Genomic DNA, 243,073 nt, shown 5'->3' on the forward strand with positions numbered 1-243,073 from the left:
ATCGGATCGCCCTACGAATGGGAAAATGACATATTAAGCCAGGCAGAAGCAGCTGGACCGTGAAATCCGCGTGAAAATCAGACATGCCGAAACCGGCCGAGTCAGCTACCGGAAGGAGCGGTCGCACGGCTCCTCATCGGGTACCGCTGGATAGAGCGCAATCACGCGATGGAAGCTGTCGAAAAATTTTCGCGATCCGACGCACCATTCAGCCGTAATGAATTTTTGAAAATTAATTCCGAACGCGGCTGCGCTTTTGACGTCGAATTCCTAGAATTGGCAGTTAGAGGCCCATCATCATTTTTCGAGCTTTAAAAATCGTTTGCGGCCGAACGGTGTATCATATCACGGCAAGACCTTCACCATCGGAACGAGCTCGACGAGCCGCATCCAATGATACCGGTTTCGTGATCATTCGTGACCGAAAAAATATTTTGATAGAAAAAATCCCATGGGGGTTGGACGCAATGGGACAGACGAGCCAGGCACTTGTGGGAGTCGGGGAATTGGTGTGAACGGGCAAAATAAATCATAACTCCCGAACGGTACCGTTGCTAGCGCTGACATTCATACTGCCAGAATCAGCGTGAGCCAACGCATCGAATGGTGCCCAACCCGTCATGATTAAAAAATATAAAAAATACAAGAAGGAAAGAAGGTCAGCTTGGGGTCAAGTAATTAACCAGCGCCTCACTGCTCCATTTTCCAAGAAAACGAAAGAAAAATTTACAAACATACACGCCAATCTCAGCAGCGGATCGTCGAACGCACCTGCAATAGCCACTGATGAACGCGGCTCGTTTTCACCATCATTTTGTTTCACAATTCTACATTTAATTTACACGAAGGTATAGTGCTATGCACGTCTTGTCCCTGAGTGTAAATATTGAAATACTTTAGTATTTTAATATTACCGAAGGTATTACAGGATTTATGCCGAAAAATGAGCATACATGAGGAAAAAAAAAGAGGAGGAAATATAAGGGGGTGGCAAGGGGGAGGGACAAGGGGGAGGGACGAGGAGGGAAAGGAGCTGCAGCCAGACCAAAACCGGGTTCCGGAGAAATTCGGCGGAAAAAAGGCGGCAAAATTCCTAAGAACCGTTTACAAAATTCCGGGAAACGGGCCTTTTTCCGCTGAAATTTTAGCGCACTGTCGCCATGTTTGACCGTGAATAACTTTTGTACGTGAACTCGGATCGCCCTACGAATGGGAAAATGACATATTAAGCCGGGCAGGAGCAGCTGGACCGTGAAATCCGCGTGAAAATCAGACATGCCGAAACAAGCCAAGTAAGCTACCGGAAGGAGCGGTCGCACGGCTCCTCATCGGGTACCGCTGGATAGAGCGCAGTCACGCGATCGCAGCTGTCGAAAAATTTTCGCGATCCGACGCACCGTTCAACCGCTATGAATTTTTGAAAATTAATTCCGAACGCGGCTGCGCTTTTGACGTCGAATTCCTAGAATTGGCAGGTAGAGGACCATCATCATTTTTCGAGCTTTAAAAATAGTTTGCGGCCGAACGGTGTATCCGATCACGGCGGGACCTTCACCATCGGAACGAGCTCGACGAGCCGCATCCAATGATAACGGTTTCGTGATCATTCGTGACCGAAAAAATATTTTAATACAAAAAATCCCATGGGGGTTGGACGCAAGGGGATAGACGAGCCTGGCACTTGTGGGAGTCGGGGAATTGGTGTGAACGGGCAAAATAAATCATAACTCCCGAACGGTACCGTTGCTAGCGCTGACATTCATACTGCCGGAATCAGCGTGAGCCAACGCATCGAACGGTGCCCAACCCGTCATGATTAAAAAATATAAAAAATACAAGAAGGAAAGAAGGTCAGCTGGGGGTCAAGTAATTAACCAGCGCTTCACTGCTCCGTTTTCCAAGAAAACGAAAGAAAAATTTACAAACATACACGCCAATCTCGGCAGCGGATCGTCACACGCACCTGCAATAGCCACCGATGAACGCGGCTCGTTTTCACCATCATTTTTTTTCACAATTCTAGATTTAATTTACACGAAGGTATAGTGCTATGCACTTCTTGTCCCTGAGTGTAAATATTGAAATACTTTAGTATTTTAATATTACCGAAGGTATTACCGGATTTATGCCCGATTAATTTACAATACGCTACAAAAAAAAAGAGGAGGAAATATAAGGGGGAGGAAAGGGGGAGGGACAAGGGGGAGGGAGGAGGAGAAAAAGGAGCTGCAGCCAGACCAAAACCGGGTTCCGGAGAAATTCGGTGGAAAAAAGGCGGCAAAATTCCTAAGAACCGTTTATAAAATTCCAGGAAACGGGCGTTTTTCCGCTGAAAAATCAGAGGCTCGTCTCCATGTTTGACCGTGAATAACTGTTGTACGTCAATTCGGATCGCCCTACGAATGGAAAAATGACATATTAAGCCGGGCAGGAGCAGCTGGACCGTGAAATCCGCGTGAAAATCGGACATGCCGAAACCGGCCGAGTAAGCTACCAGAAGGAGCGGTCGCACGGCTTCTCATCGGATACCGCTGGATAGAGCGCAATCACGCGATCGCAGCTGTCGAAAAATTTTCGCTATCCGACGCACCGTTCAGCTGCTATGAATTTTTGAAAATTAATTACGAACGCGGCTGCGCTTTTGACGTCGAATTCCTAGAATTTGCAGGTAGAGGCCCATCATCATTTTTCGAGCTTTAAAAATCGTTTGCGGCCGAACGGTGTATCCGTTCACGGCGGGACCTTCACCATCGGAACGAGCTCGACGAGCCGCATGCAATGATATCATTTTCGTGATCATTCGTTACCGAAAAAATATTTGGATAGAAAAAATCCCATGGGGGTTGGACGCAATGGGATAGACGAGCCAGGCACTTGTGGGATTCAGGGAATTGGTGTGAACGGACAAAAAAAATCATAACTCCCGAACGGTACCGTTGCTAGCGCTGAAATTCATACTGCCGGAATCAGCGTGAGCCAACGCATCGATCGGTGCCCAACCCGTCATGATTAAAAAACATTAAAAAATTCAAGAAGGAAAGAAGGTCAGCTGGGGGTCAAGTAATTAACCAGCGCCTCACTGCTCCATTTTCCAAGAAAACGAAAAAAAAGTTGACAAACATACACGCGAATTTCGGCAGCGGATCGTCGCACGCACCTGCAATAGCCAGCGATGAACGCGGCTCCTTTCACCATCATTTTGTTTCACAATTCCAGATTCAATTTACACGAAGGTATAGTGCTATGCACGTCTTGTCCCTGAGTGTAAATATTGAAATACTTTAGTATTTTAATATTACCGAAGGTATTACCGGATTTATGCCCGATTAATTTACAATACGCTACACAAAAAAAAGAGGAGGAAATATAAGGGGGAGGCAAGGGGGAGGGACAAGGGGGAGGGACGAGGAGGAAAAGGAGCTGCAGCCAGACCAAAACCGGGTTCCGGAGAAATTCGGCGGAAAAAAGGCGGCAAAATTCCTAAGAACCGTTTACAAAATTCCGGGAAACGGGCCTTTTTCCGCTGAAAATTCAACGGCTCGTCGGCATGTTTGACCGTGAATAACTTTTGTACGTCAACTCGGATCGCCCTACGAATGGGAAAATGACAAATTAAGCCGGGCAGGAGCAGCTGGACCGTGAAATCCGCGTGAAAATCGGACATGCCGAAACCGGCCGAGTCAGCTACCGGAAGGAGCGGTCGCACGGCTCCTCATCGGGTACCGCTGGATAGAGCGCAGTCACGCGATCGCAGCTGTCGAAAAATTTTTGCGATCCGACGCACCGTTCAGCCGCTATGAATTTTTGAAAATTAATTCCGAACGCGGCTGCGCTTTTGACGTCGAATTCCTAGAATTGGCAGGTAGAGGCCCATCATCATTTTTCGAGCTTTAAAAATAGTTTGCGGCCGAACGGTGTATCCGATCACGGCGGAACCTACACCATCGGAACGAGCTTGACGAGCCGCATCCAATGATACCAATTTCGTGATCATTCGTGACCGAAAAAATATTTTGATAGAAAAAATCCCATGGGGGTTGGACGCAAGGGGATAGACGAGCCAGGCACTTGTGGGAGTCGGGGAATTGGTATGAACGGACAAAAGAAATCATAATTCCCGAACGGTACCGTTGCTAGCGCTGACATTCATACTGCCCGAATCAGCGTGAGCCAACGCATCGAACGGTGCCCAACCCGTCATGATTAAAAAACATAAAAAAATACAAGAAGGAAAGAAGGTCAGCTGGGGGTCAAGTAATTAACCAGCGCCTCACTGCTCCATTTTCCAAGAAAAATAAAAAAATTAATAAACATACACGCCAATCTCGGCAGCGGATCGTCGCACGCAACTGCAATATCCACCGATGAACGCGGCTCGTTTTCACCATCATTTTTTTCACAATTCTAGATTTAATCCCTAAGTGTAAATATTAAAATACTTTAGTATTTTAATATTACCGAAGGTATTACCGGATTTATGCCCGATTAATTTACAATACGCTACAAAAAAAAAGCATACATGAGGAAAAAAAAAGAGGAGGAAATATAAGGGGGAGGCAAGGGCGAGGGACAAGGGGGAGGAACGAGGAGGGAAAGGAGCTGCAGCCAGACCAAAACCGGGTTCCGGAGAAATTCGGCGGAAAAAAGGCGGCAAAATTCATAAGAACCGTTTACAAAATTCCGGGAAACGGGCCTTTTTCCGCTGAAATTTTAGCGCACTGTCGCCATGTTTGACCGTGAATAACTTTTGTACGTGAACCCGGATCGCCCTACGAATGGGAAAATGACAAATTAAGCCGGGCAGGAGCAGCTGGACCGTGAAATCCGCGTGAAAATCGGACATGCCGAAACCGGCCGAGTCAGCTACCGGAAGGAGCGGTCGCACGGCTCCCAATCGGGTACCGCTGGATAGAGCGCAATCCCGCGATCGCAGCTGTCGAAAAACTTTCGCGATCCGACGCACCGTTTAGCCGCTATGAATTTTTGAAAATTAATTCCGAACGTGGCTGCGCTTTTGACGTCGAATTCCTAGAATTGGCAGGTAGAGGCCCATCATCATTTTTCGAGCTTTAAAAATAGTTTGCGGCCGAACGGTGTGTCCGATCACGGCGGGACCTTCACCATCGGAACGAGCTCGACGAGCCGCATCCAATGATACCGGTTTCGTGATCATTCGTGACCGAAAAAATATTTTTATACAAAAAATCCCATGGGGGTTGGACGCAAGGGGATAGACAAGCCAGGCACTTGTGGGAGTCGGGGAATTGGTGTGAACGGGCAAAATAAATCATAACTCCCGAACGGTACCGTTGCTAGCGCTGACATTCATACTGCCGGAATCAGCGTGAGCCAACGCATCGAACGGTGCCCAACCCGTCATGATTAAAAAATATAAAAAATACAAGAAGGAAAGAAGGTAAGCTTGGGGTCAAGTAATTAACCAGCGCTTCACTGCTCCGTTTTCCAAGAAAACGAAAGAAAAATTTACAAACATACACGCCAATCTCGGCAGCGGATCGTCACACGCACCTGCAATAGCCACCGATGAACGCGGCTCGTTTTCACCATCATTTTTTTTCACAATTCTAGATTTAATTTACACGAAGGTATAGTGCTATGCCCTTCTTGTCCCAGAGTATAAATATTTAAATACTTTAGTATTTTAATATTACCGAAGGTATTACCGGATTTATGCCGAAAAATAAGCATACATGAAGAAAAAAAAGAGGAGGAAAGATAAGGGGGAGGCAAGGGGGAGGGACAAGGGGGAGGGACGAGGAGGGAAAGGAGCTGCAGCCAGACCAAAACCGGGTTCCGGAGAAATTCGGCGGAAAAAAGGCGGCAAAATTCATAAGAACCGTTTAGAAAATTCGGGGAAACGGGCATTTTTCCGCTGAAAATTCAGCGGCTCGTCGGCATGTTTGACCGTGAATAACTTTTGTACGTGAAATCGGATCGCCCTACGAATGGGAAAATGACATATTAAGCCGGGCAGGAGCAGCTGGACCGTGAAATACGCGTGAAAATCGGACATGCCGAAACCGGCCGAGTCAGCTACCGGAAGGAGCGGTCGCACGGCTCTTCATCGGGTACCGCTGGATAGAACGCAGTCACGCGATCGCAGCTGTCGAAAAATTTTCGCGATCCGACGCAACGTTCAGCCGCTATGAATTTTTGAAAATTCATTCCGAACGCTGCTGCGCTTTTGACGTCGAATTCCTAGAATTGGCAGGTAGAGGCCCATCCTCATTTTTCGAGCTTTAAAAATAGTTTGCGGCCGAACGGTGTATCCGATCACGGCGGGACCTTCACCATCGGAACGAGCTCGACGAGCCGCATCCAATGATACCGGTTTCGTGATCATTCGTGACAGAAAAAATATTTTAATACAAAAAATCCCATGGGGGTTGGACGCAAGGGGATAGACGAGCCAGGCACTTGTGGGAGTCGGGGAATTGGTGTGAACGGGCAAAATAAATCATAACTCCCGAACGGTACCGTTGCTAACGCTGACATTCATACTGCCGGAATCAGCGTGAGCCAACGCATCGAACGGTGCCTAACCCGTCATGATTAAAAAATATAAAAAATACAAGAAGGAAAGAAGGTCAGCTGGGGGTCAAGTAATTAACCAGCGACTCACTGCTCCATTTTCCAAGAAAACGAAAGAAAAATTTACAAACATACACGCCAATCTCGGCAGCGGATCGTCGCACGCACCTGCAATAGCCACCGATGAACGCGGCTCATTTTCACCATCATTTTGTTTCACAATTCTAAATTTAATTTACACGAAGGTATAGTGCTATGTACTTCTTGTCCCTGAGTGTAAATATTGAAATACTTTAGTATTTTAATATTACCGAAGGTATTACCGGATTTATGCCCGATTAATTTACAATACGGGCACAAAAAAAAAGCATACATGAGGAAAAAAAAAGAGGAGGAAATATAAGGGGGAGGCAAGGGGGAGGGACGAGGAGGGAAAGGAGCTGCAGCCAGACCAAAACCGGGTTCCGGAGAAATTCGGCGGAAAAAAGGCGGCAAAATTCATAAGAACCGTTTACAAAATTCCGGGAAACGGGCCTTTTTCCGCTGAAATTTTTGCGCACTGTCGCCATGTTTGACCGTGAATAACTTTTGTACGTGAACTCGGATCCCCCTACGAATGGGAAAATGACAAATTAAGCCGGGCAGGAGCAGCTGGACCGTGAAATCCGCGTGAAAATCGGACATGCCGAAACCGGCCGAGTCAGCTACCGGAAGGAGCGGTCGCACGGCTCCTCATCGGGTACCGCTGGATAGAGCGCAGTCACGCGATCGCAGCTGTCGAAAAATTTTCGCGATCCGACGCACCGTTCAGCCGCTATGAATTTTTGAAAATTAATTCGGAACGCGGCTGCGCTTTTGACGTCGAATTCCTAGAATTGGCAGGTAGAGGCCCATCATTATTTTTCGAGCTTTAAAAATAGTTTGCGGCCGAACGGTGTATCCCATCACGGCGGGACCTTCACCATCGGAACGAGCTCGACGAGCCGCATCCAATGATACCGGTTTCGTGATCATTCGTGACCGAAAAAATATTTTTATACAAAAAATCCCATGGGGGTTGGACGCAAGGGGATAGACGAGCCAGGCACTTGTGGGAGTCGGGGAATTGGTGTGAACGCGCAAAAAAATCATAACTCCCGAATGGTACCGTTGCTAGCGCTGACATTCATACTGACGGAATCAGCGTGAGCCAACGCATCGAACGGTGCCAAACCCGTCATGATTAAAAAATATGAAAAATACAAGAAGGAAAGAAGGTCAGCTGGGGGTCAAGTAATTTACCAGCGCCTCACTGCTCCATTTTCCAAGAAAAGGAAAGAAAAATTTACAAACATACACGCCAATGTCGGCAGCGGATCGTCGCACGCACCTGCAATAGCAACCGATGAACGCGGCTCGTTTTCACCATCATTTTTTTTTACAATTCTAGATTTAATTTACACGAAGGTATAGTGCTATGCACTTCTTGTACGACAAACAAAGTCAACGCGATCACCAACGCAAGGTGAGCGTAATGAAAGGATGGAAAGGAAAATGACTTGTTTCCAGGAATGAGAGGGAGGATATTTTTCCAAGAAAGAGTGAGCTGATGCATTCCTTACACTATTGACATCTCCAACGGGGGAGCTTCATCGCCTGATCGAGAGCTCATCAACCCGGCTAATCGCTTGGAAGCTCTCAGGAGTTACCTCGAAAGCAGAGGACTTCCGAAACATGTCATTGAGCTCTTGCTTCCTGCTCCTGCTTGCAGCAGGACTCAATAAACAATCTGCATACCAATATGCATGGAACGCCTGAAACGCTTGGTGTTCTGAACGGGGGGTCCATTCCATGTCAGTTGGTATCGACGAGGTTTTAAGTTTTCTGGCGGACTACTTTGCAACAGGAAAAAGTTAAAGTACGGTAAATATTGCACGCTCAATGTTATCATCTACCCTCAGCCTTAGCCAAGACGGTATAGCAGATGTAGGTAGAAACCCACTGGTAGTCTAGTTGATGAAGGGAATCTACAACCAAAAACCCCCGGTGCCTAGATACACTACAACATGGGACCCTTCCCCGGGTAGGAATTTTATCTAGGGGCCGTTCACATACTACGTAGTGGGCTTAGGGGGGGGGGAGGGGGTCAGACAAATTACTTCAAAATACTACGGGGGGGGGGGGGGAGCCCGGGGATTTGATACGTAGTAGAAACAAATTTTAAAAAATTTTCCAAGTTAAAAAAAAAAATTTTTTTCCTAAGCTGGCAACGCTGTCGTTGTTTTTTTTTGGCGAAAGCTCCTCATGTTAGGCCTATATTTTTTAGGGGGAGTCGAGCGAACTACTACGTAATTTCAAGGGGGGGAGTCAGCCCGAACACTTCAATCTACTACAAGGGGGAGGGAGGGGGGTAAAAATCCGCCAAAATCCCACTACGTAGTATGTGAACGGCCCCCTAGGTCCAATGTTGTTGCCGATACAGAATCGGCCATTGGTTCAGGATCAGAATCGCACATCGGCCCGGGTCATTTCCAACTTGAGTCGCCAAACCTTGTCCATTTCTGCTATGCCAATATTACACATGTATTTTTGTAGAACACCGGCAAGCAGTGTTGATCCGGGATTAATTTATCAATATTGGCATAACAGAAATGGACAAGGTTTGGCGACTCAAGTTGGAAATTACCCGGGCCGATGTGCGATTTCGATATGCAGCCAATAATGGCGCAAAACAACATTGTATCAATGTTAAAAATTGAACACCTAACCAATGTTATAAATTTATTTTGGTAGAACATTGGCGAGCAGTGTTTATCCGGGATAATTTATCAGTAGTGGCATAACAGAAATGGACAAGATTTGGCGACTCAAGTTGGAAATGACCCGGGCCGATGTGCGATTTCGATATGCAGCCAATAATGGCGCAAAACAACATTGGACCAACATTCAACATTCCAACATCAAAAATTAAATAGTAGCCTAAAACAAAATAATAGTTTTATTCATCGTAACATAAAGTAAAGATAGACCTAGCCGGATTTGCCGGATTTGAACCCTAGACCACTGTACAACAACCTTATCTTTCAGACGCTTTATCCACTTAGCTATTTCTATACATATTAAGTAATATGTTTTCCGCAATAATTCCGGAATTTGGTTAAAAACCAAAGTTAGTTTAAATTTAGTACGTGGTTACAGTTTTATTATTTTTACTGATTATAGATACTAATTTACACAACAATCATTTGATTTTCATGTTTAATCGTTAATTTAGACCAAACATTTCAAAAATACAACAAAAAATGTAATTAAGAATAACAAATTTAAAAAGCACACCCGGGTAGGAAACAATACTGACCATTCTGTTTTCTTCATCCGATGTTGATTTTAGGTCGGTTCACATCGTAAATGCGTTATCAGTTACATGAGATTGGTCCATGGTTGGAAAAATATTGGAATGTGGTTTTCCAAAAACCAAATCAATTCCATCCTGGGCCATTCTTAGAAAGTTGAGTTTTAACGATGCATGTATCCCGCTACTAAACCAATGTCGATACAATTTCGAACCTTTGCTGTTGTTCGATATCGACTAGCCAATAATAATCCAATGTCCAAAACCCAAATTTCAACGATTTATATATCCCAATATTTATCCAATGTCAATACAATTTCGAATTTTTGATGCTGTTTGATATCGAAATGCCACTAGTACCCCAAAGTCAGAAATTCAAGTTTAAACGATATATATATCCATATACTAATCCAATGTTGGTACAATATCAAATTTTTGGTGCTGTTTGATATCGAAATGCCACTAGTACCCCAAAGTCAGAAACCGAAGCTTAAACGATACATATATCCATATACTAATCCAATGTTGGTACAATTTTGAAGTTTTGCTGCTGTTCGATATCAAAATGCCACTAGTACCCCATAGTTAGAAACTCAAGTTTAAACGATATATATATCCATATACTAATCCAATGCTGGTACAATTTCAAATTTTTGCTCTTGTTCGATATTGATTAGCCAACAGTAAACCAATGTCAGAAATCGATGTTTATCTCCCGATACTAATCTAATGTTGAAACAATTTCGAATTTTTGCTGTTGATCGATATCAATTTGACAATACTAAACCAAAATTAGTAAAAAAAGATTAAATGAATTTGCTCTTTAGATAATTCATTTGTGAGGGTTTCATCAGCAAAAAGAGTTCGAATGAAGTTTTCATTGCTACTTATTTTATCTTCAGTAATTTTTGATATAGCTCGAAAAGAAATATAGCCAGAAGTTTTTAATATGAAGACAACATGTGGGGCCAAATCAGCTCCATATGTTTCAAGGATGGAAAAGATGTTTTTGTTGGGAACCATTGACATTTTAAATAATGGATTTGATATCATTGATAGCTTTTTCCATTTATGAGCAGACGACATAGTGCGTGGATTCTGAAGGTTTTATGGGATTCTATAAGATTCTGGTGATTCTAAGGGATTCTACGAGATTCTGAAAATTCTAGGGATTCTGTGAGGTTTTGAAGATTCTGGCGAGATTCTGGCCAGGGTGTACGAGGATTCTGGGAGTTGCCAACCCCCCGGGTCACGACAAAAATTTATTTACATTTCTGCCTGATTTATATAAAACAGAATAAAAACATATTTGTGATGGTTAACTGCAGAGAACGTGAAAAAAGAGTGGGTTTGGTCGTTCAATTAATCCACCGTTTATAATTCATGTGGACACCTAATTTCCTCCATTTAGAGTTGATAGCCTTTGCTTTCCATGTAACCGGCCAGTGTGGTCATTATTCCAATCATTTTTCAATCTGTCCTGATTTTTGCGTCACTCTTTTCAGCCATTCCCAGACCTGCAATTAGCATTAGATAAACACTCATTAGTAACGCATATGGTATCACGCATAGTAACGGTGCTAGGCCTATAGCGAACCAACACCGTTACCAAATGTAATTCGTTTGATCAAGTCTTTTATACTGCACCAAAGAGACTTGCAAAACGCTGCGGCTCTTTATGGCACAAGTTGACGTTTCTTGTTAAATTTCGCAAACAGAATAAACTGAATTGACAATAATAAAAAATGAACTTTATTCGTTACTTCCTTTATTATCTATTGAATCGAATCTTGTTTATGCTAGAGAGATACTTACATATGAAAAACGCTACAATAGAAAAATCGTATGGTCTATTGTTAATCACGGATCGTGAATGGAACGTGTATCAGTCCCGCCGTAAGACCGGGAAAGTTATCTTCGGTTGGCACTAGGTGGCACGTGAGTAGCACGTTGAATTAAACCTTTTAATTCCTGCGGAATCTCACGTTGGCAATTTATTGAGAGTAAAAGTGATTAGCAGGTAGGTTGACGCATCAGCGAAACCCATACTGCCCTCTTCGCTTTATTGTTTTCGATGAGTGACAAAACAGAGAAAAAGTGCTGCGTGAATGGATTCTGTCACTGTCTATGGTATATGCTGTTGTATTCTCGTAATATAATTCAGGTGTTAATCGAACTGACCCCATGGGAATCTTTCAAGTTTCAACCCCTAATGGATTCTTAAAAGGTTCGTCGTTTGCTCGTAAGCCAGTTTGAATGGCAGGTGAAGGCCAGTGTCAAAAAAAAAAATAATCGACTAACTTTTCGTTTTTATGGCATAGCAGTCTTGGTCCTGGTCTTGGTCTTGGTTGGTTTTTTTATCAGATAACGGAAATCCTCAGATTAATTATTTATTACCTCCATTGGCTGCTGCCATCGAGGATGCGTTCGTCAGATTGGCTGGTGATGGTGATATCAGCGTATTTGTTATCCTTGTTGTAGCTGGGAGTAGAGTAAGCTGGTGCAGGTTAGCTAGTAGTAGGGTACTTTGGTGCAGGGAAGTTTGGGGTAGTAGTGATATATCAAATCTATAAATATCTATAAATATCTCAACCCCTGTATATGCTGTACATGCAAAGTAACATGTGCAAATTCGAGCGCGTGTCCGTCCTGGTGTCGAAGACGTTTCATCATTTTTATGTATAGCTCGAGACAAAGATCGGCATTAACTCACGATTTCTTCATGTTGATTTATTCATATCAGCTCCTCGCGTATTTCATTTTTTTTCATATTTGAATTGGTTAAACATAGCGGTAATCTCCTCCTATAAACCACTTTAAACGTTTAGCATTTATTGATGTTTTAAAGTTGATTTTTTTGGGCGTTATTGGCTAACATCGTTTTCTTTTGTTGTTGTGGCTCTCCCGCATCTATTCGGCCGATCCAAACTAATACACAACGCCAGTTTTATTTCGAAAGTGACGAGACCGATGTGCCTTGTGCCACATTTCACTCAACTTTTCTTTCTGGTTTTTCCAGCTGCGATAACTATATAATAGAGTCTGTGATTACTTAATGCGTCCGCGTTCTATATACCACAGCCGTTGGGCCGGTATTCGTCCAGCTCAACATTACAGCCAATTAATTACAGCCAACAGGTGTGCGCCATTATCGATTTTTCATTATACACTTCATTAACAGATTTATTTGTGTTTCTATACACGCTCCAAGTTGGGTTAACCTAAATAAAAAATGTCATCGTATTACCCTCTTTTATTGTGTGTTTCTTCTGCTCTCAGCAGACGTTTATTTATGCAATAGCTTTCAGGGTATTTTATATAACGCGACTTCAGAAAGACGTATGACATGTCCCCACTGTTGTATTCGTCTGGCTGTGCGTAACACATGCGTCATCCCCGCAATAGAATATTATACACTCCCAGCACAAACTGTTTATATCTAACACGTGTGTGTACGTATTACTTGTCAGCTTTAGCACAGGGCCGAATATTGTTGTGGACTATACTCTCTATAGACACCATTGACGTAGTGGTTCGCTGATACGGCCTCATGTGTTGGAATAAAACCGATCAATACTCGTTCGGCCATTCTGTACAGTGGCGTGGACAACACAATAAAATTCACGATGGTCGTTCGGTTCATTTGTCGTGTTTAAACAAAACGTTATATTTAAAAGAGAACGACCAATCATTTCTTTCTTTAACACGGTTTCACTCCAATGAACAGGCAGTTGGCGGTCACGCGGTTGCATCGTTATTTCAAATTATGCATGACCAACTATAAAAAGAATGATTTAATGTGAATGTATACAAAATGCATATTTGCAGCTCTCGTTGTCCAGTTTTTTAGTTGATTGAGAAAAGCCTTTTTTTGTTTGTGATCTCTTATGGCTAACGTTAGATTGGATGCTGTCTTATGATGTCGTAAAGCCAAGTACCCAAAATCCTGGTTATTCTTTTAAGGCCCCCCCTTTTTTTTGGGTGAAAACAAAAGACTTCCGAGTACGGTAGTTATTCATACCAGACGACCACTGCTGCGCCGTACTACACCACTGCTGCGCCGTACTACACCACTGCTGCGCCGTACTACACCACGACGTATGCGGCCCCACTTACTACACTACAAAGGCGCCCGAGTACTACCCCACAACATATGCGGCCCCCACTTACTACACCGAGGCTCCCATGTACTATGGGACAAAGGCTCCTGAATACTACACCACCACGTATGCAGCTCCCACTTACTATATGGAGGAACCAAAATACTACTCCGCACCGAGCTATTACACGGAAGCGCCAGTATATTATACCACTCCAAGCTACTACACCGAGGCTCCCACTTACTATACCACAAAGGCTCCTGAGTATTACACCACAACTTACGCTTCACCAGTTTACTACACCGAGGCCCCGAAATATTACTCTGCTCCAAGCTACACTACAACCGTGTCGTACTACACAACTACAGAGGCGCCTAAGTATTACGTAGCACCAACCTACTACACTGAAGCCGCCCCATCTTATTACTCCGAGCCGACCTACTACACTGAAGCCCCGAAGTACTACGCTGCCCCAAGTTACTACACCACGACTGCTCCTTCGTACTACGTCGAACCTACTTACTACACCACAACTTATGCTGCTCCGTCTTACTATACTGAGGCTGCTGAATACTACACAACTAAAGCCCCAGAGTACTACACAAAGAAAGCTGAATACTACACCACCACTTACGCCGCTCCAGCTTATTACACTGAGGCTCCCAAATATTCGGCTCCACAATACACTACAACATATGCGGCTCCAAGCTATTATACAGAAGCCCCGAAGTACTACACTACAACATATGCCACTCCGGTTTACTACACCGAAGCTCCTCAATACTATACCACAAAGGCAACTGAATACTACACAACTGCCGCCCCGGAGTATTACACGAAGAAAGCTGAGTACTACACCACAACATACGCTGCTCCAGCTTACTACACTGAGTCTCCCAAGTATTACCAGACAGAGGCACCGCAATATTATACTACAAAGGCCCCCGAATACACCACAACGTACGGTGCCCCAAGCTACTACGCTGAGGCGCCCAAGTACTACACCACCACCTACGCTGCTCCGGCTTACTACACTGAGGCTGCTGAATACTACACCACAAAGGCTGCTGAATACTACACAACCACTTAGGCCTACGCTGCTCCAGCTTACTACACTGAGGCCCCTAAATATTACCAGACTGAGGCTCCAAGATATTATACTACAAAGGCCCCCGAGTATACCACAGCATATGCTACTCCTAGCTACTACACCGAGGCACCGAAGTACTACACAACAACCTATGCAACCCCATCCTACTACACTGAGGCTCCCAAGTACTATTATTCGTGAAAATTGCGTTGTCCATCAAGCTCGATGATGGAATATTCAGATTTGGTTTTATCATTTACAGTCCTCGTTCCAAGTATTTCCATTAATGCATTCAGCAGTCGTTCCATACAAATGTTTCCAAATGAATTGTTGAATACAGATATAATGCCGTTAACAAATCCCCTCGTTGTTTTTATTCTGTATCAAATAAAGCTAATGAAAACTATTTGTTTCTCTACAACATTGAAATTTCTGAACGCATTTATGCACTAGAACATTAGTGAGAATTACATCATTGGTATTCATCAGTCTGGTATAATTTATATAGCTATTTAGTTGCGTAGCATAGAACATTGCTTTAATTCATAGCATTGGCTAATTAACATAGAATTGGGCAAGGTTGAAATCCACTTATCTTTACAGTGTTTAATTGCGTAGCGTACAATTTTTTAGTTTGCATTTCCACCACTAATGTTAATTTCCTAATTTCAACCTGAAATTCCCTTAAAAGGAAATGCTCAAATATTCGGACTAGATGTTAGAAGTTTTGGTTTGCCGGTTTGAATTATAGTTGTTGAAAAAAAAAAAAAAAGTGTTGCGCTAAGCTCTTGAATGACATGCTAGTATCCTTCAGACCTGTCACGATGGACCGAATCGTATAGTACAGCTTTTGATCCGATCTATCATGACATCAGCTGATAGCTCTTACCTCTCTATTCAGCCTTGCATTGGAATGGTATACATTCCCACCCATACCAACGCTTGACGTTTCGAGTTGAACTTACAGACTCTTGGTTACTAGCAATCCCAACATTGGGAGGGTACCATACCCAGTCATTTCATCAACCCGCGGGTTGATGTTCACATCCTCGTTGTGTTTGATTTAATTCCTTGTGTTCAGTTTCGCCAAGGAGGATATTCTCAAAAACCACTTGGGTAAAGGATAGTAGGGAATTCAACAGCTGTGCCGAGTGCAATTAAAAGTGTGTTTTACTTCATTATCTACTGAGTAATGTCGGAGAAAAAGAGTGAGATCGATGAAGCCGAGCCGATCGGTGGTCCTCTCATCCTTTTGTCGGCCAGGAGCTCCGTCTTCGCTGCCATGTTTCACGGCGGAATGCAAGAAACGAGCACGAGAAAAGTTTGCATCAAAGATATCAAACCGGATATTTTCAAACAATTGCTCCGTGACATTTACTCTGGTTGAACATCGACAAAGTTGTCAGAGGAAAACGCCCAGCCTTTGTATGTTGCGGCCGATATGTACGACGTTGACGAACTGAAAGACAAATGTGTTCAGTTCTTGTTAACTTGCTTAACATTGGAGAACGCTATTAATCTAATGGCGTGGGCGCACGTCCATGCAGTCGATTCCCTTAAAGAAGCAGCACTCGCTTTCGTGGCATCACATGGAAAAGAAATATGCAAACAAGATGATTGGGAGAGACTGATCAAGAATTATCCAGATCTTTGTTTGTTAGCCACTCGAAGCATGTGGAAATAACCCTCTCTGTCGGGCAGTTTATCTATATGTTGATAATTAAATCAATTTCTAAATTGGGATGTTATGTCATCAAGATGGAGAAAAAACTGAAATCTGTTTAATAAAAAATCTGATTTGGTGCTGCAACTTGTCGAGTTTCATTTGCCAGTTTGATCAATTACGTGAAGTTTTTCATGCTTGTTCCTTAATTTAAAGCAAATTGAATATTAAATGAGAAATTTTACCTGAGAAATCTGGGATGCATTACACTGCAAATGGATCGAACCAATTTTAGGAGCCCTTTAAAGCTCTTTCCAGGAAACAAAAACGTCAAAAAGGGTAAACATATTGGCTGTTACGTCATTACCTGTAAGGTGTACGTGTCGTCGTTTCAGTTTGCATTTTTAACAATTAAAATGTGGAATCAAATTGTCTTTAAGTAGAAAGATTGTCTTGCATGTTGGTTTTCAGATGATGTAGGAGCCTACTCTTATTTCCAGTTTGCTGATATCATACTTATTACAACAAATCTCAAAGGAAAGGTAAATAGACGACTTTAAACTAATGAAATTCCATTATCAATATCACCTATGTCTAATTGAAGCAGAAATTAAATGATTATTTGCAATTTACGTATCTTTAGGGTCGCAGCCGAGGTGTTGTCATAACTATTTCGCTGATAATTTGGAGTTAAGTTGTTATCGTACGTGTGAACTAGACTCAAGCGACCATGCAAAATATGTTTGTTGGAAGTTAAAGAGGGTTCAAGTTTTTTTCGCCCATTTCCTGGTTATCAAGTGAATTCTGTAATTGATGAACAATTGCGAATCTTGATTTCAAAAGCCTCTAATGATCTCTACTTTAAACAGAAGAATGAAAAATTGTTGAGTAAAGGACTTGCACCCATCCCTTACGAAGAATGTAAAAAATGGGCAAGTTTTGTAACAACTCTGATAGACAATGGAAAATTAGTAAGTGATGCAGAAGAAAAGATCTTTGCACATGGGGATATTCCAAAGAAATGGAAAAATGTTAGCAAAGCTAGTTTCAAGGTAATGATGCATTTAAGTCACCATAGCACAACTTTTATTGTAATGGATTTTTTTTTTTTTTTCAGAATTTTTGAAAAACAAACTTAGTTATGAAGTGAACTCTGAAATAGCCGATAATTTGTGGGATATTATTGCAAAACAGAAACTTGCCTTAAAAGAGAAAAGGACAAAAGCAACAGAAGAGAATAAGGTCATCCATAAAGAAAAACAAGAAAAGATGAATAGTGATATTGACAACGTGAAACCAATCGTAAGTGCCGGTAGTGCAAAAAGGTTAATAAAAAAAAAAAGGAAGGCTTATGCAATAAAAGATTTAATCGGGAAATAATATACTCTGAAATCGAATGTAGCGAGTTTTGTTATTGTTATCGTTTAGACTATGAAACCAATGCGACACAAACATATAAGGCAACAGGTTACAAACACTTTGGGCTTTCACGTGATTCGTACCCTTGGTCACGATATGAATGAGAGGGTGGGGAGTCTAATTTAATACACAGAGGAGGAAGAGTGGATAAATAGAATATGTGTTTATCGAGGACGTTGGTGCTGTCCAAGGTGGACATTGATTTGCCGTGGACTTTGTAACGCCTAATCTTCACCACTCAGTTTAAAGACATTCTGCTGTGAAAAGCCAGCTTGTCATTATTGACAGTCGCGGTTAAAAACAAACTTGCCGTTATAAAATGATGAGATTGCAGATGGTGATAACAAACGTGCAGCCGCTGATTACAACACATAACAGTCTGGTTGTATCGTATATACAGTTCCCATCTACGTATGCTTGTTAACGATCCGACTAGACGGCCAAGAAATGAAGAATTGCATCCTCCTTGTCTTCGGCTTGTTAGCCCTAGCAACGGCAGCTAAACTTAATTACACCGGGTAATATTCAACAATTATTTTGGTCGTGTAGTGGAAATCAAACAAGAAATTAGCAATGCTTGAATTTCCAGTAGTTACTAAAGTAACGTGTAGAACGTTGGCGGCCAAAGACACGAAAACAAAAATCGATTCTTTCGCAATCAATTTTGCCTTATTGTTTCCTCAAAAAGAGGAATCTCATTTTAGTCTAGTTTTTTTTGTGCTACATGCATCATTTCCATTTGGGACACTAAAAAAGAAGTTTTCTAAAGGCACAAGGTGATTCGTGTTATTCCCGAGACTAAGGAGCAGTTGGAGTTCTTGCGTGATTGGAAATCAAGCAGTGAAATCGATTTTTGGCTGCTACCGTCTAGCGCGGGACGCTTTGCAGACATTCGCGTTAGTCCCGAATCGTAAGTTTAATGCACCGTGCATCTCTTTTTTTTTCTTTTTTTTTTTTAACTATGGTTAAAAACAACTTTATTTTGCAACTTTATTTCCAGCTCCTGTCGTGTCCAAGGAGATGTGTCAAGAGATCGCTTTGCTGTTATCAGCTGGTGTCTCGACGGACCAATCGAAACTAGTGTCGAAAGAATTTCCGTTAGCTTTCGAAGAGGAGAATTTCACCCTTAAGCCACCGAAGTTAGACGGGTGGATGAGCCGTCGCGCGCGCGAGAAAAATACGCTCAAGACAGTAAACTCGTCGGAAGAAGCTCTGATTAAAACTCAGCTTAAAATCATGGACATCGGTCCACCGCTCATCGATCTGTATGCGAGGGTGGTAGCCGTAGCGGACGATACACCAGCAGGTGTTCGTTCCCGTCGTTCCTTACAAGCGGCTTTGCAGCAGTGGGGAAGAGCCTACGCTCACATTTCCAGAAAGCGCAGAGAGGCAATCGTCAACGCTACGGACCCCAGAGTAGATTACCTGCTGAGAACCCGATTCGTATGGCCGGATACGGAAATTCAAGTGGCAGTTCCGCCCCTCGTGTTTATGGGGACGATTTTGAACCGACGGCCCGCGGCAGAGGTAGAGGCAGAGGTGGCCACGGACGTGGCGTCTCCAGAGGAAGGTATGAAACGTCAATTTCTCTTGCTTCTGTTTCCCCTGCTGCCCCAATTTTTTGTAACGGAGAGATAGGTGCTAGACTCAGTCTTTTCTCTGAACGGTGGGGGTCGGTCACCAGAGACCCCTGGGTGCTAGATACAGTAACCAATGGCCTTAGAATTAGTTTCATTTCTCAACCAATTCAGCGTATGTTCCCGCGTGAGGTTGTCATATCGGAAGAAATGCAAGCTGTTTGTGATGCCGAAGTGGCAAGCCTTTTAGCCAAGAAGGCAATTACGGTAGTTGAGGACGATTCGGTAGGATTCGTTTGTTCTTTTTTCTGTATCCCAAAGAAGACGGGGGGATTTCGGCCCATCGTCAATCTAAAGCCCGTCAACCATTTTATTAGGTACGAACACTTTAAGATGGAGAGCTTAGAGACCGTCCGGTTTCTCGTCAGGGAAGGGGATTGGTTTGTTAAGCTTGATCTCAAGGACGCTTATCTGACCGTTCCCGTGCATAATTCTCACCAAAAGTACCTGCGTTTTGCTTGGCGGGGGCGTATTTATCAATTCTGTTGTATGGCCTTTGGACTTTCCCCGGCCCCCAGAATTTTTACTAAACTTTTGAAGGTCGTAACGGCTATCCTGAGGCAGCAAGGCCTCCGTTTAGTTATCTTCCTAGACGACATTCTCATTTTGAACAGTACAGAAGGAGGGGTTAGAAACGATCTTAAGACGACATTGGATCTATTGCAGAGTTTAGGTTTTCTGGTGAATTGGGAAAAATCCGTCGTTGCCCCCTCCCAAATAATGGAGTATTTAGGAATGATAGTCGACTCTATCAAAATGTCATTCTCGCTACCCGCAATTAAAGTTCAGGAAGTAAAGAGACTATGCGAGCAAGCACTGGAGGCTAAATGTGTATCACTGCGGTCTATTGCGTCTATCTTGGGAAATTTTACGTGGGCCATCCCGACTATTCCCTATGCTCAATCCCACTATAGAAGCATGCAGCGCTTTTATTTAAACGAGTCAAGAAGAGCAAGTGGTAACCTCAATACGAAACGAGCCCTCTCGCCTGAGGCGGAAGCAGACTTAAGGTGGTGGTTATCTAATTTGGAGGTAGCTAATGGGAAGGTGTTTTTCCCGAAAAGTCCCGATATCGAAATCTGTTCAGATGCGTCGCTTTCCGGATGGGGGGCGGTGTGTAATGGCGTAGCAACTCGGGGCCCATGGACGGTTGAGCAGTTAGGGCTGCATATTAATTGCTTAGAGCTTTTGGGCGCTCTCTTTGCACTAAAATCGTTCGTAGGGGCCTCACATCGATTATCAGTAAAAATGTATCTGGATAATTCAGCGGCGGTGTGCTACATTAATAAAGGGGGTGGGACCAGATCTGCTGAGCTTACTTCTATAGCTAAGCTAATCACAGATTTCTGTGAACAGCGGCAATTGTCCATAGAGGCAGTTCATCTGGCGGGCGCATTAAATATAGAGGCGGATGCAGAGTCTCGTTCTGGCCCCGACGCCAGTGATTGGGTTTTGAACAGAGACGTTTTCCGTAATCTGAGAGAAATTTGGCCGATGGACGTCGACCTTTTCGGATCATTCTGGAACGCCCAATTACCACGATATGTCTCTTGGCGACCGCAACCAGAGGCCATGGCCGTTAACGCCTTTTCAGTAAATTGGGGTGATTTCGTGGGGTACGTGTTTCCACCTTTCTCAATGATCCCGAAGTGTCTAGAGAAAATAAGAAGGGAAAAGGCTAACGTGATAATGATTTGTCCAGTTTGGCCGGCTCAGCCATGGTATCCGGTTATAATGGAAATGGTATGCGAGACTCCGCGGCTCCTACATCCGTCCATCGACCTACTGATGTCGCCTCAAGGCGAACCGCACCCCTTACTGGAATCCGGCACACTTCAATTGGCCGCTTGGAAATTGTCCGGCAAAATTTCAGAAGGAGAGGCTTTTCGAGGCCTTTGGTCGAACTTCTCGTGGCCGGGAGCCGGGCATCAACACTTTCAACTTACGAATCAGCATGGAGAACTTGGGCAACTTGGTGTTATCAACGGGGTGAAGATCCCTTGTCTACCACTCTAGCCTTTGTGCTAGAGTTTCTAGCCAACTTACATGGAGCAGGGAAATCATACAGCACAATCAATGTGCATCGGTCAATGCTGTCGAAAACACTTCCGCATTTTGAGGGCCATCCGGTTGGCGCACACCCACTTGTTAAGGAACTCCTTAGCGGATGTTTCAATATAAACCCACCTAAACCCAGATACAACTCGTCCTGGGACCCCAATGTTGTCGTATCATATATGGCATCTCTCGGCGAAAACAGCTCCTTGCCACTATCAAAACTGTCACATAAGACAGCAGTCTTGCTGGCCTTAGCGTCGCTTCTTCGCGTATCCCAACTTGCGTCAATCAATTTTCAATCCGTCACTTTTTCTTCTAGCGGGGTTAATTTCACGCTACTAAAACCAAGGAAAGCCCAGCATAGCGGGCCGCTGCAGTCAATTTTTATCCCTTCGTTACGGGAGCCCGGCTGTTGCCCAGTTGAAACGATCAAGGCGTACGTAGACGCTACGGCTCCGCATAGAAACCATTCAAATATTAATTCTCTTTTTGTTTCATGCAACAAGCCGCACCGTAACATTACATCGAATACCGTGAGCGGATGGATACGCTCTTCTCTCGCAGCGGCCGGAATAGACACGTCTGTCTTTTCGGCGCACTCAACAAGGGGAGCGTCAGCTTCGAAAGCCTTGGCTGCGGGTATTTCTATAGATGCGATCCTTAAGACGGGGAATTGGGCTAGGGAGTCGACGTTCAACAAATTCTACAAAAGAAACTCGATTCCGTCACTTGCTTCCGCTGTTTTGGATCCTACACCTCAAACATAAAGCGCACCCTGCTTTAAAATCACCCTTAGGGTCGAAGGGAAGTTACTTTCGTAAGTATAATTGAGAATTACCAGAGGGATCGCGAAGCGATCCCGAAAGGTAATTAGAATTATACGAGAAATAACGATAGAGACCCTAAAGGTCTCTGTTTCCTCCCGTCCCACCCAGAATCGTTACAAAAAGGGTGCGCCTTCAATATTTTTTCTATATAAATGTATTATTGTCTATAGGTCTCAGTCTCGCCCCGCGAAACGGGGACCCCGTTAACAACCGTGTTTCAGATGGGAAGCAGGAATGAAATCCTTCATTTAAGTCTATTTCAGTTTTTTCTGTTCTGTTGTTCCAGCCTTTTTTTTCTGGTACCACCAGTTTTTTGGCCTTTTCAGAAGTTGCGTGTTGTGCACTGTTTTCCTTGTTTTGAGTTACGTCCTGCCCATCCGCCAAGCCGGCGTCAAAGAAAACTCCTGTTTCAGTCCGATTAGGCTGCCTTTGTTGACCCCAGTATAATCGAATTATGATTGATTGTTGTTTATATTCGGTGTTATTGGTTTATTCTTTTTCTTCACCTACTGGTTCCTGCAACTTCATGTACTTGTGTATCTGTCATTCTTGGTTACCCAATTCATTCGCGCAAAAAAGCGTCTGATCAGAAAGGGCGTATGCAGGGGGCGAAAAAAGAAAATCTTTAAAGAGCTATACAATACATCGTCTACACCCTTAGGGTCTCTATCGTTATTTCTCGTATAATTCTAATTACCTTTCGGGATCGCTTCGCGATCCCTCTGGTAATTCTCAATTATATCAAATATTTGTGAATCTGTTTATGATATTATATCTTCTGATACCTAGTACAGAATATTGACTTCATTCATTACGTTAGCCCATTGGCATAGAGAATTTATTGGGCATCTTTAAATCTTACTTCTGCTGTTTACCCTATTTCATTGAATAGCATAGTGTAGCGAAATTCTTTTCCGTATGCATTTCCACCATTAAAGCTAATTTCCTAGTTTCATCCTGTAATTTCTATTTTAGGGAAATGCTTAAATAGTTGTTGAAAACAAAAAGAAAAAAAAAAGGGTTGCGCTAAGCACTTGATTGACTTGCTATTTTAGTAACCTCCAGACCTGCCCGGACGGAGATCATATTGCTGTACTATATGATCCACATCGTGACATCAGCTGAGGGCTCTTACCTCTCTATTCAGTCTTGCATTGCAATGGGGGCCAATCCCATTCCAACGCTTCACCTTTCGAGTTGTAATTGCTTACAGACTCTTGGTTACTATAGCAGTCCCAACAGTGGGAGAGCCCGTCACCCAGTCATTTCAAGTGCCGCTACACATAGAAATGCACTCAACTCTTATATACCGTGAATTTAGGCACCAAACTACGTTGATAACACAATCGGGCAATTTCCGGCACTCCTTTTTAATTGTGTCTTGAGTGTGGTCCTACATTGCACAACTTCTCCATTTTTAATAGTAAAAGTTCACAGTTTATTTTGCTTTGGATATCACCAGTTCTGTTTCTGATCAAAGGCAGGTCCTTCTCTGGTGTTAAGTTCAAGTGAATCTGTAGAAATAATCATTCAGGAATGGCATGCTGTCCCACAACCAAATTTTTACCTCAAATAACTCAAGACATGATTTTGGTTTTGTCTTCATAAGTTTCCCTGCATTATTTCAATAGCCACAGTTTCGAACAAAAAGTTATATTTTCCCCCTGAAATAGAAATTTGGCAATTTTTGGAAATGGAAACCAATACTTTCTGGAAATGAATTAAATTTTAGGTGCGCACACTTATCCTGTCAGAACTGCATTGCACAACTCTTACCGATGCCGAAGAAATGGTGTACAATACCTTTGAGCAGCATAGTATTTAATGGCTTGAGTGTAGTATGTTGGAGCGGAGTATATGGTCGTGTAGTATTTGGGCGTTCTGGTCGTGTATTAAGTAGTTGGAAGACTCGGTGTAGTAGCTGGCAGCTGCATATGTGGTATAATATTCGAGAGCCTTGGTGCTGTAAGAGGGAGCAGCATACGAGGTGGTGTAGTAGGGCGTAGGGGTTGTATAGTCTAGTGTCCAGATGAGGACAAACCCATCGGTACCCGCCGATGTAGCCATCAAAATGGCAAAAGCAAACAGCAGCATGACATCGTAGTCCCCTACAAATTCAAAAATTAAACAGTTTAGTAATCGATCCATACAATGAACTAGTGGGGGAAACATTGTAGTTAGTAGGGCTGCTGGAAAATGCAAAAATGAATAAACGACTTTGTCTTACGCATGATTGACAGCCGAATATGCAATATGTTGCCGATGCAATATGTTGCCGACGATGGAGTCAGTTTGAAGGCACCAACGTAACTGGTTTACTTCCACTTCACACGTTCATTTTTATAATACCTACCGTCACCCTGATTCATCGCTTTAGCCCAAAGGCATCTTGAAGTTGAACATTTTCGAATTTCCAGTTTCTTTCCCCGCCTCTATTGCACTGTGTGGTGTAGCGAAGATCCTCTCATGCAGCATTTCCATCGCTATCGTGGGTTTTCCTAGTTTTCCATTGAAAATGTCAAGTAGAAAGTCAATGCTCAAAATTGGGTACTAGCAGCTAGATTTCATTGTTTGCGCAATTTCACTTGATTGTGAAAAAAAAAAAAAAAGAAAAAAATGGTTGCGCTAAGCTCTTGAATGACATGCTAGTATCCTCCAGAACTGTCACGATGTTGGCCCGGATCATATTGCTGTACTATATGACCCACATCGTGACATCAGCTGATAGCTCTTACCTCTCTATTCAGCCTTGCATTGGAATGGTGGGCCAATCCCATACCAACGCTTGACGTTTCGAGTTGTATTTGCTTACAGACTCTTGGTTACTAGCAATCCCAACATTGGGAGGGTGCCATACCCAGTCATTTCAAGTGCCGCTACACATAGAAATGCACTCAACTCTTATATACCGTGAATTTAGGCACCAAACTACGTTGATAACACAATCGGGCAATTTCCGACATAAATTAACTCCCTTTTAAATTCTGAGAAACTATGACGTAATGTCTTAAATGAACATTATCGGGAAAACAGTGATGAATATCACTTGACTTGACTATAAAACAAATAACTTAATTAAATGTTTAAAATTTCGAATTATTATCTAGCACTCACGATTTAGGGTGTGGCATCACGCATCAACACCGTTAATGACATGCAAGAATCCTCCATATCACCTTGCGGCCGATGTCGACACTAATGGGTTTATGCATTGGCTAAGAGTTATACGAAACGAGAGCGCAAATATTAATCGCCGAGTTCAATTTACAATTAGATTTCAATATTTAGATTTGTATTTACCCGTATAAGCATTAAGCAATGTCCCTTGTCATTCTATCATCCAATCAGTTACCCGTTGAAAAAGCAACGACAATCTTATGTAGGATCCTTATTGTTTATTTATGACAATTATTGTCAATCCTACGATTCCAGTTAGAGTTTGACATTGCAATGGCATTAAAGGACACATCCTTCTTTTATTTTTACCATCATAACGTTTTGAATGAAAATTTAAGACAAGAAAATACGTGGCCTTAAATCGCAATTGCCAACCGCCAAAAAGAGAAGGAAATCGGGAAGAGGATGTCATAAGGTAGGCGAAAATAGCAATAAAGGAGGGGTAAGCATCACACAGCACTTGTAATTTTCAATGCCATAGGCTAGTGCGGAAAATATCAAATGCATAATATGCATAATATGGGATACGTACATGCAAATGTATCAACCCCCCCAAAACAACCCAAATAAAACCATAACCCCCCAAAGTGTTTTGGGGGTTATGGGCTTATTTTGAATACGGCCCTTAAGATTAGTTTACTTGATTGCCCTTTCGATCCCAGTTATTGCTTATCCCCCCCATGTGTTTGGATCAATCAACAGCTAAATTTAATACCCTAACGGACATTAAATTATAGATGAACTCGCGGCAGCTCATTCCGACTTCTTAAAGCTGCATCACCACAACTTCGAGCAGTCCGAGGGTCACGACAAAAATTTATTTACATTTCTGCCTGATTTATATAAAACAGAATAAAAACATATTTGTGATGGTTAACTGCAGAGAACGTGAAAAAAGAGTGGGTTTGGTCGTTCAATTAATCCACCGTTTATAATTCATGTGGACACCTAATTTCCTCCATTTAGAGTTGATAGCCTTTGCTTTCCATGTAACCGGCCAGTGTGGTCATTATTCCAATCATTTTTCAATCTGTCCTGATTTTTGCGTCACTCTTTTCAGCCATTCCCAGACCTGCAATTAGCATTAGATAAACACTCATTAGTAACGCACATGGTATCACGCATAGTAACGGTGCTAGGCCTATAGCGAACCAACACCGTTACCAAATGTAAAACGTTTGATCAAGTCTTTTATACTGCACCAAAGAGACTTGCAAAACGCTGCGGCTCTTTATGGCACAAGTTGACGTTTCTTGTTAAATTTCGCAAACAGAATAAACTGAATTGACAATAATAAAAAATGAACTTTATTCGTTACTTCCTTTATTATCTATTGAATAGAATCTTGTTTATGCTAGAGAGATACTTACATATGAAAAACGCTACAATAGAAAAATCGTATGGTCTATTGTTAATCACGGATCGTGAATGGAACGTGTATCAGTCCCGCCGTAAGACCGGGAAAGTTATCTTCGGTTGGCACTAGGTGGCACGTGAGTAGCACGTTGAATTAAACCTTTTAATTCCTGCGGAATCTCACGTTGGCAATTTATTGAGAGTAAAAGTGATTAGCAGGTAGGTTGACGCATCAGCGAAACCCATACTGCCCTCTTCGCTTTATTGTTTTCGATGAGTGACAAAACAGAGAAAAAGTGCTGCGTGAATGGATTCTGTCACTGTCTATGGTATATGCTGTTGTATTCTCGTAATATAATTCAGGTGTTAATCGAACTGACCCCATGGGAATCTTTCAAGTTTCAACCCCTAATGGATTCTTAAAAGGTTCGTCGTTTGCTCGTAAGCCAGTTTGAATGGCAGGTGAAGACCAGTGTCAAAAAAAAAAATAATCGACTAACTTTTCGTTTTTATGGCATAGCAGTCTTGGTCCTGGTCTTGGTCTTGGTTGGTTTTTTTTATCAGATAACGGAAATCCTCAGATTAATTATTTATTACCTCCATTGGCTGCTGCCATCGAGGATGCGTTCGTCAGATTGGCTGGTGATGGTGATATCAGCGTATTTGTTATCCTTGTTGTAGCTGGGAGTAGAGTAAGCTGGTGCAGGTTAGCTAGTAGTAGGGTACTTTGGTGCAGGGAAGTTTGGGGTAGTAGTGATATATCAAATCTATAAATATCTATAAATATCTCAACCCCTGTATATGCTGTACATGCAAAGTAACATGTGCAAATTCGAGCGCGTGTCCGTCCTGGTGTCGAAGACGTTTCATCATTTTTATGTATAGCTCGAGACAAAGATCGGCATTAACTCACGATTTCTTCATGTTGATTTATTCATATCAGCTCCTCGCGTATTTCATTTTTTTTCATATTTGAATTGGTTAAACATAGCGGTAATCTCCTCCTATAAACCACTTTAAACGTTTAGCATTTATTGATGTTTTAAAGTTGATTTTTTTGGGCGTTATTGGCTAACATCGTTTTCTTTTGTTGTTGTGGCTCTCCCGCATCTATTCGGCCGATCCAAACTAATACACAACGCCAGTTTTATTTCGAAAGTGACGAGACCGATGTGCCTTGTGCCACATTTCACTCAACTTTTCTTTCTGGTTTTTCCAGCTGCGATAACTATATAATAGAGTCTGTGATTACTTAATGCGTCCGCGTTCTATATACCACAGCCGTTGGGCCGGTATTCGTCCAGCTCAACATTACAGCCAAAATTACAGCCAACAGGTGTGCGCCATTATCGATTTTTCATTATACACTTCATTAACAGATTTATTTGTGTTTCTATACACGCTCCAAGTTGGGTTAACCTAAATAAAAAATGTCATCGTATTACCCTCTTTTATTGTGTGTTTCTTCTGCTCTCAGCAGACGTTTATTTATGCAATAGCTTTCAGGGTATTTTATATAACGCGACTTCAGAAAGACGTATGACATGTCCCCACTGTTGTATTCGTCTGGCTGTGCGTAACACATGCGTCATCCCCGCAATAGAATATTATACTTTTCATCGTTTTACTTATGAAAAGTACACTTTTCTCTTACGTTCACTTATGTACACTATAAGTTACTCTATCATATAATTAGGTTCCAAGCAAGCAAATGGGTAGCACCCCAACACTCAATTCCAGGTATCAGGTGATTAGCATCTGGAGCACCCTCGCGGATGATTTTCTCTCGGTCGGGTACAGCCTCGATGAATCCTGCCAGTTTTGCTCTGGCAGTGGCCAGTTCTTCTACCGTAAGAGATTCCCAGTCTTGTGGGAAAAAAGGTTTCGCCATAGTGAAAATTTCCTCGATCAGGAATAGTCCAAAAACACACTGTTTTCGAGAATTGGAACACAAAAATAATTGCAAAAAAGTACAAAAGTTCAAAGTGTGTCAAGTTTAACGTGTGTTCCCAGTCGTGAATTGCTTGTGAATGGTTGTCTGCTACAGTGTTGGGAACACTGTTGCCAGATAGTCTTATATAAGACTATATGGTTTTACAACCATTCACTCCATAGAAAAGTGGTCACTTTTCATCGTTTTACTTATGAAAAGTACACTTTTCTCTTACGTTCACTTATGTACACTATAAGTTACTCTATCATATAATTAGGTTCCAAGCAAGCAAATGGGTAGCACCCCAACAATCAATTCCAGGTATCAGGTGATTAGCATCTGGAGCACCCTGAAATAAAAGTGGCAAGCAGGAAGGGGAACCATATTTTGGCTGTCACTGTTTTTAGTGTCAATATGTTGAATAAAACTCATTAGTCAACATTGCTTTGAGATTGCCGTCGTCTGCTTTTAATTTCGAGTCTGCTATCAGATTTCAAAGTGTAAAACATGGAGAGCCAAAATTCAGTGACCGATTCTTTTGGAGACCGAAACTCCGAGTTGTCGATGGGGCTTGATGCCGCTCGATACTATCTTTCCAAGTCTGTGAAAAATTCAACAAAACAGCAGGTATGAAACATTTCCTACCATTTTGTGAAAGAAAAAAGATGGCCATGGAACTTATAGAAGCTTTATAACTCTTGAACTTATAGTACGACCGCGTGTATGATGTTTGGCGGAATTTTTGTCAAAGAAACGAATTGGAAGAGTTTGGAGCCAGCCATGAACAATTAGCCGCTTGTCTCTCCCTCGTGATGATGCGAGACAAATCATATTCGAAAGTCGTAATGCTGAGTGCCGCGGTTACTAATGAGTACCGTATTCGCATGCTGCCATCGCCTACGACTCACGAAACGATATCCACATTGTTTCGTGGATTCCGAAATGAACATCCTCAAACACGTACTGCTAAGTTACCTATTACTGAAGAAATTCTTGACAAGTTTTATAACCACCTCTACCAAACTAAACATGGGAGGGATGGATTGCGTGCGTCTGTCGTTTTGTGGCGCACAATTTGGAGAATTTCAATGGAGTATCATACTCTTGGAAGGTTTAGCGATATCGTCAAGTTGCGTAGGAGTGACGTCAAATACGTTACGGATCCTTCACCCCATTTGAGGATCCTATTCAAGGGCGGAAAAAATGACCTGTACACTGAAGGAGCCGAGCGAGTAGTTGCATCGAATCCAACTGTCAGGCGTTGTCCTGTTCAGCTCACTTTAAACTACTTCAAATATTTAGGAACATCCTATATCGGCTATCTTGTTCCTTCGTGTTTGGCAAAAAATTTTCCGAATCCAGACAAATCGGTACCTTATAGTGGAGCCCTGGCTGACATGAAGAAATTAATGGACTCCTTGGGGTATGATGGGAAACTTTATGGTGAGCATTCCGGAAAAAGAGGTGGAGCGACAACCGCCGCAGCCCATGGTGCAACTGACAAACAACTCAAACGTCTTGGAGGCTGGCGTTCCGACGCGATGCCTGCCAAATATGTAGATCTTTCGATTCCAAGTCGTTTATCAATGTCAGAGTTGTTGCAGAAAAATCAAAATGATACAAACACAGTCTGATGGGAATTTTCTTTTGTCGTGCAATGAAATTAAACAAAAAAGCTGCCATAAATTGTTTCCGCATTTTTTTTTTTTTTTTTTATTTGATCATCCAACAGATATCAACGTTGTAAACGTGAATTAAAATGTAGTAGAATAAAATCAAATTTTGTTCGTCCAGAGAATGGAGAGCGTGGGTTATGAGTTTCTTGAACGATGAAAGGCCTACATGTTTCTGCAGAACTAAACGGCCACAAAAGACTGTTTCTGTCGTCAAAAATTTCTGCCCAATAATCTGCCGTTTTCCATTTGGGTACGAATAATACCCCGTTCATTCTCGAGATCTTCAATTTCCTAACAATCCTGGTGATTTCTTGGATGGGTGGGCAGATCCAAGCTACTTCCTCGTCCCAAGAATGCGAAAAAGCGTCGATACCTGATGTATTAGTGCAATAGAAGTTGGAATAAAATTTTTTGCATTTTGAATTACGATCGGAAGCGAACAAATCGATTGTGAAGTTGTATTTATCCTTGTTTTTTTGAAAAGTTTCGTCGTCGATCTGCCAGTCGTCCGTGTCCACCGTTTTTGAGCCGTCGTCTGCTATCTTGATTCGGGGATCGTCTCGTAGCAAATGAATTGGAATTATTCTGATGTTGAGCCTTTTGCATTGAATCATGATTTTGAAAACCTCCTTCTGGATGTGACTTTTCCCTGATCCCTTTGTTAGAAAAGTCACCATATTTTGACTATCGGTGAGCCAATATATATTCGTAGCTTTGTTTTTAATCTTGCCTGTGTGTTCGTAATATGTCAACGTTTTAGCGACGGCCAATAGTTCTCGGTGTCCGGATGATAGCATTCTCTCGTCTTTACTTAACGTTCCACGAAAATAGAGGTGATCCCCTTTGATGGAATAGGCACATGTCGCGTATCCTGACGCGTCACTTGCCCAAATCTTCTCTTCGTTCGTGCGCACGTGATTTGCGACAAAACTAGACTTCATAAAAGAATTTGGCGGTCCTATGATAGATAGAACAGCGATTTCCGTGGCGGCTGATCGGATGGGTGAATTGTCAAATTTTGAACAGTTATCGGCAAAAAACTTTAGACTGTCCTGAGCCTCCTGGCTCATTACTACCGTTGTATTCCATCCTTTCCGTCTTGTGGCTTCTTCCAAAACTGCATAAGAAGCCCTTGCTACCATGATTACTATTGGCCCCAGTGCTGGCTCTGTAGCTACTATTTTCCCGAGGATTCCGGCCAATTGTTTGGCAAGAAATGGCTTTGATCCATATGATATCGTCTCCCAAACTTTTTGTAGTATGCGTTGTTTCTTGGCTTCTTGGAGACGAACTGTCATGCTGTTGGTGTCAATAATGAAGCCGAGGTATTCCTTGGCCTGGTTGGTGTCTCCCTCTTTATCAGATTTTTCCACTTCCAGAATCCATCCTGAATTTTTTAGAATTTTGTAGACAGACAAACGCTGTTCCTCCGCTCTACACTTCGTTTCTGCAATTATCCTACCATCGTCCAAATAAATGGAGTGTCGGATTCCCTTTCCATGGATATAGGCATTCAATGGTTTAAAAAGCTTCGTTAGGCAATGGACAGCAGAGGACAGGCCAAAGGGGAGATACAAGAAAACAAAATACTGCGTGCCACCGTCTGGTTTTGGTATAGATGCGCCCAAATATTTGGTCTGTGATGGATGGATTCGGACATGATGATAAGCCGCCTTGAGATCGTAAACCACTTGAAAATCCCCTTTTCTTGTGATCTCCAATGCTCTCTGTAAATGTGAGAGCACAACTTTTTGGACTCTGATAAATAAATTGACCCATCTGGATCCATCCCAACAAAGTCTATTCTTGATTTTACCATCTCTGCCGTATTTCTTGGACACTGTCAAGGGAGACACGCAAGTTGGCTTCTCGTCCCTAAACTCAATTACTCCCACTTTTTTTAGATCTGCGACCGCTTGGAGGACAAAGGGCATGTCATTAATAGCCGATTTGTTGTTGTTCTCTTCGTAAGCTGGAGGATTTTCGACAAAGGGAATGACATAACCCTCCTGTAAAACGTCCATGACCCATGCGCCAGCACATAGTTCCGTTCGCCAGAAATCTCTAACTTCTTCCGAATGTATCGAGCCAGGAAAAAATTCTTTTATAGTAGCATTTTCCTGTCGATCACCACTGTTGTCGTTTCTCAGTCTATCTAAATCAGCATCGCCTTGTCCAGTATCAGTGTTATCAAGATCTACTTGATCACTATAGTAGTTGATCACAAGAATTTCTGAAAACAAAATTGCGTATGAGTCTCATATACAAAACATTTTATTCTTTGTATAGTTTAGTTTGATATTGGCATCGTAATGATTACTTTTTTGTTGGACATTGTTTGAAAAAATGTCCTGGATCGCCGCAGAGATGACATTTTTGTTCTGGTCCCGGTCGTTTTCCACCTCGGAAACTTCCGCCTCGACCCCCATAACTTCCACCTCCGCCGTGTCCGCCATAACTTCCTCCGTGTCCGCCATAACTTCCTCCGTAGCCTCCTCCGCCGTACCCGTATCCAAAACCACCACGTCCACCGGTATGATAGGTTCCGTGATCTAATGTACTCGGTCTGGAATCGCCGCGGTATGACGAGTCACTCCTGTAGCGTTTTGATCGATTGCCGAATTTGTCCCTGTCTTTCTCTCTTTCGTGTTTCTCCCGATCCATTTTCTTCTCCCGTTCCTCCAAAACTTTTACCAGTTCTGGGTCCAAGTATTCTCCAGCCTTTCGCCGTGCAAGCTTGTCGGCCGTCTCCTGATCGTATTTGCGCCACACTTGCAGTAAGAAAAGACGATCTCTCATGGACTCCTCCGATTTCCGTAACTCGACTAAAATATTTTCGGCTTCTCTTTTCGTGGCACCCGCAGCGAGTGTGGAGATCAGAGTCGCAGATGCAATAATACCATTTTGGAGGGGCAATAGAGCCTTCTGTGTAGCTTCCAATTGCTAGAATAGACAGACGAAACAATTTGCTGTAATCTTTGTCTGGTTACATGCAGCTGTCTGATTACATACATTCGATACACAGCGTCTCCGCTTGTCGATTTACTACATTTTCATGACATGTATAATCGAGTCGTGGCTCATGACTGGTTACATGCAGCTCAGATTTTGGAATACGTTACACAATCAAAATTGATTGTTGATTTTCACAAATAACAGTATTCATAGCCTTATTAAACAACTAGATTAAGCTGAAAGTCCTGCTCATGTCTGGTTACATGCAGCTGTCTGAAACAATTTGGTGTAATCTTTCGTTTGAAAAAATTAAAAGACTAGATATGCCACAAATCATGCTCATGTCTGGTTACATGCAGCTGTCTGGTTACATATAATCAATACAAAGCATCTCCGATGGTCGATTCACTACATTTTCGTGACATGTAATCGAGTCGTGTCTCATGGCTGGTTACATGCAGCTCAGATTTTGGAATGTGTCCACAATCAAAATTGATTGTCAATTTCCACAAATAACAGAATTCGTAGTCTTATATAACGATTATTAGTAGTTTCAAATAATTATTACCTCGCGAAGGATTTTCTCTCGGTCGGGTACAGCCTCGATGAATCCTGCCAGTTTTGCTCTGGCAGTGGCCAGTTCTTCTACCGTAAGAGATTCCCAGTCTTGTGGGAAAAAAGGTTTCGCCATAGTGAAAATTTCCTCGATCAGGAATAGTCCAAAAACACACTGTTTTCGAGAATTGGAACACAAAAATAATTGCAAAAAAGTACAAAAGTTCAAAGTGTGTCAAGTTTAACGTGTGTTTCCAGTCGTGAATTGCTTGTGAATGGTTGTCTGCTACAGTGTTGGGAACACTGTTGCCAGATAGTCTTATATAAGACTATATGGTTTTACAACCATTCACTCCATAGAGAAAAGCCTTTTTTTGTTTGTGATCTCTTATGGCTAACGTTAGATTGGATGCTGTCTTATGATGTCGTAAAGCCAAGTACCCAAAATCCTGGTTATTCTTTTAAGGCCCCCCCTTTTTTTTGGGTGAAAACAAAAGACTTCCGAGTACGGTAGTTATTCATACCAGACGACCACTGCTGCGCCGTACTACACCACTGCTGCGCCGTACTACACCACTGCTGCGCCGTACTACACCACTGCTGCGCCGTACTACACCACGACGTATGCGGCCCCCACTTACTACACTACAAAGGCGCCCGAGTACTACCCCACAACATATGCGGCCCCCACTTACTACACCGAGGCTCCCATGTACTATGGGACAAAGGCTCCTGAATACTACACCACCACGTATGCAGCTCCCACTTACTATATGGAGGAACCAAAATACTACTCCGCACCGAGCTATTACACGGAAGCGCCAGTATATTATACCACTCCAAGCTACTACACCGAGGCTCCACTTACTATACCACAAAGGCTCCGGATCAGGAGTATTACACCACAACTTACGCTTCACCAGTTTACTACACCGAGGCCCCGAAATATTACTCTGCTCCAAGCTACACTACAACCGTGTCGTACTACACAACTACAGAGGCGCCTAAGTATTACGTAGCACCAACCTACTACACTGAAGCCGCCCCATCTTATTACTCCGAGCCGACCTACTACACTGAAGCCTCGAAGTACTACGTTGCCCCAAGTTACTACACCACGACTGCTCCTTCGTACTACGTCGAACCTACTTACTACACCACAACTTATGCTGCTCCGTCTTACTATACTGAGGCTGCTGAATACTACACAACTAAAGCCCCAGAGTACTACACAAAGAAAGCTGAATACTACACCACCACTTACGCCGCTCCAGCTTATTACACTGAGGCTCCCAAATATTCGGCTCCACAATACACTACAACATATGCGGCTCCAAGCTATTATACAGAAGCCCCGAAGTACTACACTACAACATATGCCACTCCGGTTTACTACACCGAAGCTCCTCAATACTATACCACAAAGGCAACTGAATACTACACAACTGCCGCCCCGGAGTATTACACGAAGAAAGCTGAGTACTACACCACAACATACGCTGCTCCAGCTTACTACACTGAGTCTCCCAAGTATTACCAGACAGAGGCACCGCAATATTATACTACAAAGGCCCCCGAATACACCACAACGTACGGTGCCCCAAGCTACTACGCTGAGGCGCCCAAGTACTACACCACCACCTACGCTGCTCCGGCTTACTACACTGAGGCTGCTGAATACTACACCACAAAGGCTGCTGAATACTACACAACCACTTAGGCCTACGCTGCTCCAGCTTACTACACTGAGGCCCCTAAATATTACCAGACTGAGGCTCCAAGATATTATACTACAAAGGCCCCCGAGTATACCACAGCATATGCTACTCCTAGCTACTACACCGAGGCACCGAAGTACTACACAACAACCTATGCAACCCCATCCTACTACACTGAGGCTCCCAAGTACTATTATTCGTGAAAATTGCGTTGTCCATCAAGCTCGATGATGGAATATTCAGATTTGGTTTTATCATTTACAGTCCTCGTTCCAAGTATTTCCATTAATGCATTCAGCAGTCGTTCCATACAAATGTTTCCAAATGAATTGTTGAATACAGATATAATGCCGTTAACAAATCCCCTCGTTGTTTTTATTCTGTATCAAATAAAGCTAATGAAAACTATTTGTTTCTCTACAACATTGAAATTTCTGAACGCATTTATGCACTAGAACATTAGTGAGAATTACATCATTGGTATTCATCAGTCTGGTATAATTTATATAGCTATTTAGTTGCGTAGCATAGAACATTGCTTTAATTCATAGCATTGGCTAATTAACATAGAATTGGGCAAGGTTGAAATCCACTTATCTTTACAGTGTTTAATTGCGTAGCGTACAATTTTTTAGTTTGCATTTCCACCACTAATGTTAATTTCCTAATTTCAACCTGAAATTCCCTTAAAAGGAAATGCTCAAATATTCGGACTAGATGTTAGAAGTTTTGGTTTGCCGGTTTGAATTATAGTTGTTGAAAAAAAAAAAAAAAAAGTGTTGCGCTAAGCTCTTGAATGACATGCTAGTATCCTTCAGACCTGTCACGATGGACCGAATCGTATAGTACAGCTTTTGATCCGATCTATCATGACATCAGCTGATAGCTCTTACCTCTCTATTCAGCCTTGCATTGGAATGGTATACATTCCCACCCATACCAACGCTTGACGTTTCGAGTTGAACTTACAGACTCTTGGTTACTAGCAATCCCAACATTGGGAGGGTACCATACCCAGTCATTTCAAGTGCCGCTACACATAGAAATGCACTCAACTCTTATATACCGTGAATTTAGGCACCAAACTACGTTGATAAAAAAATCGGGCAATTTCCGACATAAAACTAACTCCCATTTAAATTCTGAGAAAATATTACACAATGTCTTAAATGAACATTATTGGGAAAACAGTGATGAATATCATTTGACTTGACTATAAAACAAATAACTTAATTAAATGTTTAAAATTTCGTATTACTTTCAAGCACTCACGAATTAGGGTGTGGCATCACGCATCAAGACCGTTAACGACATGCAAGAATCCTCCATATCGCCTTGCGGCCGATGTTGGTACTAATTGGCTCACGCATTGTTTAAGTGTTATTCCAGTTGTCGGAAATAAAATTATTCCAGTTGTCGGAAATAAAACAATCTAGGATCGTCACTACCAAATTCTAGCATTTATAGTCAATGTTAATTCCAATCTTGACGTCACGTATCACGTTAATTCATTAACTCATTAAAGTACATATTCACTTTTTTCCTTCAAACTGGTGAAAATTCAAAGCAAAAAAGCGCATGTGCGATCAGTTGAGAATAGTCTGTTTTTCTCTGGTTACGTGCCTTTAAATCGCAATTGCCAAACGCCAAAAGGGAAGAGAATCACAAGGAAATGTGAAAACGTCACTTAAGGTGGGGTAAGAATAATATAGCCCTTGTAATTTTCAACGTCATAGGCTAGTGGCGTGCATTGGGGGACACAAATTCTTATAAAATGAAGACAAATCAAAATTGGAACCAGTCGAGTGGACTCATCGATCGGCAACGGTAGGAAGGAGAGTGTCACACTCACACAGCCGTTCACTATCCAGTCCACATATTCTTACAATCATGGGTAAATATCGTAGTTTCAAACTCAATAATTAAGCTCCCAGCTACAAAACTGAAGCCCCAAAGTACTATCGATAGCCCTTTGATTTTAATCAGCTTGCTAACAAAAACAATGTTCCACTTTTTAATGTAAAGTTCTACTGGTTGACGTTATTGATCATCACAATTTCGTTTCAGCTTTATTTATATTCTGAATTGTATCACTTCAGATTGGAATCTGGTACTAGTTCTATTACTATTACGGAACCCTGCAACCGGCATTCGGCCTGTCGTAATTGTTAAGTAAGTCGACGCCGGCACGGGTCGGCGTGATTGTATTTAACGTGAGACTCGATTCGCATACGTACGCGCGAGAGCACAAGGGAAAAGAGACTGCCCGTCGAGGCGAGAAGGCTCTCGCCTCGCACGTGGCAAGGGTGAGAGACCTCTGGTGGTCGACGTGGTAGGCCTAGAATGTCTAGTACACAACAACCCTCCTCGAGCTGTTATAGCGCACAAGCGCAGATAAACAGCTGAACACAAAAGACATGATGCTCCCCCCTTTCAAAAAACTACATGAATGGAAATTCAGCCAGTACATTATACATCAAATATTATGAATGGAAATTCAGCCAGTACATTACACATCAAATATTACTCTCTTCTTTCGTACACGTTCGCTCCGACGTACGGGCTGCCGTCCTGCGTCTGCTGATGTATCGCCCGAACTGCTGGCGGCCCCAAGGGGAAGAGACGCGCCCGAAAAGTTGTCCTGTTGTTCGCCGTCCGTCTGCCCGGCTGCCGCGTGCTGAACGTCAGTGCTGTCACCCGCGCCATCGCCATCGTGAACTGCTGGCGGCTCGTTTGTCTCCGGAACAGCTACCATCGGGCGGAGGAATCTTCGGTTACGCCACAACACACTCCCACTTGCGAATTTTATCCGGTAGGATCGATAGCGACCTATGCTGACTACGACGCCGACCTTGTCCCAGAGCTTTGTCTTTGGCTCCCGCACCCGAACGTGGGTGCCCAATGGTAGCGGGGCGAGTGGGCGAGCGTGCTCGTCGTAGCGGAACTTTACCTCCGCGTCGATCGCTGTTTGCCGGTCACGGCCTTCCATGGCCGACCGCCAATGGGTGGCATATGCCGTCCGGTGTGCTGGAAAAATGGACCGTAACGGATGTCCAAAAACCATTTCCGCCGGTGACTTGCCGTTTTCTCTCGGGGTGTTTCGGAATTCCAACATTCCGCGGGCGAACTCGTCCGATGTGATATCACCGTGGGGTGAAATTTTTGTCACTAGGTCCTTCATCGCTGCAACTGCTGCTTCCGCGTGGCCGTTGCTTTGGGGGTAGTGTGGCGTAGAGCTGCCCCACGCTACGCCCCATTGGCTTAATTTGGTCTGGAAACTGTGGGCTTCGAACTGTGGGCCGTTGTCGGACCGCAGCCGCACGGGGACGCCCAGGTCGACGAAATTTTCAATTACGGCCTGTGTAACTTCCCGCGCCGACGGGTCGTGGCGCCATTGGTGAACGATGGGCCATCCGGAAAGGCGGTCCGCGTAGACGAGGACGTGTAGCGAGCCCAGCTGAAAAAGGTCGGCCGAAACATCTTCAAATACCCGTGTTGGCAGGGGGTCGCGCATTAGGGGCTCCTTCTGTTGATGCGGGAGTCGCTCTTGACATGCCTGGCAGCTTTCCACCCATAAGGTTATGTCGTTCGACATACCCGGCCAAAAGACGGTTTGACGCGCCCGGCGCTTCATTCGTACGATGCCCTGATGGGCCGCGTGGAGCTTTTTGATTAACTCCCGGCGGGCCGGCCGTGGAATGACGATGCGGCGGCCGAAGAGGACGAGGCCGTCGTCTACCGATAGTTCTTCTCGGACAGACCAATATTGACGAACGCCCAGGGCTGTCTGATTGCGTGGTGTCCGGAATCCCGTTGATATCGCCGCCATGAGCTCGACGTAATCGGAGTCCGATGCAGCTACAGCTCTCAATTCGTCCAGCATGGGGTCGGACAGGTGAGACTCCACGTCGATGCCGTCCTCCTCCATCTCGTCGGTGGCCTGTTGTATACTGCTGACCTGACGGATCACCACACGTCTGGCAAAAGACTGGACGTCGTCGTTGGCCATCTCGTCGTCGGGGCTCGGGTCGTTCACAGGAGCCCTGGAAAGGGCGTCCGGAATGGAGTGGCTCCGTCCTTTCCGCCATATGGTCGAAAAAAACAAATGGGGACAACCGCTCCTTTAAACGCTGGAGTTTGGGATTTTCTACCGCGTCCAGGGTGTATTTGTCCAGGATAGTGACCAACGCCTGATGGTCCACAACCAGCTGAAACGATGGTAATCCCAGGAGATAGAGGCGGCACTTACGCATCGCCCATTCGACGGCTGCCAGTTCCAGCTCCACAATGGGGTAACGCGATTCTGTGTCGGTGCACCACCGAGAGTTGGCGTCGACGAGTTTCCAGATGTCTTCGTGACGCTGAAGCAGCGCATAGCCCATGCCGTTCTTCCGAGAAGCGTCGACCTGCAGCGACGTCTCCAGCTCCGGATTAAAAGGCGCTAGGATAGGTGGCGCCACGAGAGCAGCCTTGACCGCGTCGAAGGCGTGGTCGTGGTCGGCTGTCCATAAAAAGGGTGTCCTGGAGCTCAGAAGGGGGCGCAGCGGTGTTTTTGCGGCTGCCACCTCTGTAGAAAATCCGGCTAGTTGCTCGACGAGCCCCATGAAGGAGCGCAGCTCCGTGATGTTGGTTGGTTTCGGAAAATCCGAGATGGCCCGTATCTTTTCTGGATCAACGGATACGCCTCCCGGTTGGATTTGAAAACCAACCCACTGGACCTGCGTGCGAGCAAATTGAAATTTTTTCAGGCTGAATGTGATACTGGATTTCCTGGCCGCTGACAGTACCGCGCATACTCCCGCTACGTGTTCCGGGAAGGAATTATCAAAGCGGAGAAGGTCGTCCACTACCCGGACGGTGTTGCTGACGTTCTCGAAGGCTAGGTCGGCGCGCCGGTTGTATTCATCGCTGGAACTGCACAACCCCATCGGAGCTCACAAATATTTGTACCTGCCCCATGGTGTCATGAAAACGGTGAGATGCTGCGACGAGGGTGCTAGGGGGATCTGGTAATATCCGTTGGCCGCATCGAACGTCGAGAAGAATTTGGCGTCCCCCGTGATTTCCGCCACCGCGTCCCGCGGTGCTCGAGTGGGATGAGTTGGCCGTCGCACGAATCGGTTGAGACGCGTATGATCGACGCATATGCGTAATGAGCCGTCAGACTTGCGTGTTACGACAAGTGGAGCCGCCCAGTCCGATGGTTCGGTCACAGGGCATATGATTTTCTTTTCAACGTAGTCGTCCAACAATTTCTTCACAGCCGGGCGGTCGGCGAAGGGAAGGGGTCTGGATCCGTTGACGTAGAAAGGGGTGGCGTCGTCCGTCAGCTCGATAATCATCTCCGGTCCTTCCATGCAGTTGAGTGAGCCTGTTTGGTCAAAGACGTCGTTGAACTGTCTGGCAATATCGTTCCCAATACGTTGAATGTCGTCTGGTGACGGATCTAGAGGAACAATTCCGTCATAAACGTACGGTGCCTTGCGGCGGTTTGCTGTCTGAAGGGAATTAATCTGCATGCCGTGACGTGAATTCTTCCATGGCCTCGGGTATTCGTCGTGGAGAATTCCCAGGTTGATGCAGTCGTACCACGACAATAAAAGTCCCGAGATATCGGGGCTGAACGTGATAGTGATGCTTGCTGCCGTCCCTTCGTACGTGGCCGTAAACTCCTTTTCCCCTATTACTAGCAACGGTGTGGATCTGTCCGCCATAACGAGGTCGAAAGTGGATGACGACAAGTTTGCTTCAGAGAATCCTAGCGCGTGCAACACGTCCATTCCGCCAACAGTCGCCTCTGCCCCGCCGTCCGGAGTCACCTTCTCAATAGTGGTGGCTGCCTGTCCGGTCGAATGGCCCAGCTGTATGGAAATGGTGGGCGCCGGGCGTCGTCGCCTGCTGGCTTGCACATTGCCCACCACTATACGCTTCATATGCGCTCGTGAACGGCTTCCGTCGTGGTATCGACCGCCGCTGCTACCAGCGCCACCGCCAGCCGAACCGCCACCGCTACTGCTAGCACCACCGCTGTCCGCCGGCTCCGATTTCGGTTTTTTGGAATTGGGGCAGCATGGAGAGAAATGGTTGTTTGTGCCGCACAGATGGCACTGTTTGCCCATTGCTGGACATGTCTCACCCGCCCGGTGTGACAGGCGTCCGCACGACCCGCACCTGCTGGTGTCGGTCTGCCGTACTGACCCTTGGTGCCGAGTTTGCATGTGAGAGATGACCGGCGCGTTGCTCAATGACTTCTCGTTGGCCTTGGCTGCCTCCTCGCTGCGACATATGTTGACGGTGTGTTGCAGCGTCGGGAACGGGCTCAGCGCGAGCAGCTTCCTTCTGGTCTCGGAGTCGCGTATACCCGCCATGATGCGGGTCGTCAGCCGAGTGTCGGAACAGGTGACGCATAAGTCGGCTGCTTCTGCCAATCCACGCAAACGAATATAGAAATCGTCGAAAGTTTCTGAGGTGCTCTGACGACAGTCCTCGAAAGCGACGCGATCAAGTGCGATATTTCGCTTTGATCGGATGTACGTGTTGATTTGGTCCAGGACGTCTGTCGGTGATAATGGTGTCGCTGAAGGAATTCCGAGCGCCACCTCCACAATCTGCTGCATGGCTGGGTCGAGGACCATCCGGAAGGCGGCCATTTGTTCGTTGGAAGGGTACGTCGACAGCTGATTCAATTGGCAGAAATCGTTCCAACGATTCCTCCACGTACGTAGTTGAGAGAGCGACGCGTCGCCGTGTAGCTTGTCCAGGCATGATGGGTCGATTCTACGTCGTTGTTGCGCTCCTCCTCCAGCGCCACCACCGCCGCCAGCGCCGGGCAAACCTCCGCCACTGCCACCAGCGCCACCGCTAGCCGAACCTCCACCGATGCCACCAGCGCCACCGCCACCCTGTAGCAGCAGCTGTAATTGTTGAGTAATGGCGGTCAATTGTTGCGTCATCGCCTGCTGATTCTGTTCGACCGAGGCGATCCGACCGACTGCCGCCGACGCTGCTGCTGCGGCGGCTGCTGCCGCGTCTAATGCGTCGTCCACCGACGCCATTGTGCCGGCTGTGCTTGGCCGTGACGACCCGGGCAGGTCTGAAGTCGGCAGATGTACACGGGATGAAGACCTTAAATTATAGGTGTGTCCGGATGTGGACATAAACCTGCTTGCGGCCTGCGGATTGTCACTCTAGGTCAGTGTCGCTCGATCGACGTGGCACTCGGTTTAGATCGTATCACGTGATATAGACGCTCGCTGCGCCATAAAAACTTGGCCACACACACACGGGGACGGCAAGAGAGACGAAAATGGCCGCCGCGCCGCCTCAATAAACCGTGGAGTACGTAGAGGCGAAAGACACCGCCCCACGAAAAGTAAAATGTATATCGAAATGGCCCGATGCCATGCACACGTGATGAAATACAGGCCTCCCGTAGAGTATACACTGTAGGATAGATAGTTACCACAGCCCGTACGGGCAGAGCCGGTGGAGGTGCACAAACACGAGATGCCAAGATGGCCGCCGCGTGGGGCATGGACACCAACGCACTGCAACGCTTCTCCACCGCACACGAAAAGAATTATGTCAGGTGACGAGGATGAAACTCGGAACACACTGAACACACTGAGGGATCGTAGATTAGTCCATCTGCGCCATGTTAAGTAAGTCGACGCCGGCACGGGTCGGCGTGATTGTATTTAACGTGAGACTCGATTCGCATACGTACGCGCGAGAGCACAAGGGAAAAGAGACTGCCCGTCGAGGCGAGAAGGCTCTCGCCTCGCACGTGGCAAGGGTGAGAGACCTCTGGTGGTCGACGTGGTAGGCCTAGAATGTCTAGTACACAACAGTAATGGCTAGCATTCACGTAGTGAGACATTGCACGTCACATGCATATCGGAAATACAAACTCATGTAGATAAGTAGTGTAAGTGAAGTGAAGTGAATAAGTGTTTTTTTTCCTTTTTTTGATCAGATAACGATTATTTTTCATAATGAATCAGCATACAGTGTTAATTCGCGAATAATGCGTCCCTCCAACGCGTCTCACGACAACAAAAGCGCCAAGCCAAAAGGTGGGGGCGGGTACGAATATTGGCTGTTACGTCACTGCCTGCCAGGTGCGTGTCGTAACCACAGGGCTAATGAATCAAAACAAGGTGACTTTGGCGTCATATAAAATGAAAAGACACATGTGTTTCGATTCAGTGTATTAGTGAGTAACTTGGACAGGGCAACAGCAGAACAATATCTGTCATCAGTTGCATTTCACATCGTGTTTTCCAGCCTTTCAGTTATGGATAATTTGACGTTTTATTGAACTATTTAAAAAATCGAATCGTAAAAATTGAAGCTGGGATCAATCTTAATATCATCAATCAATTGTAATGCATTTGTGTGTACTTGCGTAGCATTCAGGTGAATTAAGAAATTTAAATGTGTGTATTATCTTGTTTCAGCTCACTACGGCGCGATGCTGCTGCTGGCTGTTGTTGCTCTTTCGCATTTTGTTCAATCTTTTTGCACTTGTTATGTAACTCCTCGAAATCTAATTCCTGGGAAGTTTTAGCAATTTACAAAAAATTGTGCACACATCAAATAAGGTAAATAATGCCAACACAGAAGCCACTTGAACTTCATTTCTGTGTTGATGCTTCCAGTTATTTTGACCATGTGAAAACGTAACTAAAAGTACCTCACAATTTATTGCAGAATCCCTATCGGATCTTTTTTAGATCTATTTCAAATTGAAATAGGATTACACCCAAACGCTCGCTTTACTGTAGGACTAATGAAAAACTGTGTATGTAGGGAGTAACACATGAAAAGTGTATTAAGCAAAACGAATTAGCCTAGACAACAAAGATGAAAATGAAATTTGGACACTCCCGAGTATCACATTTAAGGGCATGAACGATCGAATTTAAATAGATGCAAGCTATTCGTTTCGAATAGAATCATGAGGTGATCATATGTAAATATGTGACAGGAAAATCGTGAAAGCCTTCGGATGAAAGGATATTTGAAATTTATAGCCCAGACTTCCTGACAACATCATTTCAATTCCAAAGATGAAAATGAACTAGCTTTGAGACATTGAAAGTGTTAACGTCTCATTTGTATCCGAAAATGTCTTAATTGCTTCCGAGGATTTCGGCTGGTTATTAAGGAAGTAAATTGTAGCTTGCTTTCAACAAGGCTTGCTCAGATCAAAAGAGCTGACGTGAGTGGAAGCACTAAATAATCGTTTCATTTCACCAGGCAGTCAAATTAACAGTGCTAGCTTTGCAATCAATTTGAGCTTTGCTATCATCAGAATAGACGATAGGCAGCTCCTTTGAAAAGTCGTACCAAGCGTCCAGAGTCGGAAATCCAAGTTGCGTCGTCACCAACTCCACCGGAATATTTGGACGATAACTAACGGTATAAGTGTAAGAACTATTATTTCATTTCAGTACAAGAAAAAGTAATAGGACAAAACACGAGGATCAAAATCTTGGACTGATGCGATCGACTGGAAAATGCAAAAATTAAACTACAGAAACTTGTGAAGAGAAAAGAAATGCAGAAAAGACGTCTAGTTCTAATAATTTTTCTGGTAAACGAATGCATGTCCAAGAATTTTGACCACTCTTTCCAGAAATAACACGATATCGTACAAAACCCGTTCGTTGAAATCCTGTAAAATAACAAGTTACGTTTATCAACTTAAAACTTTTAATGGCAAGGATAAAAGTAGCTAAAAACAATTTTTTAAAGTAAGAAACAACAAAGAATGAAGAATAAGCAAATAAAACTTGTGCCTGAATCCCCTGTCAGATAAGGCACTTTGGAAATGTCTTACAAATTAATCAAATAAATAAATTAATAATAAAAAAAAAGCCGGAATACGTACGCCTTGATGAGTGTCTTTAATGCAAGTTTTCTCTCCCTGTCTGCAAACCAGCTTATTAAATGGGACGACATTCGTGGAGCGTGATTATACAGTCGGAAAAAACGTCGAAAATTTGCCAACGCCCAGGATGAACGTACCTCTAAGGCGTGTGCAACACATTCGTCGGATTTTTCTGTAGGAGTCAGGCTAGCCATAGTGGTATTTAAATCTGCATATAAACAACAAGTTTGTAAATACTAATTAGCCCCACGAATTAAAAGAAATAAAAACAAAACAAAACAAAACAAAACAAAACAAAAACACTTTTGTTTACGAGAAAAAGAACTACGAACCCATGGTACTCTTCGTGAAAATGTAATACAGGATCCTGTAGGCAATAAACTCTTGGAGGTTCTTCCCGCCTAGTTCATGATGGAGAGCCTTCAACTGCGTTTGACACTGATTGAATTCTTCGTGGTCTGCTGCCTCTAGAGCTAACCGAGCATGTGTTTCATAGACTTCAACCGTGAAAGAATCCCGGATACCCTGCACTGTCAAATCCTGTCTTATTGATTTCATTTGGTCACAGCAGGACCGATAATCGGGGTTAGCTATCCAAGATGTTTTAACCTGTACAAAACGAATACGTTAACAACATAAGTTGAATATGACCACAAATCAGCACTAACTTTATAAAGCGCTTTTTTCAGAATATGTACGGGTCTAACAGTCGACGGATCAGGAGCAGCAGTCAACCTAAAAAATGGCTTCTCAACTTCGCAACACGTACCAACAATAAGTAAATTTGACCAATCTTCTTCCCCAGTGACGTCTTCCCTGTACAGACTGCTATCCGCCAACGTCGAAAGCCTTATATTCTTGGGGACGTGAAAGCGAGCCTGACGCTTACGCAGTTTGTCTGGAGAACTCCAATTGGCTCCCAAGACGGTTCGGTTCCCAGACCCCAAAACTGCACCTACTTTCCCTGTAGCACCCACTAACTTTTTTTGGTTTTTTCTCTTCTGTTTCTTTTGTTGGGATTTTGTGAGCTTTTTGAATGGGGTTGGTGATGAGCGACTAAAGGGAGACGATCGTGAATGGGAGGGGGAACGGCTTCGAGACCGCGATGTGGAACGACTGCTCGAACGTCTTCTACTAGCCGGTGAACGAATTGGAGATCGAGATCGTGATCGAGAAGAAGATGATGACGATGACGACGATGAGGATTTTCTCAGGGCAGCACCGTAAAGTGCTTTCCGTTGTCCTTTCAGCTGAAATGAGATTTGATTTTGTTTATTGCCAGCTGATGCCTTCAACGCAGATATTCCTAGAATGGAAGCCCCTGTCTTATAGGAGCTATTGCTCAAATTGGTTGGTTTTCCATTTTTTAAAGATGGAGCAACACTTGTAACTGATTTGACGGCCGAAATTTCTACGCCACTGGGTGTAGCTTTAAAAGGAGAGACATTCTGTCCAGAATTTGGGATCATCCTGAATCCAGAAGCCCCTCCAGCTGGCGAGCCTCCAACAGTAACTCCAGCTTTTGTGGGAGTCACACTAAATCCCGATGTCCCTGCCTTCATGCCAGAGGCAACTCCGCTTGTTGGCACGTTTATTTCTACCTAAAAATGAAAAAGACGATTGGTTAAATCAATTTTTTTCCTGTGACAAACTAATTCAGCTTACCCTTGACAAATTTGGGAGGGGCTCGTTATCCCAATCTTTAGTAAAGACTATTCCGTCTCTTTGAGCTGAAGAGATTTTTCCCTTAAGAATCAATTCAACCAAATCTTGGTCAACACACGATTTACATTTGGTATAACAGCGTTCAATGTAATGACGGAGATTAGGAGGCCAGTCGTCCACCATTCGCGAAATTTTAGATTGCGCAAGGACTCGCTCCGGAGACTTGCTCGAAATTTTAGATTGCGCAAGGACTCGCTCCGGAGACTTACTACGATTATCCTGCTGACCACTAGCAGCCACTTGTGGGTTAGTAGGGTATTGTGGAACCTGTATGGTTCCTGCACTTCCTGGTGACTTATTTTCTTGCTTTGGCTTCTGCAATTTATTGCCCTTAGAGGGAATTGTGAATTTAATAGAACCTGGAGGGGGTGGCTCATATGAAGCTGTAACTGCAGGAGGGGGAGGAGGAGGGGGTAGAGGTGGTGGAAGGCTTGGCAAGGGTGGAGGAACAGAAGCATTTCCTGCAGTAGAAGTAACAGGAGGCATTTGGTAACCATTTCCATTCCAAGTGCCTTGTCCCATCCACTGGCCTTGCATGGGAGTTGCATACCCATACGCCTAAAAAACAGATTGCACTAAAGTATTGATGATAAATTATTTTTTTTAAATTAACTCACGTATGGATAGTATGTCATTTGTCCGTGTGGAACCTGGTAAGGGAACTGCCTGCAAGACACAATTTAATGAGCATCATGAATATTAAAGCTATCTTCATATTCTTTTGTTATTCAACTGTTTAAAGCCAATATTAATGGATTTATTATATTATTTACCTAAATGCATGTAGTATGTACATATTAAGCACATACTACATGCATTTAGGTATACACAAATCTAAGTCACATTACATCTGCAATCATGTAGAAATGAATCGTTTAGTTTAAAAAGCCATTCATTATAACACATTGGACTCCTAGTTATAAATCACACTTTTCTACAACACCCTCTATAAAATTAGGGTACAAAACATTAAAACAGGTATTTGTTTGAAAATTCCCTAAAATACTACTTACGGGTAGGATTGGCCAGGTATGGCTCCATAATTGTAATAGCCTGCATATGGCTGTTGCCATCCTGCTTGATTAGTTTGTTGTGGGTTGGCTTGTTGCTGTGGGGTATTTGGTTTCCCATCTCCCATTTTAAAATAATTTTTTTTTCAAGGAACAATTTAGTTCTACTCCTCCTTTCTAACACTAATGGAAACTCTTAATCGCCAAACGTTTAGCTATTTTCGTATTCGGCAAACCACAACTGTAGTTTATATCTTCCTATTGGAATTGAAGGTGTTTTTCGTACTTAATAAATCTATAACCAAAAATAACTAAAAAAACGCCTTAAGTATAGGTCAATCAGGTGGACGACGCACAATCACAGCGGAACGATCAGCCTGAAATAATGGAGTTTTCCCTTCACAGCACAAAAGAGAATGGTGTAGAAAGACATCTGGCGGACTGAAACTGAAATGTAAGTGCTTGTCTCTTGAATTGATACGGTATGCGGAAACGGTGAAAACGGTAAACAACCTCACAATCACCAAATCAAATCATGCAATTTAAATAGCAATTAAATCAAGCATGCAAACGTTGCGAATAAAAATTGTTTGAACCATTAAACTACCTTATAACATAGACTTGTGTCTTACGTACATACATTTTTGTTTGTATTGAAATTTACGCAACAGTTATTTTGTAACGGTCTGGTTTAACATTTATTGAACACAGTATCGGCATATCGACAAGATAACCAAAGAAGTTATTGCAAAATATTTTTACCAAACGTCCTCATCGTCGAACGAACCACCGTCTACATCTTCATCATCATAATCATCAAAAAAATCATCAATATCTTCATGGAATACGTCAATATCTTCCATCCAACCGCCATGGGCTTCCCTTTCGTCACCGAAGCCTAATCCGTTACTCGCTCCATTATCATGGCTCGATTCTTCTGAATCTCCGCTGCTCAATTCTTCGTCAGAGGTTTCGTAAGGAAAATTCTGTGCCTGATATGGGCAAAGGGTGGAGGACTGGCTGCGTTCAAACTTGAGACGTATCTTAAGAGAGCCTTTGTTGAAATAATCCATCAGATCATAAGAATTCTCTCTTTCTTCTTTCGAATTCAGCATTCCACTAGGGAGGCCCAGCTCTTTCAGTTTCGGCAGTTGAAGAGAGAGTATCTTGGTTCCAGCCATCGTTAGGCCAGTACATTGGCGAATGCGTAAGGTATGAATGCGTTGCCAGTACTTTGCCATATCGCACCAGTTCGCAATGCTAGACGCTTTGGTACCAATATGGCAGCATTCGAGGTCCATATGTAATAACGAACTTTTTTCTTCAAACAAGTGCGAATATCGCGCATCAAGGCAAATGTCGCTTTCCAGACGGTTGAGTTTAGGAAGGAAAGCTTCAGGAGGCGAATATCTTTCCTCTGGATTTTCGGTTGGCAATCCCAGCGATGAAGCCAAGAAAATTCGAAGGACCTCCAACTCTTTGCATGCAAGGAGATCTGTAATATCAATGCGGTCGCAAGAAACAAAGGTAAGCTGTTTCAACTGGGAGGCAATGGCTGTAAGAATCGCTTTGCGGTAATCCGTTGACACTTGGATGAAAGTTACAAGTTGGACCTGCAAAACAGACTGATTCTGGTTCCACCTAGAGGTTACAGATAGACTTTAACGTTACCTTAGGGAAATCCGTAACTAAAATTGAACGAAGCTGATCAGGTGTTACAGGACAAGTGTGCAACAGCTGAGAGAAAGTAACTTCCATTAAATTAGGGCACATGCGGCCAATAGCTTTCATCATCATTTGGTCACAAATATTGACAAAGTCAATGCTAGTCAAGGCAATGGGGCCTACAAAAATTATACATAAAAGGGCAATAGGTAATTTTCGTTTTTAAAATGTCAACACATAAAGAAGTTAAAGCAGAACCAAGTTACCAGAAAATGGCACATCAATTTCCCATGGGAGACGAGTACGAGAATTAGTTCCATCACCGTCATCGTATATAATCTGTCCGTGGTTACTTGCACTGACCTCATTTTCTGTTGGAATTTGGTAGAGAAGTTTCACAGCAGAGCTGACCGATGAACTGAAATAATCTATTCTTTGCAAATCCGGAAAGTTACGTAAGAGAAGGGCAACGGAAGATGGGGAAAGTCTGGAGAATTCACGGCTTTTTTGAAATTTTTTCTTTTCTTCAATATCTTCTAACTGTAAGTGTTGAAGGGTGGAGCAAAAAGGAGTAAGATAAGCAGGTGATATTTTTATGTTTACGTAATTTTCTTCTTCGAGGATGGTCCCTTTATCAGCAAAACTACATATTGTTTCTCCGAACATTAATGCAAGAATATCTTTTTTCAGAAAGCGAAAACCGGTAATGCAAAGATGACGGAGTCGTGGGCAGGACATTCCTATACAGTTTAATAATGTCCTGTGATGCTTGTTGAGATAATAAAGTGAAAGAGCTGTCAAATTGGACAAAGTGTTCAAGGATATCACAATAGGGTTCAATTTCTCTATTGATGTTGATTTTGCCACCATTTCGAAGTTTAATTTAAGTTTTTCAATATTTGGAGAATGACTACAAATAGTCTGAACAAACTTTTCATTTGGCTCGGTTTTTGGGAAAACTACATGAGTATCAAGTTCGATAAAGCTATTGTCCAGAACACAGTCTAAAAACACCCAAATGTCTGATTTCTGGTCAGTATCGTAAAAGTTTCTGTTGAATTCACAGACCAGTCTTTTCCTTATCTCATCATTCATTATTCCAACAAGATGATGATTAAGACGACTTCTGACAAAGCATCGAACGTTTGAGCTGGTCAAAAAAGGATTAAGGGAAATCAGGGATGAATACGAATTCATGCCACGGCTGTCTTCAGGCCGATGTTCGGAACAAAGTAGTAAATTACTGAGAATCTCACGATAACAAGCCGTGAAAGCTATCTCTTCAAGGCGAGTGACCACATATCTTTTCCTCATGCCGACGATATGAATGTCACGGATGTAGTTTCAATTAATTTACTCGGATAATCGAGGGAAAATTTTTCATCAACAACTTAGAAACTTATTTATCTTTTATTTTCGTCTGCTCTGTCCATATGTCGTCTGCTTTTTTAAAACTAAGGGCGCCAAAAAGTAGTTTTTCGAAACAATTCTGGGGATAATTGTTGGAATATTGTGATGATGAATACTGCCTGGTGTTGCAGTTAGAATAACGGAAAGGCAATGTGCAGCTTGGAAGGATTCAATCTTCTTTGACACTTTTCAATATGCAAGTAAATATGACGATGTTACAGCTTCCAGGTCATGGCTTTCTCAAGAGAGCCTTTGTTGAAATAATCCATCAGATCATAAGAATTCTCTCTTTCTTCTTTCGAATTCAGCATTCCACTAGGGAGGCCCAGCTCTTTCAGTTTCGGCAGTTGAAGAGAGAGTATCTTGGTTCCAGCCATCGTTAGGCCAGTACATTGGCGAATGCGTAAGGTATGAATGCGTTGCCAGTACTTTGCCATATCGCACCAGTTCGCAATGCTAGACGCTTTGGTACCAATATGGCAGCATTCGAGGTCCATATGTAATAACGAACTTTTTTCTTCAAACAAGTGCGAATATCGCGCATCAAGGCAAATGTCGCTTTCCAGACGGTTGAGTTTAGGAAGGAAAGCTTCAGGAGGCGAATATCTTTCCTCTGGATTTTCGGTTGGCAATCCCAGCGATGAAGCCAAGAAAATTCGAAGGACCTCCAACTCTTTGCATGCAAGGAGATCTGTAATATCAATGCGGTCGCAAGAAACAAAGGTAAGCTGTTTCAACTGGGAGGCAATGGCTGTAAGAATCGCTTTGCGGTAATCCGTTGACACTTGGATGAAAGTTACAAGTTGGACCTGCAAAACAGACTGATTCTGGTTCCACCTAGAGGTTACAGATAGACTTTAACGTTACCTTAGGGAAATCCGTAACTAAAATTGAACGAAGCTGATCAGGTGTTACAGGACAAGTGTGCAACAGCTGAGAGAAAGTAACTTCCATTAAATTAGGGCACATGCGGCCAATAGCTTTCATCATCATTTGGTCACAAATATTGACAAAGTCAATGCTAGTCAAGGCAATGGGGCCTACAAAAATTATACATAAAAGGGCAATAGGTAATTTTCGTTTTTAAAATGTCAACACATAAAGAAGTTAAAGCAGAACCAAGTTACCAGAAAATGGCACATCAATTTCCCATGGGAGACGAGTACGAGAATTAGTTCCATCACCGTCATCGTATATAATCTGTCCGTGGTTACTTGCACTGACCTCATTTTCTGTTGGAATTTGGTAGAGAAGTTTCACAGCAGAGCTGACCGATGAACTGAAATAATCTATTCTTTGCAAATCCGGAAAGTTACGTAAGAGAAGGGCAACGGAAGATGGGGAAAGTCTGGAGAATTCACGGCTTTTTTGAAATTTTTCTTTTCTTCAATATCTTCTAACTGTAAGTGTTGAAGGGTGGAGCAAAAAGGAGTAAGATAAGCAGGTGATATTTTTATGTTTACGTAATTTTCTTCTTCGAGGATGGTCCCTTTATCAGCAAAACTACATATTGTTTCTCCGAACATTAACGCAAGAATATCTTTTTCAGAAAGCGAAAACCGGTAATGCAAAGATGACGGAGTCGTGGGCAGGACATTCCTATACAGTTTAATAATGTCCTGTGATGCTTGTTGAGATAATAAAGTGAAAGAGCTGTCAAATTGGACAAAGTGTTCAAGGATATCACAATAGGGTTCAATTTCTCTATTGATGTTGATTTTGCCACCATTTCGAAGTTTAATTTAAGTTTTTCAATATTTGGAGAATGACTACAAATAGTCTGAACAAACTTTTCATTTGGCTCGGTTTTTGGGAAAACTACATGAGTATCAAGTTCGATAAAGCTATTGTCCAGAACACAGTCTAAAAACACCCAAATGTCTGATTTCTGGTCAGTATCGTAAAAGTTTCTGTTGAATTCACAGACCAGTCTTTTCCTTATCTCATCATTCATTATTCCAACAAGATGATGATTAAGACGACTTCTGACAAAGCATCGAACGTTTGAGCTGGTCAAAAAGGATTAAGGGAAATCAGGGATGAATACGAATTCATGCCACGGCTGTCTTCAGGCCGATGTTCGGAACAAAGTAGTAAATTACTGAGAATCTCACGATAACAAGCCGTGAAAGCTATCTCTTCAAGGCGAGTGACCACATATCTTTTCCTCATGCCGACGATATGAATGTCACGGATGTAGTTTCAATTAATTTACTCGGATAATCGAGGGAAAATTGTTCATCAACAACTTAGAAACTTATTTATCTTTTATTTTCGTCTGCTCTGTCCATATGTCGTCCGCTTTTTTAAAACTAAGGGCGCCAAAAAGTAGTTTTTCGAAACATTCTGGGGATAATTGTTGGAATATTGTGATGATGAATACTGCCTGGTGTTGCAGTTAGAATAACGGAAAGGCAATGTGCAGCTTGGAAGGATTCAATCTTCTTTGACACTTTTCAATATGCAAGTAAATATGACGATGTTACAGCTTCCAGGTCATGGCTTTCTGTGCAATCACGCTCAGCTGAATAAAACTCGTTAATTTTTCTGTTCTATATGGAAAAGACACAGTTTATTCCCCGAACACCAACATATTTATACGAGGAGAATTTTTTTTTTTTTATTTTCGTTGGCTTAAAAATTGAGTAATTCAACTACAGAAAGATTTTTGCCACTGTTTAATTTTATCGCCGTTCTTTTCCACGGTTTCGATTCACGATTAAACCGTCAACTATTGAATTATTCAACAACTTAAAGTGTATAGAACATGCTTTTACGTGAAGGAACGTGACGTTGCATGGAGTCGTAAATTTCACAAATCCGAACAGGTATTTGAATTAGAATGTTATTTTTAGCTTTAAGAACGTCTGAACCATAGAAAGCATGTCTTACTTCGTATTTAAATATAATTTTTTGCATTCTGAATTTGATTCACATTCACCTTCTACTCGATCCTCCTTAACCCTTAAACTTAAGTTAACGTTTCACTTTCCTGTTGCAAATCGCACGACGCACGTGGAATCGTGGATGGCGTTAAAGTGGAATGGGAGGAGTCAAATTTTGCGATGTATCGCCGTCTGCTTGTTAAGTGTCCTTTCACTCCTTCGCATACATTATACCGATTATACATTCGACAAAGGTGTACCCATTTTTTTTTCAGTTAAAGGCTATTGCTATTTCCTATTGAAAATTTCCGTAGTAATCTACAACCACAGTAGTTTTTAAGATGTGGAAACCTAACGAAGATTTTGTTAGTGTTCTCCTGTCAATGGGAATTTCCAGGAATGTTGCAGAAAGGGTAGCTATATTTCCCATTGTATACTATTGTATTCAGAGTAGGACTTATCATTTTTTAGGCATTACTCAACACAGGAAATAGCTCAGCTGAAATAGCAGCTGCATGGATTTTTGATAACCCAGATGGAACATTGCCTGAGCTTCCCCTCACTGCTGATGAAATTGCAAATCTTTCAGGTATTGGCTGCCTTCAGTGGCTTAATAGTGAATATTAGTAGTTCTCCATATCAAGTAAATTAAAATTCTCATAATAGACTTGCCATCCCAGGAAAACATGAATAGTGATGAGAATTGTGAAGAAGATGAGGAAGATGATGTGGTGCCTGAAGGCTATGATGGCCCGTACAAAATGGTCTTTGTTGTCAATATGAGTTTAGGGATGGGAGTAGGAAAAATAGCAGCACAAGTAATTCTTATACACAATTTTAAAGATTCCAAGCATTATTGTTATAGAGCATCTTTTCTGTTTGTTAAAGGTGGCACATGCTGCATTAGGGTTACACCGTGAGCTGATTGACAAGGAAATGGAAGAGAATAAGGAATGTGGGGCATTGACTTGCTGGGAAGATTATGATGGGTAACATCAATTTTTTAATTGTCAGATGTATCAGCATCTGCTCAAAAGATATGTGTTTCTATTATATATAGAGAAAGAAAAATTGCTCTGAAAGGTGAAAGCAAGGAGCATCTCCTTGATCTATTGAGGCAAGCAAAAGAAGTTGGTTTATGTCACTACTTGGTGAGTGATGCAGGTCACACACAAGTTGCACCAGGCTCAAATACTGTGTTGTCAATATTTGGGAAAGAATCTGATGTTAACCTAATTACTGGAAAATTAAAGCTGCTATAGCAAGCATTAAAACACCTATTCGATTCTAAATAATTTTCCAACCGGCTCTCTCGCTTTGATTTAGTCGTGAAATCAATGAAGTTTCGTTTCATAAGTCTTCCTCCTTTAATCCGTAAAAGCAGTACCATTTCTAATGTTTTTTCGGGTAATTGGGAAAGTTCATCAATTGACGTCATCTGATAAACTCAACAAGAGCCCATATAATTATTAAGATCTTATTTTTCAATACAAGAGTAACAAAATTCGTCAAATATACAACATTACTGGTTCTCTCATTTAAATTGAATGGAATCCAAATCCAGCATTATTTTAGGAAACCTGTGAAGTTTGTTCCCAAACGCAGATTAAAGATTGTGGTCAGTGAGTTGCCGCGACGAGAAAAAAAAAAAGGGCAACAAAGTAGAAAATTTTAATTGTATTTGCGTATCACTGTTGCCGAGAGCTATTTTAATTCTTTAGCCCGATCAGCAAAGAGATCACGATTGAAATGAAAACATTCGTCGCCTTCTAGATGTCTCGGTAGAGACCAAATCCAGACAAAAAAGAAAGAATTAAACGTAAATTATTTACATGCACATAACAAAAACGTTCCATCTCTAAATTGGATTTCAAAAGAAAATGTGGTGGCAGGGAACGAGGTAGACAGCTGAAACTGATTTGACCCACGGAATCTGATTTTTGTTCATGCAATTTGATGAATTTGAACCGAAGAGAATTTGTTGGTTAGACTCGGTTACTGAGTGAGGTAGAGAACGTGAGTTCGAATCACTACGGGTCTAATCACTACTCTAATAATGCGGAGAAACAGCGTTTCACATTGCAAAACGGAAAGTAGAAGGGGGTCACGTTTCTAGCGTGTGGACTGTAGGTATGCTTGAGCCATATCTTTCAGACGACGCATTCGTGTAGGGTACCTGAGAAGGATAAAGAAAATATAGCAATGAGTTTCCAGGTTGTAGGAATTAAATCATCTTTAGCACAAATCTTAATACTTAGTTAGTCTGGAGTAGGATTTGAAAATTCCACTTTTAATGGCTTTTTCTAGCGCTTGACCAAGTTGAAGCCTGTCGAGTGCGTGTGACTACAGATTTTATTCAGTTTTATGAAATGTGAGCAACAAACCTCATTGATTAATGTTATTTACCTCGCTACAATTTGACGTAATTGCTTTTGACACGACCTGGTCGCGTTGAATAGTACAATCCGTAGTTGAAGTACTAGAAGTTTGACAATCGTCAATCGTACGAACACCTTTGTTACCTATAATAGTTGCTTCAGAACCAACTCTTTCCCCCTTGGTAAGAATTTGTTTGGATTCTGTTTCAGTAAGAAATGTCTGTTTTTGATCATCTCCTTCTCGAATTCCATTACTATTGGGTTCAGGCAGATACTCGATTGCAACGGCGAGTTCTTCTTCATCTTTCAAAATGAAATTGCGATTAGTAGCCATGAAACAATAGTCAACCTTTCAGATACTCTTACCTTGACTGGAGACCTCATCATTGCTTTTGACAAGTTTTTTATTCGTTAACGAAAACGACGAGCTGGGTTTCATATTTGTCTTCTTGTTGGTATTTCTCGGAAAACCAAGCATATCAGAACTTGGTTTGACAATTTTTTTCTTCTTGTCCTTCGAGATGTCCATAACTTTCTTTTTCTCATTAGAATCTGCTTGTGTTACAGAAGATTTCGCTTTTTTTTGTTGCTGATTTTTAAGGACTACTTGTTTTTGAGGAATCTGCTTTGCCTTACGGGCTGACTTTCGTGTTGATTCACTTTTTGTAACGGCCTCCCTCGCTGTGCGATTTTCTGTAGATTTTTTGGGCTCTTGCGACTTGGCAGATTTAGAATTTGACACGTTATCATTCTTCTTTACCACGATTTTTGCCTTCTTACTTCTTTCTTCAGAAACATCGTTTTTCCTCTGCTCTACTGCCTTTTTTTGCGATTTATTTCCAACGGTTTTATAATCTTCTAGTGATTGATTGCGTTTCTCTTTTCTGTACATCTTCAACTCTGAACTGGACGAAATAGCATCGGTCTGTTTACCATCCTTGTTGATCATCGAAGACAGGTTAGCAGAAAGTTCATCCTCATCAATGGCATCGCAACCTTCTAATAAATGCCTTTTAAAGTTACTGCGATAAACATAATGCTTAGAGCAAAATGGACATCTCTGCTCGGTCACTCGAACTCTTTGTTCAGGTGACAATGCTTCTAAGAAACTGGCCTCTACTTGATCTTCCATAACCAACACCATCGACACCTTCCGACTTGAACGAACAGGCCTTCTTTCTACCGCCACTGGAGTCTCTTCGGTTTCTCTTTCTTCTTTCACAGATCCGTTCTTGGTCGTCTTCCGATGAGATTTGCTTGATCCGGAATCCTTTTTCAACAGCTTTGACTTGATTGGAGATTTAGCAGATAAAACTTGAGAAGGCATGGCAGGAGAAGGAAAGCTGGTTGATTTTTTCTTCTGTGCATTGGAAATTGTAGGGTGACTACCGTTAGTACGAGCATGTGAGGCAGATCTGGAATCGTTTACCGGAGAACTTGGCAGAACATCTGATTTTCGCTTATTACTGGAACTCCCCACGTTGCTTTTAACTTTGCCAGAATCCTGGATCAGTTTTTTTGTTTGGACTTTTGTTCTAACACTACTTTGTTTCTTTTCTGGTGCCGAAAGTTGAGTGCGGCCTTCCATGGATTCTATCAGCTTCTTGGGGCAATAATGCTTGTGCTTGAGGACAGATGTATGCGACTGAAACTTCTTCTGACATCCGTCACACTCGTGTAAATCAGTCGAGGATTTCGGAGTAGAATTTGCAACAATTAGTGTCGTCCTTTTTTTCACGTCATTGTGGGGTCTCACAGGGGTAACGGATCCATTCACTTGCTGCAGACTGACTCGTTGACGCAGAAGCCTTTTCGTGACAATGCCCTTTTTCTTCTTTGTCGGAGGAGGTTCACTAAATGAAAGAACACGCCGAGTACTTCTCCGCAATACTCCGGCAGGTGCATCTTTATCTACAGCATCTAGAGGAAACAATGTTCATCGAAACTATGAGCAACTCAAGATTTTTTTTTTTGTTTTTTTTGTATTTCAAACCTTCTTTAGGTGAGCGATTACGAAGAGATCGCGTAGCCGATGGATTTTTCGTTTGGCTAGAAATTGTTCTCTGCATCCCTCTACTTCGCCCATTTTTAGTTTCAGGCTGATTCCAATGACTTCGTCTGGAGCTGGGATTCACTTTTAAACGACGTTTTCGGGAGGGACTGGCCGACACATGGTTTGAACATAAGAGGATGTGACTGTGAAGTTCTGGAATTGACTCGACGACGAAATGGCACTTGGTACATTGATAAGTATTTGGGGGAAGATTCAGTCCACCAGTGCCGGAACGCGTAATTTGTCGAGTTAACTCTCCGGCCAAATCAACTTCGATTGACTGATCCAGTTGAATATGAGTGCACCAAATGCCGTTGTGACCCTTTTGCTGATGGTCTAATAGAGCTAGGAAATCGTGAAATATTTCCCCGCACGGTGAGCAAATGTAACGTTTTCTTCGAATCCACTCGCCACTGAATTCCGGCTGCCGAGTGGCTGTTTCCACTGTTACTGTTGGATTAGTTTTTGCAGGGAGTAAATTCAACGCCTTTGAAATGTCCAAGCCTTCCGGACCGGCTTGACTAGAGTTGCCGTCAGTTTTGACAATTTCTTGCAATTTCCACGACTGCAACCCATTAAAATATGCCATTTGAATTGGCACATCCAATTTATGCACTTCGCTGACACTGTGGTTAGTTTCTCCCCAAGACCAACGTTGAGGTGGTGGCGGATCACCGTCTGAAGCCTCGACATCAAATCTGTCATCCTTTTCAAATAATAACGAGTGTTATTAATAAAAAAAGTAGATCCAAACAAAAGCCTTGTGTTCATCAACTTACTGCAGGGGCGACAGAACGGATGTGGTTTGTTTTACCGTCGAGAAACCGGTTGAGGTTTTCATTGGCATTGGAAATAACGAGCAATAAATCTTGAGAATTTATCTGATTTCCAGACGATATCATAGGTGACAGAGTTGACTGATGTAATGTTGGTTTGCCAGACAGCTTGCGCGACAACAACCAACCAGGTGAGCAGATGCCATATCGCCCGTGAGCTCCTCGGCGATGACGACACATGTTGATGTATGAATTGAACATTTTGGAACACAGCGTGCAAGCGAATCGGAAAACAGGGGCTGGACATCCCAGCTTCAAAGATGCTTCCATGTCCATTTCTTCACTCTCCTCTGCTGGACTTATTGCCAAAAAATCGTCTCCAGCTTCACTTGTTTCTCCAGACTGGAGGCCCGTTTCGGATTCCGGTTTGGAAGGTGGACCAGGAAGCTCAGGTGGGGATTGATTTCCTCCTCGACATTGATTTTTCTTAACGTGTCTCAGAAGAGTTTTACGTAGCGAAAATGCCGTACTGCAGCGAGGACAGCGATTAGTGCCTCCCTGCTGCCTATCGCCATTGACGAGAGCCGCCGTTACGGCCTGCGATGGTCCCCCGTGCGATTCCAAATGTTTGAGCAAGTCATTCTTGGTCCTTAGTAGACGGCTAGTTTTTGTGATAGATTAGTCAGTTATTCGTTTTACAATTGAAAGTATTCTTACCCGCAATGGTGACATCGGAATAACAATGGAGACGGATTATTAAGACGGTTAATCAGTCTATCGTTAGGTCCCGATGCCGGAAATCCACTTCGTTGATGTTGGCCGGCTACGGCTATGGCGCAGTTGTTCACATCGCGAGGGCTCAGGAAGGCAAAATTAATGTGAAAGCGCAAATAATGGCGCTTCAGACTAAAGGAGCGTTTAAAAACGCCACCGGGGGCTGGACAGAGATCACAGACGAATATCTTCTGTCCGCGCTTACCGCGTTCCACATGATGTGGTTCCAGTTCAAACTGATAGTAGTTGTCATTAACGTTGACAGATGTCGGCGGCTCGGACGCTTCCAGCAGTAACGAAGGCGACGAAGCACCACGTCGATGTACTTTCATCGTTGTCGACGGTACTTCGGCGTCTACGTACTGTTATCCCGCATAAAAAATGTATTTATTGCCCACTTCCGGCGAAAATCTAAGAGACAAATATATATGTTTTATATACGTATTACAGTCGTCCAAAAACTTATTCCTGATAATTACGAAACTCTACTTAAAATTCCATTCATCTTTCCGTAGCAATTACAGCCAATGGCAATCTTATCTGTCCAATTAAATCGCTAGATATAAGCTAAGAAAAGTGCGATGAAAAAATTGGCGCAATTAAACGGAATTCGATAAAAGAAATAGAGATTCGAAATGACAATGACTGACTGTACGCTGATCACGTAGAGGTGAGTGCACGAGATACATTGGAAATGTCACCTATATATCATTTTATCTATTTTTTGTTTCTCCCCTATCCCTTTTTTTCTTTTTTCGTCGGAGAAAACCAAAAAATGGAAAAAAAAAACGAGAGGTTTCACGTCTGACATTCCCCCGGGCTTCTTCATCAGAAACCTCCATGCGAAGCAGTATCTTCTCACCCCCCCCCCCTTCCCACCCCTTCCATTTTCCTCTCCGGAACCCCAAATGTTCAATTTTGATTTAAAGAGCAAAAAGAGCAAAATTCTTACCCTGTCAAAAGCACCTAACACTCAGAACTTACTACCTAGAACTTACTACCTCGTTATCAGAACAAGATAGCCTTCGAAAGCCAAATAAAAGGAAAAGAAGAAAAATAACGATAGTATGCCGCTTCGGTCCATAGATACCCAGAAATTATAGGCCATTCCCAGACTACGCAAACACCGTAGAACACACGGAGCCATTTCCCTTCGTAGTAAACTTTCTAACAAGTTTCGCAAAAAAAAAAGACATGGAAGAAAACAATACGCCCGATTTCGAGACGAATAAGAGATATACGTTTTCAGGAATTTCACGTAGGCAGGACTAGGTTGTACACAAGTTACGTATACATGGAGTTTGATATGGGGGGGGGGGTGGTCTTTAGATCTGCCTAGTGAGGCCACAAAGAACAAAAAAGTCGCTATTTACCTGTAAATGTGATCAAACCCCTTCCAGAGCTTGATATTGGAACAGTTAATAACAGAAATCAGTGAGTATAAAGCGAATTAAGGCCCAAAAACAGTGACTCCGAAGGGAACCAAAAACGAGGATGGACGAAACCAAACACACACACACACAGATACACCAGTTCTACTGAGCGTGCTGAATACGGCTTGAATGTATGCCCTCTGTGGGCACGGGACTTCGTTGTGAGTTGAGACCCAACAACAGCCCCCCTCCCCTTTTCAGTTTTCCCCCCTCCCCTTCTCTCCCTTTTTTTTTTTTTCTCCTTTCTCCCATCCTTATTCATCGTTTCTATCGAGGCCGTCTGCTAGCAAAGGCCATCGAATTTAGTAACGCCATGTTAGTGTTATGCGAAGCGCATAGATGGTAGCTAGAGACACTAGTACACCAGCAAACAAACATTTTACAATAACAGCTAATTTTTAATGGACAGTTTACGTCAACAATGGTTGGCCTTGTCTGGAGAATCTTACTTTAAAGAAGTGAAAATAGTGACACGCGAATATTTTTAATGTTACATCTGTGATGTTTGAATTATTGTGATATAAAATTTAAAACTTCATTTGATTCGATCCTTGTTTTGTGAACATTTTGAATAAAGGAAAGTCCATTTTCAGCAAGTGCACAAAATGAGTGATGCAAACATGTTAGTTTTCTTAAGCGTTGGTACGTATCGTTCATTACATTATTCATTATACCTAATCCGCTAATAATTTGTCAGCTAAAAAAAAGTAACAACTCATTTTCTAACATATGATTTATCAATAGTCATGCTTGTGGGGAGCTTTTTAGCAGGTTCCGTGCCTTTAATGGTAAATCTGTCTGAGGTAGGTCTGAACTGGATCCATTCATTCTTATTCATAAATTTACTAACCCTGTTTGATTATCAAGGAACGCCTAAACCTCGTATCTATTCTGGGAGCAGGTCTTCTAGTAGGAACAGCCCTTGTAGTCATAATACCAGAAGGAACTCAGATGCTTTATTCTCAACAGCTTGAAGGTTTTGCTGTCATAAATATATAGCAAAATGTCCAAAGATTAAAATTTTGTTTTAGAAATAAAACAGAAGTATGAACATGTAAAGGGTACTTCCAAAATCCCACATGAAGATACCGATCACCAAGAAGAGGGACTCCACTCAGTGATTGGACTTGCACTTGTGCTAGGATTTGTGTTTATGCTTTTAATTGATCAAATTGGAACATCCAAGTCCAGAGGTAAGTCTGGTTTTCATACTCTTGGTAGTTATCTTCAATGTAATGATGATGATTTCTAACTGATATTAGTAGACATTGTCCAACTTGTTGCTGTGCAATAAAGCCAATTTTTATGTCATACTTAGACAGTTTGCTGTACCTGAAATAAGAATTGTTAAATTTAGTGAACTTACCTCTATGAAAATAATTTTCTTTCATAAATAGATCCTGAAAGCGGCACCGTAAGAAGCAGTAGATCATTCCAAGCTACATTAGGTTTGGTTGTTCACGCCGCTGGTAAGTGATATCCCAAAACTTTAATAGGATTTATTCTACTTAAACAATACAGTATGTGTGTGAAGTAGTGAATTATTTTTTTCGATTGGGTCGTTTATAGCCGATGGTATTGCGTTGGGCGCCGCAGCTACGACGTCTCACGCAGCTACAGAAATGATTGTTTTTCTTGCAATCATGTTGCATAAAGTAATCCTTTCTACCATTTTATTTATTTACATTAGTTTTATAGTACGACAGCCTCATTTTTTGTTTGTTGTTTTTTAAATTGTGTAGGCGCCAGCTTCTTTTGGATTAGTAACTTTTCTTTTACATGATGGCTTAGATCGAGCTCGTATCCGTCGATACCTTCTCGTCTTTTCACTAGCAGCGCCGCTCGCGGCATTAGCAACTTACTTTGGTCTGAGTCAAAAGAGCAAAGAAACCCTTTCCACTGTTAACGCAACTGGCTTTGCAATGTTATTCAGCGCTGGCACATTTTTGTATGTTTCCACCGTCCATGTCTTGCCAGAAATCGTTATGCGCTCAGGGGGGCATTCCCACCATTCGCCTTCTGATGGTGCCGACAAAATAGGATTCACGCGATGTGAATTGCTCGTACTTGTCTCTGGTGCTCTCCTCCCGCTAGCGTTGACGGCATTTCATCATCACTGAACGTCACGTGCATGTACAACAAACGGCCACTTCCTAGTCTTCATTCAGACTAGGTCATTTGCAGTGACTGTATGTTTTCACGTTACAAAGCTAGGAGATGCATGAAAGTGCAATCCCTTCTTCCCTTTTTCCCCCCTGATATACACAGTGTTCTGACGAGTGATTTCAATGTCACAATTTTATATTCGTCCATTTCCAACATGTGGTTTGTTAATAAACTTGAATATTTACTGGGAATTTGCCGCATTCGGTCTTATTGAGGACACTGTCGGATGTGCTAGCGCTCAATAAGTCCTATGGTCGTGATATTTTCTCGTTTCACGTGCCTTTAGAAAACCCAAGTTGGTTCGCCCATGTTAATCTTCACGATATTTGACTTGTGTACTGTATTGCGAAACATTGTCAACGCAAAACGGCCAAACAGACTTGGGCTTATTTTCTTTGATTTGTTTTGAAGGTGTTTCTCCCGACTCCGGCTGCATTTTTACACTGTTTGAAGGATGTTAACGTTTACAGAAATGTCGGTGTCCACAATTTTATCTTAAAGTTGGTTGTTCTAGTTATCTAGTAGTTGCCTAATTTCTCAGGGGAAGGAACAGTTGCCTAGCGATCCCCTCAGACCATTTATTGCCGTGCGGTTAACTTACGTTCGTATTGTTCCTCTACAGGAAAATAGCGCAGAGAAGTTAAGAGACAAACAAAATGAGCGACCAAAGTTTGCCTACATCTGCAGTAAAACGCCAATTCTATTAGTGGCAAGAGTAATTTGGGATTTAGTAGAAAGAAAACTACGTACCGTTTGCATAGAGGGGAAAACAATTTTGCTGGTCCCTACCGTCGATTTTACTTTCTTTTCTGTTGCGGTTGTTGTCCATCTTGTTTCATTTCCCATACGACATCCGACCTATGATGTGTAACAAGGGTCTTGTCAAGCTGGTCGTGAAATTGAGCTCTTGCAGCATGAAATGTAAAACCGAGAACATGAAATAAAATATGTAATGTGACCAAGTTACCGCCAGATCATCTTCGCAATATGTTTTATTTTATTTAATTTTTTTTAGTTATACCCTAGTCTTAAAAGCTGGACAATGAAAGATGCACCAATTGCTCAGTCCAATTATTCCAAAGTCCAAACCGGAATCTGCAAGTCTCCGAAAATTATGTGTTGCAACGGTAGACGGTATCATTTAGTTAAACCGTATGTTTACTATTGGTGTGGGGATAGCTTAAACCCTTTTGGACATTGCTGGTTTAGGCAACGGGAAGGGCCTGAAATAAACTGAAGACCTCTGGGTGTCACGCGACATTATCTTCGAATGCTCTACAGTATCGCCTGTGTTTCATATTGCGGAACAGACGGGATTACATTGTTCTTTCAGTCTTGTTTTCTCTCTCTCTCTCTCTCTCTTTCTGTCGATTCCATGTTGTTAACTCTGTTTCTTTTGTTCAGTCCGCTCAGGGAATCATTGGATGCGCTTTCTCTTGGCCTTTTATTTTCATGTGACCGGATGAACTGGCTACGGTGCGGATCGGCAGTCACGTCAATAAGTATTGTCTCGCGTGTCATTGGGATACTAGAGCAACCGTCTTGGTTGCGGCCGTCTTCGATGACACAGTTATGCAGAGCTCTAGCGGTCCCTCCCGAACGGCACATTTGAAACCGGGAGGCAATGCCTGACTTCCAAACAACGGCAGTTAACAACAGCTCATATGCTGTTGCAGACGTGCCGATGGGAGCATAGTATTGTCCGTCCTTGCAGTTCCTTCGCTATTCTGTGGAGGCTTGCATTTCTCACTCGGTTTTGATACGACTTTGAACGGCTTTCGTGTTTCTTTGGCCAGTGGAAATCCGTTTTCTTCGACCCTATTATTGGTAGTTGATTCTGAATTGTCCGTCTCTTGTGGTTGCCAATTACGGAACGGAAGAAAGATCAAGGCGAGAGCCAGGAAAATAACAAAGGAAAGAGTAGGAGGTCGTTGAAGGCACTGGAACTGGAGTGTAGGAAGTCTTGGAGAAGCGGAAATTGCATGACTCTAATGACGAGAACAAGATAGATCGAGACGGCGCCGGTTATTGGTTGTCCTTCCGTCTATTCTTTTTTGTGTGTTTGTCTTCATGTGTGCTGTGTGTGTTGGGCGTGAATAGTTTCTGTTAGTAGTTTATTTTCAACTTGGTCGACACTTAAATCCTTCACGACGGCTTTGCGAATAGGAAAAATCTGCCAGCTGCTAGGCGCGTAAGTATACATACATACATTTATATTATACATCTTTTTTTTTTTCCCTTTTTTTGTTGTGAAATTTGGACGTATACCATGCACGTGAACGTCTCCTACTATTTGTGTTTGCATTGGAGTGCGCATACATAGTGATTGACTGACAAAGTTAGTCTATCACGCCATCTCTAGCATCAGATTAAAATGCTGATGCCACTGTCAACCAGAAGACCATCACTCTCCCTGTCCGTGTCTCCATAATCATTTAGTTGGGTCTCAGTGGGTCTGCGCGTGTGGCCCGGCAAGCAAGATATAAGGATCTGGGAGGACGTCTAGTCAGACCTTGCAAAGAGCTGGCTGAGAGGAGTTGCTATTTATATGGATGCAGAACGCCACTGTGACTAACGCGACTCTTCTCCAGTCGCATAGTTAAATAAGGATTGTGCGGTTCAGCTTGACTATTGCCGAGTAGGCTATAATTGTGACCGACGGCCTCTGGTTTATTTGAGGCGCCGAGACGGTCAAAAAGGACTGGCTGGGAAAATTCGGCGACATGCTTCACACTCACTGACACTTGGCTGAAGAAATACAATGACAATACTATGAAAACATCATTTATTCCATAAGTGTATGTTAGTAGCAAAAGTCGCTAGTATAGATAAGTTGATATTTTTTAACTGAGCAAAATACGAAGAAAAACATTGTTACCACGTGAACCATCCATCCCGAGCGGTTGACGGCAGCCGCAGTCATGTCGTGCTATTATGATGAGACGGCTTTCGCATTTGACGCATTGCGCCACATGCGGTCGATTACCTCTATTCCCGCGCACTCTTAACTGTTGCTTCCGTAATGTCTGACTTGTGTTTTATTTTCCCCAGTAATTTTTGTTTAGCGAAGGATTGAATTTTTGGGCTTGGCCGATCGCCTTAAGCCTGGCATACACATAGCACAACAAAGGAGACTTAATCCAATGCATAAATGCCTTTTTCTAGCCGTTCAGTTTCCTCGCATAAACCCAAAGTTTTGTCGTCATTCTTCCTTATTTTTTTTGTACAGCCTTCAGCGACTGCGGCATATTTGTGATTTACGATCCCTCGCTAGTGGATGAGAAGTTAGCGAGGGAGTTGGTGAAACTGTCACAAAACACACAGGGCTTTTAGGCTGAATATACAATATGATATATACGTAACGTGCTTCACGTACGTACTATTTATCGCAGTCTATAGTCTACTGCTGATTCCCACCATACCATGAAAAACTAACTGAGAATGTGCGCTGAATTCCATTCTCGCCAGACAAATGATGGATTCATCGATCCAAATGTGGAGGCTTTTGAAATGATCTGAAGAAAACTTCAGCTATAGGCCCACTCAAAACATTGTGAATTGCCATCGCTCATATTCATTCACGTAGCCTTCTTTATGCATCGTCCGGTGATGTTATTAACAAAACAAAGATCCCTGAGCAGGCCGCATTCATCGGCTAAAAAGAAAGAAAGAAAGAAAGAAAGAAAGTAGAAACAATACAGCGACAAAGAAAAAAAAACATTCAACCACATAAAAGGAATTCTGTACAAAGTCAAACCTTTATCACGTTAGATAAATCTCTATTTGAACAACCGTGTCCCCTGCCGTCCTATTCACGCGGTGTAATCCGTTCAACGTATCAAAGTCCATACATAATGTAACAAATTGTGGAGAGTGGCCAAGATACACTTCAGATAGCTAGGCTAATCATAATCATCGCTAGAATTGCTTGAAACTGTAGCTTGATTGCTGTTTACCACACTATTGATCCAAACCATATGTTGTGGCCTCTATTTACCATTCGAAACACGAACGCCCTCTCCTCCACAGAGAGAAAAAAAAGGGATGCAAAGGAACGGAACTATGCTTTGTTTCACACTGCCTAGCTCTGAAGTTGAGAGCACAAGCGGGCTTTTCACTCCAGCCAGAATATCACGTCCTTTTCAAGTAGTGTTAATTTATTGATCGCAATGCTAAAGAAGATTGGATGAGATTCAGTAAATAATTCATTGCATACGGGAAGCAACTAGGGAGGGCAGCCTGCCATGTCACTGGAACAACGCCATTTCTCTGTCAGATTTAATTGTCCCAAAGGCAATTGCTGTGCCAAAAAAATACGAACCAAGATCATTTCTAGCATCTTGCGGCGACTAAAAGTTAAGCAAATGTAACAGACTGTCACGGACTCGATGGAGCGGAGCACTCACGAATAGAAAACAAAACTGGCGCAACGAGTGAAGAGCCACCTGGGATCTAGTCTCTTATTTTTTTTTTCACGCAATTCTCCCATCTATCGATTCTTTCGTGCTGGTCTTTACGCTCTGTGTGAGTTTGAAATCGATGCTTAATGTTTGCCAAGATATTTTTTCTGCTGTGATTAGTCTCACACATATACTTACAGTTGGCTCTGCGTCGCATAGAATCAACATTTCCCGGCGAAAGGGTGAGCTCCATTATACAGTAAAAGAGTTGATCGAACCGACGATTGCATGGAGTTTCCGGGAGTTTCTATTTCCAGCTATATTCACTCGAGCCGCCGTTTTTTTTTTTTTTTGCTGTGCATAAAGTGGTGACATAAACGGAACTATAGCATTTCCTTGCGAAAGAAAGAGACGGGGCCGCGCTAAAAAAGCGCATCACTGACCATCGCGTTTGCATTGCAGTCATCTCTCGCATCTCACAAGGCATAAAACGAGGGCGCAGGTTTTTATAGTTGCGTGAATCTCAATCGAATATAGCAGAGCAGCAGTCGGCTACCATAAACCCCCAACGCGCTTCGAAGTTGTGACATATTATACATTCACCCACGCCCTACATCTTGTCTGTTGTCCTTGGTGAGTTTCTGTATATCAGTCTGGGAATCTATAACTATTTATATCCACTTGAAATCTTTACATACCACAGCAAGAGGCTCTATAAATTCGAAATGAATATGTTATCGCGTTAGAATAGCTTATAGAAGAACATGGGCTGGAAAAAATGCGCTTATTACTTAAAGACTGATTACATGTCAACTACGTGCGACTGAAAAATGTAAAAATAAAAAAAAATAACGAATATAATCAAATATGCGCAATGTTTGAAATACTCGGAATTGTGTTTGTTTTAAAACAATGCGCAGACGTTTGATTGATGATCTCGTTTTGGCCTCATCCGGAAAGAAAAAAACCATTTGGCCGCTTGACCAGAGAGAGACAGAACGAGGAAGACTGAGAGGGATGTCACTCAGCATATTGGAGAACAGGATTGCGTGTGGAACTAATTTTCATGGAACGCGAATAAAATAGCATAAATGCTTAGAGTTTGAATCAAAACAAAAGAACCAAAAACAAACAAAAAATAAAGAGAGAAGAGAACAGTATACAGTATCGATAACTGGCATCGATTGAAATCTAGAAGAGATATCTGCAGAGTGTCTTGACAGTATGCTGCGGTAAAGACGCGCAGTCGCTGTCGTCCTGTAAAATCTCGTGGGACTGTTGAAGACTAACGTAAAACGGCCACTTGATCGTCGTCTCGTAGTTAGTCAACCACCGCCCGTACGACCCATAACTTGCTTCGCTGCGGAAACTCGACGGACACAATTGTGTGTGTTTGCGCGGCTGTATTATCCAGCTGCCTTCAAGTGGTCCAAAAACGGTGGCAAAAAAAAAAAATCTCATTCTTGATGATGTCCTTAAACCTTTTGAATCCGGGAGGCAGTGGCGCTTCCGGTTATGGAGTTAGCGGTAGGCGATGCAACGTCAGATTTCAACATCGGTGCGAACGAAAACAATACATGTTTAAGTGCTGATTCTGCTCTCCAACTGTCCTCACGAACGTTTTTTGTTTTACTCTTGGTTAACTGTCGTATAGGAATCGAACACCAGTGACTAGCGTGGAATCGATGGAGGAACAACAGTCATCTAGTCACTGCGTTTCGTCGCAACAACAGGAACACAGCATCTCCAATCAGCGAGCGTCCCTCCATCTCCCCGAAGCGGCGCTAAACGCGAATTCAACAGCGGCATCATCTCATCAACATCTCCAGTTTCCTCCGCGGGTTGGCGGAATTCAAGCTACACTTGCCGAAAAGGAAGATAGCCTATCGCCGGCCGTGCCCAGCCTTCTTCATCTGCCTCTATGCCGCCAGACAACCCCCGTGCCCGGACTCCGTTATCGTAATCTTGGGAAAAGTGGTCTTCGCGTATCTAACGTTGGACTAGGTGAAGACAATGGCAATTCTCCGTATCGAGTTAGACCGGCGTCTTGGTTTCTTGTTTCAGCAGTCTGATATTTAAAAAAAATATATCATTTCGCATTTCCTGAACTCTGATCTTCTTTCTTGAATTGAAATGCAAGATTGAGAGCTTTTTCCATATGCTACGATCATTAATCAGTAATGGTTCTCTGATTACGCTGTCATGGTGCAAATTGATTCAGGAAAGATATGCAACCTTACTAGTAATCATGGATGCGATAACGGTAACTAGCTACGTTTACCGGGATTACGAAGTTGGGGTCCACCTTTCGCCAAGGATTGTTGAATAATCTTGGCTGTTTCTGCATTGTAATTGTTCAACGATATTGAACAGCTTAAAGTGATTCAAATGTTAATTGTTTTTCCTTTAACGAGACATATCAGGACAGGGCCAACACAACATTTCCATCATCGTAGAGAACAACTAAATGAATTTTCATTGCAAAACTGAAGTGGCCTACCCAATTAACAGGGGGTTCCTAAGAGTTTTATTGAAAACAAGCTCAGTTTAAAAACTTTACAAGCGTATATACGACCGTTGATTGTACATAGAATAATTAACCACCTTTCAAATTTGTTTCCTTTTTGTTTTTGTTTTTTACCAAAGGTACTTGGGTGACATTCAGTGCACCCATAAGTGAAGAAGTAGCCGAAGACATTATCGTTATGGCCTTCGAGAGCGGTATCAATGTTTTTGACCTGTCCGATGGATACTGTGGACCGCGGGCAGAAGTATCACTTGGCCGTATTCTAAGACAGAGACGATGGAGGCGGTCCAGCTACATAGTCATCACGAAAATCTATTGGAGCTACCGGTACTTGCAGCCTATTGCTATGGGTCTACGTATTTCCTTTCGAGTAGCAGTTAACATTGAATGCATGTTAAAAAAGTTGAATTGACAAGGAGGCCTTGCCGACCCTTTGTTTTAAGTTTAGCCCTTAACGTTAATTAATCAAACGCTCGACCATCCTAATAAATGTCACTTTCAATATGTTGGATCAAGTTCCGAAGAGAGAGGTTTGTCAAAGAAACATATCGTCGAATCGATTCGCGCCTCACTTGATCGGCTACAGCTGGACTACATTGATGTTGTTCTCATTCACAGAGCTGATCCAATGTGCCCCATGGAAGGTTAGTTGTTTTTCAATTAAAAGTTTAATTGAATTTTTACTATACGTCTATATGCTGTACATACACAGAAGTGGTTCGGGCCATGAATCACGTCATAGATCATGGGTGGATTATGTATTGGGGCACATCACGTTGGTCGTCGGTAGAGATTTCGGAAGCTTACAATAACTGTCGCCAATTCAACTGCCCACTGCCGATTTGCGAGCAATCCGAATATCATTTTCTCTGCCGCGAAAAAATCGAAATATCCCTGCCCGAAGTCTACAATAAATTAGGTTTATCTATTGCATTTCAAATCTTTTTTAAAATTAAAATGTACGGAAGATAATAATGTCTTCACCACTGGAAAGTACTTAAATTCAAGATGTGACGGTTTGTGTCAGGTGTCGGACTGATGACGTGGTCTCCGCTAACTATGGGATTCAATGTTTCTAAAGGCGAGGAGACGTTTCCAAATTTTCATCGCATGTCCTTTAAGGTATAGCCAATGACAGACAACCTTCAGTTCTTATTTTAAACATGGAATTCAACAGAAAAAATTCTCTACCGTAACTTGGCCCGACGACGACGCAGCCGGTGCTACCAAAGAGGTGAGGTTATGCAACCTTTCAGTTTAGAAACACTAAAAATGCTGCCAAACATTCCTTTGACGATTCACTGTACGTATTTATTTGAAAAATAGAACGCCTATGTACCGAGGATGTCGGCTGAAGAAGTTCAGCGTCAAAACAGCAAATTGCGGGAAATTTCGCTGATGGCCGAGCGCTTCGGCTGTACTTCATCTCAACTCGCTATTGCGTGGACACTGAAAAATGAACATGTTCATTCAGTCCTGGTTGGAGCTATTTCCCCAGAACAACTATACGAACACCTCCAAGCTCTTCAGGTCATTTTCAGTTTCCGCTTTTTAAAGTTATGGAATCAGTTTTGTTGTAACCATTTCTGAAGAAACTCTTCAGACGTATCCCTCATCAGCATTCCTACCATTAAAAAAAGGAAATTAAAAATTACTTAGGTGTATTTAAATGTAAATACCATGCAAAAAAAGCCAGTTGTTTTGCTTCTAAAAAAACATCCGTTTTTCTACAATGTGCTTTACAGATAGTGCCTAAATTGTCGGCTGCCGTTATGATGGATCTTGAACGAGTCCTGGACAATAAACCTATCCGTCCTCCAATGATATCAACGCTGGCGATGAGATGACAAGACAAAACCGAAAATATACACCCGTCGATATAATAACGGTTACAATAGCAACCAAGGAAAGTGCGATTTCGGCCAGTTGCGGTCAAACGTTTTGGAGCCAAATTCTCATGTAACATGTTGGCCTTTTGTATTATTCTATGACCCTGTGAGATGGGCTTCATGCGAGGAATACTTGGATATAGTTGGAGATGATTCTGAGAAAACACGGTATCTCTTATCGTTTCCTTTTTTGGATACCAAGTTCTATATGTAGGTTCATCCGAATGTTAGTTTGGGAATTTGTAATTATTGGTAATCTATTGGTTTTCTTTTACCTGACGCGTAAAGTAAATAACTAAGAAGGAAAATTTATATTTCATTATTAAAAAGAAATCATTAAGAACTTAAGTGGTACTGTAGATTCTTACACCATTTAACTCTTGGATGGCTTGAAAAATGCTGGTGCTTCTCGCGTTCGATTACTGCTATTGCCAGCTACTCACTTATTTTGTATGTAAATTGGATGACGATAAAAAATGTCGCCTGTTGCTACATTATCCTGAACTATGCATATACAACAATACAAAATAAAAAACAAATTTACCTAAACTCTTACGGGGAGAGGAAAAACGCTTGTAAGCGTTGACGGCGTTTTCAAACTCATTTTTCATTCTTAAATTTTAAGGTGTCAGCACATCCGCGCAACATCTTGCTGCCCATATTTCAACACCAAGAAAATTATTTGATAAAAAAAAAAAAAAAGGAAGCACTTCAATGACATGCTAATTCCTCCAGAACTGTCATGATGGCATAGCCTTCATGACATCAGCTGATAGCGTACCCATACTGAGTCTATGCTAGAGGGCTGAATCAGCTCACCAGACATAGACCGTTCGTAGCTATAATTGCTATCAGACTCTTGGACTAGCGGATCCCTTACATAAACTATGATGTATAGGGAGGACTCACATCCCATCATTAGAAGTGCTTCCAATACTAAGAATTTCACACAAGCCTTATATACTGTGAATTTCATGGACCAATTCCGTTGCTGACGCCTTGACTCGTTTTTCTTGTAAAATCGGCTTTCATACAATTTCCGAAGACCGTCTGGCCAATTTAATAAATGAACACTATTTGGAATGCAACGGCGGATCTGATTCGATGTTATTGTAACAAAAAACTAAACGAAAAGAAAAAAAAACAACCAAAAACAGCAGAACAAACAGAAAACCTCATAAGGGTTGCATCCTTGCTGAATGCAACTATATCCTTAATTGAACGATCTAGACTTGCCAAGTTGATACAAAAATTTAATGAACTGTCATCACACTAGCAAAAAAATTTAATTCTGAGTAAACGGATCTACAGGTTGTTGGACAAGCTTTTTCGTGTGGTGAATTCAAGAGCTACTGGTATGAGGCACACGTATCACGTATAGGATACCAGGTAAGATTGGTAATATTGGTAGCCCATTTCGGCAAAAGTTGATCGTGACTGAATCGTTACAATTCACCCTGTAAGGTTAAACGAAAGAGAATCTACAAATAGAGATCATGCTTGTGCGTTGACATTTGTGATTACTGTCACCTTGACTATAATTTATCGATTGTAATTTTTAACAGATTACTATAAAGTGATAAAAATCAGGCGAAAAGGTTTAAACAGCAAAACACCAGATGGCAGTTTTGATCAAAGACTGCCTAAAATCAATCACCTGCTGGCGTGCCAGCAATACCGTAAGCTACTGGCACGCTAGTACGAACAATACAACATGAAGTTACTGATTTTCTCCATGCAAAAGCCGGGCTTCTCTTTGCTTGCACGCCGGTTGCTACCGTAACAAGCGAAGTTTCATTCGAAAAGCCATCTAGTAGCCATAATATCCACTAGAGTCAGAGGGAAAATTCTAATCTTGTTGACGCTTGTAGACGATAAAGGTAATGGTTTACTTCAACTGATAGCGATAGTTGAATTGCCTTTCCTGAGCAGAATTTTCTGCTCCTGTGAACTAGTTTAAATGATTGACGTATGATCCTGAATTTCTTTTTTATCCGCTAACTTGATTGCCGGCTACAGTCCCGAAATCCAAGCAATCTTTGGCACTTTGTTTACATGGGGTCTAACAGCAGCCGGCTCGGCTCTGGTGTTTCTCATGAGTGGAACCCAGGTAATAATATACATCTAAAGCACTGAAACATCCATCATACATACTTTTTGAATCTTCTGTGTAGAGGAAATTTTTAGACAGCAGCCTTGGTTTTGCTGCAGGTGTAATGCTTGCGGCCTCATACTGGTCTCTTCTAGCTCCTGCCATTGAAATGGCAGAAAGCTCAGGAATGTATGGAGAATCAGGAGAATATGCCTTTGCTCCTGTTGCTCCTGGTTTTTTCTTAGGAGCTTTATTTGTTTATGCAGCTGATCAGTTGATGCATTACTTTAAAATTGGATCAACAGAATTAATGATTGGTAATGTCTGGCATTTATTAACATTCATACAATTGTAGTCTAATGTGCACCATGTTCCTTTACAGATATGAATGTAGAGTGCAATTTGTCTCCAGAAACAAAACAAAAAGGGATTGTTGGCTGCCGTTATGATGGATCTTGAACAAATCCTGGACAATAAACCTATCCGTCCTCCAATGATATCAACGCTGGCGATGAGATGACAAGACAAAACCGAAAATATACACCCGTCGATATAATAACGGTTACAATAGCAACCAAGGAAAGTGCGATTTCGGCCAGTTGCGGTCAAACGTTTTGGAGCCAAATTCTCATGTAACATGTTGGCCTTTTGTATTATTCTATGACCCTGTGAGATGGGCTTCATGCGAGGAATACTTGGATATAGTTGGAGATGATTCTGAGAAAACACGGTATCTCTTATCGTTTCCTTTTTTGGATACCAAGTTCTATATGTAGGTTCATCCGAATGTTAGTTTGGGAATTTGTAATTATTGGTAATCTATTGGTTTTCTTTTACCTGACGCGTAAAGTAAATAACTAAGAAGGAAAATTTATATTTCATTATTAAAAAGAAATCATTAAGAACTTAAGTGGTACTGTAGATTCTTACACCATTTAACTCTTGGATGGCTTGAAAAATGCTGGTGCTTCTCGCGTTCGATTACTGCTATTGCCAGCTACTCACTTATTTTGTATGTAAATTGGATGACGATAAAAAATGTCGCCTGTTGCTACATTATCCTGAACTATGCATATACAACAATACAAAATAAAAAAACAAATTTACCTAAACTCTTACGGGGAGAGGAAAAACGCTTGTAAGCGTTGACGGCGTTTTCAAACTCATTTTTCATTCTTAAATTTTAAGGTGTCAGCACATCCGCGCAACATCTTGCTGCCCATATTTCAACACCAAGAAAATTATTTGATAAAAAGAAAAAAAAAAGGAAGCACTTCAATGACATGCTAATTCCTCCAGAACTGTCATGATGGCATAGCCTTCATGACATCAGCTGATAGCGTACCCATACTGAGTCTATGCTAGAGGGCTGAATCAGCTCACCAGACATAGACCGTTCGTAGCTATAATTGCTATCAGACTCTTGGACTAGCGGATCCCTTACATAAACTATGATGTATAGGGAGGACTCACATCCCATCATTAGAAGTGCTTCCAATACTAAGAATTTCACACAAGCCTTATATACTGTGAATTTCATGGACCAATTCCGTTGCTGACGCCTTGACTCGTTTTTCTTGTAAAATCGGCTTTCATACAATTTCCGAAGACCGTCTGGCCAATTTAATAAATGAACACTATTTGGAATGCAACGGCGGATCTGATTCGATGTTATTGTAACAAAAAACTAAACGAAAAGAAAAAAAAACAACCAAAAACAGCAGAACAAACAGAAAACCTCATAAGGGTTGCATCCTTGCTGAATGCAACTATATCCTTAATTGAACGATCTAGACTTGCCAAGTTGATACAAAAATTTAATGAACTGTCATCACACTAGCAAAAAAATTTAATTCTGAGTAAACGGATCTACAGGTTGTTGGACAAGCTTTTTCGTGTGGTGAATTCAAGAGCTACTGGTATGAGGCACACGTATCACGTATAGGATACCAGGTAAGATTGGTAATATTGGTAGCCCATTTCGGCAAAAGTTGATCGTGACTGAATCGTTACAATTCACCCTGTAAGGTTAAACGAAAGAGAATCTACAAATAGAGATCATGCTTGTGCGTTGACATTTGTGATTACTGTCACCTTGACTATAATTTATCGATTGTAATTTTTAACAGATTACTATAAAGTGATAAAAATCAGGCGAAAAGGTTTAAACAGCAAAACACCAGATGGCAGTTTTGATCAAAGACTGCCTAAAATCAATCACCTGCTGGCGTGCCAGCAATACCGTAGCTACTGGCACGCTAGTACGAACAATACAACATGAAGTTACTGATTTTCTCCATGCAAAAGCCGGGCTTCTCTTTGCTTGCACGCCGGTTGCTACCGTAACAAGCGAAGTTTCATTCGAAAAGCCATCTAGTAGCCATAATATCCACTAGAGTCAGAGGGAAAATTCTAATCTTGTTGACGCTTGTAGACGATAAAGGTAATGGTTTACTTCAACTGATAGCGATAGTTGAATTGCCTTTCCTGAGCAGAATTTTCTGCTCCTGTGAACTAGTTTAAATGATTGACGTATGATCCTGAATTTCTTTTTTATCCGCTAACTTGATTGCCGGCTACAGTCCCGAAATCCAAGCAATCTTTGGCACTTTGTTTACATGGGGTCTAACAGCAGCCGGCTCGGCTCTGGTGTTTCTCATGAGTGGAACCCAGGTAATAATATACATCTAAAGCACTGAAACATCCATCATACATACTTTTTGAATCTTCTGTGTAGAGGAAATTTTTAGACAGCAGCCTTGGTTTTGCTGCAGGTGTAATGCTTGCGGCCTCATACTGGTCTCTTCTAGCTCCTGCCATTGAAATGGCAGAAAGCTCAGGAATGTATGGAGAATCAGGAGAATATGCCTTTGCTCCTGTTGCTCCTGGGTTTTTCTTAGGAGCTTTATTTGTTTATGCAGCTGATCAGTTGATGCATTACTTTAAAATTGGATCAACAGAATTAATGATTGGTAATGTCTGGCATTTATTAACATTCATACAATTGTAGTCTAATGTGCACCATGTTCCTTTACAGATATGAATGTAGAGTGCAATTTGTCTCCAGAAACAAAACAAAAAGGGATTGTTGGCTGCCGTTATGATGGATCTTGAACAAATCCTGGACAATAAACCTATCCGTCCTCCAATGATATCAACGCTGGCGATGAGATGACAAGACAAAACCGAAAATATACACCCGTCGATATAATAACGGTTACAATAGCAACCAAGGAAAGTGCGATTTCGGCCAGTTGCGGTCAAACGTTTTGGAGCCAAATTCTCATGTAACATGTTGGCCTTTTGTATTATTCTATGACCCTGTGAGATGGGCTTCATGCGAGGAATACTTGGATATAGTTGGAGATGATTCTGAGAAAACACGGTATCTCTTATCGTTTCCTTTTTGGATACCAAGTTCTATATGTAGGTTCATCCGAATGTTAGTTTGGGAATTTGTAATTATTGGTAATCTATTGGTTTTCTTTTACCTGACGCGTAAAGTAAATAACTAAGAAGGAAAATTTATATTTCATTATTAAAAAGAAATCATTAAGAACTTAAGTGGTACTGTAGATTCTTACACCATTTAACTCTTGGATGGCTTGAAAAATGCTGGTGCTTCTCGCGTTCGATTACTGCTATTGCCAGCTACTCACTTATTTTGTATGTAAATTGGATGACGATAAAAAATGTCGCCTGTTGCTACATTATCCTGAACTATGCATATACAACAATACAAAATAAAAAAACAAATTTACCTAAACTCTTACGGGGAGAGGAAAAACGCTTGTAAGCGTTGACGGCGTTTTCAAACTCATTTTTCATTCTTAAATTTTAAGGTGTCAGCACATCCGCGCAACATCTTGCTGCCCATATTTCAACACCAAGAAAATTATTTGATAAAAAGAAAAAAAAAGGAAGCACTTCAATGACATGCTAATTCCTCCAGAACTGTCATGATGGCATAGCCTTCATGACATCAGCTGATAGCGTACCCATACTGAGTCTATGCTAGAGGGCTGAATCAGCTCACCAGACATAGACCGTTCGTAGCTATAATTGCTATCAGACTCTTGGACTAGCGGATCCCTTACATAAACTATGATGTATAGGGAGGACTCACATCCCATCATTAGAAGTGCTTCCAATACTAAGAATTTCACACAAGCCTTATATACTGTGAATTTCATGGACCAATTCCGTTGCTGACGCCTTGACTCGTTTTTCTTGTAAAATCGGCTTTCATACAATTTCCGAAGACCGTCTGGCCAATTTAATAAATGAACACTATTTGGAATGCAACGGCGGATCTGATTCGATGTTATTGTAACAAAAAACTAAACGAAAAGAAAAAAAAACAACCAAAAACAGCAGAACAAACAGAAAACCTCATAAGGGTTGCATCCTTGCTGAATGCAACTATATCCTTAATTGAACGATCTAGACTTGCCAAGTTGATACAAAAATTTAATGAACTGTCATCACACTAGCAAAAAAATTTAATTCTGAGTAAACGGATCTACAGGTTGTTGGACAAGCTTTTTCGTGTGGTGAATTCAAGAGCTACTGGTATGAGGCACACGTATCACGTATAGGATACCAGGTAAGATTGGTAATATTGGTAGCCCATTTCGGCAAAAGTTGATCGTGACTGAATCGTTACAATTCACCCTGTAAGGTTAAACGAAAGAGAATCTACAAATAGAGATCATGCTTGTGCGTTGACATTTGTGATTACTGTCACCTTGACTATAATTTATCGATTGTAATTTTTAACAGATTACTATAAAGTGATAAAAATCAGGCGAAAAGGTTTAAACAGCAAAACACCAGATGGCAGTTTTGATCAAAGACTGCCTAAAATCAATCACCTGCTGGCGTGCCAGCAATACCGTAGCTACTGGCACGCTAGTACGAACAATACAACATGAAGTTACTGATTTTCTCCATGCAAAAGCCGGGCTTCTCTTTGCTTGCACGCCGGTTGCTACCGTAACAAGCGAAGTTTCATTCGAAAAGCCATCTAGTAGCCATAATATCCACTAGAGTCAGAGGGAAAATTCTAATCTTGTTGACGCTTGTAGACGATAAAGGTAATGGTTTACTTCAACTGATAGCGATAGTTGAATTGCCTTTCCTGAGCAGAATTTTCTGCTCCTGTGAACTAGTTTAAATGATTGACGTATGATCCTGAATTTCTTTTTTATCCGCTAACTTGATTGCCGGCTACAGTCCCGAAATCCAAGCAATCTTTGGCACTTTGTTTACATGGGGTCTAACAGCAGCCGGCTCGGCTCTGGTGTTTCTCATGAGTGGAACCCAGGTAATAATATACATCTAAAGCACTGAAACATCCATCATACATACTTTTTGAATCTTCTGTGTAGAGGAAATTTTTAGACAGCAGCCTTGGTTTTGCTGCAGGTGTAATGCTTGCGGCCTCATACTGGTCTCTTCTAGCTCCTGCCATTGAAATGGCAGAAAGCTCAGGAATGTATGGAGAATCAGGAGAATATGCCTTTGCTCCTGTTGCTCCTGGTTTTTTCTTAGGAGCTTTATTTGTTTATGCAGCTGATCAGTTGATGCATTACTTTAAAATTGGATCAACAGAATTAATGATTGGTAATGTCTGGCATTTATTAACATTCATACAATTGTAGTCTAATGTGCACCATGTTCCTTTACAGATATGAATGTAGAGTGCAATTTGTCTCCAGAAACAAAACAAAAAGGGATTGTTGGCTGCCGTTATGATGGATCTTGAACAAATCCTGGACAATAAACCTATCCGTCCTCCAATGATATCAACGCTGGCGATGAGATGACAAGACAAAACCGAAAATATACACCCGTCGATATAATAACGGTTACAATAGCAACCAAGGAAAGTGCGATTTCGGCCAGTTGCGGTCAAACGTTTTGGAGCCAAATTCTCATGTAACATGTTGGCCTTTTGTATTATTCTATGACCCTGTGAGATGGGCTTCATGCGAGGAATACTTGGATATAGTTGGAGATGATTCTGAGAAAACACGGTATCTCTTATCGTTTCCTTTTTTGGATACCAAGTTCTATATGTAGGTTCATCCGAATGTTAGTTTGGGAATTTGTAATTATTGGTAATCTATTGGTTTTCTTTTACCTGACGCGTAAAGTAAATAACTAAGAAGGAAAATTTATATTTCATTATTAAAAAGAAATCATTAAGAACTTCTACCCTGTTCAGATTTACAAGACCAGTTGCCAACAGTTTTGCTACGGCAAAAAGTGAGGGCTCCTGCAGTAAATATAGAAGCAAATTAGAATTCAATCTACTTTTATCTAGATTGAAGTTGTACAAACCCTGTTAGTAAACAAATCTGGTTAAAAAATCTCAGTTCAATTAATTAGATTGAAATTATGCCTGTTTGAGAAGGTACCAAACTCTCGTGTCAGTTTATCTAAAAAAGCAAAAAAGCTGAAAAAGTAAAAAAGAGTATTTAAAACACGTTTTGTACGAGGGAAACATAAAATATGAGACCATGATGAACATGATGATATAAGAATATAATTATACCTTTATCGACTAGTTTCCCAGCCGAATCTATAAATTCCATCGTTCTCTTCACGAGAGGTCGGCCCTTTTCTAAAAGTAATATATTTATTCATTTTAAATGACAGCAGGCCACCATTAAAAACGAAAATCACAACAACTTCAAATGCGACGGCGGCTGCTGAGATTTCGGGGGTAGGGGCCTAACCACCACTGCGTTGCTTGAAAGGATGGTCACGTGACCATCCCACTGAGCCAATGAAAACCCTGGAAATGGTGCCGTTTTCTGGTACGGACCTCTCCGTACGTACAGTATCCTGCACAAAAATCCGAACACCGATTTAATTTTTTAAAGCCACCTATTGGCGGGGTAAAGGGTTTTTTGTTTGTTTTTCTTTAAGAGGGAGGGTAGACGGGGTGATGGACACATAGGGCAGGGTTGGGTAAGTCTAGACATTTTTTTAATGCCTTAAGGTATTACGCTTTAAGGCAAGTAACTGGTCGGGACATTTTTGCAACCCCCAGTGTGGTGTGTTTTTTTAAAACGACAGTTGGAAATGTTGGACTTAGGCTGTGTAATACTCCTTACCCAAATAAATTATAAAGCTGCCTGTGCACAATTATTTCGATACCGATGGCATATGTGTAGAGCCTCTGATTGCGACGCCGTAGATCAGTGTTCAAATCCCAAAAAGGATTTGTAAAATATATGGTATCATTATAATATTCTTTATTCGAATTTGCTGGGAATATTAATTTCTCTAGAACGAAGGAGATTATTATTTTTAAAATTATTTAATAAACAAAAAAAGCATATATTGCTCGATGAAAATTTATTTTGTATGTGAACGAGAATTTCTCGTAAGTTAACAATATTAACTCATCACCCCATCTGGAATCGAACGCCGATCTCCAGCACCATATTCAGAAACGCTACACCTACGCCATTGCCAGCGACGTAAACATTTACAGGCAGCTGGAACATAAGCTTAATTGTTTCGGGAAGCAGCATTACCATGCCCAAGCCCTAAATTTCCAACTGTCGTTTTAAAAAACACACCACCCTGGGGGTTGCAAAAATGTCCCGACCTGTAACTTGCCTTAAAGCGTAATACCTTAAGGCATACCCTACCCTACCCTGTCGTGTCCATCACCCCGTCTACCCTCCCCCTTAAAGAAAAACAAACAAAAAACCCATTACCCCGCCAATAGGTGGCTTTAAAAAATTAAATCGGTGTTCGGATTTTTGTGCAGGATACTGTACGTGGAGACCATGTTGCCGAAATTATTCCGATTAAGCCACGCCCCCCATTGTATCCCTATAAATTGCGCCCTCACTCATTTTTCGCGCCAGTTGCCGCTGAAGAGTCGTAAGAGTAAGAGCTACGGTCGGTAGGCTCTCGGGTTTTTTGCGACCAAGTGTCAAATAAACGAATTTGTATTGCCGCACACAAATACGCAATCGAAAATAAATACGAAAATTACTTTTCGAATATAACCAGTGCTGCGAGCATAACGAGGTAGATGCCAACTAAGAAGCCAGTAGGGTCTATATCCACATTCATTGTTGAAATAAGTAAGGCCCACAACTATAGTATTATAAGTAGGGGAGACCGGGGCTGCTTTGACTTTGGGGTTGAATGGATTTTGCATGTTTTGCAAAAACCAGTTGTTAAAAAAAATTTTTTATTTGTACAGCCTTGTTTCAAATTCCAAATAACTTGAGGGGATGAATTTTCGTAAGTTAAAACGCTTTTATTGTTAAGTTAGAACTAAATTTAAAAACAGGTATCTAAAATTATTAAATTTTTTTTTATTATTTTTAAGATAGTTTTTCTGTGTAATTAAGAAAAAAAATTAAAAATAGTAACACTTGTAGAAAATGTTATTCTACATTTTTCTATACTAATTGTAATTATACTGAGTGTCCTATTCTTATAGAAATTTGTAATTTTTTGTGAAAGAAATTTTGGGGTTAATTGGACCAGACACTTGTGAGGTTGATTGGCAGCGTTTTCTGTGTTGAATGGGAGGAGTTGTGGGCGGAGCTAAGTTGACGTTTTGTTTGTGGAAAGCAGAGCAGACATTCAGTGTGGCAAAATTTTCCAAATATTTATCATTCATAAATAATAATACTGTGTTACTATTTGTCTTAAATTTATGTATAATAATCTTTTCATTTCTTGGTGAATGTCTACTTAAAAAGAAAAGGCATGAAAGAAGGATTTCAGGTGAACATAGTGTATTACTTGGTTGACTAATCTTGATTAGTTCTCTCGAGATCATACTTAGATGAAAAAACAACTGTAGCTGAATAAATACAATAAGACGGTTATGAAAACAAGTTCCTTTTGGCTGCACGTTCGTATCTGGTTCTGTTTACTACAGAAAGGGCAGAAGAATTTTTAATCGACAAGTCATCATCACATTTATCTCCCTTCTCACAATTTTTCTTTCGTGTAACTTTAACACAATAATTTTCTTTGTTTTCATCATCTATGCATATATCTTGGTTGCCCTTACTTTTCACTTTCCTTGGTTTATTTGTCGTAGGTATTGCAAGTCCCTTTTTCTTAGCTTGAATGCAATTATGGTGATCTTCTATAATTTGTTTCTCTGGAGTTGATGTTAGAATTCTAGTTGAACCTACATTACACGCTTTCTTTTTGCGGCTGACGCAAACTAGTAGTATACCTGCTATAATCTGTAAGTCAGACAAACAAGCCAAATACGAATAACTTTTCATAGTCAATGCAGCCAAGCGTCAGACGATTGAGCAGGGTAAGTAACAAGTACCTGAAGAGCAATGCTGATGCAAATTAGCGTAATGTTCATCTTGTGGTAAAAATCCCAATAAGGAGACCGCATTACGTAACGCAGTTGACTGGCATTGGCCGTCAATAGGGCAATATCCATCATACCTTGTCATCCGAAAAGTCTTAATTTAGATTGGAATTTTGAGATTCAAAGTCTCACCTTGAGAAAAGTTCTTTTTAGCGGTGTAGTTTATATTCCTATTGTTGTTTAAACTATCTTCCACCCCAGTGATGTCATTGGCGTTTCTCGCTGAAGTAGCAACAATCAATTCGTTAATTGGTTCATCTCCGGATGTGAGAGGTTTCAACTCTTCGAGCGGGATAACTATTCCTGTGGACCGGTGGTTGAAGTCTTGGTCTCCTCTGCGCCTTTCATTGTTAGCCATGTTCCTTACGGCTAATTGCTTGGATTTAAAACAGAAATTTTTTTACAAGAGTAATTTAGCAATGCAATTTTCCCCAAACCCGGAAATTTATGGCGTCCGATCCAATGAAACGTGTCACAAATCACAATCAAACCACACTAGCTGTTGTCGGTTTTCGCAGTCCAGAGATTTCCAATTTTCTCGATTTCTTATTGAAGACCTCACTGACAACTTGATTGGTAAATACACGCCTTGAAATGATTGCAGAAAGAAGACTAGCTTCGTTTTAACTTGCTATGATTCAGTGCTTGAACTCAGATTAAAAAATTAAAAAACTACATCGACATTTTGTTAGGGTGCACTCCGAAATCAGCACTGACATGGCACACCGAGTTTTTTCTACCTTTCTGCGGCAGCCAACGTGCCCAACCTTGACAAGCCGGTCACGCTGGATGAAGACATGAAAAGTTTTATTAATGAGAATACAATACATGTATGCCATTTTTTGGTCCATGTGCGTCTTAATAGTCCTTCTCCTTAAGGAAAGCGCAAAGAAAAAGAGAACGCTTGTTTCCTGAGATAGAACATTCTCCTTTAACTTTTTGTGTCGTCACTTCCAACATTGTTTCCCACTTCCTCTAATTACCATTTTCAAATTTCGGCAAGAGGTCTCCTCAGTTTCCAAGTTCTGCTTCCCACTAAATAGCAATTCCACGTTTCTTTTTGTTTGAGAGGTAGGCGATTCGACGATTCTAAGTTTTGAACTTGAACACAAGTTTAAAGGCTCAACTAGTAGCGTCAACGATTGTCGGTCAAGTTTTATTGATTTGATACTCGTATTTCAGAAAAAAACATCTTTTAGCTAGTGTAAAATGGCAAGCTCGTCTCGAAGTGTACCCGATGATTTAGATTCAACAGTCCTCAGACATCAGGTCCAGTGTTTATATGCATGCATAATTCTTTGAGTCAAGTCTTTTTCACGAATTTTTCTCGTGCAGGTTCAAAGATATTTTAATGAATTGAGCCAAGAAGGACCTCTTAATATGGAATTTTTAAGTATGAAGAGAAAACCAGCCAGTAGTGCTGTCGCTACAGCTATGCGGACTTCTACATTTGATTCCCACCTCCCCAAGAAAATGTGCTTTGATTCTAGCGTTGCAGAAGAAATTTCTGTTACAGCAGACTCTTCGTCTTTTGCAAGAAAAGGTGTAGCTGATTCCTACAGTCAATCATATAATAAGCCAACAAAGGTAGACATGACAGCTCAGTATGAACAAAAACTTTCAGAGAAGCAGGCAAAAGTTCTTGAATTGCAACAGAAAATTATTCAGACAGAAATGAAATTTAATACTTTACTGACAACAAAGGATCAACTTGATCATGATCTATCAAACTTAAAAGATACTTGTAGGACAAAAATCAAGCACTATGAAGATAAAATTGAAAACCTTCAGGTAAGCCCACTGCATTTTGTCAAATTTTAAATACAACAACTTTAAAGACAACTGTAGCTGAATAAATACAATAAGACGGTTATGAAAACAAGTTCCTTTTGGCTGCACGTTCGTATCTGGTTCTGTTTACTACAGAAAGGGCAGAAGAATTTTTAATCGACAAGTCATCATCACATTTATCTCCCTTCTCACAATTTTTCTTTCGTGTAACTTTAACACAATAATTTTCTTTGTTTTCATCATCTATGCATATATCTTGGTTGCCCTTACTTTTCACTTTCCTTGGTTTATTTGTCGTAGGTATTGCAAGTCCCTTTTTCTTAGCTTGAATGCAATTATGGTGATCTTCTATAATTTGTTTCTCTGGAGTTGATGTTAGAATTCTAGTTGAACCTACATTACACGCTTTCTTTTTCCTCATCCCAGTTTGTTTTACCATTGGAAATGGTTGAATTTGTTCTGGAGTTATATGGTCTAGGCTTGAGTTATCACTTGTCACTGATGAATTGTCTCTAGCAACAGAGTCGGGTAGTTCAGCAGAAGGAACTAATGTAAAAATTGTTGACAAGAAAGACACTATTTGAAATAGTTTGTAAATGAATATTACCTGCCAAGTCTGTTACCAATGATGGTGCAAATCTTGATTGATCAATTGCATATCGGTTGAATGGATAAATTCCAGTAGATTTGAAACCGGCTATAATGTTTGATGGAGACATTTTTTGCTGGAAAGCTGGACGAGTCAATTCTGCAACTTCCTTGATGCTGATTCGTTGGCCAGGATGACGTTTTAACCAAGAGTGGTGAAAGGCAGAAAGTGACTTTTTGAACGGCCCAAAGACGGTGACATCTAAGATCGCGAATAAAGTCAAACAGCGAACAATATCAATACTCCTGACCCTAAAAATCAAGGGGGAAAAAACCCATTTTATTAAGAAGACGCAATCGAAAATAAATACGAAAATTACTTTTCGAATATCGCCAGTGCTGCGAGCATAACGAGGTAGATGCCAACTAAGAAGCCAGTAGGGTCTATATCCACATTCATTGTTGAAATAAGTAAGGCCCACAACTTTCAGGATTGATTATCCCGCAAGGCCAGATTACTGCTGGCGCAGAAGGTCAGTCGGGTCTTACGGGGGTGAGCCTGCCAGACTGTGTGCCTTTCTTTCGGGTAAACTTTTGTTTGGTGCCGTAGCACTTTATTCAACGACTACTGCATTCACCGTTATCGGGCTTGCGCTAGTAAGTCAAACGACGGCTGTTCGCCTTTGTCGGGCTAGAGCATGGTCAATCCTGTTATGCCTTATCGGGCTTAACAGGGTAAACGGCCGCAGAGTATTACTCTTAAGCGGTGGAAAGGAGTCTCCGGATGGCGGCTCGGTCGCGGGCTGGCACGTCGGAGGAGGCGGCGGCAGGCGGACTTCTGACCTTTTCTGAAATACAACGGGTTACAGGAAATGACTTGACTTGACACGGGCAGTTCGGTGAGAAAAGTGAGTGTATTAACATGGCACGACGGCCCCTTATATACACAGAAAACTACACCGTTGTCTAATTTGTCCGGTCGTCCGATCCTGGAATAGAGGTTACCGCTGCTGATGATTACCGGTTATCGATCAGTAAACTTCTCGATAACCATGCGGGAACTTAACCTATATTCTGGCGGAATGAACTCTGCAGGCTCCACCTCAACGAGTTCAATCCTCACGTCGTTCCTTTCACCCTCAACAGGTGTCTCCATATATATGGAAAAGACCTCAGCTAGTTCCAATGTCACAGTCACGAGCTCCAGCCTCCATACTACGGCTCTTGCGAGCCGTAGGCCATCTTAAGTCACTTGCTTCCGCTAATGGACTTCCTTACCCTCGGTAGCGCGGCACTCCACCGAGGGTGACTCGTCTGAGTCTAGCCTTCTTCGGCCAAAGGGTTGGCACCCGGACGATGGCTGTGAGCTTCGTCCGTCGGAATTTCCGACAACAACTATAGTATTATAAGTAATGCAAGAAATTAGAAACCACAAACAGTAAAAACATTTTATGTGTTTAAATTTATACCTGGAGAAAGAAGACAAGCACGCCCAATGTAAAATTGATCATCCTAGTGAATCTTTCTATTCCCGAACCACAGTCGTCTAAGACTTCTTCCGGATCTGGGACAAGCTGTGTATTTTTTGGTTCGTCACTGCCCATCTCAGTCATGGGAATGTTAGTTTCCTCAGTCATGGGGATTGATAGAACTGTTAGCCAGACAGTCTTTGGATAATCCCAGTCAAAGCCACTACATTTAAGGCCCCTTTTATCTATGGTTAATGTGCCTTTCTGGTTCGACTCGGTTGGTTTTCGAGCGACGGGGAATGATTTTTCAGTAACGTTCGAGACACTTTCTGCACCGTTGCCGCGAAAAAGAGAAGTCAAGTAATCGAAGATTTTAGTAAACATTTCTTTTTTTTGAAATGCCGAATGATTTGATTCAAATGCATTCGGCTCTACTTCAGTATTCCTGTAGACACAAGACCACTGATAGAACTAAATTTGGACCAATAGTTCCAGCTATTTGGAAAAGTATCATTATTTCAGACATTCTCCATGCGCCATTCGATTTAAAACTATTTTTCGCATATATTTCGTTATATTTATAGTTTGTTTAACAATTATGTTTATAAACTAATTTAGAGTTATTCTTGACGCCCGACAACGCCCACAAGACAATTGTGGTTGTCTCCGACTTAATTCTGCCGTAACAAAAAGGAAAGATATAAACACAATTCTAGTATATTCGCCTAACACTTTGAGTTCTTCTTTGATAAAGAGAAAGATGCCAACAAGCTTATCTGGTTATCCCAGATCGTTATTAAAAACTCATTTAATATAATTGTTGTGAAGCACGACACAAAATACACGATAAATTAACGAATTTGTATTGCCGCACACAAATACAAATAGACTAAGAGACAGCTGTCAAGTGATGTCAAACCTAAGGGCAAAAGGTTTGACAATTCTTATCAATAGATGGGGTTCTCACCAATAATAAAACCAATCTCTGTCGGCTGACATCGGCCGCGTTCACCCGTGACGCGTCGTCAAAGTCGGCGTGAATGACGGCTTTTGTCAAACCAAGCGGCAAGGATAAAACTTATACCATTAGATTGGGGAAATTACGCTGATTAATCATGATTGAATGTCTTTTTGTATAACAGCAATTTAATATATTAACCTTTGTTATATACAGGTTCTTCGGGAGATGGATTGTTTGGAATATTCCTACGCTTTGGTTCAGATTCCGGTGAATACCTACTGGCTGGTTTCCTGCTGCGCTTTTCCACTTGGTTCCCACTCGGCATGTTGGAAGTATTGATTTATGGAACTAAAAATCAACTGAAGTCTGAAGAGCATATGATGGAAACTAAGGGGGTGTGAGTTGGGGGAGTAGTATGTAGTATGTAAGTAGGGTTGCCAGCTTAATTAATTATTCCTGCATCTTGTTTGCCGAGGGGCACTAATTCCGCTTTTTATTGAAACAGCAGAAGTTCTTGAATACGTCAGGACAAACTGCTTTGGCGGATCATCGCCGGAGTTGACGGATCATCGCCGATCTTCAGGTAAATGTTTTTTAAGTGCTAAATTTTTTGAAAACATTCTAATCGTTTTTTATGTAAAGGTTTTGCGTTTGTTGAATGAGCCTAGCGCTGCTGCAGTAGCATATGGTCTTTATCGCACTTCCACTGACCTGCCAAATGCCGAACAGCCCGTCATGTCGCTTTCGTTGATTTTGGTTCTTCGGCTTTGCAGGTTGCTATTGTCACGTGGTCAATGACCACGTTATGTGATCCGGTATGGAATGCTACCGGACGTGTGACGTCAGTGTTCCCCCCCCCATATATAGTCCCCCGTTGTCGTGTATCAAGCCCCCAGTCTTAGTCTTGTGAACCGGCAATACAACATACTGTTACATGGTGGAGATGCAGAACCTCCGGTAAGTCTCTTTTGTGGTTGTGTTTCTGTTCGATTCTGTGCTACGGAGGCGGTGGCTGTCAGGGACCCCTGAGAGTCGACGACCCAACTGGTTTTAGCACCTTAAATCGTTGGGGTACGGGGTCACGGCTCCGACCGTAGGGCAATCGGGGGAAGCATAACGAAGGAGAGACGCCGGGGGGAAAACGGTGAAAAGGTTCAAGGCGGGGCAGACGGGTACATTGAGGGAAAGTGGATAGCGTAAACCGTGAGCCGAAGTGGTCGGCAAGAATCGGAGAAGTGACCGTGAGCCGAAGAGTTCGGCAAGAAGCGGAGAAGTGACCGTGAGCCGAAGTGTTCGGCAAGAATCGGGGCAGTGAACCGTGAGCCGAAGAGTACGGCAAGAAGCGGAGAAGTGACCGTGAGCCGAAGTGTTCGGCAAGAATCGGGGCAGTGAACCGTGAGCCGAAGAGTTCGGCAAGAAGCGGAGAAGTGACCGTGAGCCGAAGTGTTCGGCAAGAATCGGGGCAGTGAACCGTGAGCCGAAGTTTTCGGCAAGAAGCGGAGAAGTGAACCGTGAGCCAAAGTTGTTGGCAAGAAGCGGAGAAGTGAACCGGGAGCCGAAGAGTTCGGCAAGAAACAGCGGTGCGAGGATTGCAGGAAGTAGATGATAGGAGAGGAGGACGTAAGGAGCGGGGAGAGAATCCGAGACGCTCGGGGACGGTTCGTGGCACGGGGTAGTTGGGGTATACCCGAGATCGGGAGTGCATCCCAGGGGCGGGCGAGGACGCGCAGTCGACCGTTGAGGGAAAGCGGAACGGAAGAGCGAGGAGAAATAGAGGACGGGGCTAACGAACCCCAACAGGAGCAGCGACCGGCATCCGTTCGGCAGGAGTATCATCTCACATTCAGTGAGGAGGAAACTGAGCGGTGGGAGGACGCCGAAGAGGAAGAAGGATCGGGAGAACACGGAGAAGAGCAGCCAGAGTGGGATTTCACGGATTTGAGAAGAAGATCGTCGAATATCAGTAGCTACATCCGGGGATTCAGAGCAGCTCAACAGCAAGTGGGCGCAAGGCACGCGATGGCCGCACAGATAAAATTCCAATCCCCACCCACCTTCGGGGGGAAGGACGGGGAAGACGTCGTGCAGTAGATGCATCGATACGAAAGAATCGGGAGATATAATCGATGGGGAGATGAAGAACTTCGCGACCACGTGGAGCTGTCGCTGTCCGGGGCAGCACAGAAGTGGTACTCATACAAAGAGGCCGCGGGACAACTAGCAGCCGAATGGGAGGATGATGCAGGACCGCCAATTGTACCAGGAGTTAAAACACAGCTGTTGGAGTAATTCAAGCCAGTCAATCAGAATCGATTCAATGAAGCGAAACTGAGAGAACACAAACAAGGAATCGAAGAATCCACGATCGAGTATTTTTACGACATCCTGGATTTATGCCGCAGAGTAGACCCGAATATGTCCGAAGCTACGAGATTGGCGCATCTATGGAGAGGACTCAAGCCAAGTTTACTAGAGAAACTCTGGAGTTTGAAACCCAACTCATGTGACGAATTCCTTCAAGAAATTAAGCGGTATCAGGAAATGACTTCCCGAGCAAGACACGAGGAATGGGCGATGGGCGTGGTCGGAAAACAAACACCAACGGCGGGAAATGAGAGAATGGATCGATTAGAAAAATTGCTAGAGGGACTGATGGGAGCCGTTGCATTGAGGAACGCATCAGGGGCAGCCGAACAGCAAGGAGAAAGAGCGAAGAGTCAACAGTATCGGTCGGATAACCGATCGATACTGAAATGGACTTCGGATGGGGAACCTATCTGCAGCAGATGTAAGACGGAGGGACACATCGGGAGAGAGTGTCCAACAAGAACATACGGTCAGGGAGGCCTGAGGGGTCGGACGCCGGACGGACAGGTCGTATGCTACGGGTGTGAAGGGATAGGACACATACGTCGTGACTGCCCGAGCTCCCAGCGAGAAGGAGGGGCACCACAACAGCAACGGCAGGTGCGATTCGCTGGAGAGGGTAGGCAAGTAATTGGTCTAGTAGGGACACAGCATGTAGACCCGGAGGTAGTAGCATGGCCAATTCTGAAAATCGACATCCAGAGGATGGTAGTACTGGATGTGTGGTGCTGGGGAAAACGGGTGGCTGCCGTGATAGATACAGGGGCGGGAGTGTCCGTGTGTTCGCCCAAATTAGTAAGAGAACTAGGGATAACAGTGACACCATGGCGCGCAAATCGTCTAGTATCAGTTGACGGCAAGGAGATTCAACCGGGAGGAGCCGCAATGCTGTCAGTATCAGATGGGAGGATGACCGTTGAGGGGGAGGCTTTGGTTCTGGACGGCGACATCGACTTACTTCTGGGGAAGGACATGTTGGAAAAACTTGGAACGCGGATGAAAATTGGGGCGCTACCGGAGATCTTCATTGGAGACACTGCCATGGGAGCACCGGTGGAAGAGATGACGGAGGAAGCACCGAAACTAGTAGTCCAGAATGGATGCTGGGTCCCACCCCGATCGAGGAAAGTGGTCGCAACTCAACCACTAGATTTGAATGGGTTTGGCGAAGGTGCACTGGTGGAACCATCCCAACCATTGCAGAGGACGAAAAGGGTGTCGACGGGAAAGGTCCTAGTTAGCGGAGTGGGAACAATCGGACAGATGGCGATAACCCACTTATCGGACCACAAACAATGGATCGAAGAGGGGACGGTGTTAGGAATAATCGAGCCAGTGACCGAAATCAAGGAGGGAGACACGCCAGTAGCCGTCGCGACAGCAGAGGCAGAGAAGAAAGCGCGCCGATAGCACAAATTTGACAGCAGGATTGGAGAAGGATTAATGCCGACGGACAGAGAAAAGATCCGAGAAGTGTTAGTGGAATATGGCGACTATTTTTCGTGGCCCGGAGACCAACTAGGACTGTGTACGGCAGCAGGGCAGACAATAGAGGCCAGGGGAAAGGACATCCGTGACCGAGAGGCTGAAACTAGAGAGACTATACCCCTGGACGAGGAGGTGCAAGAAGCTCGAAATGAAAGGTTGGACGATCAGGTGCGTCGATCGACACGAGTCCGGATGCCACCAGTACGATACGGACAAATGCCGCAGGTGGCAGTGGGGGCTTTTCTCCTTCTGCTAGGACTACTAGGACCGCGGATGGGGGAACTTTTCCCACCTACTCAACTGCGGTCGGTAGACGACTCAGTAGACGACTCGGAGAGGGAAAAACGAGCGGCGGAACATCATACATACCCATTCGAGCTATGGGGTGCGGGAGCAGCGTTGTTCATGGCCAGTGTGGCTGTGTTCAGCATCCAGTGGTGCCACGGGAGAAAAGGAGACGTTAATAGGGCCGACCTTCGGGAACGCCTACGGATAGTGGAGGAGTTCGAAGAAGAAGAAGCTAAGAAGCGACGTGCGCGGCGGTGGAGTACCGCCGAAAAAAAAAGGATGATGTTTTTTTTGGGGGGGTGTCATGTGGCCTATATCATGTACCAATGTTCCCGGTTTTCTTTCGGTATATCTTTTTTTGTAATGTTTGTTTTTTTTAGTAATGCATTCGGGGACGAATGCAGCTAGAGGGGGGGATGTCACGTGGTCAATGACCACGTTATGTGATCCGGTATGGAATGCTACCGGACGTGTGACGTCAGTGTTCCCCTCCCATATATAGTCCCCCGTTGTCGTGTATCAAGCCCCCAGTCTTAGTCTTGTGAACCGGCAATACAACATACTGTTACACTATTTCAGCATTCCACAAAGGCAAAGTGAAGGTATACATTTTTATTGTTATTACTTCATCCTAACTTCATCCATTGTGCAATAACATTTATTCTATTATCTCTAGACTAGTAACTTTGGGCCCGTCCAGGGCCGGGAGATAGGTGGCGCTAGCGTATTTTTAACGTTTTTTTCGCCATTTAATTCTGCCATACTGTTAACGGTTAATTTTTGCCCGTCTACTCTTTAAGCTTTCTGTGTTCCCATTTTTTGCCCGCCGACCCATTCACTGTCTCTACCCGCAAAGGTGTCCGCCTAGTTGCCCGTCCTCCTCCTCATAGTCTACACGTCAACCTATTTTGCTTGCCAAAACGTCCGCTGTAGGTGCTCGTCGACCCACTCTTTGCTTCTGCCCGTCGATCCACTTGCTTGCTTTGCCCGTCACATCACTCACAGCCTCTGTCCGTCAACACCCTTTCTGCCCGTCGACGCACTCTTTGTCCGCCAAAACGCCCGCTGTAGTTGCCCGTCGACCCTATCGTTGCCTTGTCCGTCCGCCCCCTCATAGTCTGTGCCCGTCAACCCAATCCCTGTACCTGCCCGTCGACTCAATCACAGTCTCTGCCCATCGACCCAATCACTGCCGGCCAAAATTTCGCCTGTATTTGCCCGTCGAATCACTCAGTCTTTGCCCGTCGTCCCACTCGCTGCCCACAAAAATGCCCAATGAAGTTGCCCGTCAACTTATATATTGCCTCTGGCTATCTAATCCCTAACAGTCTTTGCCCGTCGACCCCCTCTCTGCCCGTCAACCACCTCTTTGCCCGTCGATCAACAATCGATCAGCAAAAATAACCACTGTAGGGGGCCCGTCGACCATATCGTTGCCTCTGTTTATCATCCTCCTCACAGTCTCTGCCCGTCAACCCACTTACTGCCCAACAAAATGTCCGTTTTAGTTGGCCGTCAACCTATTTATTGTCCCTGTCCGTCGGCTCACATGCTGTCTCGTCCACCCGTCCTACTAAATGCCCATGGACTGAAAAATTGTCAATTTCCACGATTTCGTCCACCTTTTACGCATCTAGTCTTCCAAAGTCCTATCCCACCAGTTCCTCCCAACGCCAGCGGCAACTTACAGCCAATCACAGGATGAGCACATTCTAGAGACCCAAAAATTCCTCCCACATTTTTCCTTATATTTTTATAGAGTATAGATGTTGGCCTGCACCTTCGATCCTGCCTTGGGAGGTCGCTCTATCGATATTGCCATCGCTCATCAATTGGCACAAGGATTTAACAAGCCAGGAAGCGATGTGACCAAAAACAAGCGTTCCTGGATTCGTCTCTTAGCTGAGGTTTGAAAATACATAACAATCATTCGCGCTTGTCAGATAAGTAATATAACGTTCAATATTTTTAGGTTGATAAATTGAAACGTCAAATGTCTGCGAACGTCTCTGCCCTTCCTATTAACGTCGAATGCCTGATCGATGAAAGAGATTTCTCTGCAAAAATGAAAAGGTAAATATAAGCTAAAATACTTCTTTGATGTGTCATCAAGTCGTTTCATGTGAATATTTTTAGATCCGACATGGAAGAGCTTTGCGCCCCTCTCTTCGAACGAGTTGAAAAAACATTGCGACGATGTCTTGCCGAATCGGGACTGAAACAGGAAGATATTTCTGAGATTGAACTTATTGGTGGCTCGACTCGTATCCCAGCTGTCAAATCACTAATCGAGCAGGTCTTTGGCAAACCACCCTCCACAACTCTGAATCAGGTCGAATGCGTTGCCCGTGGCGCTGCTATTATGGCTGCCATGCTGTCTCCCAGTTTCAAGGTCCGTGAATTCTCTCTTACCGATCTTCAGCCCTATGCAATCAACTTGAATTGGAGCGGCGAAGACGTTGAGCACGGGTAAGTTTATCTTTTAATTTGTCGATCGGTAATTGAAGTCGCTGATCTTTTATATTTCATTTATTTTTAGAGAGATGGAAGTATTCCCCAAGTTTCACAGCGTTCCTTTCTCCAAGATTCTAACATTCTTCCGAAAGAGTCCTTTTGTGTTTGCTGCTTCGTTGAATCGTTTCAAGAAAGCGTACACTGCTTACAATAGCGGTGTTGCAGCCTACGATCACTGGACGCCCGAAGAAGCAAAGAAGTTGGAACTAGCAATTGCTGAAAAAGTTTCTTGGTTGGATGCCAACATCAGCCGTGTGAAGGCAACTCTTAAGACTAAGGACTTGCCTATTAAAGCCGCTGCCTTCCATAGCGAACACCAGGTAAATTATCCCCCTCTCCCTACCTCATCACGATTAATTCTTAGGTCACGATAATTAACATGCATTTAAATTTCCTTGCAGGCTTTTGAAAGCAGCATGAATCCAGTTTTGAACAAACCCAAACCACAGCCTCCTGCCCCACCGGCTGAAGCTGCACAGTCGGGCAAGCCAGAGGATGCTGCCAACGGCTCAACAATAGTGCTCCCAGAATTGATCCGCGGACCGCAGTCCCGACTCCATCATGCGAAATTAATTGGCCGTGCATCACCAACTTATATCGGATGGGCGCTCCGTATTGAAAACTATTGCTAAATTTCATAAAGCTTTACATAATTTTGCTTGGACAATCATGTGTAAGTGGTGTATAAAATGAAATGCGTGTTGAATACAAATTTTAAATCGCGTGAGTTGTATACTTGTATTATTGAAACGACGGATCTGTAAACAGTTGGTAGTACAAAGACTGTGGTACGCGTTATGTAACAAACCTGTTATACAGATTTTGTAAGTCAGGTCTGTAACAAACCTGTTATACAGATTTTGTAAGTCAGGTCTGTCACAGACCTGTGTGACAGTCTGTAAAAGTGGGACACTACAAACAATTTACAGACTCTCAAAAACAGATCTGTAACAGACCTGAAACAGAGTCTGTGTGCTACCTGGGTTCTTAGGTTGTACGAACAGACGTTTTTTTTTGCCGTTTTAGGGACAAACAGACGTTTTGAAATTGGGCCAATTTGACTGTTTTCGTCAAACTTAGCGGCAAATAAACCAAAAACACCATAAAATAGCCCAGTTCCTCCTGATAATTATAGTATAAGAACAAACGTAATTATTGGCCGTTTTATAGGAAACAGAATCAGTTAAACTGCTAGATTTGTCCTGTCAGACGTATTTATTTAACAATGGCAACACCGCATCCCACCCGCCTTATTCGAAAATATATATTTTTTTACAATTTTTTACAACTGCAACTCATATATCTTTTTACGATATAATTATCTTTTCACGCCATAATTTTTTTTTACTTATATATATTTGTAAAGTTTGGCAGCGTTCGTGTAAAAGTGTATTTCGTTTTTAAAATGACTCCCTAAAATAAAGAAAAGATATGTGTGATTCACATAGTTGATACTGCGAGTACGGAGAAGATAAAAATGTTTGATGACGAAAAACTTTTGAAATGTAAAAATGCTCTACTTGTTTACAAGTTTCGAACAAATTCAAAATTCAGTGGATTAAACCTACCTGAAACTCCTGATGACACCCAGAGCTATCACTCTTCCTGTTATAGTAAATTCACTGCTGTTTCCAGCAGTCAGATAAAATTAGCCAAAGAAAAACAGTGCAATAAAAACAGTGAAAGTGCAAGTGCAGTTCAAGATTCTTCAAGCGTTCCAGGTAATTTTCATAAACATTTATTTAAAGCTTATTCCATTAAGAATTATCCTACGTTTTGTAGATGCAGAAACAGCTTGTGCAACACAAAGCAATTCTAACACTCCTGCACGTAATTTAAGATCTGGGAAACAGCCTAATGTCAGCAATACAAGAACTGGCGTTTTTTTAAATCGCTGTCTTTTTTGTGATAAAGTACGAAAGGAACATAATGGGAAAAATGAATGTCTTACAAGTTGCTCGACAGAAAATATTCAAGTAACAGAATTCATAAATTGCCTTTATATTATTAATAACAATAATAATAATTAATAATTTTTTATGTTTTCAGATCGGTATAATGAATGACGCCATAATCCTCGACGATGAAGCCATAGTAAGAAAGATAGGGAATCTCGAATCGAATTTGCAATTCGTTTCTAAAGAAATAAAATATCATAATTCGTGCCGGAAAAGTTTGCTTCTGCAGCCAAAAATGCAGTAAAGAAACGAGAAGAGGAACATCAATCCAAGTGGGTTTTAAACAAGAGCATTAGGGAAACGCTATGCAAAAAATTATAGCTTTTTTGGAAGAAAAAATCATGAAGGAAGAAGAGGTTCATCGTGTGAAAGATATCACAAAACACTATCGATTGCTGCTATCCGAACTTGGTTTGGATTATAATAGTATTTGTAGAGTGCGTAAGTGTGAGGTATTAGAGAAATTGATCAGCTATTTTGGTGACAAAGTAACAGTCATAAATCACACTGTCGAAGGCGTTGGACAAATCATTTTCAAATCCGACTTGAGCGTCGACAAGGCTTTACTGACAACTTTTGATGCGAACATAAGTTCTGATTACAAGGTAAAAACACTTCTAAACGTAAGTTGATTTTTAGTTTAATAATATCATGTAATTAATTTATAGGTAAAAGAAGTCGCCTTCATGTTTCGCAATTTGATATTGGAAACGCCCCGCAATATTCTCCCAAAAAACGTTAACATTAGGGATCTCATTGCCGGAGAAGTTAAACCACCAAATTTGCTTCAAACCTTTTTTGAAAGTCTGGTAGCAGGTAAACTTTATTTTAGGCTATAGGAGAAATATAAATGCAATTTTTTTATCTCAATGAATTACCATCTTGACATTCCAATTCAGGTCTTAAGGCTCATACAGACAAAAGTGAAATCTTAAACAGAAAGAAGATTAGAATAGTGTAACAGTACGTTGTATTGACGGTTCACAAGACTAAGACTGCTCACTGATACACGACCAAGGGGGACTATATATGGGGGGGAAACACTGACGTCACACGTCCGGTAGCATTCCATACCGGATCACATAACGTGGTCATTGACCACGTGACATCCCCTCCTCTAGCTGCATTCGTCCCCGAATGCATTACTAAAAAAAAACAAACATTACAAAAAAAGATATACCGAAAGAAAACCGGGAACATTGGTACATAATATAGGCCACATGACACCCCCCCAAAAAAAAACATCATCCTTATTTTTTCGGCGGTACTCCACCGCCGCGCACGTCGCTTCTTAGCTTCTTCTTCTTCGAACTCCTCCACTATCCGTAGGCGTTCCCGAAGGTCGGCCCTATTAACGTCTCCTTTTCTCCCGCGGCACCACTGGATGCTGAACACAGCCACACTGGCCATGAACAACGCTGCTCCCACACCCCATTGCTCGAATGGGTATGTATGATGTTCCGCCGCTCGTTTTTCCCTCTCCGAGTCGTCTACTGAGTCGTCTACCGACCGCAGTTGAGTAGGTGGGAAAAGTTCCCCCATCCGCGGTCCTAGTAGTCCTAGCAGAAGGAGAAAAGCCCCCACTGCCACCTGCGGCATTTGTCCGTATCGTATCGGTGGCATCCGGACTCGTGTCGATCGACGCACCTGATCGTCCACCCTTTCATTTCGAGCTTCTTGCACCTCCTCGTCCAGGGGTATAGTCTCTCTAGTTTCAGCCTCTCGGTCACGGATGTCCTTTCCCCTGGCCTCTATTGTCTGCCCTGCTGCCGTACACAGTCCTAGTTGGTCTCCGGGCCACGAAAAATAGTCGCCATATTCCACTAACCCTTCTCGGATCTTTTCTCTGTCTGTCGGCATTAATCCTTCTCCAATCCTGCTGTCAAATTTGTGCTCTCGGTGCGCTTTCTTCTCTGCCTCTGCTGTCGTGACGGCTACTGGCGTGTCTCCCTCCTTGATTTCGGTCACTGGCTCGATTATTCCTAACACCGTCCCCTCTTCGATCCATTGTTTGTGGTCCGATAAGTGGGTTATCGCCATCTGTCCGATTGTTCCCACTCCGCTAACTAGGACCTTACCCGTCGACACCCTTTTCGTCCTCTGCAATGCTTGGGATGGTTCCACCAGTGCACCTTCGCCAAACCCATTCAAATCTAGTGGTTGAGTTGCGACCACTTTCCTCGATCGGGGTGGGACCCAGCATCCATTCTGGACTACTAGTTTCGGTGCTTCCTCCGTCATCTCTTCCACCGGTGCTCCCATGGCAGTGTCTCCAATGAAGATCTCCGGTAGCGCCCCAATCTTCATCCGCGTTCCAAGTTTTTCCAACATGTCCTTCCCCAGAAGTAAGTCGATGTCGCCGTCCAGAACCAAAGCCTCCCCCTCAACGGTCATCCTCCCATCTGATACTGACAGCATTGCGGCTCCTCCCGGTTGAATCTCCTTGCCGTCAACTGATACTAGACGATTTGCGCGCCATGGTTTCACTGTTATCCCTAGTTCTCTTACTAATTTGGGCGAACACACGGACACTCCCGCCCCTGTATCTATCACGGCAGCCACCCGTTTTCCCCAGCACCACACATCCAGTACTACCATCCTCTGGATGTCGATTTTCAGAATTGGCCATGCTACTACCTCCGGGTCTACATGCTGTGTCCCTACTAGACCAATTACTTGCCTACCCTCTCCAGCGAATCGCACCTGCTGATGCTGTTGTGGTGCCCCTCCTTCTCGCTGGGAGCTCGGGCAGTCGCGACGTATGTGTCCTATCCCTTCACACCCGTAGCATACGACCTGTCCGTCCGGCGTCCGACCCCTCAGGCCTCCCTGACCGTTTGTTCTTGTTGGACACTCTCTCCCGATGTGTCCCTCCGTCTTACATCTGCTGCAGATAGCTTCCCCATCCGAAGTCCATTTCAGTATCGATCGGTTATCTGACCGATACTGTTGGCTCTCCGCTCTTTCTCCTTGCTGTGCGGCTGCCCCTGATGCGTTCCTCAATGCAACGGCTCCCATCAGTCCCTCTAGCATTCTTTCTAATCGATCCATTCTCTCACTTATTGCCGTTGGTGTTTGTTTTCCGACCACACCCATCGCCCATTCCTCGTGTCTTGCTCGGGAAGTCATTTCCTGATACCGCTTAATTTCTTGAAGGAATTCATCACATGAGTTGGGTTTCAAACTCCAGAGTTTCTGTAGTAAACTTGGCTTGAGTCCTCTCCATAGGTGCGCCAATTTCGTAGCTTCGGACGTATTCGGGTCTACTCTGCGGCATAAATCCAGGATGTCGTAAAAATACTCGATCGTGGATTCTTCGATTCCTTGTTTGCGTTCTCTCAGTTTCGCTTCATTGAATCGATTCTGATTGACTGGCTTGAATTGCTCCAACAGCTGTGTTTTAACTCCTGGTACAATTGGCGGTCCTGCAACATCCTCCCATTCGGCTGCTAGTTGTCCCGCGGCCTCTTTGTATGAGTACCACTTCTGCGCTGCCCCGGACAGCGACAGCTCCACGTGGTCGCGAAGTTCTTCATCTCCCCATCGATTATATCTCCCGATTCTTTCGTATCGATGCATCCACTGCACGACGTCTTCCCCGTCCTTCCCCCCGAAGGTGGGTGGGGATTGGAATTTTATCTGTGCGGCCATCGCGTGCCTTGCGCCCACTTGCTGTTGAGCTGCTCTGAATCCCCGGATGTAGCTACTGAAATTCGATGATCTTCTTCTCAAATCCGTGTAATCCCACTCTGGCTGCTCTTCTCCGTGTTCTCCCGATCCTTCTTCCTCTTCGGCGTCCTCCCACCGCTCAGTTTCCTCCTCACTGAATGTGAGATGATACTCCTGCCGAACGGATGCCGGTCGCTGCTCCTGTTGGGGTTCGTTAGCCCCGTCCTCTATTTCTCCTCGCTCTTCCGTCCCGCTTTCCCTCAACGGTCGACTGCGCGTCCTCACCCGCCCCTGGGATGCACTCCCGATCTCGGGTATACCCCAACTACCCCGTGCCACGAACCGTCCCCGAGCGTCTCGGATTCTCTCCCCGCTCCTTACGTCCTCCTCTCCTATCATCTACTTCCCGCAATCCTCGCACCGCCTGTTTCTTGCCGAACTCTTCGGCTCCCGGTTCACTTCTCCGCTTCTTGCCAACAACTTCGGCTCACGGTTCACTTCTCCGCTTCTTGCCGAAAACTTCGGCTCATGGTTCACTGCCCCGATTCTTGCCGAACACTTCGGCTCACGGTCACTTCTCCGCTTCTTGCCGAACTCTTCGGCTCACGGTTCACTGCCCCGATTCTTGCCGAACACTTCGGCTCACGTTCACTTCTCCGCTTCTTGCCGAACTCTTCGGCTCACGGTTCACTGCCCCGATTCTTGCCGAACACTTCGGCTCACGGTCACTTCTCCGCTTCTTGCCGAACTCTTCGGCTCACGGTTCACTGCCCCGATTCTTGCCGACCACTTCGGCTCACGGTTTCCGCTATCCACTTTCCCTCAATGTACCCGTCTGCCCCGCCTTAAACCTTTTCACCTTTTTCCCCCCGGCGTCTCTCCTTCGTTATGCTTCCCCCGATTGCCCTACGGTCGGAGCCGTGACCCCGTACCCCAACAATTTAAAGTGCTAAAACCAGTTGGGTCGTCGACTCTCAGGGATCCCTGACAGCCACCGCCTCCGTAGCACAGAATCGAACAGAAACACAACCACAAAAGAGACTTACCGGAGGTTCTGCATCTCCACCATGTAACAGTACGTTGTAATGACGGTTCACAAGACTAAGACTGCTCACTGATACACGACCACGGGGGACTATATATGGGGGGGAAACACTGACGTCACACGTCCGGTAGCATTCCATACCGGATCACATAACGTGGTCATTGACCACGTGACAATAGATACTTTGATGGATGACACCATTTTTGCCGTCACTAATGGACTCTACAAGCCATCAAAGCAATTGATGCTCGGGATGTACCTTAAATCTACAACAGGTAATCAATGTTTTTGCTATTCTCATGGACATTTAAATTTTTAGTTAAATATATTGGCAATATAGGTAACGCGAGGTGATTGACGTAATGAACCGTTTTGGACATTGCGTGAGCTACAATTTCGTAGAAGATTTGGAAACCGAGCTAGCTTTTGGTGCTGTTGAGGAATCTAAGTTATTGCCTGAAAGTTTGCTTCGCAGACCAGATCTCAACACTGGAGTTGCCTTTGATAATTTCGATCTTTTCGTTGAAACGCTTACGGGAAAAGATTCGTTACATGACACCGTGGGAATCGTGACACAAGATATTCCCCCTGATGGTGACAACTTTCTTCCATTGGATGAATTCGAAGAAGACGAATGTGATATCATACTACAAACTGGGAAGCGACGACGGGCATTCATATCAAGAGATATAATAATTGAACCTTATTACAAAAAACCCAGAATGCTGTCTAAGCCCATGCTGGCTTTAACAGACAGTAGGAGATCACTTCCACCACCTAGCACTTTGGAAACTGCTTTTAAACTTGACTTCTTATGGATGTTATCACTATGGCACTGCGTGCCGAATACTCCTATGTGGACCGGGTGGAACTCTCGGATTGTAAAAGATGTCCTCCCTCTTCAAATAGTGCGTTATTTGCCGCAAATAGACGCATCTCCAACTCGAGTGGATGTTGTTAAAGAGACAATGGAAAGATCTCTTCGAATCTTAAAAGAGTGTAACCAGATATACATCTCCGTTTCTTACGACCTCGCAATAGCAAAACAAGCACTGTGTATCCAGTCAATGGAGAAACCAAGATTTAATAACCTCTTCATCCAGCTCGGATCTTTCCACATCTTTCTCTCGGTTTTTCAAAGCAGTAGGGAAATTCATCGCCGAGTCTGGGGCTCCATATGCACTAACAGAAAGTGGAGTACTGGCTGCGGGATCGCTCAACGGTTTCCTCCTTGGGACAAATTATAGTCGGTGTAACCGCATCCACCCACTCCTCGCGGTTTCACTAGAAATTCTTCACTTCCATGCATTTCTAAAAAAGGAAGACAATCCAGCGTTGTTAGAGAGTCTCCCACGTTTGTTGCTGTTTCTCAAAATCGGAGATAAAGATCCCTGTGGAGACGATGTATTCCATGGGTCAATTCCAATTGAGCTACTAGAAATCCACGAAAAGTATATTTAATCTTAATATTGCAACTTCTTGTTCCTCCAATGTGTTATCTTTTTTGCAGATACAAATCCTACAAGGAAATTACCTTAAATGGTGGGCACGGTGCAACTGCAAAATATTATTTGATCTACATAGAGCTCATAGGATTATATATATCATCGTTTTTCTCGATCGATAAGGACGGGAGACTACCGTCTTTATATTCACCTTCAACCTGAAATTTCGAAGCTTTTTTTGCGTTTAACCATCAAAATTACGCTAGATGGGGCGTCAGGTATATTGCACAATGAATTAGCTAGTTTCTTATTAATCCTTCTTTCTCTTTTTTACCAGGTTTCATGATAATATGTTACGAATGGAAGACACTCATCCTGGAATCACAGAACAATTTGAAAAGGGGATGATTTCGATTAGAAGAACCAACAAGTCCTTTTCACGGACACCAATTGATCTTGTAGTAGAGCAAACCATAAATGCTGCAGCGGCAAATCTTTCACGCGGTAACATGTGTGCTTTCTGTTTCTCAAAACGCCATTACTAAAAGTTATTGTTTTTTTTTTTTTTTTAATAGGGATTATTAACTTTACCAATTCGAGCTCCGCAATACAGCGTTGGTGCGTTACTCACTTTATCCGCACGCAAGTTGCGTCAAATATGCTGAATGATTTGGGATTGCACAGGAAGGAAGACATAGCCAGAGAAGCACACCCTAGCCGTATCCGAAAAGATATGAAACAACTCAAAGAACTAACGGACTCCTTAACTTCTTGCAAAAATCCCTTTTCTGATGAAAACGAACCGTTATTCAATATCAGTACTGGCAAGGCTGCCTCTAATGAAACGCAAAAATTTTTGCTTAACGTAAGGGAAATTGGCGAAAAAGCAATGAATGATTACATCGAACGTTGCCATGAAGATCCCCTTTCATTCGAACTCCCCATAAGAAGACAGAAAATATCGACTTTCGCCAACGACGGAAAAAAGATAAAACGAAGTTGTCAGGGAATCATAAAAGAAATCAAAATGGAACGTGATATGTTGGGGAAGCTGCTGATGATTTCACAAAATAACAAACTTGATATCGGACTCGTCTTACAATACCCACTCACTCCCGTCCCACTAGTATTCAGCCATCTTGATGGGACGATAAACAGTACCGACAAAGCGCTGCTCTACAAAAATCTGGAGAAAAGAGTTGACAGTGTTGGACCGGAAGATATTGATGTGTACATAGTGGACAGATTTTTCTTCTTACACCTTTTGGGTCCCAATATACCACAGATTTACGAAGATATCGCTAGGTTTATCCTGGTAAAACTTTGCAAATTAAAGGCAAAGACGATTCATCTTGTTTTCGATCGCATCCTATCCCCTTCCATCAAAGATTTGGAACGTGATGTTCGAAGTGACTGTGATCGCTCAACCAATTACGGTTCCTTTGGAAAAAAAAAAAGAGACCCGCAAATTTTTTAAAGGCCTTCAGAAATGATTCTTTCAAAATACAGCTTGTAAAGTTCCTTGCGGACGCATTCGAGGACGACTCTTACATTAATATACTTGTTGAAAAAACAGTGTATATCACTGAAGACACGAACTGCTACTCCTATAAAGTTTTAGAAGATCGCATAATGAAATCCAAAGAATTACACATGGAAAATTCCCACGAGGAAGCAGATTCAAAGGTATAGATTTTAATGCGCATACACACAATATCTTTATTCACTTAAATTTCTTGTTTGCTTTCAGATGATAACTCATCTCGCCTCCGTCAAAGGGCCTGCGCATGTGGTTATTCGATCTTGGGACACAGACGTGTTGGTCATCGCGCTAGCTAACTGCCATATGATTAGTAAAGACATTTCTATATACATGGAAGTCGGAATCGCAAGCAAGAACTCCCTCCGTTTTATTGATGTTAGTTCCCTGTACGGAAAACTTGGACCTCGATTTGCAAGATCTCTCGCTGGATTTCATTCTTTCACCGGTTGTGATCAAAATCCTGCATTCTCACGTAAAGGAAAAGTCAGGCCACTAGCGATTCTCGAAAAATCATTACTATATCAAGATGCTTTCTCATCCCTTGGTGCATCAGAAACAATTGACGAGAACACAATCTCTACAATTGGGTTGTACGTGTGCGAAATGTATGGTTTCAAGAAACATACTGGAAATGCAGATCAACTTGATGTCGATGACGCCAGGCTTCAAATTTTTTCAAAAGTCTACCAGTCTGGTTCAAGCAATCCAATGTCGAAAGTGAAAGGGTTGGATGGAAGCTCACTTCCTCCCTGCAATACAGTTCTTTTTCAGCAAATTCTCAGGGCAAATTCGATTTGCTCGGGATGGAATTTTGCTACGGATCCTAAGCCTCATATTTTCCCACCAGACAAAAACGATTGGAGGAAAGAAAAAAACAACTCCGGTGTCGAATCATATAATCTCCATTGGTTCGATGGAGAAATGGTTCAAAAAAATCTGGATGACGTTATGGATACTGATCCGCAAGAGGAAGACAGAGGAGAAGAAGAAGAAGAAGAGGAAGAAGAAGAAGAAGAAAAAGAAGGTCACGAAGAAGGAAACGATGATTCGGAATCAGCTGACAGCGATGCAGATTAGTCAAAACAATAAGTTTAAAATAAAATAATTGTTTTTACTTTTTAATAATTTACAGTTTATTGATCCAGTTTAATAATCCAGAATAAACTACCTGTTTTTATCATTTGAAAGAGTTATTTAATCAATTATTAATGAAACTGGCGAATTGTTATTAGACTGGTATACGAATTAGGCGGGTGGGATGCGGTGTTGCCATTGTTAAATAAATACGTCTGACAGGACAAATCTAGCAGTTTAACTGATTCTGTTTCCTATAAAACAACCAATAATTACGTCTGTTCTTATACCATAATTATCAGGAGGAACTGGGCTATTTTATGGTGTTTTTGGTTTATTTGCCGCTAAGTTTGACGAAAACAGTCAAATTGGCCCAATTTCAAAACGTCTGTTTGTCCCTAAAACGGCAAAAAAACGTCTGTTCGTACAACCTAAGAATCAGCGTAATTTCCCCAATCTAATGGTATAAGTTTTATCCTTGCCGCTTGGTTTGACAAAAACCGTCATTCACGCCGACTTTGACGACGCGTCACGGGTGAACGCGGCCGATGTCAGCCGACAGAGATTGGTTTTATTATTGGTGAGAACCCCATCTATTGATAAGAATTGTCAAACCTTTTGCCCTTAGGTTTGACATCACTTGACAGCTGTCTCTTAGTCTATTTGTATTTGTGTGCGGCAATACAAATTCGTTAATTTATCGTGTATTTTGTGTCGTGCTTCACAACAATTATATTAAATGAGTTTTTAATAACGATCTGGGATAACCAGATAAGCTTGTTGGCATCTTTCTCTTTATCAAAGAAGAACTCAAAGTGTTAGGCGAATATACTAGAATTTTGTTTATATCTTTCCTTTTTGTTACGGCAGAATTAAGTCGGAGACAACCACAATTGTCTTGTGGGCGTTGTCGGGCGTCATGAATAACTCTAAATTAGTTTATAAACATAATTGTTAAACAAACTATAAATATAACGAAATATATGCGAAAAATAGTTTTAAATCTAATGGCGCATGGAGAATGTCTGAAATAATGATACTTTTCCAAATAGCTGGAACTATTGGTCCAAATTTAGTTCTATCAGTGGTCTTGTGTCTACAGGAATACTGAAGTAGAGCCGAATGCATTTGAATCAAATCATTCGGCATTTCAAAAAAAGAAATGTTTACTAAAATCTTCGATTACTTGACTTCTCTTTTTCGCGGCAACGGTGCAGAAAGTGTCCCGAACGTTACTGAAAAATCATTCCCCGTCACTCGAAAACCAACCGAGTCGAACCAGAAAGGCGCATTAACCATAGATAAAAGGGGCCTTAAATGTAGTGGCTTTGACTGGGATTATCCAAAGACTGTCTGGCTAACAGTTCTATCAATCCCCATGACTGAGGAAACTAACATTCCCATGACTGAGATGGGCAGTGACGAACCAAAAAATTCACAGCTTGTCCCAGATCCGGAAGAAGTCTTAGACGACTGTGGTTCGGGAATAGAAAGATTCACTAGGATGATCAATTTTACATTGGGCGTGCTTGTCTTCTTTCTCCAGGTATAAATTTAAACACATAAAATGTTTTTACTGTTTAAGGTTTCTAATTTCTTGCATTACTTATAATACTATAATTGTTGTCGGAAATTCCGACGGACGAAGCTCACAGCCATCGTCCGGGTGCCAACCCTTTGGCCGAAGAAGGCTAGACTCAGACGAGTCACCCTCGGTGGAGTGCCGCGCTACCGAGGGTAAGGAAGGCCATTAGCGGAAGCAAGTGACTTAAGACGGCCTACGGCTCGCAAGAGCCGTAGTATGGAGGCTGGAGCTCGTGACTGTGACATTGGAACTAGCTGAGGTCTTTTCCATATATATGGAGACACCTGTTGAGGGTGAAAGGAACGACGTGAGGATTGAACTCATTGAGGCGGAGCCTGCAGAGTTCATTCCGCCAGAATATAGGTTAAGTTCCCGCAGGGTTATCGAGAAGTTTACTGATCGATAACCGGCAATCATCAGCAGCGGTACCCTCTATTCCAGGATCAGACGACCGGACAAATTAGACAACGGTGTAGTTTTCTGTGTATATAAAGGGCCGTCGTGCCATGTTAATACACTCACTTTTCTCACCGAACTGCCCGTGTCAAGTCAAGTCATTTCCTGTAACCCGTTCTATTTCAGAAAAGGTCAGAAGTCCGCCTGCCGCCGCCTCCTCCAGCTTGCCAGCCGCCTCCTTCGACGTGCCAGCCCGCGACCGAGCCGCCATCAGGAGACTCCTTTCCACCGCTTAAGAGTAATACTCTGCGGCCGTTTACCCTGTTAAGCCCGATAAGGCATAACAGGATTGACCGTGCTCTAGCCCGACAAAGGCGAACAGCCGTCGTTTGACTTACTAGCGCAAGCCCGATAACGGCGAACGCAGTAGTCGTTGAATAAAGTGCTACGGCACCAAACAAAAGTTTACCCGAAAGAAAGGCACACAGTCTGGCAGGCTCACCCCCGTAAGACCCGACTGACCTTCTGCGCCAGCAGTAATCTGGCCTTGCGGGATAATCAATCCTGAAAGTTGTGTGCCTTACTTATTTCAACAATGAATGTGGATATAGACCCTACTGGCTTCTTAGTTGGCATCTACCTCGTTATGCTCGGAGCACTGGCGATATTCGAAAAGTAATTTTCGTATTTATTTTCGATTGCGTATTTGTGTTCGCCAATACAAATTCGTTTATTTGACACTTGGTCGCAAAAAACCCGAGAGCCTACCGACCGTAGCTCTTACTCTTACGACTCTTCAGCGGCAACTGGCGCGAAAAATGAGTGAGGGCGCAATTTATAGGGATACAATGGGGGGCGTGGCTTAATCGGAATAATTTCGGCGCTGAGTGCATGCCCGCGCATTCTAGCGGTCGAAATAACAATTACATACAGTTTATTAATGACATATTATAACATAATGAAGCAATGCCAGACTGAGAGGCAATCCACATTTACCCTTGGTCAATTCCTCAGCTTAACTCTCTGTTACATATGTAATACCATAGCCCACTGGATGTAATAGTTCAAGCCTGAAGTCTAGAACTGTAAAAGTGACTCACTCCTCCGGCGATGGGAGGAGCTTATTCTCGAATGGACACTAGCACCACCACCAAAGATTCTTGGAACTTCATTGAACAATCGTTAACAAAACAAAAAACAAACAAAACAGTTAGTTGTCGTTTTAGCGTTTTGATGTTAGAGTTCTTTTTTTTTTGTTGAAAGTGTTGAAATTGAAGACAAAAGTTACGGGTTTGGAATATTTTTCATTGCAAGTCTTCTCCTGTTTAATTGAATAACAAGGATATAAGTAAACAAAAATTATTAAGCATCAATTTTATCTTGTGTTAATTATTTATTATTATTATTTGTATTAATTGCTAAACGTCAAATTACGAAAAGGCCCTGTATTATCAAGAATAAAAAATTCTCAATCCAAAAAGACTAATTATGATTCTTATTAGTAGTAGAGTTATCTTATTAGTTATATCATATATTTCAGGTAAAGCATAGCTGAGTGGTTAACGGGTCTAACAAGTGCATTAAATGAGAATTGGTATTAGGTTCATACCCTATCTGATTCTTGCCTTTTTTTTTCAGTGTTAGCACCATTTTATACAATATTTACATTAAATAAACGAAAATTTCAAAAAATAATTACATTGCATTTGTATTCATACAACAAAGAAAAAATTTGAAAATAAACGTAAAACACAATTGTTATATATTTAGCGAAGTATTTGTAAAAACGGCATGTTTATATTTTGAAAAATGTTGTTCTTCGACACCAGTAGAACGCGCTAAAGTCCATTCCAAGTTGGAAAAAAGGATGTAGGGAGTGCGTCAAAACGATTGAACGGGCAAGATAGGGAAGCTCCAGGCTTTAACTATTACATCCAGTGGGCTATGTTACTAGTAGCTGGCTGGCATGGTAGTAGGGCTCGGCCCCGGTTCTCAAAAACCCGGGTTATCCGCGGATCGTCGCCAAGAATAGTTGCCGATGGGTGATCCGGGTAGCCTATTTGCCAAAATGGGTAGGCTGGGCGGATTTGATGGGCAAACCGGGTATACCCACCGCCATCTTGGAAAATGGTGGCTTGCAAAGCGCCAAGTTAAATTAAAAGGGACATTAGCAAAAAAAAGTTTTTGTGACGGAAACCCAAAGCGCGTGACTTGGTTTCAGGGAAATACCAGGGTAATCAGGTAGGAAATCGGGGCTAACCGGGTTTTGAAACCGGGTAATGGAAACGGTTTTCGAAATTGTGTTACCCACATGAAAACCAGGTAGGTAGTGGCACAAAGTCTCAAGAACCGTTACCCACCGGATCCAATTTTTTTGCCGAGAAGACCTACCCATTGGACACATTCTTATGTTTTGTTCACATTCTAATCGGGGACACCGCTAACCATCACTGATATAAATGAATCGGGGAAGTTCAGTGCGGGGATTTTTGTTTTCAGTGCGAATGGTCAGTGTTCTGTCAAATAAAACCTTCGAATAAAATTTCGAATAGAATAACGCAAAAATTCGAATATTTATTCGTTATTCGTCGAATAATAATTTTCCTTATTCGTATTCGTTATTCTTATTCGATGTAACTCCAAACTGTATAATTTCGAATACAATTTCGAATATCGAACGCCGTTTCTGCCACTTTTTTTTTATAACGTTGCCCAATTTTTTTTATAATGAAACATTTTTTTTTATAATGAAACACTTTTTTTTATAACGTTGCCAAAATTTTTTTATAATGGAACAATTTTTTTTTTATAATGAAACACTTTTTTTATAACGTTGCCAAAGTTTTTTTATAATGAGACACTTTTTTTTTATAATGAAAAAAATTTTTTTTAACGTTTTATGGGGGTACCACTGAAGAGTCCCTCTGGTGGCCAGATTTTGTCTTCAGCTGATGATTTGTCATTGGAAAGTGACAACAGCTTTCTTGAACTGTCCATTGTGTATCAAGAAATCCATTCGGACATGGTTGTCATGCAAGAGCAACTACGTGTTGTTCGTCAAGAATGGGACGAGTATTTGCAACAAAGAAACAATCTCATTGATCAGCAAAATCAATCAATGCAGGATTGTGTAATTGAAAAACTAAACCTGCAACGTCTGCTGAACAACAAGCTAGGCCATCAAAAAGTGGTTATAGAAGAAATCATGTTGACGTGCCCAGCAGCAGTGAAGAAAGTGAGTCAGAAGAACTACAACCAAAAAAAGCAAAATTTAACCTACCTTTGAAATTTGTACCATCCAAATTTTCTACGCCTTTCCATTCTCCAAAGGCAGAACTACAATTTAGAATGAAGAAAAACAAAGGTAATTATCAGTTTTTTTGTTTAATATTGTTTGGTTATCCTTATAACTAAAACTAAACAATGTGTCTACTTCCAATTTTTAGCATTGTTGTCTAATGGAAAATTGTATACCATCACACTTTGTGGTGTCCCTGATCTGTTGAAGACACCGGAGCCTCAAGAACTTGGAGCTTTGGCACTTATAGGACTGGGTCAGAAGAAGGATATCAGCATTCCTGATGGTAACGGTGAATGTATATACAAATTTTTAGCAAGGTAGCTATTTTTGGTTTTTATCAATACTTCAATAGGAAATAATTTTTTTCTCGTATCCTTTAGACTGTTCAAGCCTCTTTTAACGTATTTTAGTATCGAAAATGCGTATTTATCAGTATGCAGTCCTAAACCAGGCAGTGGTGGCGGCCTCAAGCAAAAACTGTTTATTTTTGATCCCCTTTCTGGACCAAATTCTGAAGAATTCAAGGTAGAAATATTTTACAAATATGGATTTTATCAGGTACCGGCGAAATTCCCTAATTTGGAAATATTTGTAGGCGGTTTGAAAGAAAATATTTTTGGTACCATTTAACGCCAACTTCGATTACGTTCCCCCAAAGCCGCCGACCGTTAAATGTAATGTTTGCGAAGAATTGCTTGACCCAATGGTTATGGCCTTGCATAAAGCAAGTTGCGGTACGGGTGCAAATGGCAGTGATTTCTACTTCTACGAAGAAGAGGAGTAGTTTGTTCTAATATCCCAAAGGGCACAATTATGGATGTAAATCAAAAACTCCTTTCCAAGGGTTTTCCAATGCACCCGTAAATATTGTTTTGTTTCCGTTCGCCAAATCGAAAGAAAATTCAGACCATCACAAGTCCATGTGTGAGTTTTTAATCTTACAAATCCAGATGTGTGATGTAACGTGATATAACGTGATATAACGTGATATAACGTGTGTGTTTGTTCATTCATGTTTAATTTATTTAAAAAAGAAAATTTCAAAGCCTTACCTGACAGTGTGTACCAATAAGCTGATCCAGCCGGGCTGCTTCGTCGTTGGAAAGAAGACGGGAAGGATAATTCCTTTGAGATCTGAATCGCATTGCCATTCTGAAATGAACTTGTTGAATTTCGTGCTTTCTTCTTCAATTTATGTAGTAATTACATGAACTATTAATGTGTTGCTAGTTTCCAAGTCGGCCACAAATGGCTGTTTACGCCCTTGTTGTAATATCTGGCTCAATTTTATATTGAAATGCAATCGAGTCATTATCAAGAAAGATAAGCGTTGACATATACGTGATACGTCATCTTCCAGCTACTTGTGTCATTTTGTTTACATGAACCTTTGGCAAGCAACAAAATAAACGGAATGTGATATCAACAATACATGCCCTGTATTATCTTTACGACATTTTCTTCGTTGATCTCACACAACAACAATTTCAAATCCACTGCTCTTACGAGATTTATCAGTTAGGGGAATTTTGAATTAAAAGCTTTGCGTCTTCATGAAAAAAAAAAGATGACGAAACTAGCGCTTTGCACACAAGTGAGAAACTGAGTCAAGTAGGATAAAAACCATTGAGATTCGTTTCGCTTCGATTGATATTGTGCGGGCAACAAAACACAACACGAATTCTCGTACTATTACGTATAACATGTCTTTCGCCCACTTCTTTTTCTGCACGTTAGACGCCTGAGGATCTGCGTGCATTCTTTTCACTAGAGTTTTCAGGTTCTTGGCTTAAACCTTACGAGGGACAGGGTATTCCCCGCCTGTAATGTTTCTTATACACGCTGCGCATCCTAACAGACTTGCTGCAAGTTCCAGCCAAAAGCAATACGAACGCAGCTGCAATTTCAGCTCCCTATTCTGGAAAAAAGGCGATCATCATGTTATGGCTGGCAACAGCTAGAATTAAACAGCCTTTCAGTTGCATCGAGTTCGACCCCATCGATGCTCCAGCGCAGGCGGTTCTTGTGCTATTCCATCTTCGTGAATACTTTAGTTGAAAACAATTCGCTGAAGCAAAAACAAAGTTACGACATGTTTCTAGTTATTTTTGGCTTAGCAGTGACAGTCGCTTTCTTCTTTTACTTAAAATGGGAAACGTCGTTATACGTGAGGACCATCGATCTTATCTCCGGTCCCCCAAAAGTGCCATTTTTTGGTAACGCGTTATCTATTACCCTCGACACATACGGTAAGAACAGAATTGATCTGTTCTCTGTATCAGCTGTTTACAAATTCTAATGGTATAATGTGATTTTTAAAAGTACTCTAACAGCTATTGTTTTCAACACCTTCGTAGTACGACGTGAAAATCGTAGAAAACTTTTTTTAAAAAGTGGATTAGAGACAAACGCCTTTTTTTCCTTTTTTCTATCCGCGTCTGTCACAAACAATCCGGCTATTCCGTTTGCTCCAACCAGTTCAAAGCGGCCGCGTCCTCATTTTGTAACCTCTCATCTTCTAACTTGTATCAGGGCCTTTAGCTTCGATGTCAAATTCCAGTTAGGGTAGACTAACCGGTTTATCAGTTTCCTGTAGGCACATAAAGTCTAGTGTCACGTCAATCACACCCACACGAAACAGTCGCTACACAACTTGATCAAATGGACGGGGCAAAAACTAAATATTTAGGGCTCGTACGCAAAGCATCTAGAAAGTAAAACAGACTTGCTGTTGCATCAGGCGTGACCTCCTTGTTTGATAAGCGGTTACCAGTGACGCAATGAATGATGGATCGGTTTGATAACAGGCTCTGTTATGTAGTGTTAGCTCTTTCAGCTAGTATATTTTGCCACGAACGTATATCTCAAATTGCGCAGTTTTCACACAATCGCAATTAGCAAATTACTGGATAATTAGCCGGTTGTTGCGCATGGGGATTGTCTTTTTTTTGCGCGAAGCAGTTGGAACAAACTTGTCTGATAACATGACCTCTATCGTCTATCCAACTGTTTTGAAACTTTAGTTTTGACATTCCCTTAAAGCCAACAAGAGACATTCCAGCTGCTTTGTGCAACAAACAAAAGCCACATCGCCATCTACTCGTCAGTAACAACAATTTAAAAAAACGATCGTGAATTCAAGCTTATAGTTTTGCAACACAATCCCAAAAAACGCAGATTTTATCGAGTCTAATTTTTTCCACTTAAACATAGGTTCTCTTCAAAAAAATTCGGTTGAATGGCCGAAAAAGTACGACCACTTTTATCGCGGTTGGTTCGGTTTCAAAGGTTACATTGACATTTCATGTCCGATGTTGGTAGAGGTACGCATTCAAACACCACTTATCAAACGCACTAATTAGAAAAATACCCCTTTCTTTTTTGCTCAAGGAAATTTTATCAAGTCAGAGATTCATTGACAAAGGCAGCGATTATGACATGCTGATACCGTGGCTTGGTGAAGGACTTCTTACCGCATCAGGTGAAAATACTTCCCCATTCTAAACCTTAAAACGAAAGCTCATCTCGTCTTCTCTAAAAAGATTAGGTTCTTAAAATCTTTTGGTTAAAGTGTATGGCATCAGCTGTGGTCCAGGTATGTTTTGCCGATCCACCCAGCAGAGCCCAATGGAACTTACGGCATTGTGGTGTACTGTGCTTCATTAAGGATAATACAAAGCGGTCCTATTATTTGAGGGTTTATTGCCTGGATAGACAATCTGTTATTTCGGAACAAGAGTTGTACAGCTATTTTGAACCCTTCAATTTCCCTCAGCAGCCAAACAAAAACGAATGAATCGGCGAGCACGCAAGTAATTTGTCCTTGCTATTTCAAGACGATTTGATGTGCTGTCACTAGGCACACTGTAACGCCTATAAATCCTTTCCCTCTGTGCATCACTCAATTCCGGAATGTCAATCTCTGGAACATGAACTTGGTTTTCCCTTAGAACGTCTTCCACGACAAAACCAATGGGCATTTCAATGTCCTGAACGAAGTAAAAAGTTAATTGCACCTATGTGCAAAGCTTGAAATCTAATATAAAAAATACCTGTTTGAGTTCCGTAAATTCTCTTCCTTGCTGCTGTAATTTAAAGAGACTTTGGAGAAATTGCTTATTGGGGGAAGTCCCTTTTGCTGTTCGCATTGAATGGCAATTCCAAGCCACCATCATCTCATTTAAAATGACCTGCAGCAGAGGAATAAAGACGACTTGGAGACAATAAATGTCTGTTTCATCGCCTACGTCCAACAAACCAGAGCTCTGAAGTTCACTGGATCAGTGATCAAATATTATATAGCTGTAGAAATGTAAATTATGACGTCATATTACTGAAAGAGTAACTTAACAGGATGAGTGGCATCCTTTTTCACATCAACCAACATCCTTTCGATACGAGTGTTTCTGGTAGATTTCCCCGTCAAAAACTTCTTCTTCTTCTTCCACACGGAACCCATGACCTTAAAGTATGGAGTCAAATGTAAATGTCAACTCCAAAACAAACAAATTAACACTTACTTTTCTACGAGAATCTTCCATTTCTAATAACAATGAGACTCGGTTTGGCAGCTACAAGGTAAGTGACCAAACAGCATGAGATCCAAAGGTTACTTGTTCGATACCTTAAAGAAACAAGATTAGCTGACATAATTTAAACAACTAGCAAGAATATTCTAGCCCACTCACCTTCACAACAACCTGAGGCTAAAACGAAAAAACAAAACAAAAAACCTTATAACTCCCTTCCACACCAACACTACAGCGGTCAAAAACAAACAAAAACCTTATAACTCCCTTCCACACCAACACTACAGCGGTCGATTATAATAGCAGAGTCATAGAGGGGGTGGTTCGTTCAATTAAGACAAAATATGGCCACCAGAGGGACTCTTCAGTACCCCCATAAAACAAAAAAAAAAAAATTTCATTATAAAAAAAAAAAAGTCTCATTATAAAAAATTTTTGGCAACATTATAAAAAAAAGTGTTTCATTATAAAAAAAAAATGTTTCATTATAAAAAAAATTGGGCAACGTTATAAAAAAAAAGTGGCAGAAACGGCGTTCCATATTCGAAATTGTATTCGAAATTATACAGTTTGGAGTTACATCGAATAAGAATAACGAATACGAATAAGGAAAATTATTATTCGACGAATAACGAATAAATATTCGAATTTTTGCGTTATTCTATTCGAAACTTTATTCGAAGGTTTTATTTGACAGAACACTGACCATTCGCACTGAAAACAAAATTCCCCGCACTGAACTTCCCCGACTCATTTATATCAGTGATGGTTAGCGGTGTCCCCGATTAGAATGTGAACAAAACATAAGAATGTGTCCAATGGGTATGTCTTCTGTGCAAAAAAATTGGATCCGGTGGGTAACGGTTCTTGAGACTTTGTGCCACTACCTACCTGGTTTTCATGTGGGTAACACAAATTCGAAAACCGTTTCCATTACCCGGTTTCAAAACCCGGTTAGCCCCGATTTCCTACCTGATTACCCTGGTATTTCCCTGAAACCAAGTCACGCGCTTTAAATTTCCGTCACAAAAACTTTTTTTTTGCTAATGTCCCTTTTAATTTAACTTGGCGCTTTGCAAGCCACCATTTTCCAAGATGGCGGTTGGTATACCCGGTTTGCCCATCAAATCCGCCCAGCCTACCCATTTTGGCAAATAGGCTACCCGGATCACCCATCGGCAACTATTCTTGGCGACGATCCGCGGGTAACCCGGGTTTTTTAGAACCGGGGCTGAGCCCTACTACCATGCCAGCCAGCCACTCGTAACATAGCCCACTGGATGTAATAGTTAAAGCCTGGAGCTTCCCTATCTTGCCCGTTCAATCGTTTTGACGCACTCCCTACCTCCTTTTTTCCAACTTGGAATGGACTTTAGCGCGTTCTACTGGTGTCGAAGAACAACATTTTTCAAAATATAAACATGCCGTTTTTACAAATACTTCGCTAAATATATAACAATTGTGTTTTACGTTTATTTTCAAATTTTTTCTTTGTTGTATGAATACAAATGCAATGTAATTATTTTTTGAAATTTTCGTTTATTTAATGTAAATATTGTATAAAATGGTGCTAACACTGAAAAAAAAGGCAAGAATCAGATAGGGTCTGAACCTAATACCAATTCTCATTTCATGCACTTGTTAGACGCATTAACCACTCAGCTATGCTATACCTGAAATATATGATATAACTAATAAGATAACTCTACTACTAATAAGAATCATAATTAGTCTTTTTGGATTGAAAATTTTTTATTCTTGATAATACAGGGCCTTTTCGTAATTTGAAGTTTAGCAATTAATATAAATAATAATAATAAATAATTAACACAAGATAAAATTGATGCTTAATAATTTTTGTTTACTTATATCCTTGTTATTCAATTAAACAGGAGAAGACTTGCAATGAAAAATATTCCAAACCCGTAACTTTTGTCTTCAATTTCAACACTTTCAAAAAAAAAAAAAGAACTCTAACATCAAAACGCTAAAACGACAACTAACTGTTTTGTTTGTTTTTTGTTTTGTTAACGATTGTTCAATGAAGTTCCAAGAATCTTTGGTGGTGGTGCTAGTGTCCATTCGAGAATAAGCTCCTCCCATCACCGGAGGGGTGAGTCACTTTTACAGTTCTAGACTTCAGGCTTGAACTATTACATCCAGTGGGCTATGGTATTACATATGTAACAGAGAGTTAAGCTGAGGAATTGAGCAAGGGTAAATGTGAATTGCCTCTCAGTCTGGCATTGCTTCATTATGTTATAATATGTCATTTATAAACTGTATGTAATTGTTATTTCGACCGCTAGAATGCGCGGGCATGCACTCAGCGTCGAAATTTTTCCGATTAAGCCACGCCCCCCATTGTATCCCTATAAATTGCGCCCTCACTCATTTTTCGCGCCAGTTGCCGCTGAAAAGTCGTAAGAGTAAGAGCTACGGTCGGTCGGCTCTCGGGTTTTTTGCTACCAAGTGTCAAATAAACGAATTTGTATTGCCGCACACAAATACGCAATCGAAAATTAATACGAAAATTACTTTTCGAATATCGCCAGTGCTGCGACCATAACGAGGTAGATGCCAACTAAGAAGCCAGTAGGGTCTATATCCACATTCATTGTTGAAATAAGTAAGGCCCACAACTATAGTATTATAAATAGGGGAGACCGGGGCTGCTTTAACTTTGGGGTTGAATGGATTTTGCATGTTTTGCAAAAACCAGTTGTTAAAAAAATTTTTTTATTTGTACAGCCTTGTTTCAAATTCCAAATAACTTGAGGGGATGAATTTTCGTAAGTTAAAACGCTTTTATTGTTAAGTTAGAACTAAATTTAAAAACAGGTATCTAAAATTGTTAAATTTTTTTTTATTATTTTTAAGATAGTTTTTCTGTGTAATTAAGAGAAAAAATTAAAAATAGTAACACTTGTAGAAAATGTTATTCTACATTTTTCTATACTAATTGTAATTATACTGAGTGTCCTATTCTTATAGAAATTTGTAATTTTTTGTCAAAGAAATTTTTGAGTTAATTGGACCAGACACTTGTGGGGTTGATTGGCAGCGTTTTCTGTGTTGAATGGGAGGAGTTGTGGGCGGAGCTAAGTTGACGTTTTGTTTGTGGAAAGCAGAGCAGACATTCAGTGTGGCAAAATTTTCCAAATATTTATCATTCATAAATAATAATACTGTGTTACTATTTGTCTTAAATTTATGTATAATAATCTTTTCATGTCTTGGTGAATGTCTACTTAAAAAGAAAAGGCATGAAAGAAGGATTTCAGGTGAACATATAGTGTATTACTTGGTTGACTAATCTTGATTAGTTCTCTCGAGATCATACTTAGATGAAAAAACAACTGTAGCTGAATAAATACAATAAGACGGTTATGAAAACCAGTTCCTTTTGGCTGCACGTTCGTATCTGGTTCTGTTTACTACAGAAAGGGCAGAAGAATTTTTAATCGATAAGTCATCATCACATTTATCTCCCTTCTCACAATTTTTCTTTCGTGTAACTTTAACACAATCATTTTCTTTGTTTTCATCATCTATGCATATATCTTGGTTGCCCTTACTTTTCACTTTCCTTGGTTTATTTGTCGTAGGTATTGCAAGTCCCTTTTTCTTAGCTTGAATGCGATTATGGTGATCTTCTATAATTTGTTTCTCTGGAGTTGATGTTAGAATTCTAGTTGAACCTACATTACACGCTTTCTTTTTCCTCATCCCAGTTTGTTTTACCATTGGAAATGGTTGAATTTGTTCTGGAGTTATATGGTCTAGGCTTGAGTTATCACTTGTCACTGATGAATTGTCTGTAGCAACAGAGTCGGGTAGTTCAGCAGAAGGAACTAATGTAAAAATTGTTGACAAGAAAGACACTATTTGAAATAGTTTGTAAATGAATATTACCTGCCAAGTCTGTTACCAATGAAGGTGCAAATCTTGATTGATCAATTGCATATCGGTTGAATGGATAAATTCCAGTGGATTTGAAACCGGCTATAATGTTTGATGGAGACATTTTTTGCTGGAAAGCGGGACGAGCCAATTCTGCAACTTCCTTGATGCTGATTCGTTGGCCAGGATGACGTTTTAACCAAGAGTGGTGAAAGGCAGAAAGTGACTTTTTGAACGGCCCAAAGACGGTGACATCTAAGATCGCGAATAAAGTCAAACAGCGAGCAATATCAATACTCCTGACCCTAAAAATCTAGGGGGAAAAAACCCATTTTATTAAGAAGACGCAATCGAAAATAAATACGAAAATTACTTTTCGAATATCGCCAGTGCTGCGAGCATAACGAGGTAGATGCCAACTAAGAAGCCAGTAGGGTCTATATCCACATTCATTGTTGAAATAAGTAAGGCCCACAACTTTCAGGATTGATTATCCCGCAAGGCCAGATTACTGCTGGCGCAGAAGGTCAGTCGGGTGTTACGGGGGTGAGCCTGCCAGACTGTGTGCCTTTCTTTCGGGTAAACTTTTGTTTGGTGCCGTAGCACTTTATTCAACGACTACTGCGTTCGCCGTTATCGGGCTTGCGCTAGTAAGTCAAACGACGGCTGTTCGCCTTTGTCGGGCTAGAGCACGGTCAATCCTGTTATGCCTTATCAAGCTTAACAGGGTAAACGGCCGCAGAGTATTACTCTTAAGCGGTGGAAAGGAGTCTCCGGATGGCGGCCCGGTCGCGGACTGGCACGTCGAAGGAGGTGGCTGGCAAGCTGGAGGAGGCGGCGGCAGGCGGACTTCTGACCTTTTGTGAAATAGAACGGGTTACAGGAAATGACTTGACTTGACACGGGCAGTTCGGTGAGAAAAGTGAGTGTATTAACATGGCACGACGGCCCCTTATATACACAGAAAACTACACCGTTGTCTAAATTGTCCGGTAGCCCGATCCTGGAATAGAGGGCACCGCTGCTGATGATTGCCGGTTATCGATCAGTTAACTTCTCGATAACCCTGCGGGAACTTAACCTATATTCTGACGGAATGAACTCTGCAGACTCCGCCTCAATGAGTTCAATCCTCACGTCGTTCCTTTCACCCTCAACAGGTGTCTCCATATATATGGAAAAGACCTCAGCTAGTTCCAATGTCACAGTCACGAGCTCCAGCCTCCATACTACGGCTCTTGCGAGCCGTAGGCCGTCTTAAGTCACTTGCTTCCGGTTACGGACTTCCTTACCCTCGGTAGCGCGGCACTCCACCGAGGGTGACTCGTCTGAGTCTAGCCTTCTTCGGCCAAAGGGTTGGCACCCGGACGATGGCTGTGAGCTTCGTCCGTCGGAATTTCCGACAACAACTATAGTATTATAAGTAATGCAAGAAATTAGAAACCACAAACAGTAAAAACATTTTATATGTTTAAATTTATACCTGGAGAAAGAAGAAAAGCACGCCCAATTAAAATTGATCATCCTAGTGAATCTTTCTATTCCCGAACCACAGTCGTCTAAGACTTCTTCCGGATCTGGGACAAGCTAAGAATTTTTTGGTTTGTCACTGCCCATCTCAGTCATGGGAATGTTAGTTTCCTCAGTCATGGGGATTGATAGAACTGTTAGCCAGACAGTCTTTGGATAATCCCAGTAAAAGCCACTACATTTAAGGCCCCTTTTATCTATGGTTAATGCGTCTTTCTGGTTCGACTCGGTTGGTTTTCGAGCGACGGGGAATGATTTTTCAGTAACGTTCGGGACACTTTCTGCACCGTTGCCGCGAAAAAGAGAAGTCAAGTAATCGAAGATTTTAGTAAACATTTCTTTTTTTTGAAATGCCGAATGATTTGATTCAAATGCATTCGGCTCTACTTCAGTATTCCTGTAGACACAAGACCACTGATAGAACTAAATTTGGACCAATAGTTCCAGCTATTTGGAAAAGTATCATTATTTCAGACATTCTCCATGCGCCATGAGATTTTAAACTATTTTTCGCATATATTTCGTTATATTTATAGTTTGTTAAACAATTATGTTTATAAACTAATTTAGAGTTATTCATGACGCCCGACAACGCCCACAAGACAATTGTGGTTGTCTCCGACTTAATTCTGCCGTAACAAAAAGGAAAGATATAAACACAATTCTAGTATATTCGCCTAACACTTTGAGTTCTTCTTTGATAAAGAGAAAGATGCCAACAAGCTTATCTGGTTATCCCAGATCGTTATTAAAAACTCATTTAATATAATTGTTGTGAAGCACGACACAAAATACACGATAAATTAACGAATTTGTATTGCCGCACACAAATACAAATAGAGTAAGAGACAGCTGTCAAGTGATGTCAAACCTAAGGGCAAAAGGTTTGACAATTCTTATCGATAGATGGGGTTCTCACCAATAATAAAACCAATCTCTGTCGGCTGACATCGGCCGCGTTCACCCGTGACGCGTCGTCAAAGTCGGCGTGAATGACGGTTTTTGTGAAACCAAGCGGCAAGGATAAAACTTATATCATTAGATTGGGGAAATTACGCTGATTCTTAGGTTGTACGAACAGACGTTTTTTTTTTGCCGTTTTAGGGACAAACAGACGTTTTGAAATTGGGCCAATTTGACTGTTTTCGTCAAACTTAGCGGCAAATAAACCAAAAACACCATAAAATAGCCCAGTTCCTCCTGATAATTATGGTATAAGAACAGACGTAATTATTAAACTGCTAGATTTGTCCGGTCAGACGTATTTATTTAACAATGGCAACACCGCATCCCACCCGCCTAATTCGTATACCAGTCTAATAGCAATTCGCCAGTTTCATTAATAATTGATTAAATAACTCTTTCAAATGATAAAAACAGGTAGTTTATTCTGGATTATTAAACTGGATCAATAAACTGTAAATTATTACCAAGTAAAAACAATAATTTTATTTTAAACTTATTGTTTTGACTAATCTGCATCGCTGTCAGCTGATTCCGAATCATCGTTTCCTTCTTCGTGACCTTCTTTTTCTTCTTCTTCTTCTTCCTCTTCTTCTTCTTCTTCTCCTTTGTCTTCCTCTTGCGGATCAGTATCCATAACGTCATCCAGATTTTTTGGAACCATTTCTCCATCGAACCAATGTAGATTATATGATTCGACACCGGAGTTGTTTTTTTCTTTCCTCCAACCGTTTTTGTCTGGTGGGAAAATATGAGGCTTAGGATCCGTAGCAAAATTCCATCCCGAGCAAATCGAATTTGCCCTGAGAATTTGCTGAAAAAGAACTGTATTGCAGGGAGGAAGCGAGCTTCCATCCAACCCTTTCACTTTCGACATTGGATTGCTTGAACCAGACTGGTAGACTTTTGAAAAAATGTGAAGCCTGGCGTCATCGACATCAAGTTGATCTACACTTCCAGTATGTTTCTTGAAACCATACATTTCGCACACGTACAACCCAATTGTAGAGATTGTGTTCTCGTCAATTGTTTCTGATGCACCAAGGGATGAGAAAGCATCTTGATATAGTAATGATTTTTCGAGAATCGCTAGTGGCCTGACTTTTCCTTTACGTGAGAATGCAGGATTTTGATCACAACCGGTGAAAGAATGAAATCCAGCGAGAGATCTTGCAAATCGAGGTCCAAGTTTTCCGTACAGGGAACTAACATCAATAAAACGGAGGGAGTTCTTGCTTGCGATTCCGACTTCCATGTATATAGAAATGTATTTACTAATCATATGGCAGTTAGCTAGCGCGATGACCAACACGTCTGTGTCCCAAGATCGGATAACCACATGCGCAGGCCCTTTGACGGAGGCGAGATGAGTTATCATCTGAAAGCAAAAAAGAAATTTAGGTGAATAAAGATATTGTGTGTATGCGCATTAAAATCTATACCTTTGAATCTGCTTCCTCGTGGGAATTTTCCATGTGTAATTCTTTGGATTTCATTATGCGATCTTCTAAAACTTTATAGGAGTAGCAGTTCGTGTCTTCAGTGATATACACTGTTTTTTCAACAAGTATATTAATGTAAGAGTCGTCCTCGAATGCGTCCGCAAGGAACTTTACAAGCTGTATTTTGAAAGAATCATTTCTTAAGGCCTTTAAAAAATTTGCGGGTCTCTTTTGTTTTTTTTCCAGAGGAACCGTAATTGGTTGAGTGATCACAGTCACTTCGAACATCACGTTCCAAATCTTTGATGGAAGGGGATAGGATGCGATCGAAAACAAGATGAATCGTCTTTGCCTTTAATTTGCAAAGTTTTACCAGGATAAACCTAGCGATATCTTCGTAAATCTGTGGTATGTTGGGACCCAAAAGGTGTAAGAAGAAAAATCCGTCCACTATGTACACATCAATAACTTCCGGTCCAACACTGTCAACTCTTTTCTCCAGATTTTTGTAGAGCACCGCTTTGTCGGTACTGTTTATCGTCCCATCAAGATGGCTGAATACTAGTGGGACGGGAGTGAGTGGGTATTGTAAGACGAGTCCGATATCAAGTTTGTGATTGAGTTAAATCATCAGCAGCTTCCCCAACATATCACGTTCCATTTTGATTTCTTTTATGATTCCCTGACAACTTCGTTTTATCTTTTTTCCGTCGTTGGCGAAAGTCGATATTTTCTGTCTTCTTATGGGGAGTTCGAATGAAAGGGGATCTTCATGGCAACGTTCGATGTAATCATTCATTGCTTTTTCGCCAATTTCCCTTACGTTAAGCAAAAATTTTTGCGTTTCATTAGAGGCAGCCTTGCCAGTACTGATATTGAATAACGGTTCGTTTTCATCAGAAAAGGGATTTTTGCAAGAAGTTAAGAAGTCCGTTAGTTCTTTGAGTTGTTTCATATCTTTTCGGATACGGCTAGGGTGTGCTTCTCTGGCTATGTCTTCCTTCCTGTGCAATCCCAAATCATTCAGCATATTTGACGCAACTTGCGTGCGGATAAAGTGAGTAACGCACCAACGCTGTATTGCGGAGCTCGAATTAGTAAAGTTAATAATCCCTATTAAAAAAAAAAAAAAACAATAACTTTTAGTAATGGCGTTTTGAGAAACCGAAAGCACACATGTTACCGCGTGAACGATTTGCCGCTTCAGCATTTATGGTTTGCTCTACTACAAGATCAATTGGTGTCCGTGAAAAGGACTTGTTGGTTCTTCTAATCGAAATCATCCCCTTTTCAAATTGTTCTGTGATTCCAGGATGAGTGTCTTCCATTCGTAACATATTATCATGAAACCTGGTAAAAAAGAGAAAGAAGGATTAATAAGAAACTAGCTAATTCATTGTGCAATATACCTGACGCCCCATCTAGCGTAATTTTGATGGTTAAACGCAAAAAAAGCTTCGAAATTTCAGGTTGAAGGTGAATATAAAGACGGTAGTCTCCCGTCCTTATCGATCGAGAAAAACGATGATATATATAATCCTATGAGCTCTATGTAGATCAAATAATATTTTGCAGTTGCACCGTGCCCACCATTTAAGGTAATTTCCTTGTAGGATTTGTATCTGCAAAAAAGATAACACATTGGAGGAACAAGAAGTTGCAATATTAAGATTAAATATACTTTTCGTGGATTTCTAGTAGCTCAATTGGAATTGACCCATGGAATACATCGTCTCCACAGGGATCTTTATCTCCGATTTTGAGAAACAGCAACAAACGTGGGAGACTCTCTAACAACGCTGGATTGTCTTCCTTTTTTAGAAATGCACGGAAGTGAAGAATTTCTAGTGAAACCGCGAGGAGTGGGTGGATGCGGTTACACCGACTATAATTTGTCCCAAGGAGGAAACCGTTGAGCGATCCCGCAGCCAGTACTCCGCTTTCTGTTAGTGCATATGGGCACCCAGACTCGGCGATGAATTTCCCTACTGCTTTGAAAAACGAGAGAAAGATGTGGAAAGATCCGAGCTGGATGAAGAGGTTATTAAATCTTGGTTTCTCCATTGACTGGATACACAGTGCTTGTTTTGCTATTGCGAGGTCGTAAGAAACGGAGATGTATATCTGGTTACACTCCTTTAAGATTCGAAGAGATCTTTCCATTGTCTTTTTAACAACATCCACTCGAGTTGGAGATGCGTCTATTTGCGGCAAATAACGCACTCTTTGAAGAGGGAGGACATCTTTTACAATCCGAGAGTTCCACCCGGTCCACATAGGAGTATTCGGCACGCAGTGCCATAGTGATAACATCCATAAGAAGTCAAGTTTAAAAGCAGTTTCCAAAGTGCTAGGTGGTGGAAGTGATCTCCTACTGTCTGTTAAAGCCAGCATGGGCTCAGACAGCATTCTGGGTTTTTTGTAATAAGGTTCAATTATTATATCTCTTGATATGAATGCCCGTCGTCGCTTCCCAGTTTGTAGTATGATATCACATTCGTCTTCTTCGAATTCATCCAATGGAAGAAAGTTGTCACCATCAGGGGGAATATCTTGTGTCACGATTCCCACGGTGTCCTGTAATGTATCTTTTCCCGTAAGCGTTTCAACGAAAAGATCGAAATTATCAAAGGCAACTCCAGTGTTGAGATCCGGTCTGCGAAGCAAACTTTCAGGCAATAACTTAGATTCCTCAACAGCACCAAAAGCTAGCTCTGTTTCCAAATCTTCTACGAAATTGTAGCTCACGCAATGTCCAAAACGGTTCATTACGTCAATCACCTCGCGTTTTCCTATATTGCCAATATATTTAACTAAAAATTTAAATGTCCATGAGAATAGCAATAACATTGATTACCTGTTGTAGATTTAAGGTACATCCCGAGCATCAATTGCTTTGATGGCTTGTAGAGTCCATTAGTGACGGCAAAAATGGTGTCATCCATCAAAGTATCTATTCTAATCTTCTTTCTGTTTGAGATTTCACTTTTGTCTGTATGAGCCTTAAAACCTGAATTGGAATGTCAAGATGGTAATTCATTGAGATAAAAAAATTGCATTCATATTTCTCCTATAGCCTAAAACAAAGTTTACCTGCTACCAGACTTTCAAAAAAGGTTTGAAGCAAATTTGGTGGTTTAACTTCTCCGGCAATGAGATCCCTAATGTTAACGTTTTTTGGGAGAATATTGCGGGGCGTTTCCAATATCAAATTGCGAAGCATGAAGGCGACTTCTTTTACCTATAAATTAATTACATGATATTATTAAACTAAAAATCAACTTACGTTTAGAAGTGTTTTTACCTTGTAATCAGAACTGATGTTCGCATCAAAAGTTGTCAGTAAAGCCTTGTCGACGCTCAAGTCGGATTTGAAAATGATTTGTCCAACGCCTTCGACAGTGTGATTTATGACTGTTACTTTGTCACCAAAATAGCTGATCAATTTCTCTAATACCTCACACTTACGCACTCTACAAATACTATTATAATCCAAACCAAGTTCGGATAGCAGCAATCGATAGTGTTTTGTGATATCTTTCACACGATGAACCTCTTCTTCCTTCATGATTTTTTCTTCCAAAAAAGCTATAATTTTTTGCATAGCGTTTTCCCTAATGCTCTTGTTTAAAACCCACTTGGATTGATGTTCCTCTTCTCGTTTCTTTACTGCACTTTTGGCTGCAGAAGCAAACTTTTTCCGGCACGAATTATGATATTTTATTTCTTTAGAAACGAATTGCAAGTTCGATATGAGATTCCCTATCTTTCTTACTATGGCTTCATCGTCGAGGATTATGGCGTCATTCATTATACCGATCTGAAAACATAAAAAATTATTAATTATTATTATTGTTATTAATAATATAAAGGCAATTTATGAATTCTGTTACTTGAATATTTTCTGTCGAGCAACTTGTAAGACATTCATTTTTCCCATTATGTTCCTTTCGTACTTTATCACAAAAAAACAGCGATTTAAAAAAACGCCAGTTCTTGTATTGCTGACATTAGGCTGTTTCCCAGATCTTAAATTACGTGCAGGAGTGTTAGAATTGCTTTGTGTTGCACAAGCTGTTTCTGCATCTACAAAACATAGCATAATTCTTAATGGAATAAGCTTTAAATAAATGTTTATGAAAATTAACTGGAACGCTTAAAGAATCTTGAACTGCACTTGCACTTTCACTGTTTTTATTGCACTGTTTTTCTTTGGCTAATTTTATCTGACTGCTGGAAACAGCAGTGAATTTACTATAACAGGAAGAGTGATAGCCCTGGGTGTCATCAGGAGTTTCAGGTAGGTTTAATCCACTGAATTTTGAATTTGTTCGAAACTTGTAAACAAGTAGAGCATTTTTACATTTCAAAAGTTTTTCGTCATCAAACATTTTTATCTTCTCCGTACTCGCAGTATCAACTATGTGAATCACACATATCTTTTCTTTATTTTAGGGAGTCATTTTAAAAACGAAATACACTTGTAAACACAGTGTCAATATTACATTCTTAGTATTGTTTACGCAGAGTAACACACTAATTAACGGAATAGCAGACAGCTCAAGGAACGCTGCCAAACTTTACAAATATATATAAGTAAAAAAAAATTATGGCGTGAAAAGATAATTATATCGTAAAAAGATATATGAGTTGCAGTTGTAAAAAATTGTAAAAAAATATATATTTTCGAATAAGGCGGGTGGGATGCGGTGTTGCCATTGTTAAATAAATACGTCTGACAAAACAAATCTAGCAGTTTAACTGATTCTGTTTCCTATAAAACGGCCAATAATTACGTCTGTTCTTATACCATAATTATCAGGAGGAACTGGGCTATTTTATGGTGTTTTTGGTTTATTTGCCGCTAAGTTTGACGAAAACAGTCAAATTGGCCCAATTTCAAAACGTCTGTTTGTCCCGAAAACGGCAAAAAAAACATCTGTTCGTACAACCTAAGAATCAGCGTAATTTCCCCAATCTAATGGTATAAGTTTTATCCTTGCCGCTTGGTTTCACAAAAACCGTCATTCACGCCGACTTTGACGACGCGTCACGGTTGAACGCGGCCGATGTCAGCCGACAGAGATTGGTTTTATTATTGGTGAGAACCCCATCTATCGATAAGAATTGTCAAACCTTTTGCCCTTAGGTTTGACATCACTTGACAGCTGTCTCTTACTCTATTTGTATTTGTGTGCGGCAATACAAATTCGTTAATTTATCGTGTATTTTGTGTCGTGCTTCACAACAATTATATTAAATGAGTTTTTAATAACGATCTGGGATAACCAGATAAGCTTGTTGGCATCTTTCTCTTTATCAAAGAAGAACTCAAAGTGTTAGGCGAATATACTAGAATTGTGTTTATATCTTTCCTTTTTGTTACGGCAGAATTAAGTCGGAGACAACCACAATTGTCTTGTGGGCGTTGTCGGGCGTCATGAATAACTCTAAATTAGTTTATAAACATAATTGTTTAACAAACTATAAATATAACGAAATATATGCGAAAAATAGTTTAAAATCTCATGGCGCATGGAGAATGTCTGAAATAATGATACTTTTCCAAATAGCTGGAACTATTGGTCCAAATTTAGTTCTATCAGTGGTCTTGTGTCTACAGGAATACTGAAGTAGAGCCGAATGCATTTGAATCAAATCATTCGGCATTTCAAAAAAAAAAGAAATGTTTACTAAAATCTTCGATTACTTGACTTCTCTTTTTCGCGGCAACGGTGCAGAAAGTGTCCCGAACGTTACTGAAAAATCATTCCCCGTCGCTCGAAAACCAACCGAGTCGAACCAGAAAGACGCATTAACCATAGATAAAAGGGGCCTTAAATGTAGTGGCTTTTACTGGGATTATCCAAAGACTGTCTGGCTAACAGTTCTATCAATCCCCATGACTGAGGAAACTAACATTCCCATGACTGAGATGGGCAGTGACGAACCAAAAAATTCACAGCTTGTCCCAGATCCGGAAGAAGTCTTAGACGACTGTGGTTCGGGAATAGAAAGATTCACTAGGATGATCAATTTTACATTGGGCGTGCTTGTCTTCTTTCTCCAGGTATAAATTTAAACACATAAAATGTTTTTACTGTTTGTGGTTTCTAATTTCTTGCATTACTTATAATACTATAGTTGTTGTCGGAAATTCCGACGGACGAAGCTCACAGCCATCGTCCGGGTGCCAACCCTTTGGCCGAAGAAGGCTAGACTCAGACGAGTCACCCTCGGTGGAGTGCCGCGCTACCGAGGGTAAGGAAGTCCATTAGCGGAAGCAAGTGACTTAAGACGGCCTAGGGCTCGCAAGAGCCGTAGTATGGAGGCTGGAGCTTGTGATTGTGACATTGGAACTAGCTGAGGTCTTTTCCATATATATCGAGACACCTGTTGAGGGTGAAAGGAACGACGTGAAGATTGAACTCATTGAGACGGAGCCTGCAGAATTCATTCCGCCAGAATATAGGTTAAGTTCCCGCAGGATTATCGAGAAGTTTACTGATCGATAACCGGCAATCATCAGCAGCGGTGCCCTCTATTCCAGGATCGGACGACCGGACAAATTAGACAACGGTGTAGTTTTGTTTGTATATAAGGGGCCGTCGTGCCATGTTAATACACTCACTTTTCTCACCGAACTGCCCGTGTCAAGTCAAGTCATTTCCTGTAACCCGTTCTATTTCAGAAAAGGTCAGAAGTCCGCCTGCCGCCGCCTCCTCCAGCTTGCCAGCCGCCTCCTTCGACGTGCCAGCCCGCGACCGAGCCGCCATCAGGAGACTCCTTTCCACCGCTTAAGAGTAATACTCTGCGGCCGTTTACCCTGTTAAGCCCGATAAGGCATAACAGGATTGACCGTGCTCTAGCCCGACAAAGGCGATCAGCCGTCGTTTGACTTACTAGCGCAAGCCCGATAACGGCGAACGCAGTAGTCGTTGAATAAAGTGCTACGGCACCAAACAAAAGTTTACCCGAAAGAAAGGCACACAGTCTGGCAGGCTCACCCCCGTAAGACCGGACTGACCTTCTGCGCCAGCAGTAATCTGGCCTTGCGGGATAATCAATCCTGAAAGTTGTGGGCCTTACTTATTTCAACAATGAATGTGGATATAGACCCTACTGGCTTCTTAGTTGGCATCTACCTCGTTATGCTCGCAGCACTGGCGATATTCGAAAAGTAATTTTCGTATTTATTTTCGATTGCGTCTTCTTAATAAAATGGGTTTTTTCCCCCTTGATTTTTAGGGTCAGGAGTATTGATATTGTTCGCTGTTTGACTTTATTCGCGATCTTAGATGTCACCGTCATTGGGCCGTTCAAAAAGTCACTTTCTGCCTTTCACCACTCTTGGTTAAAACGTCATGCTGGCCAACGAATCAGCATCAAGGAAATTGCAGAATTGACTCGTCCCGCTTTCCAGCAAAAAATGTCTCCATCAAACATTATAGCCGGTTTCAAATCTACTGGAATTTATCCATTCAACCGATATGCAATTGATCAATCAAGATTTGCACCTTCATTGGTAACAGACTTGGCAGGTAATATTCATTTACAAACTATTTCAAATAGTGTCTTTCTTGTCAACAATTTTTACATTAGTTCCTTCTGCTGAACTACCCGACTCTGTTGCTACAGACAATTCATCAGTGACAAGTGATAACTCAAGCCTAGACCATATAACCCCAGAACAAATTCAACCATTTCCAATGGTAAAACAAACTGGGATGAGGAAAAAGAAAGCGTGTAATGTAGGTTCAACTAGAATTCTAACATCAACTCCAGAGAAACAAATTATAGAAGATCACCATAATCGCATTCAAGCTAAGAAAAAGGGACTTGCAATACCTACGACAAATAAACCAAGGAAAGTGAAAAGTAAGGGCAACCAAGATATATGCATAGATGATGAAAACAAAGAAAATGATTGTGTTAAAGTTACACGAAAGAAAAATTGTGAGAAGGGAGATAAATGTGATGATGACTTATCGATTAAAAATTCTTCTGCCCTTTCTGTAGTAAACAGAACCAGATACGAACGTGCAGCCAAAAGGAATTTGTTTTCATAACCGTCTTATTGTATTTATTCAGCTACAGTTGTTTTTTCATCTAAGTATGATCTCGAGAGAACTAATCAAGATTAGTCAACCAAGTAATACACTATGTTCACCTGAAATCCTTCTTTCATGCCTTTTCTTTTTAAGTAGACATTCACCAAGAAATGAAAAGATTATTATACATAAATTTAAGACAAATAGTAACACAGTATTATTATTTATGAATGATAAATATTTGGAAAATTTTGCCACACTGAATGTCTGCTCTGCTTTCCACAAACAAAACGTCAACTTAGCTCCGCCCACAACTCCTCCCATTCAACACAGAAAACGCTGCCAATCAACCTCACAAGTTAGTGTCTGGTCCAATTAACCCCAAAATTTCTTTCACAAAAAATTACAAATTTCTATAAGAATAGGACACTCAGTATAATTACAATTAGTATAGAAAAATGTAGAATAACATTTTCTACAAGTGTTACTATTTTTAATTTTTTCTCTTAATTACACAGAAAAACTATCTTAAAAATAATAAAAAAAAATTTAACAATTTTAGATACCTGTTTTTAAATTTAGTTCTAACTTAACAATAAAAGCGTTTTAACTTACGAAAATTCATCCCCTCAAGTTATTTGGAATTTGAAACAAGGCTGTACAAATAAAAAATTTTTTTTAACAACTGGTTTTTGCAAAACATGCAAAATCCATTCAACCCCAAAGTCAAAGCAGCCCCGGTCTCCCCTACTTATAATACTATAGTTGTGGGCCTTACTTATTTCAACAATGAATGTGGATATAGACCCTACGGGCTTCTTAGTTGGCATCTACCTCGTTATGCTCGCAGCACTGGCGATATTCGAAAAGTAGTTTTTGTATTTATTTTCGATTGCGTATTTGTGTGCGGCAATACAAATTCGTTTATTTGACACTTGGTCGCAAAAAACCCGAGAGCCTACCGACCGTAGCTCTTACTCTTACGACTCTTCACCGGCAACTGGCGCGAAAAATGAGTGAGGGCGCAATTTATAGGGATACAATGGGGGGCGTGGCTTAATCGGAATAATTTCGGCGCTGAGTGCATGCCCGCGCATTCTAGCGGTCGAAATAACAATTACATACAGTTTATAAATGACATATTATAACATAATGAAGCAATGCCAGACTGAGAGGCAATTTAAATTTACCCTTGCTCAATTCCTCAGCTTAACTCTCTGTTACATATGTAATACCATAGCCCACTGGATGTAATAGTTCAAGCCTGAAGTCTAGAACTGTAAAAGTGACTCACCCCTCCGGCGATGGGAGGAGCTTATTCTCGAATGGACACTAGCACCACCACCAAAGATTCTTGGAACTTCATTGAACAATCGTTAACAAAACAAAAAACAAACAAAACAGTTAGCTGTCGTTTTAGCTTTTTTTTTTTTTGAAAGTGTTGAAATTGAAGACAAAAGTTACGGGTTTGGAATATTTTTCATTGCAAGTCTTCTCCTGTTTAATTGAATAACAAGGATATAAGTAAACAAAAATTATTAAGCATCAATTTTATCTTGTGTTAATTATTTATTATTATTATTTGTATTAATTGCTAAACGTCAAATTACGAAAAGGCCCTGTATTATCAAGAATAAAAAATTTTCAATCCAAAAAGACTAATTATGATTCTTATTAGTAGTAGAGTTATCTTATTAGTTATATCATATATTTCAGGTATAGCATAGCTGAGTGGTTAACGCGAATAACAAGTGCATGAAATGAGAATTGGTATTAGGTTCAGACCCTATCTGATTCTTGCCTTTTTTTTCAGTGTTAGCACCATTTTATACAATATTTACATTAAATAAACGAAAATTTCAAAAAATAATTACATTGCATTTGTATTCATACAACAAAGAAAAAGTTTGAAAATAAACGTAAAACACAATTGTTATATATTTAGCGAAGTATTTGTAAAACGGCATGTTTATATTTTGAAAAATGTTGTTCTTCGACACCAGTAGAACGCGCTTAAGTCCATTCCAAGTTGGAAAAAAGGAGGTAGGGAGTGCGTCAAAACGATTGAACGGGCAAGATAGGGAAGCTCCAGGCTTTAACTATTACATCCAGTGGACTATGTTACTAGTGGCTGGCTGGCATGGTAGTAGGGCTCGGCCCCGGTTCTCAAAAACCCGGGTTACCCGCGGATCGTCGCCAAGAATAGTTGCCGATGGGTGATCCGGGTAGCCTATTTGCCAAAATGGGTAGGCTGGGCGGATTTGATGGGCAAACCGGGTATACCCACCGCCATCTTGGAAAATGGTGGCTTGCAAAGCGCCAAGTTAAATTAAAAGGGACATTAGCAAAAAAAAGTTTTTGTGACGGAAATTCAAAGCGCGTGACTTGGTTTCAGGGAAATACCAGGGTAATCAGGTAGGAAATCGGGGCTAACCGGGTTTTGAAACCGGGTAATGGAAACGGTTTTCGAAATTGTGTTACCCACATGAAAACCAGGTAGGTAGTGGCACAAAGTCTCAAGAACCGTTACCCACCGGATCCAATTTTTTTGCCGAGAAGACCTACCCATTGGACACATTCTTATGTTTTGTTCACATTCTAATCGGGGACACCGCTAACCATCACTGATATAAATGAATCGGGGAAGTTCAGTGCGGGGATTTTTGTTTTCAGTGCGAATGGTCAGTGTTCTGTCAAATAAAACCTTCGAATAAAATTTCGAATAGAATAACGCAAAAATTCGAATATTTATTCGTTATTCGTCGAATAATAATTTTCCTTATTCGTATTCGTTATTCTTATTCGATGTAACTCCAAACTGTATAATTTCGAATACAATTTCGAATATGGAACGCCGTTTCTGCCACTTTTTTTTTATAACGTTGCCCAATTTTTTTTATAATGAAACATTTTTTTTTATAATGAAACACTTTTTTTTTATAATGTTGCTAAAATTTTTTTATAATGAGACACTTTTTTTTTATAATGAAAATTTTTTTTTTTTTGTGTGGGGTACTGAAGAGTCCCTCTGGTGGCCATATTTTGTCTTAATTGAACGAACCACCCCCTCTATGACTCTGCTATTATAATCGACCGCTGTAGTGTTGGTGTGGAAGGGAGTTATAAGGTTTTTGTTTGTTTTTGACCGCTGTAGTGTTGGTGTGGAAGGGAGTTACAAGGTTTTTTTTTTTTTTTTCGGGTTAGCCTCAGGTTGTTGTGAAGGTGAGTGGGCTAGAATATTCTTGCTAGTTGTTTAAATTATGTCAGCTAATCTTGTTTCTTTAAGGTATCGAACAAGTAACCTTTGGATCTCATGCTGTTTGGTCACTTACCTTGTAGCTGCCAAACCGAGTCTCATTGTTATTAGAAATGGAAGATTCTCGTAGAAAAGTAAGTGTTAATTTGTTTGTTTTGGAGTTGACATTTACATTTGACTCCATACTTTAAGGTCATGGGTTCCGTGTGGAAGAAATTGCAGCTATGTACAATACTCCAGTTAGAACTTTCTACCGTCGAATGAAAGACATGGATATTTCCGTTAGAGGAAAGTATAGCAACATCACATTGGATTCCCTTGAGCAGAAAATTACAGACATCTCTGCTGAGAATAATCGTGTTGGGGAGAAAATCATTAGGGCTAGACTACAAGGACAAGGTGACATTGTTCAACGCTCAAGAAACAGACAGGCAATTCAAAACACTGTTGGCCCTCGTCCAAGGCCACCAAGATTGACCAGGAGAGAATATAGCTCTCGTGCTGCATTATCTGTCTGGCATGGTGATGGGCTACACACATTCATTGAGTAAGATTTGATTTAACTATGGTGTACTACTCAAAACTGTTGTATTTACTTGTAATACAAAATCATAGCTATGGTATCATTATCTTTGGGTGGGTGGATGGACATTCCCACGCAGTAATGAATATGGAAGCAAAAACTAACAATAGAGCAAGCACAGCGCTCGAGGTGTTCTTGACTTCAGTCAGTTACTATGGCTGTCCTTCAAGAGTCAGGTAACATTATTTAGTTTAAGGCTTTATATTTAAGCAAAATTATTACATTTTATTTACCATAACAATTAGAACCGACCACGGAGGAGAGAATATAGAAGTGGGGCGATTCATGATCGAAGTTAGAGGGCCAAATAGAGGGAGTTTTTTGACGGGGAAATCTACCAGAAACACTCGTATCGAAAGGATGCGGGTTGATGTGAAAAAGTATGCCACTCATCCTGTTAAGTTACTCTTTCAGTAATATGACGTCATAATTTACATTTCTACAGCTATATAATATTTGATCACTGATCCAGGGAACTTCAGAGCTCTGGTTTGTTGGACGTAGGCGATGAAACAGACATTTATTGTCTCCAAGTCGTCTTTATTCCTCTGCTGCTGGTCATTTTAAATGAGATGATGGTGGCTTGGAATTGCCATTCAATGCGAACAGCAAAAGGGACTTCCCCCAATAAGCAATTTCTCCAAAGTCTCTTTAAATTACAGCAGCAAGGAAGAGAATTTACGGAACTCAAACAGGTATTTTTTATATTAGATTTCAAGCTTTGCACATAGGTGCAATTAACTTTTTACTTCGTTCAGGACATTGAAATGCCCATTGGTTTTGTCGTGGAAGACGTTCTAAGGGAAAACCAAGCTCATGTTCCAGAGATTGACATTCCAGAATTGAGTGATGCAGAGAGGGAAAGGATTTATAGGCGTTACAGTGTGCCTAGTGACAGCACATCAAATCGTCTTGAAATAGCAAGGACAAATTACTTGCGTGCTCGCCGATTCATTCGTTTTTGTTTGGCTGCTGAGGGAAATTGAAGGGTTCAAAATAGCTGTACAACTCTTGTTCCGAAATAACAGATTGTCTATCCAGGCAATAAACCCTCAAATAATAGGACCGCTTTGTATTATCCTTAATGAAGCACAGTACACCACAATGCCGTAAGTTCCATTAGGCTCTGCTGGGTGGATCGGCAAAACATACCTGGACCACAGCTGATGCCATACACTTTAACCAAAAGATTTTAAGAACCTAATCTTTTTAGAGAAGACGAGATGAACTTTCGTTTTAAGGTTTAGAATGGAGAAGTATTTTCACCTGATGCGGTAAGAAGTCCTTCACCAAGCCACGGTATCAGCATGTCATAATCGCTGCCTTTGTCAATGAATCTCTGACTTGATAAAATTTCCTTGAGCAAAAAAGAAAGGGGTATTTTTCTAATTAGTGCGTTTGATAAGTGGTGTTTGAATGCGTACCTCTACCAACATCGGACATGAAATGTCAATGAAACCTTTGAAACCGAACCAACCGCGATAAAAGTGGTCGTACTTTTTCGGCCATTTAACCGAATTTTTTTGAAGAGAACCTATGTTTAAGTGGAAAAAATTAGACTCGATAAAATCTGCGTTTTTTGGGATTGTGTTGCAAAACTATAAGCTTGAATTCACGATCGTTTTTTTAAATTGTTGTTACTGATGAGTAGATTGTGATGTGGCTTTTGTTTGTTGCACAAAGCAGCTGGAATGTCTCTTGTTGGCTTTAAGGGAATGTCAAAACTAAAGTTTCAAAACAGTTGGATAGACGATAGAGGTCATGTTATCAGACAAGTTTGTTCCAACTGCTTCGCGCAAAAAAACGACAATCCCCATGCGCAACAACCGGCTAATTATCCAGTAATTTGCTAATTGCGATTGTGTGAAAACTGCGCAATTTGAGATATACGTTCGTGGCAAAATATACTAGCTGAAAGAGCTAACACTACATAACAGAGCCTGTTATCAAACCGATCCATCATTCATTGCGTCACTGGTAACCGCTTATCAAACAAGGAGGTCACGCCTGATGCAACAGCAAGTCTGTTTTACTTTCTAGATGTTTTGCTACGAGCCCTAAATATTTAGTTTTTGCCCCGTCCATTTGATCAAGTTGTGTAGCGACTGTTTCGTGTGGGTGTGATTGACGTGACGCTAGACTTTATGTGCCTACAGGAAACTGATAAACCGGTTAGTCTACCCTAACTGGAATTTGACATCGAAGCTAAAGGCCCTGATACAAGTTAGAAGATGAGAGGTTACAAAATGAGGACGCGGCCGCTTTGAACTGGTTGGAGCAAACGGAATAGCCGGATTGTTTGTGACAGACGCGGATAGAAAAAGGAAAAAAAAAGGCGTTTGTCTCTAATCCACTTTAAAAAAAAAGTTTTCTACGATTTTCACGTCGTACTACGAAGGTGTTGAAAACAATAGCTGTTAGAGTACTTTTAAAAATCACATTATACCATTAGAATTTGTAAACAGCTGATACAGAGAACGGATCAATTCTGTTCTTACCGTATGTGTCGAGGGTAATAGATAACGCGTTACCAAACAATGGCACTTTTGGGGGACCGGAGATAAGATCGATGGTACTCACGTACAACGACTTTCCCATGTTAAGTAAAAGAAGAAAGCGACTGTCACTGCTAAGCCAAAAATAACTAGAAACATGTCGTAACTTTGTTTTTGCTTCAGCGAATTGTTTTCAACTAAAGTATTCACGAAGATGGAATAGCACAAGAACCGCCTGCGCTGGAGCATCGATGGGGTCAAACTCGATGCAACTGAAAGGCTGTTTAATTCTAGCTGTTGCCAGCCATAACATGATGATCGCCTTTTTTCCAGAATAGGGAGCTGAAATTGCAGCTGCGTTCGTATTGCTTTTGGCTGGAACTTGCAGCAAGTCTGTTAGGATGCGCAGCGTGTATAAGAAACATTACAGGCGGGGAATACCCTGTCCCTCGTAAGGTTTAAGCCAAGAACCTGAAAACTCTAGTGAAAAGAATGCACGCAGATCCTCAGGCGTCTAACGTGCAGAAAAAGAAGTGGGCGAAAGACATGTTATACGTAATAGTACGAGAATTCGTGTTGTGTTTTGTTGCCCGCACAATATGAATCGAAACGAAACGAATCTCAATGGTTTTTATCCTACTTGATTCAGTTTCTCACTTGTGTGAAAAGCGCTAGTTTCGTCATCTTTTTTTTTTCATGAAGACGCAAAGCTTTTAATTCAAAATTCCCCTAACTGATAAATCTCGTAAGAGCAGTGGATTTGAAATTATTGTTGTGTGAGATCAACGAAGAAAATGTCGTAAAGATAATACAGGGCATGTATTGTTGATATCACATTCCGTTTATTTTGTTGCTTGCCAAAGGTTCATGTAAACAAAATGACACAAGTAGCTGGAAGATGACGTATCACGTATATGTCAACGCTTATCTTTCTTGATAATGACTCGATTGCATTTCAATATAAAATTGAGCCAGATATTACAACAAGGGCGTAAACAGCCATTTGTGGCCGACTTGGTAGCTAGCAACACATTAATAGTTCATGTAATTACTACATAAATTGAAGAAGAAAGCACGAAATTCAACAAGTTCATTTCAGGATGGCAATGCGATTCAGATCTCAAAGGAATTATCCTTCCCGTCTTCTTTCCAACGACGAAGCCCAGCCCGGCTGGATCAGCTTATTGGTACACACTGTCAGGTAAGGCTTTGAAATTTTCTTTTTAAAATAAATTAAACATGAATGAACAAACACACACGTTATATCACGTTATATCACGTTACATCACAGATCTGTATTTGTAAGATTAAAAACTCACACATGGACTTGTGATGTTCTGAATTTTCTTTCGATTTGGCGAACGAAAACAAAACAATATTTACGGGTGCATTGGAAAACCCTTGGAAAGGAGTTTTTGATTTACATCCATAATTGTGCCCTTTGGGATATTAGAACAAACTACTCCTCTTCTTCGTAGAAGTAGAAATCACTGCCATTTGCACCCGTACCGCAACTTGCTTTATGCAAGGCCATAACCATTGGGTCAACCAATTCTTCGCAAACATTACATTTAACGGTCGGCGGCTTTGGGGGAACGTAATCGAAGTTGGCGTTAAATGGTACCAAAAATATTTTCTTTTCAACCGCCTACAAATATTTCCAAATTAGGGAATTTCGCCGGTACATGATAAAATCCATATTTGTAAAATATATCTACCTTGAATTCTTCAGAATTTGGTCCAGAAAGGGGATCAAAAATAAACAGTTTTTGCTTGAGGCCGCCACCACTGCCTGGTTTAGGACTGCATACTGATAAATACGCATTTTCGATACTAAAATACGTTAAAAGAGGCTTGAACAGTCTAAAGGATACGAGAAAAAAAATTATTTCCTATTGAAGTATTGATAAAAACCAAAAATACCTACCTTGCTAAAAATGTGTATATACATTCACCGTTACCATCAGGAATGCTGATATCCTTCTTCTGACCCAGTCCTATAAGGGCCAAAGCTCCAAGTTCTTGAGGCTCCGGTGTTTTCAACAGATCAGGGACACCACAAAGTGTGATGGTATACAATTTTCCATTAGACAACAATGCTAAAAATTGGAAGTTGACACATTGTTTAGTTTTAGTTACAAAATGAAAATTTGGATGGTACAAATTTCAAAGGTAGGTTAAATTTTGCTTTTTTTGGTTGTAGTTCTTCTGACTCACTTTCTTCACTGCTGCTGGGCACGTCAACATGATTTCTTCTATAACCACTTTTTGATGGCCTAGCTTGTTGTTCAGCAGACGTTGCAGGTTTAGCTTTTTCAATTACACAATCCTGCATTGATTGATTTTGCTGATCAATAAGATTGTTTCTTTGTTGCAAATACTAGTTCCGTTCTTGACGAACAACACGTAGTTGCTCTTGCATGACAACCATGTCCGAATGGATTTCTTGATACCCAATGGACAGTTCAAGAAAGCTGTTGTCACTTTCCAATGACAAATCATCAGCTGAAGACAAAATCTGGCCACCAGAGGGACTCTTCAGTGGTACCCCCATAAAACGAAAAAAAAAATTTTTTTCATTTAAAAAAAAAAGTGTCTCATTATAATAAAACTTTGGCAACGTTATAAAAAAAAGTGTTTCATTATAAAAAAAAATTGTTCCATTATAAAAAAATTTTGGCAACGTTATAAAAAAAAAAAGTTTCATTATAAAAAAAAAATGTTTCATTATAAAAAAAATTGGGCAACGTTATAAAAAAAAAAGTGGCAGAAACGGCGTTCCATATTCGAAATTGTATTCGAAATTATACAGTTTGTTGTTACATCGAATAAGAATAACGAATACGAATAAGGAAAATTATTATTCGACGAATAACGAATAAATATTCAAATTTTTGCGTTATTCTATTGGAAATTTTATTCGAAGGTTTTATTTGACAGAACACTGACCATTCACACTGAAAACAAAAATCCCCGCACTGAACTTCCCCGATTCATTTATATCAGTGATGGTTAGCGGTGTCCCCGATTAGAATGTGAACAAGACATAAGAATGTGTCCATTGGGTAGGTCTTCTCGGCAAAAAAATTGGATCCGGTGGGTAACGGTTCTTGACACTTTGTGCCACTACCTACCTGGTTTTCATGTGGGTAACACAATTTCGAAAACCGTTTCCATTACCCGGTTTCAAAACCCGGTTAGCCCCGATTTCCTACCTGATTACCCTGGTATTTCCCTGAAACCAAGTCACGCGCTTTGAATTTCCGTCACAAAACCTTTTTTTTGCTAATGTCCCTTTTAATTTAACTTGGCGCTTTGCAAGCCACCATTTTCCAAGATGGCGGTGGGTATACCCGGTTTGCCCATCAAATCCGCCCAGCCTACCCATTTTGGCAAATAGGCTACCCGGATCACCCATCGGCAACTATTCTTGGCGACGATCCGCGGGTAACCCGGGTTTTTGAGAACCGGGGCCGAGCCCTACTACCATGCCAGCCAGCCACTAGTAAAATAACCCACTGGATGTAATAGTTAAAGCCTGGAGCTTCCCTATCTTGCCCGTTCAATCGTTTTGACGCACTCCCTACCTCCTTTTTTCCAACTTGGAATGGACTTTAGCGCGTTCTACTGGTGTCGAAGAACAACATTTTTCAAAATATAAACATGCCGTTTTTACAAATACTTCGCTAAATATATAACAATTGTGTTTTACGTTTATTTTCAAATTTTTTCTTTGTTGTATGAATAAAAATGCAATGTAATTATTTTTTGAAATTTTCGTTTATTTAATGTAAATATTGTATAAAATGGTGCTAACACTGAAAAAAAAGGCAAGAATCAGATAGGGTCTGAACCTAATACCAATTCTCATTTCATGCACTTGTTATTCGCGTTAACCACTCAGCTATGCTATACCTGAAATATATGATATAACTAATAAGATAACTCTACTACTAATAAGAATCATAATTAGTCTTTTTGGATTGAAAATTTTTTATTCTTGATAATACAGGGCCTTTTCTTAATTTGACGTTTAGCAATTAATACAAATAATAATAATAAATAATTAACACAAGATAAAATTGATGCTTAATAATTTTTGTTTACTTATATCCTTGTTATTCAATTAAACAGGAGAAGACTTGCAATGAAAAATATTCCAAACCCGTAACTTTTGTCTTCAATTTCAACACTTTCAAAAAAAAAAAAAGATCTCTAACATCAAAACGCTAAAACGACAACTAACTGTTTTGTTTGTTTTTTGTTTTGTTAACGATTGTTCAGTGAAGTTCCAAGAATCTTTGGTGGTGGTGCTAGTGTCCATTCGAGAATAAGCTCCTCCCATCGCCGGAGGGGTGAGTCACTTTTACAGTTCTAGACTTCAGGCTTGAACTATTACATCCAGTGGGCTATGGTATTACATATGTAACAGAGAGTTAAGCTGAGGAATTGAGCAAGGGTAAATTTGAATTGCCTCCCAGTCTGGCATTGCTTCATTATGTTATAATATGTCATTTATAAACTGTATGTAATTGTTATTTCGACCGCTAGAATGCGCGGGCATGCACTCAGCGCCAAAATTATTCCGATTAAGCCACGCCCCCCATTGTATCCCTATAAATTGCGCCCTCACTCATTTTTCGCGCCAGTTGCCGCTGAAGAGTCGTAAGAGTAAGAGCTACGGTCGGTAGGCTCTCGGGTTTTTTGCGACCAAGTGTCAAATAAATAAATTTGTATTGCCGCACACAAATACGCAATCGAAAATAAATACGAAAATTACTTTTCAAATATCGCCAGTGCTGCGAGCATAACGAGGTAGATGCCAACTAAGAAGCCAGTAGGGTCTATATCCACATTCATTGTTGAAATAAGTAAGGCCCACAACTATAGTATTATAAGTAGGGGAGACCGGGGCTGCTTTGACTTTGGGGTTGAATGGATTTTGCATGTTTTGCAAAAACCAGTTGTTAAAAAAAATTTTTTATTTGTACAGCCTTGTTTCAAATTCCAAATAACTTGAGGGGATGAATTTTCGTAAGTTAAAACGCTTTTATTGTTAAGTTAGAACTAAATTAAAAAACAGGTATCTAAAATTGTTAAATTTTTTTTTATTATTTTTAAGATAGTTTTTCTGTGTAATTAAGAGAAAAAATTAAAAATAGTAACACTTGTAGAAAATGTTATTCTACATTTTTCTATACTAATTGTAATTATACTGAGTGTCCTATTCTTATAGAAATTTGTAATTTTTTGTCAAAGAAATTTTTGGGTTAATTGGACCAGACACTTGTGGGGTTGATTGGCAGCGTTTTCTGTGTTGAATGGGAGGAGTTGTGGGCGGAGCTAAGTTGACGTTTTGTTTGTGGAAAGCAGAGCAGACATTCAGTGTGGCAAAATTTTCCAAATATTTATCATTCATAAATAATAATACTGTGTTACTATTTGTCTTAAATTTATGTATAATAATCTTTTCATTTCTTGGTGAATGTCTACTTAAAAAGAAAAGGCATGAAAGAAGGATTTCAGGTGAACATAGTGTATTACTTGGTTGACTAATCTTGATTAGTTCTCTCGAGATCATACTTAGATGAAAAAACAACTGTAGCTGAATAAATACAATAAGACGGTTATGAAAACAAATTCCTTTTGGCTGCACGTTCGTATCTGGTTCTGTTTACTACAGAAAGGGCAGAAGAATTTTTAATCGACAAGTCATCATCACATTTATCCCTGAGGGTATATATGTATATATACTGAAGGACTTTAACAATTTTAGGGTGTGGGGTATAGGGGGTAGGGTAGTAGTAGTAGATCTCAGAAGGTTTAATGTCCATTATGTATTTCCATATACGTTTCTTCCCTGAATGACCAATCATCCCCAAATTTGGTACAAAATTCTGTCAAAATTTGATACGTGGTATAGTGGCTTTTTCATTTGATTCTATTACAGTTTAAAAAAATTAATTTGCGTAGTTGTTACCTAGCTGGTTGCCGAATCCTAGGCAGTGAATTCGCTTTTGTTTGCGTAACCTTATAACTGTCAATACATTGCAGTCAGTGCAGAAGGCTGTATAACAGTCACTAAACAGTAAGTGTTTTCTTTAACAAAATGTTTTAAACAGTAGATTTTTATATATTTTTTTATATTTCAGTAGTAAACATGCTCGACATCAACAATAACAATATCGAGAAGAAGAACAGCAAAGTTTATTGGAAGTATGTCTCTTGTATCTTGCACATATTTGGATTCCATTGTTTCAAACATATTGTGTCTTTTTCAGGTTGCTGCTAGAAAACAGAGATTCGTAGAACGCAGAATGATAGGTGTTGGCAAGATCATGCTCGAAGATGAATCCACCATCTGTGAAGACATGCTTAATGCTTTGGATGTTAGTGGTCTCCAAGCAAAGCCAGCTGCTTTAAATGATTACAATTTCGAGGCACCTAACCGAAGTCCATTGGCAATAGACAATCAAAGAACAGCCATTCTTGAACTTCTCAAAAAAGAAAATGTCATCATTGTTAAGGGCTTTAACGGTTGTGGTAAAACCACTCAAGTTCCCCAATTTGTTTTAGATGAATGCTACCGAATCAAAACTCCTTGCAACATTGTTGTGACTCAACCAAGGCGCATTGCAGCCATTAGCATAGCCAAAAGGGTCTGCTATGAAAGAAATTGGACATTGGGAACCGTTGTTGGATACAGAGTAACTTTGAATATTTTGTCACACTGTTATCACTTTTACTATTGAAAGCTATGTGTTTACTAGGTTGGCATGGAACATCAAGTAAGTGAATCAATTTTGCTCACCTATCTGACCACAGGATGCCTTCTTGAAGCATTAGTAGCCAAAAAATCCCTTGAAGGCTATGCCCACAGTAAGTTCCTGACTATTAGCTAAATTTTGTTATGCTAATGTCTGTTTCTTTTCCAGTCATTATTGACGAAGTACACGAGAGGGATGAAGATACTGACTTCCTTCTCTTGGTCGTCCGCAAGTTCCTCCGTCATACGAGGACGACAACTAAAGTCTTTCTGATGTCAGTTACTTTTGATGCCGACAAATTTGGCCAATATTTCAATAGCCCCGTCATTGGAAACTTTCCGTTCACGTCCAAAAGACCATTTCGCAACGGTCCCATAATTGAAGTGGAGCACGGTGAACCTCACGACATACGCGTTTACTATAGTGAACATCTTCAAAAACTAGAGGTCAGTATACAATAGCATTATTTTAAAAGAGCAATAAATGTAATATAATATTACGGTTTTCGTTATCAGTTTCTAGGGGGGAGTATGAACTACCCCTATGCTATGCCTAAGTATGGTAATTCTTTGAATGATTGTTATTGTATTCATTATGTAATGTTTCTTTCTTTTTTTCAGTGTTTCAGAGTTTTTTTAAGTGGAATCTAATCTTATCAATCCGTCAAAACCGTGCTCGTTATTATTTTAATTTTGTAACCTCTCCAAGGTATGAATCACTCAATCAAACTCAGTGGCAGTTTCATCCAAATGGCGTTATTTCAAACAACCTCTGTGGCGTACCAGAAACTGAAAAGTCGATGAATTTCGTCTCTAGTGAAAATAGTCGATTTGCGGGAATCACAAGCAGGCACATTACTGTGAAAGATAACTATGCTGCTTATTTTAAGGTGTCATAATATTTACAATAGATAAATGAATCCCAACAAGTAAAAGTCAGTCAAAAATGCTAACCATTCTTTTTATTATTATTGTTATGGTTTTCAGATCAGAACATCGTGTGGAATAACGCCGTGTCATGCGAACAATAACAGAAGCCAAGTAAGATTTCAAATGAGGCAAGGATACGAACAGCCTTCATGGTCCTTGGCAAAACCCAACTGTTTGCCAAGTTCAACGGATTCGTTGTGCGATCCTCAGATGTATCATAGTTCTTCTGCATTAGCATTTGGCAACTTCCCGACTTGGCAGCGGGTCATCATCTCACTCAAATCGATCCCATTCGCCAAGTAAGTTCATTCCAGAAAGAATGAATTCATATCGATATTCATATCAAAAAGTTACCTTTTTTAAATCGCCACTAGGCGATAAAACGGCTCCCGTGGGTACACTTGAAGGATGGGCAAAATTGGAGGTAGGGAAGCCAAAATTGCTTAAAAAAAAAAGCCCCAACCTTTCGGCTTTCTTAATAGAGAAGGCTATGGTTACAGGAGCTGGTCGTGACTTAAAAGAGCCAAGGTTTTGTCCGCAAGTGCTTCAAATATACCGTAGAGGCGCCTGGTCCCTGGTGGTGGTTTGGAGCAATATAACAAAATAATTTCGCGCAAGTTTGTTTAAACATTTGTATTGATGCTTACTTTTGACAATACATTTTTTTCCATGAACAAAAGTTCTTGAAAGCTTTTTACTAGTTTTCATATGTCTTCTTTCTTTGGCTAGGTAAAAATTACGAAAGGGTTTTGATTTCGTATCAAATCAAAATATGAAATGTGGATATATTGCAGTATTATATATGGTAATGACTCATCATACTTCATGGAATGTGATCTTCCAGATTTAGCTTGCAATTCAGCTTTCCCCTTCATAATAAAAGTATTGGTGATTACTCTTCCTGTAAATTTCAAATTAGGTTTTTATAGTTGAATGCCAATTACTCTCTAATTCAAAACTAGTTTATTGGTCCAATAATTGACGCCAATAATTGACGCTTCTGCGACAACACATTTATCTCCCTTCTCCAGTTTTTCTTTCGTGTAACTTTAACACAATCATTTTCTTTGTTTTCATCATCTATGCATATATCTTGGTTGCCCTTACTTTTCACTTTCCTTGGTTTATTTGTCGTAGGTATTGCAAGTCCCTTTTTCTTAGCTTGAATGCGATTATGGTGATCTTCTATAATTTGTTTCTCTGGAGTTGATGTTAGAATTCTAGTTGAACCTACATTACACGCTTTCTTTTTCCTCATCCCAGTTTGTTTTACCATTGGAAATGGTTGAATTTGTTCTGGAGTTATATGGTCTAGGCTTGAGTTATCACTTGTCACTGATGAATTGTCTGTAGCAAAAGAGTCGGGTAGTTCAGCAGAAGGAACTAATGTAAAAATTGTTGACAAGAAAGACACTATTTGAAATAGTTTGTAAAGGAATATTACCTGCCAAGTCTGTTACCAATGAAGGTGCAAATCTTGATTGATCAATTGCATATCGGTTGAATGGATAAATTCCAGTAGATTTGAAACCGGCTATAATGTTTGATGGAGACATTTTTTGCTGGAAAGCAGGACGAGTCAATTCTGCAACTTCCTTGATGCTGATTCGTTGGCCAGGATGACGTTTTAACCAAGAGGCACGAAGGGCAGAAAGTGACTTTTTGAACGGCCCAAAGACGGTGACATCTAAGATCGCGAATAAAATCAAACAGCGAGCAATATCAATACTCCTGACCCTAAAAATCAAGGGGGAAAAAACCCATTTTATTAAGAAGACGCAATTGAAAATAAATACGAAAATTACTTTTCGAATATCGCCAGTGCTGCGAGCATAACGAGGTAGATGCCAACTAAGAAGCCAGTAGGGTCTATATCCACATTCATTGTTGAAATAAGTAAGGCCCACAACTTTCAGGATTGATTATCCCGCAAGGCCAGATTACTGCTGGCGTAGAAGGTCAGTCGGGTCTTACGGGGGTGAGCCTGCCAGACTGTGTGCCTTTCTTTCGGGTAAACTTTTGTTTGGTGCCGTAGCACTTTATTCAACGACTACTGCGTTCGCCGTTATCGGGCTTGCGCTAGTAAGTCAAACGACAGCTGTTCGCCTTTGTCGGGCTAGAGCACGGTCAATCCTGTTATGCCTTATCGGGCTTAACAGGGTAAACGGCCGCAGAGTATTACTCTTAAGCGGTGGAAAGGAGTCTCCGGATGGCGGCTCGGTCGCGGGCTGGCACGTCGAAGGAGGCGGCTGGCAAGCTGGAGGAGGCGGCGGCAGGCGGACTTCTGACGTTTTCTGAAATAGAACGGGTTACAGGAAATGACTTGACTTGACACGGGCAGTTCGGTGAGAAAAGTGAGTGTATTAACATGGCACGACGGCCCCTTATATACACAGAAAACTACACCGTTGTCTAATTTGTCCGCTCGTTCGATCCTTGAATAGAGGGCACCGCTGCTGATGATTGCCGGTTATCGATCAGTAAACTTCTCGATAACCCTGCGGGAACTTAACCTATATTCTGGCGGAATGAACTCTGCAGGCTCCGCCTCAATGAGTTCAATCCTCACGTCGTTCCTTTCACCCTCAACAGGTGTCTCCATATATATGGAAAAGACCTCAGCTAGTTCCAATGTCACAGTCACGAGCTCCAGCCTCCATACTACGGCTCTTGCGAGCCGTAGGCCGTCTTAAGTCACTTGCTTCCGCTAATGGGCTTCCTTACCCTCGGTAGCGCGGCACTCCATCGAGGGTGACTCGTCTGAGTCAAGCCTTCTTCGGCCAAAGGGTTGGCACCCGGACGATGGCTGTGATCTTCGTCCGTCGGAATTTCCGACAACAACTATAGTATTATAAGTAATGCAAGAAATTAGAAACCACAAACAGTAAAAGCATTTTATTTGTTTAAATTTATACCTGGAGAAAGAAGACAAGCACGCCCCATGTAAAATTGATCATCCTAGTGAATCTTTCTATTCCCGAACCACAGTCGTCTAAGACTTCTTCCGGATCTGGGACAAGCTGTGAATTTTTTGGTTCGTCACTGCCCATCTCAGTCATGGGAATGTTAGGTTCCTCAGTCATGGGGATTGATAGAACTGTTAGCCAGACAGTCTTTGGATAATCCCAGTCAAAGCCACTACATTTAAGGCCCCTTTTATCTATGGTTAATGCGCCTTTCTGGTTCGACACGGTTGGTTTTTGAGCGACGGGGAATGATTTTTCAGTAACGTTCGGGACACTTTCTGCACCGTTGCCGCGAAAAAGAGAAGTCAAGTAATCGAAGATTTTAGTAAACATTTCTTTTTTTTTTGAAATGCCGAATGATTTGATTCAAATGCATTCGGCTCTACTTCAGTATTCCTGTAGACACAAGACCACTGATAGAACTAAATTTGGACCAATAGTTCCAGCTCTTTGGAAAAGTATCATTATTTCAGACATTCTCCATGCGCCATTAGATTTAAAACTATTTTTCGCATATATTTCGTTATATTTATAGTTTGTTTAACAATTATGTTTATAAACTAATTTAGAGTTATTCATGACGCCCGACAACGCCCACAAGACAATTGTGGTTGTCTCCGACTTAATTCTGCCGTAACAAAAAGGAAAGATATAAACAAAATTCTAGTATATTCGCCTAACACTTTGAGTTCTTCTTTGATAAAGAGAAAGATGCCAACAAGCTTATCTGGTTATCCCAGATCGTTATTAAAAACTCATTTAATATAATTGTTGTGAAGCACGACACAAAATACACGATAAATTAACGAATTTGTATTGCCGCACACAAATACAAATAGACTAAGAGACAGCTGTCAAGTGATGTCAAACCTAAGGGCAAAAGGTTTGACAATTCTTATCAATAGATGGGGTTCTCACCAATAATAAAACCAATCTCTGTCGGCTGACATCGGCCGCGTTCACCCGTGACGCGTCGTCAAAGTCGGCGTGAATGACGGTTTTTGTCAAACCAAGCGGCAAGGATAAAACTTATACCATTAGATTGGGGAAATTACGCTGATTCTTAGGTTGTACGAACAGACGTTTTTTTTGCCGTTTTAGGGACAAACAGACGTTTTGAAATTGGGCCAATTTGACTGTTTTCGTCAAACTTAGCGGCAAATAAACCAAAAACACCATAAAATAGCCCAGTTCCTCCTGATAATTATGGTATAAGAACAGACGTAATTATTGGCCGTTTTATAGGAAACAGAATCAGTTAAACTGCTAGATTTGTCCTGTCAGACGTATTTATTTAACAATGGCAACACCGCATCCCACCCGCCTAATTCGTATACCAGTCTAATAACAATTCGCCAGTTTCATTAATAATTGATTAAATAACTCTTTCAAATGATAAAAACAGGTAGTTTATTCTGGATTATTAAACTGGATCAATAAACTGTAAATTATTACAAAGTAAAAACAATAATTTTATTTTAAACTTATTGTTTTGACTAATCTGCATCGCTGTCAGCTGATTCCGAATCATCGTTTCCTTCTTCGTGACCTTCTTTTTCTTCTTCTTCTTCTTCCTCTTCTTCTTCTTCTTCTCCTTTGTCTTCCTCTTGCGGATCAGTATCCATAACGTCATCCAGATTTTTTGGAACCATTTCTCCATCGAACCAATGTAGATTATATGATTCGACACCAGAGTTGTTTTTTTCTTTCCTCCAACCGTTTTTGTCTGGTGGGAAAATATGAGGCTTAGGATCCGTAGCAAAATTCCATCCCGAGCAAATCGAATTTGCCCTGAGAATTTTCTGAAAAAGAACTGTATTGCAGGGAGGAAGTGAGCTTCCATCCAACCCTTTCACTTTCGACATTGGATTGCTTGAACCAGACTGGTAGACTTTTGAAAAAATGTGAAGCCTGGCGTCATCGACATCAAGTTGATCTGCATTTCCAGTATGTTTCTTGAAACCATACATTTCGCACACGTACAACCCAATTGTAGAGATTGTGTTCTCGTCAATTGTTTCTGGTGCACCAAGGGATGAGAAAGCATCTTGATATAGTAATGATTTTTCGAGAATCGCTAGTGGCCTGACTTTTCCTTTACGTGAGAATGCAGGATTTTGATCACAACCGGTGAAAGAATGAAATCCAGCGAGAGATCTTGCAAATCGAGGTCCAAGTTTTCCGTACAGGGAACTAACATCAATAAAACGGAGGGAGTTCTTGCTTGCGATTCCGACTTCCATGTATATAGAAATGTCTTTACTAATCATATGGCAGTTAGCTAGCGCGATGACCAACACGTCTGTGTCCCAAGATCGGATAACCACATCCGCAGGCCCTTTGACGGAGGCGAGATGAGTTATCATCTGAAAGCAAAAAAGAAATTTAGGTGAATAAAGAGATTGTGTGTATGCGCATTAAAATCTATACCTTTGAATCTGCTTCCTCGTGGGAATTTTCCATGTGTAATTCTTTGGATTTCATTATGCGATCTTCTAAAACTTTATAGGAGTATCAGTTCGTGTCTTCAGTGATATACACTGTTTTTTCAACAAGTATATTAATGTAAGAGTCGTCCTCGAATGCGTCCGCAAGGAACTTTACAAGCTGTATTTTGAAAGAATCATTTCTTAAGGCCTTTAAAAAATTTGCGGGTCTCTTTTGTTTTTTTCCAAAGGAACCGTAATTGGTTGAGCGATCACAGTCACTTCAAACATCACGTTCCAAATCTTTGATGGAAGGGGATAGGATGCGATCGAAAACAAGATGAATCGTCTTTGCCTTTAATTTGCAAAGTTTTACCAGGATAAACCTAGCGATATCTTCGTAAATCTGTGGTATGTTGGGACCCAAAAGGTGTAAGAAGAAAAATCCGTCCACTATGTACACATCAATAACTTCCGGTCCAACACTGTCAATTCTTTTCTCCAGATTTTTGTAGAGCACCGCTTTGTCGGTACTGTTTATCGTCCCATCAAGATGGCTGAATACTAGTGGGACGGGAGTGAGTGGGTATTGTAAGACGAGTCCGATATCAAGTTTGTGATTGAGTGAAATCATCAGCAGCTTCCCCAACATATCACGTTCCATTTTGATTTCTTTTATGATTCCCTGACAACTTCGTTTTATCTTTTTTCCGTCGTTGGCGAAAGTCGATATTTTCTGTCTTCTTATGAAGAGTTCGAATGAAAGGGGATCTTCATGGCAACGTTCGATGTAATCATTCATTGCTTTTTCGCCAATTTCCCTTACATTAAGCAAAAATTTTTGCGTTTCATTAGAGGCAGCCTTGCCAGTACTGATATTGAATAACGGTTCGTTTTCATCAGAAAAGGGATTTTTGCAAGAAGTTAAGAAGTCCGTTAGTTCTTTGAGTTGTTTCATATCTTTTCGGATACGGCTAGGGTGTGCTTCTCTGGCTATGTCTTCCTTCCTGTGCAATCCCAAATCCTTCAGCATATTTGACGCAACTTGCGTGCGGATAAAGTGAGTAACGCACCAACGCTGTATTGCGGAGCTCGAATTGGTAAAGTTAATAATCCCTATTTAAAATAAAAAACAATAACTTTTAGTAATGGCGTTTTGAGAAACAGAAAGCACACATATTACCGCGTGAACGATTTGCCGCTTCAGCATTTATGGTTTGCTCTACTACAAGATCAATTGGTGTCCGTGAAAAGGACTTGTTGGTTCTTCTAATCGAAATCATCCCCTTTTCAAATTGTTCTGTGATTCCAGGATGAGTGTCTTCCATTCGTAACATATTATCATGAAACCTGGTAAAAAAGAGAAAGAAGGATTAATAAGAAACTAGCTAATTCATTGTGCAATATACCTGACGCCCCATCTAGCGTAATTTTGATGGTTAAACGCAAAAAAAAGCTTCGAAATTTCAGGTTGAAGGTGAATATAAAGACGGTAGTCTCCCGTCCTTATCGATCGAGAAAACCGATGATATATATAATCCTATGAGCTCTATGTAGATCAAATAATATTTTGCAGTTGCACCGTGCCCACCATTTAAGGTAATTTCCTTGTAGGATTTGTATCTGCAAAAAAGATAACACATTGGAGGAACAAGAAGTTGCAATATTAAGATTAAATATACTTTTCGTGGATTTCTAGTAGCTCAATTGGAATTGACCCATGGAATACATCGTCTCCACAGGAATCTTTATCTCGGATTTTGAGAAACAGCAACAAACGTGGGAGACTCTCTAACAACGCTGGATTGTCTTCCTTTTTTAGAAATGCACGGAAGTGAAGAATTTCTAGTGAAACCGCGAGGAGTGGGTGGATGCGGGTACACCGACTATAATTTGTCCCAAGGAGGAAACCGTTGAGCGATCCCGCAGCCAGTACTCCGCTTTCTTTTAGTGCATATGGAGCCCCAGACTCGGCGATGAATTTCCCTACTGCTTTGAAAAACGAGAGAAAGATGTGGAAAGATCCGAGCTGGATGAAGAGGTTATTAAATCTTGGTTTCTCCATTGACTGGATACACAGTGCTTGTTTTGCTATTGCGAGGTCGTAAGAAACGGAGATGTATATCTGGTTACACTCCTTTAAGATTCGAAGACATCTTTCCATTGTCTCTTTAACAACATCCACTCGAGTTGGAGATGCGTCTATTTGCGGCAAATAACGCACTCTTTGAAGAGGGAGGACATCTTTTACAATCCGAGAGTTCCACCCGGTCCACATAGGAGTATTCGGCACGCAGTGGCATAGTGATAACATCCATAAGAAGTCAAGTTTAAAAGCAGTTTCCAAAGTGCTAGGTGGTGGAAGTGATCTCTTACTGTCTGTTAAAGCCAGCATGGGCTCAGACAGCATTCTGGGTTTTTTGTAATAAGGTTCAATTATTATATCTCTTGATATGAATGCCCGTCGTCGCTTCCCAGTTTGTAGTATGATATCACATTCGTCTTCTTCGAATTCATCCAATGGAAGAAAGTTGTCACCATCAGGGGGAATATCTTGTGTCACGATTCCCACGGTGTCATGTAACGTATCTTTTCCCGTAAGCGTTTCAACGAAAAGATCGAAATTATCAAAGGCAACTCCAGTGTTGAGATCCGGTCTGCAAAGCAAACTTTCAGGCAATAACTTAGATTCCTCAACAGCACCAAAAGCTAGCTCTGTTTCCAAATCTTCTACGAAATTGTAGCTCACGCAATGTCCAAAACGGTTCATTACGTCAATCACCTCGCGTTTTCCTATATTGCCAATATATTTAACAAAAAATTTAAATGTCCATGAGAATAGCAATAACATTGATTACCTGTTGTAGATTTAAGGTACATCCCGAGCATCAATTGCTTTGATGGCTTGTAGAGTCCATTAGTGACGGCAAAAATGGTGTCATCCATCAAAGTATCTATTCTAATCTTCTTTCTGTTTGAGATTTCACTTTTGTCTGTATGAGCCTTAAGACCTGAATTGGAATGTCAAGATGGTAATTCATTGAGATAAAAAAATTGCATCCATATTTCTCCTATAGCATAAAACAAAGTTTACCTGCTACCAGACTTTCAAAAAAGGTTTGAAGCAAATTTGGTGGTTTAACTTCTCCGGCAATGAGATCCCTAATGTTAACGTTTTTTGGGAGAATATTGCGGGGCGTTTCCAATATCAAATTGCGAAACATGAAGGCGAATTCTTTTACCTATAAATTAATTACATGATATTATTAAACTAAAAATCAACTTACGTTTAGAAGTGTTTTTACCTTGTAATCAGAACTGATGTTCGCATCAAAAGTTGTCAGTAAAGCCTTGTCGACGCTCAAGTCGGATTTGAAAATGATTTGTCCAACGCCTTCGACAGTGTGATTTATGACTGTTACTTTGTCACCAAAATAGCTGATCAATTTCTCTAATACCTCACACTTACGCACTCTACAAATACTATTATAATCCAAACCAAGTTCGGATAGCAGCAATCGATAGTGTTTTGTGATATCTTTCACACGATGAACCTCTTCTTCCTTCATGATTTTTTCTTCCAAAAAAGCTATAATTTTTTGCATAGCGTTTTCCCTAATGCTCTTGTTTAAAACCCACTTGGATTGATGTTCCTCTTCTCGTTTCTTTACTGCACTTTTGGCTGCAGAAGCAAACTTTTTCCGGCACGAATTATGATATTTTATTTCTTTAGAAACGAATTGCAAATTCGATTCGAGATTCCCTATCTTTCTTACTATGGCTTCATCGTCGAGGATTATGGCGTCATTCATTATACCGATCTGAAAACATAAAAAATTATTAATTATTATTATTGTTATTAATAATATAAAGGCAATTTATGAATTCTGTTACTTGAATATTTTCTGTCGAGCAACTTGTAAGACATTCATTTTTCCCATTATGTTCCTTTCGTACTTTATCACAAAAAAACAGCGATTTAAAAAAACGCCAGTTCTTGTATTGTTGACATTAGGCTGTTTCCCAGATCTTAAATTACGTGCAGGAGTGTTAGAATTGCTTTGTGTTGCACAAGCTGTTTCTGCATCTACAAAACGTAGCATAATTCTTAATGGAATAAGCTTTAAATAAATGTTTATGAAAATTAACTGGAACGCTTAAAGAATCTTGAACTGCACTTGCACTTTCACTGTTTTTATTGCACTGTTTTTCTTTGGCTAATTTTATCTGACTGCTGGAAACAGCAGTGAATTTACTATAACAGGAAGAGTGATAGCCCTGGGTGTCATCAGGAGTTTCAGGTAGGTTTAATCCACTGAATTTTGAATTTGTTCGAAACTTGTAAACAAGTAGAGCATTTTTACATTTCAAAAGTTTTTCGTCATCAAACATTTTTATCTTCTCCGTACTCGCAGTATCAACTATGTGAATCACACATATCTTTTCTTTATTTTAGGGAGTCATTTTAAAAACGAAATACACTTGTAAACACAGTGTCAATATTACATTCTTAGTATTGTTTACGCAGAGTAACACACTAATTAACGGAATAGCAGACAGCTCAAGGAACGCTGCCAAACTTTACAAATATATATAAGTAAAAAAAAATTATGGCGTGAAAAGATAATTATATCGTAAAAAGATATATGAGTTGCAGTTGTAAAAAATTGTAAAAAAATATATATTTTCGAATAAGGCGGGTGGGATGCGGTGTTGCCATTGTTAAATAAATACGTCTGACAGGACAAATCTAGCAGTTTAACTGATTCTGTTTCCTATAAAACGGCCAATAATTACGTCTGTTCTTATACCATAATTATCAGGAGGAACTGGGCTATTTTATGGTGTTTTTGGTTTATTTGCCGCTAAGTTTGACGAAAACAGTCAAATTGGCCCAATTTCAAAACGTCTGTTTGTCCCGAAAACGGCAAAAAAAAACGTCTGTTCGTACAACCTAAGAATCAGCGTAATTTCCCCAATCTAATGGTATAAGTTTTATCCTTGCCGCTTGGTTTGACAAAAACCGTCATTCACGCCGACTTTGACGACGCGTCACGGGTGAACGCGGCCGATGTCAGCCGACAGAGATTGGTTTTATTATTGGTGAGAACCCCATCTATCGATAAGAATTGTCAAACCTTTTGCCCTTAGGTTTGACATCACTTGACAGCTGTCTCTTAGTCAATTTGTATTTGTGTGCGGCAATACAAATTCGTTAATTTATCGTGTATTTTGTGTCGTGCTTCACAACAATTATATTAAATGAGTTTTTAATAACGATCTGGGATAACCAGATAAGCTTGTTGGCATCTTTCTCTTTATCAAAGAAGAACTCAAAGTGTTAGGCGAATATACTAGAATTTTCTTTATATCTTTCCTTTTTGTTACGGCAGAATTAAGTCGGAGACAACCACAATTGTCTTGTGGGCGTTGTCGGGCGTCATGAATAACTCTAAATTAGTTTATAAACATAATTGTTAAACAAACTATAAATATAACGAAATATATGCAAAAAATAGTTTTAAATCTAATGGCGCATGGAGAATGACTGAAATAATGATACTTTTCCAAATAGCTGGAACTATTGGTCCAAATTTAGTTCTATCAGTGGTCTTGTGTCTACAGGAATACTGAAGTAGAGCCGAATGCATTTGAATCAAATCATTCGGCATTAAAAAAAAAAAGAAATGTTTACTAAAATCTTCGATTACTTGACTTCTCTTTTTCGCGGCAACGGTGCAGAAAGTGTCCCGAACGTTACTGAAAAATCATTCCCCGTCGCTGGAAAACCAACCGAGTCGAACCAGAAAGGCGCATTAACCATAGATAAAAGGGGCCTTAAATGTAGTGGCTTTGACTGGGATTATCCAAAGACTGTCTGGCTAACAGTTCTATCAATCCCCATGACTGAGGAAACTAACATTCCCATGACTGAAATGGGCAGTGACGAACCAAAAAATTAACAGCTTGTCCCAGATCCGGAAGAAGTCTTAGACGACTGTGGTTCGGGAATAGAAAGATTCACTAGGATGATCAATTTTACATTGGGCGTGCTTGTCTTCTTTCTCCAGGTATAAATTTAAACACATAAAATGTTTTTACTGTTTGTGGTTTCTTATTTCTTGCATTACTTATAATACTATAGTTGTTGTCGGAAATTCCGACGGACGAAGCTCACAGCCATCGTCCGGGTGCCAACCCTTTGGCCGAAGAAGGCTAGACTCAGACGAGTCACCCTCGGTGGAGTGCCGCGCTACCGAGGGTAAGGAAGTCCATTAGCGGAAGCAAGTGACTTAAGACGGCTTACGGCTCGCAAGAGCCGTAGTATGGAGGCTGGTATGGCAACCGGTTTTACCAACATTTATTTTTTCTTTTTCCAAAAAAAAAAAAAAATCTCTACTCTTTCGCCATCTAGCGGTCGATCTTGAACTCGGTTTCCCAAGTGATTTATTCCCTTTATTATTTCCCAAGTGATTTATTCCCTTTATTATGTGCAGTCGAAGTGCTCGCGTTGCTTAGTGATTTATTCCCTTTATTATTTCCCAAGTGATTTATTCCCTTTATTATGTGCAGTCGAAGTGCTCGCGTTGCTGAATCCCTAAAACCGTGCTCCTGCAGTCCGGCTGATGTCGGTCAAATTGAATTCAACATGGGGAAACCTAATGAAAAGGGGAAGAACGGTAATTAGAAGAGTGTTAACTTGGTTGTTTTACTTTCTAAAATGGAGTCTGCTTTTTATTATGTGTTAGGTTTGCGTTTACGAGAGATAACAATAGTTGTTACGAAGATCGGGATGTTGGAAGGAACGAGAAGTAATTCTATTCTTTCCAATCTGTTCCAGATGTTTTGTCTTTGAAACCGTCATCCCTAACTGAACGTGAAGAAGAACTTTCGAGGGGTTTTCATCAGTATAAAAAGGGTAAATCATTCTTAATCAAGGTCCCCCTCTGCTTTAAAGTCTAACTAGACATGTTTTGTTTCCGTAGGAGACTATTAATTGATGGTGAAAAGTGAGAATGTTTTCTCCTTTCGTCAGCCAGAAGACCCTAATAATCTGGACAATTGTTCCATTGAAAATACACCACCAATTCAAACTGCTTTTCCTGTAGCAAAACAAAATCTAGTTCTGATGGTTGTGCACCCATAAAACCTAAAGCTGTGGAACACGAGCCATCAGTCTGTGACTTCCTCCACTTCAACGAACTGAAATTTTGGCATCCAACGCCAACAATCCACTATGTATTCCTCTGTGAGTTATTCAATTCTAATTTGAAGTAAAGAAAATCTAAAGAAACTAACAGAACCACATTTGATTTGCTCTAGATTGCTATTTTATTGCTGACATAGTACGTCACGTTAGGGACGCCAGCAAGACCAATTGATTACATCGGTGATGTACCCACTGCTCCATGCGCCTCTCCTTACGGCAAAGATTGTTTCAGCATCATGTCCTACGGTCCCTCGTCACTACAATGTCACTCAAGTTTTCGGCTGTTTTAGGATGAATGGGACTTGCCAGTCACTACTTTGTTGTGTAAAATGGTTGAATTGGACCCTGGAATGAAAAAAATACACCTATTCAATCAACAATTCTTTTTGAGATTCTCCTTTGCTGGTGCTTTTTGAAATAGATACAGTCAATCACGTCATGTTAATTGGAACAACTCCGTTTAATTTAATAAAGGCGACGCATGTGAATTCCTTTTCCGTGATTGTTTAGCTTTTAAGCGTTTTAAGAATTTGACTGTCGACAAAATGCTTTCATTGTATTTTAAGTATCATCGCAAATCTTTGGGTAGGTAGGCGCACACCTCTGGACAGAATATCTGCGTGCCCTATCATATGTATATCATCTATCGTGGAACGTAAATTTAAATGAGTCCCAAGTGCACGTTGCAATATGAGCGGGAGGAACCAAAGTTTTTAAAACCTGTGAATGAATTTTTAAAAACCGGTTTTAACGAGTCAATCACGCATCGCATCTTCCGAACATGATTTTTGTTCAAATGCGTTAAAAGTTCTTATTGCTGCTGTCTTGTGGTTTGATTCATAATTGGCACATTACTTTCATAGTAAAGTAATATGGTCCTGCCTTGAATTAAGCTGAAGTTTACGTATATTTACACATTTTCTCTTAGTACTCGTTGGAATTCGCAGGCGCACTAGGTAAAGTTTCACAGAGTACATCACAGTTTGTCATTAATACTCTTTTGGGTACCTCTAAAATTCCCGTTTGCATACGTTCAATGTCACACAAAGGGAATAAATCACTTGGGAAACCGAGTTCAAGATCGACCGCTAGATGGCGAAAGAATAGAGATTTTTTTTTTTTTTTGAAAAAGAAAAAATAAATGTTGGTAAAACCGGTTGTCATAGGCTGGAGCTCGTGACTGTGACATTGGAACTAGCTGAGTGCTTTTCCATATATATGGAGAAACCTGTTGAGGGTGAAAGGAACGACGTGAGGATTGAACTCATTGAGGCGGAGCCTGCAGAGTTCATTCCGCCAGAATATAGCTTAAGTTCCCGCAGGTTTATCGAGAAGTTTACTGATCGATAACCGGCAATCATCAGCAGCGGTGCCCTCTATTCCAGGATCGGACGACCGGACAAATTAGACAACGGTGTAGTTTTCTGTGTATATAAGGGGCCGTCGTGCCATGTTAATACACTCACTTTTCTCACCGAACTGCCCGTGTCAAGTCAAGTCATTTCCTGTAACCCGTTCTATTTCAGAAAAGGTCAGAAGTCCGCCTGCCGCCGCCTCCTCCAGCTTGCCAGCCGCCTACTTCGACGTGCCAGCCCGCGACCGAGCCGCCATCCGGAGACTCCTTTCCACCGCTTAAGAGTAATACTCTGCGGCCGTTTACCCTGTTAAGCCCGATAAGGCATAACAGGTTTGACCGTGCTCTAGCCCGACAAAGGCGAAAAGCCGTCGTTTGACTTACTAGCGCAAACCCAATAACGGCGAACGCAGTAGTCGTTGAATAAAGTGCTACGGCACCAAACAAAAGTTTACCCGAAAGAAAGGCACACAGTCTGGCAGGCTCACCCCCGTAAGACCCGACTGACCTTCTGCGCCAGCAGTAATCTGGCCTTGCGGGATAATCAATCCTGAAAGTTGTGGGCCTTACTTATTTCAACAATGAATGTGGATATAGACCCTACTGGCTTCTTAGTTGGCATCTACCTCGTTATTCTCGCAACACTGGCGATATTCGAAAAGTAATTTTCGTATTTATTTTCGATTGCGTCTTCTTAATAAAATGGGTTTTTTCCCCCTTGATTTTTAGGGTCAGGAGTATTGATATTGCTCGCTGTTTGACTTTATTCGCGATCTTAGATGTCACCGTCTTTGGGCCGTTCAAAAAGTCACTTTCTGCCTTTCACCACTCTTGGTTAAAACGTCATTCTGGCCAACGAATCAGCATCAAGGAAGTTGCAGAATTGACTCGTCCTGCTTTCCAGCAAAAAATGTCTCCATCAAACATTATAGCCGGTTTCAAATCTACTGGAATTTATCCATTCAACCGATATGCAATTGATCAATCAAGATTTGCACCTTCATTGGTAACAGACTTGGCAGGTAATATTCCTTTACAAACTATTTCAAATAGTGTCTTTCTTGTCAACAATTTTTACATTAGTTCCTTCTGCTGAACTACCCGACTCTGTTGCTACAGACAATTCATCAGTGACAAGTGATAACTCAAGCCTAGACCATATAACTCCAGAACAAATTCAACCATTTCCAATGGTAAAACAAACTGGGATGAGGAAAAAGAAAGCGTGTAATGTAGGTTCAACTAGAATTCTAACATCAACTCCAGAGAAACAAATTATAGAAGATCACCATAATTGCATTCAAGCTAAGAAAAAGGGACTTGCAATACCTACGACAAATAAACCAAGGAAAGTGAAAAGTAAGGGCAACCAAGATATATGCATAGATGATGAAAACAAAGAAAATTATTGTGTTAAAGTTACACGAAAGAAAAATTGTGAGAAGGGAGATAAATGTGATGATGACTTGTCGATTAAAAATTCTTCTGCCCTTTCTGTAGTAAACAGAACCAGATACGAACGTGCAGCCAAAAGGAACTTGTTTTCATAACCGTCTTATTGTATTTATTCAGCTACAGTTGTTTTTTCATCTAAGTATGATCTCGAGAGAACTAATCAAGATTAGTCAACCAAGTAATACACTATGTTCACCTGAAATCCTTCTTTCGTGCCTTTTCTTTTTAAGTAGACATTCACCAAGAAATGAAAAGATTATTATACATAAATTTAAGACAAATAGTAACACAGTATTATTATTTATGAATGATAAATATTTGGAAAATTTTGCCACACTGAATGTCTGCTCTGCTTTCCACGAACAAAACGTCAACTTAGCTCCGCCCACAACTCCTCCCATTCAACACAGAAAACGCTGCCAATCAACCCCACAAGTGTCTGGTCCAATTAACCCCAAAATTTCTTTGACAAAAAAATACAAATTTCTATAAGAATAGGACACTCAGTATAATTACAATTAGTATAGAAAAATGTAGAATAACATTTTCTACAAGTGCTACTATTTTTAATTTTTTCTCTTAATTACACAGAAAAACTATCTTAAAAATAATTAAAAAAAAATTTAACAATTTTAGATACCTGTTTTTAAAATTTAGTTCTAACTTAACAATAAAAGCGTTTCAACTTACGAAAATTCATCCCCTCAAGTTATTTGGAATTTGAAACAAGGCTGTACAAATACAAAATTTTTTTTTAACAACTGGTTTTTGCAAAGCATGCAAAATCCATTCAACCCCAAAATCAAAGCAGCCCCGGTCTCCCCTACTTATAATACTATAGTTGTGGGCCTTACTTATTTCAACAATGAATGTGGATATAGACCCTACTGGCTTCCTAGTTGGCATCTACCTAGTTATGCTTGCAGCACTGGCGATATTCGAAAAGTAATTTTCGTATTTATTTTCGATTGCGTATTTGTGTGTTGCAATACAAATTCATTTATTTGACACTTGGTCGCAAAAAACCCGAGAGCCTACCGACCGTAGCTCTTACTCTTACGACTCTTCAGCGGCAACTGGCGCGAAAAATGAGTGAGGGCGCAATTTATAGGGATACAATGGGGGGCGTGGCTTAATCGGAATAATTTCGGCGCTGAGTGCATGCCCGCGCATTCTAGCGGTCGAAATAACAATTACATACAGTTTATAAATGACATATTATAACATAATGAAGCAATGCCAGACTGAGAGGCAATTCACATTTACCCTTGCTCAATTCCTCAGCTTAACTCTCTGTTACATATGTAATACCATAGCCCACTGGATGTAATAGTTCAAGCCTGAAGTCTAGAACTGTAAAAGTGACTCACCCCTCCGGCGATGGGAGGAGCTTATTCTCGAATGGACACTAGCACCACCACCAAAGATTCTTGGAACTTCATTGAACAATCGTTAACAAAACAAAAAACAAACAAAACAGTTAGTTGTCGTTTTAGCGTTTTGATGTTAAAGTTTTTTTTTTTTTTTGAAAGTGTTGAAATTGAAGACAAAAGTTACGGGTTTGGAATATTTTTCATTGCAAGTCTTCTCCTGTTTAATTGAATAACAAGGATATAAGTAAACAAAAATTATTAAGCATCAATTTTATCTTGTGTTAATTATTTATTATTATTATTTGTATTAATTGCTAAACGTCAAATTACGAAAAGGCCCTGTATTATCAAGAATAAAAAATTTTCAATCCAAAAAGACTAATTATGATTCTTATTAGTAGTAGAGTTATCTTATTAGTTATATCATATATTTCAGGTATAGCATAGCTGAGTGGTTAACGCGAATAACAAGTGCATTAAATGAGAATTGGTATTAGGTTCAGACCCTATCTGATTCTTTCCTTTTTTTTCAGTGTTAGCACCATTTTATACAATATTTACATTAAATAAACGAAAATTTCAAAAAATAATTACATTGCATTTGTATTCATACAACAAAGAAAAAATTTGAAAATAAACGTAAAACACAATTGTTATATATTTAGCGAAGTATTTGTAAAAACGGCATGTTTATATTTTGAAAAATGTTGTTCTTCGACACCAGTAGAACGCGCTAAAATCCTTTCCAAGTTGGAAAAAAGGAGGTAGGGAGTGCGTCAAAACGATTGAACGGGCAAGATAGGGAAGCTCCAGGCTTTAACTATTACATCCAGTGGGCTATGTTACTAGTGGCTGGCTGGCATGGTAGTAGGGCTCGGCCCCGGTTCTCAAAAACCCGGGTTACCCACGGATCGTCGCCAAGAATAGTTGCCGATGGGTGATCCGGGTAGCCTATTTGCCAAAATGGGTAGGCTGGGCGGATTTGATGGGCAAACCGGGTATACCCACCGCCATCTTGGAAAATGGTGGCTTGCAAAGCGCAAAGTTAAATTAAAAGGGACATTAGAAAAAAAAAAGTTTTTGTGACGGAAATTCAAAGCGCGTGACTGGGTTTCAGGGAAATACCAGGGTAATCAGGTAGGAAATCGGGGCTAACCGGGTTTTGAAACCGGGTAATGGAAACGGTTTTCGAAATTGTGTTACCCACATGAAAACCAGGTAGGTAGTGGCACAAAGTCTCAAGAACCGTTACCCACCGGATCCAATTTTTTTGCCGAGAAGACCTACCCATTGGACACATTCTTATGTTTTGTTCACATTCTAATCGGGGACACCGCTAACCATCACTGATATAAATGAATCGGGGAAGTTCAGTGCGGGGATTTTTGTTTTCAGTGCGAATGGTCAGTGTTCTGTCAAATAAAACCTTCGAATAAAATTTCGAATAGAATAAAGCAAAAATTCGAATATTTATTCGTTATTCGTCGAATAATAATTTCCTTATTCGTATTCGTTATAGACCAAGATCGGATGCTGAGTTGCCAAGGCTGAATTCCGACCTGGGGTATTTTTCCTCTCGGGCCCTATAGGAGGGAAATGAAAAATAATATATTTAATTAAGTTGTAGTTAGTTTTATTGCAAAATCTTTTGGAATCGTGTACTATACCTCTGTGCTGATATAATACAAAAAATTTTATCTCCAAAAAAGCTGTTATTTTTCCAGGAAACTTTTTGAAAGGTACTTGTTTACCTTTCCACAACACATCCCCCCCCTCCCCGTATTACAACTGTAGAACAAGAAGCAGACGTTTTTCTAAGTAAATTTCTTTTTCCTTATGAATAAATCCTTTAGCATAATCAGATAACTTAAAAAGACTAATTGTGTCAAATAACTCATTACTGACATCACAAAATACACTACTCATGACATAAAAAACGAAAACAGTTTGACACTACAGTCACTAGTCACAGTCAATCACTTTACGTCTGCTACGGTACATTGTAAACAAGTACCTTTCAAAAAGTTTCCTGGAAAAATAACAGCTTTTTTGGAGATAAAATTTTGTGTATTATATCAGCACAGAGGTATAGTACACGATTCCAAAAGATTTTGTAATAAAACTAACTACAACTTAATTAAATATATTATTTTTCATTTCCCTCCTATAGGGCCCGAGAGGAAAAATACCCCAGGTCGGAATTCAGCCTTGGCAACTCAGCATCCGATCTTGGTCTATTCTTATTCGATGTAACTCCAAACTGTATAATTTCGAATACAATTTCGAATATGGAACGCCGTTTCTGCCACTTTTTTTTTATAACGTTGCCCAATTTTTTTTATAATGAAACATTTTTTTAAATAATGAAACACTTTTTTTTATAACGTTGCCAAAAATTTTTTATAATGGAACAATTTTTTTTTTTATAATGAAACACTTTTTTTTATAACGTTGCCAAAGTTTTTTTATAATGAGACACTTTTTTTTTATAATGAAAAATTTTTTGTTTAACGTTTTATGGGGGTACCACTGAAGAGTCCCTCTGGTGGCCAGATTTTGTCTTCAGCTGATGATTTGTCATTGGAAAGTGACAACAGCTTTCTTGAACTGTCCATTGGGTATCAAGAAATCCATTCGGACATGGTTGTCATGCAAGAGCAACTACGTGTTGTTCGTCAAGAACGGGACGAGTATTTGCAACAAAGAAACAATCTCATTGATCAGCAAAATCAATCAATGCAGGATTGTGTAATTGAAAAAGCTAAACCTGCAACGTCTGCTGAACAACAAGCTAGGCCATCAAAAAGTGGTTATAGAAGAAATCATGTTGACGTGCCCAGCAGCAGTGAAGAAAGTTAGTCAGAAGAACTACAACCAAAAAAAGCAAAATTTAACCTACCTTTGAAATTTGTACCATCCAAATTTTCTACGCCTTTCCATTCTCCAAAGGCAGAACTACAATTTAGAATGAAGAAAAACAAAGGTAATTATCAGTTTTGTTGTTTAATATTGTTTGGTTATCCTTATAACTAAAACTAAACAATGTGTCAACTTCCAATTTTTAGCATTTTTGTCTAATGGAAAATTGTATACCATCACACTTTGTGGTGTCCCTGATCTGTTGAAGACACCGGAGCCTCAAGAACTTGGAGCTTTGGCACTTATAGGACTGGGTCAGAAGAAGGATATCAGCATTCCTGATGGTAACGGTGAATGTATATACAAATTTTTAGCAAGGTAGCTATTTTTGGTTTTTATCAATACTTCAATAGGAAATAATTTTTTTTCTCGTATCCTTTAGACTGTTCAAGCCTCTTTTAACGTATTTTAGTATCGAAAATGCGTATTTATCAGTATGCAGTCCTAAACCAGGCAGTGGTGGCGGCCTTAAGCAAAAACTGTTTATTTTTGATCCCCTTTCTGGACCAAATTCTGAAGAATTCAAGGTAGATATATTTTACAAATATGGATTTTATCATGTACCGGCAAAATTCCCTAATTTGGAAATATTTGTAGGCGATTGAAAAGAAAATATTTTTGGTACCATTTAACGCCAACTTCGATTACGTTCCCCCAAAGCCGCCGACCGTTAAATGTAATGTTTGCGAAGAATTGGTTGACCCAATGGTTATGGCCTTGCATAAAGCAAGTTGCGATACGGGTGCAAATGGCAGTGATTTTTACTTCTACGAAGAAGAGGAGTAGTTTGTTCTAATATCCCAAAGGGCACAATTATGGATGTAAATCAGAAACTCCTTTCCAAGGGTTTTCCAATGCACCCGTAAATATTGTTTTGTTTCCGTTCGCCAAATCGAAAGAAAATTCAGACCATCACAAGTCCATGTGGGAGTTTTTAATCTTACAAATCCAGATGTGTGATGTAACGTGATATAACGTGATATAACGTGATATAACGTGTGTGTTTGTTCATTCATGTTTAATTTATTTAAAAAAGAAAATTTCAAAGCCTTACCTGACAGTGTGTACCAATAAGCTGATCCAGCCGGGCTGCTTCGTCGTTGGAAAGAAGACGGGAAGGATAATTCCTTTGAGATCTGAATCGCATTGCCATCCTGAAATGAACTTGTTGAATTTCGTGCTTTCTTCTTCAATTTATGTAGTAATTACATGAACTATTAATATGTTGCTAGCTTCCAAGTCGGCCACAAATGGCTGTTTACGCCCTTGTTGTAATATCTGGCTCAATTTTATATTGAAATGCAATCGAGTCATTATCAAGAAAGATAAGCGTTGACATATACGTGATACGTCATCTTCCAGCTACTTGTGTCATTTTGTTTACATGAACCTTTGGCAAGCAACAAAATAAACGGAATGTGATATCAACAATACATGCCCTGTATTATCTTTACGACATTTTCTTCGTTGATCTCACACAACAACAATTTCAAATCCACTGCTCTTACGAGATTTATCAGTTAGGGGAATTTTGAATTAAAAGCTTTGCGTCTTCATGAAAAAAAAAGATGACGAAACTAGCGCTTTTCACACAAGTGAGAAACTGAGTCAAGTAGGATAAAAACCATTGAGATTCGTTTCGCTTCGATTGATATTGTGCGGGCAACAAAACACAACAAGAATTCTCGTACTATTACGTATAACATGTCTTTCGCCCACTTCTTTTTCTGCACGTTAGACGCCTGAGGATCTGCGTGCATTCTTTTCACTAGAGTTTTCAGGTTCTTGGCTTAAACCTTACGAGGGACAGGGTATTCCCCGCCTGTAATGTTTCTTATACACGCTGCGCATCCTAACAGACTTGTTGCAAGTTCCAGCCAAAAGCAATACGAACGCAGCTGCAATTTCAGCTCCCTATTCTGGAAAAAAGGCGATCATCATGTTATGGCTGGCTACAGCTAGAATTAAACAGCCTTTCAGTTGCATCGAGTTCGACCCCATCGATGCTCCAGCGCAGGCGGTTCTTGTGCAATTCCATCTTCGTGAATACTTTAGTTGAAAACATTTCGCTGAAGCAAAAACAAAGTTACGACATGTTTCTAGTTATTTTTGGCTTAGTAGTGACAGTCGCTTTCTTCTTTTACTTAAAATGGGAAACGTCGTTGTACGTGAGGACCATCGATCTTATCTCCGGTCCCCCAAAAGTGCCATTGTTTGGTAACGCGTTATCTATTACCCTCGACACATACGGTAAGAACAGAATTGATCCGTTCTCTGTATCAGCTGTTTACAAATTCTAATGGTATAATGTGATTTTTAAAAGTACTCTAACAGCTATTGTTTTCAACACCTTCGTAGTACGACGTGAAAATCGTAGAAAACTTTTTTTAAAAAGTGGATTAGAGACAAGCGCCTTTTTTTTCTTTTTTCTATCCGCGTCTGTCACAAACAATCCGGCTATTCCGTTTGCTCCAACCAGTTCAAAGCGGCCGCGTCCTCATTTTGTAACCTCTCATCTTCTAACTTGTATCAGGGCCTTTAGCTTCGATGTCAAATTCCAGTTAGGGTAGACTAGCCGGTTTATCAGTTTCCTGTAGGCACATAAAGTCTAGCGTCGCGTCAATCACACCCACACGAAACAGTCGCTACACAACTTGATCAAATGGACGGGGCAAAAACTAAATATTTAGGGCTCGTACGCAAAGCATCTAGAAAGTAAAACAGACTTGCTGTTGCATCAGGCGTGACCTCCTTGTTTGATAAGCGGTTACCAGTGACGCAATGAATGATGGATCGGTTTGATAACAGGCTCTGTTATGTAGTGTTAGCTCTTTCAGCTAGTATATTTTGCCACGAACGTATATCTCAAATTGCGCAGTTTTCACACAATCGCAATTAGCAAATTACTGGATAATTAGCCGGTTGTTGCGCATGGGGATTGTGGTTTTTTTTTTGCGCGAAGCAGTTGGAACAAACTTGTCTGATAACATGACCTCTATCGTCTATCCAACTGTTTTGAAACTTTAGTTTTGACATTCCCTTAAAGCCAACAAGAGACATTCCAGCTGCTTTGTGCAACAAACGAAAGCCACATCGCAATCTACTCGTCAGTAACAACAATTTAAAAAAACGATCGTGAATTCAAGCTTATATTTTTGCAACACAATCCCAAAAAACGCAGATTTTATCGAGTCTAATTTTTTCCACTTAAACATACAGTAATAATCATTCACTTTGAACGCTTGTGCGTTTTACCATAAGCGCCCGTGTTAAAAGCGCACGACTCCGACCCGCTTATTCTGGTCAAACGTATAAGCTATTTCTTATACATTTATATCGCTTAATAGCTAAAAATATTTTCTATTTATTGGTGAGATTGAAAAAATTTTCTAATTGCTGGTTTTTCCGTCAAAGAAAAACCCAGCTATCTTTGAACATGGTGTTTCTTACATGTTAGCTTATGGAGAAAGGGTGTTTTTATTTATTTAATTGTACACAAACGGCTTGAACCATTTGCATGCCGTTTGTTGGCATTGATGCGGATTTCATTCCTCTTTAGATACTAGAAATCCCCTGGTACTAACTTATGAAATGAATTCCCTGAATTAATTTTTTGTCGACACATGTGTAATTTTAAGCGAATCGGCGCGGTGTCCCCCCTCTGGCATACTCCCAGTACCACCCTCTACTTTGTACTTACAAGCGCGCGCTGAACAAAGGTTCAGCGGGTGGTACTGGGAGTATGCCAGAGGGGGGACACCGCGCCGATTCGCTTAAAATTCATGCACTTGTTATTCGTGTTAACCACTCAGCTATGCTATACCTGAAATATATGATATAACTAATAAGATAACTCTACTACTAATAAGAATCATAATTAGTCTTTTTGGATTGAAAATTTTTTATTCTTGATAATACAGGGCCTTTTCGTAATTTGACGTTTAGCAATTAATACAAATAATAATAATAAATAATTAACACAAGATAAAATTGATGCTTAATAATTTTTGTTTACTTATATCCTTGTTATTCAATTAAACAGGAGAAGACTTGCAATGAAAAATATTCCAAACCCGTAACTTTTGTCTTCAATTTCAACACTTTCAAAAAAAAAAAAGAACTCTAACATCAAAACGCTAAAACGACAACTAACTGTTTTGTTTGTTTTTTGTTTTGTTAACGATTGTTCAATGAAGTTCCAAGAATCTTTGTTGGTGGTGCTAGTGTCCATTCGAGAATAAGCTCCTCCCATCGCCGGAGTGGTGAGTCACTTTTACAGTTCTAGCACGATGTACCAGGAGAGGTGGGCAGACGCGAGAGGAAAGAACTGTGCCAAGTTTCAGTTCTTATTCTCACTTCTGCCGCTAGGTTCTCTAGTGTGAGTGGCCCTCAAATCTAGCTCCAAGTTTAACCATTGTGGATAAAGCATCGTGGTTTAAGGGTGTTTTAGTTCAGTAACAATAAAATTAACACAATGCTAGTTTCTAATAACGTAAAATCAATTACAATTTATTGATTTTTTCAGAATAATTGTTAATTCTTGTTTGTTTTTATCACTTTTGAAATGTAACAACAAAAAAAATGCAATAAAAATTTCAATTTTGATCACAATTTGGACAGTTTTCTTTACTTGTGTCGCAATCTCGACTTTTTGGCCACATCCATCTCATTTTTTCCCCACTTAGCTTGAAAGCGAAAACGAAGGACAATGTATTCATAGACTAGAAATGGAATCGTCACACGTTGATGTATTTCGCAGCAAACAGAGTAGAAGCTGAATTTTGACACCTTTTCAATAACCGACTCAAAACAATCCCTGATATAGCTGTCATTTCCATCGAAATGTTTAATCAGCAAATTCTCCACACAAGAAATTAAAAAAAAAAATTCTGGGTAACTTTTTTTAGCCCACCCTTATCTCTGAGAATTACGAGGTTTTCTGGATATTCAGAATCATTTGGGATATCTTCTTTTGTGATTAACGTCTCCATACATTTTTTGCAATTTTCAATCCTTTTTTGTCGCGCATGTATCAAATACCCAGAAAGATCATATACTACATGATCAATCTAGGTGTTGTACGCTCCAATTTTGTGTACCTCACCATTGATTATTGACAGTCCTTTTGCCTTTGATTTTTTTCCCCAGAAAATGAATTGCCTTTCTTCTTTGGGTGGTTTAAATACCTTAGCATCATTTTCTTTGGCTGATTTGTATCCCGTAGAACATCCAACCACAAAGCATTTAACCATTTCGCAACAAAATTTATCAAAAACACATTAATACCCTAAGTTAAAGAATGAAATGATCAAATGAAACAATGAAATGGAATCTACTATTGACAAGATGGCAGAAGCTTTACTTCTGATAATTCGCGCCAAATCTGAGGGCCACTCACACTAGAGAACCTAGCGGCAGAAGTGAGAACAAGTACCGAAAGTTGGCACAGTTTTAAGCGGGGAAGCCCTACTGCGTTTGCCCACCTCTCCTGGTACATCGTGGTTCTAGACTTCAGGCTTGAACTATTACATCCAGTGGGCTATGGTATTACATATGTAACAGAGAGTTAAGCTGAGGAATTGAGCAAGGGTAAATGTGAATTGCCTCTCAGTCTGGCATTGCTTCATTATGTTATAATATGTCATTTATAAACTGTATGTAATTGTTATTTCGACCGCTTGAATGCGCGGGCATGCACTCAGCGCCGAAAATATTCCGATTAAGCCACGCCCCCCATTGTATCCCTATAAATTGCGCCCTCACTCATTTTTCGCGCCAGTTGCCGCTGAAGAGTCGTAAGAGTAAGAGCTACGGTCGGTAGGCTCTCGGGATTTTTGCGACCAAGTGTCAAATAAATGAATTTGTATTGCCGCACACAAATACGCAATCGAAAATAAATACAAAAATTACTTTTCGAATATCGCCAGTGCTGCGAGCATAACGAGGTAGATGCCAACTAAGAAGCCAGTAGGGTCTATATCCACATTCATTGTTGAAATAAGTAAGGCCCACAACTATAGTATTATAAGTAGGGGAGACCGGGGCTTCTTTGAATTTGGGGTTGAATGGATTTTGAATGTTTTGAAAAAACCAGTTGTTAAAAAAAATTTTTTATTTGTACAGCCTTGTTTCAAATTCCAAATAACTTGAGGGGATGAATTTTCGTAAGTTAAAACGCTTTTATTGTTAAGTTAGAACTAAATTTAAAAACAGGTATCTAAAATTGTTAAATTTTTTTAAATTATTTTTAAGATAGTTTTTCTGTATAATTAAGAGAAAAAATTAAAAATAGTAACACTTGTAGAAAATGTTATTCTACATTTTTCTATACTAATTTTAATTATACTGAGTGTCCTATTCTTATAGAAATTTGTAATTTTTTGTCAAAGAAATTTTGGGGTTAATTGGACCAGACACTTGTGGGGTTGATTGGCAGCGTTTTCTGTGTTGAATGGGAGGAGTTGTGGGCGGAGCTAAGTTGACGTTTTGTTTGTGGAAAGCAGAGCAGACATTCAGTGTGGCAAAATTTTCCAAATATTTATCATTCATAAATAATAATACTGTGTTACTATTTGTCTTAAATTTATGTATAATAATCTTTTCATTTCTTGGTGAATGTCTACTTAAAAAGAAAAGGCATGAAAGAAGGATTTCAGGTGAACATAGTGTATTACTTGTTTACTAATCTTGATTAGTTCTCTCGAGATCATACTTAGATGAAAAAACAACTGTAGCTGAATAAATACAATAAGACGGTTATGAAAACAAATTCCTTTTGGCTGCACGTTCGTATCTGGTTCTGTTTACTACAGAAAGGGCAGAAGAATTTTTTATCGACAAGTCATCATCACATTTATCTCCCTTCTCATAATTTTTCTTTCGTGTAACTTTAACACAATCATTTTCTTTGTTTTCATCATCTATGCATATATCTTGGTTGCCCTTACTTTTCACTTTCCTTGGTTTATTTGTCGTAGGTATTGCAAGTCCCTTTTTCTTAGCTTGAATGCGATTATGGTGATCTTCTATAATTTGTTTCTCTGGAGTTGATGTTAGAATTCTAGTTGAACCTACATTACACGCTTTCTTTTTCCTCATCCCAGTTTGTTTTACCATTTGAAATGGTTGAATTTGTTCTGGAGTTATATGGTCTAGGCTTGAGTTATCACTTGTCACTGATGAATTGTCTGTAGCAACAGAGTCGGGTAGTTCAGCAGAAGGAACTAATGTAAAAATTGTTGACAAGAAAGACACTATTTGAAATAGTTTGTAAATGAATATTACCTGCCAAGTCTGTTACCAATGAAGGTGCAAATCTTGATTGATCAATTGCATATCGGTTGAATGGATAAATTCCAGTAGATTTGAAACCGGCTATAATGTTTGATTGAGACATTTTTGCTGGAAAGAGGGACGAGTCAATTCTGCAACTTCCTTGATGCTGATTCGTTGGCCAGGATGACGTTTTAACCAAGAGGCACGAAGGGCAGAAAGTGACTTTTTGAACGGCCCAGAGACGATGACATCTAAGATCGCGAATAAAGTCAAACAGCGAGCAATATCAATACTCCTGACCCTAAAAATCAAGGGGAAAAAACCCATTTTATTAAGAAGACGCAATCGAAAATAAATACGAAAATTACTTTTCGAATATCGCCAGTGCTGCGAGCATAACGAGGTAGATGCCAACTAAGAAGCCAGTAGGGTCTATATCCACATTCATTGTTGAAATAAGTAAGGCCCACAACTTTCAGGATTGATTATCCCGCAAGGCCAGATTACTGCTGGCGCAGAAGGTCAGTCGGGTCTTACGGGGGTGAGCCTGCCAGGATGTGTGCCTTTCTTTCGGGTAAACTTTTGTTTGAAGTAGCATTCAACGACTACTGCGTTCGCCGTTATCGGGCTTGCGCTAGTAAGTCAAACGACGGCTGTTCGCCTTTGTCGGGCTAGAGCACGGTCAATCCTGTTATGCCTTATCGGGCTTAACAGGGTAAACGGCCGAAGAGTATTACTCTTATGCGGTGGAAAGGAGTCTCCGGATGGCGGCTCGGTCACGGGCTGGCACGTCGAAGGAGGCGGCTGGCAAGCTGGAGGAGGCGGCGGCAGGCGGACTTCTGACCTTTTCTGAAATAGAACGGGTTACAGGAAATGACTTGACTTGACACGGGCAGTTCGGTGAGAAAAGTGAGTGTATTAACATGGCACGACGGCCCCTTATATACACAGAAAACTACACCGTTGTCTAATTTGTCCGGTCGTCCGATCCTGGAATAGAGGGCACCGCTGCTGATGATTGCCGGTTATCGATCAGTAAACTTCTCGATAACCCTGCGGGAACTTAACCTATATTCTGGCGGAATGAACTCTGCAGGCTCCGCCTCAATGAGTTCAATCCTCACGTCGTTCCTTTCACCCTCAACAGGTGTCTCCATATATATGGAAAAGACCTCAGCTAGTTCCAATGTCACAGTCACGAGCTCCAGCCTCCATACTACGGCTCTTGCGAGCCGTAGGCCGTCTTAAGTCACTTGCTTCCGCTAATGGACTTCCTTACCCTCGGTAGCGCGGCACTCCACCGAGGGTGACTCGTCTGAGTCTAGCCTTCTTCGGCCAAAGGGTTGGCACCCGGACGATGGCTGTGAGCTTCGTCCGTCGGAATTTCCGACAACAATTATAGTATTATAAGTAATGCAAGAAATTAGAAACCAAAAACAGTAAAACATTTTATGTGTTTAAATTTATACCTGGAGAAAGAAGACAAGCACGACCAATGTAAAATTGATCATCCTAGTGAATCTTTCTATTCCCGAACCACAGTCGTCTAAGACTTCTTCCGGATCTGGGACAAGCTGTGAATTTTTTGGTTCGTCACTGCCCATCTCAGTCATGGGAATGTTAGTTTCCTCAGTCATGGGGATTGATAGAACTGTTAGCCAGACAGTCTTTGGATAATCCCAGTCAAAGCCACTACATTTAAGGCCCCTTTTATCTATGGTTAATGCGCCTTTCTGGTTCGACTCGGTTGGTTTTCGAGCGACGGGGAATGATTTTTCAGTAACGTTCGGGACACTTTCTGCACCGTTGCCGCGAAAAAGAGAAGTCAAGTAATCGAAGATTTTAGTAAACATTTCTTTTTTTTTTGAAATGCCGAATGATTTGATTCAAATGCATTCGGCTCTACTTCAGTATTCCTGTAGACACAAGACCACTGATAGAACTAAATTTGGACCAATAGTTCCAGCTATTTGGAAAAGTATCATTATTTCAGACATTCTCCATGCGCCATTAGATTTAAAACTATTTTTCGCATATATTTCGTTATATTTATAGTTTGTTTAACAATTATGTTTATAAACTAATTAAGAGTTATTCATGACGCCCGACAACGCCCACAAGACAATTGTGGTTGTCTCCGACTTAATTCTGCCGTAACAAATAGGAAAGATATAAACAAAATTCTAGTATATTCGCCTAACACTTCGAGTTCTTCTTTGATAAAGAGAAAGATGCCAACAAGCTTATCTGGTTATCCCAGATCGTTATTAAAAACTCATTTAATATAATTGTTGTGAAGCACGACTCAAAATACACGATAAATTAACGAATTTGTATTGCCGCACACAAATACAAATAGACTAAGAGACAGCTGTCAAGTGATGTCAAACCTAAGGGCAAAAGGTTTGACAATTCTTATCAATAGATGGGTTTCTCACCAATAATAAAACCAATCTCTGTCGGCTGATATCGGCTGCGTTCACCCGTGACGCGTCGTCAAAGTCGGCGTGAATGACGGCTTTTGTCAAACCAAGCGGCAAGGATAAAACTTATACCATTAGATTGGGGAAATTACGCTGATTCTTAGGTTGTACGAACAGGCGTTTTTTTTTCCGTTTTAGGGACAAACAGACGTTTTGAAATTGGGCCAATTTGACTTTTTTCGTCAAACTTAGCGGCAAATAAACCAAAAACACCATAAAATAGCCCAGGTCCTCCTGATAATTATGGTATAAGAACAAACGTAATTATTGGCCGTTTTATAGGAAACAGAATCAGTTAAACTGATAGATTTGTCCTGTCAGACGTATTTATTTAACAATGGCAACACAGCATCCCACCCGCCTTATTCGAAAATATATATTTTTTTACAATTTTTTACAACTGCAACTCATATGTCTTTTTACGATATAATTATCTTTTCACGCCATAATTTTTTTTTACTTATATATATTTGTAAAGTTTGGCAGCGTTCCTTGAGCTGTCTGCTATTCCGTTAATTAGTGTGTTACTCTGCGTAAACAATACTAAGAATGTAATATTTACACTGTGTTTACAAGTGTATTTCGTTTTAAAATGACTCCCTAAAATAAAGAAAAGATATGTGTGATTCACATAGTTGATACTGCGAGTACGGAGAAGATAAAAATGTTTGATGACGAAAAACTTTTGAAATGTAAAAATGCTCTACTTGTTTACAAGTTTCGAACAAATTCAAAATTCAGTGGATTAAACCTACCTGAAACTCCTGATGACACCCAGGGCTATCACTCTTCCTGTTATAGTAAATTCACTGCTGTTTCCAGCAGTCAGATAAAATTAGCCAAAGAAAAACAGTGCAATAAAAACAGTGAAAGTGCAAGTGCAGTTCAAGATTCTTCAAGCGTTCCAGGTAATTTTCATAAACATTTATTTAAAGCTTATTCCATTAAGAATTATCCTACGTTTTGTAGATGCAGAAACAGCTTGTGCAACACAAAGCAATTCTAACACTCCTGCACGTAATTTAAGATCTGGGAAACAGCCTAATGTCAGCAATACAAGAACTGGCGTTTTTTTAATCGCTGTCTTTTTTGTGATAAAGTACGAAAGGAACATAATGGGAAAAATGAATGTCTTACAAGTTGCTCGACAGAAAATATTCAAGTAACAGAATTCATAAATTGCCTTTATATTATTAATAAAAATAATAATAATTAATAATTTTTTATGTTTTCAGATCGGTATAATGAATGACGCCATAATCCTCGACGATGAAGCCATAGTAAGAAAGATAGGGAATCTCGAATCGAACTTGCAATTCGTTTCTAAAGAAATAAAATATCATAATTCGTGCCGGAAAAAGTTTGCTTCTGCAGCCAAAAGTGCAGTAAAGAAACGAGAAGAGGAACATCAATCCAAGTGGGTTTTAAACAAGAGCATTAGGGAAAACGCTATGCAAAAAATTATAGCTTTTTTGGAAGAAAAAATCATGAAGGAAGAAGAGGTTCATCGTGTGAAAGATATCACAAAACACTATCGATTGCTGCTATCCGAACTTGGTTTGGATTATAATAGTATTTGTAGAGTGCGTAAGTGTGAGGTATTAGAGAAATTGATCAGCTATTTTGGTGACAAAGTAACAGTCATAAATCACACTGTCGAAGGCGTTGGACAAATCATTTTCAAATCCGACTTGAGCGTCGACAAGGCTTTACTGACAACTTTTGATGCAAACATCAGTTCTGATTACAAGGTAAAAACACTTCAAAATGTAAGTTGATTTTTAGTTTAATAATATCATGTAATTAATTTATAGGTAAAAGAAGTCGCCTTCATGCTTCGCAATTTGATATTGGAAACGCCCCGCAATATTCTCCCAAAAAACGTTAAACATACCTTAAATGGTGGACACGGTGCAACTGCAAAATATTATTTGATCTACATAGAGCTCATAGGATTATATGTATCATCGTTTTTCTCGATCGATAAGGACGGGAGACTACCGTCTTTATATTCACCTTCAACCTGAAATTTCGAAGCTTATTTTTGCGTTTAACCATCAAAATTACGCTAGATGGGGCGTCAGGTATATTGCACAATGAATTAGCTAGTTTCTTATTAATCCTTCTTTCTCTTTTTTACCAGGTTTCATGATAATATGTTACGAATGGAAGACACTCATCCTGGAATCACAGAACAATTTGAAAAGGGGATGATTTCGATTAGAAGAACCAACAAGTCCTTTTCACGGACACCAATTGATCTTGTAGTAGAGCAAACCATAAATGCTGAAGCGGCAAATCGTTCACGCGGTAATATGTGTGCTTTCTGTTTCTCAAAACGCCATTACTAAAAGTTATTGTTTTTTATTTTAAATAGGGATTATTAACTTTACCAATTCGAGCTCCGCAATACAGCGTTGGTGCGTTACTCACTTTATCCGCACGCAAGTTGCGTCAAATATGCTGAATGATTTGGGATTGCACAGGAAGGAAGACATAGCCAGAGAAGCACACCCTAGCCGTATCCGAAAAGGTATGAAACAACTCAAAGAACTAACGGACTTCTTAATTTCTTGCAAAAATCCCTTTTCTGATGAAAACGAACCGTTATTCAATATCAGTACTGGCAAGGCTGCCTCTAATGAAACGCAAAAATTTTTGCTTAACGTAAGGGAAATTGGCGAAAAAGCAATGAATGATTACATCGAACGTTGCCATGAAGATCCCCTTTCATTCGAACTCCCCATAAGAAGACAGAAAATATCGACTTTCGCCAACGACGGAAAAAAGATAAAACGAAGTTGTCAGGGAATCATAAAAGAAATCAAAATGGAACGTGATATGTTGGAGAAGCTGCTGATGATTTCACTCAATCACAAACTTGATATCGGACTCGTCTTACAATACCCACTCACTCCCGTCCCACTAGTATTCAGCCATCTTGATGGGACGATAAACAGTACCGACAAAGCGGTGCTCTACAAAAATCTGGAGAAAAGAGTTGACAGTGTTGGACCGGAAGTTATTGATGTGTACATAGTGGACGGATTTTTCTTCTTACACCTTTTGGGTCCCAACATACCACAGATTTACGAAGATATCGCTAGGTTTATCCTGGTAAAACTTTGCAAATTAAAGGCAAAGACGATTCATCTTGTTTTCGATCGCATCCTATCCCCTTCCATCAAAGATTTGGAACGTGATGTTCGAAGTGACTGTGATCGCTCAACCAATTACGGTTCCTTTGGAAAAAAACAAAAGAGACCCGCAAATTTTTTAAAGGCCTTAAGAAATGATTCTTTCAAAATACAGCTTGTAAAGTTCCTTGCGGACGCATTCGAGGACGACTCTTACATTAATATACTTGTTGAAAAAACAGTGTATATCACTGAAGACACGAACTGCTACTCCTATAAAGTTTTAGAAGATCGCATAATGAAATCCAAAGAATTACACATGGAAAATTCCCACGAGGAAGCAGATTCAAAGGTATAGATTTTAATGCGCATACACACAATATCTTTATTCACCTAAATTTCTTTTTTGCTTTCAGATGATAACTCATCTCGCCTCCATCAAAGGGCCTGCGCATGTGGTTATCCGATCTTGGGACACAGACGTGTTGGTCATCGCGCTAGCTAACTGCCATATGATTAGTAAAGACATTTCTATATACATGGAAGTCGGAATCGCAAGCAAGAACTCCCTCCGTTTTATTGATGTTAGTTCCCTGTACGGAAAACTTGTACCTCGATTTGCAAGGTCTCTCGCTGGATTTCATTCTTTCACCGGTTGTGATCAAAATCCTGTATTCTCACGTAAAGGAAAAGTCAGGCAACTAGCGAATCTCGAAAAATCATTACTATATCAAGATGCTTTCTCATCCCTTGGTGCATCAGAAACAATTGACGAGAACACAATCTCTACAATTGGGTTGTACGTGTGCGAAATGTATGGTTTCAAGAAACATACTGGAAATGCAGATCAACTTGATGTCGATGACGCCAGGCTTCAAATTTTTTCAAAATTCTACCAGTCTGGTTCAAGCAATCCAATGTCGAAAGTGAAAGGGTTGGATGGAAGCTCACTTCCTCCCTGCAATACAGTTCTTTTTCAGCAAATTCTCAGGGCAAATTCGATTTGCTCGGGATGGAATTTTGCTACGGATCCTAAGCCTCATATTTTCCCACCAGACAAAAACGGTTGGAGGAAAGAAAAAAACAACTCCGGTGTCGAATCATATAATCTACATTGGTTCGATGGAGAAATGGTTCCAAAAAATCTGGATGACGTTATGGATACAGATCCGCAAGAGGAAGACAAAGGAGAAGAAGAAGAAGAAGAGGAAGAAGAAGAAGAAGAAAAAGAAGGTCACGAAGAAGGAAACGATGATTCGGAATCAGCTGACAGCGATGCAGATTAGTCAAAACAATAAGTTTAAAATAAAATTATTGTTTTTACTTTTTAATAATTTACAGTTTATTGATCCAGTTTAATAATCCAGAATAAACTACCTGTTTTTATCATTTGAAAGAGTTATTTAATCAATTATTAATGAAACTGGCGAATTGTTATTAGACTGGTATACGAATTAGGCGGGTGGGATGCAGTGTTGCCATTGTTAAATAAATACGTCTGACAGGACAAATCTAGCAGTTTAACTGATTCTGTTTCCTATAAAACGGCCAATAATTACGTCTGTTCTTATACCATAATTATCAGGAGGAACTGGGCTATTTTATGGTGTTTTTGGTTTATTTGCCGCTAAGTTTGACGAAAACAGTCAAATTGGCCCAATTTCAAAACGTCTGTTTGTCCCTAAAACGGCAAAAAAATGTCTGTTCGTACAACCTAAGAATCAGCGTAATTTCCCCAATCTAATGGTATAAGTTTTATCCTTGCCGCTTGGTTTGACAAAAACCGTCATTCACGCCGACTTTGACGACGCGTCACGGGTGAACGCGGCCGATGTCAGCCGACAGAGATTGGTTTTATTATTGGTGAGAACCCCATCTATTGATAAGAAATGTCAAACCTTTTGCCCTTAGGTTTGACATCACTTGACAGCTGTCTCTTAGTCTATTTGTATTTGTGTGCGGCAATACAAATTCGTTAATTTATCGTGTATTTTGTGTCGTGCTTCACAACAATTATATTAAATGAGTTTTTAATAACGATCTGGGATAACCAGATAAGCTTGTTGGCATCTTTCTCTTTATCAAAGAAGAACTCAAAGTGTTAGGCGAATATACTAGAATTTTGTTTATATCTTTCCTTTTTGTTACGGCAGAATTAAGTCGGAGACAACCAAAATTGTCTTGTGGGCGTTGTCGGGCGTCATGAATAACTCTAAATTAGTTTATAAACATAATTGTTAAACAAACTATAAATATAACGAAATATGTGCGAAAAATAGTTTCAAATCTAATGGCGCATGGAGAATGTCTGAAATAATGATACTTTTCCAAATAGCTGGAACTATTGGTCCAAATTTAGTTCTATCAGTGGTCTTGTGTCTACAGGAATACTGAAGTAGAGCCGAATGCATTTGAATCAAATCATTCGGCATTTCAAAAAAAAAAGAAATGTTTACTAAAATCTTCGATTACTTGACTTCTCTTTTTCGCGGCAACGGTGCAGAAAGTGTCCCGAACGTTACTGAAAAATCATTCCCCGTCGCTCGAAAACCAACCGAGTCGAACCAGAAAGGCGCATTAACCATAGATAAAAGGGGCCTTAAATGTAGTGGCTTTGACTGGGATTATCCAAAGACTGTCTGGCTAACAGTTCTATCAATCCCCATGACTGAGGAACCTAACATTCCCATGACTGAGATGGGCAAAGACGAACCAAAAAATTCACAGCTTGTCCCAGATCCGGACGAAGTCTTAGACGACTGTGGTTCGGGAATAGAAAGATTCACTAGGATGATGAATTTTACATTGGGCGTGCTTGTCTTCTTTCTCCAGGTATAAATTTAAACACATAAAATGTTTTTACTGTTTGTGGTTTCTAATTTCTTGCATTACTTATAATACTATAGTTGTTGTCGGAAATTCCGACGGACGAAGCTCACAGCCATCGTCCGGGTGCCAACGCTTTGGCCGAAGAAGGCTTGACTCAGACGAGTCACCCTCGGTGGAGTGCCGCGCTACCGAGGGTAAGGAAGCCCATTAGCGGAAGCAAGTGACTTAAGACGGCCTACGGCTCGCAAGAGCCGTAGTATGGAGGCTGGAGCTCGTGACTGTGACATTGGAACTAGCTGAGGTCTTTTCCATATATATGGAGACACCTGTTGAGGGTGAAATGAACGACGTGAGGATTGAACTCATTGAGGCGGAGTCTGCAGAGTTCATTCCGCCAGAATTTAGGTTTAGTTCCCGCAGGGTTATCGAGAAGTTTACTGATCGATAACCGGCAATCGTCAGCAGCGGTGCCCTCTATTCCAGGATCGGACGACCGGACAAATAAGACAACGGTGTAGTTTTCTGTGTATATAAGGGGCCGTCGTGCAATGTTAATACACTCACTTTTCTCACCGAACTGCCCGTGTCAAGTCAAGTCATTTCCTGTAACCCGTTCTATTTCAGAAAAGGTCAGAAGTCCGCCTGCCGCCGCCTCCTCCAGCTTGCCAGCCGCCTCCTTCGACGTGCCAGCCTGTGACCGAGCCGCCATCCGGAGACTCCTTTCCACCGCTTAAGAGTAATACTCTGCGGCCGTTTACCCTGTTAAGCCCGATAAGGCATAACAGGATTGACCGTGCTCTAGCCCGACAAAGGCGAACAGCCATCGTTTGACTTACTAGCGAAAGCCCTGTAACGGCGAACTCAGTAGTCGTTGAATAAAGTGCTACGGCACCAAACAAAAGTTTACCCGAAAGAAAGGCACACAGTCTGGCAGGCTCATCCCCGTAAGACCCGACTGACCTTCTGCGCCAGCAGTAATCTGGCCTTGCGGGATAATCAATCCTGGAATTGGTCCTTCGAACCGGAAATCCCGTTGTTTAAAAAATTTTCAAAGTTCGAAAAAACAAAATTTTTTCGGACTCTGAAAAAAGTTAGGACTCAGCCGAAAAATAATATTTTTCAGCTGGGACTTAGAAAATTTTCAATTTTTTCGATAAAAACTAAGGACTTTGAAAAAATTCAACAAACTAAAAATCTTTTTCTGTTTTTTTCTCTTTGATTTCAGTGTCGGACAATATCCGTTCGCAGGCCGAAGAGTCGGTATACCGGCAATTCGAGAGAGCCCTTGAACAAAACAACCTCCATTCGCTTTGGGTCGGCTTGGACCGCGTTGTGCCCAGGGAAGTATTTCGTCGATTGGGCCTACGGGAGCCATTCCCTCGCCCCACTACAGCTCCGGCTAAACCAAAGGCATCTTCAACATCCAGCAGGTTCGCTCCCTACGCCCGGCCGGCGGATACCGACCTCAAATTCCTCAACGAGAAGGAAAGAGCCGAATTCGAGGCTGTCCATAAAGTAAAGGAGGAGCACGCACTTGCCATTCTCATCGCCCAACGCAAGGAGAAGGAGGCGGCCGAGACAGCTTTATACCTCCATCAAACGTGTCTCCTCAGAAGAGAGAAAGAAGCCCTCGTCCAAAAGGGAGGAAGGGAAGTTCAGGAGGAAGAAGTTCAGAACGCAATTGAAAGACAAGATGGTCCGCTGGCGACGATCGATGGAAGGGTGCGAGCGCTCGAAGTGGAAGTTCGCCGTCTTGGCGTGTTACTACCACAAGTAGAGTTGCAGCTCCAACAGAGACAGTCGACGGCGATAGACCCCGCGATGAAGACGATAAGAGAAGAGATGAACCAGCAAAGGGCAAACATGACGTGCTCGCTCGAGAAAATAGTCGGATTCGAAACTTCCAAGGCAATGAAAAAACACAAGGACGACATCCTTATTGAGCTGCGGAGGGGACAAGTAATAGAGCTAGAGGAGACCCCCGAGACGGGGGGAGACTCATCGGTAGAAGCAGTGACGGCGAGAAGCCGTCACGCAAGTAGAGCGTCGATAATAAACATCTCCTGTGATACCAGGGATGATTTGACGGCGGAATGAGACACCCTGATGGGAGAACTGATGGGTGCCGGACACATTGTAAGAACGTCGAGAGACAGGAAAGAACGCCGAGTTAATACACTCAAGGCAAAGTCAAGGCATGACCGAATTGCGGAAATAACACGGAAGCTGGCTGGAATCTCGACGGCGGATGAGAGAACGAGTGACCGCGAGCAGCTATACGTGGCGCTGGGTGAAATAGCGGTGCTGGAACAGTTGGCGGAGCCTCCGAAAGGAGACCCTACACCAACGACCACGACACTCGTGAACCGTCCAGCGTTACTCCTTCCGGTGTTCAGTGGAGACATTGCAGCGTGGGGGAGTTGGAAGGCCGCCTGGGCGACCTACGACGACGACAACACGCTGACAAATGAGCAAAAGTATCAGTACCTTCGGGGCTGTTTGAAAGGAAAGGCTGCCGACGCGATTTCGTACCTGCAATACGGGTCGAATCAATATCGCAAGGCAATGGAATTACTGACGGATAGATTCGGAGACCAAGATAGGCTGAAAAAGCACTACTTGGCGGAACTAAAAACGATGACAAACACTCGATTGAGCGAGACTTCCGCTCTTTCGCAGTGGCAAAAACTCCATGATGGGCTGGCAAATAGCGTCACGGCGCTTAAAAGCCTTGGAGTAGACACAAGGACCCATCAAACCTATCTCGCCCCGGACCTACTGGCGGCCTTTCCAAGGGCGTGGGTTAGCCGGTGGAGAGATAGGTGGGAGGACGATGAACCGACGTTCTCAAAGATCTTGAAAGCCCTGCAAAGGGAAATAAGACTTACAGAGGGAGACGAGACGTCGGCGTCGAGTGGTAGCGGGCAGTGTTCTGTATTTGTCAAATAAAATAAAATAAAATACAAATAAAATACAATAAAAACGGTATTTTTTATTTTATTTTCAGCGTTTATTTTTGTTTAATTTCCCCTATATTTTATTTGGTATTTTCTGCGTTTTTATTAAAATACTCAAATAAAATACTCAAAATACTCGACGATTTAAAAAAAAATTATGTCAATTTTCGACCTTTTCTACTTCCTTTTCCTACTGTTTAGTATTTAAGAATTTCACTAGCAGCCGACAACAAAACAGTGCCTCGTCATTATGTCAAGCATTATTAGACGATAAGACGCAAGATAAGACTCGTTTCTAAAATTGCACGACCTACCTCAACAGTTTAAAAATTTTACTGCATACAATTTATCCTACTGACTGAAGACTCTGAAGTCTGAAGTACTAATTTTGTGATTTATCACTGGTAAAGTGGTAATATATTTTTACTTTTATTGTTACATAGGGGTATCTTGTAGAAATGTATAAGTGCAAAGTTTGATTTGATTTATTATAATCTTTTTAAGTTTTCCATGTCATAAATTGTGACATGGGTGTTGAGTCCTGTTGACTATATATGTTATTTTAAATTGATCTAGAACTAGAATATCCCTTCAAGACTTCATGATATCGAGCAAATGGGGCGTCCAAAAATGAATAAGCCTATACCAACCAAGAAAGGCCAGAGAGGAAGGCCTCGAAAGAACAATCCCAAACATCCATCATGTGAGCTCGACAATGATGTTGGACAAGAAGTTGAAAATATCCCAGAAGAACAGGATAGTAACATAAGTGAAGAACAAGACGAGAATGAAGGAGAGCAAGATGAATCAAATACAACAATTGGTTCCAACTCAAGTGGAAGTTCAAAACCACCACCTGGTAACCTAATCTCAAACTTTACAATCCAAAGCTGGCCCTCTTGGCGTAAGAAATTTTTTACTAACTGGAGAGAAGACACCAAGAAGGTATACGCCCAATGCCTGTTTTGTCAAGATAAACGTTTTTTCTCTGGATCAAAACAAGCTTACACCAACTTTTCAACTCATTGTTCAAGAGTTCACTGCGAAGAATGGCAAAAGTTTACAGCACCAGGAACAGTTCGAAATCAAGGTTCAATTAAGCCTTTCACTGTTCAAACTACGATGCATAATTCAAGAAAAAACCAGTTAGACGTAGGGCTCACTCGAGTTGTAAGCGAAGGGAATCTTTCTCTTAACATCTTAGCAAACAAAACTGTTCGTGAATGGATTGAGGTAACATATTCATAGTTTTAATCTAACCTCAGTTTGTTGTTATCACATTTAACATGTGTTACTTTTTTTAGATGGCAGTTCCTGGTTACCATTTGCCCTCGGTTTATGTAATGAGAAACTCACTCATACCACAAAGATATGAACAAATTAAAGAATACATCAAGAAGAAACTGTCATCCTGCACGGCTTTATCTATAATACTAGATATTTGGTCATGTAAGAGTATGGTCGGTTACATTGGCTTTACTTGTTCTGGAGTATTGAAAACATATGAGCCGTTCAAGTGCTTCTTATCAATTAGACAAGTCAAAGGGAAACATACTGGTGAAGCAATTCTTAATGAATATGAAGATGTCATACAGGAGTGGGATATTCCAATTTCAAAGGTAAATCTATATAATTTAAGACTATTTTCTCCAAGACCAAGGATAATTACTACAGATTTTTCTTGTTAGATCGTTCGAGTCATCACAGACGGAGGAAGTAACATGATACGCGCGTTTAATATAAAATTCCCAACCAATCAGTCTGAAACTCTCACTCAGTCATCGGTTGAACAAGTCGAGCGCTCCGAGCCTGATCCCAATCCCTCAATCAATATCGCAGATAGCGAACGTTTGGTGGAAATCGAAATTGAGCTTGACGACGATAGTTCTTTGTGGGGTAGAATTGATGATATTCAGTTATCATGTCAAGAAATGGACGAGGTTTTCGATCAGATGAATGAAGAGGAAGAAGTAGAAATGACGGAGGTTGAAAAGTCGTTGCAAGATAGTTTCTTTGACTTTTGGAAGAAGCAACAATGACTTTATGCATTCTCTTATTCTCCTATCAACACATCTTCGCGCGCATTGTATTGCACATTTATTACAGCTTGTAATCAAGGATGGGCTCAAGGCAATCAACGTAAGGATACTATTTGTTACATTGATAATAAAATTATATGCTAATTCAGAAATTCTTTTAGAAAGCTGTAGTCGATGCCATGGATAAAGCTTTTAGTATCATCAGTGCGGTGCGCAGGAGTGTGAATGACACCGAAATGGTTTATAATGCAACAAAATTACATCTTCCAGCCAAGAATGTCACACGATGGAATTCACAATTTTACTCAATTAAGGGGGTGCTACGGATGTTAGAAATCGACCCCTTGATTCAGACTAAGTTAAATGCAACAAAAGACAAATCGAATCGTATGACGAGCAGGATGATTGCTATTCTGAAAGAGTTAGTCCTGATTTTAGAGCCTTTTCAAGAGGCTACTGATGATCTACAGGCCGATTACGAGACACTTGGAAACGTTATCCCTGCTTATTTGGACCTACTAAATAAAGTTAGTTTGACACGGGAAGAAGACGACGGAACTCTTATCAACAATCCAAAAAGCCCTTTGGCCGGAAAAATTAATCACTGTGCAGATCTGGCTGAGGCTCTCAAAAAATCGCTTGAATCTAGAATGTCATTTGTCTTACAAGACACTTTTTATGTGCTAGGTAAAAAACCGAGTTATTCACACTTAACTATTTCCCATGTTAATTACATTTGACTTTTCCAAAGGTGCCATTCTAGATCCCCGGTTCAAGAAATGCTGGATCTCTACAACTTCAATGTCAGAGTACGCTCTCCTAGATAGCGTCAGATTTGAACTGACGTCAAGATATTCAAACCTGAAGGACGGTGAAAATGCATCTCGCACTCTCAATCAAGGAAATGAGGACGAAAGAGCGACTAATAAAGAAAGTGGTCCAACACCCAGCAAGAAAAAACGGAATTTGTACAGCAGTAACAGCACTATCAATGCTACAGAACGTCCCCCTTCAGCTGGCAGTTCTCAAATTCTCGAAGAATTCGAAGTCTATCTGAACGAGAAAACCCTCCCTATGGAACAGGAGGATAATTCTGGTGTCGTAACACCAACAAGATCACTTAAATTTTGGAGTCAAAATGCTCATCGTTTTCCTTACTTGTCATGTGTTGCTAGAGATATCTATGGTTGTCCGGCGTCATCCGCCAGCATTGAAAGAGTTTTCAGTACTGCCAGTGATATTTTAACGGCAAAGCGAATGCGAACTAAAGCTGGTTTGTTTGAAAAGTTACTTTTTCTCAAACATAATTCAAAGTTGATCAATAACCCTGTGGCCTGTTGAATGACTTGAATCTCATTTCTCATTGAATTGAACTCAATTTTTAATGATTGATCAGTTAATAAACAAAACTGGACCAGCCAACAAAGAATAAAAAATGTCTTTTACCTTTTCTAAAAAATTACTATTCACAAACTCACCAGATATTATGCGTAGCTTCACTAGCTTCAGCTTGACTGTAAACAAAAAAGTATACAAAAAAAAGATCGTAAAAAAGAAAAGTATTTGTATTTTATTTTATTTTATTTGGTATTTTTGACTTCTAAAATAAATATTAAAATACTGTATTTTATTTGGTATTTTATTTTATTTGGTATTTTTGAAAAACCCGAGAAATTGTATTTTCCAACCCCAGTATTTTAAAATAAATGTATTTTATTTTAAAAATACGTAAATTTTTTTCAAATACAGAACACTGGTAGCGGGAAGCCCGTGCCAGAGTCGGCCGCTACCACGACGAACAATGGAAACAGAGGCCTGGCATGCCTGATCTGCCGAAAGATACATTTGCACCATAACTGCAATCAAGGGTCGTCGGCTCAGAGAAGAGCGGCGGCAGAAAAGGAAGGTCGGTGCCTGAAGTGTCTGGCCCGATCCCATCGGACGGAATCCATAATTGTTAAACAAACTATAAATATAACGAAATATATGCGAAAAATAGTTTTAAATCTAATAGCGCATGGAGAATGTCTGAAATAATGATACTTTTCCAAATAGCTGGAACTATTGGTCCAAATTTAGTTCTATCAGTGGTCTTGTGTCTACAGGAATACTGAAGTAGAGCCGAATGCATTTGAATTAAATCATTCGGCATTTCAAAAAAAAAAAGAAATGTTTACTAAAATCTTCGATTACTTGACTTCTCTTTTTCGCGGCAACGGTGCAGAAAGTGTCCCGAACGTTAGACTCCTCCAGCTTGCCAGCCGCCTCCTTCGACGTGCCAGCCCGTGACCGAGCCGCCATCCGGAGACTCCTTTCCACCGCATAAGAGTAATACTCTTCGGCCGTTTACCCTGTTAAGCCCGATAAGGCATAACAGGATTGACCGTGCTCTAGCCCGACAAAGGCGAACAGCCGTCGTTTGACTTACTAGCGCAAGCCCGATAACGGCGAACGCAGTAGTCGTTGAATGCTACTTCAAACAAAAGTTTACCCGAAAGAAAGGCACACATCCTGGCAGGCTCACCCCCGTAAGACCCGACTGACCTTCTGCGCCAGCAGTAATCTGGCCTTGCGGGATAATCAATCCTGAAAGTTGTGGGCCTTACTTATTTCAACAATGAATGTGGATATAGACCCTACTGGCTTCTTAGTTGTCATCTACCTCGTTATGCTCGCAGCACTGGCGATATTCGAAAAGTAATTTTCGTATTTATTTTCGATTGCGTCTTCTTAATAAAATGGGTTTTTTCCCCCTTGATTTTTAGGGTCAGGAGTATTGATATTGCTCGCTGTTTGACTTTATTCGCGATCTTAGATGTCATCGTCTCTGGGCCGTTCAAAAAGTCACTTTCTGCCCTTCGTGCCTCTTGGTTAAAACGTCATCCTGGCCAACGAATCAGCATCAAGGAAGTTGCAGAATTGACTCGTCCCTCTTTCCAGCAAAAAATGTCTCAATCAAACATTATAGCCGGTTTCAAATCTACTGGAATTTATCCATTCAACCGATATGCAATTGATCAATCAAGATTTGCACCTTCATTGGTAACAGACTTGGCAGGTAATATTCATTTACAAACTATTTCAAATAGTGTCTTTCTTGTCAACAATTTTTACATTAGTTCCTTCTGCTGAACTACCCGACTCTGTTGCTACAGACAATTCATCAGTGACAAGTGATAACTCAAGCCTAGACCATATAACTCCAGAACAAATTCAACCATTTCCAATGGTCAAACAAACTGGGATGAGGAAAAAGAAAGCGTGTAATGTAGGTTCAACTAGAATTCTAACATCAACTCCAGAGAAACAAATTATAGAAGATCACCATAATCGCATTCAAGCTAAGAAAAAGGGACTTGCAATACCTACGACAAATAAACCAAGGAAAGTGAAAAGTAAGGGCAACCAAGATATATGCATAGATGATGAAAACAAAGAAAATGATTGTGTTAAAGTTACACGAAAGAAAAATTGTGAGAAGGGAGATAAATGTGATGACTTGTCGATAAAAAATTCTTCTGCCCTTTCTGTAGTAAACAGAACCAGATACGAACGTGCAGCCAAAAGGAATTTGTTTTCATAACCGTCTTATTGTATTTATTCAGCTACAGTTGTTTTTTCATCTAAGTATGATCTCGAGAGAACTAATCAAGATTAGTCAACCAAGTAAATAAGTAATACACTATGTTCACCTGAAATCCTTCTTTCATGCCTTTTCTTTTTAAGTAGACATTCACCAAGAAATGAAAAGATTATTATACATAAATTTAAGACAAATAGTAACACAGTATTATTATTTATGAATGATAAATATTTGGAAAATTTTGCCACACTGAATGTCTGCTCTGCTTTTCACAAACAAAACGTCAACTTAGCTCCGCCCACAACTCCTCCCATTCAACACAGAAAACGCTGCCAATCAACCCCACAAGTGTCTGGTCCAATTAACCCCAAAATATCTTTGAAAAAAAATTACAAATTTCTATAAGAATAGGACACTCAGTATAATTACAATTAGTATAGAAAAATGAAGAATAATATTTTCTACAAGTGTTACTATTTTTAATTTTTTCTCTTAATTACACAGAAAAACTATCTTAAAAATAATTAAAAAAAATTTTACAATTTTAGATACATGTTTTTAAATTTAGTTCTAACTTAACAATAAAAGCGTTTTAACTTACGAAAATTCATCCCCTCAAGTTATTTGGAATTTGAAACAAGGCTGTACAAATAAAAAAATTTTTTTAACAACTGGTTTTTGCAAAACATGCAAAATCCATTCAACCCCAAAGTCAAAGCAGCCCCGGTCTCCCTTACTTATAATCCTATAGTTGTGGGCCTTACTTATTTCAACAATGAATGTGGATATAGACCCTACTGGCTTCTTAGTTGGCATCTACATCGTTATGCTCGCAGCACTGGCGATATTCGAAAAATAGTTTTCGTATTTATTTTCGATTGCGTATTTGTGTGCGGCAATACAAATTCGTTTATTTGACACTTGGTCGCAAAACCCGAGAGCCTACCGACCGTAGCTCTTACTCTTACGACTCTTCAGCGGCAACTGGTGCGAAAAATGAGGGAGGGCGCAATTTATAGGGATACAATGGGAAGCGTGGCTTAATCGGAATAATTTCGGCGCTGAGTGCATGCCCGCGCATTCTAGCGGTCGAAATAACAATTACATACAGTTTATAAATGACATATTATAACATAATGAAGCAATGCCAGACTGAGAGGCAATTCACATTTACCATTGCTCAATTCCTCAGCTTAACTCTCTGTTACATATGTAATACCATAGCCCACTGGATGTAATAGTTCAAGCCTGAAGTCTAGAACTGTAAAAGTGACTCACCCCTCCGGCGATGGGAGGAGCTTATTCTCGAATGGACACTAGCACCACCACCAAAGATTCTTGGAACTTCATTGAACAATCGTTAACAAAACAAAAAACAAACAAAACAGTTAGTTGTCGTTTTAGCGTTTTGATGTTAGAATTCTTTTTTTTTTGAAAGTGTTGAAATTGAAGACAAAAGTTACGGGTTTGGAATATTTTTCATTGCAAGTCTTCTCCTGTTTAATTGAATAACAAGGATATAAGTAAACAAAAATTATTAAGAATCAATTTTATCTTGTGTTAATTATTTATTATTATTATTTGTATTAATTGCTAAACGTCAAATTACGAAAAGGCCCTGTATTATCAAGAATAAAAAATTTCAATCCAAAAAGACTAATTATGATTCTTATTAGTAGTAGAGTTATCTTATTAGTTATATCATATATTTCAGGTATAGCATAACTGAGTGGTTAACGCGTCTAACAAGTGCATTAAATGAGAATTGGTATTAGGTTCAGACCCTATCTGATTCTTGCCTTTTTTTTCAGTGTTAGCACTATTTTATACAATATTTACATTAAATAAACGAAAATTTCAAAAAATAATTACATTGCATTTGTATTCATACAACAAAGAAAAAATTTGAAAATAAACGTAAAACACAATTGTTATATATTTAGCGAAGTATTTGTAAAAACGGCATGTTTATATTTTGAAAAATGTTGTTCTTCGACACCAGTAGAACGCGCTAAAGTCCATTCCAAGTTGGAGAAAAGGAGGTAGGGAGTGCGTCAAAACGATTGAACGGGCAAGATAGGGAAGCTCCAGGCTTTAACTATTACATCCAGTGGGCTATGTTACTAGTGGCTGGCTGGCATGGTAGTAGGGCTCGGCCCCGGTTCTCAAAAACCCGGGTTACCCGCGGATCGTCGCCAAGAATAGTTGCCGATGGGTGATCCGGGTAGCCTATTTGCCAAAATGGGTAGGCTGGGCGGATTTGATGGGCAAACCGGGTATACCCACCGCCATCTTGGAAAATGGTGGCTTGCAAAGCGCCAAGTTAAATTTAAAGGGACATTAGCAAAAAAAAGTTTTTGTGACGGAAATTCAAAGCGCGTGACTTGGTTTCAGGGAAATACCAGGGTAATCAGGTAGGAAATCGGGGCTAACCGGGTTTTGAAACCGGGTAATGGAAACGGTTTTCGAAATTGTGTTACCCACATGAAAACCAGGTAGGTAGTGGCACAAAGTCTCAAGAACCGTTACCCACCGGATCCAATTTTTTTGCCGAGAAGACCTACCCATTGGACACATTCTTATGTTTTGTTCACATTCTAATCGGGGACACCGCTAACCATCACTGATATAAATGAATCGGGGAAGTTCAGTGCGGGGATTTTTGTTTTCAGTGCGAATGGTCAGTGTTCTGTCAAATAAAACCTTCGAATAAAATTTCGAATAGAATAACGCAAAAATTCGAATATTTATTCGTTATTCGTCGAATAATAATTTTCCTTATTCGTATTCGTTATTCTTATTCGATGTAACTCCAAACTGTATAATTTCGAATACAATTTCGAATATGGAACGCCGTTTCTGCCACTTTTTTTTATAACGTTGCCCAATTTTTTTTATAATGAAACATTTTTTTTTTATAATGAAACACTTTTTTTTTATAATGTTGCCAAAATTTTTTTATAATGAGACACTTTTTTTTTATAATGAAAAATTTTTTTTTTTATGGGGGTACTGAAGAGTCCCTCTGCTGGCCATATTTTGTCTTAATTGAACGAACCACCCCCTCTATGACTCTGCTATTATAATCGACCGCTGAAGTGTTGGTGTGGAAGGGAGTTATAAGGTTTTTGTTTTTTTTGACCGCTGTAGTTTTGGTGTGGAAGGGAGTTATAAGGTTTTTGTTTGTTTTTTTTCGTGTTAGCCTCAGGTTGTTGTAAAGGTGAGTGGGCTAGAATATTCTTGCTAGTTGTTTAAATTATGTCAGCTAATCTTGTTTCTTTAAGGTAGCGAACAAGTAACCTTTGGATCTCATGCTGTTTGGTCACTTACCTTGTAGCTGCCAAACCGAGTCTCATTGTTATTAGAAATGGAAGATTCTCGTAGAAAAGTAAGTGTTCATTTGTTTGTTTTGGAGTTGACATTTACATTTGACTCCATACTTTAAGGTCATGGGTTCCGTGTGGAAGAAATTGCAGCTATGTACAATGCTCCAGTTAGAACTTTCTACCGTCGAATGAAAGACATGGATATTTCCGTTAGAGGAAAGTATAGCAACATCACATTGGATTCCCTTGAGCAGAAAATTACAGACATCTCTGCTGAGAATAATCGTGTTGGGGAGAAAATCATTAGGGCTAGACTACAAGGACAAGGTGACCTTGTTCAACGCTCAAGAAACATACAGGCAATTCAAAACACTGTTGGCCCTCGTCCAAGGCCACCAAGATTGACCAGGAGAGAATATAGCTCTCGTGCTGCATTATCTGTCTGGCATGGTGATGGGCTACATACATTCATTGAGTAAGATTTGATTTAACTATGGTGTACTACTCAAAACTGTTGTATTTACTTGTAATACAAAATCATAGCTATGGTATCATTATCTTTGGGTGGGTGGATGGACATTCCCACGCAGTAATGAATATGGAAGCAAAAACTAACAATAGAGCAAGCACAGCGCTCGAGGTGTTCTTGACTGCAGTCAGTTACTATGGCTGTCCTTCTAGAGTCAGGTAACATTATTTAGTTTAAGGCTTTATATTTAAGCAAAATTATTACATTTTATTAACCATAACAATTAGAACCGACCACGGAGGAGAGAATATAGAAGTGGGGCGATTCATGATCGAAGTTAGAGGACCAAATAGAGGGAGTTTTTTGACGGGGAAATCTACCAGAAACACTCGTATCGAAAGGATGTTGGTTGATGTGAAAAAGGATGCCACTCATCCTGTTAAGTTACTCTTTCAGTAATATGACGTCATAATTTACATTTCTACTGCTATATAATATTTGATCACTGATCCAGGGAACTTCAGAGCTCTGGTTTGTTGGACGTAGGCGATGAAACAGACATTTATTGTCTCCAAGTCGTCTTTATTCCTCTGCTGCAGATCATTTTAAATGAGATGATGGTGGCTTGGAATTGCCATTCAATGCGAACAGCAAAAGGGACTTCCCCCAATAAGCAATTTTTCCAAAGTCTCTTTAAATTACAGCAGCAAGGAAGAGAATTTACGGAACTCAAACAGGTATTTTTTATATTAGATTTCAAGCTTTGCACATAGGTGCAATTAACTTTTTACTTCGTTCAGGACATTGAAATGCCCATTGGTTTTGTCGTGGAAGACGTTCTAAGGGAAAACCAAGTTCATGTTCCAGAGATTGACATTCCGGGATTGAGTGATGCACAGAGGGAAAGGATTTATAGGCGTTACAGTGTGCCTAGTGACAGCACATCAAATCGTCTTGAAATAGCAAGGACAAATTACTTGCGTGCTCGCCGATTCATTCGTTTTTGTTTGGCTGCTGAGGGAAATTGAAGGGTTCAAAATAGCTGTACAACTCTTGTTCCGAAATAACAGATTGTCTATCCAGGCAATAAACCCTCAAATAATAGGACCGCTTTGTATTATCCTTAATGAAGCACAGTACACCACAATGCCGTAAGTTCCATTGGGCTCTGCTGGGTGGATCGGCAAAACATACCTGGACCACAGCTGATGCCATACACTTTAACCAAAAGATTTTAAGAACCTAATCTTTTTAGAGAAGACGAGATGAGCTTTCGTTTTAAGGTTTAGAATGGGGAAGTATTTTCACCTGATGCGGTAAGAAGTCCTTCACCAAGCAACGGTATCAGCATGTCATAATCGCTGCCTTGGTCAATGAATCTCTGACTTGATAAAATTTCCTTGAGCAAAAAAGAAAGGGGTATTTTTCTAATTAGTGCGTTTGGTAAGTGGTGTTTGAATGCGTACCTCTACCAACATCGGACATGAAATGTCAATGTAACCTTTGAAACCGAACTAACCGCGATAAAAGTGGTCGTACTTTTTCAGCCATTCAACCGAATTTTTTTGAAGAGAACCTATGTTTAAGTGGAAAAAATTAGACTCGATAAAATCTGCGTTTTTTGGGATTGTGTTGCAAAACTATAAGCTTGAATTCACGATCGTTTTTTTAAATTGTTGTTACTGACGAGTAGATGGCGATGTTGCTTTTGTTTGTTGCACAAAGCAGCTGGAATGTCTCTTGTTGGCTTTAAGGGAATGTCAAAACTAAAGTTTCAAAACAGTTGGATAGACGATAGAGGTCATGTTATCAGACAAGTTTGTTCCAACTGCTTCGCGCAAAAAAACCACAATCCCCATGCGCAACAACCGGCTAATTATCCAGTAATTTGCTAATTGCGATTGTGTGAAAACTGCGCAATTTGAGATATACGTTCGTGGCAAAATATACTAGCTGAAAGAGATAACACTACATAACAGAGCCTGTTATCAAACCGATCCATCATTCATTGCGTCACTGGTAACCGCTTATCAAACAAGGAGGTCACGCCTGATGCAACAGCAAGTCTGTTTTACTTTCTAGATGCTTTGCGTACGAGCCCTAAATATTTAGTTTTTACCCCGTCTATTTGATCAAGTTGTGTAGCGACTGTTTCGTGTGGGTGTGATTGACGCGACGCTAGACTTTATGTGCCTACAGGAAACTGATAAACCGGTTAGTCTACCCTAACTGGAATTTGACATCGAAGCTAAAGGCCCTGATACAAGTTAGAAGATGAGAGGTTACAAAATGAGGACGCGGCCGCTTTGAACTGGTTGGAGCAAACGGAATAGCCGGATTGTTTGTGACAGACGCGGATAGAAAAAAGAAAAAAAGGGCGTTTGTCTCTAATCCACTTTTAAAAAAAAGTTTTCTACGATTTTCACGTCGTACTACGAAGGTGTTGAAAACAATAGCTGTTAGAGTACTTTTAAAAATCACATTATACCATTAGAATTTGTAAACAGCTGATACAGAGAACAGATCAATTCTGTTCTTACCGTATGTGTCGAGGGTAATAGATAACGCGTTACCCATCGGCAACTATTCTTGGCGACGATCCGCGGGTAACCCGGGTTTTTGAGAACCGGGGCCGAGCCCTACTACCATGCCAGCCAGCCACTAGTAACATAGCCCACTGGATGTAATAGTTAAAGCCTGGAGCTTCCCTATCTTGCCCGTTCAATCGTTTTGACGCACTCCCTACCTCCTTTTCTCCAACTTGGAATGGACTTTAGCGCGTTCTACTGGTGTCGATAAACAACATTTTTCAAAATATAAACATGCCGTTTTTACAAATACTTCGCTTAATATATAACAATTGTGTTTTACGTTTATTTTCAAATTTTTTCTTTGTTGTATGAATACAAATGCAATGTAACTATTTTTTGAAATTTTCGTTTATTTAATGTAAATATTGTATAAAATGGTGCTAACACTGAAAAAAAAAGTCAAGAATCAGATAGGGTCTGAACCTAATACCAATTCTCATTTAATGCACTTGTTATTCGCGTTAACCACTCAGCTATGCTATACCTGAAATATATGATATAACTAATAAGATAACTCTACTACTAATAAGAATCATAATTAGTCTTTTTGGATTGAAAATTTTTTATTCTTGATAATACAGGGCCTTTTCGTAATTTGACGTTTAGCAATTAATACAAATAATAATAATAAATAATTAAGACAAGATAAAATTGATGCTTAATAATTTTTGTTTACTAATATCCTTGTTATTCAATTAAACAGGAGAATACTTGCAATGAAAAATATTCCAAACCCGTAACTTTTGTCTTCAATTTCAACACTTTCAAAAAAAAAAGAACTCTAACATCAAAACGCTAAAACGACAAATAACTGTTTTGTTTGTTTTTTGTTTTGTTAACGATTGTTCAATGAAGTTCCAAGAATCTTTGGTGGTGGTGCTAGTGTCCATTCGAGAATAAGCTCCTCCCATCGCCGAAGGGGTGAGTCACTTTTACAGTTCTAGACTTCAGGCTTGAACTATTACATCCAGTGGGCTATGGTATTACATATGTAACAGAGAGTTAAGCTGAGGAATTGAGCAAGGGTAAATGTGAATTGCCTCTCAGTCTGGCATTGCTTCATTATGTTATAATATGTCATTTATAAACTGTATGTAATTGTTATTTTGACCTCTAGAATTCGCGGCCATGCACTCAGCGCCGAAATTATTCCGATTAAGCCACGCCCCCCATTGTATCCCTATAAATTGCGCCCTCACTCATTTTTCGCGCCAGTTGACAATGAAGAGTCGTAAGAGTAAGAGCTACGGTCGATAGGCTCTCGGGTTTTTTGCGACCAAGTGTCAAATAAACGAATTTGTATTGCCGCACACAAATACGCAATCGAAAATAAATACGAAAATTACTTTTCGAATATCGCCAGTGCTGCGACCATAACGAGGTAGATGCCAACTAAGAAGCCAGTAGGGTCTATATCCACATTCATTGTTGAAATAAGTAAGGCCCACAACTATAGTATTATAAGTAGGGGAGACCAGGGCTGCTTTGACTTTGGGGTTGAATGGATTTTGCATGTTTTGCAAAAACCAGTTGTTAAAAAAAATTTTGTATTTGTACAGCCTTGTTTCAAATTCCAAATAACTTGAGGGGATGAATTTTCGTAAGTTAAAACGCTTTTATTGATAAGTTAGAACTAAAATTTAAAAACAGGTATTCTGTTCGCAGCGTTTTATGTGTTGAATGGGAGGAGTTGTGGGCGGAGCTAAGTTGACGTTTTGTTTGTGGAAAGCAGAGCAGACATTCAGTGTGGCAAAATTTTCCAAATATTTATCATTCATAAATAATAATACTGTGTTACTATTTGTCTTAAATTTATGTATAATAATCTTTTCATTTCTTGGTGAATGTCTACTTAAAAAGAAAAGGCATGAAAGAAGGATTTCAGGTGAACATAGTGTATTACTTATTTACTTGGTTGACTAATCTTGATTAGTTCTCTCGAGATCATACTTAGATGAAAAACAACTGTAGCTGAATAAATACAATAAGACGGTTATGAAAACAAGTTCATTTTGGCTGCACGTTCGTATCTGGTTCTGTTTACTACAGAAAGGGCAGAAGAATTTTTAATCGACAAGTCATCATCACATTTATCTCCCTTCTCACAATTTTTCTTTCGTGTAACTTTAACACAATCATTTTCTTTGTTTTCATCATCTATGCATATATCTTGGTTGCCCTTACTTTTCACTTTCCTTGGTTTATTTGTCGTAGGTATTGCAAGTCCCTTTTTCTTAGCTTGAATGCGATTATGGTGATCTTCTATAATTTGTTTCTCTGGAGTTGATGTTAGAATTCTAGTTGAACCTACATTACACGCTTTCTTTTTCCTCATCCCAGTTTGTTTTACCATTTGAAATGGTTGAATTTGTTCTGGAGTTATATGGTCTAGGCTTGAGTTATCACTTGTCACTGATGAATTGTCTGTAGCAACAGAGTCGGGTAGTTCAGCAGAAGGAACTAATGTAAAAATTGTTGACAAGAAAGACACTATTTGAAATAGTTTGTAAATGAATATTACCTGCCAAGTCTGTTACCAATGAAGGTGCAAATCTTGATTGATCAATTGCATATCGGTTGAATGGATAAATTCCAGTAGATTTGAAACCGGCTATAATGTTTGATGGAGACATTTTTTGCTGGAAAGCGGGACGAGTCAATTCTGCAACTTCCTTGATGCTGATTCGTTGGCCAGGATGACGTTTTAACCAAGAGGCACGAAGGGCAGAAAGTGACTTTTTGAACGGCCCAAAGACGGTGACATCTAAGATCGCGAATAAAGTCAAACAGCGAGCAATATCAATACTCCTGACCCTAAAAATCAAGGGGGAAAAAACCCATTTTATTAAGAAGACGCAATCGAAAATAAATACGAAAATTACTTTTCGAATGTCGCCAGTGCTGCGAGCATAACGAGGTAGATGCCAACTAAGAAGCCAGTAGGGTCTATATCCACATTCATTGTTGAAATAAGTAAGGCCCACAACTTTCAGGATTGATTATCCCGCAAGGCCAGATTACTGCTGGCGCAGAAGGTCAGTCGGGTCTTACGCGGGTGAGCCTGCCAGACTGTGTGCCTTTCTTTCGGGTAAACTTTTGTTTGGTGCCGTAGCACTTTATTCAACGACTACTGCGTTCGCCGTTATCGGGCTTGCGCTAGTAAGTCAAACGACGGCTGTTCGCCTTTGTCGGGCTAGAGCACGGTCAATCCTGTTATGCCTTATCGGGCTTAACAGGGTAAACGGCCGCAGAGTATTACTCTTAAGCGGTGGAAAGTAGTCTCCGGATGGCGGCTCGGTCGCGGGCTGGCACGTCGAAGGAGGCGGCTGGCAAGCTGGTGGAGGCGGCGGCTGGTGGACTTCTCACCTTTTCTGAAATAGAACGGGTTACAGGAAATGACTTGACTTGACACGGGCAGTTCGGTGAGAAAAGTGAGTGTATTAACATGGCACGACGGCCCCTTATATACACAGAAAACTACACCGTTGTCTAATTTGTCCGGTCGTCCGATCCTGGAATAGAGGGCACCGCTGCTGATGATTGCCGGTTATCGATCAGTAAACTTCTCGATAACCCTGCGGGAACTTAACCTATATTCTGGCGGAATAAACTCTGATGTGATGAGTTCAATCCTCACGTCGTTCCTTTCACCCTCAACAGGTGTCTCCATATATATGGAAAAGACCTCAGCTAGTTCCAATGTCACAGTCACGAGCTCCAGCCTCCATACTACGGCTCTTGCGAGCCGTAGGCCGTCTTAAGTCACTTGCTTCTGCTAATGGACTTCCTTACCCTCGGTAGCGCGACACTCCACCGAGGGTGACTCGTCTGAGTCTAGCCTTCTTCGGCCAACGGGTTGGCACCCGGACGATGGCTGTGAGCTTCGTCCGTCGGAATTTCCGACAACAACTATAGTATTATAAGTAATGCAAGAAATTAGAAACCACAAACAGTAAAAACATTTTATGTGTTTAAATTTATACCTGGAGAAAGAAGACAAGCACGCCCAATGTAAAATTGATCATCCTAGTGAATCTTTCTATTCCCGAACCACAGTCGTCTAAGACTTCTTCCGGATCTGGGACAAGCTGTGAATTTTTTGGTTCGTCACTGCCCATCTCAGTCATGGGAATGTTAGGTTCCTCAGTCATGGGGATTGATAGAACTGTTAGCCAGACAGTCTTTGGATAATCCCAGTCAAAGCCACTACATTTAAGGCCCCTTTTATCTATTGTTAATGCGCCTTTCTGGTTCGACTCGGTTGGTTTTCGAGCGACGGGGAATGATTTTTCAGTAACGTTCGGGACACTTTCTGCACCGTTGCCGCGAAAAAGAGAAGTCAAGTAATCGAAGATTTTAGTAAACATTTCTTTTTTTTTTGAAATGCCGAATGATTTAATTCAAATGCATTCGGCTCTACTTCAGTATTCCTGTAGACACAAGACCACTGATAGAACTAAATTTGGACCAATAGTTCCAGCTATTTGGAAAAGTATCATTATTTCAGACATTCTCCATGCGCCATTAGATTTAAAACTATTTTTCGCATATATTTCGTTATATTTATAGTTTGTTTAACAATTATGTTTATAAACTAATTTAGAGTTATTCATGACGCCCGACAACGGCCACAAGACAATTGTGGTTGTCTCCGACTTAATTCTGCCGTAACAAAAAGGAAAGATATAAACAAAATTCTAGTATATTCGCCTAACACTTTGAGTTGTTCTTTGATAAAGAGAAAGATGCCAACAAGCTTATCTGGTTATCCCAGATCGTTATTAAAGACTCATTTAATATAATTGTTGTGAAGCACGACACAAAATACACGATAAATTAACGAATTTGTATTGCCGCACACAAATACAAATAGACTAAGAGACAGCTGTCAAGTGATGTCAAACCTAAGGGCAAAAGGTTTGACAATTCTTATCAATAGATGGGGTTCTCACCAATAATAAAACCAATCTGTCGGCTGACATCAGCCGCGTTCACCCGTGACGCGTCGTCAAAGTCGGCGTGAATGACGGTTTTTGTCAAACCAAGCGGCAAGGATAAAACTTATACCATTAGATTGGGGAAATTACGCTGATTCTTAGGTTGTACGAACAGACGTTTTTTTTTGCCGTTTTAGGGACAAACAGACGTTTTGATATTGGTCCAATTTGACTGTTTTCGTCAAACTTAGCGGCAAATAAACCAAAAACACCATAAAATAGCCCAGTTCCTCCTGATAATTATGGTATAAGAACAGACGTAATTATTGGCCGTTTTATAGGAAACAGAATCAGTTAAACTGCTAGATTTGTCCTGTCAGACGTATTTATTTAACAATGGCAACACCGCATCCCACCCGCCTAATTCGTATACCAGTCTAATAACAATTCGCCAGTTTCATTAATAATTGATTAAATAACTCTTTCAAATGATGAAAACAGGTAGTTTATTCTGGATTATTAAACTGGATCAATAAACTGTAAATTATTACAAAGTAAAAACAATAATTTTATTTTAAACTTATTGTTTTGACTAATCTGCATCACTGTCAGCTGATTCCGAATCATCGTTTCCTTCTTCGTGACCTTCTTTTTCTTCTTCTTCTTTTTCCTCTTCTTCTTCTTCTTCTCCTTTGTCTTCCTCTTGCGGATCAGTATCCATAACGTCATCCAGATTTTTTGGAACCATTTCTCCATCGAACCAATGTAGATTATATGATTCGACACCGGAGTTGTTTTTTTCTTTCCTCCAACCGTTTTTGTCTGGTGGGAAAATATGAGGCTTAGGATCCGTAGCAAAATTCCATCCCGAGCAAATCGAATTTGCCCTGAGAATTTGCTGAAAAAGAACTGTATTGCAGGGAGGAAGTGAGCTTCCATCCAACCCTTTCACTTTCGACATTGGATTGCTTGAACCAGACTGGTAGACTTTTGAAAAAATTTGAAGCCTGGCGTCATCGACATCAAGTTGATCTGCATTTCCAGTATGTTTCTTGAAACCATACATTTCGCACACGTACAACCCAATTGTAGAGATTGTGTTCTCGTCAATTGTTTCTTATGCACCAAGGGATGAGAAAGCATCTTGATATAGTAATGATTTTTCGAGAATTGCTAGTGGCCTGACTTTTCCTTTACGTGAGAATGCAGGATTTTGATCACAACCGGTGAAAGAATGAAATCCAGCGAGAGATCTTGCAAATCGAGGTCCAAGTTTTCCGTACAGGGAACTAACATCAATAAAACGGAGGGAGTTCTTGCTTGCGATTCCGACTTCCATGTATATAGAAATGTCTTTACTAATCATATGGCAGTTAGCTAGTGCGATGACCAACACGTCTGTGTCCCAAGATCGGATAACCACATGCGCAGGCCCTTTGACGGAGGCGAGATGAGTTATCATCTGAAAGCAAAAAGAAATTTAGGTGAATAAAGATATTGTGTGTATGCGCATTAAAATCTATACCTTTGAATCTGCTTCCTCGTGGGAATTTTCCATGTGTAATTCTTTGGATTTCATTATGCGATCTTCTAAAACTTTATAGGAGTAGCAGTTCGTGTCTTCAGTGATATACACTGTTTTTTCAACAAGTATATTAATGTAAGAGTCGTCATCGAATGCGTCCGCAAGGAACTTTACAAGCTGTATTTTGAAAGAATCATTTCTTAAGGCCTTTAAAAAATTTGCGGGTCTCTTTTGTTTTTTTCCAAAGGAACCGTAATTGTTTGAGCGATCACAGTCACTTCGAACATCACGTTCCAAATCTTTGATGGAAGGGGATAGGATGCGATCGAAAACCAGATGAATCGTCTTTGCCTTTAATTTGCAAAGTTTTACCAGGATAAACCTAGCGATATCTTCGTAAAACTGTGGTATGTTGGGACCCAAAAGGTGTAAGAAGAAAAATCCGTCCACTATGTACACATCAATTACTTCCGGTCCAACACTGTCAACTCTTTTCTCCAGATTTTTGTAGAGCACCGCTTTGTCGGTACTGTTTATCGTCCCATCAAGATGGCTGAATACTAGTGGGACGGGAGTGAGTGGGTATTGTAAGACGAGTCCGATATCAAGTTTGTGATTGAGTGAAATCATCAGCAGCTTCCCCAACATATCACGTTCCATTTTGATTTCTTTTATGATTCCCTGACAACTTCGTTTTATCTTTTTTCCGTCGTTGGCGAAAGTCGATATTTTCTGTCTTCTTATGGGGAGTTCGAATGAAAGGGGATCTTCATGGCAACGTTCGATGTAATCATTCATTGCTTTTTCGCCAATTTCCCTTACGTTAAGCAAAAATTTTTGCGTTTCATTAGAGGCAGCCTTGCCAGTACTGATATTGAATAACGGTTCGTTTTCATCAGAAAAGGGATTTTTGCAAGAAGTTAAGAAGTCTGTTAGTTCTTTGAGTTGTTTCATATCCTTTCGGATACGGCTAGGGTGTGCTTCTCTGGCTATGTCTTCCTTCCTGTGCAATCCCAAATCATTCAGCATATTTGACGCAACTTGCGTGCGGATAAAGTGAGTAACGCACCAACGCTGTATTGCGGAGCTCGAATTGGTAAAGTTAATAATCCCTATTTAAAAAAAAAAAACAATAACTTTTAGTAATGGCGTTTTGAGAAACAGAAAGCACACATGTTACCGCGTGAATGATTTGCCGCTGCAGCATTTATGGTTTGCTCTACTACAAGATCAATTGGTGTCCGTGAAAAGGACTTGTTGGTTCTTCTAATCGAAATCATCCCCTTTTCAAATTGTTCTGTGATTCCAGGATGAGTGTCTTCCATTCGTAACATATTATCATGAAACCTGGTAAAAAAGAGAAAGAAGGATTAATAAAAAACTAGCTAATTCATTGTGCAATATACCTGACGCCCCATCTAGCGTAATTTTGATGGTTAAACGCAAAAAAAAGCTTCGAAATTTCAGGTTGAAGGTGAATATAAAGACGGTAGTCTCCCGTCCTTATCGATCGAGAAAAACGATGATATATATAATCCTATGAGCTCTATGTAGATCAAATAATATTTTGCAGTTGCACCGTGCCCACCATTTAAGGTAATTTCCTTGTAGGATTTGTATCTGCAAAAAAGATAACACATTGGAGGAACAAGAAGTTGCAATATTAAGATTAAATATACTTTTCGTGGATTTCTAGTAGCTCAATTGGAATTGACCCATGGAATACATCGTCTCCACAGGGATCTTTATCTCCGATTTTGAGAAACAGCAACAAACGTGGGAGACTCTCTAACAACGCTGGATTGTCTTCCTTTTTTAGAAATGCACGGAAGTGAATAATTTCTAGTGAAACCGCGAGGAGTGGGTGGATGCGGTTACACCGACTATAATTTGTCCCAAGGAGGAAACCGTTGAGCGATCCCACAGCCAGTACTCCGCTTTCTGTTAGTGCATATGGAGCCCCAGACTCGGCGATGAATTTCCCTACTGCTTTGAAAAACGAGAGAAAGATGTGGAAAGATCCGAGCTGGATGAAGAGGTTATTAAATCTTGGTTTCTCCATTGACTGGATACACAGTGCTTGTTTTGCTATTGCGAGGTCGTAAGAAACGGAGATGTATATCTGGTTACACTCCTTTAAGATTCGAAGAGATCTTTCCATTGTCTCTTTAACAACATCCACTCGAGTTGGAGATGCGTCTATTTGCGGCAAATAACGCACTCTTTGAAGAGGGAGGACATCTTTTACAATCCGAGAGTTCCACCCGGTCCACATAGGAGTATTCGGCACGCAGTGGCATAGTGATAACATCCATAAGAAGTCAAGTTTAAAAGCAGTTTCCAAAGTGCTAGGTGGTGGAAGTGATCTCCTACTGTCTGTTAAAGCCAGCATGGGCTCAGACAGCATTCTGGGTTTTTTGTAATAAGGTTCAATTATTATATCTCTTGATATGAATGCCCGTCGTCGCTTCCCAGTTTGTAGTATGATATCACATTCGTCTTCTTCGAATTCATCCAATGGAAGATAGTTGTCACCATCAGGGGGAATATCTTGTGTCACGATTCCCACGGTGTCATGTAACGTATCTTTTCCCGTAAGCGTTTCAACGAAAAGATCGAAATTATCAAAGGTAACTCCAGTGTTGAGATCCGGTCTGCGAAGCAAACTTTCAGGCAATAACTTAGATTCCTCAACAGCACCAAAAGCTAGCTCTGTTTCCAAATCTTCTACGAAATTGTAGCTCACGCAATGTCCAAAACGGTTCATTACGTCAATCACCTCGCGTTTTCCTATATTGCCAATATATTTAACTAAAAATTTAAATGTCCATGAGAATAGCAATAACATTGATTACCTGTTGTAGATTTAAGGTACATCCCGAGCATCAATTGCTTTGATGGCTTGTAGAGTCCATTAGTGACGGCAAAAATGGTGTCATCCATCAAAGTATCTATTCTAATCTTCTTTCTGTTTGAGATTTCACTTTTGTCTGTATGAGCCTTAAGACCTGAATTGGAATGTCAAGATTGTAATTCATTGAGAAAAAAAAAATTGCATTCATATTTCTCCTATAGCCTAAAACAAAGTTTACCTGCTACCAGACTTTCAAAAAAGGTTTGAAGCAAATTTGGTGGTTTAACTTCTCCGGCAATAAGATCCCTAATGTTAACGTTTTTTGGGAGAATATTGCGGGGCGTTTCCAATATCAAATTGCAAAGCATGAAGGCGACTTCTTTTACCTATAAATTAATTACATGATATTATTAAACTAAAAATCAACTTACATTTAGAAGTGTTTTTACCTTGTAATCAGAACTGATGTTCGCATCAAAAGTTGTCAGTAAAGCCTTGTCGACTGAATGAAATGATGACCGAAATGATTTGTCCAACGCCTTCGACAGTGTGATTTATGACTGTTACTTTGTCACCAAAATAGCTGATCAATTTCTCTAATACCTCACACTTACGCACTCTACAAATACTATTATAATCCAAACCAAGTTCGGATAGCAGCAATCGATAGTGTTTTGTGATATCTTTCACACGATGAACCTCTTCTTCCTTCATGATTTTTTCTTCCAAAAAAGCTATAATTTTTTGCATAGCGTTTTCCCTAATGCTCTTGTTTAAAACCCACTTGGATTGATGTTCCTCTTCTCGTTTCTTTACTGCACTTTTGGCTGCAGAAGCAAACTTTTTCCGGCACGAATTATGATATTTTATTTCTTTAGAAACGAATTGCAAGTTCGATTCGAGATTCCCTATCTTTCTTACTATGGCTTCATCGTCGAGGAATATGGCGTCATTCATTATACCGATCTGAAAACATAAAAAATTATTAATTATTATTATTGTTATTAATAATATAAAGGCAATTTATGAATTCTGTTACTTGAATATTTTCTGTCGAGCAACTTGTAAGACATTCATTTTTCCCATTATGTTCCTTTCGTACTTTATCACAAAAAAGACAGCGATTTAAAAAAACGCCAGTTCTTGTATTGCTGACATTAGGCTGTTTCCCAGATCTTAAATTACGTGCAGGAGTGTTAGAATGGCTTTGTGTTGCACAAGCTGTTTCTGCATCTACAAAACGTAGGATAATTCTTAATGGAATAAGCTTTAAATAAATGTTTATGAAAATTATCTGGAACGCTTGAAGAATCTTGAACTGCACTTGCACTTTCACTGTTTTTATTGCACTGTTTTTCTTTGGCTAATTTTATCTGACTGCTGGAAACAGCAGTGAATTTACTATAACAGGAAGAGTGATAGCCCTGGGTGTCATCAGGAGTTTCAGGTAGGTTTAATCCACTGAATTTTGAATTTGTTCGAAACTTGTAAACAAGTAGAGCATTTTTACATTTCAAAAGTTTTTCGTCATCAAACATTTTTATCTTCTCCGTACTCGCAGTATCAACTATGTGAATCACACATATCTTTTCTTTATTTTAGGGAGTCATTTTAAAAACGAAATACACTTGTAAACACAGTGTAAATATTACATTCTTAGTATTGTTTACGCAGACTAACACACTAATTAACGGAATAGCAGACAGCTCAAGGAACGCTGCCAAACTTTACAAATATATATAAGTAAAAAAAAATTATGGCGTGAAAAGATAATTATATCGTAAAAAGATATATGAGTTGCAGTTGTAAAAAATTGTAAAATAATATATATTTTCGAATAAGGCGGGTGGGATGCGGTGTTGCCATTGTTAAATAAATACGTCTGACAGGACAAATCTAGCAGTTTAACTGATTCTGTTTCCTATAAAACGGCCAATAATTACGTTTGTTCTTATACCATAATTATCAGGAGGAACTGGGCTATTTTATGGTGTTTTTGGTTTATTTGCCGCTAAGTTTGACGAAAACAGTCAAATTGGCCCAATTTCAAAACGTCTGTTTGTCCCTAAAACGGCAAAAAAAAACGTGTGTTCGTACAACCTAAGAATCAGCGTAATTTCCCCAATCTAATGGTATAAGTTTTATCCTTGCGGCTTGGTTTGACAAAAGCCGTCATTCACGCCGACTTTGACGACGCGTCACGGGTGAACGCAGCCGATGTCAGCCGACAGAGATTGGTTTTATTATTGGTGAGAACCCCATCTATCGATAAGAATTGTCAAACCTTTTGCCCTTAGGTTTGACATCACTTGACAGCTGTCTCTTAGTCTATTTGTATTTGTGTGCGGCAATACAAATTCGTTAATTTATCGTGTATTTTGTGTCGTGCTTCACAACAATTATATTAAATGAGTTTTTAATAACGATCTGGGATAACCAGATAAGCTTGTTGGCATCTTTCTCTTTATCAAAGAAGAACTCAAAGTGTTAGGCGAATATACTAGAATTTTGTTTATATCTTTCCTTTTTGTTACGGCAGAATTAAGTCGGAGACAACCACAATTGTCTTGTGGGCGTTGTCGGGCGTCAAGAATAACTCTAAATTAGTTTATAAACATAATTGTTAAACAAACTATAAATATAACGAAATATATGCGAAAAATAGTTTTAAATCTAATGGCGCATGGAGAATGTCTGAAATAATGATACTTTTCCAAATAGCTGGAACTATTGGTCCAAATTTAGTTCTATCAGTGGTCTTGTGTCTACAGGAATACTGAAGTAGAGCCGAATGCATTTGAATCAAATCATTCGGCATTTCAAAAAAAAGAAATGTTTACTAAAATCTTCGATTACTTGACTTCTCTTTTTCGCGGCAACGGTGCAGAAAGTGTCCCAAACGTTACTGAAAAATCATTCCCCGTCGCTCGAAAACCAACCGAGTCGAACCAGAAAGGCGCATTAACAATAGATAAAAGGGGCCTTAAATGTAGTGGCTTTGACTGGGATTATCCAAAGACTGTCTGGCTAACAGTTCTATCAATCCCCATGACTGAGGAAACTAACATTCCCATGACTGAGAAGGGCAGTGACGAACCAAAAAATTCACAGCTTGTCCCAGATCCGGAAGAAGTCTTAGACGACTGTGGTTCGGGAATAGAAAGATTCACTAGGATGATCAATTTTACATTGGGCGTGCTTGTCTTCTTTCTCCAGGTATAAATTTAAACACATAAAATGTTTTACTGTTTGTGGTTTCTAATTTCTTGCATTACTTATAATACTATAGTTGTTGTCGGAAATTCCGACGGACGAAGCTCACAGCCATCGTCCTGGTGCCAACCCTTTGGCCGAAGAAGGCTAGACTCAGACGAGTCACCCTCGGTGGAGTGCCGCGCTACCGAGGGTAAGGAAGTCCATTAGCGGAAGCAAGTGACTTAAGACGGCCTACGGCTCGCAAGAGCCGTAGTATGGAGGCTGGAGCTCGTGACTGTGACATTGGAACTAGCTGAGGTCTTTTCCATATATATGGAGACACCTGTTGAGGGTGAAAGGAACGACGTGAGGATTGAACTCATTGAGGTGGAGCCTGCAGAGTTAATTCCGCCAGAATATAGGTTAAGTTTCCGCAGGGTTATCGAGAAGTTTACTGATCGATAACCGGCAATCATCAGCAGCGGTGCCCTCTATTCCAGGATCGGACGACCGGACAAATTAGACAACGGTGTAGTTTTCTGTGTATATAAGGGGCCGTCGTGCCATGTTAATACACTCACTTTTCTCACCGAACTGCCCGTGTCAAGTCAAGTCATTTCCTGTAACCCGTTGTATTTCAGAAAAGGTCAGAAGTCCGCCTGCCGCCGCCTCCTCCGACATGCCAGCCCGCGACCGAGCCGCCATCCGGAGACTCCTTTCCACCGCTTAAGAGTAATACTCTGCGGCCGTTTACCCTGTTAAGCCCGATAAGGCATAACAGGATTGACCGTGCTCTAGCCCGACAAAGGCGAACAGCCGTCGTTTGACTTACTAGCGCAAGCCCGATAACGGCGAATGCAGTAGTCGTTGAATAAAGTGCTACGGCACCAAACAAAAGGTTACCCGAAAGAAAGGCACACAGTCTGGCAGGCTCACCCCCGTAAGACCCGACTGACCTTCTGCGCCAGCAGTAATCTGGCCTTGCGGGATAATCAATCCTGAAAGTTGTGGGCCTTACTTATTTCAACAATGAATGTGGATATAGACCCTACTGGCTTCTTAGTTGGCATCTACCTCGTTATGCTCGCAGCACTGGCGATATTCGAAAAGTAATTTTCGTATTTATTTTCGATTGCGTCTTCTTTATAAAATGGGTTTTTTCCCCCTTGATTTTTAGGGTCAGGAGTATTGATATTGCTCGCTGTTTGACTTTATTCACGATCTTAGATGTCACCGTCTTTGGGCCGTTCAAAAAGTCACTTTCTGCCTTTCACCACTCTTGGTTAAAACGTCATCCTGGCCAACGAATCAGCATCAAGGAAGTTGCAGAATTGACTCGTCCCGCTTTCCAGCAAAAAATATCTCCATCAAACATAATAGCCGGTTTCAAATCTACTGGAATTTATCCATTCAACCGATATGCAATTGATCAATCAAGTTTGCACCTTCATTGGTAACAGACTTGGCAGGTAATATTCATTTACAAACTATTTCAAATAGTGTCTTTCTTGTCAACAATTTTTACATTAGTTCCTTCTGCTGAACTACCCGACTCTGTTGCTACAGACAATTCATCAGTGACAAGTGATAACTCAAGTCTAGACCATATAACTCCAGAACAAATTCAACCATTTCCAATGGTAAGACAAACTGGTATGAGGAAAAAGAAAGCGTGTAATGTAGGTTCAACTAGAATTCTAACATCAACTCCAGAGAAACAAATTATAGAAGATCACCATAATTGCATTCAAGCTAAGAAAAAGGGACTTGCAATACCTACGACAAATAAACCAAGGAAAGTGAAAAGTAAGGGCAACCAAGATATATGCATAGATGATGAAAACAAAGAAAATGATTGTGTTAAAGTTACACGAAAGAAAAATTGTGAGAAGGGAGATAAATGTGATGATGACTTGTCGATTAAAAATTCTTCTGCCCTTTCTGTAGTAAACAGAACCAGATACGAACGTGCAGCCAAAAGGAACTTGTTTTCATAACCGTCTTATTGTATTTATTCAGCTACAGTTGTTTTTTCATCTAAGTATGATCTTGAAAAGTATTTAATCTAATTGTCAACTCTAATACCTGCGATTCAATACCTTTGTAAATTAACTTAGGCAGGTTCTACCACTAGTTTATTTGAAACTGGCTTTTGACACAAGAAATGGCGTCTGCCTTTACACAGGGAAAAATTCTAACAAAGGCTATTGCCGATATCGGCCACCAAGAAGGCTCTGCTTGGCAGCGCCCCTGGCGGCCTACACAAGGTTTACAATTATAACATAAATCATAAATCAAAAACAGTAGGCCGTCTGACGGGCCTTCCAAACTTGGATACTCTTTCTTCTTGTGGGTTTTTACAATCCGCAACATCCTCCCCGCCGGAATCGCCAGCGTCCTCGCGCGATTCCAAATTCTTCTTACGGAGCGGATTCTTCTTTCTTGTAGACGTAGTCTTCTCCACTGTGCCGATTCCGGTATCATCGACGGGCGTGTCGATATCGGCTTGAACTTCTAATGGATAGACAGTCTGGATGCTCCTGGTGGTTTCCTTACCCGAACGTAGTCGTAAAACAACCGCTCGCACCTTGGCGTCGGTTCCAGGTATCACTCCTGTAACAATGGCCGTTGGCCACGAAACACGTTTGATGTTAGGTTCTTTCAGCAGGACGATTTCGCCAACACGCGGAATTCTGGTGCCCTTTCCCTTGCGACAGTGAAATCGCTTAAGATCAGACAGGTATGACTCTTGCCACAGCCTCCACCATGTTAAGGCATGTTCGCTCCTCTGCTTGTCCAGCTCGATGAGGTCATTACGGCTCATCTTCGTTGAGTCGGGTGACTCTGATGTAGCTCCAGGTTGTCTTCCGGTCAGCAACTTTTGTGGAGACAAAACTTCATAGGAATGTGCGTCGCCAGAAACATAAGTTAGGGGCCGTGAATTCACGATAGCTTCAATTTCCACCAGTATGGTGTGAAGCTGGTCGAAACTAACCTTCATTTTCCCCAGCACCTTTGTAAGCGGTTCTTTAACGGAGCGGACCATCCTCTCCCAAAACCCACCCCACCATGGAGCTAGGCTAGGAGAAAACTTCCATTCTATACCCTTACTTGAGAGCCAGTTGGCTAGGGTAGGATCTTCCGTCACTAATTTTGCGGCACAAGTAAACGTTGACGCGTTGTCACTGTAGATAATTTTACAATCTTCTCGGCGTGACATCATTCTTCTTAACGCGTACATAAAGGTTTGTGTTGTCAGATCAGTCACAAGCTCCAAATGCACAGCCCTTGTGACTGCACAAGTAAACAAGCACGCATGCACTTTCTTTTCACCAACACGAGTTTTCTCGATATCGTTCCCATCACTGTCCTTTTCAATAAGAATCACTTCTTCTAGCACATACATTGGGCCGAAGTAGTCGATCCCGATCACTTCAAATGGCTGCGCTTTCTTGGTTCGATCCAATGGCATTGCAGCAGTTTCTTCATTAAAGGGACGCGATTGAACTCGTTGGCACTTTACACACTTTTTTATGACACTTTTAATCCGTTGGCGTGCACGAATGATCCAAAAACGATTTCGTAAGAACGTCAGAGTGTTTTGGACACCAGCATGCTTCCGTTTAACATGATGATAGTAAATCATCATGTCGACAATCCTGTCGTTTGATGGAAGAAGGATGGGTGGATCGATGAGCAGTTCTTTTAGGGCCGGGCCTATTCTTCCAGTCACTCGGATGAGTTGCTCCTTTGCATCCCAAATGGGCCTGAGTGTATCAATACCGTGAAGCAGTTTACCATGTGGTTTTCCCTTTTGCAAGGACTCGTAGATTTCTGCAAATGTCCTTTTTTGAATGAGTTTTAGGATGAAGTTCTCGGCGACGGCGATTTCGTGAACAGAGAGACAGGAAACTTCCACTCCCCTGATCATTTCAGTTGCTTTGCCGGGCGACTCCTTCCTAAAAATCCTAAACATCCAGGCGATTGTACGTAAAACTCTCAGATAACTGCTTGCTCTTGATACGAGTACGTCAAACCAATCCAAAGTACTATTAGCTGCAAGGATTTGCAGCTTCTGCTTCAATTTTGCTTCGATCTCCATCAATTGCATTACTTCTGATGTCAGCATATCTTGTTGCGGCCATTCCGTCTTTTCTAGTTTCAGCCAGGAGGGACCTCCCCACCAGGAAGAAGCCGCAACTAACTTCTTTGCTGTCAAGCTTCTTGATGCGTGGTCTGCTGGGTTGTCCTTCCCCGGACAATGTTTCCAGTGATCTGGCCCAAACCTCTTCTGGATGGCTTCAACTCTGTTTCTGACGAACATCTTCCAACGGTTTGCTTCTCCGCGAATCCATCCAAGGGTTGCCATTGAGTCAGTCCATAAATGCACTTCCCAATTTACTTTGTCAACTGCGTTGACGATTCTTTCAGCTAGAACTTTGCCGAGTTCGGCACTAAGTAACTCTAACCGTGGTAGAGAAACCTCGTTCTTCGGGAGTGGTGCTGCTCTGGTTTTGCAGCAAATTAGCCGAATGAATTCTGGATGTCTTGATTTCACGTAAGCAACAGCTCCATACGCTTTGGTTGAAGCGTCTGGAGTTGGACAAAAACATGCAGTTCTTGCGTGTGTTTGCTAGGTGCCATAGAAATCATTCTTGGCACTTGAATTTTGTCAATGTATTTTAAATCTTCAACAATTGTCCTGAATCGGCTTTCCGTTTCTTCGGGCACCTTCTCGTCCCATCCAATCTTGAATTCCCACAATTCTTGAAAAAGAAGCTTAAATTGGAGCGTTACAGGTCCAATTAATCCAAGTGGATCGAACAATTTTGTGGAAATTTTTGCAAAAGCTCGTTTAGTCAACTTTTGAACTTTTGCTGCTGCGTCTACGATAACGTCTGCCTTGAAATAAAAGCAATCTGTGCTAGTATTCCATCTAACTCCAAGCACTTTTTGTGGGTCTAAATTAAGACATGAGTGCGACTTGTCGGAGTCATTGGTTAGGCCTTGTTTTTGTAGATATCTACGCAGTTGTTGGTTGTTTGTTACCCATTTTCTTAAGTCCATGTTTGCGTCAGCGAAAAGTTTCAGCACGATTCCGATTACGGCCATTGCTTCTTCTATTATAGAGGCATTCGACAAATAGTCATCTACATATAGGTGGCGTAGAATTTGTTTGCTGATTTCTGCTAAGTCACCTTCATAGGACTCCAAATGTTTCTTCAGGACGGTCCTGAGCACTGCCGGGCTGCATGTGAGTCCAAATGGAAGCCTGTTCCATTTATAAAGTTGCAGTGATCCTGGGACGTTTTCATCCTCTAGAAAAAACCTTAACGCTTCCGCGTCTTCTTTAAGCAGTTTCACCATTAGAAACGCTTGTCTAATGTCAGCTGTCCAGGCAACGGGGTTGAGCCTAAACTGTAACATGATGTCAAGAATGTCTGGGTTCAGATTGGGTCCTTCTTCTAGGCAATCATTGGCGCTGAAACCCGTTTTCGGTTTTGCTGAACCATTGAAAACTGGCCTTACTCTGCTGGTAGTTTTGTCTTTTCTGACAACCGGATGATGGGGCAGAACCGTGTAGATACCGTCGAATGACGTATCCGCCTTGGAAATGAGCCTAAGTTCCTTTAATTTGCTGAACTCGGCTTCGTATGAAGTCTCCATCTCCTGGTCTCTGTCCAATCTTCTTATCAGTGCCTTTGCCTGACCTTCTGCCATGGCTTCATTCTTGCTGAGGTATTTTTTGTTCCCATTCCATGGGAGCGGTGCTACATAATGTCCATCATCATCTTGAGTGATGGACTCTGCATAGGTCTTCCACTGTACTGAAAGTGGCACCTTTTCCAGTGGATCTAGACTCTCTAGTTTCCACCATCTGGCAAAATCAATTTCCTCTTTTTTCGGGTCAGTTTCTTCATGTAAATCTTTGGGTGTTCCTAGTTTAGCTTTTAAGAGAAAGCTGATAGCCGTTGTAGACGATAACGCCACCTTCTCATCTTGCCCTAGTAATAGCCATCCCAATTTACTTTCTATCGCTCGAAAACCTGTATTCGACACGATCTGTTTTGAGCCGAGAACCTTCCAGACTTGATTCGCTCCGATCAAGATGTCTATTTGGCAGGGTCCTGCTTTTCCGCTCAGTATTCTGTCGTCGGCTAGTTGGTATCCTTGTCTCCAAAGTTCGCTGACGAATTCTGTCTTACTCGACCCAGCAATTTTCCCGATTTCGGGTTGCTCTATTGCTTCAAGTTCAATATCTTCCGCCTGTGGGATTGTTCCGCGAAGTCGTAGCTTTCTTACGCTTCTTTCCTTTTCTGGATGGATGTGTCTCACTGCTTGCAGCTTCAGATTGATTTTCCCGACTTCTTGTAGCCCTAAAGTCTGTGCCAATTCACTCCTAACAAGGGTTGCATTCGATCCTTGATCGATATAGGCGATAGCTTTATGCCACCCGTTTGGGCCCTCCACTACCACTGTTGCCGTTTGGACGTATACGCCACCAAATAGGCGTGCTTCCATTGAGAGAGGAGCGCCATCTGCTACTTTTAACATTGGAGACGCTGCCACAGTTGCTGTCACCGATTTCGGTTTAACTGCCTTGTTGCAGATAGACGTGTGGTAACCCATTCCGCACTTGTAGCATTTTCTTGTACTCCAACACTCTCTCACCTGATGATTTTGTCCCAGGCACTTCCAACACCTTTTTTCTTTCTTGATTAGCTCCAGTTTCTTCTCTAGGGTGATATCACATTTAGCCGGTGAATGTTTATCATTGCAGAATAAACATCTTCTTTTGACCATAGGGTTCTGTTTCCTGTCCTTGTATTCTGTAGCAGTGCCTGTGACTGCTAGTTCAGCTGCCGTTGGTGTGGTAGCAAATGTTACTTTTTGCGTTTTTTCGCTTGCTTCTGGTCTAGTTTTCTTCTTCTCTTGCTTCTCGGTTGAGTAAGCATACTCCCAATCTGCAGCTATTGAGTCAATGAAGTTAAAGAAATCTTCTAATGTCTTGTTGAACTGCCTGGTTTCGCCATGCCATCGAGATTTTAGTTCAATTGGCAGTTTTCTGGTCAAGATTTCCATAATTGCTTCATTCTGAGCTGTTTGTTGGTCTAAACTGCCGAGGTTTAAAGCATGGCCCATTGCCTTGTCATGTAGATTCCGTAGTCCTTTAAAGTCTTCTTGATGTTCTACTCTTGGAAGTTCTGTAATGGCAATATAATGGTCTGCTTTTACCGATCTCGGCTTGTTGTATTTCCCAGTTAAAATATCTATTGCTTTGATATAATTGTTGTCTGTCAGATCCAAGTACGATATCGCACCAGCTGCGTCCTCCGTTAAATGCAATTTCAGTCTGCTGAATTTCTCGATGGGTCTCATTGACAGATTCTCGTGGATCAGTGTGCGAAAAATTGCCCACCAATCCTCCCATTTGCTAAGATCTCCCTCAAACTTGGTGATTTCTATCCGTGGTAACAGATGTGAAATGTTCCACGGGGTTGAAGGTACTTGCAGTTGCATCGCATTCATCGGTGGAGTTATTGTGCTTGGAGGTGTTGTGTTTCCACTTGGAGCTGCTACTTGAAGTATGGGGCTTGCTATACTTGTTGTTACTGCTGGTTTCTTTTTCTTCCAGTCGATGGTAATTTTGTGGAAACGGTCGACGAACTCTTCATGCTGCACCAGGTACTTCTGTTGAACTTCGGGGGCTTGTTCCAACATAGGGATGATTGTTTCGTAATTTCTGATTAGTCGTTTCATCCTGTCATCGGCCAGCTCAAACGAAGTTTCAGCTTCCTGCAATCTGTTTTCAGAAGCTGCGGTTTCATAATTCTTCAAGTCTTTATGAAGTTCTTTCTCCAAAACTTCTATGGTCACCGCCAACGTTGCTTGATTCAATCTCTTGGCAGCCATTTTTGTTGTGGAGTTCTACTGGTGATCTGAAAAAGTTGTCTAAATAACAATTATAGTGGGATATCCCAAGGCAATATTGTATCTGAGAAAGCAACACAAAAACGAGTTTAAGAAGAAACAAAAGACTGTATTTTTGCGAAATCGCACACCTTTAACGACTTGTTAGTTAGGTAACAGATAGGTCAAAACACTTACACTATAACTTAATAGCGGGCTGAAAATTTCCCTAACACGTGATGCCTTACAACACGTGTTGAATCTCTCACTCAAAGTCTACACTTTAAATTACGCCAATTACTTGGACGATATCGTCAGTCTCAAAAAAGGTTCGAAGGACCATGAAAAGTATTTAATCTAATTGTCAACTCTAATACCTGCGATTCAATACCTTTGTAAATTAACTTAGGCAGGTTCTTGTCGGAAATTCCGACGGACGAAGCTCACAGCCATCGTCCGGGTGCCAACCCTTTGGCCGAAGAAGGCTAGACTCAGACGAGTCACCCTCGGTGGATTGCCGCGCTACCGAGGGTAAGGAAGTCCATTAGCGGAAGCAAGTGACTTAAGACGGCCTACGGCTCGCAAGAGCCGTAGTATGGAGGCTGGAGCTCGAGACAGTGATATTGGAAGTAGCTGAGTGCTTTTCCATATATATGGAGACACCTGTTGAGGGTGAAAGGAACGACGAGGGTTGAACTCATTGAGGCGGAGCCTGCAGAGTTCATCCCGCCAGAATATAGGTTAAAGTTCCCGCAGGGTTATCGAGAAGTTCACTGATCGATAGCCGGCAATCATCAGCAGCGGTGCCCTCTATTCCTGGATCGGACGACCCAACAAATTAGACAACGGTGTAGTTTTTCTGTGTATATAAAGGGCCGTCGTGCCATGTTAATACACTCACTTTCTCACCGAATTACTTGTGTGCAGTCTTTGTTTCCTGCTCCAGTAAATTGCCTTGTAAGGTTTTCAGATCCCTCGCCGCCGCCTTCCTCCAGCTTGCCAGCCGCCGCCTAAGACGTGCCAGCCCGCGAAAGAAGCAGCTCTCGAGACTTCTCCTCCAACCGCAAAAGAGTAATACTCAGCGGTAGTGAACGCTGTTAAGCCCGATAAGGCTTAACAGAAGCGACCGTGCTATTAGCCCGACAAGGCGAACCAGCCATCGCCGGACTCATCGACGCAAGCCCGATAAAGGCGAACGTTGTGGTCGTTAAAATAAGTGTTACGGCACTAGATAAAAGTTACTTAAAGGAAAAGGTATACAGTCTGGCAGGCTCACCCCCGTAAGTCCCGACTGACCTTCTGCGCCAGCAGTAATCTGGCCCTGCGGGATAAACAATCCTGAAATTGGTCCTTCGAACCGGAGATCCCGGTGGTTAATTTTTCAAAGTTCGAAAAAGATTTTTTCGGACTCTGAAAAAATTCAGGACTCAGCCGAAAAATAATATTTTTCAGCTGGGACTTAGAAAATTTTTCAATTTATTAGTTAAGAACTCAGAAAATTTTTCCTGATAAGGACTTAGAAAAAAAAATCATCGCCAAACTAAAATTTTTCTCCTTTTCTGTTTACAGAGTCGGACAACATCCGTACGCCCGCCGAAGACTCCGTCTACCGCCGGTTCGAGCAAGCGCTCGAGACAAACAATCTCCATTCACTGTGGGTTGGACTAGACCGGGTGGTGCCGCGAGAAGTCTTCCGTCGGTTGGGCTTAATGGAACCATTCCCACCACCACCTCTCCACCCAAGGCAAAACCTTCCACCTCATCAAGCCGCTTTGCCCCATACGCCCGGCCGGCGGAGACCGACCTGAAATTTCTAAACGAAAAGGAGCGCGCCGAGTTGGAGTCGGTCCAAAAGTTCAAGGGGAAGAACACGCTTTGGCCATACTTATAGCCCAGAGAAAAGAGAAGGAGGCTGCCGAGACGGCCCTATACCTTCAGCAGACCTGCCTATTGAGGCGGAAAAAGAAGCGCTGCTTCAAAGGGAGGAAGAACTCACCAAAAGCTCCGCAGCCCGGAGACTCGCTGCCAAGAATCCCGAGCCTTACGTCCCGTCGCCAATCGTCAGACCGGCGACTCTACTCGCAATCCAGCCGCTCCCGGAGGTACCTGCTCTGCCTGGGCCATCTACTCCGGCTCCCGAAGCTCCACCAGTAACCCCGGTGCGGTCCTCCAAGTCTTCCAAATCATCTAAGTCCTCGTCAAAAGCGAGGACAGAGGCGCCCGGGGAAACGCCTAAATCCAGCAAGGCGGGCCGGAGTAGGACGTCCTCGTCAGAGAAGGTACTGAGCAAACAGTTCAGGAAGCACGGGATTCACACTTCGGAAGACGAAGACGCCGTGCTGAAGTCCCCGACAAGCCCTTATTCGGCTTAAAAAACTTGTTCCGCTTCGGCGAAAAATCTTGTTATCGTTGTTGTTTGTTGACGGAAAATAAAGTATTTTGAAACCGAGCTATTGTGTCTTAACTGACTTAAATTCTTCGGTAAAAATAAAAAGAAACGAAAAGGAAAAATGGCAGAAGCAACAAAGTCAGGCAAAACCCGAGCGGCAGTGGTCGCGGAGGTCTCTGACGAGCGTTTCTCGCTGCAAGAAATATCTTTGGATGAGGCGAAGAACGATATCGCCAGCCTAAACGGTTGGATCGAAAGAGTCGACGCCAAGTTCACGCAGGAATGCCAACGGTTGAACCAAGAAGTTCAGACCGCGATTGGTAGACAAGACGGTACGCTGGCGACTTTCGATGGAAGGATACGAGCGCTCGAGATGGAAGTTCGCCGCCTTGGCGTGTTACTTCCACAACTAGAATTGCAGATCCAACAGAGGCAGTCGGCGGCAATAGATACCGCATTAAAAACGATAAGAGAAGAGATGTGCAATCAAAGGTCGGACATGCACTGTTCGTTACAAAAAATAGCCGCATTCGAGTCCTCCAAAGCGATGAAAAAACACAAGGAAGATATCCTTATTGAGCTGAGGAGAACTCGAATAATAGAGCAAGAGGAGACCCCCGAGACGGGGGGAGACTCCTCGACAGAGACGGTGAAAGTGAGAAGTCGCCACGCAAGTGGCGCATCGATAATAAACGTCTCCTGTGATACCAGGGACGATTTGACGCAGGAAAGAGACACCCTGATGGGAGAGCTGATGGGTGCCGGACATATTGTAAGGACGTCGAAAGACAAGAAAGAACGCCGAGTGAATACACTCAAGGCGAAGTCAAGATATGACAGAGTGGAGGAACTGACACGGAAGCTAGTTGGAATCTCGACGGCGGAAGAGAGGACAAGTGACCGCGAACAGCTAGACGTGGCGCTGGGTGAAATAGCGGTGCTGGAACAGTTGGCGGAGTCTCCTAAAAGAGACTCTCCACCAACAACCACGACACTCGTGAACCGTCCAGCACTACCCCTTCCGGTGTTTAGCGGAGATATTGCAGCGTGGGGGAGTTGGCAAGCCGCCTGGGCGACTTACGACGACGACAACACGCTGACAAATGAGCAGAAATTTCAGTACCTTCGGGGCTGTTTGAAAGGAAAGGCGGCCGAAGCGATTTCGTACCTGCAATACGGGGCGAATCAATATCGCAAGGCCATGGAATTGTTGACGGAAAGATTTGGAGACCAAGAGAGGCTGAAAAAGCACTACTTGGCGGAACTTAAAGCGATGGCAAACACTCGACTAAGCGAGACTTCCGCTCTGTCGCAGTGGCAAAAACTCCATGACGGGCTGGCTAATAGCGTCACGGCGCTTAACAGCCTTGGAGTAGATACAAGGACTCACCAATCCTATCTCGTCCTGGACCTACTGGCGGCCTTTCCAAGGGCGCTGGTTAGCCGGTGGAGAGACAGGTGGGAGGATGATGAGCCGACGTTCTCGAAGATCTTGAAGGCCCTGCAAAGGGAAATAAGACTTAGGGAAGAAGACGAGACGTCGGCGACAAGTGGTAGCGGGAAGCCCGTGCTAGAATCGGCCGCTACCACAGCAAATAATGGAAACAGAGGCCTGGCATGCCTATTCTGCCAAAAGATACATTTGCACCATAACTGCAACCAAGGGTCGTCAGCTCAGAGAAGAGCGACGGCAGAAAGAGAAGGTCGGTGCCTGAAGTGTCTGGCCCGATTACATCGGACGGAACATTGCATATCGCGAATTCCGTGCCGACACTGCGGAAGCACGGAACATAGCCCTGCTGTATGCGTGGCTAGACCACGAGGCGGCGGTTATGCGCCAGCTCCCGCAGGAAACAGAGGATTCTCCCCTCAAAGAGCTCCAAAGGTGGTGACAATAGACACCACCACGTTGACGATTTCCACAAGATCGAAGACGGGAGTACTGCCCACCTTCACGGCCTACCTTAAAGGGAAAGCCGGAGACCGGGTAAAGATAGTCGGATTAATTGACTCTGGGAGTGAGAGAACGTTCGTCCGCCAGGACACGGCGACCAGGGTCGGAGCAGAAAAAATAAGGGCTGAATACCTGGCGGTCAACGGGTTCGGAGACCAGAACAAGGCGGGTAAAAACCATGCGGTGTTCGGACTCAGACTCGCGGGACTTAGCCAGGATGCCCCAGATATAAAGATCGAAGCGATTGCGAGGAAGTTCCTCGCAAACGCAAAGAAAGTCACCCCGACGGATTTCTCGAAAGGCCTGATAGGCCAGGGGAAGGACTTAGCCGATGACCGGTACATCACCGGTCAGCAAGGCAATCAGTTTGATCTCATCGTCGGCTGCGATTTCATCTGGTCGATAATGCAGCACAAGACCATCCCAGGCGCAAATGGGCTGGTCTCATGTGCAAGCAAAGTCGGCTGGCTGATCTTCGGTACGATAGATGAAAAAAGTAAGGCGGAAGAACAAGTTTTAACCGCAGCAATAGACGTGAAAAAACCGATGACGGACTTCAAAGAATTTTGGAGTCTTGAACATATGGGGATAACCCCACAAGAAAAAGCAGAACCCGCATTCTTGGAGGCCTATCAGGAGACGATTCTGCGGGCAGACGATGGGCGTTACAAAGTGTTGTTCCCCATCAAGATCGGCCATCGCAGAATTGAATCCAACCGGAACATCGCAATGATACGGCTGCAAGGGCTGCTGGGCAAGACCCAACCGGAAGATAAGCTGAAATACCACGAGATATTTCAGCAATATATCAGAGACGGATTCATCGAAGAAGCCGACCGAGGATTCAACGGTGACTGCACATACTTACCTCACCGACCGGTGATTAAAGTTAGCGCGGAAACCACGAAAATTCGGCCGGTGTTCGATGGATCAGCACATATGAAGGAAAGACCTAGCATCAACGATGCTTTAGAAATTGGGCCGAATCTAAACCCGGAAGTGTTGGTGGTCTTGTTGCGTTTCCGACAGAGTCGGATAGCCTGAACCACCGATATAACTCAGGCGTTTCTCCAAGTCGAGATCCGCCCGGAGCACGGGCAATTGATAAGGTTCCTCTGGGTCGATGATCCTAACAAATCCCAGCCTAAATTCATCGAGTATCGATGGAAAAGAGTACCGTTCGGGCTGTCATGCAGCCCGTTCATTCTCAAGGCTGTTATCCTCAAACACCTGAAAGGGTTTGAAGGAATATACCCCGAGACAGTGCGGCAGCTACAACAGCAGTTGTACGTTGACGACTGGCTAGGGGGGGAGACAAATGTGGATGAAGCGGAGAAGCGTATTCGCGAAGCGATTACGATCTTCAAAGCCGCAAAGATGGAGTTGTGCAAATGGACCTCCAATAGTGCAGAGTTGATTAAGAGACTGCCGGAGGTCCAATTCAAAGAGACGGTCACAAACGTGACAGCTGAGGGCAAGTCAGCCACGAAAGCCTTAGGGGTGATCTGGGATCCCGCGTCGGACAAAGTCAGGTTTGATCCGGCGCAGGTACTCAGAGAAGCCCGCGAAATTGGTGACAGACCCACCAAACGGAAGCTTTTCAGCCTGGCACTGAAGATCTTTGACCCTTTGGGTCTCATCGCTCCGGTGACGTTGGTGGGGAAACTCATCATGCAAAAGGTGTGGTTGGCGGGCTCAGGATGGGATGAGCCCATTCCAATCGAGGTGATACCTCACTGGAAAACATTCATTGATGGGATAACAGAGCTGAGGAATACCTGTCAACCCCGATGGTCGGGAGATCATGAAGGGAGACTCCATCTTTTCTGCGACGCAAGTAACGACGCCTACAGTGTGGTGGCGTACTTGCAGAGAATCGATGGGGAAGACCCAGTGATGCTGTGCAGCAAAACGAGAGTAGCGCCGGACCCTAAGAAATCAGTCTCGATCCCGAGGCTGGAGCTTCTGAGTGGGTTACTGGCTGCGAGGCTCGGGAGCTACGTCGAGAAAACGACGGAAACAGTCATCAAGAGAAAACTTCTGTGGACCGACTCGGAGATAGCCTTCTGGTGGATGAAGGGCGAGGCTGGTCGGTGGAAGCAGTTTGTTTACAATAGGGTGACAGAGATAAGACAGACAGTGGAAACTGAAGAAATCAGGCACTGCCCAGGGTTACAAAACCCGGCGGACGTAGCATCCAGAGGAGCTACGGCCGCGCAGTTAAACGCACAAAAGAGTTGGTGGACTGGCCCATCTTGGATGGGGAAAGAGAAGGAGTGGCCCCAGTCACCAAGCTCAGCGACCGAGCTCCAATTACAGGAGGTCTCGGTCGAAGAAAAGACAGTCGAAGTAACGCAATGCGCGATATCAATCGAAGCAAAGTGGTACGAAAGATTCAGCTCCATGCGAGTCACGGTAAGAGTCTTGGCCACGATGCTAAGGGCCATAAAAAAGTTCAAAGGCCAAGATAGTCCGGAAAGCCCGGCTGCAACGGTCAGACATCGGGGAAGAAGGTTGAAATTCCCCGTGTTGACAACAGAAGAGACTCGAGAGGCAACGATCGAGCTCTACAAAGAAGCCCAGGTGACTCACTACGGAGCAGTGGTGAAGAGCTTTAAAGCTGGGAAAACAGAAGTCCCACATGAGTTGAGGAAACTCGGCCTCGTGTGGGACAGCAAAGACGAGTTAATCAGGTGTCGAGGCCGGCATCTAAATTGGATGGAATACAATAAAAAAGCAGCGCTCATTCTGCTACCGGCCGAACACATCATAACAAAGACACTGATTGAACAAACGCATCTTCGGTTGAAACATACCGGAGTGAAAACCATGATGGGGGCACTCAGAACGGATTTCTGGATTCCGAAGATGCGGCAGACCATCAAAAAAGAGACAAGCAAGTGAACGAGATGCCAGAGAATGGACTCGAGACACTTCGATGAAATACCGGCGCCCCTACCGTTGGACCGCCTGCAAATGTCGAATCCGTTCACGAAAACGGGGGTAGATTTCGCAGGCCCGTTCCCAGTAGAGTCGCCGGCAAATAGCGGCCACAAGACGAAAGTATACGTGTGTCTCTTCACCTGCACCATAACTAGAGCTGTTCATCTCGAAGCTACGACCGACCAGGAGATCTCCACGTTTATCTTCGCGCTAAGACGATTCTTTGCACGGAGAGAGTACCCAAGGGCGCTCTACTCCGATAACGCAGGAACGTTAACGCTGGCTGCTAAGTACCTCAGAGCAGCGTACAGAGACAGCAGAGTGTTTAACACCCTGGTTGATCTCAACATAAAGTGGAGGTTCTCGCCGAGTTTGGCCCCTTGGTGGGGCGGATTCTGGGAGAGGATGGTGCAGACATTTAAACGGCTGCTATATAAAACATACGGAAGTGATTGTATGGAATACGATCTATTCCAAACGGTGTTGACGGAGATCGAAGATACCATCAACACCAGACCGTTGACATACGTGGCAGAAGACGATACGGAGCCGCTAACACCCAAGCAATTGGTCACAGGCTACCGACAACAGCAGCATCACCCGGTCGATGACGAGGAGAGAGAATACTCGGACCGGGTGACACTGACAAAGAGAGAGAGGCTCAGGAGAAACCTAGTCGCTCAATGGTGGAAAGATTTCTACACGGAATATGTGATGGATCTGGAGCAGTTTCACTGTCCAACTCCAGGTCATACGAAAGAAATTGAGCTGGGACAAGTCGTGTTAATTCACGACGAGTCAGCCAAAAGAACGAGATGGAAGTCCGGGAGAGTAGTAAAACTAATCCCCGGCAATGATGGAAAGACCAGGCGTGTGAACGTCTTGATCGCAGATAAATTCAGAGGAATAGGGTCGACCATGATAACGAGAGACCCAAAGAGTTTATATCCGTTGGAGCTCCACGCGGGCCAGATAGACGATGACCATCGGAACACAGGACCCTACGAAGACAGTGAGCTTTCGTCAACTCAGTTAGACCAAGGTCCAACGGAAGGGGTGTCGGAAATTCCGATGGACGAAGCTCACAGCCATCGTCAGGGTGCCAACCCTTTGGCCGAAGAAGGCTAGACTCAGACGAGTCACCCTCGGTGGATTGCCGCGCTACCGAGGGTAAGGAAGTCCATTAGCGGAAGCAAGTGACTTAAGACGGCCTACGGCTCGCAAGAGCCGTAGTATGGAGGCTGGAGCTCGAGACAGTGATATTGGAAGTAGCTGAGTGCTTTTCCATATATATGGAGACACCTGTTGAGGGTGAAAGGAACGACGAGGGTTGAACTCATTGAGGCGGAGCCTGCAGAGTTCATCCCGCCAGAATATAGGTTGAAGTTCCCGCAGGGTTATCGAGAAGTTCACTGATCGATAGCCGGCAATCATCAGCAGCGGTGCCCTCTATTCCTGGATCGGACGACCCAACAAATTAGACAACGGTGTAGTTTTTCTGTGTATATAAAGGGCCGTCGTGCCATGTTAATACACTCACTTTCTCACCGAATTACTTGTGTGCAGTCTTTGTTTCCTGCTCCAGTAAATTGTCTTGTAAGGTTTTCAGATCCCTCGCCGCCGCCTTCCTCCAGCTTGCCAGCCGCCGCCTAAGACGTGCCAGCCCGCGAAAGAAGCAGCTCTCGAGACTTCTCCTCCAACCGCAAAAGAGTAATACTCAGCGGTAGTGAACGCTGTTAAGCCCGATAAGGCTTAACAGAAGCGACCGTGCTATTAGCCCGACAAGGCGAACCAGCCATCGCCGGACTCATCGACGCAAGCCCGATAAAGGCGAACGTTGTGGTCGTTAAAACAAGTGTTACGGCACTAGATAAAAGTTACCCAAAGGAAAAGGTATACAGTCTGGCAGGCTCACCCCCGTAAGTCCCGACTGACCTTCTGCGCCAGCAGTAATCTGGCCCTGCGGGATAAACAATCCTGAAAGTTCTACCACTAGTTTATTTGAAACTGGCTTTTGACACAAGAAATGGCGTCTGCCTTTACACAGGGAAAAATTCTAACAAAGGCTATTGCCGATATCGGCCACCAAGAAGGCTATGCTTGGCAGCGCCCCTGGCGGCCTACACAAGGTTTACAATTATAACATAAATTATAAATAAAAAACAGTAGGCCGTCTGACGGGCCTTCAAAACTTGGATACTCTTTCTTCTTGTGGGTTTTTACAATCCGCAACAGATCTCGAGAGAACTAATCAAGATTAGTCAACCAAGTAATACACTATGTTCACCTGAAATCCTTCTTTCATGCCTTTTCTTTTTAAGTAGACATTCACCAAGAAATGAAAAGATAATTATGCATAAATTTAAGACAAATAGTAACACAGTATTATTATTTATGAATGATAAATATTTGGAAAATTTTGCCCACAAAATTTTGCCCACAAAATTTAGGCCACCAAGATTGACAAGGAGAGAATATAGCTCTCGTGCTGCATTATCTGTCTGGCATGGTGATGGGCTACATACATTCATTGAGTAAGATTTGATTTAACTATAGTGTACTACTCAAAACTGTTGTATTTACTTGTAATACAAAATCATAGCTATGGTATCATTATCTTTGGGTGGGTGGATGGACATTCCCACGCAGTAATGAATATGGAAGCAAAAACTAACAATAGAGCAAGCACAGCGCTCGAGGTGTTCTTGACTGCAGTCAGTTACTATGGCTGTCCTTCTAGAGTCAGGTAACATTATTTAGTTTAAGGCTTTATATTTAAGCAAAATTATTACATTTTATTAACCATAACAATTAGAACCGACCACGGAGGAGAGAATATAGAAGTGGGGCGATTCATGATCGAAGTTAGAGGACCAAATAGAGGGAGTTTTTTGACGGGGAAATCTACCAGAAACACTCGTATCGAAAGGATGTTGGTTGATGTGAAAAAGGATGCCACTCATCCTGTTAAGTTACTCTTTCAGTAATATGACGTTATAATTTACATTTCTAAAGCTATATAATATTTGATCAATGATCCAGGGAACTTCAGAGCTCTGGTTTGTTGGACGTAGGCGATGAAACAGACATTTATTGTCTCCAAGTCGTCTTTATTCCTCTGCTGCAGGTCATTTTAAATGAGATGATGGTGGCTTGGAATTGCCATTCAATGCGAACAGCAAAAGGGACTTCCCCCAATAAGCAATTTCTCCAAAGTCTCTTTAAATTACAGCAGCAAGGAAGAGAATTTACGGAACTCAAACAGGTATTTTTTATATTAGCTTTCAAGCTTTGCACATAGGTGCAATTAACTTTTTACTTCGTTCAGGACATTGAAATGCCCATTGGTTTTGTCGTGGAAGACGTTCTAAGGGAAAACCAAGTTCATGTTCCAGAGATTGACATTCCGGAATTGAGTGATGCACAGAGGGAAAGGATTTATAGGCGTTATAGTGTGCCTAGTGACAGCACATCAAATCGTCTTGAAATAGCAAGGACAAATTACTTGCGTGCTCGCCGATTCATTCGTTTTTGTTTGGCTGCTGAGGGAAATTGAAGGGTTCAAAATAGCTGTACAACTCTTGTTCCGAAATAACAGATTGTCTATCCAGGCAATAAACCCTCAAATAATAGGACCGCTTTGTATTATCCTTAATGAAGCAGAGTACACCACAATGCCGTAAGTTCCATTGGGCTCTACTGGGTGGATCGGCAAAACATACCTGAACCACAGCTGATGCCATACACTTTAACCAAAAGATTTTAAGAACCTAATCTTTTTAGAGAAGACGAGATGAGCTTTCGTTTTAAGGTTTAGAATGGGGAAGTATTTTCACCTGATGCGGTAAGAAGTCCTTCACCAAGCCATGGTATCAGCATGTCATAATCGCTGCCTTTGTCAATGAATCTCTGACTTGATAAAATTTCCTTGAGCAAAAAAGAAAGGGGTATTTTTCTAATTAGTGCGTTTGATAAGTGGTGTTTGAATGCGTACCTCTACCAACATCGGACATGAAATGTCAATGTAACCTTTGAAACCGAACCAACCGCGATAAAAGTGGTCGTACTTTTTCGGCAATTCAACCGAATTTTTTTGAAGAGAACCTATGTTTAAGTGGAAAAAATTAGACTCGATAAAATCTGCGTTTTTTGGGATTGTGTTGCAAAACTATAAGCTTGAATTCACGATCGTTTTTTGAAATTGTTGTTACTGACGAGTAGATTGCGATGTGGCTTTTGTTTGTTGCACAAAGCAGCTGGAATGTCTCTTGTTGGCTTTAAGGGAATGTCAAAACTAAAGTTTCAAAACAGTTGGATAGACGATAGAGGTCATGTTATCAGACAAGTTTGTTCCAACTGCTTCGCGCAAAAAACCACAATCCCCATGCGCAACAACCGGCTAATTATCCAGTAATTTGCTAATTGCGATTGTGTGAAAACTGCGCAATTTGAGATATACGTTGGTGGCAAAATATACTAGCAGCAAGTCTGTTTTACTTTCTAGATGCTTTGCGTACGAGCCCTAAATATTTAGTTTTTGCCCCGTCCATTTGATCAAGTTGTGTAGCGACTGTTTCGTGTGGGTGTGATTGATGCGACGCTAGACTTTATGTGCCTACAGGAAACTGATAAACCGGTTAGTCTACCCTTACTGGAATTTGACATCGAAGCTAAAGGCCCTGATACAAGTTAGAAGATGAGAGGTTACAAAATGAGGACGCGGCCGCTTTGAACTGGTTGGAGCAAACGGAATAGCCGGATTGTTTGTGACAGACGCGGATAGAAAAAAGAAAAAAAAGGCACTTGTCTCTAATCCACTTTTTAAAAAAAGTTTTCTACGATTTTCACGTCGTACTACGAAGGTGTTGAAAACAATAGCTGTTAGAGTACTTTTAAAAATCACATTATACCATTAGAATTTGTAAACAGCTGATACAGAAAACGGATCAATTCTGTTCTTACCGTATGTGTCGAGGGTAATAGATAACGCGTTACCAAACAATGGCACTTTTGGGGTACCGGAGATAAGATCGATGGTCCTCACGTACAACGACGTTTCCCATTTTAAGTAAAAGAAGAAAGCGACTGTCACTGCTAAGCCAAAAATAACTAGAAACATGTCGTAACTTTGTTTTTGCTTCAGCGAATTGTTTTCAACTAAAGTATTCACGAAGATGGAATAGCACAAGAACCGCCTGCGCTGGAGCATCGATGGGGTCGAACTCGATGCAACTGAAAGGCTGTTTAATTCTAGCTGTAGCCAGCCATAACATGATGATCGCCTTTTTTCCAGAATAGGGAGCTGAAATTGCAGCTGCGTTCGTATTGCTTTTGGCTGGAACTTGCAGCAAGTCTGTTTGGATGCGCAGCGTGTATAAGAAACATTACAGGCGGGGAATACCCTGTCCCTCGTAAGGTTTAAGCCAAGAACCTGAAAACTCTAGTGAAAAGAATGCACGCAGATCCTCAGGCGTTTAACGTGCAGAAAAAGAAGTGGGCGAAAGACATGTTATACGTAATAGTACGAGAATTCGTGTTGTGTTTTGTTGCCCGCACAATATCAATCGAAGCGAAACGAATCTCAATGGTTTTTATCCTACTTGACTCAGTTTCTCACTTGTGTGCAAAGCGCTAGTTTCGTCATCTTTTTTTTTTCATGAAGACGCAAAGCTTTTAATTCAAAATTCCCCTAACTGATAAATCTCGTAAGAGCAGTGGATTTGAAATTGTTGTTGTGTGAGATCAACGAAGAAAATGTCGTAAAGATAATACAGGGCATGTATTGTTGATATCACATTCCGTTTATTTTGTTGTTTGCCAAAGGTTCATGTAAACAAAATGACACAAGTAGCTGGAAGATGACGTATCACGTATATGTCAACGCTTATCTTTCTTGATAATGACTCGATTGCATTTCAATATAAAATTGAGCCAGATATTACAACAAGGGCGTAAACAGCCATTTGTGGCCGACTTGGAAACTAGCAACACATTAATAGTTCATGTAATTACTACATAAATTGAAGAAGAAAGCACGAAATTCAACAAGTTCATTTTAAGATGGCAATGCGATTCAGATCTCAAAGGAATTATCCTTCCCGTCTTCTTTCTAACGACGAAGCAGCCCGGCTGGATCAGCTTATTGGTACACACTGTCAGGTAAGGCTTTGAAATTTTCTTTTTTAAATAAATTAAACATGAATGAACAAACACACAAGTTATATCACGTTATATCACGTTATATCACGTTACATCACACATCTGGATTTGTAAGATTAAAAACTCACACATGGAATTGTGATGGTCTGAATTTTCTTTCGATTTGGCGAACGGAAACAAAACAATATTTACGGGTGCATTGGAAAACCCTTGGAAAGGAGTTTTTGATTTACATTCATAATTGTGCCCTTTGGGATATTAGAACAAACTACTCCTCTTCTTCGTAGAAGTAGAAATCACTGCCATTTGCACCCGTACCGCAACTTGCTTTATGCAAGGCCATAACCATTGGGTCAACCAATTCTTCGCAAACATTACATTTAACGGTCGGCGGCTTTGGGGAAACGTAATCGAAGTTGGCGTTAAATGGTACCAAAAATATTTTCTTTCCAACCGCCTACAAATATTTCCAAATTAGGGAATTTCGCCGGTACATGATAAAATCCATATTTGTAAAATATATCTACCTTGAATTCTTCAGAATTTGGTCCAGAAAGGGGATCAAAAATAAACAGTTTTTGCTTGAGGCCGCCACCACTGCCTGGTTTAGGACTGCATACTGATAAATACGCATTTTCGATACTAAAATACGTTAAAAGAGGCTTGAACAGTCTAAAGGATACGAGAAAAAAAATTATTTCCTATTGAAGTATTGATAAAAACCAAAAATAGCTACCTTGCTAAAAATTTGTATATACATTCACCGTTACCATCAGGAATGCTGTTATCCTTCTTCTGACCCAGTCCTATAAGTTCCAAAGCTCCAAGTTCTTGAGGCTCCGGTGTCTTCAACAGATCAGGGACACCACAAAGTGTGATGGTATACAATTTTCCATTAGACAACAATGCTAAAAATTGGAAGTTGACACATTGTTTAGTTTTAGTTATAAGGATAACCAAACAATATTAAACAACAAAACTGATAATTACCTTTGTTTTTCTTCATTCTAAATTGTAGTTCTGCCTTTGGAGAATGGAAAGGCGTAGAAAATTTGGATGGTACAAATTTCAAAGGTAGGTTAAATTTTGCTTTTTTTGGTTGTAGTTCTTCTGACTCACTTTCTTCACTGCTGCTGGGCACGTCAACATGATTTCTTCTATAACCACTTTTTGATGGCCTAGCTTGTTGTTCAGCAGACGTTGCAGGTTTAGCTTTTTCAATTACACAATCCTGCATTGATTGATTTTGCTGATCAATGAGATTGTTTCTTTGTTGCAAATACTCGTCCCGTTCTTGACGAACAACACGTAGTTGCTCTTGCATGACAACCATGTCCGAATGGATTTCTTGATACCCAATGGACAGTTCAAGAAAGCTGTTGTCACTTTCCAATGACAAATCATCAGCTGAAGACAAAATCTGGCCACCAGAGGGACTCTTCAGTGGTACCCCCATAAAACGAAAAAAAAAAAATTTCATTATAAAAAAAAGTGTCTCATTATAAAAAAACTTTGGCAAAGTTATAAAAAAAAGTGTTTCATTATAGAAAAAAATTGTTCCATTATAAAAAAATTTTGGCAACGTTATAAAAAAAAGTGTTTCATTATAAAAAAAAATGTTTCATTATAAAAAAAATTGGGCAACGTTATAAAAAAAAAGTGGCACAAACGGCGTTCCATATTCGAAATTGTATTCGAAATTATACAGTTTGGAGTTACATCGAATAAGAATAACGAATACGAATAAGGAAAATTATTATTCGACGAATAACGAATAAATATTCGAATTTTTGCGTTATTCTATTCGAAATTTTATTCGAAGGTTTTATTTGACAAAACACTGACCATTCGCACTGAAAACAAAAATCCCCGCACTGAACTTCCCCGATTCATTTATATCAGTGATGGTTAGCGGTGTCCCCGATTAGAATGTGAACAAAACATAAGAATGTGTCCAATGGGTAGGTCTTCTCGGCAAAAAATTTGGATCCGGTGGGTAACGGTTCTTGAGATTTTGTGCCACTACCTACCTGGTTTTCATGTGGGTAACACAATTTCGAAAACCGTTTCCATTACCCGGTTTCAAAACCCGGTTAGCCCCGATTTCCTACCTGATTACCCTGGTATTTCCCTGAAACCAAGTCACGCGCTTTGAATTTACGTCACAAAACCTTTTTTTGCTAATGTCCCTTTTAATTTAACTTGGCGCTTTGCAAGCCACCATTTTCCAAGATGGCGGTGGGTATACCCGGTTTGCCCATCAAATCCGCCCAGCCTACCCATTTTGGCAAATAGGCTACCCGGATCACCCATCGGCAACTATTCTTGGCGACGATCCGCGGGTAACCCGGGTTTTTGAGAACCGGGGCCGAGCCCTACTACCATGCCAGCCAGCCACTAGTAACATAACCCACTGGATGTAATAGTTAAAGCCTGGAGCTTCCCTATCTTGCCCGTTCAATCGTTTTGACGCACTCCCTACCTCCTTTTTCCAACTTGGAATGGACTTTAGCGCGTTCTACTGGTGTCGAAGAACAACATTTTTCAAAATATAAACATGCCGTTTTTACAAATACTTCGCTAAATATATAACAATTGTGTTTTACGTTTATTTTCAAATTTTTTCTTTGTTGTATGAATAAAAATGCAATGTCATTATTTTTTGAAATTTTCGTTTATTTAATGTAAATATTGTATAAAATGGTGCTAACACTGAAAAAAAAGGCAAGAATCAGATAGGGTCTGAACCTAATACCAATTCTCATTTCATGCACTTGTTATTCGCGTTAACCACTCAGCTATGCTATACCTGAAATATATGATATAACTAATAAGATAACTCTACTACTAATAAGAATCATAATTAGTCTTTTTGGATTGAAAATTTTTTATTCTTGATAATACAGGGCCTTTCCGTAATTTGACGTTTAGCAATTAATACAAATAATAATAATAAATAATTAACACAAGATAAAATTGATGCTTAATAATTTTTGTTTACTTATATCCTTGTTATTCAATTAAACAGGAGAAGACTTGCAATGAAAAATATTCCAAACCCGTAACTTTTGTCTTCAATTTCAACACTTTCAACAACAAAAAAAGAACTCTAACATCAAAACGCTAAAACGACAACTAACTGTTATGTTTGTTTTTTGTTTTGTTAACGATTGTTCAATGAAGTTCCAAGAATCTTTGGTGGTGGTGCTAGTGTCCATTCGAGAATAAGCTCCTCCCATCGCCGGAGGGGTGAGTCACTTTTACAGTTCTAGACTTCAGGCTTGAACTATTACAACCAGTGGGCTATGGTATTACATATGTAACAGAGAGTTAAGCTGAGGAATTGAGCAAGGGTAAATGTGAATTGCCTCTCAGTCTGGCATTGCTTCATTATGTTATAATATTTCATTTATAAACTGTATGTAATTGTTATTTCGACCGCTAGAATGCGCGGGCATGCACTCAGCGCCGAAATTATTCCGATTAAGCCACGCCCCTCATTGTATCCCTATAAATTGCGCCCTCACTCATTTTTCGCGCCAGTTGCCGCTGAAGAGTCGTAAGAGTAAGAGCTACGGTCGGTAGGCTCTCGGGTTTTTTGCGACCAAGTGTCAAATAAACGAATTTGTATTGCCGCACACAAATACGCAATCGAAAATAAATACGAAAATTACTTTTCGAATATCGCCAGTGCTGCGAGCATAACGAGGTAGATGCCAACTAAGAAGCCAGTAGGGTCTATATCCACATTCATTGTTGAAATAAGTAAGGCACACAACTTTCAGGATTGATTATCCCGCAAGGCCAGATTACTGCTGGCGCAGAAGGTCAGTCGGGTCTTACGGGGGTGAGCCTGCCAGACTGTGTGCCTTTCTTTCGGGTAAACTTTTGTTTGGTGCCGTAGCACTTTATTCAACGACTACTGCGTTCGCCGTTATCGGGCTTGCGCTAGTAAGTCAAACGACGGCTGTTCGCCTTTGTCGGGCTAGAGCACGGTCAATCCTGTTATGCCTTATCGGGCTTAACAGGGTAAACGGCATCAGAGTATTACTCTTAAGCGGTGGAAAGGAGTCTCCGGATGGCGGCTCGGTCGCGGGCTGGCACGTCGAAGGAGGCGGCTGGCAAGCTGGAGGATGCGGCGGCAGGCGGACTTCTGACCTTTTCTGAAATAGAACGGGTTACAGGAAATGACTTGACTTGACACGGGCAGTTCGGTGAGAAAAGTGAGTGTATTAACATGGCACGACGGCCCCTTATATACACAGAAAACTACACCGTTGTCTAATTTGTCCGGTCATCCGATCCTGGAATAGAGGGCACCGCTGCTGATGATTGCCGGTTATCGATCAGTAAACTTCTCGATAACCCTGCGGGAACTTAACCTATATTCTGGCGGAATGAACTCTGCAGGCTCCGCCTCAATGAGTTCAATCCTCACGTCGTTCCTTTCACCCTCAACAGGTGTCTCCATATATATGGAAAAGACCTCAGCTAGTTCCAATGTCACAGTCACGAGCTCCAGCCTCCATACTACGGCTCTTGCGAGCCGTAGGCCGTCTTAAGTCACTTGCTTCCGCTAATGGACTTCCTTACCCTCGGTAGCGCGGCACTCCACCGAGGATGACTCGTCTTAGTCTAGCCTTCTTCGGCCAAAGGGTTGGCACCCGGACGATGGCTGTGAGTTTCGTCCGTCGGAATTTCCGACAACAACTATAGTATTATAAGTAACGCAAGAAATTAGAACCCACAAACAGTAAAAACATTTTATGTGTTTAAATTTATACCTGGAGAAAGAAGACAAGCACGCCCAATGTAAAATTGATCATCCTATTGAATCTTTCTATTCCCGAACCACAGTCGTCTAAGACTTCTTCCGGATCTGGGACAAGCTGTGAATTTTTTGGTTCGTCACTGCCCATCTCAGTCATGGGAATGTTAGTTTCCTCAGTCATGGGGATTGATAGAACTGTTAGCCAGACAGTCTTTGGATAATCCCAGTCAAAGCCACTACATTTAAGGCCCCTTTTATCTATGGTTAATGCGCCTTTCTGGTTCGACTCGGTTGGTTTTCGAGCGACGGGGAATGATTTTTCAGTAACGTTCGAGACACTTTCTGCACCGTTGCCGCGAAAAAGAGAAGTCAAGTAATCGAAGATTTTAGTAAACATTTCTTTTTTTTTTTGAAATGCCGAATGATTTGATTCAAATGCATTCGGCTCTACTTCAGTATTCCTGTAGACACAAGACCACTGATAGAACTAAATTTGGACCAATAGTTCCAGCTATTTGGAAAAGTATCATTATTTCAGACATTCTCCATGCGCCATTAGATTTAAAACTATTTTTCGCATATATTTCGTTATATTTATAGTTTGTTTAACAATTATGTTTATAAACTAATTTAGAGTTATTCATGACGCCCGACAACGCCCACAAGACAATTGTGGTTGTCTCCGACTTAATTCTGCCGTAACAAAAAGGAAAGATACAAACAAAATTCTAGTATATTCGCCTAACACTTTGAGTTCTTCTTTGATAAAGAGAAAGATGCCAACAAGCTTATCTGGTTATCCCAGATCGTTATTAAAAACTCATTTAATATAATTGTTGTGAAGCACGACACAAAATACACGATAAATTAACGAATTTGTATTGCCGCACACAAATACAAATAGACTAAGAGACAGCTGTCAAGTGATGTCAAACCTAAGGGCAAAAGGTTTGACAATTCTTATCGATAGATGGGGTTCTCACTAATAATAAAACCAATCTCTGTCGGCTGACATCGGCCGCGTTCACCCGTGACGCGTCGTCAAAGTCGGCGTGAATGACGGCTTTTGTCAAACCAAGCGGCAAGGATAAAACTTATACCATTAGATTGGGGAAATTACGCTGATTCTTAGGTTGTACGAACAGACGTTTTTTTTTGCCGTTTTAAGGACAAACAGACGTTTTGAAATTGGGCCAATTTGACTGTTTTCGTCAAACTTAGCGGCAAATAAACCAAAAACACCATAAAATAGCCCAGTTCCTCCTGATAATTATGGTATAAGAACAGACGTAATTATTGGCCGTTTTATAGGAAACAGAATCAGTTAAACTGCTAGATTTGTCCTGTCAGACGTATTTATTTAACAATGGCAACACCGCATCCCACCCGCCTTATTCGAAAATATATATTTTTTTACAATTTTTTACAACTGCAACTCATATAATTTTTTACGATATAATTATCTTTTCACGCCATAATTTTTTTTTACTTATATATATTTGTAAAGTTTGGCAGCGTTCCTTGAGCTGTCTGCTATTCCGTTAATTAGTGTGTTACTCTGCGTAAACAATACTAAGAATGTAATATTGACACTGTGTTTACAAGTGTATTTCGTTTTTAAAATGACTCCCTAAATTAAAGAAAAGATATGTGTGATTCACATAGTTGATACTGCGAGTACGGAGAAGATAAAAATTTTTGATGACGAAAAACTTTTGAAATGTAAAAATGCTCTACTTGTTTACAAGTTTCGAACAAATTCAAAATTCAGTGGATTAAACCTACCTGAAACTCCTGATGACACCCAGGGCTATCACTCTTCCTGTTATAGTAAATTCACTGCTGTTTCCAGCAGTCAGATAAAATTAGCCAAAGAAAAACAGTGCAATAAAAACAGTGAAAGTGCAAGTGCAGTTCAAGATTCTTTAAGCGTTCCAGTTAAGTTTCATAAACATTTATTTAAAGCTTATTCCATTAAGAATTATGCTACGTTTTGTAGATGCAGAAACAGCTTGTGCAACACAAAGCAATTCTAACACTCCTGCACGTAATTTAAGATCTGGGAAACAGCCTAATGTCAGCAATACAAGAACTGGCGTTTTTTTAAATCGCTGTTTTTTTTGTGATAAAGTACGAAAGGAACATAATGGGAAAAATGAATATCTTACAAGTTGCTCGACAGAAAATATTCAAGTAACAGAATTCATAAATTGCCTTTATATTATTAATAACAATAATAATAATTAATAATTTTTTATGTTTTCAGATCGGTATAATGAATGACGCCATAATCCTCGACGATGAAGCCATAGTAAGAAAGATAGGGAATCTCGAATCGAACTTGCAATTCGTTTCTAAAGAAATAAAATATCATAATTCGTGCCGGAAAAAGTTTGCTTCTGCAGCCAAAAGTGCAGTAAAGAAACGAGAAGAGGAACATCAATCCAAGTGGGTTTTAAACAAGAGCATTAGGGAAAACGCTATGCAAAAAATTATAGCTTTTTTGGAAGAAAAAATCATGAAGGAAGAAGAGGTTCATCGTGTGAAAGATATCACAAAACACTATCGATTGCTGCTATCCGAACTTGGTTTGGATTATAATAGTATTTGTAGAGTGCGTAAGTGTGAGGTATTAGAGAAATTGATCAGCTATTTTGGTGACAAAGTAACAGTCATAAATCACACTGTCGAAGGCGTTGGAAAAATCATTTTCAAATCCGACTTGAGCGTCGACAAGGCTTTACTGACAACTTTCACTTTTTCAACTTTTTCAACTTTTTTTACCTTCTGATTACAAGGTAAAAACACTTCTAAACGTAAGTTGATTTTTAGTTTAATAATATCATGTAATTAATTTATAGGTAAAAGAAGTCGCCTTCATGCTTCGCAATTTGATATTGGAAACGCCCCGCAATATTCTCCCAAAAAACGTTAACATTAGGGATCTCATTGCCGGAGAAGTTAAACCACCAAATTTGCTTCAAACCTTTTTTGAAAGTCTGGTAGCAGGTAAACTTTGTTTTAGGCTATAGGAGAAATATGAATGCAATTTTTTTATCTCAATGAATTACCATCTTGACATTCCAATTCAGGTCTTAAGGCTCAAACAGACAAAAGTGAAATCTCAAACAGAAAGAATATTAGAATAGATACTTTGATGGATGACACCATTTTTGCCGTCACTAATGGACTCTACAAGCCATCAAAGCAATTGATGCTCGGGATGTACCTTAAATCTACAACAGGTAATCAATGTTATTGCTATTCTCATGAACATTTAAATTTTTAGTTAAATATATTGGCAATATAGGAAAACGCGAGGTGATTGACGTAATGAACCGTTTTGGACATTGCGTGAGCTACAATTTCGTAGAAGATTTGGAAACAGAGCTAGCTTTTGGTGCTGTTGAGGAATCTAAGTTATTGCCTGAAAGTTTGCTTTGCAGACCGGATCTCAACACTGGAGTTGCCTTTGATAATTTCGATGTTTTCGTTGAAACGCTTACGGGAAAAGATACGTTACATGACACCGTGGGAATCGTGACACAAGATATTCCCCCTGATGGTGACAACTTTCTTCCATTGGATGAATTCGAAGAAGACGAATGTGATATCATACTACAAACTGGGAAGCGACGACGGGCATTCATATCAAGAGATATAATAATTGAACCTTATTACAAAAAACCCAGAATGCTGTCTGAGCCCATGCTGGCTTTAACAGACAGTAGGAGATCACTTCCACCACCTAGCACTTTGGAAACTGCTTTTAAACTTGACTTCTTATGGATGTTATCACTATGCCACTGCGTTCCTAATACTCCTATGTGGACCGGGTGGAACTCTCGGATTGTAAAAGATGTCCTCCCTCTTCAAAGAGTGCGTTATTTGCCGCAAATAGACGCATCTCCAACTCGAGTGGATGTTGTTAAAGAGACAATGGAAAAATCTCTTCGAATCTTAAAGGAGTGTAACCAGATATACATCTCCGTTTCTTACGACCTCGCAATAGCAAAACAAGCACTGTGTATCCAGTCAATGGAGAAACCAAGATTTAATAACCTCTTCATCCAGCTCGGATCTTTCCACGTCTTTCTCTCGTTTTTCAAAGCAGTAGGGAAATTCATCGCCGAGTCTAGGGCTCCATATGCACTAACAGAAAGCGGAGTACTGGCTGCGGGATCGCTCAACGGTTTCCTCCTTGGGACAAATTATAGTCGGTGTAACCGCATCCACCCACTCCTCGCGGTTTCACTAGAAATTCTTCACTTCCGTGCATTTCTAAAAAAGGAAGACAATCCAGCGTTGTTAGAGAGTCTCCCACGTTTGTTGCTGTTTCTCAAAATCGGAGATAAAGATCCCTGTGGAGACGATGTATTCCATGGGTCAATTCCAATTGAGCTACTAGAAATCCACGATAAGTATATTTAATCTTAATATTGCAGTTCTTGTTCCTCCAATGTGTTATCTTTTTTGCAGATACAAATCCTACAAGGAAATTACCTTAAATGGTGGACACGGTGCAACTGCAAAATATTATTTGATCTACATAGAGCTCATAGGATTATATATATCATCGTTTTTCTCGATCGATAAGGACGGGAGACTACCGTCTTTATATTCACCTTCAACCTGAAATTTCGAAGCTTTTTTTTGCGTTTAACCATCAAAATTACGCTAGATGGGGCGTCAGGTATATTGCACAATGAATTAGCTAGTTTCTTATTAATCCTTCCTTCTCTTTTTTACCAGGTTTCATGATAATATCTTACGAATGGAAGACACTCATCCTGGAATCACAGAACAATTTGAAAAGGGGATGATTTCGATTAGAAGAACCAACAAGTCCTTTTCACGGACACCAATTGATCTTGTAGTAGAGCAAACCATAAATGCTGAAGCGGCAAATCGTTCACGCGGTAACATGTGTGCTTTCTGTTTCTCAAAACGCCATTACTAAAATTTATTGTTTTTTTTTAAATAGGGATTATTAACTTTACCAATTCGAGCTCCGCAATACAGCGTTGGTGCGTTACTCACTTTATCCGCACGCAAGTTGCGTCAAATATGCTGAATGATTTGGGATTGCACAGGAAGGAAGACATAGCCAGAGAAGCACACCCTAGCCGTATCCGAAAAGATATGAAACAACTCAAAGAACTAACGGACTTCTTAACTTCTTGCAAAAATCCCTTTTCTGATGAAAACGAACCGTTATTCAATATCAGTACTGGCAAGGCTGCCTCTAATGAAACGCAAAAATTTTTGCTTAACGTAAGGGAAATTGGCGAAAAAGCAATGAATGATTACATCGAACGTTGCCATGAAGATCCCCTTTCATTCAAACTCCCCATAAGAAGACAGAAAATATCGACTTTCGCCAACGACGGAAAAAGATAAAACGAAGTTGTCAGGGAATCATAAAAGAAATCAAAATGGAACGTGATATGTTGGGGAAGCTGCTGATGATTTCACTCAATCACAAACTTGATATCGGACTCGTCTTACAATACCCACTCACTCCCGTCCCACTAGTATTCAGCCATCTTGATGGGACGATAAACAGTACCGACAAAGCGGTGCTCTACAAAAATCTGGAGAAAAGAGTTGACAGTGTTGGACCGGAAGTTATTGATGTGTACATAGTGGACGGATTTTTCTTCTTACACCTTTTGGGTCCCAACATACCACAGATTTACGAAGATATCGCTAGGTTTATCCTGGTAAAACTTTGCAAATTAAAGGCAAAGACGATTCATCTTGTTTTCGATCGCATCCTATCCCCTTCCATCAAAGATTTGGAACGTGATGTTCGAAGTGACTGTGATCGCTCAACCAATTACGGTTCCTTTGGAAAAAAACAAAAGAGACCCGCAAATTTTTTAAAGGCCTTAAGAAATGATTCTTTCAAAATACAGCTTGTAAAGTTCCTTGCGGACGCATTCGATGACGACTCTTACATTAATATACTTGTTGAAAAAACAGCGTATATCACTGAAGACACGAACTGCTACTCCTATAAAGTTTTAGAAGATCGCATAATAAAATCCAAAGAATTACACACGGAAAATTCCCACGAGGAAGCAGATTCAAAGGTATAGATTTTAATGCGCATACACACAATATCTTTATTCACCTAAATTTCTTTTTTGCTTTAAGATGATAACTCATCTCGCCTCCGTCAAAGTGCCTGCGCATGTGGTTATCCGATCTTGGGACACAGACGTGTTGGTCATCGCGCTAGCTAACTGCCATATTGTAGCGAATGGTTTCTTGCTAGTTCAAGAAATACGAGAGTGGCATGAGAGAGAGAGCTTCGACGCCCGTTCTCACCCTCCGTTATGGGTGTAACGGAGAGACTCGCCATCCGTCAGAAATGGTCATGTTACTTCCTCCAATCGCTTTAGCCTTGAATGGACGGAAGAGTCGAACAATGAAAAACCCGGGGGGAGTAGAGTAGGCTGGCAGTCTTGTGTTAGTCGTGAGCTATTTTCATTCTCTTTGCTAAGTGTAGTTAGTTTTCTGTCTTGCTGTTACCCTCTTCTATTGCTTCTTGTGTACTTGTGAGTGTTGATCGAAAATCCCCTAATAAATAGTGTTACCCCGTGATCGGTCGTGACATGGTGGAGATGCAGGGTACACCTGCCTGCTAGAGTAAGGTAAGACTAAACAGGGTTTTCTTTTGTGAAGGTAATAGTGGAGTAAGGAACTAGGAGGCGGGTACTGTTGAGAGGTCCTTGGGAAGTGCGACCAGCGGGTACGGTTACCTTAAATTGCTTGGGCATAGGACCACAGTCCCGGCCGAACTTCTTACCTCTCTGTTTTCCCTCACTACCTGTGAAGACCTTGCTCTGTGGGTAAAATAGGTGTACGGGGGGAACCTTGAGACCGGAGAGTCGTACGATTTCCGTTTAAGGGGTTAGATGAATTTTGGTCACCCTAGGCAAAGTAAAAGGATAAGAGGGATCGCAGCGTCGCCTGAAAGGGAAGCTAGCGAGCGAGGAAGGCAAGGGAGTGAGTTGGGGGTCCTGGCGGGAGCTTGCGTGGACGCAGGGACTCAGACTTCACCCTCGATCGGCCATTTAGCTTCAAATCTTGGAGCTGAATCCCAGAATCCGATCGGAGGTGTAGGTGGTCAGACCCAGGTTGTTTGTAATTATCAGAGGTTGCGAGCGCAACAGAGGCCCCGGGATAGTGGGATTGGGGAGCAAACGGTGGTAGAACCTGCGAGTACCTCTGAGGAGGTAGTGGGAAGAGTGCGGGCATCGACGTATCCACTCGCTCCAGGTAGTGAGTCCGCTAGTAGACGCGAGCTTGTCGAGAGCGGGGTAGAAGGTACATTCAACGCTGAATCCCTTCAGTGGGACTCAGGGGATTTGCGTGAGATTTGGTTAGAGCCGAGACACTCAGAGGGGGAAGACTCTAGCGAAGACCCAGGTAGATTAAGTTCCCAGGGTGGGAGAGACCTTAGTGTCTTATCGGGAGATTCGCCGGGAGAGACTTCGAGTGAGGACGAGAGAGAGTCAAGTAGCGAATTTTCTAGCGCTTCGAGTGTCCCTTCCTCTGTACCCCCTTTAGCAATGGCCCAACGAGCACCCGCACCGCAGCT

At 41.1% G+C, this 243,073-nt stretch overlaps 33 protein-coding genes, 16 long non-coding RNA genes and 2 pseudogenes across 57 annotated transcripts; 29 read left to right on the forward strand and 22 right to left on the reverse strand.

The window, feature by feature from the left end:
* Window positions 1–11,220: 11,220 nt before the first annotated feature.
* Window positions 11,221–12,514, reverse strand: LOC123470522. Its single transcript, XR_006644202.1, has 2 exons — window positions 12,281–12,514; window positions 11,221–11,400 (listed from the first exon to the last, which is right to left on the reverse strand). It is a non-coding gene; the product is annotated as an uncharacterized LOC123470522 (long non-coding RNA).
* A 1,400-nt stretch (window positions 12,515–13,914) lies between these two features.
* Window positions 13,915–15,073, forward strand: LOC123470513 (extensin-2-like). Its single transcript, XM_045170838.1, has 2 exons — window positions 13,915–13,967; window positions 14,051–15,073. The coding sequence occupies exon 2, from the start codon at window positions 14,069–14,071 to the stop codon at window positions 15,071–15,073; it is 1,005 nt and encodes a 334-aa protein (XP_045026773.1). The 5' UTR covers window positions 13,915–13,967; window positions 14,051–14,068.
* A 1,036-nt stretch (window positions 15,074–16,109) lies between these two features.
* On the reverse strand, window positions 16,110–17,384 carry LOC123470526. Its single transcript, XR_006644207.1, has 3 exons — window positions 17,104–17,384; window positions 16,982–17,046; window positions 16,110–16,532 (listed from the first exon to the last, which is right to left on the reverse strand). It is a non-coding gene; the product is annotated as an uncharacterized LOC123470526 (long non-coding RNA).
* Window positions 17,385–17,650: 266 nt separating this feature from the next.
* Window positions 17,651–23,337, forward strand: LOC116935367. 2 transcript variants are annotated; one of them, XR_006644198.1, is made up of 5 exons: window positions 17,651–17,788; window positions 17,854–18,673; window positions 18,925–19,065; window positions 19,156–19,725; window positions 22,848–23,337. XR_006644198.1 is itself a non-coding variant. In XM_045170831.1 (4 exons), the coding sequence occupies exon 4, from the start codon at window positions 19,601–19,603 to the stop codon at window positions 21,806–21,808; it is 2,208 nt and encodes a 735-aa protein (XP_045026766.1). In that variant the 5' UTR covers window positions 17,651–17,788; window positions 17,854–18,673; window positions 18,925–19,065; window positions 19,156–19,600; the 3' UTR covers window positions 21,809–23,337. The 2 variants fall into 2 exon arrangements, 1 of the variants encoding a protein (XP_045026766.1); XM_045170831.1 differs by having other exon boundaries at window positions 19,156–23,337.
* A 513-nt stretch (window positions 23,338–23,850) lies between these two features.
* On the reverse strand, window positions 23,851–26,370 carry LOC123470527. The gene is made up of 4 exons (XR_006644208.1): window positions 25,792–26,370; window positions 24,905–25,175; window positions 24,481–24,785; window positions 23,851–24,341 (listed from the first exon to the last, which is right to left on the reverse strand). It is a non-coding gene; the product is annotated as an uncharacterized LOC123470527 (long non-coding RNA).
* A 376-nt stretch (window positions 26,371–26,746) lies between these two features.
* LOC123470521 lies at window positions 26,747–28,041 on the reverse strand. The gene is made up of 2 exons (XR_006644201.1): window positions 27,808–28,041; window positions 26,747–26,926 (listed from the first exon to the last, which is right to left on the reverse strand). It is a non-coding gene; the product is annotated as an uncharacterized LOC123470521 (long non-coding RNA).
* Window positions 28,042–29,445: 1,404 nt separating this feature from the next.
* Window positions 29,446–30,829, forward strand: LOC123470512. Its single transcript, XM_045170837.1, has 2 exons — window positions 29,446–29,770; window positions 29,854–30,829. The coding sequence occupies exons 1-2, from the start codon at window positions 29,651–29,653 to the stop codon at window positions 30,775–30,777; spliced, it is 1,044 nt and encodes a 347-aa protein (XP_045026772.1). The 5' UTR covers window positions 29,446–29,650; the 3' UTR covers window positions 30,778–30,829.
* Window positions 30,830–30,878: 49 nt separating this feature from the next.
* LOC123470514 lies at window positions 30,879–32,768 on the reverse strand. Its single transcript, XM_045170840.1, has 2 exons — window positions 32,636–32,768; window positions 30,879–32,206 (listed from the first exon to the last, which is right to left on the reverse strand). The coding sequence occupies exons 1-2, from the start codon at window positions 32,751–32,753 to the stop codon at window positions 30,879–30,881; spliced, it is 1,446 nt and encodes a 481-aa protein (XP_045026775.1). The 5' UTR covers window positions 32,754–32,768.
* A 335-nt stretch (window positions 32,769–33,103) lies between these two features.
* LOC116935417 (keratin, type II cytoskeletal 1) lies at window positions 33,104–34,612 on the reverse strand. The gene is made up of 2 exons (XM_032942723.2): window positions 34,343–34,612; window positions 33,104–33,762 (listed from the first exon to the last, which is right to left on the reverse strand). Exons 1-2 carry the CDS (start codon window positions 34,463–34,465, stop codon window positions 33,136–33,138), a joined length of 750 nt encoding a protein of 249 aa, XP_032798614.1. The 5' UTR covers window positions 34,466–34,612; the 3' UTR covers window positions 33,104–33,135.
* Window positions 34,613–34,823: 211 nt separating this feature from the next.
* Window positions 34,824–36,455, forward strand: LOC123470516 (annotated as a pseudogene).
* Window positions 36,456–38,497: 2,042 nt separating this feature from the next.
* Window positions 38,498–40,144, reverse strand: LOC116936086 (uncharacterized protein K02A2.6-like). Its single transcript, XM_045170832.1, has one exon. It carries the CDS (start codon window positions 40,054–40,056, stop codon window positions 38,557–38,559), a length of 1,500 nt encoding a protein of 499 aa, XP_045026767.1. The 5' UTR covers window positions 40,057–40,144; the 3' UTR covers window positions 38,498–38,556.
* Window positions 40,145–40,757: 613 nt separating this feature from the next.
* LOC123470511 lies at window positions 40,758–43,890 on the reverse strand. The gene has a single exon (XM_045170830.1). It carries the CDS (start codon window positions 43,202–43,204, stop codon window positions 40,982–40,984), a length of 2,223 nt encoding a protein of 740 aa, XP_045026765.1. The 5' UTR covers window positions 43,205–43,890; the 3' UTR covers window positions 40,758–40,981.
* A 965-nt stretch (window positions 43,891–44,855) lies between these two features.
* Window positions 44,856–51,748, reverse strand: LOC116919643. Its single transcript, XM_032925657.2, has 9 exons — window positions 50,609–51,748; window positions 50,349–50,521; window positions 49,440–50,290; window positions 48,285–48,333; window positions 47,608–48,225; window positions 46,611–47,543; window positions 46,275–46,551; window positions 45,943–46,150; window positions 44,856–45,464 (listed from the first exon to the last, which is right to left on the reverse strand). Exons 1-9 carry the CDS (start codon window positions 51,654–51,656, stop codon window positions 45,302–45,304), a joined length of 4,320 nt encoding a protein of 1,439 aa, XP_032781548.1. The 5' UTR covers window positions 51,657–51,748; the 3' UTR covers window positions 44,856–45,301.
* A 3,077-nt stretch (window positions 51,749–54,825) lies between these two features.
* Window positions 54,826–56,154, forward strand: LOC116919641 (probable peptidyl-tRNA hydrolase 2). The gene is made up of 5 exons (XM_032925655.2): window positions 54,826–55,050; window positions 55,109–55,226; window positions 55,304–55,455; window positions 55,526–55,626; window positions 55,698–56,154. Exons 1-5 carry the CDS (start codon window positions 54,979–54,981, stop codon window positions 55,897–55,899), a joined length of 645 nt encoding a protein of 214 aa, XP_032781546.1. The 5' UTR covers window positions 54,826–54,978; the 3' UTR covers window positions 55,900–56,154.
* Window positions 56,155–56,299: 145 nt separating this feature from the next.
* On the reverse strand, window positions 56,300–60,983 carry LOC116919636 (the record flags this gene model as incomplete). Its single annotated transcript, XM_032925648.2, has 7 exons — window positions 56,300–56,813; window positions 56,892–56,980; window positions 57,044–57,318; window positions 57,382–58,935; window positions 59,009–59,774; window positions 59,848–60,505; window positions 60,562–60,983. Coding segments are annotated over 7 exons (3,828 nt in total), but the record flags the coding sequence as incomplete, so codon positions are not given.
* Window positions 60,984–62,391: 1,408 nt separating this feature from the next.
* LOC116919640 (zinc transporter ZIP9) lies at window positions 62,392–64,408 on the forward strand. The gene is made up of 7 exons (XM_032925653.2): window positions 62,392–62,693; window positions 62,796–62,854; window positions 62,919–63,027; window positions 63,083–63,244; window positions 63,449–63,520; window positions 63,621–63,706; window positions 63,794–64,408. The coding sequence occupies exons 1-7, from the start codon at window positions 62,657–62,659 to the stop codon at window positions 64,169–64,171; spliced, it is 903 nt and encodes a 300-aa protein (XP_032781544.1). The 5' UTR covers window positions 62,392–62,656; the 3' UTR covers window positions 64,172–64,408.
* A 1,440-nt stretch (window positions 64,409–65,848) lies between these two features.
* LOC116919632 (voltage-gated potassium channel subunit beta-2) lies at window positions 65,849–73,341 on the forward strand. 5 transcript variants are annotated; one of them, XM_045170834.1, is made up of 10 exons: window positions 65,849–66,408; window positions 69,538–70,175; window positions 70,272–70,621; window positions 71,264–71,471; window positions 71,661–71,788; window positions 71,857–72,063; window positions 72,172–72,266; window positions 72,322–72,378; window positions 72,471–72,674; window positions 72,890–73,341. In XM_045170834.1, the coding sequence occupies exons 2-10, from the start codon at window positions 70,084–70,086 to the stop codon at window positions 72,989–72,991; spliced, it is 1,443 nt and encodes a 480-aa protein (XP_045026769.1). In that variant the 5' UTR covers window positions 65,849–66,408; window positions 69,538–70,083; the 3' UTR covers window positions 72,992–73,341. The 5 variants fall into 5 exon arrangements, with proteins under 5 accessions (XP_045026769.1, XP_045026770.1, XP_032781537.1 ...); XM_045170835.1 differs by lacking the exon at window positions 69,538–70,175 and having other exon boundaries at window positions 65,851–66,408; XM_032925646.2 differs by lacking the exons at window positions 65,849–66,408; window positions 69,538–70,175 and adding an exon at window positions 68,906–69,250.
* Window positions 66,986–68,775, reverse strand: LOC123470523. Its single transcript, XR_006644203.1, has 2 exons — window positions 67,975–68,775; window positions 66,986–67,872 (listed from the first exon to the last, which is right to left on the reverse strand). It is a non-coding gene; the product is annotated as an uncharacterized LOC123470523 (long non-coding RNA).
* LOC116919635 lies at window positions 72,051–74,711 on the reverse strand. The gene is made up of 3 exons (XR_006644204.1): window positions 74,564–74,711; window positions 73,578–74,490; window positions 72,051–72,768 (listed from the first exon to the last, which is right to left on the reverse strand). It is a non-coding gene; the product is annotated as an uncharacterized LOC116919635 (long non-coding RNA).
* Window positions 74,712–74,741: 30 nt separating this feature from the next.
* Window positions 74,742–76,227, forward strand: LOC123470519 (zinc transporter ZIP11-like). Its single transcript, XM_045170847.1, has 4 exons — window positions 74,742–74,913; window positions 75,053–75,143; window positions 75,208–75,442; window positions 75,508–76,227. The coding sequence occupies exons 2-4, from the start codon at window positions 75,129–75,131 to the stop codon at window positions 75,582–75,584; spliced, it is 327 nt and encodes a 108-aa protein (XP_045026782.1). The 5' UTR covers window positions 74,742–74,913; window positions 75,053–75,128; the 3' UTR covers window positions 75,585–76,227.
* Window positions 76,228–76,956: 729 nt separating this feature from the next.
* Window positions 76,957–77,359, reverse strand: LOC123470524. The gene is made up of 2 exons (XR_006644205.1): window positions 77,220–77,359; window positions 76,957–77,146 (listed from the first exon to the last, which is right to left on the reverse strand). It is a non-coding gene; the product is annotated as an uncharacterized LOC123470524 (long non-coding RNA).
* A 66-nt stretch (window positions 77,360–77,425) lies between these two features.
* On the forward strand, window positions 77,426–78,522 carry LOC123470518 (zinc transporter ZIP11-like). The gene is made up of 4 exons (XM_045170846.1): window positions 77,426–77,568; window positions 77,708–77,798; window positions 77,863–78,097; window positions 78,163–78,522. The coding sequence occupies exons 2-4, from the start codon at window positions 77,784–77,786 to the stop codon at window positions 78,237–78,239; spliced, it is 327 nt and encodes a 108-aa protein (XP_045026781.1). The 5' UTR covers window positions 77,426–77,568; window positions 77,708–77,783; the 3' UTR covers window positions 78,240–78,522.
* Window positions 78,088–79,045, reverse strand: LOC123470525. Its single transcript, XR_006644206.1, has 2 exons — window positions 78,835–79,045; window positions 78,088–78,516 (listed from the first exon to the last, which is right to left on the reverse strand). It is a non-coding gene; the product is annotated as an uncharacterized LOC123470525 (long non-coding RNA).
* Window positions 79,046–79,578: 533 nt separating this feature from the next.
* LOC123470520 lies at window positions 79,579–82,044 on the reverse strand. Its single transcript, XR_006644200.1, has 4 exons — window positions 81,685–82,044; window positions 81,471–81,585; window positions 79,873–81,405; window positions 79,579–79,799 (listed from the first exon to the last, which is right to left on the reverse strand). It is a non-coding gene; the product is annotated as an uncharacterized LOC123470520 (long non-coding RNA).
* Window positions 82,045–83,898: 1,854 nt separating this feature from the next.
* Window positions 83,899–85,153, reverse strand: LOC123470412. Its single transcript, XM_045170669.1, has 3 exons — window positions 84,637–85,153; window positions 84,457–84,581; window positions 83,899–84,364 (listed from the first exon to the last, which is right to left on the reverse strand). Exons 1-3 carry the CDS (start codon window positions 84,860–84,862, stop codon window positions 83,993–83,995), a joined length of 723 nt encoding a protein of 240 aa, XP_045026604.1. The 5' UTR covers window positions 84,863–85,153; the 3' UTR covers window positions 83,899–83,992.
* Window positions 85,154–85,630: 477 nt separating this feature from the next.
* On the forward strand, window positions 85,631–86,586 carry LOC116935071. The gene is made up of 2 exons (XM_032942454.2): window positions 85,631–85,773; window positions 85,840–86,586. Exons 1-2 carry the CDS (start codon window positions 85,714–85,716, stop codon window positions 86,323–86,325), a joined length of 546 nt encoding a protein of 181 aa, XP_032798345.1. The 5' UTR covers window positions 85,631–85,713; the 3' UTR covers window positions 86,326–86,586.
* Window positions 86,587–87,175: 589 nt separating this feature from the next.
* LOC123470567 lies at window positions 87,176–88,462 on the reverse strand. Its single transcript, XR_006644291.1, has 3 exons — window positions 88,353–88,462; window positions 87,264–87,367; window positions 87,176–87,195 (listed from the first exon to the last, which is right to left on the reverse strand). It is a non-coding gene; the product is annotated as an uncharacterized LOC123470567 (long non-coding RNA).
* A 6,760-nt stretch (window positions 88,463–95,222) lies between these two features.
* Window positions 95,223–96,694, forward strand: LOC116922688 (97 kDa heat shock protein). The gene is made up of 5 exons (XM_045170693.1): window positions 95,223–95,363; window positions 95,429–95,529; window positions 95,593–95,925; window positions 95,996–96,290; window positions 96,372–96,694. The coding sequence occupies exons 1-5, from the start codon at window positions 95,223–95,225 to the stop codon at window positions 96,600–96,602; spliced, it is 1,101 nt and encodes a 366-aa protein (XP_045026628.1). The 3' UTR covers window positions 96,603–96,694.
* Window positions 96,695–111,912: 15,218 nt separating this feature from the next.
* Window positions 111,913–113,412, forward strand: LOC116935404. Its single transcript, XM_032942718.2, has 4 exons — window positions 111,913–112,049; window positions 112,132–112,303; window positions 112,367–112,511; window positions 112,582–113,412. The coding sequence occupies exons 1-4, from the start codon at window positions 112,034–112,036 to the stop codon at window positions 112,588–112,590; spliced, it is 342 nt and encodes a 113-aa protein (XP_032798609.2). The 5' UTR covers window positions 111,913–112,033; the 3' UTR covers window positions 112,591–113,412.
* Window positions 113,413–115,668: 2,256 nt separating this feature from the next.
* On the reverse strand, window positions 115,669–116,838 carry LOC123466375. Its single transcript, XM_045170596.1, has 5 exons — window positions 116,675–116,838; window positions 116,507–116,610; window positions 116,321–116,448; window positions 116,039–116,261; window positions 115,669–115,975 (listed from the first exon to the last, which is right to left on the reverse strand). The coding sequence occupies exons 2-5, from the start codon at window positions 116,525–116,527 to the stop codon at window positions 115,748–115,750; spliced, it is 600 nt and encodes a 199-aa protein (XP_045026531.1). The 5' UTR covers window positions 116,528–116,610; window positions 116,675–116,838; the 3' UTR covers window positions 115,669–115,747.
* An 18,588-nt stretch (window positions 116,839–135,426) lies between these two features.
* On the forward strand, window positions 135,427–136,196 carry LOC123470309. Its single transcript, XR_006643945.1, has 3 exons — window positions 135,427–135,626; window positions 135,691–135,794; window positions 135,853–136,196. It is a non-coding gene; the product is annotated as an uncharacterized LOC123470309 (long non-coding RNA).
* A 212-nt stretch (window positions 136,197–136,408) lies between these two features.
* On the forward strand, window positions 136,409–137,308 carry LOC123470307. The gene is made up of 2 exons (XR_006643943.1): window positions 136,409–136,938; window positions 137,002–137,308. It is a non-coding gene; the product is annotated as an uncharacterized LOC123470307 (long non-coding RNA).
* A 2,705-nt stretch (window positions 137,309–140,013) lies between these two features.
* LOC123470303 lies at window positions 140,014–141,270 on the reverse strand. Its single transcript, XM_045170457.1, has 4 exons — window positions 140,956–141,270; window positions 140,666–140,837; window positions 140,457–140,601; window positions 140,014–140,386 (listed from the first exon to the last, which is right to left on the reverse strand). Exons 1-4 carry the CDS (start codon window positions 141,071–141,073, stop codon window positions 140,198–140,200), a joined length of 624 nt encoding a protein of 207 aa, XP_045026392.1. The 5' UTR covers window positions 141,074–141,270; the 3' UTR covers window positions 140,014–140,197.
* Window positions 141,271–143,326: 2,056 nt separating this feature from the next.
* On the forward strand, window positions 143,327–144,394 carry LOC123470310. Its single transcript, XR_006643946.1, has 2 exons — window positions 143,327–144,264; window positions 144,326–144,394. It is a non-coding gene; the product is annotated as an uncharacterized LOC123470310 (long non-coding RNA).
* Window positions 144,395–144,767: 373 nt separating this feature from the next.
* On the forward strand, window positions 144,768–147,108 carry LOC116934986 (probable ATP-dependent RNA helicase spindle-E). 4 transcript variants are annotated; one of them, XM_045170452.1, is made up of 9 exons: window positions 144,768–144,826; window positions 144,891–144,954; window positions 145,020–145,445; window positions 145,509–145,617; window positions 145,674–145,951; window positions 146,021–146,066; window positions 146,126–146,394; window positions 146,492–146,733; window positions 146,809–147,108. In XM_045170452.1, exons 3-9 carry the CDS (start codon window positions 145,056–145,058, stop codon window positions 146,813–146,815), a joined length of 1,341 nt encoding a protein of 446 aa, XP_045026387.1. In that variant the 5' UTR covers window positions 144,768–144,826; window positions 144,891–144,954; window positions 145,020–145,055; the 3' UTR covers window positions 146,816–147,108. The 4 variants fall into 4 exon arrangements, with proteins under 4 accessions (XP_045026387.1, XP_045026389.1, XP_045026388.1 ...); XM_045170454.1 differs by lacking the exon at window positions 144,768–144,826 and having other exon boundaries at window positions 146,809–146,858; window positions 146,917–147,108; XM_045170453.1 differs by lacking the exon at window positions 144,768–144,826 and having other exon boundaries at window positions 146,809–146,858; window positions 146,935–147,108.
* Window positions 147,109–148,140: 1,032 nt separating this feature from the next.
* On the reverse strand, window positions 148,141–149,492 carry LOC123470308. Its single transcript, XR_006643944.1, has 3 exons — window positions 149,350–149,492; window positions 148,240–148,343; window positions 148,141–148,171 (listed from the first exon to the last, which is right to left on the reverse strand). It is a non-coding gene; the product is annotated as an uncharacterized LOC123470308 (long non-coding RNA).
* An 8,727-nt stretch (window positions 149,493–158,219) lies between these two features.
* On the forward strand, window positions 158,220–159,388 carry LOC123470306. The gene is made up of 4 exons (XR_006643942.1): window positions 158,220–158,506; window positions 158,576–158,745; window positions 158,813–159,075; window positions 159,150–159,388. It is a non-coding gene; the product is annotated as an uncharacterized LOC123470306 (long non-coding RNA).
* A 1,704-nt stretch (window positions 159,389–161,092) lies between these two features.
* LOC123470434 lies at window positions 161,093–162,041 on the forward strand. Its single transcript, XM_045170695.1, has 3 exons — window positions 161,093–161,096; window positions 161,170–161,412; window positions 161,474–162,041. Exons 1-3 carry the CDS (start codon window positions 161,093–161,095, stop codon window positions 161,938–161,940), a joined length of 714 nt encoding a protein of 237 aa, XP_045026630.1. The 3' UTR covers window positions 161,941–162,041.
* Window positions 162,042–166,058: 4,017 nt separating this feature from the next.
* On the forward strand, window positions 166,059–167,565 carry LOC123470304. The gene is made up of 4 exons (XM_045170458.1): window positions 166,059–166,201; window positions 166,284–166,455; window positions 166,520–166,664; window positions 166,735–167,565. Exons 1-4 carry the CDS (start codon window positions 166,186–166,188, stop codon window positions 166,921–166,923), a joined length of 522 nt encoding a protein of 173 aa, XP_045026393.1. The 5' UTR covers window positions 166,059–166,185; the 3' UTR covers window positions 166,924–167,565.
* A 5,946-nt stretch (window positions 167,566–173,511) lies between these two features.
* Window positions 173,512–175,365, reverse strand: LOC123470435. The gene is made up of 3 exons (XM_045170696.1): window positions 174,882–175,365; window positions 173,781–173,884; window positions 173,512–173,713 (listed from the first exon to the last, which is right to left on the reverse strand). The coding sequence occupies exons 1-3, from the start codon at window positions 175,263–175,265 to the stop codon at window positions 173,512–173,514; spliced, it is 690 nt and encodes a 229-aa protein (XP_045026631.1). The 5' UTR covers window positions 175,266–175,365.
* A 1,121-nt stretch (window positions 175,366–176,486) lies between these two features.
* LOC123470305 lies at window positions 176,487–177,618 on the forward strand. Its single transcript, XM_045170459.1, has 3 exons — window positions 176,487–176,803; window positions 176,865–177,057; window positions 177,131–177,618. The coding sequence occupies exons 1-3, from the start codon at window positions 176,560–176,562 to the stop codon at window positions 177,138–177,140; spliced, it is 447 nt and encodes a 148-aa protein (XP_045026394.1). The 5' UTR covers window positions 176,487–176,559; the 3' UTR covers window positions 177,141–177,618.
* A 7,458-nt stretch (window positions 177,619–185,076) lies between these two features.
* LOC116935557 lies at window positions 185,077–188,198 on the forward strand. The gene is given in 7 exon segments (XM_045170697.1): window positions 185,077–185,222; window positions 185,395–186,051; window positions 186,123–186,437; window positions 186,507–186,836; window positions 186,838–186,957; window positions 187,019–187,544; window positions 187,609–188,198. Coding segments are annotated over 6 exon segments (2,499 nt in total). The 5' UTR covers window positions 185,077–185,222; window positions 185,395–185,433.
* A 5,720-nt stretch (window positions 188,199–193,918) lies between these two features.
* Window positions 193,919–194,694, forward strand: LOC123470436. Its single transcript, XM_045170698.1, has 3 exons — window positions 193,919–194,241; window positions 194,310–194,453; window positions 194,523–194,694. The coding sequence occupies exons 1-3, from the start codon at window positions 193,919–193,921 to the stop codon at window positions 194,692–194,694; spliced, it is 639 nt and encodes a 212-aa protein (XP_045026633.1).
* A 61-nt stretch (window positions 194,695–194,755) lies between these two features.
* Window positions 194,756–195,342, forward strand: LOC123470311. Its single transcript, XR_006643947.1, has 2 exons — window positions 194,756–194,972; window positions 195,036–195,342. It is a non-coding gene; the product is annotated as an uncharacterized LOC123470311 (long non-coding RNA).
* Window positions 195,343–208,988: 13,646 nt separating this feature from the next.
* LOC123470437 lies at window positions 208,989–210,794 on the forward strand. The gene is made up of 3 exons (XM_045170699.1): window positions 208,989–209,358; window positions 210,343–210,446; window positions 210,515–210,794. Exons 1-3 carry the CDS (start codon window positions 209,191–209,193, stop codon window positions 210,792–210,794), a joined length of 552 nt encoding a protein of 183 aa, XP_045026634.1. The 5' UTR covers window positions 208,989–209,190.
* An 8,964-nt stretch (window positions 210,795–219,758) lies between these two features.
* Window positions 219,759–222,635, forward strand: LOC123470438. The gene has a single exon (XM_045170700.1). It carries the CDS (start codon window positions 219,759–219,761, stop codon window positions 222,633–222,635), a length of 2,877 nt encoding a protein of 958 aa, XP_045026635.1.
* A 333-nt stretch (window positions 222,636–222,968) lies between these two features.
* LOC123470439 lies at window positions 222,969–224,495 on the forward strand. The gene has a single exon (XM_045170701.1). The coding sequence runs from the start codon at window positions 222,969–222,971 to the stop codon at window positions 224,493–224,495; it is 1,527 nt and encodes a 508-aa protein (XP_045026636.1).
* Window positions 224,496–224,510: 15 nt separating this feature from the next.
* Window positions 224,511–225,662, forward strand: LOC116927549. Its single transcript, XM_032934584.2, has one exon. The coding sequence runs from the start codon at window positions 224,511–224,513 to the stop codon at window positions 225,660–225,662; it is 1,152 nt and encodes a 383-aa protein (XP_032790475.2).
* A 1,326-nt stretch (window positions 225,663–226,988) lies between these two features.
* Window positions 226,989–228,090, forward strand: LOC123470440. The gene is made up of 5 exons (XM_045170702.1): window positions 226,989–227,068; window positions 227,137–227,280; window positions 227,350–227,517; window positions 227,577–227,799; window positions 227,863–228,090. The coding sequence occupies exons 2-5, from the start codon at window positions 227,186–227,188 to the stop codon at window positions 228,088–228,090; spliced, it is 714 nt and encodes a 237-aa protein (XP_045026637.1). The 5' UTR covers window positions 226,989–227,068; window positions 227,137–227,185.
* A 2,299-nt stretch (window positions 228,091–230,389) lies between these two features.
* Window positions 230,390–232,152, reverse strand: LOC123470302. The gene is made up of 4 exons (XM_045170456.1): window positions 231,813–232,152; window positions 231,430–231,601; window positions 231,221–231,365; window positions 230,390–231,150 (listed from the first exon to the last, which is right to left on the reverse strand). Exons 1-4 carry the CDS (start codon window positions 232,147–232,149, stop codon window positions 230,962–230,964), a joined length of 843 nt encoding a protein of 280 aa, XP_045026391.1. The 5' UTR covers window positions 232,150–232,152; the 3' UTR covers window positions 230,390–230,961.
* Window positions 232,153–237,739: 5,587 nt separating this feature from the next.
* Window positions 237,740–239,128, forward strand: LOC123470441 (annotated as a pseudogene).
* The last annotated feature ends 3,945 nt before the right edge of the window (window positions 239,129–243,073 follow it).

This window comes from Daphnia magna, linkage group LG3 (genome assembly GCF_020631705.1).
Source record: "Daphnia magna isolate NIES linkage group LG3, ASM2063170v1.1, whole genome shotgun sequence".
Lineage (NCBI taxonomy): Eukaryota > Metazoa > Arthropoda > Branchiopoda > Diplostraca > Daphniidae > Daphnia > Daphnia magna.

Coding starts and splice junctions, on each gene's coding strand:
- LOC123470412 (XM_045170669.1), bottom strand. CDS start 84,862: ATGGCTAACAATGAAAGGCGCAGAGGAGACCAAGACTTCAACCACCGG. Junction 84,582..84,636: donor TAAAAAGAACTTTTCTCAAG/GTGAGACTTTGA, acceptor TCGGATGACAAG/GTATGATGGATATTGCCCTA. Junction 84,365..84,456: donor GCATCAGCATTGCTCTTCAG/GTACTTGTTACT, acceptor TCTGACTTACAG/ATTATAGCAGGTATACTACT.
- LOC123470513 (XM_045170838.1), top strand. CDS start 14,069: ATGTACTATGGGACAAAGGCTCCTGAATACTACACCACCACGTATGCA.
- LOC123470434 (XM_045170695.1), top strand. Junction 161,413..161,473: donor ATTGGTAACAGACTTGGCAG/GTAATATTCCTT, acceptor TTTTTACATTAG/TTCCTTCTGCTGAACTACCC.
- LOC116934986 (XM_045170452.1), top strand. CDS start 145,056: ATGATAGGTGTTGGCAAGATCATGCTCGAAGATGAATCCACCATCTGT. Junction 145,446..145,508: donor GAACCGTTGTTGGATACAGA/GTAACTTTGAAT, acceptor TGTGTTTACTAG/GTTGGCATGGAACATCAAGT. Junction 145,952..146,020: donor AACATCTTCAAAAACTAGAG/GTCAGTATACAA, acceptor TTTCGTTATCAG/TTTCTAGGGGGGAGTATGAA.
- LOC123470436 (XM_045170698.1), top strand. CDS start 193,919: ATGTACAATGCTCCAGTTAGAACTTTCTACCGTCGAATGAAAGACATG. Junction 194,242..194,309: donor GGGCTACATACATTCATTGA/GTAAGATTTGAT, acceptor ACAAAATCATAG/CTATGGTATCATTATCTTTG. Junction 194,454..194,522: donor GGCTGTCCTTCTAGAGTCAG/GTAACATTATTT, acceptor CATAACAATTAG/AACCGACCACGGAGGAGAGA.
- LOC116935367 (XM_045170831.1), top strand. CDS start 19,601: ATGGCCGGATACGGAAATTCAAGTGGCAGTTCCGCCCCTCGTGTTTAT.
- LOC123470304 (XM_045170458.1), top strand. Junction 166,456..166,519: donor ATATACAAATTTTTAGCAAG/GTAGCTATTTTT, acceptor CGTATCCTTTAG/ACTGTTCAAGCCTCTTTTAA. Junction 166,665..166,734: donor CAAATTCTGAAGAATTCAAG/GTAGATATATTT, acceptor AAATATTTGTAG/GCGATTGAAAAGAAAATATT.
- LOC123470514 (XM_045170840.1), bottom strand. CDS start 32,753: ATGCCCTTTGTCCTCCAAGCGGTCGCAGATCTAAAAAAAGTGGGAGTA. Junction 32,207..32,635: donor CAAGAAATACGGCAGAGATG/GTAAAATCAAGA, acceptor TAAAAAATTCAG/GATGGATTCTGGAAGTGGAA.
- LOC123470435 (XM_045170696.1), bottom strand. CDS start 175,265: ATGTTTACTAAAATCTTCGATTACTTGACTTCTCTTTTTCGCGGCAAC. Junction 173,885..174,881: donor TGCTTGTCTTCTTTCTCCAG/GTATAAATTTAA, acceptor CAATCCTGAAAG/TTGTGGGCCTTACTTATTTC. Junction 173,714..173,780: donor GCACTGGCGATATTCGAAAA/GTAATTTTCGTA, acceptor CTTGATTTTTAG/GGTCAGGAGTATTGATATTG.
- LOC116935404 (XM_032942718.2), top strand. Junction 112,304..112,366: donor ATATACAAATTTTTAGCAAG/GTAGCTATTTTT, acceptor CGTATCCTTTAG/ACTGTTCAAGCCTCTTTTAA.
- LOC116935071 (XM_032942454.2), top strand. CDS start 85,714: ATGGCAAGCTCGTCTCGAAGTGTACCCGATGATTTAGATTCAACAGTC. Junction 85,774..85,839: donor CAACAGTCCTCAGACATCAG/GTCCAGTGTTTA, acceptor TTTCTCGTGCAG/GTTCAAAGATATTTTAATGA.
- LOC123470437 (XM_045170699.1), top strand. CDS start 209,191: ATGACTGAGGAAACTAACATTCCCATGACTGAGAAGGGCAGTGACGAA. Junction 209,359..210,342: donor TGCTTGTCTTCTTTCTCCAG/GTATAAATTTAA, acceptor CAATCCTGAAAG/TTGTGGGCCTTACTTATTTC. Junction 210,447..210,514: donor GCACTGGCGATATTCGAAAA/GTAATTTTCGTA, acceptor CTTGATTTTTAG/GGTCAGGAGTATTGATATTG.
- LOC123470518 (XM_045170846.1), top strand. Junction 78,098..78,162: donor ATCAACAGAATTAATGATTG/GTAATGTCTGGC, acceptor GTTCCTTTACAG/ATATGAATGTAGAGTGCAAT.
- LOC123470303 (XM_045170457.1), bottom strand. CDS start 141,073: ATGCAGGATTGTGTAATTGAAAAAGCTAAACCTGCAACGTCTGCTGAA. Junction 140,838..140,955: donor GCCCAGCAGCAGTGAAGAAA/GTGAGTCAGAAG, acceptor TCCAATTTTTAG/CATTGTTGTCTAATGGAAAA. Junction 140,387..140,456: donor CAAATTCTGAAGAATTCAAG/GTAGATATATTT, acceptor AAATATTTGTAG/GCGGTTGAAAAGAAAATATT.
- LOC123470305 (XM_045170459.1), top strand. CDS start 176,560: ATGTTTGATGACGAAAAACTTTTGAAATGTAAAAATGCTCTACTTGTT. Junction 176,804..176,864: donor AGATTCTTCAAGCGTTCCAG/GTAATTTTCATA, acceptor TACGTTTTGTAG/ATGCAGAAACAGCTTGTGCA.
- LOC123466375 (XM_045170596.1), bottom strand. CDS start 116,527: ATGGAAGATTCTCGTAGAAAA. Junction 116,449..116,506: donor TGGAAGATTCTCGTAGAAAA/GTAAGTGTTAAT, acceptor CCATACTTTAAG/GTCATGGGTTCCGTGTGGAA. Junction 116,262..116,320: donor CCTGTTAAGTTACTCTTTCA/GTAATATGACGT, acceptor TCACTGATCCAG/TGAACTTCAGAGCTCTGGTT.
- LOC116927549 (XM_032934584.2), top strand. CDS start 224,511: ATGGACTCGAGACACTTCGATGAAATACCGGCGCCCCTACCGTTGGAC.
- LOC116919640 (XM_032925653.2), top strand. CDS start 62,657: ATGAGTGATGCAAACATGTTAGTTTTCTTAAGCGTTG. Junction 62,694..62,795: donor GTTAGTTTTCTTAAGCGTTG/GTACGTATCGTT, acceptor ATTTATCAATAG/TCATGCTTGTGGGGAGCTTT. Junction 63,521..63,620: donor TTTGGTTGTTCACGCCGCTG/GTAAGTGATATC, acceptor GGTCGTTTATAG/CCGATGGTATTGCGTTGGGC.
- LOC116922688 (XM_045170693.1), top strand. CDS start 95,223: ATGTTGGCCTGCACCTTCGATCCTGCCTTGGGAGGTCGCTCTATCGAT. Junction 95,364..95,428: donor GGATTCGTCTCTTAGCTGAG/GTTTGAAAATAC, acceptor CAATATTTTTAG/GTTGATAAATTGAAACGTCA. Junction 96,291..96,371: donor CCTTCCATAGCGAACACCAG/GTAAATTATCCC, acceptor ATTTCCTTGCAG/GCTTTTGAAAGCAGCATGAA.
- LOC116919643 (XM_032925657.2), bottom strand. CDS start 51,656: ATGAGGAAAAGATATGTGGTCACTCGCCTTGAAGAGATAGCTTTCACG. Junction 48,226..48,284: donor AAATGACATACTATCCATAC/GTGAGTTAATTT, acceptor TCTGTTTTTTAG/GCGTATGGGTATGCAACTCC. Junction 47,544..47,607: donor CCCTCCCAAATTTGTCAAGG/GTAAGCTGAATT, acceptor TTTCATTTTTAG/GTAGAAATAAACGTGCCAAC.
- LOC116919632 (XM_045170834.1), top strand. CDS start 70,084: ATGATGTCCTTAAACCTTTTGAATCCGGGAGGCAGTGGCGCTTCCGGT. Junction 70,622..71,263: donor CGTATCTAACGTTGGACTAG/GTGAAGACAATG, acceptor TTTTTACCAAAG/GTACTTGGGTGACATTCAGT. Junction 71,472..71,660: donor AAAATCTATTGGAGCTACCG/GTACTTGCAGCC, acceptor TGTTGGATCAAG/TTCCGAAGAGAGAGGTTTGT.
- LOC123470438 (XM_045170700.1), top strand. CDS start 219,759: ATGGCAGAAGCAACAAAGTCAGGCAAAACCCGAGCGGCAGTGGTCGCG.
- LOC123470440 (XM_045170702.1), top strand. CDS start 227,186: ATGAATATGGAAGCAAAAACTAACAATAGAGCAAGCACAGCGCTCGAG. Junction 227,281..227,349: donor GGCTGTCCTTCTAGAGTCAG/GTAACATTATTT, acceptor CATAACAATTAG/AACCGACCACGGAGGAGAGA. Junction 227,518..227,576: donor CCTGTTAAGTTACTCTTTCA/GTAATATGACGT, acceptor TCAATGATCCAG/GGAACTTCAGAGCTCTGGTT.
- LOC116935417 (XM_032942723.2), bottom strand. CDS start 34,465: ATGGCGAAACCTTTTTTCCCACAAGACTGGGAATCTCTTACGGTAGAA. Junction 33,763..34,342: donor GAGAGAAAATCCTTCGCGAG/GTAATAATTATT, acceptor TGTCTATTCTAG/CAATTGGAAGCTACACAGAA.
- LOC123470511 (XM_045170830.1), bottom strand. CDS start 43,204: ATGTCCACATCCGGACACACCTATAATTTAAGGTCTTCATCCCGTGTA.
- LOC123470512 (XM_045170837.1), top strand. CDS start 29,651: ATGGAGAGCCAAAATTCAGTGACCGATTCTTTTGGAGACCGAAACTCC. Junction 29,771..29,853: donor AAAATTCAACAAAACAGCAG/GTATGAAACATT, acceptor TTGAACTTATAG/TACGACCGCGTGTATGATGT.
- LOC123470519 (XM_045170847.1), top strand. Junction 75,443..75,507: donor ATCAACAGAATTAATGATTG/GTAATGTCTGGC, acceptor GTTCCTTTACAG/ATATGAATGTAGAGTGCAAT.
- LOC116936086 (XM_045170832.1), bottom strand. CDS start 40,056: ATGGCCAACGACGACGTCCAGTCTTTTGCCAGACGTGTGGTGATCCGT.
- LOC116919641 (XM_032925655.2), top strand. CDS start 54,979: ATGTGGAAACCTAACGAAGATTTTGTTAGTGTTCTCCTGTCAATGGGA. Junction 55,051..55,108: donor CCAGGAATGTTGCAGAAAGG/GTAGCTATATTT, acceptor ATCATTTTTTAG/GCATTACTCAACACAGGAAA. Junction 55,227..55,303: donor TGAAATTGCAAATCTTTCAG/GTATTGGCTGCC, acceptor TTCTCATAATAG/ACTTGCCATCCCAGGAAAAC.
- LOC123470439 (XM_045170701.1), top strand. CDS start 222,969: ATGGAGTTGTGCAAATGGACCTCCAATAGTGCAGAGTTGATTAAGAGA.
- LOC123470302 (XM_045170456.1), bottom strand. CDS start 232,149: ATGGGGGTACCACTGAAGAGTCCCTCTGGTGGCCAGATTTTGTCTTCA. Junction 231,366..231,429: donor ATATACAAATTTTTAGCAAG/GTAGCTATTTTT, acceptor CGTATCCTTTAG/ACTGTTCAAGCCTCTTTTAA. Junction 231,151..231,220: donor CAAATTCTGAAGAATTCAAG/GTAGATATATTT, acceptor AAATATTTGTAG/GCGGTTGGAAAGAAAATATT.